We start from the raw sequence: 247,904 nt of genomic DNA, 5'->3' as shown, positions 1-247,904 counted from the left end.
AAAAACAAACAAACAAAACAAATCAACAACTTTATTGTGGAGAAAATGATGTGAACCCTTGTAAAATCATTGGTGTTAGCCACAGTAGTGAGCAATGCTCTCAGTGGCTATCTTCTGGGACTGGTATACAGACCAGCTTCCCCAGCAGATCTTCTACCTGGCATTTGTTACATTCCCTTGAAAAATCCCAGTTACACTCTGTCCCCCTCTCTGTGGCAGGAGAGACTTGAGCAGGTAACTTCCTAAGGTTAGTTCTAAGCACTCTGAAGACAAGCTGTTTTATCTCTGTCATGCACTGCCACTCCAGATGGCCAACATTTCTAGGCCCATATGCCCTAGCCCAAAATCTTCACTCAGTTCCAAAACAGGAGCCCTCAGTGACTCCTACATCCTGCAGTTACTATTGTTGACCCAGACAGGCATGAAAAACTAACAGCAAAAGTAGGATTTTCAGCATTTCCCTAAACTTGGTCAGGCTGTCCAACTTCTTGACACCAGGTATATTGCAGGTCATGTTCTTATCCATTTTTTTTGTGGTTTTGTTTTGTTTTGTTTTTTGTTTGTTTGGGGGTTTGTTCTTTTGTTGTTTTTTTTTTTTTTTTTAATATTGATTGCTCGTTCTTACTTTAATGCAGATTTCCATACAATAAGCCCACACCACACCTTCTCCTTCCTTAATACTGCCCTTTACTTCTCCAAGTGAATAGCCAAATTCTAAAGTGCTTCCTTTCTTGATCTGCTGGAGTAGAATGTATTTATGGGATTTGTAGTAAGAATGAAGTAAGGATATTTGCAATTTGACCTAGTATGTGTGCATTTCATTAATCCCCCTTCCATCACTCACTTAACCTTTATAGGTGTTCTTACTGCCTCTCATTCTATTGATTTCTGTCCATTTCTCCACTTTAGTGAGATCATGTGGTATTTTAAACCTGTCTTCCACTGTATAACTAGGTGTAGCGGGGGGGTAACTGACATCAATTTAAAGAATGAAAAATCACGCTGAACATCCAGGGAAAACTTCCTAATGGTGAGATCTGGTAGAATGCACTGCTGTCTCTACCTGGGATTGGTGGTTCTTGCATTATCATGTGCATTAAAACTGCACCAGAGGACTGTAAGATTATAGATTGGACAGAACAACCCTGAAGTAGGAGGAAAAAAGACAAGCTGCAGAGCATTGTAGCTTGCCTCCTATGGTAATCTCAGCCTGAATAACAGCAGCCCCCATGGAGACCTTACAGCAGACTGCCAGTACCTAAAGAGAAAAAAAGAAATCTGGAGAAGGCCTTTTAACAGGGACTGCAGGGACAAAACAGGGGGAATGGCTTTAAAATACAGGAAGGTAGATTTAGACTAGATGTAAGGAAGAAATGCTTTACAATGAGTGTGGTGAAACACTGGACCAGGCTGCCTAGAGAGGTGGTAAATGCCCCACCCCTGGAAACATTCTAGGTCAGGTGGGAGGGGGTTCTGAGCATCCTGGACTAGTTGAAGGGGTCTCAGCTCATGGCAGGGGGGTTAGAACTGGAGGAGTTTCAAAGGCCCCTTCCAAAACCAAAGCTATTCTATGATTATACAAAGAAAGCCAGAGCACTCTACAAATCCCTGACATAGGTAGTCAGAGCCTGAGACAGTGAGTATATGCCAGAGGACACATCACTTCCCAGTCCCCAGAGATGCCCATCACCTGCAGAAAGACAACACATCTAAGATCACAAAACCATCACCTACCCCACAACATAACTTTGGGAGTTTGATTCAATGGCATTGGTCAGTTCTGTCATCATCCTTCACTTCTTACAGAAATCACATTCTAGCAGAACAGTTAAAAACTGACTGCAGAAAGAAACCTGTTTGTGTCAAGGCACACATCAGAAAAAGGAGAATAAGACTTTCATTCAAAATACACTGCTGGATCTTAGGACTGTAAAGGTAACAGTCCAAGCAGAAACAACCACGTTCTTTATGCACCTTGAGTGAAATGGTTTAACTGCAAGAATGGCCAGAAAAAAGGTTCTCCTCCCTACTTTTTATGGAGAGGTTCTATAATATCTAGGGAACAGGGGAAGGAAGAAGCCTATTTTCATCTGAAGTTGGTACTGCCAGCAACCACTTTTTATTAAATAAGAACTTCTGTCAGCTCCTGGGAAATGGAAACATCATTTTCAACAACAAAACCCTACATATTTATCTCAAAAGCCAAGTAGGCTGGTAGTTATTTTGATTGTTTGGGGCGGGAGGCAGGCTTTTTCCTTTTCAGCTCCTTGAAATTCGTCTGCCATCAATAAGCAGATTTTTCAAAAACTGAAATTTCCCTCTAAGAAAATTTCAAAAGAAACATTTCCATCAGGTCTGCTGAACTAGCAGCAGCATAAAAATGGCTCAAAAATGGCTCAACTTCACAGCTGCTCCCCTGAATCTTCCTGAGAGCTGAGCAAGAAAGGAGAGCACTTCTCCATTTCTGATTTTCCATTAAGGAAGAAATCAGGAGATACTCATGTAATGACAGGGATGTACACAGGACAAAGGGCCAAATATGAACTTCACACTGTTCAAGAAGAAATGATTTTCTCCATGACAGAAGGTGAAGGCTACAAATTTGTCAGAAAAAGAGTAGCCAGAGGCTGATACAAAAGACTAATTCTCTTAGTAAAACCTTCAGAGACTATCGCAGTACGACTCTGAGGCTGGCAAACTGCTGGGGAAGATGAGTGCAGCCATCTCACGAGTACACTGCCTTTGGATTTCTTGACTGTGCTTTTCCTATACAGCACTTTTCATAATGCCCTCTGGATAGAACCATTGAAATGAAACTTATTGATTGAAATTCTGATCCAATGGATTTTCCACAAGAGATTTGTGTGAACAGGAAAGAGCAGGAACTGCTGACTGCTCCCATCCCCGTTCATTCTCTGCTGAACACATGCAGTAGGCTTGCAAGTAAATGTCAGTGCCCTGAGCTTCCAGAAATAAATTACCCAAAATTCAAATATATGGTACCTATTAGCACACAAATATGTGGTAAATATTACTGGTCCCTGAATACAGTAACATTATTTATGAGTTCCTGTTGCTTTCTTTTGTCTGCTTACCCTCTTTACCTCATTAACTGCACGCCATGTTTTTCGCCTTCGTTTCCAAAAGTGGGAAAATGGGAAAAACACATTCTGGGAGGAAGGCAAGATGGGAAACAGTGCTGGGAGGATATGATGTTTGCCTGGAAGAAAAATGCCAGGGAAGTCATGCTTAAAACACTTACAAAGTGCTATTAGAGACTGTGTATCTACCTCTAAAAGAAGAGTCCTGGATGTGAGAACTGCAGGACTCAGGACAGCAGGTCAGAAGATCCCCGAGGAGGCAATGAAGAGAGGTCCTAAGTGAAAAACACAGTGTGAACACACAGTCACCCACACCCAACACCACAAACAGCAGCTCACTGCCTTCCCCGAACAACTGTGACGCAGCCCCGGCACAGCCTAAATCCAGCATTTCCTTTCCACAACACAGGGATGGCCCTGTAAAGCCTCCTGTAGACATTTGCTTTTTGGTAGGGAGGTGGAGTGGGCTTTAGAAGCAAAATCAGCTGTCTCACCTCTCACAGCTGCTTCCTAGTAATGAAATTTCCTTTCCAGACTTCTTGTTTGTTGAAGTGGCGGGTGTCCTTTCTGTACACCAGACAGCGGGTCCTTGATTTTGACTATTTCATGTTGATGCATTTTACCTTGCTGCACTCAACGCTTCATTCTTCCCTCTCTAGATCTTTTTATAGTCAGACTGTCATGTATCAGTCAATGTTACGGATTAAGGTTGAATATATTTTGACCTGTCTGGGCCAGTAGAAAAGCATTTTAAATGAAGTCTTATTTATTTCATTTTCCCTGTCGACATTTGCTTTCTTTTCTCTTTCCAAGCTTACGGAATGGGACAACCTGACAGGGAAATTGTAGGATTTTAACTTGCTAGAATCCCTAAATAATTGTTGGATGTCATGGAACGGTTGTGAAGAGGAAAGGTCATCTGGTAAGATCTGTGACTGCACTGCAAGAAAGCATCAGCCCCGTGTTAATTAGACTGATGGAAAATATAATCGAAGATGCTACTGAAGCTCAGTTCCCTGCATCAAGCACATCACTTGTGCTTCATTCATACCACAACTGTTGATGGAACTGATTTCAGCTGCATGGAGCGGCAGCCCCAGGCCTCTGGGGAGCCCAAGGCCCGCACACATAGCAGCCGCTGGAGCCCGGCACTCTCCCGACTCCCCATCCCCAGGCGCTGAGGGGCTCGGCCCCGAGTGGCCGGGAAGCGGGAGGCAGCCGCTCGAGTCACGGCCTCTACCGTGCAGGTGACGGCAGAGGCCCGAGGACCTGAAGGAGCTGGGGTCACGGCCTCCGTCCCACCCGGGGTGAGGAAACTGGAACCGAGGCCGCGAGCCCTCTCCGTGCCGGCTGCGCAGCCCGGACCGGAACCCATCACACGGTCTACGCTCAGACCGGGCCCTCGCGAGCAGCGCCGGGGCAGCGGCCTGGACCGGGGCCGGGAGCATGCGCGAGTCGCGCGCGTCACGGGAGCGGGCGAGGCCGGCGGGAGCGCGGAGCCCCGGCGCGCCCCCTCTCTCTCTGCCTCCCTGTCGCCGTCGCGCCCGCGCCTCCATTCGGCTCTGCTGAGCGCTGCCCGCTCCCAGCCGCCGCCGCCCGTTAGAGCCCCGCCGCTCGTCAAGGAGGGGAGAGCACAGCAGAGGGAAGGACCCTCCCCTCGCCACGAACTCTCTTCCTTCTTCTTCTCCTCCTCCTCCTCCTCCTCCTCCTTCTCTTCCTCCGCCTCCGCCTGCCGGCCGGGAAGAACTCGCCGTGCCCGCAGCAGCCCCGGTGGATGCACTGAGCGCTCGGGCGCAGGGAAAGGGGCAGAAGAGGGAGCCGGGAGCCCCGCCGCTTAGGCGCTGCGCTGCCGGAGGCTCACTGCCATCCGCTTGAATTCTTTTCTTCGCCCCCCGCCCGCCGGTAGCTGGCTTCGCCCCTGCCTTCTCCTCCTCTCCGCCCGCGGGAGCCAGCCGAGGCGGCGGCGGGGGCTGCACTCTTTCCCCCTTTTTCCGCCTTTTTTTTTTTATTTTTAATTTAATTTTTTAATTTTTTCTCCGCCGCCATGGGATGTACCTTGAGCGCCGAGGAGAGAGCCGCCCTGGAGCGGAGCAAGGCCATCGAGAAGAATCTGAAGGAGGACGGGATCAGCGCCGCCAAAGATGTGAAACTCCTCCTGCTAGGTGAGAGGCCGGTCGCCCCTTCCCCTAACCCGCGTCCCCTCACCCGCCTCCTCCCCGGCGCTTATTCAGCCCTTCATCTCTCTTTCAACAGGAGCCGGAGAGTCGGGGAAAAGCACCATCGTGAAGCAAATGAAGTAAGTCCGGTCGTAGCGGGGGGGGGGGAGAGGGGCCAAGAAGGGGGGGAAGTTAAACGGCCGTAATAGAAGGGAGAGGGGTTTCGTTGAGGGGAGCGAGGGCCGCGGGCGCCATGTTTACCTGAGGGGACTGCGAGGGCGGGAAGGCATAAGGCGGGGGGAAGGCTCCGCCACAGCGGCTCACGCTGCTGTTCGGGGCCGATGTGGTGCTGAAGTATCCCCTCGGCGGCCTCGCCTCAACCGCTGAAGCGGTTCCAGCCTACCTTCCCCTCCCCGAGCCGTGAGGTGAGGCCCTGCAGATGTCCCCGCGAAGCTGAGCGCTGTCAGTTCAGCTTAATGTCGGTGTGTTATCTGCCCTGTCTGCGGATTCAAAGCAAGGCATCCCCATCACTTTTCCTGTGATTTCAGCCTCTCCTTTGAATTAGAGCGTGGCCGCCTATCACACTCAACCCCTGCCCTGGTGCCCGGCGTGGCTTCCAGAGCTCCCCTGCACATGCTCTGCCTGTGTTTAATTAGTGCAATAAACAGCAGTGAACCTCCCCCCCCCCCCCCCATCTCTTTCAACACTGCATCCATTAGGAAGGCAAGTGCAGGGGAAGGCTGACGATGAAGGGGTGGAGGTGCTCCCGTGGCACCGTTATGCCCCCTCCCCCCCCTTCTTTTTAATTAAAATACAGCGAAACACCACGGACTCGCATCGACACAGACATGACGGGCTGGTAGGAGGTGGGCGCCATCACAGGACAAGCCCCGGTGCTGGTCCGGCGTCTGGGTTTCCCCCGGGAGAGGCGCGGAGTGGCTGATGCTTTGCTATGCCGGTGGTTGCAGAGGGACCGGAGGCTGGGAGGGGCCCCCACGGGGTTGCTGAGCGAGGCGGGGGTTGGCAGAAGAGCTGGGTGTGGATGGGATGCAGGGAGCTGTATGCAGGCGGCCCTCCGCAGTTCCGGCAGCCGGAGCCTATGCAGGCGACCGAGCTGGTCCCGGCGCGGCTGCGGCTTTCAGGCGGTTCGCGTGGTGGACAGCGCCCAGGGAGTGCTCGAGTCGCCGGCGACGCGGCCGCTTCGGCGCCCTTCGGCTCCCGGCGACTGCCGAGCGTCGAGCTCGGCTGCCTTCGGAGAGCATTCGGAACCAGTCGGGGAGAAGCCGAAGTGGCTCGGAAATAGCCGAAGGGCCTCGTCGCCGCTCGGCAATATGGTGCCTTGCACACCCGTACCCACCCTGCGTGTGCGTGTGTGTGAGAGTACGAGTGTGAGTGTGTGCGCGCGCGCCGGATCCGGGCCTTCATCCCTGCTCGTCTCTAGCCAGAGTGGCTTAGCAGGTGACCCTGGTACTTCTGTATCAACTCTGCGGCTGCTGTGTCCAGCTCTCTGGAGGGGACTGGGAGCTAAGCATCATCCCTGCCTGAGGCAGTGCTTTTTCGAAGGCACTGCTGGCCTGGGAGGTCTGGCAGTGAGGAGTCTCATCTCCAGTGCAGCTTTTCCCACTCACATCTGTGTACCCTACCTGTGTAAAGGCTCTGAGCTTTCTCTTTCACAATTTGAAAGGGGGCTGTCCACCCTGACAGTTTGATTTGGTGCTGGGGCAGGGTGGGTTTGGTTTGCTCTTGTTTGTGGAGGAAGGGTGGATCAGAGGAGCTGTTACTGCAGATGAACACCAATAAATTATTTAGTCTCTATGAACTGCTTATGCAGAAGCATGTTGGAATGGTGGGCGATGCATTGTGGTGAAAGAAAAAGGCTGTAGGTACCGCAGTAGCCGTGCAGACACATGGAGCCCATAGGTGGGAGGGCAGGTGGTGAACACACTGGCTTACACAATTAGTGTGCAGTGAGTCTTGTCTTCCAAAGAGCAGAGCTCTTCTTTTTAATCTTGATACAAATTGCATGAAGATAATAACCTGTTTGCTGGACTAGACTGGTATGTTGAAGACTGAACTATGCCTTGATATATATATAAAAGTATATATGTATTATTTTTATATTTTTATATATATATATAAACATTTTTTCCATGAGACAGTCTTGAGGTAACGCATGCTAGGTTTGCAGCTTTGTACCTGGCTTGAAAATGCCGGGGAGGCTGCTATGGTGAAGGGGTGTAGTGTTGGCAACTGGGAGGCATCGTCAGTATGGAAACTCCAGTGAAGTGTGCGGAGGCTGGGGTGGGGACAGTGGTGTTGCTGTGAGCACAGCAGCAGGCATCTGGAGAGAGCCGCGCAGCTGCGGGTGCCAAGAAAAGGGTTGTGCAGGGAACAACTCAGGGAAATTAACATTTCTGAAAATTAGTTTAAATGTAATGTAGGCATTAGCATTTCACCTGGTCAGGCTTCATTAGACAGGCTTGTGGAGAACCTAATGAATTCTTAATAAAGATTAAATTGCATGTTCATTAGATTTTGATGAAAGAGACTGCTATTTTATTTTTTTTAATACTGTGTTATTGGTGAGCTTCTACATACTGAATCTCATCCCCATGAATGGCTAAAGCAGCTTCACACTTGGTTATTGCCTTGAAAAGAAGCACTGGAATCTGTAGACAGATGAGAAAATGCTAAGACAGAGAAACAGAGAGCAGGCATTTTTAGAGAGGACTACAAAAAGGTTATGCACTGTCCAGTTAATCCTTGAAATACTAGGTAGTGGGACAAGTGACAGGTAAAAATTACAGTAACTTGAGAGCGTATTTGAGCCACGATGGGGATTAGGATTTGTAAAATCAATTCAGGATGTTTTAGTGAAAGATTTGGATAGCTTTCAGCTGGTGAGTGAGGCGTTACCATCTAAGAAGGAGGTACTGGCGAATAGGAACGAGGTGGAACTAGAGGTTAACCTCTACATCCCAGACAGTGGCAACACAGTATCTGCGGCGCAGGCCTGGTTGTGAAAAAAAACAAGCAAACCTAATTAGCCAAGGTGGGTGTAGTCAAGGGCTAAGGATATCAAAACGACCTTGGTGCTAGCCAAAATGCCATCCTTAGCCCTTGACTACACCCACCTTGCCTGATGAGGGTTGCGCCTTGTTTTTTCACAACCAGTCCTTCAGCCCAGATACTTTCACCTACGCCTCAAAATGCAGTGTTGGGGCCAACCTAGTGAAGCGAACAGCCCCAAATGATGCAGTTGTGTCATGCAGGCTAACGAAACTTCAGGATGTGCTGCAGTGTTCAGTCAGGCTGTGACCACATTCTGTTTTCACTCAGCTTAAACTAAAAACAGCTTTAATGATGGAAATATGGGGCTTCCGTTGAAGACCCAAGACAGAGGGTGAGAGATACCAGGTGAGAGAAGTTAGTCTTTCATTCCCAGCACGCTATCTCAGCAAATTAACTTTGATGTAGGACTGTAACAGATGTCAACATTTTTTAGATCTTTTACCTGTAAATAAATGTTGAGGACATGCAGAATTTGCAGTATGTGACCTTCCTTTCTGGAATACCTGGCTTGTAGCATGGAGTCAAGACTGCTGTTTTTCTAGGATATTTTTGTGAGGGCTTAAATTCTAGGAATGTGTTTGTTCATCAAATGGCCCAAGCATATCTCCATCTGTTACAGCTCAGCAGAATATTTAAATATACCCAGTGGTCCAGTGGTGAGCAGGGATGGACTCCTCAGGCAGGGGCACCATCCACTGCCATCAGTATGAAGCTTCTAGGGAATTCAGCATTTAATCAGGCCAACACAGGCTGAATTAGCTGGCATGGCTTCAAAAACAAGGTCCAGCTACCTACTCAGCGTCAGCAGTTCTGAATGGTGAGTCGGGGCAGTACTTCACCTTCCCAAGCAAGGGGTGGTGGTGGTGGTATTCAGGGGTAAACATGCCTTCAGCTGCCCACAGGAAAAATCTTAGGGTTTGAGGTTTGGTTTGGGATTTTGCCTCTGCAGAAGCAGCAGCTTCTGTCCCCTCCTTAGCTGGGAACAGAGAAGTTTTTCCGGCTTCCTTTCACAAGATGCTGGAGCTTTCAGCCCTGTATGTCCTCCAAAACAGCCATGTCTCACTTCACCAACAATGCAGGTGGTACCTCAGTTGATAAGCTTCTTTGCTGGGCCATTTTTTGGCAAAATGTTTTTATGTTATGTATAAGAAGGATGAGAATATTCAGTCAGGAAAAAAATACACCAGTGTACAATGCTTATCTTTAAATATCTACTATCTGCTTCCCAACAGCCATCAGTCCCATTAGCCATCTGATATATTGTTCTGACCTTTTTCAAACAGCCCCTCAAAACAGCCTCAGGCTCTACTTGCTGTCTGTGTAACTGAATTACTTATAATCTAATGAACTTCTCCAGAGTGAGAAGCAGTCTCCGCCCACTGGTTTTAAAGCCCATCTCAGCAATTTGATGGCAAATGCCATTGAAACCAAGCAATGTGTTGTGCACACCCACTTGAGTGCTCTTTGATGCATGTCTGTGTCTCAAAGCTGTGATTTCACACTTTGAGCCCCTTCCCCTGGGAATACCTCACGTCACAGGGACTTACAGCATGGGACTGCTTCGCCTCCTCCACAGTGAGTCCCTGGGGACAGAAATGCCAAGTGTGTCTTCATGGCCTGTCCTACTTCTCAGAGCAGTTTTTTGGTGCCATTCAGCCCTTGCTCCTTTCCAGGAACTGTCTGGTCACTGACAGCCCAGAGGCACGAACCTCACTAGAGCATCAGGTTAGGCAGAGCCATCCCCATCCTTACTTGTCTCCTGCTCTGTTTTCCAGGATTCCTATGTCTTAAGGCCCAATGACAGTCTCTCCTGGGATGTGTTTGAAGTGGGTTTCAATAAGCAGGGGAAGGAGCTGCAGCCCTGGATGCTGTGGGTGCTGTGTTCCATGCCCTGCAGTGGAACAGTGCAGGGTGGTTGCCTCTGAACCAGGCGGAATACGAGCTGTGAGGAGAGAACAGTGAGGCTGTACATTTTGGCTTATAGTTGCAAAGGGAAGTCATATTTTCAGCACTTATTTCCTTCGTTTTTGATTATTAATTGTGCTTATAAGCCAAAACATTAACAACCATAGTTCTTTCTTTTATACTTAAGGGTTCTTATCATTAGACTGTGAGAGGTTTCAGAGAAAAGCAGTAGCAATATTAGCAGGAAAGATGGAATACATTTTGGGTTTGGTTTTTTCTTTATCCTTGACAGTTCTTAATTTGCTCTTGTTTTAGGGACTCATAAAAGTAAAAATATCTTTCAGTGACAACAGTGAACTGCATAGCTTCTCTTTCAGCCTAGTTTCAAAACCTTAAAAGAAATTTGCCTGTCATATTCTGACATGACACATCTAGTCCTGTTGGAAATGTTTTAACAACCTAATGAGATGAAAGAGATGAGCTCTGAAGAAAGAAATGAATCTGCTCCACAAGTGTGGCCAGGTCTCTGTTTTGGTTTATGGCTTGGCTTACCCAGAAGTTGGAAGAGGCATAAGACTGAGACATAACAAATAATAAAAAGTGGTGGTTTTCCTCTTCTTTTCCCATCTGGGATACAACTTCATATCAGATGTGGGTTCTCCAGTATGCTTACCTGGAGAATATGTGGAAGATAATGAAAATGGGGGAGGAATGAAAAAGAGACAAATAATGGAGGTGGAGGCACTCTGTTGGCTCTTCTGCTTGGTCTGGTCAAGAAAATGGGTGGAATGAAGAAATGCTTCACTGCTGGCCAAGGCAGGAACAGGTTGCTGGTCACTTGGAGAATAAGAGCCAGGCAGTTAATAATAATGTCTTACAGACTCATAATTTGCTATCTGTGGTAGAGTTAGTTTTCTGCAGCTACTTAGCAGAGTTACAGCGTACCCTCTGTGAAGCTGCACAGGTTTCTCCTGGATTTGCAAGATACAAAACCACAAATGAGCATTGAAGCTGGGGAACTTGCAGCCAGAAAGCCTGATGCAAGTGCAGGGTCTCTTAGAGCTCGATTTTGCACAATTCTGGGCTCATTCACCTCCTGCTCAAGCTGTGAGGAAGGTAAAAAGCTTTTCATATGAGCCAGCAGCAGTTTGCAGTGCACAGAAGGGCCTATACTGTGAAGTCCGTGGTTAAAGCCTGAGTGCAGAAGACAGGATTTGGTCCTTTAGTCATTATGAGAGTGTGAAGACAAGCTCTGGCAGAACAGAACTGGCAAAACCTTCTCAAATTCAAGTGGCCAGGCTATTTAGGAGTCTTGTCACTCTTCCTGATGCAATTGCAAATCTCCTGAGATTTGTGGTTCCCTGTAGAGCCTGAAATTGCTTCTGTTGAGCCTGGACTCACGTGATGACTGGGCAAGCTCTGTTCTCAGGGCTTCTTTGCTTAGTTCTTGGTTTTGTTTTTGAAAGAAAGCTTCCAGCTCTCCTCACTTCAGAGAAAAAATAAGTGTCCTCATTCTAGCCTGAGGACTCAAGAATTGGGAGCAAAATAAAAAAAAAACAGCCCAAATGAAGACAGAGAAACATAATACATCTCAACTGCTTGCTTATTTTTGAAGGTTGGTTATTTTTTTCATTAGCAATGTTGAAACCAGCAACCTCACTTGTTTCAAATCAATTTCAGTGCTACTGAGCCCAGATCCTCTCTTTGTCTTCATCAGACTTTGGGCCAAGTTCTTCCCACACTGAAGATGATGTCTCTTCAGTGTACAGTTTTTATGAGATTTGATGAATTTCAAATGTCTGTGTGGCACTTGGTGCAATCCTGGAAATGGATGAGTTTCATTCACAAAAACAAAACCAGGAAACAGAAAGGTCTGGAAATGCCATTTGAAAAAGCATTGCCATGTCAAACCTAAGGCCATTTTTCTTGCCGTAAAGGAAAAAAAAAATCTTTTATTTCTTTCTTAGAGGGAAATACTAATGATTTATTTTTTTTTGCCACCATTTTCCTAATGCTGAAGAAATGCTCTGCCTAATGTGAAAATCCCACTAAACTGTTAATTGAATCATTCGCATTTTATTTTTAAGACTATTTGTGCAAATGGCAGAATCAGGGTGGTTGGAGGATTACAGCCCTTATTATAAGATGCTGTTAGGATTCTGCCTAAAATCAGAAAATGCAAAAGGCTGAAAAATGCTACTGGATAACACAAAGCAAATGAGCTAATGGTTTTCTAGTGCTCAGCAAAAGGGAAAAAAAAGTCCTTTAATCCAAAGTGCCATCATTGTGTGCTTATTGCGATAATAGAATAAAACTCTTGATGGAAGCATTTCTTAGCTTACCAATAAAAATGCTTAACCCCCCCCAGCTTTCAAGTTAATTGAGAAACAACTGAGGAGTGCTCTCTCAGAAGGGAGCCCAGGAAACTGTAGTAAGCTGACTCACGCTTGTTTGCAAATGGCTAATCAATAGTATTTTTGACATGGAAAGAGAAGGCTTGCCAGAGCTGAAATAGCTTTGTTTTTGTTTTTTATTCTTGGGCAAGTCTTGCTCTGTTTGGTCACCAAAATTTATATAATTTCATCAGAAGACTTTTCATCTGAATATAAAACTAGAAGCTCCTACAGCAGCTTCAGGGAGAGTAAAGAAGTGTGGGTAATGTGAGGTCCCCCCACAACTTAATGAGTTTGGGCTCTGGATATTAGTAACTTTCCTCTCCCCAACCAAACCATCCTTTGGGATTTTGTGTCCTCAGGAGCCAGAGGCAATTTAGCATGTATTCTATTTGATACAGGATAACTTGTGCAATCTTTCAACAGAAACTTTATAGCAGTCTTCCAATACCTACAGAGGGCCTAGAAGAAATCTGGAGAGGGACTTTTTACAAGGGCATGTTAGGACAGAGCAAGGGGGAATGGGTTTAAACTGACAGAGGCTAGATCAGACATTGGGAAAAAACTCTTTACTGCCATGGTGGTGAGGTGCTGGCACAGGTTGCTCAGAAAAGCTGTGGCAGGCCCATACCTGGTAGTGCTCAAGGCCAGGTTAGACAGGGCTTGGAGCAACCTGGTCTAGTGGAAGCTGTCCCTGCCCCTAGCAGTGGGTTGGAACTAGATAAGCTTTAAAGTTTCCTCCAACTCAAGCCATCCTGTGAAATTCTGCTGGCTAATGTTGCAGGAGTTGCTTTTGGGGAAAGTCTGTCAGACGCCAATGCTAGTAAGTGCGTTGAGGTGCTAGGCTCTGTTCGCTGAGAAAGCCTAAAGGTGCTGGTGGACTCTGTGTAGGATTGTGGTGTTCAGGAAAAAATGGGGACAGGTTTTGGCAGAGGTAGGATCCAACATTGGTAGAAAATACAGGATTTAATAACAAGGAAAGGGATTTTCTTTTCTGTGTCATGTGTCAGAATACTTTGTGTAGAAAGGCAGGGGTACATGTTTTGCATCGGGAGGCCGTGAGGGGTGCCTTAGGGCTGCTTTAGTGAGTGGAGGGGGGTTCAGCAGTCTTTGTCTGGTCCAGAACTTGCTACTCCAGAAATACCCTACACAGAGGATTAATCACCCCAGTGTTAGCAACCTTGGCAGGAGGGCTGGGAACGGATGTTTCACCTCTCTGCACATACTTCCTCTGAAGCATAGCCCCCAGTGCTTAAAACAGTCTGAAAGGCAGAGCAATGACTCAACATACTTTGAAACTCTCCAACAACTTCAGACTTGCATTAAATTCTCTTATCTACAAGAGCATCATCAACAGCAACTTCTGCACACTGCAATAGTCTGTTACAAGACTTGGAGCATTTCTGGATCAGCTGGAAATTGCTACAGAAGAGGACAAGAAAAGAACAGATTGAGGAGAAGCATCACTTAAATAATAAACTAATAAACGTATACTACCTCCTAGCAGAATGTGGTGATTTATCCTCTCCCTGTTTGAGCTGATTTGTGTTAGTAGCTCCAATTTCAAAGCATTAAGCAAAAGTGCATAGTAAAGGCTGAGTGCACAAAGTGGATGTTAGGCAGAATAACCAAGGTAACAAATGATAGGTTTTATGGCTAGGTTTCTGGTGGTAGCTCGCTCTGATGTAGTGATGATTCCTCACTGCTAGTACAGTGCTCCTTACTCATTACAGCCTTTTTCCTCACCACCTTGGTAATGTGGACATTGCTGTGATCCAGCTCCTGCCTTTACAGTAAAGGTGGTGGAGTTAAGTTATTTTGATGGCTCTCAATGAAATAACACCATATCTGCATGAATTTTATGTGGAACTGCTGCAGGCTGGTTCTGAGTCTCTCCAAAGGTCATGGTGAGATTTTCAAATCACTTTCAGGGCACCACAGTGTGGATCTGCATGCCCTAATTTGAGACCTCAATAGCTAAGCCTGTGTGAATTCACCATCCTTTCTCGTGCTCCTCTGTGGCTGGCCATGACAGGGCACGTGCTCCTCCACAGCATGGAGGTTTCTGCTGAGCTTCAGCCACAATATGTCTACCGGCTGCAATGCCCCTCGTAATGAAGAGGGACATACCATCCTCATAAAGAGTTTTAAATGTAACAAAATCAGGTTGGCTACTTTAGTAGTGCGGAACTGAGTTTTTGATTCAGTATGTTTTGGGAGTCTGTTCTTACTTACTTACAACCTCTTTATATTTAAAAGCAGTGCAAAAGGGTATTCAGCAGGGGTGAAGCAGCTGCAGTTAAATCAGACCAAATAGAGCCCTTCCCGCATGGCCCTTGTAAGAATGAGAAATAAGTCGCTTGTTGCCCAGTTGGTGAGGTGCACTGATGGTTAGATGGGGACCCTTTCTCTTTGCCGACAAATTCTCAAATGAGCAGATATTTACCACTGTAATGTGCATGTCTACACTGTAGACATTACAGAGCCTTGTCCATCACAGTTGTCAGTAACACAAGCACAAATCACTAGGAGGAAAGAAAACTGTTGTGATGAACATACACCTCAGAACGCCATCATACGGTTCATTAATCACCAGTCACCCTTTGGTGATTAATTATTTAGCCAAATTGGATGAATTTTTCCACATGAATGAGAAGATATTTAGTTAATAAAGCAGAAAGCTCCTAGTAGCATGCCCTTGTTTTCCTCAATTTAGTTGTATGGTAAATTTATATTCTCCTGATTTACAGTTTGGCAAAACTCCCACAGTGCTCTATCAACTCTTACTTTCAAGGTGGATGCTGCCCAGCCAGTTCTTCAGCAGGAAGCCTGACGCTGCTCAATGTGTACATTTCAGATGTTTAAATTGAACAGTAGATAGGTGAGCTGATTGTGTGATCTGTTACCTGCGTATCTCTGCATGTGCCGAGTTCTCGTGAAACACTGATAAGGAGAAACAGGAGAGCTCTGTGCCAAATCCCAGCTCAAGGGTCAGCATTTCTCCAGCACTGACTGATGACATCAGGGTCACCTTGGAAAAGAGGAAGGAACCCCAAGACTCCCATCCTGCCAGCAGCTTTGTGCGTGATAGGAATTCCCCCGCAAGCATGTTGCCGGGACAAGGCAGGTCTTACCTGTGCAGTGAGGTGGGATGTACAGGAGAGGTAATAGCTAGCTTGGCACTGGGGGATCCTGGCACTGAGACGGAATCTAAATCTTGGTATGTTCCATGGTAATACTGGTGCCTGTTAGTGTCCTTAACCAATGCTAATTATAAAAAGAAAGCAACAACAAAAACCAGATGAAGAGGACAGAAATATCCAGAGGGAGCCCATAAATTAGAAACAGAAATTGGTTAATTTTCATATGGTTCAGCAAATAATTCAGAATGTAGGTTTATTTGTCTACTTTTGTATTCATCTAGTTCTTCTTTTTACCAGCCCTTTCAAGAAATAAGCTTATTTTAATTCATATTGTAAAGTTTTTCCTACGTGACAGAGCGTGAACATTGAATTATTACACTGGTACTTTTAGTTCTGATCAGTGAGATCAAATTGTATTACTTTGCCTGTGATCATTCAGATAGCTGAGTCCTTCTGCCATAAATGGATATGCAGAGTTTTTTACATTCTCCTGCATAGGACTTTGTAAGAAGCCTTTTGCATTTTTTACTGGAAACTCCACAAACCTATTTCAAAGTGTCCATAAGAGTGATACAAACCCAGGCAAAGTGGTGCATTTAAATGCCGCTGTAACTAGATAAATACACCAAGACTTAAATAATAACAAAGATCACGATGTTTTTATTGGCTCCCTCATTAACTGGGGCACAAACCTGTGCAGCACAGTTTGTCCAAAGCTCCCAAACACACCCTGCTCCATCTGTTCTCCAGGAGAGCCCTCCTTCAGCGGAATGCTTTTCCTGGTCCTCTCGACTACCCGCTCTGTGCTTAGCTACCCTCTGTCAGTGTTCAGGAGCCACAGAGCCCCACAGCTGTCTTATTTCAAGACCGTAACAACTGTACAGCTCAGAACTGCTCACAGCAGGGGCATAGGACTTGTAGTTCTGCCAAATTGGAGATACTGCTAATCTGTATGTAGCTAAGTCCCAACTTAGCCATAGCTCATGTTTCATTCACGCTCAGATCCCAAACCCCAGAACAATGGAGTTTTCTAATAATGTGCACATCAACATCAATGGGCTGGAGCAGAACTGGGTTATTGCACACAAATCGATTTGTGTGCACCTGAACTGTGTTGATCAGATCACATCATCTCTGCTTGTGCTCACTTTCACCCAGTTTTACTGTCACTCTGTGTATCCAAGCTTTGCCCACATATTCATTGTGTTTTGTTTCGTACACCTCTTGCAAAATATAGATCAGGAGAAAAAAAAAATTATTGTGGCCTTTTTCTTGCCACCTTCATTTCCTTTTTGCCTCAGGTGCTCTCAGCTCTTAAATTTATTTCAAATTACACTTATTTGCCATGTTACTTGCATCAGGAGAAGAAAAAATACTGTCTGGTTTTAGGAAGTGCAGGTTTATTCGTAGCATTTTATATATGTATTTAATTACTTCAAGAAATGAGGTGGTATGAAATAATCTGGGACTAAATCTTGCCTGTTCCCCGCTCTTTGGTAGACACAAACCTGCATCTGAAATGCAGTGTTGAGTTTTGGGTCTCCTAAACCAAGGGGTAAATCACTGGTAAACTGGGGTCACCATGGTGTTGGGGCTGGTGCACTGGTTAAGTGAAGGGAGGCTGAGGGAGCTGGAGAAGAAAAGCTGAGGGAAATCTCACTGCTCAGTTCCAACACCCAAATTGGTAAGATGAAGCCGGACACTTCTTAGAGATACACAGGGGGATTTTCAAAACCCGTTGGGACAAGAACCTGTGCAACCTTACCTGTCTAAGACAGTAGCTCTGCTCTTGGCAGGGACCTCTAGCCCAAGTTATTCAATGATTCAGTGACAAGAAAAGCCAAATGAGTCTCCTTGTTCAGTGTTCTTAACATCTGTTTTAACTGAAAAACAATGCCTTTATTTGGAAAATATGAGGGACAATGCTGTGCAGCATTGCCAGTTTTCCCTTAGAATGCGTGAAGAGGGAGGCTTCGCTGGGAAAATTTAGCTACTGTTTTTAATTCCCCTTCACACCACCTTGGTTTGTTTCCTTGCTTCTGGGTGTAGTTTTCTTTGATCTATTCCATACAGCATTTTCCAGGCAACCTTCTGAAATCCCAAGCTGGGGTTTGATTAACATCTCTTTTTGTTGGAGGTGTGAGTTTAAGTCACCTCTGCCTGTCCCTGCTCAGCTGTGGTAGTAAGGTGATGCTTATGTGGGGATGTCAACCAGTGCAGTGAATCAGACTCTGGCACTGATCTGGGTTAACGTAACCCAACCACTACCCCCCCACCCCCCAAAAAAAAAAACCAACAAAAAACCACAGAAAGAAATGTCCAACAAATGCTCCCATAAGGCAGTAGTGTACTGAAGGTTAAGATGTGAGATTGTATTGAAAGATTCAGTCACTCCTGGCTAATTCTATGTGTTGGAGCTTAATTTTTGAGGGTAAATCAGTCATATTTGAAGATTTCAAAAACCAGTTTTCAAAAGTCTTTCTGTACCTTTAGGCATTAAATGACAGGTGGATTTTTTTCCACACCAGCCTTATTTTATCCTATTAGTTCATGTAAAAGAGATGGAAATCTTTCACTGGCTTGAAATTTCTGTTTTCTTTTAAACAAATTTCTGTGATCCTCGACACAGTGACAGGAAAGTGCAACCGTTTGTTGCTGTTTCAGTGTATTTAGACAATCTTTCATGCTTATGGAGGTCAAATCTATTTAGTCTGGTTATGCTATTTCAATCACATTTACATTTTCAATGCAAAGCTCAGGTTTACTTCACAGTAGAATGATCTCTCTAGTTTTGTAACAAGCTTTAGTTCTCCTGGGCTCTAGAGACTTTTCTCTTCTAGTTTTCCTCAGCCTTTGACACAGTCTTTGTAATTTATAAGGTAACTTCCCTCCACTGGGTTGCCAAAATGCTGCAGAATCCTGAATACACAAGTGGTGAACAACATTTTCAGTTTCTATTTTGAGAGCAGATTTTAAAGCCTGCATGAAAAGCCTGGTGGTGCTGTGGTTAGCCTAACAGTGATGACCGAGGTGGTTTACATACCTCTCTGCTGCCCTTTTTAAAGGGAAGAGCACTGTGTACAGCATCACCATATTCACCCCGTATCCCATTCAGTCTGTGAGCTATCCCAGTTCTCCCCTTGCCTCACTAGGGCTCACCAGTTCACAGCCTCAATAAGACACCTTTTGTGCTTGTACAATAAGTAAACCAGATTAGAAAGCCTTTCCTGTGAAATACTTGCCACATTAGGAGCCTTACAAAAGCTCCAGGAGGAGGCTGCCTCATCTCCCTTTCCTCTGTAACTCTTGGTTTCCCCTCTTGCTTAAAAGAAGCTTTCACACAATGAGCATTTTCCCCAGAAAATGCTCTGTGTTAAGTAACTTAAGAAATAACAGGAAAACACACCAGACTGTTCAGTGTTTTCTGAAGCCCCACTTGTTCCTGAATTTGAGCAACCCACCTCTCCCATCGCCTTTTGCACCAATTGCTTTCCAGCGTCAACTAAGTTCCTGCATTGCCTCCTGAGGTAATGGAAATTGAGGCCCCAAATACTCATTTTGCTGACTTGTAACATCCCTTATAAATGAGCAGGAGAGAAATGGCCAGCCTGGATGACGTTTGGTACCACCAGTCAGGACAAGAACTGAGTGCAGACAGTGAAATGCAGACAAGAGGCAGAGCCCAATCTTTAAAAGAAAAGAGTCAAACAAGGAATAATGATCAAGTTCAGGCTCTGGATAACAAAACAAGTTTTTTTCCTAAGAGTCCTCCAGAAGACTGGAAACAGCTTGGTACAGCGGTGCACAGACTGGACACTGACACCTTTACATGAACCTGGCTCAAAGCAAGTGCCAAGAATCAGTGGATCAGAGCTGTCACGAAAGGGAAAGGCTGGCAGAAGAAATATCAGCACCTCACTCACAGTGTTAGGATATGCATGGTAGTATGTGACAAGAAGAGAATGCCAGCAGCAAAAGAGATATAGCAAGCCCCCTTTTCATGGTAAGTCTTGAAGACTAATTTCCTAAGTAAGGCTGCAGAAGCAGGACCTAAAACTCTGCAGGCTAAAAGACAAAATGATACCATATGCTTTTCCTTTCTTAAAATACATCCTTCCATAACCAACACTAAAGCACAGAGGAAAGGGAGAGAAACTGTTGCAGTTCAGCTTCATTACAAGCAAGCCTTCTCCAATTTCTGATTTGTTTTCTTCTAGAAGACCCCTTTAATATAACGTGCTATGAGAAGTGGTCCTGACTGTAAGTGGAGAGACACTGGACCATTTGCCCAGTTTGTATGCATCCAACAGCAGTGTGATGAGTGTAAAAATAAATGTAAATGTGCACAGGAACAGAGGCAGATCTTATACCCAATAGCAAGGTCACTTAATTATTAATGACTGAAGTGCTGTAGTCTTCACTTAGCAGCAAAACATACCCAGAATGTCTTTCAGGTTGTGTCAGATTGACAGAACATCACTGTCAAAGGCAATGTCAACTTTTCAGTGATGGATCAAGTGCCATGTATGACAGCAAGAAAGGTGAATATTCAAATGAGAAATTCAGTTTCCTCTGATAAAAAGCCAGGAATTCCAGGTCCAAGGACTGATTGATGGAAGTTGCCCGTGTCATGGACTAAATGGTAAACAGCTTCAGAATAATGAATTAAAATCAGAAATTGTACTAGTCAGTGACAGAGTAGACTATGGTCATTTTGTCCAGCTCTGTCCTAATGCATAACTCTTCTTGATCACATATTCCTCAGTGTTCCACGTGATTTAGTTGTTTGTGACCTAAAGACACTGGTATTTTCACAGTTTTACAGCCCTCCTAAGTGCAAATAGGTTTCACATTAAAGAACTTTCTCCAGTAGCCTGAAATTTTTGTCTTAAACTTCCTCTTGCTTCTCCTAATCACGTATCTGAACAGAAAAGCTCTTAACAATATCAGTTGCTGGAGTAGAAATAAGAACTGGTGAATCTCTGTTCTAAACTGTATCTTTCCTAGCCTTTTTACCAGACTGGATGGAGAAGTCAGTGGGGCTTTCCTTTGCCCATACTGAACATTTTCAGTGTGAGAAAGGCTGGACTCACAGACAGGAATTGTTGAGTCCTGGCAATGGAAGGAAGTGGTTGGAGGAAGCCATACCAGTTCACGGTGAAAGGTTTCAGTGGTTACATCTCAGTGAATTTTTAATAGACTGTGTCAAAGAAAGCAAACTCAAAGCTGAAAGGAAGATTACACTTGTGGCAAATGAATCTTTAGTAGAGAGCTTGTGGCTAGACTGCATTTTGACTGCTGGCCAGCCAGGATCTCGAGATGGCTTTTGGGCTGGCTTAGGCTGACCCACCAAAATAGGGACTGTAGACCCACATGTGCCTCTTCGTTCTCTGCACTGACATGCATAGCTCTGCAGTCCTCCATGTCTTATGCGTGATCCAGAGAGAGCAGTAGAGTTAATAAAGAGACTGGTCTTTCTGAAAAGCAGGCTTCAAGCATCACAGAACAAGCACTGGTGTTATTTGGTCTCTTGGTGGTTTTCTAAAAGTAGAAGATGCCCAAGAACTTGCTGTATCTGAAGCTGGTGCTTGCCAGAAACACTTGTATGAACTGTGTGGATGAGTGGAGAAAAGGGGGTCAGGAAGGGAAAAGGCCTCTGAGGGGAAATGGCTGAGGAGATACAAATGAAAATTCAATTAAACAGAAGACAAGGAGAATTCAAACTAGCAGTGACACTCTGCTCAAGGCTGCTAACAAGTCTTGATTTCATCTCTAAACCTAGCAAATGAAGAAGGCAACAGTGAAAAGAATAAATGACCACCCTGGAAGGAGCTAAATTAGATGGTCAGGAAGATAAAAACATTCAAATAAGGATCTTCTTTTATGATATGCCTAGGGCTTGTAACATATTCAGCCAGAACAATAGATCTTGGGCTTGTAATCATTCCAAAGCTTGTCCAATATCCAAGACTTTTTTCGTAAAGGACTGGGTTTATTAGCTGGCTGGAAAACTTGACATGGACAATGAACATAATCCCTGTTGCTTTCCATCCTGAATAGCCATCAGAACAATGTTAATTGGCTATATTAAAATCAGAATGGCAGCATTTTGCACTCATCTTACTTCTGCCCTCAGTTTACTCTGGTATGGGTTGTCAAAAGTGATCCGTTCTGGTTGCTACTGGTTTCCGGTTTTGTGAGAGAGGTGTGCAAATGCTTAGTGGCATAGCTGTTGTAGCAGGGAACCAGCATGGTGTTTTCTCTCTTAAGGTAAACTGTAATTCCTCCAGAAAGTGAGGATCAACAATTTATTTCAGCTTTATTTTGCTCTTTGCCAGCTGTGCAAGGAGCATGTTCACTATAACCAGTTATTCCAATACCTTAATTTCTCTCATAAGCATTTTGCTTCTTTTGGGGTATCACCACAATCCCATTTAAAAGCCTGCTAATAGTAATTGAAAGCCGTTTTATGCTTGCAAGTAGTATCAGGGTTTGAGCTGTTTTATTTCTGTAAAACAGAAATAATAGCTAGCTCTGACAGATACTAGGAAGCTAAACAACAGCCAGGGCTGACATGCTTTTGGAAGCCTACATCACTAGAAGAAAATCACAGTGTTATTGGCTTGATTCAGAACATGAATGTACATCTTCCCAAGGACTTCAGTGTGCTTTCGATCAGATTCTGAGCACAAAGTGTGATCAGCAGTGGCCAGAAAAAGATTAGGCACAAAATAATCAGGAACTTTGGCTTCAAAGAAGGTCCCTGGGTCCTCTGCATGTGGTTAAGAGTCATGTTGTTGATCCTTCCGCAGAAAGCAGAGGGGAACAGAGGGGAAAGGGTGCCAGCTGGGTTGGACTGACCCGTGTTTAGACCAAGTGATCTCCTAGATGATTTGCAGGAGGATACCAGCTTTATTGGGAAGGAGGAGTCAGCTGATGCTATCTGTTCAATTCCTCATTTTCAATTATTTTAGCTGATATCTATATGCTAAGCTGATCCCATTGAATGGCATTTGAAACATCCAGACCGAAGTCATTACATTATCACATTCAGGCCAGACTTTAAGCGAAAGAGATTTGGCTTGTTCTTTACATTGCTTGGCCCCTGTCCTATGTACTGCCATTATAATGGAGGATTATCTGCTCTGGAGGTTTTCTTCATTTCCATTAGGAGAAAAAAAATTCATTCAGCACAACAAGGGCAGCCTGAGATGGCAGGAGGAGATTGGATGCATGCTGATGCCTTTGTTAGCTGCCGAGCAGAGCCTGACATCCCCTGACACTGCCGGGGGCTTGGCGAGGGGCTCTTATTTATTTCACTATGTGGAGCACATTGTTTTCCGAAAGGGAGGAGAATCAGCCTTTATTGAACAGGAGTCACTGGGCAGCATAGTCACCAAGCTGCAGTAACTGGGGTTTGTTGATATAGTTTGCTTTTCAGCAAGCGCCTTTGTTGGGCTTATCTTTTCTTCTAGTCTGTATCCCTTTGGTGGGTGTAAGGTGGACCCTAGGCTATCCCTGTCTTTCGCAAACCCTGTGCCTTTTCTAATATAAAACCCAGGGATAGAAACAGAGGGACTCATATTTTTCAAGCTTAGTGATCTCCATAAGGCCCCTTCCCTGAGATCCATAACAAACTTCTCATATAGGGGTACCATCTGCTATGGGTTGCTTTAGTTCAGTGGGTTTCTCCAGTCTATTTGCAGACCACAAATGGCCCCTACTGCTCTGGTAGGCAGTGTAAAGTGGTTTCAAGATTGCACTCAGAAAGGGCTTCTGCTTGTGGGCTTACACAGAAGATGCAGCAAAACACTGTGGCCTTTTCATCATGTAACCCTTTCTAATAACCCTGAAGTGGAAGCTATCCGGTGTAGTAGCCTCACATCTTCCTACAGCCTACATACTGCGCACATGCTGCCCCCTGAGAGATACCATATGACACAGGACAAACTACAGGAGCACTTTGGAGCAGAGACCAATATATATAGTGAACTCACTTAAACAGTGAGAAAAATCAGGCTTTCAGTCTGGGTGCTACCTGCTACACTGAACCAGCAGCAGTGTAGGTGTGGAAACCAGGAGGAGATTTTCTCTCTGGTGTCAGGGAAGTGTTAACCTAGCCTTGATTGACAGATTTGTCATACCATCATTCCAACTTGGCCCAAAGGGAGCATTTTTCAGGGGCTGGATTGTCCCAGAAAAGTTTTCAGGTTGGAAATATAAACCCAGAGGTGAATCAAGAGACAACGCAAGTCTCAGACTCTGCTCTGGACCAGTCTGCAGATCAGCCCTCAGGACCAGTTGTGCTCTGCAGACCCGCATGATGCTTTGGAGTAGGGTTTGACACATGCATTGTTCATGCTCAAGACTGAATTCAGGTTGCTGTCTTGTTAGGGTAGCTGCTATGGTAAAGATTCAGAGGGCCAGGAGACTCACCAACCAGTTCATCAAGCGTTCTGAGCTCTTCAGCTAAAAGGTTGTGCTATAAATAATATTTTGCATGGTGTGGAGAATTCATGAGCATGCAAATTGCTCTTATATTTTTCTTTTTTATCCTAGAAACATGTCAACAGTAAAGCAAAAGGAGCAAAATATTTAGTCATGTGCCTTAAAGAATAGCAGTAAAATGCTGTTTGCTGACCAGGAGGGAAGCGTGACTTCAAACACAAAATGAGAGAACGTACAATCCGTAGATTTGTACTGAGATAACTGATCAGTGCTTGACATCCATGGAAACCTAGTAGACAAGTATGCCATCTAACAGACAGACATACCAATTTTGTCTGATAGTGAACTTTCCATTTCCAGTTGATTTCTTACATTTAAATCTCTTAAGTACATCTATCTGTGGGTGCTACAGAACATGGTGGAACAGAGCTCTTATCACAGCTGGGGAAGGAGAATAATGTGTGTTTTTTTAATGCCTGCACAGAACAAACTGGAAGCATCCTCAACCTGTCTATCCTAGCTGTGGTGTGAGGACTCCATTGGTCAGCCCAAGAATGGGCAGAGGAGTCTGTCCCAAGGGCTAGAAGTGTGCCAGTGTGCAGTCCTGCATGCAGGAGCCAGCTGCAGGCGTGGAGATGCAGTCAGGCTCTGCAGGACAGAGCATATTCCACAAAGCCAGGTTGGAGTCCAGCAACTCACCAAATTAATGAAGCGCCAATGAAGATTTTATTCAAAGATGCTTTGCATTATTCATTGGCATTCCTCTGGTCAAGTTTGCTTTGTTGCCATAATAAACATGGTACATGTGGAACCTGGGGCCATGAGCCAGTATAAAGGGATGGTATAAAGGATGTTGCTTAAGTCTTTGTAGTTAGAGCAGTTATTGGAAGGCACTAATCCGTCTCTGCTGATTATTGCCTTTTGAATGAATCCTCATACACTTTCCAGCAGCCAAACTTGAGGGTTTTCAAGCTCAGTAAAGCTTAATAGAACCAAGACCTTGCCATTTATTTTCACTGTTATTGTGACTATTTCAAAGCAGTTTCCTGCTGTGAATTCCCCACTGTTTGATCACAAAAGCAAACAAAGGAAGTTGTTATTTTTCATTCTGAACCTTTTGTTCTTTTTATTTTTCTAATCCACGTGAGGTGACTTTACTGGTCATTAGCTGAGTTAGGAAAGTGAGCTCTCTTTGTTGGGCGATAGCAGGGAAACATCAAGTGTCTGGTTCCATGGTAGCAATTTGCTCTTGAAATAAAGCAAGCGTTGATAAGTTGCTACCCTCAGCTATATTTGTCCTAGTAAATAAACATCATCAGGACTTGAGCACAAATACACATTGTTTTGCCCTGTTTAACTATTCTGAGATTGTGTCAGACTAACAAAATTTCCTCTGCAGCAGAATTGTTCTGCCACGCTCCTGTTCTGCAGATGATGTGTGTTTCTGCACACCTAGCCAAGGAAGTGTTGTTTTAATCACTGATCAGCACAGCAAATACATCCCATTAACAAAAAATGGTGCATGCTTTTTGATGCTTTTTAGAGGTTAAGGTTTTTATTAGTGGAATGATTTGCCTCTGTGCTGCCTTTGAACAGAGGATTTGCTTACTGTGGTTTGCTAGCACAGGGCATGGCGGGGACATCACACCCTCAGTGCCCATGCTGCCTAGCTGATTTGAAGACAGCAATCGATACGTGATGGCTTAAGCAGAGCAGAAAAAGCCCTGAAGATCTGTCTTTGAGAAAAAGATTCCATTTTCCAGGATACCCATAAAAAAAAAGGTCATTAACCATTTGGCAGTGAGCTGTTCAGCTTGAAAGTAAAATTCCTCATTTGAACCTCACAAAATCAGGATCATGCTTCTTCCCTGACAAGCAGCAGGACTCAAAATAAAACAAAGCAACAGCAGGAGACCAAGCAAAACACGACAGTGACATTTGTTCCACTTGGAGGAGCAGAGCTGCCGCTAATTTGGGCTGGAAGATCTGAGCACATGGCAAGAGGTGGTTGGATGTGTTGAGATAAACATACCAGGTCAGCCCTGAGCTGCAGGAGCTGCATGCGTTGCACCAAGGTGAATCACGGCAGAAATAGGCAAATTCCGCCCCTTCACCATCACTACATTTCCCATAGACCTTCCTAGAAAATTCAGAGGGATTTGGGCTTCCAAACTGAATCCTAGCTTTTAATGGGGTTTCATCTGTTTGACAAGCTGTAGGATTTGCAGTGTGCATCACTATCCCCACTCACTTCAACAAAATTATGTATGTACGTGACAAGTTGACTGCCCCACCTGCTGTGCACCTGAGACCCAGAGGAAACACTCTTCTTCACACTTCTGTCTAGCAGTAATTAGGTTATGGAAGTTCATAGTGATGGAGGAAGTCTGCCCTCCATGAAGAACCATCCAGAGGAAGTTAGTAAGGAAGCAGAACAGTTCTATAACAGTGATTGTTAACTCAGGGTTCTGCTGGAGCACTTGCAAACTGTAACCTGAGCAAGATGCCATCATGGTAGGAGCTCCACATCCAGCACAGAAAGGAGGTTCCTTCTGCAGAGAGGCATATATTCTGGATGATTCTCCCCTCTCCTTTAAAACCTCCAGATCAATCAAATCATGCCCTGTGCAGTGGAGATGGTGCATTCTAGCTTCTGAAAGTTTCGTCTCAAGAGTGAGCACCAGTCTGGTTCCTCCGAGGTATGTGCCTGTCCCTGAGAGATGGAATGGGGAGGGTTTCTCTCCTCTACCCTGCCTTGTATTTTCATAATACTTCAAGGAGGTTGGTGCCTTTGGGCTTCCAGATTCAGCAAAATTGGCCAAGAAACTGAAATCTGGAGAAGAGAAGGCTGTGTGGAGACCCTCATAGCAGCCTTCCAGTATCTGAAGGGGGTCTACAAGGACACCAGAGAGGGACTCTTCATCAGGAACTGCAGGGATAGGACAAGGGGGAATGGGTTCAAACTTAAACAGGGAAGATTTAGGTTAGGTATAAAGACAAAATTCGTCCCTGTGAGGGTGGTGAGGCACTGATGCAGGCTGCCCAAGGAAACTGTGAATGTCCATCTATGGCAGTTTTCAAGGCCAGGTCGGATGGGGATTGGAGCAACCCAGTCTAGTGGAAGGTGTCCCTGCCTGTAGCAGGGGGTTGGAACTGAATGATCTCAACATCCTTTCCAACCCAGACTGTTCTATGATTCTATGACATGCACTAACCTGGGGGCCTTCAAGAGCAGACTGAGAAACACATCAGGGGAACCTATCACCTGGGTTTTCAAAACCACTGGACAAATATTAAACCTGATTACTTGCAGGCAACTGAAAACATTCTTCAGTGAAACATTTTTTTGACAAGGAAAGCTAATTCTGGGCTTATTAGCCAGCTTCAATAAATACAATCACACTGATGAGCAGACACTGCTTAATTGCCTTCTATAACATAGCTGGGGAACTAGGAAACAGTAGCTGAACCTCACAGCACCCTTCTTAGCACCTCCCCCTTCATTTTCCCTGAAAACCAACAAAAAATATCAAATCCACCTTCTGGCAGAGATCAATTATGTGCTGCTTTTTAGCAGAGCTTCAGCATATTATTCTCCAGTTCAGGACAAATTCAGAAGTGAATCTGAAGATGGTTCAGATGTCAGAAGAAATTGGTCAGAAAATGGGTGTCGGGTGGGCGAGAGCAGAGCGGCACAGTGTAACTTGCAACACCCTGGTGCTCAGTGGGAGAGCAAAATTAGTTTAAGTGAGAATAACTTACACGGATTCAGGGCGGGGGTGGATGTAACTCTGAAATTCTGAAAATGGCCTTTTTCTTGGAGGAAAAGAAAAGGAGAGGCCGGGAAGGGACCTGTTTGTGGTGAAAAGCGGGTACCAGGCCCCAGGAACAAAGGGCCCTGTTTGCAATATGTGCCCTGAAGAAAATGCAGAAGCTGTTCCAAGCTCCGTGAGCTCTCTTGCTCCTTGTGTCCTGAGACACCCTCCCCGCAGGCCCAGGCAGAGTGCAGAAGGGTTCATTCAGGGTTTGCTGATTAAAACAAAGCCATAGAAGAGCACTGCCAGGGCTGGAGATGACTGGCAGCCCCCAGCCCATGCAATTTCGTTTCCTAGTTTCCTAGCAGTAATGTTCAGTGCTGGCTGCTCTGGGGTAGAGAAGAAAGAATTGCTGTAGTAACAGCAAAATGAAGAGCCTAGATTTTGCGTAGATGGCTTATTAGGTCTGAGCTGTAGTACACTTTGATTTGTATTACTGATGATTTTACATGGGCACTAATTGGCCAAAGAAGCAAGGGATCTTTGTTGCTTTTGTAGTTTAATGAGGAAAATATTGTGTAATGTGATGATTATTTCCTAATCAAAAGACAGAGGAACAGAATGGGAAGGAAAGCCTATGAGTGAATAAAGACTCTAATTTTAATTAGTATTTCCTTGCGCTAGCCAGTTTCTCTGGTTTATAACCAGCTGCTAGCCCTAAATATGTCCAAACATTATATAAATATTATATAAATTAATATTTAGCTTATGCATAATGTTGTAGAAATGTTTCCCTCAGTATTTGCCTATGTATATGCTAAGTGTTTTGCCTATGCATACTTTTATTCACATGTACAGGCCCAGTTAAGATAACATGACTGCTCAGGGACTAAAATGAGGCTTTTATATGTCTGCTGGATTGGGGTCTTTTGTGTCCTGTGCAAGCACATCGTTGCTTATGTTTTTAAAAGCAAAATGGAAGTCTCTATGGAAGAGCCCTGCAGTCTGGAAAGTGAGGCAGACATTTGCTAAGTCAGTTTGGAGCTGGATTATGTTCTCATTTACATGCATCTGTGCAGTTCCCTGCAATCCGGTGGGATTACCCCAGTACCCAAGGGTTGGATATTTTGGCTAATGAGTGATTTGCTTTGATGTGGCGAGACTAGATGAATAGATGAGAGCAGTACCTGTCCAAAGCATTTTCATTAGTGAATCTCAAGGCACTCCACCAGGTGAGACCAGTATCATTTCTCCATGTTACAGGTGTGGACACTGTGGTGGTAAGAGGTTGAGGGACCAGCCTGTGCATCTGGCAGTGTGTTGGCCAGACCAGGGTCAAATCCTGAGGTCACCCATCCCCTCTCTGCTTCACTTCCTAACCACTAATTCTCTCTTCCCAAAATGTGTTCCGTTTCAGCCACCTCTAGGTACATGCTCATGTCTTCATGCTCTGTGCTGCTTGGAGAGGGGCTTTGTAGCTCTCAGCAGGTGGCCTCTTTGTCCCACACAAAAGCAGACCTGTTTGCAAAGCTGAGCTGAAGGTGAGAGGATTCTCGACACACTACTGTATTTTAAACAAGGAAGTGTGCAGGACCAGAACCAATAAAATGGCAGTGATCCCTGAGGTATTTGGAAGAACAGGTGGTTACCTTTCTGGATTGGAAGGCCTGTTTGTCATGGCCACTTCTGTTCTCAGGAAATATTTCTCATGACTCTTTGTTACCTTTGACTCTTGGATGAAATGAAGCTGATGCACTGAGCTTGCACGTTCCAGCCTGCTGTGGATCTGTGGCTGGCCTGAGAGCCTCTTATCTGATTACTTGCTGGATTTTAAGTAAGAAAAAAACCCAGTCCCTCTTTGAAGCGTAATCTAAGCAGCAGGGTTGATCGTCCTTAAAACAGGCATAAAGGATTATGCATTTCAGCTTGACAGCCAAAATTTTGGAGCAGTGAGCATAACTGCACTGTTACTGAAGTAATTAATTGTGTATAATAAGAAATTTGGGCTTCCTTATTTGTTTCTTTTAAAAAAATCAATTGTAATGTTAGATTCTGTGCCTCTACTTACATAGTTTAACTGTGTGAGGAAAACTCACATAGTACTCACTATGCCCAGAAGCCAGTGCAGGATTCCCATTCCTGCTCTTCTTGCAAGTCTCATGATACCTCCTGGATTTTCCTTAAAAGACCCTGAACGCATGTAAATTTGAGACACCTCAGGGATTTTGGGAGGGGAAAAATCTCACTGTCTGTAGCAGCAGAGACATTGAACCCATAAATCTTAAAAATCCAGATGGAAAGAAGCATGTGTGTTCATTGTACTTTAAAATAAGAAATATATGATGCTTTAGAGCAGCAGTGTCATATCAGTCATCGCTTTAAATTCATGAAAATCTGCAAGACATCTAACAATCAAGGGATTTTTTTCCTGACTTCTGTGCATACCTGGCTGCATGGTCGTGACATACTTCATCCCTCTGTGAAAGTCTTTTGCCTTGAAGCAGTGAAGGGGGGGAAAGGGCTCTAGTAATCCTACTCAAGGCAAGAGATCCATCGTTCTGGCTCTTTTCTGTCTTAGTCTGGAGGTTGAAAAATTTAATTTTTGGCCCTAAAAACCATCAGGCCAGAGTATGATTATTTCCATGAAGCTTTTGAATCACTGACGTGGGAGTGGTGCCTGCCAAAAAAACCTGTTTTAAAGAAGAATGAAGAGGAAGGGGAAGGAACATCACCCCTTTGCTGGCATTTTGTGGAAGGCATGCCCTCTGCAAGGCAAGCCAGGGGCAGAGCTGCTTCCACTATCAGAACAGGGCTGGCTGCCCTCCACATTCTTTGTCACAACACAGCGTTCTCCTCATGAAATTGCAGAAGCGTTCATTATTCAGATTCAGCAATAGCAATAGCTATTTATGGAGGCTTTCTGCTTTCCCGCATGAGCAGGGCCTGGATCCCCAGTAGAGCCATTCATCACGAGGCTTGACAGTGCCAGTCTGCTGCGGGGCTTTCAGAGCACAACAAAGATTCCTTCAGCATGGATCTGACAAAGGCAAAAGGAAAGAGAGTCACTCACTAACATGCATTTCTTTCCCTCTACTTTTTACAGCAAATTAATACAAAGGTAGGAAAGTGGTGTTGCCTGCATTTTACAGGGGGAAAACCAAGGCACATAGGGGGAGGAAAGGGATTTGTACAAACCTTTTTGGCTGATGACTGTCAGGACAAGGAGCAGAAGAACTGGCCAAGTCCCAATTTCCTGTCAGACCCATGCATTTATCCAGCTGTAGTGAAAGCTGCTCTATTTCCGTGCACTTGAACTGTGAGTTACAGGCAGAAGAGGAAATACAAGGGCAGTGCAAAATTCTGTACCTGTTTCAGTAACTGCCAAGCCTCTACTTGCTTCTTCCTTCACTACATCATTTACTTTGGGGACAAGCTGCACATGTACCAATACACAGTACTGTGGGTACCACTTTCCAGTTTCTCTTCACACAAGCTTTTCTCCAAGCAGGTTTTGCCACTATTGTTTTTGTTGTTACAAAAAAATTTAATTGATTAAGAATTTTAATTAATTGTAACCTTGCTGAAAATGCCAAGAGAAAAGCACAGATAAGGAGAGTTGCTCAGGTCAGAGCAGTCCACCTTCTGTTAGCTGTGTTCCCTTTGAGATCATGCAGTGTGACTGCAGACACAGGGAAAACCGAATTCTGGACAACATTTTAATGTCACAGAGCAATACAGTGGTCTGTCAGGTCAGGAAGCCTGTTTGAGGCTCTGATGGTGACACTGGGCTGGCATACTGTTAACTGGAAAGCTGCATCCCAGAAGGATTATAATGACCTTTTTTCTAGCTCTCCAACTAACTATTGGCTTCACCATAGCATTTAAAATATTCTGTGTTTTTATGAAGCTATAAATCAGCTTGTTTCTGGACTGATTTTGCTTGTAATCAATGAATTAGCTTGGCTGCGTATTTCCATCTTTGGCTGAACCACTTTCCAGGGACAACTTGTACCTTGGGATGTCAATGGCCCACAGGCATTCTCTTCTTGTTCAACATGTCTAGAAAAGAAAATAGTCTCATTCCAGCCTTGTTATTTGGCCACAATGCTTAGCAAACTGTGACTCCTTTGGTAGGGAAGTAGTTGAGGTTCATTTGTCCGTTGATAACAAAGGCGTGGACCAGCTCTCACCTCACAAACTGATTCAACTTTCTAAGCCTGAAAGTAATTTTCTACCCTCTTAAAATGGTTTTATGCCTTGGTGCACAGTCTGGAGAACCCCAGCACACCATGCATAATAGATTCTGAAAACCTGTGAATGCTTTATTTATTTAAACACCTCAATATTTAGTATTTGTTCATACCGTTGTCATATTTACTCCGCTTTACCTGCAGTAAAATGTCTCAAAAGGGTTTCCACCTTGTAAATCTGCTGTAAGCAGTATTTACAGCCTGTTGGCTGAGGTGCCTTTAGGGCCCTGCAGTGAAGCAAACAGGATTTCACCCTCATGAGTTGGCAGCCCCGCCTCTCTGGAGAGCCAGTTGGATGGGTTGCTGTTTGCATCAAAGAGACTCCTTTTAGAAAGCTGGTGACAAAGCCACGAGGGTTTTCACGGCCTTTGCTCACAAAGCAACTTCATTCCCCAGTTTTCTTCCAAGTGGTGCCACAGGACTCGTGTGAACTAGTGCAGAGTGCAGGAGGTCTGGGTTTGTCTCGTGCCTTTTCCACTAACTGCCGGTTTTTCTCACCACTTCCCTTCGGACCACAGCATGAGCTGTGTCCTGCTGGAGAGCAAACTCATCTGCACAGGGAAAGCTTCTCTCTGCACGCTTGGGTTGTGCTGTCTTAGGCTGTAGCTGGCTTTCCAGGCTCAGCTCAGAGCTAGTGATAGCAGTTTGGAGGCTTAGCAATAAGCAGGTGTGAGATTCCAGTGTCTAAAGAGCAGAGGGAAGAGCGTAACTATGCCCCTTCTCAGGGCTTTCCTCCTGTACAATCATTGGTGTGTTCTTCTGACCCTTGCTTGTGGGGCACAGCTGTCTGGGTCAGCCTGGCTGTATCTGAGAGCTTTGAGATGAACTTTGACAGGAGCAGGACCAGAACCGTTTTCATGCACTGGGGCTATTTCTTCCCTTGCTATCACTAATCTATACCCACAGAGCTCCACAGACCTCAGCAGTGCTATTTTGGAGGGTGAAAGCCAGGACAGCCTCATGCTGTAGCCTGGGGCTGGTGGCTTACCCAAATTGATGAGCTCCTTGTGAAGATAGCTCTAAGTGACTCAGCTTTCAATCTGTTTAGACCAACTTCATGGACTGAGGTGGAAATTGAGCCTGAGTAAAGTTACTCCTCATCCCTCAGGTTATGCCTGGAAGCAACAGTTTGCCTGTGAACATTTTGTTGTCACAAGTGCTGCCTTAATGGCAGAACCCGCTCAGTTAATCGTTTCCATCACATGAAGGCACAGCTGTGCACTTCAGGGTTTTCCGCTACTGCTGCATTATTGTCCTGATTCGGCAGGCCACAGTTACTGCCTTAAGCATCCTTAGCTGAGCTGATTCCTCCCAGCACAGCCCATGTGAGAGGATCTATACCACCAGGGCTGTCCTGACTCCAGCCACTTGTGAGGCAGCTTGTTACTTTAGCTATGCATTACCATGGGCACAGGCAGCAGCTGAAGAAGCTGAGTTTGCTTCACCTTCTCCTCCACTGTGTGCCATGAATTCAGGCAGAGAGGGAGCTGTGTGTGCGCCAGCAATGGGATCCCTGGGAAAAGGTGTCTAACTTCAGGATTAGTCACAGCAGAGATTGCTGCGCTAAGCGCTGAATATCGTTCGGCTCTGCAGCTCCTTAACTGCATGGTGTAGATAGGTGTAGGGAAGGCTGGAGCTGGTACTGTGACCAGGGAGCAAGCCAACAGCTGACTTGCCCTGAAAAAGAGGTGTAGGGAGCAGCCCCCTATCAGGTTCCTGTGCCCCTTTCCAGCAGGTACAGTATGATACAGTCATGTTTAACATGCGGTTAAACAGCAGAACACTTCCTTTGTATAGGAAGCACTAAAGGGGAATGCAAAGGATGTCTGGGAAAGCAATGGCGACACTAAAGCTTAGTTCTGAATATCTGAGGGAGAGGAGACAAGAGGTTCTTGCTACAGAACCCTTTAGAGGTGCAGAGGAAGGAGACAAAAGGCTGGTTTAGGTAGCGCAGATTGCAGAGGTTACTGTACTGGCAGAAGGAGATAAGGAGAAGCACAAGCCGGAAACCAATTTCCTTCCAGCCCTTTTACCTGGCCGAGGAGCAAGCTGCCTTAGAGAGCAGAATGAAAGGGCTGGTACTCGAGCTACTCACCTAGGCCTGGATTTTTAGGGTGGCTAAGGCACAGAACTCTTTTTTTCTAAAGAAAGTACTTCACATGTTGAGGCACTCCTGGCTCTAAGGGGAGTCCCCATGCAGCACAGCTTCCACATCTGGAGGCCTTTGCTTTTCTAGGTGTGACAAATATGGAATCCGTGGAACCCCCCAGCCACAAAGTTGATCCTGGCCTCTGGCAGTCGGGCAGCCAGGCCTACCTGTCCTGGGTTTGATTCAATGTGTGGCCAGCTGATGGCCTGTGGATTCCTGTTGTGTGGACACAGACCTTGCTCTACACCAGGAAAAGCTGAGCGCTGTTTTTCCTATGATCACTTTTCTCTCCTCTTGTAATCTCCACACCTTTTCTCTTTTTATATTACTTTCTCAGTCTTCATTTTTTCCCTAAACAATTTCTTTTGATTTTCCCTGTACTTGACTGCTTTCTTCCTCTGAACCCTACCTTTTTTGTAGACATTCTGGGGATTTTGGTATTTTTCCTCCTTAACAATTTTTTTTCTTCCTTTCTTTCCTTGTTCCTGTTTTCTTTATCCACAGGTTTTTTTCAGCTTTCACAGCTACATTATCTTCTTTCAGCCTTCCTGGGAGGGGTTGGACCATACATCCCACTTGGCTTCCAAACGTTCACAAGACTGTTTTGGAGGATGAGTGACTGACAGACAAACACCAGCCTCAGATACTATGAATGCTCTGTTACCAATTGCTTTATTCTTGTCAATGCAGCAAAATAACCCTTGGAAGGGATAGGCCATATTTTTATCTAACCTTCAACTTGGCTTACAAAAAAATAGCTTTATGCTCAGCTGTCTGTCTCGCTGCCTGGATTTATGTTCTCCAAGCAGGTTTTTAGAGAAGGGCTTTTCACTTTGACCTGGTAGGAGTGTGTAATTAGAGTCTTTGAAGGGTGTTTCCTTCAGACATCTTGCAGTGCTGCTGTGAAGCTGACCCACAGCTTGTAGTCAAGTAGGAAGCAGGAGACAGGAGATGCTTCTCCAGCATTTTACTGCATGTTTAGTCTCAGGAGTTGAACCAGCACAAAGGGACCAAACAGGGTGAAATTTTAAGCCTTCCAAAACCAATTAATTGATAACAGAGTGTCAAGGTTTCCTCACAAGTCGCAGTGCCCACCAAATTAAAATCTTGATTATTTTGGTGTATCTGGAAGGACTTAAAATTTAGAAGAGCCTAGGGAAGATAAATAAGGGTGTTTCTGTGCTGGCCTCAGATGTGCATGACCTTGCCTTCCTCCTCTCCTCTTGGTCTTAAGACAAGACAGATTAAGGAGTGATCTCTTCCAAACAGTCTTCAGTTTGTTAAGCTTGTAACCAACAGCAAGGTTGCAAACCATTGCAAGATGGATAAAGCTTAGAAATGCTGGCCAAGATTTCCATGTGGCATGCGTGTGAGGAATGTGTGCTAGTTAACAGGGCTAATTCTTTGTGCAGTGCTTGTCTGCCACTTCTCCATGCAGTTCCTGTTCCAGCCTGGTGGCTCAGGTCCCACGTTGCTCAGCAAGGCTGCCACAGCCTTCAGAAAGCTTTCTGCCTGCAGGACATTACTGGGGAGAAGGAGAGGACCTCATTGTTGGCTTGGCCTCTGCAGCCCCAGCCCAGCTGGGAAAGTGCAGCAGTGTCTCTGCAGCCGGGGGCCCCACACTACCTGCGCTTCAGGCAACCCAGCTCCAAGCAGCACTCTGACTCTCATACACAAAACAGTTGAAGCAATAGGACAAGGGGTGATGGGTTCAGACTTAAACAGGGGAAGTTCCGGTTATATATAAGGAAGAAATTCTTTACTTTGAGGGTGGTAAGGCACTGGAACAGGTCACCCAAAGAAATGGTAAATGCTCCATTCCTGGCAGTGTTTAAGTCTTGGGTGACATGGTCTATTGTGAGATATCCCTGCCCATAGCAGGGGGTGGAACTAGATGATATTAAGGTCCTTTCCAAACCAAACTATTCTATGATACTATGATAACCTTTCAGCTCTCCTGCAGCATGTCTTCTTACAGCACTTGATGTCAACACCTCCTTCACTCGAACGTGGCAGGATCCGAGGCAGCATGCTCAGCAAGGGGTTTGTGCTCACTGCTCTGTTAGGCTGGAAAGAATCCCGGGTTCATCGTTGGGGCTGGTGTGTTGTTGATCTGCTTTGAATTTTGTTCCCCTTCTCCTTCACTAGGGACACAAAGGAAAAGACTACTGCAGTGGCAGCATTTGAGGCTGCTGCATTTGAAGTGCTCTCATTCTTTTGTAAGGGATGACTTGTTTATGGCAGAACAGCTCTGAAGCAATTACCAGCACATGGAGAGGTACACCTTTTTCTTTTATGGATTATCCCTGAAGCTCTCAGTACAGGGGCAAAAAGCAAAACCACTAGCTTAGGAAAACAAAGAGGGATTACAGATGTGAATGTTGCTGTACCTGAACTTAGTAATGAGGGGTGCAATCAAAAATTTAACAAGCAGCTGTATAGACAGCCTCATGTGAGACATGCTGTTGAGCACATGGTGACCGTGCAGTGAGCTGCCAAGTGCCCACATTGTTTTCGTTGGCTTTCAAACTGGGAGGACGTGTTTCCTGACATGATCTGGTCCTGCTCCCAGTGTTGTTCAGTATTCCCCTTTGTGTTTGGGGTAGTAGTATAAGAAAAGTACATCTCAGAAGAAGGCATAGCTCAAAAACACTGGAGGGGAACTGCAAGGGCTGAGGAGGCCAGCATCAGAAACAGTGCTGGTAAATCAGCTCAGGAGAAACTGTGAGACAAACCTCTGTAACAAAGGTGCTGCATTTAAGAGGAAAGAACTAGATTGTCCCAGATGTGCTGTATGCGCTTCACCCAGGTTAAGGAAAGTTCTCCTGTAGATGCTCTCTGTACCAAGCAGGTGCCCTGCAGAAAGAACCTAAATCTGAGTGAATATAGCAAAGGCATCTTGCGCTTACTAGCTGCAGGAGCTATAGCGTTCCCTTTCTATGAAATACCCTTTATCCACTGTTCTGCACAGACATGGAACACAGCAGACATCATTCACCAAGCACAGCCTGCTTTAGGAGGCCTCAGCTGCATGTCCACTCAGGAGGAGGATGGAAACTATGTCATGTTATAGGCAGACTGATGGGAAGGGCTTTTCTCTCCAAACTACAAGGTATTTTTTCCACTAGTAGGGCTTTTTCTGTTCCTTTGGTAGTTTCAGCATGATATGGAAAATCCAGCCCAGCTGCAGACTTAAAGACATCATTTTCGGACAAGATCTGTCAGGAGGAATGAGGCATTTTGATGACGAGTCACTTACGCTGTGACTATTGCATGTACATAGGAGAGGCTATGTTTGCCTTTGTGCCTGCTGTCCTTTCTGTATCTGGAAAAAGCAAGAACCAGTGCAGTGTTTTCCTTCAGCCATTCAGTACTGTTCGTACCAATAATGGCAGTCATGTAGAGTCAGGGGAAGGGACTGTGTCTTCTTAACAAGGGACAAGGCCCTACCACACCATGGACAGTGCTGCTGCTCACATAATGAACAGAACATGACGGTCTTCAGCTAATTTCTCCAGTTGCCTTTGCTCTTGGCATAAAGCTTTGGTGCCCTTGGTTCCTGTGATATGGGAATTTAAATGTGAAACGCAGGTCAGAATTCATGTTGAAAAGCTTCTTCTAGTTTAAAAGGAAAGGTCAGAACAAGTTTCTTCAGCCTTCAAGAGAGTAGCGGGGTGAGGAACAGACAAGTTATCTGTTACTGGGTTTGGGGAGACCCTCAGCTGTAGCCCCTGGTAACAGGCAAGTGGGTCTAGCTGGAGCCAGCTCTGCAGGATAAAGAACCAAGGATTAAGACACCTTGCCTCCACTAAATGGAGGAGAGGTTGAAGAAAAGCTTTTGGAGGACAGAGTGAGATGCATCCAGACTTCACAGGTCAGACCGGTTAATGATGGAGTATAACTGATTGTATTGCAGGGAGTGCCTTGGGAAGCCACACTGCTGTTGAACCTTGCAGTGAGCCAGCCCCCACATCCCACAGCTTGGCCACAAAAATCCACATTTTCCTGTCTCATGGGACACCCATCCTGTTTATATCTCATGCATGAGGGCAGGACACATTGCCCAGACCATTAAAGGAAGTTATAGAGGAGGATGGTAGGGCCGAATGCTCTTCTAAAACTCAAGCGACACCCGTCCTGCAGATTTGCAGACAAATTCTCTGCTGAGTCAGCAAGATACAGAATCAGTTGGGTATGCAGTTGTGAGTGAGCTTGAGTCCCCAGAAGCCTAATGATGTAAGTTCACCCAGTCAGAGCCTTTTGTCACTGTGTTTCCTCAGTTCATTTTTACTCACCATGGCTGGATTTTTTCATTTCTCTGACCGCTTACTGGTTTTCACCCCCATTTTCCATATATTTTCCGTCTTTTCCATTCCTGTGCATTTTCTAAGCCTGCAGCAAATCCAGCAGCAGTTCTTGTTGAACTTCTGAACCTACCCTGTTTAAGTGGGTGCTAAATCAGGCAGGACAAGTCAGCCAGTTCTGATGATAGCAATTGTGCTTTTGGAAAATAATTGACAAAAATGTTGCATTTAGAGAGAGAATGTCTAAGAGAGAATGATCATATTCTGTAACTCTGGTCTGCAGAGCACCAGTGTTCAAGTAGGACATTTTAATAACATCCTTCATGGACAAGTATTTTGCTTGGACCAATTTTTCCCTCCCTCCTCTCAGACAATTGTCAGCAAAGGGACTCTCAGGGAACAAAATGGAATTAAATCTATTCATAAAATTAGAACAGTCTGCATTTCTTTCTTTCTGTGCTGGATGCATTACTAGTGGGGCTTTAATCTGCTTTTTTTTTTTTTTTTGCCTGAAGCACACTCTCACTCTTACCTCTTCACAGTGATGCTGCTGTTCCACAGATAAACAGGTCCTCCCTGAGTGGATTATAGCTCTCAGCCAAAGGCAGGCTGATGACAAGGATAAAGCAAACAAATGCATTCCCAGGGCCCTATCCAGCTTTTCAGGAAGAAAACAGAAACCTTCATGGATTTCAGTAGCTTTTACCCCACCCTTAACGGTCCCTTTGATGATGGCTAATTGTCAGGGCTCAGGAAGTCTGGGTTGTAATGACTTGGTGTGGAATACGCAGTGTTTCCATGCAGCAGGTAGCTCCGGCTCGAGCCTGCTGTTCCCTCCACAGCCATGCTGCCAACCGCTTTCATCTGCACTTGGACACGTTTGCATTCCATGTGAGTTTGTATTCCATATGATGTGATCCCCTCAGCTGCTGCTGCAGGTTTGCTGGGTTCTGTGGAGCTGGGAGTGCCTGGGTGGACAGACTGGAAGATCCCTTTGGAAGAGGGGATCCAAACTAACCATGCAGTAACTGAAAGGAGCAACACTGGATGACCCAAGACTGACATTAATATTCACATTCCGAGAAAAGGAGAATGAGTAAATAGTGAAATAAGGGGCAATTGAAAGAAAAATAAGCCAGAAATATATATGTTGAGATAGGCAGCTGCTAGGGAGGGGACAAGAGCAATGCAAATTGAATGATCAAGAAATTTTGTTGGCTTTGAGGTGGAGACAATCTGAGGCTGATCCCCCCCAGCCCTCACTTTAAAACCCTTCTGCCTCCAGCTCACACCCACTGATCTGTGTCTCTTCTGCTGCTACTAGTACATTTTTCTATCTTGGCTATTTAAACAGCTAGTTTCTTTCTCCCACTCAATTTTTGTGTGCTTCTGCAGCTGGGGACCAGTCCTTTCAGTAGTAATGGCTTTGAATTAGGGGAATTTTTATCAGCCTGCTGTTCCTGTAATTTGGCTTAGAGTGATAATGAGGATTTGGGCATGTAAAGAAACTCTGAAGTACACATGGAAATCAACACGAGGGAGTGCAACTCTGAGCCTTGGGCATTAGTGACTGAATGGGTGAGTGAGTGCTTAGCACAGGAAGCCAAAACAGGGGAGACAAAAGCCACACATAATCTTCCTGGGCTAGCAAATGCTGTTTATCTTATTTGTTTAAATGACTGGAGAGCAGAAAGCTTTTCTTCCCTTTTGTTGCTCTGTAGCTGTGTTAAAGTTTAGCCTTAGCTGTGCACAGTTGCTTGCATGATGTTGGCAAGGAAGCCATCCTGGACTGGCCCAGTGAAGGACTGGGAGGTGGTCTGAAGAGTCCAGGAACAATGGGCATGAGGCCATTTCCCCACCACAGAAACCAAAAGAATCGAAGGACTCTGTCGTGGTTTAAGCCCAGCTGGCAACCTGCTGAACCCAGGACAGACTCCTTTCGCTTTTGTTATGTCTGAAGAACCACAGATATAAACACAAGGCCAGGGGAAGTTCTTTAAAATTAATGTTCTTTTTGGGTAAAAAAATATGAAATGCTTCCTTGCCAGGGATAGTTTCTAGCAAGAAACATCAACTGTGGTCATAAATAATCCTGCCAGAGTATGTGCACCTCTTTTGAGTGCAGCGTAACTGCATGTGCAAGTGGGGTGGAAGTGCACTGCTTTGCTACCAGATTCCAATGCAGTGCAAATCGTTCGTGACGTTCTTGGCACTCAGTTAGTGCTCCCATCTATTATTTCCAGCAGCCTCATTCTAAAGGGCGGGGGGGACACATCAGGCCTGTTATTTCTGCTGGCAACATTGGTACTAAAAATAACTGTGAATGATATGATGGAAGCTGTATTTGAGCTTTTCAATAGATAAATTTTGACTGGACAGCAAGAAATATTTCTGATGATGGAATGTGTTATACTGTGGGGTTTTATTTCTGGAGAAGAGGTGAAAACCTCATTGCCCTGAAGCTTTTAAAGGGATGATTTAGGAATGAAGAGGAGGTAAAGTCTTGCATCATGCTCACATGTTCTGGGATTCTGGGGAGCCCTGCAGGAGGTATCAGTGAAGAACGACCATACAGTTTCACTTCCATCAGCCAGATGAAGCAGCCCCATGGCTGGATCTGTTTCCCATGGTCAGCAGTTGACTCCAGGGCCCAAGTCCCTCCTTCTGAGAGCCAAATCCCGACACGCTCAGGCACACATGGGCTTTCTGCTGCCACATGTTTCCTGGCAGGAGCTGCTGTGGCTGCAGTACCCCCAGGCCAGAGACCAACCAGATAACTCATCCTACCTGCGAGACACGCTCTTTGCTGGCCTGGAGGTGTTTGGACAGATATGCCTGCCATCCTCATCCCAGAAGGGATGGCATCTCCATGCTGAGGTCCTGTGTGGCTCAGGTTCTAGCGTTGGAGGTGTGGGAGTGCGACTCTATGGGACATCACAGCCTGCAACTTCTAGACTTCCCTCATACTGGGTTTGGTCCCTGGAGGACATGTTGGAGCAGTTTCAGCATGTGCCAACTTGTAGAAGTCCCCAGGAGGCCAGTACACCGAGTGAAGAGAGCAGCTGTGCCCCAGCCATACCCAGTCCTTGAAGATGTGTGCAGAATGTTTTTCCCAGGGGACCCCTGCTCAATTATCAGTCTCATTCCCATTATCCCCATTCCCTTGCCCCTTTCTCAGGCTCTTGGTTTGGCATTATTTGGAATAGATGTGATTTCCAATTCCCAAGCAGAGGTGGCTGTGGCAGTCCTACAGGAGCGGGGCTGGACTGGGACACCCAGCCTGCCTTCCGAACCGTGCTGCACCCTGCCAGGGCAGCCAAGCAGGATTTAGCATAAGTTACTCCATTTAACTTTGTTAATTGGCTGGCTAATGAGTCACTGGTTGCCTGAGGTTACTCAGCACTATTGCCTCTGCTTATGGAGTAGGTGCTGCTTTTTATCACACATTTTCACATATCCTGTAGGTTGTAGATCTGTTATATAGAAATTAGTAAGCTATAATCATAACTATTTAAAGGGGGCACTGGCAGTGCTATTAAATGCTATATCAGCCCCCCCCCCCCCAACCTGTGCTTCCCAAATGCAGATCATCTTTGTATTGCTTTCATCCCACCTCAGGGTCACAAAACTGGGGGCTGTTCCTGTTCATGGGACTGCAGGTGATGGGGGGGAGGCCTGGCCAGAGAGGAGAGGGAAGGCCTGTGCTGTTTGGGAAACTCAAAAGGTTTGAGAAACTAATGAGATGTCCAAACTTTCCTGGGTACTTTCTGGAAAACCAGAACCCTACCCCATCAAAACAGTGCATTGTCTGTGTGGGAGAGAAGACAGTCCAAGTAGCCTACACTAATTAAACCTCAGCCACTATGAATCCAGTCAAGCCTCTCCAGAAGAGAGTTTTACACACGGGACAGTTAAATAATACTAGAGATAAGCTTAAACCATGACGATTGGATGTGGAGCAAATTTATTAAAAAGCAGACTTACTAAATGTAGCTGGATGCTTTATAATGCAGTTCAGACAGTCTGTTTGAACTGCAGTGTGATGTCTTCTTAGATACACACAGGCATTTGCAAATGAAATCAATAAGGAATTTCTCAACAGAAGATGAGGACATGGAGTATAACAAAGACTGATGAAAGCATTAGAAGGAACATGCTCATTTTCAGAGATGTTTGTCACAGCAGTCCCTTCCCATCATAATGTGTGGACACATTTACACATGCATTTAAACGCAGCTCTGCTCTCAGTTGTTGCATCTACCTAGAAAGCAGGTGGTGACTTGCTGATCCAGACCTAGTCCCTAAACCCAGCGCTGGGTGCTTGCTTGCACCATGGCATCTTCTTCTGGGGCCTGGTGGCCACCAGGTATTGCCTGCAAACGGGGAGTGTAAAGGCAAGGGGAGGAGATGCCAGGAGTGCTCTGATGAGCTTCCCAAGGGGCTCATTTCCCAGCACTGTCCATGTTGTTTCTTGGTAGTGCAACACTCCTGGGGCTCCCATTAACACAATATGGGCCTGGGAAGGAGAATCTAAGTGCCAGCCTGGCTCTGAGCCAGGCTTTCAGATGAAAGAGTGCATCTGTCCAGAGCACCCTAGACACTTGATTCTCAATCACTCCTTTCTCCACCAGCAGGAGCTGCCATGCCAAAAGCTGGCACAAAGCTCTAGGGAAGCACAGGGATCTGTGCCTCCAGTAAGCATGGGAGAGCTGACTCTAGCTCTCAGTATTCCTGGGTGACAGGGGCCCGCTAAGGATCCCATCAAGCTGCCTGAGTCACCCAGGGACACAGGGGAGCGCCTTTGCTTTCTGCCAGTGGCCAGTCCTCGGTCCACTGACTTTATAGGAATGTTCCTGGTTAGAGCCTCATCCTTTTCTCCTGCTGCCACCGAGAGGTCACAGGACAGTTCTTGGATCTGGTTACAATACTCCAGCTCACTATGCAGAGCAAGGACAAGTAATTATTTGTGGTTTTTTGGCAGTGGGTGAATTCAGTGTGGCATATGTTAGTATTCTTCCACTATATGGAAATATTTGACAGCACACTGCCTCCCAATTCCACCCAGTGCTCCAGCAGCCTCACAGGGAGTCACTGCCTGGCTGTCCTGGCTTGGAGAGGTGGGGGCACAGAGTGACACACAGAGGGACCCCAGAGCTGAACCTTCATGCCAGGAAATGCCACGAAGCACTGAGGATGCCTGAGGTCTTCAAATCCTTTTTAAACAATATTGCGTTGGAATAGCTTGGCTGCGAAACTTGGTGAAACACTGGGAAAAACTGTTCCTTCATCCTTCTCAGGGCAGTTGTAGGTGGGAGACTTGGAGCTGAGGCAGGGCCTTCCCCCACTGCCATGAATAAGATACCCCTCTCTGGATGTGGGTGCCCAGTTAGACCAGTGAGGGTCTCATTCCTCACTAGCATTTTCCCAACATCAGCTGCAGTTGAGAATCCCTGAAGGGTTAACGCTACTTGACTGAATCCTTGTGGCAGATGTCGGGGAAAAGCCGTGCCTTTCTCTTCGCTTCAGATAACCTGTTCTCTGAGTACAAGTGTAGAAGTTATGATTTAAATATGTTCAAATGCATGTAATTAATCACAAGTGAAACATACCTGCTGTGAAACCTTATGAACAGTGTGGGCAGAATCCTAAAATACCGTATGTGCCACGTTCCAGCTCAGACTCTTCAGCTTGGAAAGCCTCAGTGCAGTGAGCAGACCTGAGCAGCCAGGCTGCAGAAGGTCAGATCCATCACTTCATGTTACCAAAGTCAGGGGCCCAGAGCAGGCTTCCACCACCACCTGGTTGCAGAGGAGTCTACCTCTGCTTCATCCAAGCCGTGTTTCAGCGGTAGGCAGAGACTTCCATGAGGATGCAGTATGTACAGACAGCAGAAACTTTGTAACCCCTGCAAGAAATAGCACAGTGAGGCAGGCAAGGTTTGGTTTTATGCTGCTTGCAGGAACTGCTGTTCCTCTGCCAGGACTTTTATCACATCTACACCAGACATACCCATTTTGATTGCAAAATTTTCCATCAGTGAAGGATCCACTGTAGTCTTTGGGGATTTTCTCCCATCAGCCAGTTACTTTCCCTTGAACTGTGATCTGTGGGGTGTGGTGCTGGATTATATCCTCTAACGGAATGGCAGCAGGTTACAGAACTGGGAACACCATGACTCAGCTGAGGTTAGTATAGGCTTGGTTTGTGGCAAGCATGCTGCTCAGATGGAGCCCCATAGCTGTAATCATGCCAGGGAAAATAGACATAATCGCATAATTGCTCTTTCCAGAATTGATTCCTCCTCATCTTAAAGCATGTTAAAACATCAAAAGTACTGAAAAAAAAACAAAACCCTTATCTGCTAGACCAGAACTAATCAAACACATCAATTATTGCTTCAGGAAGACAGTCACTGCTATATCTGATATCCAAAAAAAGCAAAGCTGCTTTAAAGCATCTTTTATTTTAGCCAACTGCTTTCACAATTCCTAATAAGCACTAACACAGCTAGGACACACAGAAAAGTGTGCAAAGATCAGCCCTAGACACAGGGAAGGAACTCTGAATTTCAATGCATTTCAGTAGAATGGGGGGCTTTGGAAGCTGGGTTTGTCACATGATGACTGGGAACCAGGTACGTCTTACCAATGCCTTGCCTTAATACACTGAGAGAGCCGTGCACATAGTGTCTGTATAAAATATGCAAGTTTGCTCTGTTCTTACTGTGGGATTTGGTGGTGGTACTTGATTGTGAGGATGAAATACGTGAGGAGATGAAGAGACTGTGTATGTCCCTTGTCCTCTCTATTGTCCACAGAATATTTGGTTATGGAGAGCAACATCTGATAAGGTTTTGAAAGACAAAGTCACGTTCCAGCGATCAAAACACTTCAGATGAGGCAGATGGGAAACCAGAAATATTATTTAGGTTTGGGCAGTAAAACTGACATTGAACCCATTTGCCTTGTTTTTCCGGCTTTGGTGATAGTGACACCTTACAGAAGTTGTAAGTGATCTAAAAAAGAGATAAAAGCTGCTTTGTGTCCTTGTTCAGGGGATGATTTTAACAAAACCATTATGGGGTTTTAAAACACTGTTTTGACTTTCTAGAACCAGCTGTGGGATGATCCAGCTGCAGTTGGATCCCTCTTGCATCTAAGAGAACATTTAAGAGGATTAATCCCAATAATTTTAATTCAACAAAATGACCTTATATAACATTACCAAGGAATTAATGAGAATTCTCTCATGTGGGTCATCACAGGCTGGTGGATTTTTTCTGCCCCAGGGGATCTCACTGGTCTCAGGCGTTGCATGGACAACTTGGATTGACTATGTAACACACTGCATGGGATCAGAAGATAAGTCACTCAGAGCAGAAACCCTTTTTCCTTTACTGAATAATGATTTAGGAATGCACACAAAGAATGCAGCTGTCAGCCTCCACTGGTGCTATTTGAAACCCTTTTGGCTCCAAGGCTTTTTCCACAGAAAAATGCAATCTCATCTAATGCAAATGTTACTGCAAGAATCTCTGTAGTCCAGCTGTCTTCTTTTAATCGAAAAAAATCCTGATTTAATTGTTTTTGACTGAGTTTCTTTGCTGTTCTTACTGAGCCGAGCAGGATGCATATTAAAGCTAATTAGGTTCATGTAGGGTATTCAATATTTGATCTTAATATTAAAGGCCCCAGGAGAGGGCACATTATCAAAGTTACACAACGGCAAATTTTAGTAAAACCAAACTATGCCAGTGGCCTGACACTGCATAAACCCTGCGTCTGCGCTGCTCCTGCTTGGTGCAGAATGTGTGGGGCTGGTGCAGCTTCTGCCCGTGTCCCTGTTCATGCCTTTTGCAATTACAGAATCCCAGACTAGTTTGGGTTGGAAGGGGCCTCAAAGCTCATCCGGTTCCAAGCCCCTGCCACAGGCAGGGACACCTTCCACTAGACCAGGTTGTTCCAATCCCCGTCCAACCTGGCCTTGAACACTGCCTGGGATGGGGCAGCCACAGCTTCTCTGGGAAAACTGCAAGGGCCTCGGCACCCTCACAGGGGAGAATTTCTTCCTTCTATCTAACCTGAACTTCCCCTGTTTAAGTTTGAGCCCATCACCCCTTGTCCTGTCGCTACAGTCTCTGATGAAGAGTCTCTTCCCAGCATCCTTGTAGGCTCCCTTCAGATACTGGAAGGCTGCTGTAAGTTCTCCACACAGCTTCTCTTCCTCAGGCTTAGCAGCCCCAACTTTCTTAGCCTGTCAAGAAAATGACTTCCCATCTGGACAGATTTGGCTTTGGGGAACATCAGAAACTGATTTGAGTCAGCAAGAAATGGGGGTCTATTAGACCCCCGTTAGACCTGTTAAGAAATAGGCACTTCTGTATCAGCATGATAGCCTTTTGTATCCCTGACTACAGCCATATAGCACCATCCCCTAATATTAGGGTGACTTGGGTGAGTAAAACCACTGATATGGTTGACTCTGTACACAGTTAGGCTTCATTTGTGTGATACCTATTGCCATGGGTAAGCATGGGATGCTTCATTTTCCTGACTTTACATTTCAAAGGATCGCTACATCCTCGTTGAGTTTGGGTGGAGTACTAGCACAGTAGCTGGATTTGCTCTGCCTGCTCTGTCTTGACTTCTTTTGAAATATCAGAACAAGTGACCTTCATTTATCAACAGTAATTCATTACTTGCAGGATGAACTAGACTGTTTAGACTCTCAAACTTGTTTTATACACACGTTTAAAACCAGCGTATTTCACTCTGCTGCTTTCTGTTAGAAAATGCAAATGCTGAAATAATCCTCATGAGGCAAAGATGGAAAGGGTCGTTGGTACCTCCCAAATGCAGGGTACAAAAAGCAACCCAAGACCTCAGGCTGATGAAGGATGCATGGAACTAAGCATGCAGGCCAGGAAATCATCTTTGCTTTCAACTGCAGCATGCAACCAAGGATGGGAGCACCCCTCAAGATAGCCCAAAGACAAACATACACATTGATGTAGAGCTCAATGAAAAAAATACTGATTAACCAAAGTCTAAGAGCTGTTTCCAAAAAGCCACAGGATTGTACAATCACAGCACCACAATGGGAGTTTTATTTAGTGCACTTGTTTCTGGTTTTGGTCTGTATTGAACTGGAAATGAAGAGTATTCTGTTTATACACTTGAAAACAAGCTGAAATCAAAGGGGCTGGGGAAGATGCAGTATCTGGGCCCTACATGTCTAAAAGCTAATCGTGATTAGTTCAGTAGCTGCTCATCTGCAGGCAAAAATAAGATGGTAGCAGCACATATTCTGAATCAACACGAGAGTTTCTTGTAACATCCTTTTCTAGCTTTCTGGCAAGCAGTTAAGCTGCACATGTCTGGTTTTAACTAGACCTCATGAAGGCATCAGCATTAGTTACAGATGTTGATGCTAGGCACAAATTTAGTTTCCTTAAGAGGCAAAGCTTCTGTCCTGTACAGATGCATGAACCTTTTGAAACTTATTGGAATAAGTTTGACCATTTCCAGGGCTGTAGATTTTGGTGGCATTTCAATCACCCAGTGGATTTTTTAACATGAACCAGCTAGTTACTTAGAATAATGCCTTTCCATGCACTTTGGTGGTAAGAATTCAGTTTTGAGTGACACAAAGGTATTTCCTCCAGCTGGGAGTCTATCACGGGGCTCCATCAGTACTTCTTGGACTGGTGTTAAAAATTCAGGTTGAAAAATTATACTCTTTCAAATGAGCTCTGTTTGCAATTTTTAGTTGACCCTAACTAAAGAAGCTGTTTTTCTCTTCAGAGAACTGGGCATGTAGGCAAGCAGTCATCTTAATCTCCATCTCAGACAATTCCTTGCAGGAATAAGATGTACAATGTGTCATTCAAGCAGAGCCAGAGGGGAAGAAGAATGAGAGTCTGGAGAGATTTGCACCCTGTCATAGAGGTCCGGACTGTGCCTTTGCAGTCTTTGAAACATAAGGTCATGCGTATATGCATTGATTTAGTTTAACATAATCCAAGAGTTTTTAATCGCATTTCAGGCTATTAAATGAGAAGAGAATCACTAGAATTTAGCTTCGTAACTCTGCTGTAAACAGATTTTAAACCTCATATCAAGGTAAAAATAAATTAAAAAGTAGCTGATGACCTGTAGCAGAAGATTTTCCATCAACATTTGATAAACCCCTTCCCTTCCCTACACATTAAAGTCAGATTTTTGCATGATTATTTTTCCCCATTTTGAAACTAAGTTTAGAGTTTTCTTCAAAATTAGGTGGGTTTTTTTCTTTTGGTTCAAGCTCTGTGACACCTCATCAATATAACTTGCTTGATTATGGTATGAAACAGGAAAGATTATTTTTGAAAGAAAAAGAAGAAGGGAGGAAAAATATCAGAAAATTTTGCCAAGCAAAAATTAATTTGTAAGTGCATTTGATCCAAAAGCCTTCACATAAGATCCATTTTGGATCAGTCTATACCCTAAACATCCATGAATGAATGGGGCTGTCAAGAGCCCGAGCTAAAATGCATTGGTGGGCAGATGATCAGTTGTCCCTTCCATATGCCTCCCTTCCGTCGTGGCCCAAGTGCTCTCCTGCAGTTCCAAGCAGCACTTACACCCTGTAGCATCTTGCACTCTTTGCATTGGCTGGGGGATTTTGCCTGCCCACATTGTCCATGTGGACTTTGGGAGCTCCCCATGCAGAGCACTCAGGAGATCTGAGCTTTCCTGACATGGAACGAGACGCTGCAGGGAAGCATGTGGCCACTCAGGTGGAAGCAGAGTTCTGGGTTCTGTTCCGGGTACCTCTGCCACCAAATCCAGGCCAGCATCCTAGAGCCCCAAGTGCAATGATCTTAAAGTACCTTAATTTGCCCAGATGAAGGCGAGAAGCTCGTACAGGAACTGGACCATTCATTTGCAAGGTATTAGCTTCTGCTACGCTTCACGGGTAATAATCCCCTGATGACTTTCTACCTGGATTTATTCAAGCAGATCACTGTAATTTTAGGGATAGGCGTTGATACAGGAAAACTTCATTCAGCTCGGAACATCTTGCTGATTGAAAGTAAATCTAGGTAAAACAGAAATCATATGGAATTTATTTTCCCTGTTAGGCAATTGAAGTCTCTATGTATGTTTTTTAAAGTGGTGGAGATAGTTTGAAGCCACACAAAGTTCCCTGAATTTAGCAGGAAAAATTTCAGCAGCATTGGCTCGAGGTTGAGGAGTCGTGACAAAGTGCAGGAGATGACGCAGGGCTGTGTCAGTCAGGAAAGGAGAACCAGCATGCAAAGGGATGGCGAATACTGGGAGCTGGGAGGAAGAGGGGGGAAAAGTGGTGTCCACAACAGGCTCCACTGCTGAGAACTGCCATCTCTCTCCCTCCAGCACAAGAAGGGCAAGTTGTGTAAGATTAAATGTCTTCAGACCAGCTGTTTTTAAGGAACTTCTTACCACATACTTAGAGGCTCTGCTGGCGCCATCTCCAAAATGCAAACACTTCTTGAGAGCTCTTGGAGGGCAGGTGAGGTACCAGAAGACAAAGAAAAAATGTAAACATCATGGTGTCTAAATATAGAGGGAGAAAAGATCAGTAAGAATTATAGACCAGTCAACTTCTAGAAGCTTGAAGAGAATTGAGCTATCAATCAAGCAATCTGCAAGCACCTAGGAGATAAAAAGGGAGATGAGTGACATGCAGCATGGATTATACAAAAATGAGGCATGTTAAACTGATTTCATTTGGATTCTCAGCAGATGTAGGAGAGGAATAGAAGGTGCCATGGCTCAGTTTTGGGAAGGGTTTGGCTTGGTCCCACTTGACTTTCATAAAGTGACCTGGAAAAACAGTCTAGATAAAACTGCTTCAGATCTTACGCAAAAATGCATGAGTAGCCAACTCATTCCCAAAGAATACAGTTACCAAGGACTTGTGGCGACAGCAGAGGACTCCAAGAGCCAGGACTGTGCAGGGGTCTGAGTTGATTTCCTTCAGAATTTTCATCAGTTAAAAATGCATGAAAGACAGAATTGCATCTGTCAGTGTTGTGGAGCTGGGAGAAGTGCTTCAGCACATCAGAGGATGAGCTTTACGGCTTAAAATGGTCTTGTCAGGTTAGAGGAGTGAGGACTGGATCTAGTCTGAGGTACTGTGCCTCAAGAAGGAGGAGGACCCATTTAAGAGGTGTACAGAAGAGTCATTGCATTTACTAAACCTGGCTTGGGTTGGAAGGGCTGCAGGGAAAGCACCAGAATAGCTTCTCTGGGATTGTAGCAGGGACGAAGGAAACTGTAGACTCTGCTGCAGGAGGTTTTCAGGATTGATGGACAAGTATTTCCACCAGGAGTGACCTAGGCAGTGACTGCTTGCTTGGATCGGCCCCAAGCTGAAATCCAGCCACACCGTGCTGGGACTGTCGTGTGCTTTGTTCAGAGCTGCCGTTCCACCACCACGGGGGAAGTGCTGTCAGCAGGGACATACGGCAACGTTATCTTTGGCTTTGCCTTTTGAATATGTTCGTTTTGTAGTGAGAGGCTGAAGGAATGTAAGTGCTGTGTTGAACGGAAGCCAAAGCAAGCTGCTACGCAGAATGCGCCCCCTGTTCCCATGTATTTCATTTATTTTGTAATTAAGCAATAATTGCTGAGGCACACTGGGCACTTCTTCAGTATTAATGACTTGCTGGAGGATGGCAGAAGATCTGGTCTGCATTTTCCCCAGCAAATGCCTGTCCGTTAATGCCATTCTAGAACAAGTATGACAACATAACGTGCAAACACATAGGTATGCTGTTAGCAGCTGAGGGACAGGGAGCAGTCATTCATGGGTGCATTAGACAATCAGGTTGCTTCAGTTGTCTCTCACCGTTCCACTCAAAGCAGGGTGTTTCATTAGGCACTTGGTGAATGAAATGGCTTTTTAATTGCTCAGAATCACTTTTTAAAATTACAGCATTGTCTCCCCCCTCCACAGCCCCCTTGATCCTCTTAAATCTCTTTTCTTCCTTTGCCCTGGAGAGAACCAACTCAAGTGTGGCAATGAGGAACCTGCCTGCAGCAGTTCCCTTTGTATTTCAGAGACAGGCAAAAATACAAGCCATTTAGAAACAGAAGATTCACATTTTTAGTGGTGAAAAACCTGTGTTCCCAATAATATGCAGGTTGCTTAAGGAGTAGCCAGCCCACCCTGCCTGAATCTTTTAAAGACTTCCCAGTCTTGGTGCACTGTTCACGTCTATTAGTTCCTACACCCTGTGCATTTTTAATGGCTACAGCTCCCTACAGTATCCAAACCCCATTGCTTCTTGTCTCCTGAGGCACACAGGCTGGCTCCCGCCATGACCCATAACAGTATACCTCCCAGGAGTGCTGTTGGAGCATTAAATGCCCTCAAGGCAGTAAAGACAACAGCAGACAAGAAGGCGTGTCCCAAACGGGTGAGCAGCAGCATGAACATTTCCAAAGGACTATGGAAGAAGCTGCCATGGAAGCTCAGCTGTCAGCTTGCCAAGGCAAGCAAGAGGAGCATATAGGACAATAAACCAGTTCACAGTGTCCTAGCAGGCTTTGAAACAGCACTAGTCAGTGGGGATTTGCTCGCTCACATATTAAGTAATGTGCTAATTGCATGATTGATTAATCCGTAGGTACTTCCTACAGCAAAACTTCAATCCTGGCATCTGCAGTGCTGCTTCCAGTCGCTGTGGCTGCCTTCCCAGAGAGATTTCACGGAAGAACAGTTGGGGTGGTTTTTCTCCACGCTCTTTTTTGCCCCCTTGAAAAGTAATGCCTTTATGGTTGTGCTTGGAAGGATGACAGCATACTGCCCAGTCAGCAATATGGCCACTGAGGGATCAGTGAGCCACTCTGCATCACTTAATTCTGCCCCTTCAGCACAAGGAGCCCTGTTACTTGATAGGGAGCTTGCTGGCTGGAAGTATTTAGAAACACTGTATGTTTAGAAGTGAAAATGTCAGGCAATAACTTTATGGCACAAGGCCAGATGTTATTTAGATTCTGAATACGACCGTTCAGCCCTCTTTTTGCCATATCAAGACCCTAGTTGACGCCTGTCAGTGAGAGGCAGAAACAAAGCCGCCAGCTTGAGGTGCGGCACCACTCCGATCTCCACCAGCATCATCAACAACCAGACCAAGCAGATCTCAGCTGCATCCTCTTTCTCTCCCCTTTCTTCACTGGCACAGGTTGCCCACAGAATCTGTGGCTGCCCCACTCCTGGCAGTGTTCAAGGCCAGCTTGGACGGGGCTTGGAGCAACCTGCTGTAGTGGAAGGTGTCCCTGCCCATGGCAGGGGTTTGAAACTGGATGAGCTTTAAGGTCCCTTCCAACCCAAACCAGGCTGTGGTTCAGTGATTCTTGCCCCTCTCATGTTTCCTTCTCTTAGTTGACTCAGGAGCAACATGCAGTTCCCCCTGCCCCAAATCCTAACCCTGAGCCAACCAACCAGAAAGAATGAATTATTTCTGTCGGTGCTTTTGCTAACCGCCTGCCTACCTCCCACAGGACCCCCACTCTGCCGAGCTCATTGCTGTCATGTCAGAGCTGGGAGGAGCCAGGACTGTACAGTCTCCCTTGAATGTGAACAGGACTAATGCAGATCCTTTTGCTTTGTGCCAGACATAACTCTCCAGGTTTGACTAAGGCTTCTGACAAAGAACACATTTCCCAGAAATTCTGCAGCTTGTCTGAGTAACAGTAAATGATCCATGAGACCCAGTGCTGACACACAGTTCTGCTGGCCCCCCTTCTTCCCCTGTACTCAAATGCTGCTATTCCAAACCTCGGCACAAGCACTGGCTAAAAGCTACAGAATACAAGGTCTGCTATTGCCCTTAACTCCTAATCAAAATCAAAACTAGCTATAGAAGAAATTTTGACAAATTGGCAAGTCTTCTACTAAGTCAGAAAGATTTTTCCCCAGCCCTGCTCCTCTCAGCCTAGTTGAGACAAAGCAGCAGCCCTTTGTGCTGTTCACAGCACCATTCCTCCTTCCTGGAGCTGGGTACCTGAGCAGGGGGCTCTGCTGAGCTCCTAGGATTAGTAGCTTAAAATTTTCCTGGACACCAGTTAATTTGAACTACAGCCTGTCGTGAGCTGTCTTTATTTGTAGTCATATATATTTCCAGGACTCGGAGGGTGTTGGAGCAGCTCCTCCAGGGAGCTCAGTGTTCGATGATGTGTGAGCAAAGGTTGTTGTGGGAGGAGCAGACAGTTGGCCACTTGTGTTAGAAAACCTTTCGTGAGCTGTGCGACAGGGCAAGTAAATCTGTGTCTTTGTCAGCATGTTTCTATCAGCTATGTTCTTCATGTAGTCATCTGCTAACAACACAGGACTGGCATCCAGCCCCATTCTTCAGCAGCATCCCAGCACTGTATCTATTACAAGCTCACTGTGATTCCTGCTAGTGCTGGCTCTCCCCAGGGGAGTGCAGGCACTGGTCAGGATCTTGTTTCATGTGCATCTGATTTAGAAAAAAAGGAAGCAGAACTCCATGTTATAGACAGGATGAGAGGTTTTACCGGTGACCAGATCTGTTACTGAAGGACTCTCTCTTGTCCAGTGAGATCTGAGGATGAGCAAGCAAGGACTTCATTTTGGTGAAGCAGATCATCCTTTCTGCTGATATTTAAGAGACAGGATCATAACTTATGTCTTTACTGAGAAGAATTATTGTCAAGCACAATTAGCTCTGCAAATCTAAGCTGTCTTCTAGACACACCAGGCTTAGTTCTGCTTAGTTTTTGTGTTACTTAGAGTTGAGGAAATTATAGGGTCAGTCTTGTGACCTGAGCAAAGGATTGCAGGAACTCACTCCATCATTCCATTTGCAGAGTTTAATAGAGACTAACAGAGCTATCGCTCCAGTGTGAGGAGCTGATAGGATGTGGTCTCATTCTCACCAGGATGTGGATCTCATTCCCACCTCACTTAGAGAGGGGATAACATAACATGCTTTGAGGCAGCAAAACTCTCAGCACAGTTCTTAAAGGAAAGGGAAGGAGGTAGGAGACGTGAAGGGTTGTAAATACCTTTTAAGTGCTACACAGCTAAGTAACTTCTCATATCCATGCCTTTGTATCCCATGCTTTCAAGGGTATTTTAACTGTAGTTCCTTTTGTAAGGCACACCAGGTGCCTTTCAATTACTCGGGCAACCCCACTCCATGTGAACATGAGGCTCTCTGGGATCTGGCATTTGCAGTTTGCCTGCGAGGGAGGTACCATATGTACCGACCCTGCACAAAACCTCCTTGAGAGAGAGCAAAAGGGGTGTTAATTCTATGCACTGGGCTCAGACACACAACTGGTGAACAACCAGAAAGGTTTAAAAAGAAATGCTGACTAAATTAAGTGAATCGAGCTGGCAGATGTGCTCTTTAAAAGAGCACAGCTCTCTTTGAAATGCCTCCCCTATTGAAATTACATTCTCAAGAGGTTTTTGTCCTTTGCATTTTCTTCAGGATCATCCATGAGGATGGCTTTTCGGGAGAAGATGTGAAGCAGTACAAGCCAGTGGTCTACAGCAACACTATACAGTCACTGGCAGCGATTGTACGTGCCATGGATACCTTGGGCATCGAATACGGGGATAAGGAGCGACGGGTAAGTTAAAATCACCTCTGCTTGGGTACAGAGAGCTGAGCACCTGGAGGCTTCAGAGCACAAACAGGTGTTTGCACAATCTGAATACCTGGAGAGAAGAGGAGAGAGGGGGGAATATCTACATCATTGTTGTATGCCTATTGCAACCAACTGAGGCACAGGAACAATTATATATGACATGCCATTTGTATGCTTATCCCAGGAAGCGTAGCCCTGGGGACCTCTGTGTCACAACAGCCACAATCTCTCGTTCTCTCGCACTAGCCATGCCAGTACAAAACAATTCCGTTACTTAGGGACAGCCTAGAAAGGGATACTGACAGATGTGGGGAAACAGGAAGAATGTGCTAGATGCACAGGCTGCAAGGAGAGGTGTCTCAGGAGAAGTCTTGCTGCTGTTCAAATTCCCTCCACCAGCCTGCCCATGCAGGGAAGCTTTCAGGATTAACTTGACTTCTGTGAGGGCTGGACTGGCTCTTACATACCCTCAACAGCAATTTCACTTGCAAACAAGGGGATGTATTACTTCAGTGAGGTTTGTGTGGATGGCAGGCAGCAGCATTAGCATGTATCTTATCAGAATAACTGTGATGTCTGGCAGCCTTCTCATGCCACACACCTAGGCGAGTCTGTCCTTTTACAGTTGCCACTCTGTTGTTACTTTAACCAGCATCCTATTTTTAAACAGTGGCTCCTCTGTGAGGTGCCCCTGCCAGCCTCTGCCTTTCCTTTTCGCATTTCTGGCTCAGACCAAGATCACACAGAGAAAGTCAGGGCTCTAGAGAAGTCAAGACCACCCTTTTTGCATGCTGCCATCCCAGAGAAAGTAAAACTACTTGGTTTCACTGGAAACAAAATAATTTCAGATTAAAGACCTGGTAAAGGCAAAGTCCTGTATGCCACTGAGTTAGTCATGACTATTTTTAGGTAGCTGTCAAATGACAGATGTATGACATACCCCAAACTCGTTATCTAAGGGTTGATAATGAAAGCATTCACTAGAAAGAACACCAAAATCCTGCTGTGGTGTTACTGTATGAAGAGGTACGTTATTCCTCTCAGTTGCAAAGGGGTATTTTGATTTCTTTGCGTGCAGCGATTTTTCCCACAGGAGCTCCAAATCCTGGAGACGTTTCCATCTCAGATGTAGAGATGATACCATAATGGAGTTCTTGTGAGCTTGCCGAGAACTAATAGTGATGGCTTTCAAACAGAATACATTAATCTGTTGATTACTCGGTGACTCAGCTCTCAGCAAGGCAAAGTATCTTGTCTCAGCTAAAAACCTGTGCCCAGGAAAACAGAAACAAATCATTCTCCATGTCTGATAAACCGTCTGTGGCAGACAGCTTTAAAATGTAAAATTTCTTTTTTCTTAAATAGCTGAAGTCCTAGTTTGAGCAGAGAAGCTCAGCACTGCTTTAGTGCCAGGGCTGGCAAAGTACAGGGTACGGAGGGGGAGACCTGTTAACAGGTCTGCCAGGAATAAGAGATGGAGTCCTAAGCTATGCAAAACGTTGTGTCCATTGATACTGCTGTGGGCAGCGTCCCAGGTGTTCTTAGGATCATACGATAACTCAGGATGGAAAGGAGCTTGAGATGTGTCTCGCCCAAACGCCTGCTGAAGCAAGGTCAGCTCTGAGTCAAACCAGGTTGCTCAGGGCTTTATCCTATCAGGTTGGAAATCCTCTGATTTTGGGAACTGCACAGCCTCTTTAGCAGCCTGGACCACTGCTTTGCTGTCGTCGTGATGAAAAGGTTTCTCCTTATGTCTAGTGTGAACCGTTCTTGTTTCAGTTTATGCTTTTGGCAGCAGAGATCCTGAGTTGCGCTTTGCAAAGTATAAAGCAAATCAAATCAAGTTCTCCCCACCATAGTTTCTCTAAGATGCAAAGTCCTAGAGGAATTACTCCTGTCTTACAAGGGTATTGTGTTGACAAGCCTGCAACAAAACATTATGAACCAAACAACAGTCTGGGAGGGCAAATTCAGAGTATCTTCTCCTTTCATAGATGGGAGTAGTGTTCCTTCATGTAGCAGTAGATAAAGGGGAAAGAAACCAAATCTTGTAGGCTGTGGTCTTCCACTTGCTCCTTTCTCTTAGTCAGCCTCCACAGAAAGTTGCTGGTATTAGTATGAAAAAGTATTTATTTTAATCTTATAAAGAAGCACAAGGCTTCTGCTCCCCCACTTTTGTTATTAATGCACAGCTGCTCTAAAGAGAGGCCATTACACAGGCGATTTGTTGAGTATTACGCTGCATGGTTCATCCCTTTTCAAGCAAAGCTTTTCTGTTTTAAAAGTCATTCCTCAGCCATGGGTTTCCAATGCAAATCTTTTAGTGGGGGATTTTCCCCTACTCATCACTTAAGCCCCCAAGAGAAGAGAGCTAGGGAAGGGGACCCAGGGCTGCAGCTGCTCAGCCTGGTTCAGCAGCAGGAAAGGACAGAATTTCCTCAATGACCACCTATCTATTACAGCTTCCCCTACCCTGACTTCATGGGAGATGCATCTTCCCCTGTACCCCTTCCAAATGGCACCTTGACATGATTCAGAGAAAAAAAAGCCCCTCCTCTACTTAATAAATGTGAATGAGATTATTTGTGCTTTTGTTATTGAGGTAAAATAACTATATCCTCTCTCACTGTTCTCATTTTGTTCCTGCCCATAATTATACCTCCAGTCTAATAAAAGCAAATGACCAGAAGAGTCCAGATTAACCCACTTAGCTTTTGTCAGTCAAAGTGAGATCAGTGTAGGAAATATGAGCTAATACGTCAAAATAAATCACAAAAAACATATGTTCCAGGTCTTGCTGACCTCTTTGCTGGTAAGAACCTGTCCCCAAGTTAAGAACAAAACAGTCTGCGTGTAGGTTTTCACTTTATATGTGCTCCTTGGTTCAGGGGAACAGGTTTTCTTGCAGTTGTGCCTGGCTCAAGGTTCATGGCCTGAGGGCAGCACGTAGGTCCTCGTTTTGTATCCTTCAGCACAGAGAATCAGGAGCATATGACACGTTACCACCATGCATAACCCAAAAGGTCAGTCTGGAGCTCCAGAAAAGATGTAAAAGTGCTAAGTCACAAATCCTTTACATGTTGCAAGAGGGCAGGCAAAAAAGAAGCAGTCAGTGAGGAGACAGAAGCTGGCTACAGGAGGAGCAGCATTCATGTGTGTTCCTCATCTCCAGGGCCATCACTGCCCAAGGGCTAGATCACCCACTAGCCGAGAGCAAGAGGGTACATGGAGGAAGAGGGGCAGAGGCTTAGTCTTGCCTGGCTACACAAAACCCTCTATTTGGCCTGTAGGCCTCTGCTTAGTCTTTACCTTTATAATCAGATTAACAGCAGGAGAGTCAGGCCATAACATACAGCCTCTGGATTAAACAGTTCTCTAAAGTGCAAATGTATTAATGAAGCAATCTCCTCACTGATTCCCTTTCACTGCACCCAGGTGGACTAAATGGGAAATGGAGATTTAAAGCCAGGAATCCAGAAGCTGACACAAGTGTTTGGATCTGATCAAGCAAGGAGGGCAGGGAAGTGATGTATTTTCATCTCTCCATTTGAAGAGCTTGTTCCATAGTCTGGCTTTAGAAATCCCAGACAGAAGCAGCGTAAAGTTTCTTCCTTGGTGGGTCAATGCTGACCTCAGGAACTGCTTGGAAATGCAGTGCCTGTGATCCCACTGCAGGCTGGTATGGAAACTGCTGTAGATGTTAGAATAAACCAGACAGAAAAAGGCTGAAATTGTTCAGAAGTCACTCAGCAGAGAATCCCGGTATCAGTCATGTGGCTCAGATACAAGTGCCTGAGGTGGCAGGGTCACAGGTCCAGCACTCAGTGGCTGGAGGTGGCAGGCAGTGACTTTCACATTGAACTGTTTTCCTAGCAGGAGTCTGGAAATGTCTCTGCTTCAGCTATGAAAGAGAAAGCTAAAAAGCTGCTGAAGCATTAAAAAAAATTTGTAGCAATTTTTTTTCTTTCAGGCAAAATGTGTCTGTGGTTACCCTATGCTGTATATAGTGTGTAATTCCAGAACTGGGAGCTAAGTGGATATGTACCTGAACATTTTAAATATTGGCTAGTGATATGAAAAAATAAATCAGTTTAGTGTAATTGAACAACCCCCTGAGGCAGCTGGCAAAAGGAGCCACATACACTGGAGCTGCATCTAACCTGCTTCTGAAGAGGAAGGTACATGCAGAAATCCAGAGCTTCCAGCCCATTCCTTCTGCACATGCCAAACGTAATTTTAGGAGCTGCCCTCTTCGTCTTGCTCCTGCTTGGTGGTGGCAGAACCAGGGACACAGCACTGTCACCTGCTGCCTTCTGATCACTGGAAGGGAGCAGTGTGTAGGAGAAAGCTCTCTTCTGTAAGGGCTGCTCCTCTGTGCCTGGCTTTTCCTACTTGTCAGCTCAAGACAGGACCATAGAACTGTCTGGGTTGGAGGGGACCTTCAAAGCTCACCTAGTTCCAACCCCCCGCAATAAGCAGGAGCACCTTCAACCAGATCAGGTTTCCCAGAACCACATCCAGCCTGGCCTTGAATATCGCCAGGGGTGGGGCATCCACCACCTCTCTGGACAACCTGGGCCAATGTCTTGCCACCTTCACTGTAAACAATTTCCTCCTCACAGCCAGCCTGAATCTCCCTCTCTTAGTTTAAAACCATCACCTTTCATTCTGTCACAACAGGCCCTGCTAAAAAGTCTTTCTCCCTCTTCCTCTAGTTCCCTTTTAAGTACTGAAAGGCTGCAGTAAGTTCTCCCCAGAGTGGTCTCCTCACTTCTGTCTATTTAGCCAAGCTGTCTCCTCTCTGAGAGATGCCAAAAGCTGTATAACTTTGGGGAGGGCAAGCGAGGTTAATTAGGCACCACCATGGTGGTAGGAAGTCCCAGCTCGCTGACTGGTACCTAATGGGGTGGTCTGAGGGTGAATGTGGGATTCTTGGGTTTCTGCTGCTGCAGTGAGAATACTGCCAACCCTTGCTTGACTGCTGTGGTAAGCAATAGGACCATAGTGAAGCATAACTTAGGGCTGCTTTGTGGAGGAGCAGGACAGAGTGAGAGGAAATGGAAAATGGAATAAGGAGGCATTAGCCACCCCAGTTTTACCTGGTGTCAGCATTTGTCTGGATGTCCAGCTGCAGCTGAAGCCTGCATGTAACTATTCCTGTTATACTGGGTCTGCTGGCTTCATCACTGTAACAGCACTGGACAAATATTTCAGCCTGCCCTTCACTAAGGTGTAAAGTTCTGTTAGTCTTTTTCATTAAGACCAGTGCCACCTTTCTCACACGCCCTCATGTCTCTTTGCTCCCCCACGAGGTGCATTCCAGATACCATCATTCATGGTTTTGAGTGGTAGAGAAAGATAAAAGGCACGGCATTTCTTGAGAGGTGGGAAACCAGAAAGGAAAGCACTTCTTGTTTTCACAGCCTGCCTTGTTGCTGGGGAGATGCTTGGCTCAATCAAGAAAGGCTTATTGCTACCTAAGATGGCCAATGTGTTGGAAATCATTGCTGTAAAGTGAGGGTGCAGGAGAAAGAGGGAGACAGCGGAGAACAAGGTATAGCCTAGAATAAGCTCTGCCTGCAGTCATAGTGCGTGACCTGCAAGCCCCCCTGTGGCAATTGTGGGATCTCTCTAACCAAAAGCTGTGCCTTGCACATCCCGCTAATGCACTTTCCCCCTTTAGACATCCTTTGAGCCCCTGAAAATACAAAATCTCTCCAATAAATGATTGCAATAAAGTAATAGCAGAGTGTGGAGATGGTTTACCATAGGCCTTTGTGCCAGCTAGAAGAGCCTGAAGTCGTCTACTTCCATGGCTTTGCTCTCCTGCTTAGGGAGAGTCAAACTCACTCATCATCACCAGAGATCCCAGCCAAGTCAGCTGAGACCTGTGGCAAGACCCTGGAGATCCTTGCTTTACCGCAACAACAACAGCAGGCTCGGCTTTGCTCTCCTGCAAAGCTGAAGTCATAGTCATTTAAGTCAGTAGCATGGGATGATCTTCATGAAGCAAAAAAGATCACCCCAGAACCAGTGTCTGGTTCACTGTAGTCATGCTACTAATAAGGGTAGCATTTAGAAGAGAGACAAAATAAGCTTGTGTCATGGCTATAAACAGAACATGGCTTGCTCTTACCATGAGGATTTGGCCTGGAAGAGTCATCCGAATAAATAAGCAGGTTGGAGGTTGCCAAGTGTTCATGTAGAGTTTTATTTAGACTAAATTTGTCAGTCTCCTTTCCAACCTGGGTATCTGAAACAGAAAACTGGCAATTCATTGAAGGCTAAAATGTGATCTTAGCTCCGGCATCACAGCTATTTATAGGGCAGCAGTAGTGATGATGAACAGTAGTCAGAATCCCAGCCTTCTTCAAGCGTGTCACAGTGATTGTGAGCAGGAGGAAATCCTGTGTTCATGAGGGAGGGAGATCATATTGGCTCTGAGTAAAAGGGGAGGGATGGGGACTCCATATAGCCTAGAAAATGTAATAGCAGGCAAGGAACTTAATTCCACAGACACAGCTACACGCAGGAGCAGTATCAGCTCACCTTTCTTCTAGCAGGCTGTCAATCACTGACAGAGCTCTAAAACCCCAAACTTCCCCAGGCTGGCCCAATATTACACAGTTTTAGTCCAAACTCAGAAAGAGTGAAGAAAGGCTGTGTGAAACGGAGCCGAAAGGAGGCAGAGACTGTGGGCGGCAGGCATGTACCTAGTTGGAAACATGTGGCGTGTGGAAGGCTGCTGGGAAGGTGCTACCTTGCCAAGCGGCTGATGTGCCAGCATGATGTTTTTCACATTGGTCCTGCTTCTAATCAGGAAGCAGAATAGATCAGAATCTATAGTGTTGGCATGGCAACACTTTAATCCTCACGCAAAAGTAAACCGTTGGTCTGTCTGGTCTTTGGGTTCTCCCAGACAGCATAGGCTGGTGGTGAATGGGCAGCAGTTGGGGACAGGGTGGGATTGTTCTCCTGGTCCTCCAGTTCCTCTGCACAGTCAGAAGCCTGTTTCTAAGAAACACGTTTCTAGGAAAAATTATGCACTTCAGCATCATTTCTAAGTAAGCCAGATGATGCCATCACACCCTAAAATGCCACTAGGATCTGTTTCTTTGGTGAGCACTTGCCGTCAGCTAGGCACTGTAGATTGGTGACATTTGCCATCCATGTCACTTTCCCAACTCTGAAATTAGGTCTGTAGCTATCTGTCCTGTGAAACCACTGACCAGAACAGATGCCATCAATTAAAATAAGCTCTTTAATTTTCTTTCAAACTAAGAGAAGGGAAAGAGGTGTCTCAGGGGATCATTAATAAGAAAGAGACCATGATCATCTTGCTGGAATTCCAGGCTACAGGTTGAATCTAATCACATCTTTCACTACCCAAAGAGGGCTTTAAAGAAGATGGTTCCTGAGTCTTCCCAGGGAGGCACAGTAAGGGGACCAGGCAGCAGTCACTGGTGCCAGGAAGGGGATTTCAGGCCCAAACTGGCTCAGGCTTTTAGAGCTTTCACTCTTTACCTCCATGTCATCAGGAGAGATCAGGACAACCCGCTCTTGAACGGCCGGCCAGCCCTTCGGGCATTAGAAGCGTGGAGGGATAAGAAAAGTCTGAGGACATTTGTGTATGGGACAATCAGTAAAAACAGGAAATATCCAAAAGATGGCTTTCAAGTTGCAGGTATTGCCTTCCCCTTCAGCTAGTCTCCAGGAGAAATGCTCATCGGATGAATCCTCCTGACGGTGTTTGTTCCCTGGCTGGTGCAAAGCAGATCCTCTTCAGGTGCAGATCCATCTTTAGAGCTGCTTTTTTTTTTTTCTTTCTTTCTTTCCTTTTTCTGCTTCCAGATGCCATTTCAGGCTTGATTTCTCAGTATGAGCAACACTAGTCCTGCCAGGGATCCCTACCTCACCCCAAACTGTCCAGCATCCTTGCTCACCTGTGAAAATGCAGACCCTGTGCTGCAGGCACCTTAGTCCTTCCTGTTCCTTCCTTGCAGGCTCTCTCTTTTCACTGAAAGAGGGGTGTATTTTTCCTCCATGAGCTTTATGTATTTGATACTGATTTTTTGAGTGATGCAGGGAGTATTTTTAGTTTGAAAAGAAGAAAAAAAATCCCACCAACTCTGTTCCCTGGGAAGAAGGGCTGCCTGCCTTCTCCTCTGAGATTTGTTATTCAAATACAACCCCAGTTAGGGCTGCCAGGGAGGTGGTGTGACAGGGAAACAATGGGCAAAGAAGGGAGAGCAAAGCAGCCACGGGACTGTGGCATTAGTGGTGAATTAATGAGGGGTGGAGTGCTGCTTTCATTCCCACAAGATACCAGTGGAAGTTGGCTGCTCTTGGAGCCCCTGGAAAGCATCAGAATGGTACAACACAAAAGTTGAGGTGTTCAAAGATACTTGGCAGAAGAGCACAGCTGGAACAGAGCCCTGAGAAGATGAAAACCTCCTTCCGCCCACAAATGGGCTTCCTGGCAGCTCCTGGATCCAGGGTGGCATGCAGGTCAGGTGAGGGACCGCTCCATACCACTATCTGCTCCTTCACAGAGAACACCACAGCCTGGCCAAGGCAAATTTCAGCCCATTTGATGGGCCCAGCACAGACGCTCCCTGCAGAGCAGATAGCAGTGGCATTGCGCAGATGTTGATCAACACAGTCAGGTACTGTTTGTCCTTCTCTAGTGCCTTTCTGTCCAGAAAGGGATTGAAGGGATTGAAGCGGGGACAAAAAATACATGTAGTTGTTGGATGTAGTGTGCAACTGAGGCACTGAGGTTAAACACTTGCCATGGCCAAGGCTTCACAGATGCTTATACATGTTTCTGACCATGTAGGTGATCAGACACCAAAAGCCTTCCAGAAGGTCACCACCACATTTGATTCTGAAGATCAGGTTTCATCTGGGTACAGCCTGATACAGGCAGGGTGCCGTCTTCAGGTATGATTGCAAGTCAGCTCTCCCAGCAGCAATTGCAGATAACTACAAGCTACACAGCCCATCTCAGATACATGTCAGTTATTAAGTGTTGGGAAGTGCTGCTGAGTCATGCTGCTTAGTCCCGAGTTTTAGGAGTGCCATTTAAAATACTTGTTTTCCAAATGCTGTTGATGATGTCCGTATTATGTGCATGTCTCCAAATGTAAAATGAAAACATTTGTACAGGGCATTCCTGTCCTTAAACACATCTCCAGTGTGTAGCTCACAAAAAAAGCGTAAAACAAATGTCTTGGGATGGGACCACCTCCCTGGGTCTGTCATTTGATGTTTATTCAGGGATGACGGTGAGCAGTCTTTGCTCCCAAACAGCAAGAGCACAGGCTTGGAACAGCTTGGGAGGGAGGGAAGCAGGGAGGAAGGAGAGTTATGCCTGGGCACACGGGAGAGGGGGGATGGGGAACACGATCCTTGCTTACACCAGGTGCTAATAAACTTAGGATAAATATTCTTCTGCAGTGGTCTGCTCTGGCCACAGATTGCAGAGCAATTCCTCCCCCCTGACATCAGGTGTCCTTGCAAAAGCAGCTGGTCTGTGAGGGCAGGATGAACGCAGGTGCTCCAGCTCTGTGCAGGGCTGGCATGCCGAGGCCTTGCTGACAGCCTGCTCCCTTAACACACTGAAATTCACACAGACAGGAGCAGGGGAGTCATTTTGTGGCCTGTGGCTTGAAGTCCCATCCTTCCAAGAGAATTCTGCTGAGGTGGTGAGGCAAGGAGACAGAGCCCTTGACGAAATGGAAATGCTGAGGCTGCACTCAAGCCCCACACCATCCTCCTCCTCCTAAGGGGAAACCTGTCCCTCCAAAGCAAGCAACTGCTTCTTAAAGTGTCAGCCAGGCAGGGAGCTCTTGCAGCCACTGTGGGGACACGTGCCTTCCTCTAGGTAGAGGCACAGCAGGATTCCAAAACCTCTATGTCCCTCATACTGCATCAATCGTGGGGATGGCAGAAAATCTGCCACATGTGAAGACTTTATTACCCATATCCAGATTTTACTGAGGTTTTATTAATCAGTACTGTGTACATTTGTAATAACTGATTAAAGATGCCATGTGGGAGCTCATTTAACAACTACAAATACTGCTTTGACCTCAGCCTCACCAGTGGAATGGGGCAGGAGGATGTCTAGCCATGCAGCAGGGACCAGCTTCATGCAGAGCAGGAGGAGACCAGTGATGCTGCTGACCCAGGCCAGGATTGCCATGGTGGCAGGTCAGCCGTTTCATTCAAAGGAAGGAAAGAATCAAACTCCAGATGAAGATTAGAAACACAGCCTCAAGAGACACTGTAAAACAGTATCAGTTTGCACAGTAGCAATGTTTAGCCTTGTGGTCAGAGGCAGAGAGAGAAAATGTGCAGGGAAGAAAGCACAGGACATGTGAATCAGCCTGGGTCAGGTTTAGGGGTTTTGTTAGATAGTTGCTGGGGGCCACAGGAAACCATCCTTCCCCAGAGACCCACATCCACAGCATGTCGCCCCTGAATCGCTTCAGGCAGCACAACGCGTCCCTCCCAAGTGTCAAAACCCACTCAGGAGCCAAGGAAAACCTCACCCACAGGCTTTGAACAAATTCCCTCCTTTCTTTCTGCTGTGTGCTTAATTTTCCAGGGCTGTACGGGTTTCTGGTTTGCTGCATATTATATCTGTGTTGATGGCATGATTGTTGCTACGTAGTTCCCCCTTGATAAGAACCAACTCCCCTAGGTTGTCTGTTTGTAATTAAGTCCTCATTTTCCTGTAGGTTGGTTTAAGACTAGATTAACTCCATTGATTAGAGGGGAATTACTCTTGATACACACTGAAATCATGAGAGTGGAGAATCAAGTGACACACAGGAACAGTCCCACAGTAACATACTCCAATTAGCTATGTGGTTGTAATTTGCTTATGGACCCATCTTTCTGAATTCTGAAACAGTCCTTCAGATGTTTGCTCCTTAATGAGAAGGGGGTTTACTAATCCAATCTTACCTGCTGGACATACATTACAAATGATCACTCAGCTATCTAGGCTGTTGGGTCATGTGTTGAATACAACCAGTTACTTTTTAATTAGGCTGAGAGCAGAACAGGAGCAAGACAGTCTTCCAGAGAAAAAGGAAGATTTTTCTGAGAAGAAAGAGATCCCAGTAGTGTAACCATCCAGTGAGTCTGAGTTCTGTAAAGTTACAAATTAGTTTCTTCCAAGTGAGAATCAGATCTCATCTCCATCCTTCCTTCTACATGTCATCACATTTGTGTACTTTCTTTTCTTTTATGCAGGGCTCGTTTGGCAACACAGCCTATCTGGAGGCGCACTGTGACATTTCTGTGGATGCCAAACACGGGAATTTTAGGCTAGATTTTCCTCACCACCTCACCAGCACCTTCATCAAAGGTCCCTAAACCGTTTTACTTCCAGCTTTTATTCTCTTTAATTACTGTTATTGACACTATAAGCTTTCAAAAGCTTTTCTCTTGCCAAGTTCTGCTGCTGCATTTATAAGGCATGCGAAGGTTTCAGACTGGTGACATTTGTGCTGTCCTTGTGCAAGTCCCTTACTTTAAACAGACTTGCTCCACTACAGATTCCCTCAATGCGCATTGCAGACAACCTCTCCCAAGGTGCACAGCTTTCTCATAGCGAGTTCAAGTTCTGCTTCTCTTAGCATGTGTCCTCCCATGCTTGCTTCTACTAGTGATATCCTTCACCCAGCAAATTGCATAGGGTTAAATCTGCTGTCTGTGGTTTGTGTGGGCCTGCCACTATTGCAGGCTTGGTGGTTTAATTTACTCCAGAGCCAAAGAAGTACCAAGGCTGAAAAGACCATATTCATCATTACAGTGGATCATGAGCCAAGTTAGGGATGGTCTTGTGATGAGTGAGTAGGCAAAAATCCTTCTTTCCTCAACTTTCTCTCGAAGAACAAAACATCAAGGAAGGCTCTAGGACAATGTGTAGCAGCACACAAGGCTCTGCAGGGCTGAGCCTTTGACTCAGCTGCTCTTTATGTCATTGTGGACTAAATGACGAGCATCTTCTATTCCTTGTTGGTGATCCAAGCAAAAAATGTACATGCATAAAATAATCCCAACCATAAATTGTGTACCAGGAGGTGGAAACCTGTCCCCCAGCATGAAGACCAAGCAATTTCAGCATCAAGGCTCTCAAACCATGAAATTTCAGAAACCAAGAGCAGCTGGACCCAAACTGCATCTCTGCTTATTTCAGGCATGGGCTGTGCACAGAGACATTTTATCATACTGAATCAGCTTTAAAGCCACCTCTTGAGCTGATACCCCTTTTTCGGCCCCCATCTTCCCATTCCTGAAGGAGATGTAGGGTGCAAACCCTGGCCTTGCTCACGTAGTTGTTGCACTTGATGTCCCTCCACAGCCTGCAGCCACAACCCAGCATGCAGACACCTCCAGTGGTCCTTCCTAGGGCACCACTGCATGGCAAGGCCAAGAAGAAAGCCATGTCCACCACATTTCAAATCAGAAAGCATGATCAGCTCATACATTTAGTTGGAAAAAGAAGAAATGATCAGGAGAGACCTACTTACAGTAACCCACACAGGCAGCTCTGAACTGCCTTTCTACTGCTAATCATCTGTCCCCTACAGTCCTGGGCAGGTGAGATCTCAGTTCTGGGGTCATGCTGCATGTCATCATGCATTTTCAGCTTAATTTCTCTGGGCTGATCCAAGAGCACAAAGGGTGGAGGTAGTGGACAGGCTGTTGCACCATATCCCCTTCTCCTTTGCCGTCAACTTCACAAGGGAAGAATGGGAAGCAGATGAACAGCGAGGGCTGATGGGGAGGTGAAGCCTATCAGTCCACACTATCACTTCTAACTTGCCTTGAAATCCTCCAGGAGATCACCAGTGCTAACAAGTCTTCCATGACCCTTGGGGAAGAGAACTGAGCTTGGGAGCCAAGTCCACCACAAAGCACCAACTTTCTGTGAATTAAATTTCAGATGTAAACAGATGTTCCTGTAGCACTCTCACAAACCCTATTACATTCATTAGGCAGCACCAGCACACTGTGTGGCCATAAGCCCTTTTCCCTGTGAAGCTGTAGGGTATTGCCTGGGATCAGGAAGTCCAGCAAGTTTCTTGAGGCAAATAAAATCAGATTTCCTTTCATACTGGTTAAGCAGCTGCTAGTTCAGAGCAGGAGTTATTGGTCAGATTGATGCACTCAACAGTGCAAAGGAGGTTTAATAGTGCTAGGACAGTTTCCAGTGAATTGTTTGTTCCTATCCCACTCACCAGCACTGAACCTGGCTGTTTAAGAGGTAATCAACCACAGCCTAAAGAGTGAGATCTTCTCAGGTGGGCAGGGGCAATGCTGACTTAGAATCACAGAATCCCAGACAGGTTTGGGTTGGAAGGGAACTTAAAGCTCATCCAGTTCCAACCCCCTGCCACAGGCAGGGACATCTTCCACTAGAGCAGATTGCTCCAAGCCCCATCCAGCCTGGCCTTGAACACTGCCAGGGATGGGGCAGCCACAGCTTCTCTGGGAAACCTGTGCCAGAGCCTCACAATAAACTTTGCTCTGTTTCTTCATCCCTGAACCAGATAGATCCTCTCCATTGGGCCAGAAGCTAGGGGAGGTATTGGTGCTTCCTTCTAAGGCAAGGGGAAGGATTTGGGTGAGCTTCACTCAAGCACCCACTGCAGAAGGCAGCGTGAGTTCAGGCACACCACAGGGAGATCCCAGCTTCATTTATGTTTCCTCTCAGTTGCCCTGGAAGGGGAGGCTGCTTATGGAAAGTGACCATTAATGCTCATGGGAAAGGTGTTAGCTCTGAAAGATTAAATTCTTTCAAAGCCAGAGACGCTCAGTCCTGGGCCTCTGGTGTGGGTTACTGTAACAGTCAGCTTGTACCAGATACCAGGATATTCTGTGAGACAACTAGCTGAACTGCCAGCACCTTGGTGCACACACAAAACACACAGTCCATCTGAAGCATTGCCCAGCACATAAATCTGGATGGGCGTATGCTATGAGCAGTCAGAAATTAAGCACTTGATATGCAAAGAGATATCCAATTTCGTGTGCATGACCACCAGCAAAGCTTCTGATGGCTGTTTCCAGCTCTTACAGAAAAGAAAGGTGCAGTAGGTTCTAGCTGAATGCCAAATAGGATAGCAAGTAGTGGGTGATAAAAGTAGCATCTCCATAACTGTAAAAGGTTGTTCTAAAGGTCAGAACTGCATGTGCTCTCCTAGCTCTGTGAATAGCTATTCAATTTGTCCACAAGTTGAGATTTTGACTAGGACAGGATGAAATAACAAGGCTAAAGCTGTCCCATCCATTATCGTGGGGAGTGGCTTGCCTCCAAGAGCAGGCTCTGCCCCTGCAGATACAACACACATGTCAGAGAGCAACCCAAGAGGGCAGATGGCTTATGTGGACCATCCTTGCCACCAAGCCTTCATCCCTGGACTTCAAAATGCCGCAGTGCCCCTCTGTGGAGAGACAGTGATACCCCTGTGCTCACTGCCAGTGCCCCTGAGCACACCCCCCTGGTCAATACCCCATTGAAAGCATGGGCAGAAGCCTCTCGTTCTGTATACACTGCCCAAGACTATTTATCTGGAGTTAATTTTCCACCCCCTAAGGCAAAATGTAGGGAAAGAGACCTTGGCAGTCCTGCCTGTGTGTGTTCGCTCTCTCATACCAAGTCAAAACAGAAAAGCCCTGTAGGCCTGCTGGCACTGACAGACAGACTGACAGAGCCACTTTGCACAGACTGACACCTCAGTTCCTGTGGTAACACAACCCTGCTCTTCCCATGCTGTTACTGATGTCCTCCTGTTGCCATGGCAACAGGGCACTTTTAATTGGCGAGTAAGAAACAAAATTAAAACCAAAGCAGTTTATTAAATGTCAGACCATGTCGGAGAGTCTCCCAGTAATGTGATGGGAGCACAGCGACTCTCCAGGCATTCATTCAGGAGCAAAAGACAGCAGTGCCAGCGGGGAAGACGACAGCTCCTCTGGGTCTGCACATTGCCATCATCTCCAAAGGAGCCATCCTGCCTTCTTCACACACCAGTCCAAGGATGCTGAAGCCAGCCAGGCCCTGAGATAGCTGTCTTAGCAAAGCCATTCCTACGTCCTTTCATGTCCTTTGTCCATGCCTTCCATGGAGGAGGGGAGATCTGTTTGCAGGCTATGCTAAATCTCACTCCTGTTTGTACCATCTCCGTGTGCTCCAGAAGGAAAGTCCTCAAGCAGGTGATAGAGCCATGTCCATTATGAACAGAGCATCTGGGCCAGGAACCCTCTGTATCAGCAACTTTATCTGCTAGGTGTAGGTGATGCAGGCTGGGAGATGATTAAGTATTCTTCCAATACATAAAGCTATTCCAGTGCCTAAAGGGGGCTTACAAGAAAGCTGAAGAGGGACTTTTTACAAGGGCATGTAGGAATAGGACAAGGGGAAATGGATTTAAACTGACAGAGGGACAATTTACATTGGACATTAGGCAGAAGTTCTTCCCTGTGAGGGTGCTGAGGCCCTTGCACAGGTTGCCCAGAGGAGCTGTGGCTGTCCCATCCCTGGCAGTGTTCAAGGCCAGGTTGGACAGGGCTTGGAACAACCTGGTCTAGTGGAAGGTGTCCCTGCCTGTAGCCTGGGGTTGGAACTGAATGAGCTTTAAGGTTGCTTCCAACCCAAACCAGTCTGTGATTCTGTGATCTCTCATAGTGAAACTAGCTCATCATCAACCAAAAGCTTTAAAAATGTTGTCAACCACTCCTTAATCTGTGCCAAGAAGAAAACATAAAATGAAAGACTTAATTCTTGCTTGTGGAAGTAGAGAAACAAATCTTTGCTGTCCTGGGAAACAGCCATCTAGAGTTTGCAGCAGGAAGACTGTAAAATGCTCTGGTTTCTGGTGGAAGAGCTGACCCCTTGATACTCTTTTGCATCACCATATTCCAAGAAGCAACTTTCCATTGGTCTATCCAGCTGTCCTATTTATAACCAGCCTCTATATTATAAAAAGCGTATAATTCACAGTGTTTCCTAATTAGATGTTGTAACTACAATCCTATTTCACACCACTCTAATTTACTCCATCACAGTAAAGTTTTGTATTAACTATATTATGCAGGACGAGCTCTTCAAGTGTTCAAAGCCAGGAGTTACGTGCCACTTTGATTTGTACCTAAAGCTGGTGTGAGTTCACATGGCAACATCTCATCATGATGTCTAAAAACCTGGGATTAAAAGACACTGTCAAAGGTCTGTCCAAAGTCAGGGGTCACTTAGAGCAAAGCATGGCAACTCAGAGTAAGCTTCTAGGCTAGTAAAGATTCTGCAATCCCAGTCACTTCTGACCTTTCTGAAAGGATTCCATTTTCAAAAGTCCATATTTGGTAGATCTCGAGAGCAATCTGCAGCTAAGTTTGTGGCTGACACTCAAATCTCTGAAAACGGAAATGGGCCTTGGCCACTTGAAGATTATTCATTATAGAGGGAAAGATCTTGGGAGCAACTGGGCTAATGTGGTTAAGCAAACATGACTGGATTAGCAAAGGGCAGGATTAGACATTACCCATTAACATGGCACGTGCAATAGCAAAAGAGGTGTGGGCTGATTCTGTATGTTATTATGAGTGAATATGTGCGTACAACTGCTCATCTTGTTTGTGCAGATCAGATAGCTGCTTTGACTTATTAAGAGACTCTTTAGGAGGTTTGACTACCACTGCACTGCAAAGTGACCTGTAGAAAGCTCTCCCATGCAGGTTGGTTTTAACCTCAGACCTCTTGCACACTCTTTGCAAGTGTTTATTAGGAAAAAAAAAAAAAAAGAAAGAGAGAACCAAACACATTTTGTTGGTATTCATAGAGTGCAAAAGCACAGTAAGACTACAGAGTCCCTATGATATTGCCAGGGGGCTGTCCTCAGCTATCTGTTAACTTAAGAGCTCCAATTTGGGAAAAACTACAGTTTCTAGAAGTTCTCTCTGTCTGCTTTTGCCTCCATCTCTATCTTAAAAACCAAAACCTTTGAAATCCTGCAGCCGTGTGTTAACACGGAAGAATGGGTCTTTCCAAGCTCCTCTACATTCAAGAGAGCAGCTGCCATAGGTTAGGACCTTTATTAGCTGAGCTGTTGGAAGGAAACAGTGAGAAGCTGCCTGTGGATGATCTCTCACTCTTCTTCTGCCACACCAGGCACAAACATCCCCATGCTGAGGGCAGGTCCTCAGCCTGAGCACATCCAGCTGGGCTGAAGTCATTCTGGCCCCAAGGCTTGTTTTGCTATTTTACAACAGAACAAATAGAGCAACACTTCATAACATCCTAATGAGGCACACTGAAGAATGCCCAGGAGACAGAGACAGTATCAGTGTTTCTTGGCATGAAGAAAAAATCAAAGGCATTTGTTTGTTATCTGAAATGTTGATCTCTGTTCACTTCAGTGGTGGGCAGACATTTTTATAGTGTAGGTTCCTGGAAATACTCAGATGTCACCATCAGTGCATTCTAAGGGTATTATTTGTTTCAGATATAATTACAAAAGCTGTACTTATGAAGCAAGGAGTTACTCAACACCATTATGGGGTTATTAAGCTTTAAGTAGTGCTTTGCGCTCTTATGTCCTCGAAAGACCTTACACTTGTGGACCCATTCTTCTTCTCATTGAATGGGAATTACATCACTGCAGAAAAGACAGTGGTACCTCTGTTGTGAAGACTGCTAAAGTTTCACCTACGATCCTGATGGTGCCTTTTGAGAACATGCTGTTCATTCTGTCAAGCTTGATGCTTTTTTAAAATTTTGACACTTGCGAAACATCTTCTGCTTCTCCAGCCTTGGTAATCAGAAGACACAATCCAAAGGTGAAAATACCAGTATCAAAATACCCTTGGAGCCTGGTTTAGGCTCGTGTTGGGACAGGGACTACAGCTAGTACTGGATGTGTTTGCTAGGAGGAGCTGACAGCAGGTGACCTCAGATGAATCACTGAGGGATTGTGATCGAAAGGCTCTTGAAATCTGCCCCTGAAGAAAGCAGCAGAGACAGGCTGTGCTCTATCTCCTCACCCATGCTGGTGATGATATAGTTGCAGTTACAGGTGGTAACAGAGAGTTTGCTGCTGTGCAAGTCTCAAAGGAGACGTGCTGCAGGATGTGCACGTCCAGGTAGGCTGATCAGAGGGGAAGAGTCGAAGCCCAGGGAAGGTGAGCTAAGCTGACCTATTCTTCAGAACAACTGAAAACATACTCTTTAAACCTCTGAGCATTAAACGCTGCTGTATTATTAAGAAGCCAGGCAATTGGAAGGTATTATCCCATTAAAGAAGTACATCTGCAAAAAGGGCTTCCTAAGGAAGCAATGCTGTTCTGCAAAACTTGGACTTGACAGAGATTTCCCCATTCTCAGTTGGATCCAGGAAACAAGCATGTTAATATAGCCACTGACAGGCAATTTAATGTTATTCTTTATACTCGGTTCACTCTGGAAGCCCAGCTAAGCATAAAAGAACAAGTAATTTTTGCTTATTTAATACATTCTTCCTGAATGTCACTGTGTTAAAAACCCAGCAGATGAAATACCCCCCTCCCTCCCACTGCAAAACCAAAATCATCTCTGCTAGGTCATCTATGCTCATTGTGGTTTCTTCAGTTAAAAAGCTATCATCCATCAGGATTGTAATCGTCCATCCATCACAACTGTATCAGCCATTCAGCTTGTAAAAACAAATACTCTTCTGTTATTTCTGAGGACACACAGGCTGTTCCACAAGATCAGCTCATGCCCACTATTTCAAAATGCCTCTGCAAGAGATTGAAAAAAGGAGAAGAATGGTTAAAAAAAGCAATTCAGACATTAACAGTGTCATGGCAACAGAAAATCAGAGCCTCAAAAGCAGAGCTCAGCTCAGTAAAGGTTTAGGGAGTCACTGTACCTCAGGACTGAATGAAATGTTCAGCACATAAAAGAGGTCCCCAAAGGTTTTTTATATTTATGATTATGGTGCCAAGCCAACTGCTATTTATATATATTTTTGTCTAACCATAGATTTTTTTCTCGCTGCAAAAGATTTTATAATAGCATACTTGTCAGGTAAAAGTCAGTCAATTTTGATTCTTGGGGAACTTTGGCATTTGAAAGCGTAATCATAAACATCCACTTTTGCCCTTATGGAAGCTACTGTTGTAGCAAAAGTTGATAGAAGGAGAAATCAAGCACTTTGGGAACAGTTACCCAGTGAGGAATTTTGTATGTTGAGTAAGATGATGTAACATGAGGTGACAGCCTGAACCATAATGAAGAGTGAAGTATGCAGCCTCACGTTCTGTGTTTTCACCTAATACTGGCCATGTGTGTAGACGACAAACCTCCTTGGCTGTTCCTTTCCCCTTGCCACCCTGCGCTTCTCCTCTTGTTTTTTAAGGCTTTTTCTTCCTGATCAGGTCAAACATAAAGTCGCCATAAAATTACAGAATGGTTTGGGTTGGAAGGGACCTAAAAGATCTCTTGTGCAACCTGTTGACAATGCTCCTTTTGATACAGGCAAACACTCAATTGGCTTTCTGTGTTGGGCTGCAAGCATACACTGCCAGGTCATGTTGAGCATCTTTTCAGCCAGCACCCCCAAGTCCTTGTCACATCTGCTCTCAGTCCATTCTCCCTCAGCCTGTTTGTGCTTGGGATTGCCCTTACCCAGTGCAGGACCTAGCACTTGACCTTGTTGAACTTGGTTGGGTTTGCACAGTCCCACCTCTCAAGCATGTCCAGGTCACTCTGGATCCCATCCCTTTCCTCCAGTGTGTCAATCGCACCACACAGCTCGGTGTCATCGGCAGACTTGCTAAGGGTGCTCGATCCCACTGTCTGTGTCACCGACAAAAATGCTGAACAGGGTCTGCCCCCGAAGGGACACCACTTGTCACCAGTCCCGTCTTGGACATTGCACCATTGACCACAACTCTCTGTGTACAACCATCCAGCCAATTCCTTATCCACTGAGTGGTCCATCCATCAAAGCCATGTTGGCTGTCACCAATCACCTCCTTATTGTTCATTTGCCTTAGCATTGTTTCCAGGAGGATCTGCTCCTTGCCAGGCACCGAAGTGATACTGACTGTCCTGTAGTGACCTGGGTCTTCCTTTATTCCTTTTTTAAAAATGGGTGTTGCATTTCATCTCAAATGTGATGGATAATTTCTTGGCAACCACATACAGCAGTTCCCTCAGGACCCACTGGTCCCATGGACTTGTGCATCTTCAGGTTTCGTAGATGATCTTGAACCTGATCTTCTCCTACAGCGTGTAGTTCTTCATTTTCCCACTCTCTGCCTTTGCCTCCTGCGACTTGGGCAGTGTGGCTGGAGCTCTTCCTGGTGAAGACTGAGGCAAAAAAGTCATTGAGTACCTCAGCCTTCTGCATGTGCCAGGTGATCAGGTCTCCCATTTCCTTCTGGAGAGGGTCACATTTTCCCTTATTTTCCTTTAATCCCCGATGTACCTAAAGAATCATGTTAAGCTGTCCAAGTATCCAGTGGCTACCCAACCTCCCTAAGCTTTTCTTGCCTGGTCTTTACTCCAAGCTTCATTCTAGTGCTTAGTTTCTTGATAATATTAGCTACCCATGGCCGACACCAGTAATGGGGTAGGATCAGGGGGAAAACTGCATTGCAAAAGATAGCTTCTAGTTTCAATTTTGGCTTATGCAAGGCTGGCAAGAAGAGAAAAACTCCAGCACAATAGGTTCTGAGTCTTCTTTAGCATACAGAAGTGAGGCAGTGCTCAGTATTTTTGTCTTGTGTTTGTATCCTTATTCATGCCTTTTGTCCTCCACACCTTTCAGCTTCTTCCCTTCCCTTTGCCTTTGCTATATTAGCTTGGGAACTTGAACCAAGGTTTGAAACACCTTGAGACTTTCTGCCCACGTAGATGATCTCTCATGGAGCACTCCAAGCTGGTGTGCTGTGGTGTCACTGCTAACTTTTCCGTAGTGATACTGGATGGGAAAGTTCCTGAGCATCTGAGACTGCTGCAGTATTTGCCCATTCAGTTGCCACATCCTGATATTCTCCCGCCTTTAAAGGTGCTGGGAGTCTTTTAGCTAAGTCTGTACATCCCATTACTCCTCTAAACTCTTTCAAGTCATTTCTCACAATGCTGGAATCTTCTGTATTTGAACTTGACCTTAAAGTGAAATTTTATGTAGTGCTTACAGATGGACCCCCTGAGTCCTTAGGGTCAGGTCAGTCTGGAGCTGTGAACTTTTCCAGCGTGTTTCAGACCAAGTCTCCCAGTGACTCAGTACCAACAAATCCTGAGGCATTAGAGAGCAATCTAGCAGACTTCAAAGGTTAAAAGCTTTTATGTTTTGCCAGACGGGGACTCCTGATACCTGGATCCAAATCCACTGTCTTCTGTACCACTGAAGGGGCTGGAAAGCACTTAGATTTTGAGTCATTCAGTACCAGAGCTGCCACTGAGGCTGGGAGCTTTTAATGGTTTGTGTGCTTAAGCTTGAGATAAGAGGGCTTTCAGGCTATAACACCATGTTAAGTTAGGGCACAGAAGAGTTTGAAGTCTGCTGTTTCTTATAGGCACCCTGTAGCGCTTGCCATTGGCACTCTTGGACACCATCACAGGCTTGTCTGATGGAGGGGTTTTTGGCTGGATCTGGCTAGTGGGTTGCTGAACACCCTTAGGGTGGCAAGACAGCTTCTCTTTTCCAGAAGGTGGGCAGGAAAATTGCACATAACACAAAGTAAGATCTGAATAGTATAACTAAGAGCAAAAACTAGCTACAAAGAGAAATAAGAAGTGTTCTGAAGTCAAGGTCAGAGGAGTTCCCAAGGGTTCAGCCTCCAATTTACAGTACAGGGTTTTTTTTTTTAAGGACTTAAAAAAAAGCAATATAAGGGCTTTGATTTCACACTTCTTGGATTTCCCTCTCCTCCCCATCTTGAGCTCCTGCCTGCTTTCAGTTACAGGAACCCTAAAACCAGAAGTACTTCCTACACTGCTGCAACGCCCAAGTAGTTGAGCCAGAGCCCAGAAAAGCCTTTCTGATGAAGGTGATAGAACTTATTTCCCTCCCAAAGAAAAGTGTTTTAGTTTCTTAGTCTCAGAATCATGATGTGACTCCCACGCTGCTCTGGGAGAGGACACAAAGCTGGCTGGAGAAGAGCAGTCAGGTTGCAGGCAGAATTGAATGGGGGCTGATAGCTTGGGTAACCCTTACAAAATGTGTGTGATTTCCAATCTGGATTTAGAGAGGTGACTATTTTGGAGGGTCTGTTGCATGCAGAAAGAATCTGGAAGGGTTAGAAGGATGGTAGTGACAGGAAAGAGAAAAGACATCCGCTTCCAACTTTTAACTCGGTTGCCTATCAACAGCTCCATCTTAAGGAGTGCAACTGCGATCAGAAGCTTCAGAGCCTTCTGTACTCTGCTCATCTCCTGATACTGCTTGTCAGAGTTAAAGCAGGTTTTCTAACAGAAGCCCTAATTGCTGCATTGGAACATGACTTACTCTGTCGGGTACATAGAGCCCTAGAGTTATCTGAGACAGCAAGAGAGAGGTGTCCCCTTGAGCTTTTCCCTACATCTGCTCAGCTCTCCAACATCCTGCACACCTCAGTCTCCCAGAGCAAAGCCCTTCTGGTGCACTAGTCTCCCCATTTATGTGGTTCTGCTGAACATCGTTAGCAGGTGAGAAGTACTTGCTCATGAAGGTAATGCTGGACCCAAAATATTTGACAGAGCATCTTTAGGCTGAGATGAGCTGGAGCTGTTCCTGGTGGTGAGCACAGGGCTGCTTCCACACCACCTGACTGATACGCTCTTGTTCATAGACATGATTCCCAAATCCCTCACCTCTCTGTCCAACTTGCTTGTGCTGGTACAGGAAGTGTCTGTTGGTTTTGCCAACCCTTGATCTGCCTTTCCTATTCCTATTGCAATAGGAACTGCCTTTCCTATTGCTATTCCAGTAAACCTTCAGAGTTCTGGAGAGTGGGTTTGTTGCTCTGTTTTTTTGTGAGGTGTGCAATCTGTAGGAGGCTCGGGCAGCCTTTGTTTCTGGGTGTGTGTGCCCCATGGAGACAAGTTCCCCTGTGTTATGTGCTACTCAGTAACTTAGGAGAGTTTATCTTTACCAGGCTCCCCAGGAATGTATGAGGAATGAATGCAACTTAGGCCATCACAGCGTCATCTTCCCCTGACGTTTTCTTGGAAAGCCACGGCTGCTGTGTGAACTGAATGGGGAAAGAGCTGGCTCTGGGTACAGATACATTCCCGGTGCTGCCCAGGGTACAATGTTACACATAGCACTTTGGAAAGCAATGTGCTGTTGAGAACACCCTTTCCCTCCTCCATCATCGCCTCCAAACCATCTACTTCTTCATAGCTTTCACGTACCTTTGGAAACTTGCTCTCAGGCTAGATTCTGTCAGCGCTTTCAAGAAAGAGGGGCTGCCAACCTTGTTGTCACCCCATGTATGTCTCAGAGCTACACAACCATCCCTTTCCTCCAACAACACCTGATACCAGCAGTCATCAGGGGACCTGAGCAGCCCCAAGAGCTCTCCTGGTCCTACACCTTGGCTCTCACCCTTTGGGCATGTTATGGGCTGTTAAACCACTATAGAGCTGCTTCACTTTGCTCATCTCACACTTGAAATGCAGTAGATAGAGAAGGCATGAGAAAAGGGGAGCCTGTTTTCTTCCTAGTGATGTGCTAGGTAGGATCACCAATGCAGTGCTGAAGGGTGAAGGTGGGGATTGCTTCTTACCCCCACAGCAAAGCCACACAGGTGCTACAAGGGTTCTTCACCATCAGGGAAAGAGTGCCTGAGATACTTGTCACAGCTAACTGCATGCTATCAGTAAAAGCTGCCTCATGGATTAATTAACACGGAATTTCTGGTCCTTTTAGCAGAAAGAGCTATTACCTGCAGATCTATGGGTCTGCAGATAAGTGTCTCCACAACTCTGTAGCCCTTTAACCCTGATACAGTGGCCATGTGTAGGGTGGAAATTACCACCAACACCAGCAGTGGCGAGTGGCACTTGCAGCTGGAGATAGCTGGTCTCTTGGTCTTCTGTCACTGCTCAAGGATAAACTTCCCTTTGTCTTGCTGTCTGACACAGATATGCTCTGAATGATGGACAGGAGACTGGTATTTTTGGACATTTTAATCAACAGAACAAATCAGAGCCGTTTTTTTCCTGCACATCCAAATGACTGAACTTGAAAACAGCTCCTGTTCCCCTGGATGGAAGGTGCTGAGCTGATGCCTCCACATGCACTGTATCCAATCTTATTTATTTCCCTGGGAGTAATTTTCTGTCTAAAAATGCAGCTTTCTCAAAATTCCAGCATTTTCAGGGAAAGTGGTTCTGCTGAAATTTGTGACAGTGAAAAGCTGTACAAAATGGTTTTAATATCTTCATTTTTGCTACATAGCAATAGCAACACTTAGCTGACAAGTGAAAGTGAGAGGAAAATTAACATTAAAGGAAAAAATTAAAAGAGGATATTTTGTCATTACTCTAAGCATGTAATATTGCTCAAGTGAGAGAACTTAATACTCTCAAAATGTTGCATGGAGAGAACCAACTGCCAAAATCTGTTGGCACATTTGCTTTGCAAAAACCAGTGTAACTTCTTGTCATGGCACAGAGGAGAAACCCCAGGAACCAACTGGCTCTGATGGACACAAGATTGACAAAGCCAAATAGACATCTAGTGTCAAAAAAAAAAAAGATTAAAAAGAAGCCTGTATTAGCATGAACATTATTTCTCCCTTGCACCCAAATTGATGAGTGATCACCTTCTTTGCAAGTGTTGACTACAGTTCCTTGAAGATGCTGGTGGCACCTTAGCCAGGCACCGATGTAGGCAGTGTGAAAACAGCCCCTGCTCCCCTCCTCTGCAGGGGAGAGTCCTGGATGCAGGATGTAGTTGGCACTGCATGCTTTTCCCAGGAGAGCAGATCCTCCATCTGGCACCTGAACCTCTCTGAGCAGGCTGCAGGCATGCTTCCTACCAAGCATCTGTCTCCTAGTCCTCCAAATGGTCAGGCTCCAACCTTCTAACACTCTCCTTGTTGCTTTGACTTGGTGGAAGAAAGTATGCAGACACAGGAGGAGCAGCCTCATGGTCGCTGCTTCTTCCCTCTTGTATTTGAATGTGAACAGGAGCAATTTCACCAAAGCCACTGGAGGTACAAACTATGAGAGAGGGGAAACAGGATCTCTTCGTCTATATACTTTTCAGGGTTGGAGATGTTCACCTTCAGTCTGAGAGGTGGGGAACAAGAGGGGAAAGTGGAAAGTGTTAGTGAAGAGACTGGAAACGTACTTGGGATGAAAGAGGGAATAATTAAACAGGGACTAAGAGCAGACATTTATTGTACTTCTGGGAATGCTTCTAAACTTGAAAGCATCTGAAAAAGGGGGAAAACTTGCTGTCACAGTCTTAGGAGAGGGGGCACAGGTCTTAAAGTATGTGAACTTCAGAGGATGCTGTCATCTCTTAGGGCTGTGAGGGCTCTATTTTATTTCAGTTTTAATTAAAAGAATGTTTTGAGGTTTTCCCACTAGCTGTTTCATTTCATTCCCTGATCTAGTCAGAAATCAACTTCTAAGGACTGGACCTGGAGAATAATTCAGTGGGGAAACACTAGTGAATCTCTGTCAGAGACAGGGCATAAATACAGCACACAGGGACTTCAGTGCCGTGGAGACACACCTGCTGGGGTACAAGGCATCTGTGCAATGGACAATTTACTCCCCAGTCCCTACTTGTGTACTTGGAAGATACTCTGTGTGTCTTCCAAGAGAGAAAAACCTGGCATTTCTCTCCTGCCTGAAATGCCATCTGCGAGGAGCATGCCTATGCTGAGACGTCAGTAGCTTTCCACTTCAGCTCCATGAACACAATTCCTGTTCATAACTGTCTGAGCATCTTTACTCTCTGAAGATCTCTGTGACTTCAATCGCTTCCTTTGACGATATAAATAATGTGGTCTATTCTTAGCTTCACAGTACTATATTCAAATCTTTATCTAAATTCTGCAGAATTTTCCATTTCAGATGTTTGGGCTTTTAGAGGCAGACTGCTGCTTATCCCATGCATGGCATTATTCTTTTGATACATCATCTGAAAAGTTAATTATCAGACCAATTCCTGATTTTTCTGAAATTTACAGGGAAAACATTAAAGTTTGATTAAGTGAGAATTCTCACTGGACTCATCAGCAGCAAGACCAAAATTAAATTTTGTTTTTAATAGGTTTGCCATGTTGCAACCCATGAGGAGTATCTGAATATGAAGGCCTGTTGCCAAAAATCAAACCTCTGAACAATGAGCAGTGAAAGATGTAATTCACTTATTGGAAAAATGAATATATGTGATACTCTGGTGCCAGAGCAGGGCCAGGCCAGGGGGTGTTGAAGGTGGCAGCACAGGGAGGGAGCATTTCACATTAATTCTACATGCAGCTGAGCTTCAGTGGCAACAAGATGGGGTCCTAATCTTTGGTGCTACAAGGTGCTGAACAGCATCATGTGGAGGAGCAAAGCAACAGGAAATAACCACTTCTTATCTGGAGCTGGATCAACAGCAAAATGATACTGCATTCTTACCCATGGTAACCCAAGAGACACAGGCTACTCCAGGCATCCTTCTTAGATGCCTTGTAGCAGAATGAGGAGAGCAATGTCAGTTGCGGTCATCTCCGAAACACACATCAGGGTTACTGGTTGTGAGGCACGTACACCTAAAAGACACTTTTACAGGGTGTAAAGGTTTGTCCTGTATAGCTAACTGGAGTATGAACCCAACTCGTTATGGACAGGTAAACATCCCCTCCCAAAGATTGGAATGACATCTTAAAACACAGCACTTGCACAGGCAGTTCATTTGCTTCTGCGATTTGCAGGTATAAAATAAAGCAAATTCATTTTAAACACTTGCTTGGGGAACAGATGAATTCATAAAGAGGACAGAGAGGTAGATATCCACAGTTGCAGCATCAATTACATGACTGTAAACAGTTTAGAAAGCCAGGCAGTTGCTGGTTTACAAGCTTAGAAAGAAGGTGCAGTGCCAGTGCAAGGTCTCTCTTTGGGCCTTTCGCCTTCTCTGAGTCCTTGCAGTACCCAGAAATACCTCTCTTAATAGCGTTGCAGAGGAGGGTATGAGTACTTTTGTGTAGTGATGACACAAAGGTGTTTAGAGAAGGTACTAAAGGACAGCTGAGATGTTTGAATTTGGTAAGAGTGTTCACATTAGAGGAACACAAATCCTTCAGCAACTGAAGCTCTTTCAATTTGCACAGCACAGTCGATGTCTGGGCACAGAAGCTATCATTCCTTCAATTTTTTTCCACCCCCCACAACATGACTCCATCTTCCAGCATGACACCGAGAAGTAAGGAAAAGCACAAAAATGCCTTTTAACCTTCAGCCTCCATCAAGTCAGACTTTTCTGATGCAGCGCACTAATGCATAATGCAGAAGCACTTAGCATGCTCCCACCTCTTCCTCCTGTGGAGGGGTTAATGAGTGAAACAAATTGTGTGGTGGCAGGGCTGGATTCCTTTGGAAAGCTCCTCTCCCCTTCCAGAGCCTTTGGATTCATCTTTCTTAAATAAACACACTTCAGAAATCTTGTGGAGTGTAAATAAGTGAGGGCAGCAGCAAGAAAGCGATTGCCAGTGGATAATTTGTAGAGCTGCTTGCAGCTGGCCCATCCTCCTGGGGCCAGACCTGCTGATCGGCAGTGCCCTGTTTATACCAGTGATCTGGGCACATAAGGACCTTCACTTAAAGAGGTTTCCATGATCCCCACTCATATTTTCCCTCCTGCTTTTTGAGCTGTAATAGGCAAGGCACTGTTGACTGTCAGTACTTCAAACAATAACCTTCTGAATGATTTAGCAAAGCTGCTTCTTCAGTAACAGCTTCCTCTTGGTTGAAATACATTCATATTTGTCTAGGACAGAGCTTTTGGACTGCTATTAAATTTACATGGCGAGCTGGCAGAGCAGCCATCTTCATCTGATAAGGAGAAAGGTTAAAAACAGCCTCCTCACAGCAGCAGGGAAATATTTATGAACACAGAAGAATCCTGCCACTGTTGATTACCCCAGCTGGGGGACAAGGATAGTTCACGTTAAAAAGATAAAACTGCTTAAATTGCGAGTCCATCAGGCTGGCGTAGTGGGGTAGGATGGAGAGTTTGGTGGTGTAGGTTATGTGTGGGGTTTGTTTTCTTCACTTGACAAACCCCTAATGCTGGAGGGGGGTTTGTACAGCTTCTCACATAAATTAAGAAGGACGAAGAGGAAGAAACCTTGCTGAGGTGCAGTGATGGGGGGTTGAGATATCACATCACACAAACACTGCTTTGAGGATGGATGGGCAGGTGAAAGCAGCATGACTAAGCGTGAGAAGAGAATTAACACACCCACAGAAGAAGCAAAGCTTGGTTGAGCACACAAAGACCGGGGGGACCATCACCCGACACCACAGCTAGAAGGGTGCTTGCAGTGCCTTCAGTTTGTTATCACTGACCCAGCAAAGCTTGCAGATGGATTTTGAAGGCAAGACTCGCCAGACCTACCTATCACCATAAACAGAAATCAGGTTGACGCAACATTGCCCACTGTAAAACGTGACCTATTCAGCTGAGACTCTAGAGGAAGGAGACAGCCTCATCTCTTGGGGCTCCAGAAAAGTGTTAGCTACAGATGCAGCCAGATAATTCCTAGTCCAGCCAGAGAGCAGAAGAGCCTTGTGTGTAGCTGAAGAATGAGCCAAAGCACAGGCCAAGCTGGGATCAGCTTATGCAAGGACAGATTCTTCAGAAATCTGCCAGGGACTAAGAAGCGCATTTCAGAAGGGATACAGGGCCGTCAAGCACACAGCATCCTTCCCCAGTTCAGGGCTGGCTTCCTTTTCCCTTCAGTGTGAGGGGCCCTATGCTGGCTCAAGAGATGCAGTCCCAAGCAGCTAAGCATCATGACCTTTGAAGAGCCCCTGGCACTTCTTTGTGAGAGCAGAGAGGCATTTACAATGGCACTGTGGCTGACCTCCAATGTGTGCAGATTACTTTTTGCCTCCTTAAATATTCTTTGCAGTGTCCATGAGCTCTAGAAATGCCAGAAGTGCTGGAGCAGCTCCAGCTGAAACAGATAACTTTATATTATTCATTTGGAGAAGCAACATTTTCACCTCCTATCCTAAACTGTTTCAGATGCTAACTGGGCTGTTCAATAGCCCCTGCATTTAACCACGGTGTCAGCTGCCTCCCAGCCATTGGCACAGCAGTGGCTCCAGGGTAAATAAGCAGTTTGCACCAAGTTAGAAGCACCACGGCAACCTCCCATCTCTTTATCAAACTCACTGGGCTGTAGGTGGCAAATAACTTCAGCAATTCCCAAATGGCCTCAAAATGTAGCGGCTGCAAAGAGGCAAATTAGTCATTTTATGCTCTAAATACTTAATGTCAGTGCTAAAAATGAAGAGATGGAAGACTGTCCTGGAGAAGCGGATCTGGAGGCAGCCAAAAACAAACCCCGTCCTCATCTGGTATAAACCGATGCAGAGCAGCAGTGCAGCGATGCTGGTTTACACCCGCTGCATCACTGACTGAGCAGCATTACAGAAGAACAACCCATATGAGGCTTGAAATATTTTTACTGACAACCAACAGTCTTTTCTGACCAAGCAGAATTTGAAACTGAGGCAAAAAAGATTACTTCAAACATGCTGCCCGCTGACAGGCTAAGGGAGGTGAAAGGCACAGTGTGAGGCTTTTCTCCTTGGTGGGAAATAGGGAGGGGAGAGATAGGAAGCTGGCATTGCAGAAAGGAATTGAACAACAAATCAAGACCTAACAAGCACAGGCCATGGTGTGCCTTGAGAGGGATCAGTGCGGCAGCTTTGTGACATGGGCTAACTGAGGCAGCAGTAATGTGGACCGGGAACAGTGGAGCCCATGGCTCTCACCCTGGGATGGGCACAGGAGCTGCTTAAAGCTGATTAGTCCTAGTATTGTATCCACGGGCTTTGAGCTGGGAATGGAGCCTGGCACCCCATCTCTTTCACTCATTTGATTAGCTCCTTTTCTTTTGGCAGCTGAAAGGCCTCTTGGCAGCACCGGGGCTTCACATCTTGTTGAGCTGAATAAGAGGGAGCAGGGTTTTGGCAGGGACAAAAAAACATACCACTGCTCCATCAATGGCCTCATTATGGAATGCTGTGGCTCTCAAGGAGTGGCAAAGAGTGATGCAGAGCTTTCTTCTGGTAGGCAAACATGGGTTGGAAATGCATTTCCAGCTTGACCTATTATTCTGAAGATATCATCTCAAAGGGAGATTGAAAGCTTGATGGTCTTTATCTGTGGAGGAGGTGTGAGTGCATATTGTCTGTCCCTGGGCTGAGGGTCTAGAAGTCAGCCTTTGTGTGTGCATGTCAAGAGCAAGCAGATTGAGCTAAACCATCTGAAGCAGGAGGGTGGCACAGAAAATTAAAGGGCATGCAGGTTTTTAGGAAGTGGTTGGAATTCCCCAGGTGCTCAACAGGTGCTCAGCACCTCATTGTGTTAGGACCAAGGACCATGTAACAGCTGTATTGTCTCCTGTTCATGCCTCTTGAAAAGCTAAAACAACATGAGAAATCAGCCACAAAGTACTCTGAAGAGGTAGCTGGTCACCCAGCTGGCTGTGTTTTAGAGCTCTTAACTCATTCTATACATTTATTAGAGTATAAATCAATACTATTTATTCATTCAGGCATAGTAACAAGACTGGTCATATAGATACCATTTAATTGACCTGAGCAGATACATTTTTAAAGACATCTAGGTGAGAATTTTTAACAAGCCTGTAATAATGTATCCTGCAAAGTCTATTTTCCCTAGTGTCATGTCCAAGCGTGGGGATTTTGAGGAGCATTCATTGTTCCCAGTTGTTAACAATGTACTGCCAAGGCCAGAGTCAATCAGGTTAGATCAATACCAAATGATCTGGAAAAGCCCAACCCCTGTATTACTACTATGAATTATTTTACTGTTTAATAATTATTTTATATTTTTATTATTTTATTATTTTACAAAGGGTGGCACAAACCACACAGTGTGTGTCATGTTGAAGTGAGGCTGAGTGCTTTGAAAGCAGACCAAGTGTACCTGCAAGTAAAAACTTGATGTGGTCTGAGGGAATAATTTGACGCAGAAGTGAAGGTCAGCCACGTAAGGGTGAAAATTACAGGAGTGGAAGATGACCCAGGAACACTGCAAATGAGTTTAGGGCTGAAAGTTATCGAGTGTAAAATATGCTTGGGTGGGTACTTGTAAGAAGGAAGAACTGGGCCAAGAGGATAAAATGGCTCTAGTGGTTTTGATGCAAATGTCCCAAGTCCTGTGCTCTCCTGATCCTTAAAACCAAGTCTTGTCTGTGCTGGTCCATCCCCAAGCCCCAGTTGTCCAGGCTTGCCCCCATTAAGTCCCCCCCTTGGAGGAGTGGGAGCAGAGTGACACGTCATCCTGTTTGTTCCCAGCTTTTCCAACAGCCATGCCTCCCTGCCCTGAGCTCTGCAGCTGGTGCCCGCGGGCGGGCTGCCTGTTCCCCCTGGCAGCATCCTTCCACGAGGCCAGGGAGGGTGACAAACTGGCACTGCCTGTCGCATGCCCAGTTGCAGCTGGGCTGGAGGTGGGAAGATGTGACAGCAGGCAGGGCTGCTGTACTTCCCCGCAGGCAGCCCTCCGTCTCTGGGCAGGGTGATGCCGGCCAAATTCCAGCCTTGCTCCAGCAGGAAATTCCTCATTCTCTGGGGTTAAGCTAAATTAAAACCATTTCAGAGGGGGAGGAGTGAGAAGCAACCTCATCATCTCAAAACCTGCTCAGATAGAGCTCTGCTTGGCATATTAATATGAATAATAAATAGCAGTTGTTCATCCTTACGGATGGATTTGCTCTGCCCACAGCAGAGGGTGAAAAGAAAAAGTGTGAGAGGAGCATTTCCCACCAGTTCTCCATTTGCAAAGCTCTTGCTTATATGGTATTGACTGAAAGAAGATACAGAGGAAAGACATTAGTCAAATAAAATGTTTTTACATCAGGGACATCAGTGGTTGAGTTGTGCATTATCTCAGAGAGTCTCTAAGGAAAAGGAGAGGAAGAGCATGAACCCGAGGGTGGCTTCAGCCCAGGGTAGAGACCAGCACCAGCACATGCTGATGCCCTCTGTCCCTCCTGGCCACTCCAGGTAAATTCCTGGGCTTCCTCCTCCTTTCCCTGCATGCCAAGAGCCCACTCCTGGTGTGGTGGGGCTCCAAGTCAGTTGTGTTGTCAAAGAAATGGGAGCCAGCTCCATTGTGACTCCTGACCCAATATATGTCATGTTCCCAGGGCATCCATGCCACCTCCTGGGACATGGAGTAAAAGCTCTGGCAGCTCGCTTGACATCATGATCGTAAGCTTTTAGGCATTCCCATGAGACGGGAGGAAAAGGAAAGGCAAGAGCAGGGTGTCTGCAGGCAAACATCTTGGCTGGTGCTGGGGAGCTTCTCCCCTCTCAGGCAGATATCAATCCCATCAGTTATCCTAAGGGCATTTTACTGTGGCAGTCACTTAAGTAAGGGCAGGATGCACATTCAGTAGCACCACGGTGCAGTCACAGACATGCCCTTTTCAAGGCTGGTGCTGTCAGACAGGGCTATAGGTGCCACCGGTAGGACATGGAGAGTAGAAGAGGGGTCTGTGTTCTCCCCATGTTTGAAGCCTCGGGTCCACTAATCTGGGAAATGACCAGCTCAAAAGGCTGTAAGAGCAAATGTGCTTTTGCAGCTATAGTGATTCTGCAGCTTGGATTGCACACATATCCATGTACTGCGTAGCCCTGGAAACCTTAAAAATGGGTGAAAACATGTTTCTTTCCTAATGGGAAGAGCCAGAGGGATGCTCCAGTGCTCTGGCACCTCGAATCTCACTGCCCTAGGCTGTGGAGGGAAGGACACAGCTCAAGCAGGGGTGGGAACCTGGGTGGATAAAATCAGCCCTGGCTGAACAGCTCCTGGGACCCAGGAAGGCTCTGCCTCGGATTATTTTTAACTAGATGGAATCTTCAAATACATTAAAAAAAGGGGGGTAAAGAAAAGAATAGCCAATTTGTGCGAGCTCCCCTTCTCCCATTAAGTCGGTGAGGTGGTGCTGTGCATTTCAATGGGGGCAGGACTGTGCTTCTCATGAGATAAATTGCACCCTGTCCCTTTTCATGCTCTGTGCAGCTAGTCCTGGCTTGCTCAGCTTTGCTCTTTCCTGGCCCCCCTGCGAACACTCCTCCCTCCCTGATATGCTCCCCAGCACATTTTTTTGTTGTTGTTGTCACTGAGCTATTCATTTTCCATAGGCTGCCTTCATTCCCCTGGCCTTTTGCAGCTAGGAAACAAGATGTTGCCTTGGAAACAAAGCCCCTTAGATGTTTGGAGTCTCTGGGATTGCTCTGTCTGCCCCCGAGTACTTTTAGGCTATTTTTATTAACCACCCAAAGATGCAGCAAGCTCAAAGCAGAAAGTAGCCCTGGGAAGTGGAGACAAGGTGAGGGTCTTACTGGCATTGTTCACTCCACGGGGTACATGGGTTTTGCAATACACCATGGGCTGAATGTGAGAGAAACAGCATCTCCAGGGAGTGCTGCGCATGCAGAGCTGGGGCTGGATGCAGGCACAGCTGCAGAAGCATGCAAAGAGAAAGCAGAAGGAAGAGAAGGGAAAGAAAAGAGGAGCTAAGAATGGCAGGCATGTGGGGTTGTTGGAATTTCTGACTTTCCAAACAAGCAACAGTGCCACGGAGGGACCACCACTCTACTGCTGAGGTGGCTATAGGCCTGCTCTGCTTATTTAAAGGAAACCAGATTTCCAGACCTGTCAGACAACTGCAAAAGTTTCTGCTCAAAGTTTTACTGACCTGTACAGTTCTCTGTGCTGCAGGGCGAGTTGAGGGCAGTAGAAAGAGCCCAGCTTGAGCTTTGCTCCCAGCCAGGCTGCCAGAGCATGCCATCTCCTGCCCAAATTTGTCTGGGGGGGGAGGTCTGATCCCTTCTACAAGAGGGCTTTGGGGGCCAGTGAGAGGCTTCACTGTTCCTGTTTCCTCTTATCCAGAGTCATCACTGCCAAAGTGACACTTCCAAATACTGATCCCTCCATGGAGAACATTTTGGAGTAGGTTTTTACTCCTTCTTCAAAGATGTAAAAAAAAGAAACAAAACAAAAGCTGATTAAAAGACGCTCCCTAATTGCATGCTGGTACTTCAATTATTTACAAGTCAGCAGAAGCATTCCTGAAAGAAATGAATATATATTATTTTCCAAAAAATAATCAGAACGGTATTAAGTGTAAGTATTATGTCTCATGTCAACACAGTCCTCTGCTGTGCACAACCATGAGACAGGGCTTCCAGCTGCAGCAAGTGCATGACTTGCAAAGGCAGGGAGGCACAAAGAGAGAGGGAGCAGGGAGGGGAAGGAAGGAGAGCACCACAATAGGATGGACCTGGGAGAAGAGGGTGAGCACTGTCAGCAGCACATACAGAGGTGAACACCACCAGGTCACAGACACGGAGAGCTTCGACCATGTTGTTCAACCAGGTGCTTAACGTGCTGCAGTTCTTTCAGGTTCTTGACTACAGACAGGTGCTGATGCCATCTCCATCGGTCTGTGGGGCTCCAGGAGCTCTGCAGTGGTAGCAAAATGTTTTCAGGGGGACCCATTCTATATTACCCATATGCATCATTTAGGATTACACCAAGTGAGCAATTTCACTCTTTCATAGCATTTTCCATCATAGCTGAGCCTCACAGATGCCCAGGCTAGCAAGATGCTCACAGACTTTCTTCTCCCTTCTGGTGCATTCTCATGGGAGCTAGGAAGTCTGCCTCATCCTCAAAAGTGTCATAAATGCTGGATGCTTTTTTCCCATTGTTTCTGTTTTTCCTTGTCAATGCTATGTGATGCCATGGTTACAGAGATATCAGAGTAATCCAGCCACAGTAGGTTATGGTCTTCTTGATTTTGACATTCTTTGATACTGTATTTGTGCCAGAAAAATAAATAATACATACACACAAGAGCGTCAAAGATTTCTGCTAGGCCCTGAGCCTCTTTCACTCTATCTTTGTTAAGCCATTATATTTTCCTGCCATCTACTTATTTTGTAGACTATCATGTCATCTGAGGCTGCACCTGAGGTCCCTTTTATCCATTCTCTCTGAAAAGAGCAGTTAATAAAAGAAATTTGCTGTTAATAGCCCCAGTAGCAGCTTCCTCTGGAATGGCAGTCCCCACACCGAACCAGTAAGATTCTGGTCCTTCCCCTTCCTCTTCTCTCACTTTGTATTTCTTCCTCCTCCCACCCTTTCCCTACCAAAGGGTTGGGGAACTTTCTTGACACTCTTGTAAGGAAAATACAGGGCAGCTTTTCCTTGTAGGAACCTGAATTAATGCATAATCAAATCTGTTAGTGTGTGAAGTGCCTCAGCTCCAGTAAGGAAGAACTTGGTGGAGGTTAGTCTCTGTAGTCCCCACTGATCAAAAGAACTGTTCCTCAGAGCCTGTTGCAAGCACCCACATCTCAGTTTTGCGGGAGATACATTCGCACATGAGAGATTTAGCTATAAACTTGCTTTCCATCTACTCTGAACTCTGGGGCTCCTTGTAGGCAGCCACAGACACCTCGACCAGACATTTCTCAACCTCAGCCCCATCAGATACAGCTTCTACTTGCAGCAAGACTGCAGCCAAATGTTCTTCCACCCCCACATCGTCATAATCCTGGTCCTCACTGCAGAGGACTCACAGGCAGCTAGAAATTAAGAGGGAGGGAAGCTAAACGAGGGTTGCTGTAGTAGTAAGAAGTCATGGGCAAGATTTTGCTAACAAGCCACTCAATGAGTCATGTCTTGTTTCAGCCCATCCCCTTCATGGTGTTAATATGATGCCTCTTGAGAGCTGGTTGTGTGCAGCCAGAGACCACAAACCAGGAAGTTATCAAACAATGCAGGCAAAGGCAGTAAGCATATGGGTTACACAGGCAGCTTTCTTGGATGTCTGTATTGGGAACTGCTGCCCATGACAATCCTGAAATGATCACAGTTTTGCACACTTTGATTTGCACACTTCCATCATCTCCTGTCATAGAGGTTCCCCAGAAAATGGTGATGTGCAACAGAGAAAGCTGGGTAAAACAAAGTACTTGAATCTTTTCTGAGGCCCCTCTTCCCAGAGTGCTTCTTCTTTAAACAAATAAAGGAAACCTGATTAAGTTTGCAGAAGAAATCCAGTTCCCAAAGTGCCCTCACTGCCTGGCACAGTATCCCATTAGTTAATATATAGCCAATTACTGGGGCAGCTCTTAAACCACAGTGCCAGCATGGCCTCTTGCCCTAAGGGCCTGTATCCTGGCCATGTAGGTGTCAGAATTATGTTCCTTGCTTTGCTCCTGCAAAGTCCAAATCAAACCCAAGGAAAACATGTTTGTCTGCACTCAGCAGTGGTCAGTCATGTAAGACATAGGGTGAAAGAGTACAGGACTGAAAACCAGAGCACTTGAGGCGGTGAGAATCCAAATTAAAACAGAAAATAAGCAGTTAATCATAGAATCCGAGACTGGTTTGGACTGGAAGGGACCTTAAAGCTCATCCAGTTCCAACCTCTGCCATGGGCAGGGACACCTTCCACTAGAGCAGATTGCTCCAAGCCCCATCCAACCTGGCCTTGAACACTGCCAGGGATGGGGCAGGCACAGCTTCTCTGGGCAACCTGTGCCAGGGCCTCAGCACCCTCACAGGGAAGGACTTCTGCCTTACATCTAACCTAAATCTCTCCTCTGTCAGTTTAGAGCCATTCCTCCTTGTCCTGGCCTACAGGCCCTTGTTAAAAGCCCTTCTCCAGATTTCTTGTTGGACCCTTTAAGCATGGGAAGCTGCTGTAAGTTCTCCGTGTAGCCTTCTCTTCTGCAGGCTGCAGGGCTCCTAATAATAAAATTCTTGTACTTATTACTAGACCTGGACAGAAATTTTTGATGAATTTGCTAAAAAAAAAAACCCCAGAGTCTAAAAGAAACCAAAGCCATTTGTAAAATGCAGTCAAATGTGCAGGTAGTCATGTCCAGGAGGAAAAGTTGGAGAATTTTTCTAAAAGATTTTGCATTCCTGAAAAGCTAAAGGTTGTGTTCATTTTTTCCAAATTTTCATTTGGAAACCAAATTTTTGCTTGAAAATTCACCTACATGTAAAATAATATCTCTGAGCTCCCAAACAACTCGAAAGAAACAAAAATACTCCCGCAGGGCTCACGGCCAGTGCTTTGGCTGGATGGGAAACGAAATACTGGGTAAGATTTGAGGTCCACAGAAGAATGCAGAGAACAGGCTGGATCTAAGCTGATTTTTCACAAGATCTGTTTTTTTATGATCTTCCACCAAGGGGAAAATCCATGATTATTTGGCTGCTGTGATACCTGCTCTCACACCAGCAATGCAAGAAGTAATTTGGACACACAGAGTCAGGCAGAAGGCTTGGGCACAAACACCAAACCCACTGACTGCTGTTGGATGTTTCAGTGGAGAGCAGTAAGAAATCCCACCCAGATATCCCAATTATGGGTTACAAAGAAAGGGAGAGGAAACAGAGAACTGAAATGTAGCAGGATTGGGGTGGGCTGGGGAGATTTTCCTTTTTTACCTTGTCCTTTAAGTATGTATCTTCAACACAGATCACAAGTGAAATAGGATAAAATGAAACAAGGCTCTTGCTGACTGAAATACTGTCACTTCCCTCAGGGACAGATGACTCTAAACCACGGACTTAGTCCTTCGTTGTAGGGATCACTGGTAAATCTGCTAGATTAGTTCTAGAGTGGAGATGAGCATCCACCATTCAGCATCAGGCTCTGAGCATTAAACGAATTACTGGGTTCCAGCACTGCACAGCTTCCCTGTGTGAAATCAACATACACAAGTGGCATTTAACCGGGGATGTAAAATAATCTAGCTTTGTCGTGGGAATACTCCCACCACAGGGGCTGGTTTTCCTTTCTGTTCCAAAGACAAAGCCTGTTTTCCCTTTTGAGACAGGAAAGATTGGCATGAAACCGTGTCCCATCTGCCTGCCACCCTTGCACACTGGCTTGGAGGGATGTTGATGTGGAATGTCTTAAAAGACATTTGACGTGTGGAAGATGTGCAGGATAGAGCTGTCAGGAATTCCCAGACTCAGAGCAGGTTCAGAGAGAATCACCATCACTCCCACTCAGCTCATCCTCAGCCATCGCTTTGCGATGAATAAAAGCCATTTGTTTCAGAGGCCTGGCCCTGATGCATCTTCTCCACCTGCATTCCCACTATGCGATATCATGCAATTCCCTGCTGTTTACTGCCACACAAACACTCCAGTGCCACTACATTTTATGGGCTTTTATACAGTGGAGAGGATCATACGGAGAAGAGAAGGGCAGGAAGCTGCAGTGATTGTGTTCTCTCATCTTTCCGTGTTCCCAGCTCCTGCTCAGCACTGCAGCAGGGCACTTCCCTGCAGAGAGTGAAACCATGTGGCTAACATCCCCCATCTGTGTCTCTCTCCCTTGTCTCCTCCCTGGTGGGCAGCACTCTCTGTGCCTGCATGGCCTGGAAGTCACCATGATATTTGGGCTTGCAGATCCCATACCCAGTTACAACCACCTCTTACTCGGTGCTTGTGAAACAGAGGACCCATCAAAGCATCCTGCCGTCAGAGGGACACTGGTGGAGTTGTCTCAGGGATGCCATCTTCTTAAATTAGAAGTGACTGGGACAGATGGTGCCGTTTTCTCACCTTCCATTGCAGTTAACGGGTGAGGACCAATTTTGAGACCATTTAACACATGCTTTTTGGCTTTCCCATCCTTCCTCGGAAAAATCAGGTCAGCTATGCACCGTGTTTGTCTCTGAGCTCCTCAGGGACAGAGGAGGACCCTACAATTTCGTACGATTTGTTCAAGCGAATTTGGGATCCCTTTTGCATATTCTGTGCTAATGGATAGTGGGGTTTTCCATCTCTCTGGTGAATGCAGTGCTGTTTCCTACAGCACATAGGGCTGTAGGAACTCTTACAATTGTGGTAGCTGTCTGGCAGCCCACTAGTTTAGTCTAGTCTGTGTACCCTTGAGTCCCTGGATTGCCAGATAGTCCATAGTCCAAGCAAACAGGGAACCTTATTGCACATGCATTGCAGAAGGGATAAAAAGTATATACCCATATAAGACCCAGCAAATTTTATCAACTGCAGTGTCATAAAGAAGTAGTACCAAACAGACAGTCATTGGCTTGCTTTTAAAGCCATAATAATATTTAATATCAGTCCTGCGCAACATCTCCCCAAATGAGAATCAGCAGACAGGAAAAAACAGCTGTAACCAGGTTTCAGGATAGAGCTCCTAACTCGAGTACCAGACACACAACCAGAAGTTGTTTGGCCAAGGCAGTCAGAGGTGGTGGTGCCATCTTGGCTCCAGAAGATACGGAAATCAGGGCTTTAGTAGTTGCTAGCCAGGCAGCACAGCCTCTGCACATCACCATGGCTGTTTCTCACTCAAAATAGCCTGTCTGCTGACAGATAGCAGCCTTCTGGTGTGGTACCCAAGCACCTTTCTGTGAGCTGGACAGAAGATGGCTAGCATGACACTGGGGAAAGCCAGCCATCTCTAACCGAATTTGTTAGGCTTTCTCTAAAGGGATAGATTTGAATTAGCCAGTAGATAGTTTTTTACTCAGCACCTTCCAGCGTCTCTCAGCAAGCCAAATGCTAAGCAGAAATGGGGAGGCCTCAATAAAATGTTCTGAAGGTAGATGGGAGAGTGGAGCATGGAGAAGTTTGTTCCTACTGCAATTCACGGCAGCTGCTTCATGCCAGACAGATATCCACAGATTGAGAGGTCAGCTCTTAAACACAGATGTGTGAGAGTGAGGGGGAGAGTCATACATGCAGCTATTTATTCAGCACCCACAAAACTCCTATGGACTTGGAGCTGGGCCCTGGATGTCTCTGGAAGAAGCATATTCACCAGGCCTGCTTGGTTTCAAGAATTCATTCAGGCTTTAAATACTGTGAAAATAACTGACTTTAGCTGTGGTGCAGCCACACTTGAGCTGAGAAGCAAAGCCCACATTTCTGAGGTGCTCTGTAAGGAGGAGGAGGAGATTTTTGGTTAATGAGACACATTCTGCCCTCACGTTATGGAACCTCTTTTCTCACTGAAGTAGCAGAGGCCATGCTACTGTGCCCTGAGGTCAGGATCTGGGCCTGGCCTCCTCCAGGGGCATCCTTTGTGTGCCTTTTCAAGGCATCAGTTTGATTTCCCCAGGTTTCTGACTGGTAATGGCCACAACCTTTTTCATGAGATTGCATCCTGATAACTAGTACTATGCCTCTGATTTGTCTTGCAGCACCAGCAAAATACATTGCTCATCTCTCCCCCCATGCATGGGTTTTCTGAAATGTTCTGAGATGCAGCTTTCAAGTACAATCAGCTACCAAAGAAAATTGTCCCAGTGTTAACCTTTGAGATAGGCTGAGTGAGAAGTATGATTAATCAGAGCAAATAACTGAAAAAAACCCATATTTACTGGGATTTAGTTCACCAAAAGGAAAGGACAGTACAACATGACACAGGTCAGTGGGTGTCAGTCAGTGCAGCTCTATCGGGCTTAACAGATTTCTAGGACATAGCTTCAGATAAGGCTTTGCCTTTCCCTTAAATTCTCCCCTTCTGCAAAACCATTCCTTAAGCAACTTCAGAGGATCAGAGTAGGATTTACCCTGGGATGTCAGAGATGGTTACCTGAGTCCCACTGCAGTGCAACTCTACTGCAGCTAGGGCAGGAGCAGCTCTGTGGGTATCTTTGTGGGCACAGATCATGGCTAGTGGTGAGAGGCAAATAATTAGGGGTGGTCAGTATTAGCATGAGGATGAAGAACTTCCTTGCAGAGACAAACACGACTGCTGGCAATGTCAGGCTGCTGGGAAGAGCCCCTCTCCCTTCTAGCAAGGTAACAAATTAATAGGACTGTGTGGCTGCTACAAGCAAAGTCACAAGTTTGCTTGCTGAGCACAGCCTGTGTGCTTGGTGACAGTGACATATGGGAGACAATTAAATAACTGCAGTTATGTCCAGGTTAGTGAGGAAACAGATCCCTTTATGAACTAGATTTATACCATGTGTCTGGTGCAAAGGCAGACACAGAGCCCAGGTTGGAAAGGAGCCACGCTGACTTCCCACTAAGTTTACAAGCTACCTGTTTACATATACCTTTGGATTTCACTGTCGTACAACCCCACCACCCTGCCCTGGCGCTACAGAGTCCTCCCCATTCCCTGTCTGGCATGGAGGTTGTTCTTTAACACAGGGTTATTTGGTCTTTAGGTTGATGGCTAAAGCCTGGATGTATAATGTACCATCCCAGGGTTTCCAAGCTCAGCTCTTCCCCTCAGACAAGCCCAGCCCAGACAAGCCAGCTCCAATTCTCCCACGGAAGGTGGGCGCATTCAGCATTCAGGAATGACAGTGAGCTAAATAAATCCCACTCCTGACAGCAAGCAAACCAAAGGCAATCAATTCTGGGCTGCATCCCCAGCAGCATGACCAACAGGTCAAAGGAGGTGATCCTGCCCCTTTATTCTGCTCTCGTGACACCTCACTTGGAGTATTGTGTGCAGTTCTGGTGTCCTCAACATAAAAAGGACATGGAACTGTTGGAACAAGTCCAGAGAAGGGCCACGAGGATGAACAGATGACTGGAGCACCTCCTGTATGAAGATAGGCTGAGAAAGTTGGGGCTGTTCAGCCTGGAGAAGAGAAGGGTGCGTGGAGACCTCATAGCAGCCTTCCAGTATCTGAAGGGGGCATATAGGGATGCTGGGGAGGGACTCTTCAATAGGGACTGTAGTGATAGAAGAAGGAGCAATGAGTTAAAACTTAAACAGGGAAAGTTCAGGTGAGACAGAAGGAAGAGGTTCTTTCCTGTGAGGATGGTGAGGCCCTGGCACAGGTTGCCCAAAGAAGCTGTGGCTGCCCCATCCCTGGCAGTGTTCAAGGCCAGGTTGGATGAGGCTTGGAGCAACCTGGTCAAGTGGAAGGTGTCTCTGCCTGTGGCAGGGAGTTTGGACTGGGTGAGCTTTGAAGTTCCTTTCAACCCAAACCAGTCTGGGATTCTGCGAATCAGCTTGGGGTTAAAGTTTGTCCTGCTATGGAAAATGCAAGCCACTGGGAAATGGCATCAGGTTGCAGTGGAATCGCTGTGGGGATGGGCTGGGATGCACCTACCAGTTAAGAACCAGCCTGAAAGAGACCAGCCCAACCCCATGTCCTCCTCTCAGCCAGCTTGTACCAAGGCCATGGGAGGCAGAACAGCTGGGGAAAGACAGAGGCAGTAATGGAAGAATCAGCCTTGCACGATTCCATGGTTCCTTCCAGCAATCCCAGGGGCAGAGCACTGCCTATTTTTAGCTCCCAGGGTAGCTGAAATACCACCGTGATATTCATTAACGACAGTCCTGCTGGATGGGAGCTGCAAGGCCGGGCTGGGGGGCTGTTTGGTCTGGTTTGTTTTGCTTTATTTAATTGCTGTCTTGAATACAGAGTCAGAGCGTGGCAGGAGGCTCGGCTCCTCTCACCTCAGGAAAAGCAGGAGCACCAGACTCAGGGGAGGTGGGAAGCGAAAGTCAATCAGGCAGTATTTAAAAATCTACCTGCTGAGCCCGGGGGGGGGGGTGGTGGAGATTTTAATGTCATTCCCAGCTTGAGATGCAGCCTGGAGAGTGAAAAAAGAAAGGGAGATCTTCTGTTCTTGAATCCTTAATTGCTCGTTAAATCATCTCACAAGCGCCTGAACTCCTGGATGGCTCCATGCTCCTTGACAGAGGGGCTTCATCCTTGGCAGGGAGGGGGAGTGCTTTCAGAAATACCTCACCTTCTTTTCCTGGGTCTTTAAAACTGAGAGTTCAATGGTTCAGTCTGCAAAATGAAACTTCAGACTGAAATATTTTTATTGCCATTCAGCAGTAGCAATAAACTTCCCTGTGAGCCATTCCCATGCTCCAGCCTACCCTGCAGACAGCTGCCTGCACTGCAGGAGGGCAGCTCTGCCATCCCCAGAAGGGATCTCCAGTGACTGCACAGGAGCATGTGCCAAAATAACCCCCTCTCCTTCAGCCCCACTTCTGGCCCAAGCAGACCTGGTAACCACAGCCAGAGGTGCTTGTCCCTGGTCACTCCTGTTCTGCCCTGTCACTGCTGTTCATCCATTTCTGCTCAAACCCTCTTGCTTCGGATTTTAAATCGTGACTCTGCCACGAGTCTCAGTAGTGGAAATGGTGAGGCAGCTACTTCCCAGCACAGAAATGAGATGCCCATGCTGTTCCTTCTGATGCTTCGCAGAAAGCAGCCTGCAGTTAAATCTGCAAAGCTCAGAAAAAGCCCACGCCCTGCCTGTAACAGCTGGAGAGATTTGGACATGCTTTGTGATCACAGGCAGGTGGACGGATCTGTGACTTACACATATAAATCATCTCCCCAGCAGTCAAGATAACATAAGAAAGACCTCCTCCCTACCTAGCTGAAGGCATGGATGCTTTTGTGCACCACCCATGCACAAGAAACAGGGTCATGCCAGAGCACAGTCCCAAGCGGACTGGCCATTAGCAGGTCATGTGTTATGTAGAGTCTGTGAAAAGAACAGAATATCAGCTCCAGCAGAACAGGCAAACTGTACTGATGATTTATGAATATTCACTGAGCTCACAAAGCACTCCAGGGCAGAAAACAAGCTTTTGAAATTAACTGAACTCCTCAAGGTTCTTCGTTTGTCTTGCCTTTGAGGTGTGAGTCATCAACATTACTTCTCCAGAGCAAGCAGAGTCTGTACAGAGGGCTGGGAGGAATCCTGGGCACCAGAAGTTAAGTATTCTGCAAAAAAGACTTTATGAACATGAAGTCTTCAAAACATAGAGACTCCACCCCATTAAATTTTATGGAATGGTGTCTCCATACAGTACGGACTTCTTCAGCCCATAAAGATGTTTAGGGGACTTGAAGCTCTTTCTCTGAGCACTGAAGTTTCCACCAGCTTCAGTCTCCACTAATTTGGTGCTCTGTAACTTTTCAATAATTTCAATATTCAATAACAAAAGGCTGCAGAGGAGTTTTGCTCCTCTCCACGCAGGCCATGCCATACACCTCATTGTTCCCACCAAAGCAATTAGATTAATGTGGTGCTGTCCAACACTGCTGCTCCTCTACTTTTAATTGCACCCATGAGCTAAGAAATAATCTGCTTGCTTTGCCTGTAACGCCTTGTCTCCAGTGCTCTAGCAGTACGCAGGGAGAACAACCCATTCATCAGTTGGGTTGTTCCCATCATAGCTGCTAACTGAGCAATGGCTAGGAGCAGCAGCAGCACCTGGCATTGCAGAGGAACAGGACAGAGCCTGTTGTAGCCAGGAAGGTTGTAGGAGCTGCTCCCTAGCAGGCAGTGCATGGGCTCCCCAGGAGCTGCATGCTCATCTGTGGGTGTCTTTTGCTGTAATGAAGAGGGGTTGTCTGTCCATGGGACAGTGGCAGCAAATCATGGGGACTGCCCACTCTCCCCTTTGTGAGAAGGCTTACACCTATATTTGTCCAAGAATAGGTTCTATCTCAGACAAGAGAAAAGGTAATAAAACAGGGTGGTTGTCTTCACTGCTTTCCTGTAAGCACACATGAGGAATCTCAGAATGGTTTGGGTTGGAGGGGATCTGAAAGCTCATCCAGTTCCAACCCCCTGCCACAGGCAGGAACACCTTCCACAAGAGTAGCTTGCTCCAAGCCCTGTCCAACCTGGCCTTGAACACTGCCAGGGATGGGGCAGCCATGGCTTCTCTGGGAAATGTGTGCGAGGGCCTCAGCACCCTCACAGGGAAGAACTTCTGCCTAAGAGCTCATCTCAATTTCTCCTCTGTTAGTTTAAAACCATTCCTTCTTGTCCTGTCTCTACAGGCCCTTGTCAGAAGCCCTTCTGCAGACTTCTAGTAAGCCCCCTTTAGGTATTACTCTAAGGTCTCCCCTGAGCCTTCTTTTCTCCAGGCTGAACAAATCAGAACAAATAAGAGCTCCACTTTTTCCATTAATTACAGCAGTAACAATTGAGTTTTTTTCAGCTGGTAGATATATGAGACTACCCCAACATATCCAAAGTCATGAAGGAAAAACTGCAGATTATTCAACATCCCTGGGGCTCCTGGAGCCTGGGGGGGTGTGGAATGTGAGAGATCCACTTACCACAAAGCAGGCAGAGGGGAACAAGAATTTGGGTGTCCTGCTTTGCAGACAAGAGAAGCATCAGCCACTGGGACTATTACAGTAGGGATGAACTCAATGTTCCAAGTCTGTCTAGACGTTCCCATCCTAAATCTGAGACATCTTCCAGACCTGAGTTGTATTAGGGAAAAGCTGCCATTCCAGCAACTGACATACTTCTACCCAAAAAGATTCCATCTGCAAGCAGTCAGCTGGCCCAGCCCTCACTGCCATACTCCTTAACCATGGGAGATTCCTCTCCCTGTGAGTCATAAAGCAAGACAGCCAGCCAAGGTGTTCAGTATTACCATGAATTAGCCCCTGTGGCAGGGGCTTAGAGCAAAGAACAAGAATTCAGGAAAAGCAATAAACCAGCATCTGAAATAATTGTTTCTGGAGCATTTCTGATGTGCTTTGTGATACAAATGGCCCCTACTTCAGCAAAGTTAAACCAGGCATTGCTGCACAATATGCATCCCTTTGCTAGCAATTTAAAATGTCCTTGTACATACATGACTTCCTTTCTGTTCCCAAAAAATTCCACACATCCACAGTGCCAACTGGTTTGGCTGCTGAATAGAAGTATTTGTTGATATGAGGTGGATTGCACAAATAATCTCTTTTCTTGTGGCTTTCTTGTTCCATCCTCCTTTTTAGCCTTCTGCTAGATCATATGGTATGGATCCTAAAGGCTGCAAAATGCAGGCTCTTTACTCCTCATGGTTTCATGAACTGTTTCTGAAATCTCTAGCTCCTAAATCTCCCTTAAGCATCTATGTGACCTCTCTTTTCCTTTCTCTGCAGGCTGATGCCAAGATGGTCTGTGACGTTGTAAGCCGGATGGAGGACACAGAGCCCTTCTCTCCGGAGCTGCTGTCAGCTATGATGAGACTCTGGGCAGACTCTGGGATCCAAGAATGCTTCAACCGGTCCCGAGAATATCAACTTAATGACTCGGCCCAATAGTGAGTATCCTTGTCCATAGTCTTTGACATTGAAATTGTAACTAAAGTTAATGACCTCATAGCAGTGGGTCTGAACGTGATTCTGCTTACAGCCTGGACGTGTGTTGTGTCACAGGCTGCTGCAAGTCAGAAAGGATCAGGCAGGACATTCAAGTCCCCTGTGGCCAACCTGGGATCAGCTCTGTGACCTGAAGATGAGGTTCCCAAACTACTCCCAAACAGCTAAAAGTAGGGTTCTGTAAACACAGATGTAGTGAGCAGAGACAAACCAACTTGTGGACGTGGCTGGTGGCTTCTTCATTTGTCTGATACATAACAGAAGGGTATGATTACCTGCTGTGTATAGCAGTACATCTCTTGGGTTTGCTTTTCTAATAGTCATACACTGTACTGGTAGGCAACTGGATTACCACCACGGGTAAAAGATGTCTTTGCTTTTACAGTGTCATAATGTTCTCATAATACAGTCAATGGTGTCTCTACCATTAGGTATTTTCTAATGTTGATTGTCTGAACCCGTGACTTTGGTTCATCCCATCATAAGGACAGAACATCTACTTATAAACGGCTGCTCTGGCTCTGAAGAAATGTGAGTGCCTCCCCAGTTTCAGTTCAGAACCATTTCTAATGGTAATTCATCCAGCCTGTTTGCCTCCACCTAGGCAAGGAGGCTAAAGCCTTTCATTCCATAATTTTAACTACAGCAGCTGTAGTAGTCAGGCAAAACGTCGCAAGGCCCTGTACTGTGTCTTGGCAGTAGTCACATAGCTAGGTGTGAGCATAAGGAACAAGCAAGCACAGAGAGATCTTATCCCCATTTATACCTTGGACCTTTTTGGCAGTCAGGGAAATAGAGGCTTCCCCGGATGGTGACAGGGGAGTGCTACATCCATGCTTTTGGCTTTCACATTACCCCATGTCAACAAGTTCACCAGCTGACTCACACACTTTGGGAGTTGTTATTGTGTGTTTCGATTGTCTGGCTTCGCTGTTCAGGGTTTTCCTGGATATCTGTCAAAACATGAACCCAAGCACCGGTGTGGCTGATGGTTTTATTCTGTGTGGTGGGCCTGATCATCCCCAGTCTGCACGAGCTTCTCCTGTCAAAGCTGGCAGGGCAGCTGGGGAGTACAGGATTGTTTCTGCTCTTGTGGTGCTGCAGGAGAAGGCGGGTGATGACACATCTCTTGGCACTGACCAAAAACCAAATGGGAAACCTGCAGATATGTAGTTGGTGTCACAGCATCCCACCCAGCCGTTTCTCATCAAAAGCATCTACATCTCAGTGCTGATCCTAACATTATGCTGCCTTTTAATCATTAGTAAGTGGACGTTCGTGTTTTATCTGTATTTCATTGCCTGTAATAGCAAACTTATCCTTATCTTGCCAGCAATTATTTTTTTTCTTCACAGAAGAAGGGTTTGAGGGCATAAACATACCTTTAGAGATATAAATTACATAAAATGCCAGTCCTAATTGCATTACAACCTTGTGGAAAGTTCTTCAATTGTTTTAGAACCAATTACTTTGAGGAAAGTGTTTTGATTTTCCTTCCATGTGAGATAGCAGTTGAAGATAATAAGCAGCGCCCTCCCAGAGTGACCAGCTGCTGGGCAATTCATCAACCAGAGTTCTGAAACCACAAGCAGTTTCTAGACATCAACCAAGGAGGCTCTGTGCTGTGGTATTTTAAGCAATATCAGTGTGCTGTTGTAGCCCAGCTTAAGAAATCCTCCTTGCAAGGGGAGGGCTGTACTGCCTCTCCTTCATTACGCTCTGAGTCATGCTGTTGCTGGACACCCTTTTTCTCTAGGCTAGGTCAGATGGTGAAGCTGAAGATAACAAGTTCCTTCACGTTTGGGCACCTGCTGCCATTTAGGTGCCTCTTGTGGTTCTGTGCCCAGAAGCAGAGATGCTGTCCCATGGCAGGGCAGTGTAATGTGTCCTGCTGCACCTCGAGGCCTTGGTGCCATCACACCAGATGGTGATGCAAGTGAGAACTCAGTTAGCATTTATTCACACCCAGTGGACTCCAGTGAAAAGAGGCATATTTTTCATTTAATCCTTCAGTGCTTTGAGGTTGTTTTTCTTCTGCATGACTGAAAGATTTGGGACATTTTTCTGTGTTTCCCCCTTCACCCCTGCTGCCACTTCCCCCTACCCCGGGAAAGGGCTTATCTTTATTGACACTGATAAGTGATTTAAAACACTAGCAGCTACAAAATGTGTCTTCAGTTGGGGCTGAATTTAGGAAGCTGAATCTGAAGTTCCTCAAAATTTGAAAAACTGGAATAGCATCATTCTTACTTCAGGCTTCCCTTCTTGGTAAGCCGTAGGGTTTGGTGTTTTGCTGGCAGGAGGGAAGCTTGCTGCAGGAGACGGATATTGCACTCCAGGGCTGCTCAATACATGTCACAAAGCCCAGAGGCACCAAGTGACCATGTCCTGTCATTGCCAGCATAGGTGAGACCTTCAGGAGTGGTTCAGGCACTTCCCTTCACCCCAGAAACCACATACCGACTGCTTTTCAGAACCCACTCCACTGCCTGGCTATTTCTAAGGAACCACCATTCGGGCTTCTCCAAGCCAGCGCTGCTGCTGTTCCACATTGCTCTTTCAGTGCTTTACCTTGAGGTTTTATTAATGGCTCAAATAACAGGCCTGTTACAGCCCCTGGGAGACCAAGTCACAGGGTAATCAACAGCCTGCCAGAGCTAGCAGCACAGCTCATACTAGTCTAGCACTGATTTCACTGACAATAGATGCAATATTTTGTATTAGCCTAAACAGGAAGTGAGTACTGGCCCTTCTGTAAAAGATGGGCAGGAGTGCATTGCTTTCTACTCTCCCATGCACACCTGCCTACTGATGTGGACTTCCTTGCAAAGCTTTGCTTCTTTTAGGCTTAAAAGTCATCCTGTCCTTAGCAAGGATTTCATAGCTACTGCAAAGAAACAGCAGAAAACAGCACTTTTGCAAAGAAAAAACATGGCTGAGGAAGATGGGAGGTTTTGTAATGGGCCTTCTGTGTCTTGGACTGCAAAAAAGTAAAACCATAAGAACAGAAAGAGAAGGGTGAGAGTAAGACAGAGCAGTTGGTTTCATCTTTTTTCATTACTGCATTTTTTCATCATTCCCTAAGGCAAATTTATGGGTGGGTTGAGTTCCACATTCCTAATCTCTTGATTATGTTTTTATTCCTACTTCGTCTCCTCTTTCTTGTCTCCATGCCTAGGAGCTAAATCTACCTCTGATCATCAAAGACTCTGGGCACTGCTGATGTCTTTTTCTTCTTTAGCCAGTTTTTGTCTGTGGAAGCACATCTGTGACCCACATTTTGCTTTCAAAATGAGCAAAATAGAGGTTTCCAGCTGGTTTCCTTAATCTCCTGCTTTTGTTCAGATTTTAAAATTGTTTTGTACTTCCTAGCCTGGAGTTCCTAACTAGCTTGGTCAGTGAAGCATAATGCATAGGGCAAATTTGAGATTAACCACGCTTTGAGAAGCCTCTAAACTTCAGGAAGGAGAGGAATGGAGCAGACACAGCATCCACACAAACATTAGTTTTCCATGTGCATATCCAAACAGGAGCAGGCCCTGTAAGATGTGTAGGCAGGGATCGTTTGCAAGTACACAGATACAAAAAAGCCAGACTCCATCTCAAGTTATTCTCCTGCTTCCAAGTACACTGAAAGATCATTTGATAATACTAGGGCTGTGAAACTACCGTGAAAATGTAAAATATTTTTAGGCCTGCATTCAACCCATCCATCTTCACACATATCAGAGGTGTCAGGGCTAGGAAGCTTGTTGTCTTTGGCTCTCTCCGTAGGGAGTGAAGAGAGGGAGAGATGCCTCTGGAGAGGGATACAAACTCACTGCTGAAGAAAAAGAGATGCAATTGCATCTGCTGCTTTACCATAGCTAATTGCAGGCCTAACATCTCAAGTCTGTGCCAAATACCAAGCCCAAACAGGACAACACTTTGGTCACTCCATCTTCCAGAACGGTTCTGCCAGTGCCTTATAGAAAAGCAGCACCAAACACAGAATAAAATACCTTAGTGCCTTCCTTATCACCCTGTCTTGTGTAGGACTGTTTTCAGATCTCTTCCTTGCAAAAGAATTGTTTTTTCATAATGGCGTCACTTTTCTACTGTTACTTATTGCATCCCACATGCCAACAACACACTTTGCATCAAGAAAGCAGTTAGGGAAGTAGAGCCAGATGCTGTTGTGATGTGGTGAGTAGCTTCCAAAGTGAGCCCTGACAAGGCAGCATTGGAACACAGTGCCCATCTCTGTCCTTGGAAACACTCCACACTGAGCCCCCTGAGCTAACTTACAAACTGAATTTAACTTTGAAACTGGCCCTGCTTTGAACAGGGGATTGGCCCAGAGGTCCAATCCAGTCACTTTTGAGTTTGTCTTTGCTTTTTTTCCCCTTGCTTTCTCTCATGACACTATGTTTAAAAGAGAGGTCTTCAGCGTTGGCTGCAGTCCCTGTTCCTAGCCATGCAGGACCATGCAGCTTTATGATAATAGACCACGAAACTTGCAGGACATGGGCATTATGCGTGACTGGCAGGACATGGTCCATTTTAATGAGCTGCAATTGTTGCTAGCTCTCTCAGACTGAAGAAAGAAAAATTATAGGTCAAGGTTTTGCATTAATATTACTATCAGGTACATAGATTCCATTTTCTTATCACAGCTTCTGCATTAGAATATGGTTTTCTGCGTGCCTGTCCTACTTGTGCCTGTCACTTGCACTCCCTTGCATTTAATTGGAGGGAATAGCAGCAGAAATGGAACAATCCAATTAATTGGGATAACTTGCATTGTGCTGTTTATTGAAAAGCACGCCTTTGTGTTTTGGAGCCCAATTGCCAATAAAGCAGAAGGGGAAAGTGCATCAATAGATACGTTGTAGATACATTTGTCTGAATTTATGGTTTAACTTACCCCTGTAAGTAAATATGCCCATCAGCTTTGAATAATTGAGTTCATCCTATGATAAGAAAAACAAAACAGCTCATAAAGGCCAGAGCTGGTTGACTGGAACCACCACCATTGCTCAGTTCCCACAAATGAGATGCAAACAGATTTCCACGGAAGAGCAATGTCTGCTGGTGCCAGATCTGGAGTAGGGCTGCTTCTGGTAAGTGCAAGGTGGGGGAGACAGGAGCAGACATTAGTTTGTTACTGTCTAGCAGGGTTGAGCTTGATACAGGTCCCAGGCTTTCTTAACCTCAGAAATTAAGGAACTGCTGTCGTTAAATGGCTACTCCTAAGGCAGTGTGTGAGATGGAGGAAGGGCACAACAGGAAAGATGTCTTTGAACTCAGCTGGATGTTTCCCAGCATCTTGCCCTCAGTCTTCATCCACCTGGAGACCCGATTTCACCAAAACTGGGTGCAATGTCTCCAGGGACTGCCTCTGTTAGCCTAAAGCAGGTCAGAGACTACATCACATGACCTTGAAGGTGGGTGTTAAGCAATGCTCACCTTCCCATCCCACCAAACACTGCCAGGAGAACTTGAGGACTGAGCTTCCTCACCAGAAAACTCACAAGCAGAGGGAGCAGAGGTCTGTAGGACTCCATCATAAGACATTGCCACTTGTTATAATGCCCATCCCGCTTGGTCCCTCTCACACACTGGCACAGAGGAGACTACCACCAGACCTGCTCTCTCCTATTTAGTCCCAGAGGCAGGCTTTTCCCTTTACCCTTCCAAGCCACACATGCAAGTCATGAAGGAAAGGGACAAAAACATATTTCCTGTCTGGAGCTCATGCAAACTCTAGAGAAAATGAAGGAGAGGGAGAAGCAGGAGGTGTTGTCCCTTGTGAACACCCGGTTTCTGAAAGACAGAATCCCCTCTTGGTCACTATGAAGGTATCTGAGACACTGTTACGCCCCCACCTAACTTCTGCCATGGAAAGCTTTAAATCAGAGCTTTAAGTGAGAGCTTGTGGCAGTACCCAACAATGTGGAAACATCCAGGAAAGCAGGAAAGCATTCTCCAGCTGAACCAGAGCTTCAATTGCTTGCCACTTTTCCATCTGAAATAACAAATTCTGCAGCCAGCTCTACTAAAACTCAGCAGCTTAGATATGGCTCTTGCAGGCAAAACTGGAGGTATGTTATTGCTTTCCCCCTCCTAATCCTTTTTATGCCCCAAAAGTCTAAGGGCAGTCTGAAGAGACCCAAGAGATACAGAGTGCACTGAAGGGAGGAGCAGAGAAGTTACGTAGTTCAGTCCTTGGGCACAAAGACATAGAAGTACCTGCTATGTCTTTGCCATTCTTCATTGCTGTGTCATATTGTGACAGTGTTGTCTTTGGTCTGGCAGTCACTAAAATCTTGACATCTTGGCTAAATAAATTGCTATTTAATGACCCATGATACCAGTCAGGGCTATCTCATTTTTTGGCAAAGCTCCCATCCAGAAGGGCAGGAGCTAGTTCATGGTGCCTGGAGAAAGGAACATTGCCAGAATTTGGGAACAATCTCTTTTTTTTTTTTTCTCATGTTGTTTAGATGTGAAGAGCAACCAACACCACTGATAAATACGTCACAGGGCATTCACCCCCAAAGAAACCTGCTGAACCACAGCCTCGAACCCTGGGTAATCTGTTTTCATTGCCGACTGACAGATTCCTGCCTTGCAGAGGGCTGTGGATGACAGATTTGATACAGAAAGATTTGACTTTTTTTGGCTATTTGTGTATTTTTAGGCTGAAATGTCCTTACGAAATCAGCTGGAGCTGGCAAGCTGCCACCAAGGCTTGGAGCTGAGGTTGTTTTGTTCCATTCAGTTTGTTTTCTCACTGCTTACCCCCTCTCCCATCAACTTTGCCCTTCAGCAAGCAGCACTCATGTTCTGCAGCTCACCCATCACTGTGGTCTCCCACCTTTCACCCCAGCCTCCTTCCCACGCTGGGGAACGGCAGTGCAGGGATGCAGCTCTAGAGCTGGCGAGTTCAGTATCTCCTGGGAAGCTGCAGCTCCTGCTTCTCCTCTCCTGTGTCACAGCCTGCCCTGAAAGGGCAGCATCCACAGGGGAGAGGGCAGGAGATGGGCTGTCTCTTACCAGTGAGGCTATCAGGGCGTCCTATTGCTGTTTCAAGCTCCTCAGGGAACCAGGTAGCTCTAGCAAGGCAGATGTCCCTCTATGTGGATAATTCCTGCATTATGCCAGCTAGCCTGCATCCAGCTCATCTCTCACCAGGGGCTTTGAGCCCTGTCCCCCTGCAGCACATGTGGCCGCTCTCAGCTTCATGATTCCGCAGGCTGTCAGAAGACCAATGTGCCACAGCTCTTCACACACCTGGTATCAGGTCTGGCACCATCTGTGATGCTGGGAGGCAAGTGTGGTGGTGGCACGTGGTTTCCTGACGTATTTGCTGTCTGTTTGAAATCCTTAAATGGCAAAGAGTGGCAGGAACATGGGAATTTATAGAATTACAGAGTTACGGAATGGTTTGGGTTGGAAAGGACCTTAAGATCATCCAGTTCCAACCACCTCACACTAGACTATGCCGACCAAAACTCTGTCCAGCCTGGCCTTGAACACTGCCAGGGATGGAGCACTTACCACTTCTTTGGACAATCCATTTCAGTGCCTCACGACCCTCACAGTAAAGAACTTATTACAGAATCAAAGAACTTCTTATAGAATTCTTACAGAATTTCTTTGTAGCTGGGGTCCAGGATGGAGTAAGCCAACTTCCGCATGGGTCATGAGGCACTAGTGGCCATGAAGGAAGATGCTGTCCGTCTGTCATCTGCCCTCTCCCCTTCCTCCTCCTGTGTCCCTGCCCATGGCAGGGGGGTTGGAACTTGATGATCTTAAGGTCCTTTCCAACCCTAACTATTCTATGATTCTATACCAGAAATCACCCCAGTTCAAAAGGAGAAGCTGCAAAGGACTTTGCTGCAATCTAGAGTGCACGCAGCAGCACATTGGGCAGAGCTGCCTGCCACCAGCTATGGGATGCACAGCTCAGGAGGAGCCACTCCAGCCCAGGACAAGTGCTGTCAGGCAGGGCAGATTAACACCTGTCCACTCAGAGTGTAGTTATCCCCCTTTCCCCTCCTTCCCATTCTCACAGCCACCAGCCTTTCCCTGCCCTGGGTTTCTCAGTGCAACACTCTCCTCCCCAACCCCAGGAGCTACAAATCCATCAGCACCGCCCCCCTGTCCTGCCCCTGCTCAGGGGATGCGCTGTGCCAGGCCACAGGGCACAAGAGAGCCCAAAAAGCATGTGAGTGACTGCTGAATTGTGTAGCCATTGCCATGCCCCCCTGCCTTCCCTCAGGGTGCAGCCCATGCTGAAGCTGGGGAGCAGTGCAGCATCCCCACACTCAGGTGTTTAAGGTTAGGAGTTGAATCCAAAACCAATCATGAGCTTAGTTAAAAAGCCCCTGTTTTTCAATATATATTAAGACAACAATTGGAAAATTGCTTTTATCTGCTGCTTCCTAAGCCTTCCAGCTTATATTTTAAAGCCTTTTGTCTGTGAATAGGAGAGCTGAAAAATCCTTTTTTATTTCCTTAAGCGAATAGCCCTTCTATTATCCAGCCTTGAGGGGCTGAGGCTTTAAGAAAATCTAGCAAACATTGTGACACTTGCTGTAAATCACAGGAGCTGTCAATGATGGGGATGAAGCACCAGGAGCTGTGCTCATGAATGGAGGCTGCAGTGCCCATTGGTCAACAGGCTGAAGCCCCATGTCTTGGTTCCCCAATGGGAACAATAAACACGCTCCTATTTGTGAGACACTGTTGTCCACGGTGGCAAGAGCAGCAAAGGCAGCAGTGAAGTGAAGCAGCAACCTGCAGGGTTGGGCAGATGGGCAGAGCATGATGGGGAGGGGTGGGTGAGCCCCACAGGAGCAGAGTCCTAGCACTCATCCAGGATTGACCTGGGGTAGCCCTGGGCACGGATCATTCCACAGTCTAATTCATTGAATAGATCTAATTAGCCCTGTAACAAACACCACTTTGTTTCTCACTTATCCAGGCCAAGTTCTGAGCCAATATTCAACTACCAGCTCTTGATTTCCTACGCTTTTCAGGTGGTGAAGGGGGAAATGCGGTATTTCTTTCTCTAGTAGGAGATGTGGCCAGGGCTCAGCAGCACAGGCAAGTATTTGGCATGGCTGGTGCAATACATACAGTGCATACCCAAGGTGTCTTGGAGAAGACTGTGACTGCCCCATCCCTGGCAGTGCTCAAGGGCAGGTTGGATGGGGCTTGGAGTAACCTGGTCTAGTGGAAGGTGTTCCTGCCCATGGCAGGGGGTTGGAACTGCGTGAGCTTTAAGGTACTTTCTGATCCAAACCATTCTAGGGTTCTGTGGAACCCAGCACCAGGGGTCTCTGGCTGCAGGCAGTGCTCTGGGCCTGCAGGAAGGACTGTGCTTTCCCTTGGGGTTCCATCAGCCCTGCAGAGAGCCACAGGCACAGCTGCTCCCCAGCCCAGTGCCTCTGGCTTTGCAGTCAGCAGGACAAGGAGGAGAACCTGTTGCCTGGCTGTCTCCCAGTCCAGCACTGAGTTAGTGCCAGGGATGCCCTTTGTGCCTCTTCCCTGTCTCGGAGACCTGACAAGGGGCTTGTACCTGTTTTTTCAAAGCACATGCTGGTGAGATGATCATTGATTCTGGTAGAAGAACCGAAGGCAGCCAAATGTGACGGTGCCATGTTACTGCCTTGTGTGCCACTCTCCTGTACAAGCCAGGCATAAGCCCAGCCACCAAGGGGGCCTGATACACTTTAGGCAGATTTTTGACCTCTTCCTGTTATGTTTTTTCTTTCCCTCCATCTTTTCCCCTGCAACACACACACCTAGTGCTTGGTCTGTGTCAGTCCATTCACCCATACCTGTTACATTACCTGTTAGAGTAAAAACAACACCAAGACTCTCTAAAAACTATTATTTCACCTTCTGCAGTTATGTTCCTTGCCTTCAGACCACCAGCGTAACAGATACAAACCCTCAACTCCTCTGTTTTGCAGCCCCCATCAGAAACCCTTGTGAATTCCCCCTGAGCCCCAGCAGCCCCCCTGCTCAGGCTCTCAGAGTAATTCTGCATGGGCTGTTGTGGATAGGCACACACTCACTCAATTCTGCAAGCACAGGCTCCATGCAGGGTTGCTTAGTTTGGTCTTAACAGCACGGTTCAGAGCAGAAGGAGGTTGGAGTACAGCAGAGCAAACACCCATCCTTGTGCCAGAATCTTTGTGCTTACACCTTTCCCACCTCCAATATGTTGAATGCATTTAAATGCTTGAATGCTTGGAGAAGGCACCACCTCAGAAGTTCCTGGGGTCTCTTTTGGGGATGAATTATTGGGGAAAAAGAGGAGAAATGATGCTTAGTCTAGATTTTAGGCAGCACCTTCTCCATGCTGCTGGGAGAGGAAGGAAGAGATACAGGGGAGAAAGAAACCAGGCTTACACTGCACCATGGAGTCACGCCAAGGAAGTGTCAGCTCAGGTTTTGGCAGGTAGTCCAATTTATGATGCAGTTTGCCTCGCTGTAAGCCATTCTCTGGTGATCTGCGTTGCCACCCCAGTGCTAAGCAGCAGGTTTGCTGGGAGCACCAGCACTGAAAAGAAATTCGGTGTTCTAAAATCATAGTTCAAGGCCATGAAACACCCCCTTGAAGAGTCACTGTAGCTGTGAGGCTCTGACAGCACTTGTAATGGCATAAATCAGCATTTCCCAGTGCCTCAGTATTGCTCTTGGTGCGTAAGGTTTGATAACAGCATAAGAACCATTTCCAAAGCCTTGTTCAGGAAAATGCCAGCCAGTACATCCTAGCAGCGTTAATGTCAGTTTAAACATTTTCAGTTAAACAGCTCCACAGTCTTGTAATCCCCAACATGAGAAATACTGCACAAGGGAGTTTGCTGAACAATGGGCAGGAATAGGAGAAAGAAAGAGAGGAATCTGACAGCAGCTAGCAGCTGTTGAGAGCTGAGAATTGGGAACAGAGTCCAGGCAAAAATCTGCGCAAATTAAACAAATGCTGGAAGCAGCAACTTCGCACGAAGGAATCCTCCGAGGAGTATCTCATTGCACAGAAATACGTAAACAGAGAAATGGCACAAAAAACGGAAGTTACAAATAAACTTGGCAGATAAAGCTACACATTTCTACCCAGCAGTTCAACTACCTGTATCCTGCCCAAGGGACCACCCTTAAGGGTGGAAGAGTGTCTTTCCCACCCATGATAAAGAGCTGCATGTCATGATCCAGTCTCAAGCAGGTGCCACCTACATGCAGTCTTGAATGTGACAGGAGCTTTCAGTGCAGGACACCGCAGCCACACCTCTGAGCAACCTTCTCCTACCTATGGCAGCTCTTTGGCCAGGCCTGGAGGGGTTTTCTGCTTCCCTGTGCTTCCCAGCATGAGTGGAGCATCCTTTGAAGTGGAGCACATAGGCAGGGCTCATTCCTACTGCTTTGTTCAGACATCCACAATCACTAGGGGAGGCTTAAGAGCATTGTCTTAAAAAAGTTGGTAGCAAATAGAAAATATGCTAAAAGCAGAGAGGTCACCTATACGACATGTTTATCTTACCAAGGATTTCTCTGACTTCTGTGCAGGCACCCATGTGAATGTCTGAAAGAGTTGCCTCCGCCTAGGTCAGTCCATTCATCCCAATCCTTATCTTCCCTTGCCTCAGAACATGGGAGAGCTGTGTGTTTGACTTCATGCATTGATGCTTTCCACCACCTTGATGAGAAATCTGTGTGTAGGATTAGCACTAATAGTCCCAGCATGGAGCATTCCAGAGTGGGACTCCCTGACTCCTCAGGGTATCTAGCAGTGACAGCAGGGAGGAAGCAGCTTTGCTCCAGAGGAGGGAAGAGCTCCTATATGGAGATACAGCCACATCAACAGGGAAAACCTGAAACAAAAATAGACAAAATCCAGTATCTGCCTTAAACATGCTACCTGGCATCTCCTGGAGCATGTCCCCATAACAACAGAGCCACATTCCGCACCTCCATGGTTTGGAGGCTCCCTCTGTGCCGCACAACACACTGGTCCCTGCCCGTGCAGGTCTGGGTGACTAGGGAATGCCATCTGCCTGCTCTCTAGCCTCTTCCTCCACACTGCTCATCCTCCTCCTCTTAACCTGCTTATGCCTCAGATCTCATCAGCCCGAGTGTATAATGCAGTGAGTTCATGAAGAAGACCCCCACATAAAGGACATATATGGGTGTGCAAAGGCAAGTCCTGGTGTGAGCACCAGTGCACCTATGACCCAGTCCCATCCTACAGCCTTCCTTGTATGGACATAAGGGTGCACTCCTGGGATTCAGGGTTTTTTTTTTTTTGTTTTCATTTTTCAGTGGGAGCCAAAAAGCTCTTTCTTTTGAGAAGCTTCAAACATTGATTGGATACAGCTGATCCTTGCATCAGCTGGTACAGTGCTACCAGATGAATAAATCTTGCATGCGTCTGTAACTATTGCTTAGCTTGTGTTTAAATGCAGCGCCATTGATCTGCAGAACTCATCAAAATTTGTATAGGAATGCATGAAATCATATTGGATGGAGCAGAAAAGTACATGACAGCATCCATTTTCAGCCTTCTTTTTTCACAAGGGAAAAAAAGAAAGCATTTATCTCTATTCAAATTCTTGGTTTGACTTACTATTTAATCATCAGTTATAACACTATTTCAAAGGCTGCCCTTTATGTAGGGAATAGATTTCTTTCTTATAATAGGCTAGCAAATATCTACCACCCTTGCTTGATCTACCCCTACTAAAATCCCTATTAAAAGCATGGGAGGATATTGCTTAAGGGTCATAGAACTCAGTATGGAAAGGTCTGGTGGTTAAAGCTCCTGCCTGCAATTTAGGAAGCTCAAAGTGACTTCCAAGTGCCATCACAGACTTCCCATCATGTCGTCAGGCAAGTGATCTATCCCTTTAATACTTCTGTTCCTCCTAAAGCAAGTGTGATTAATAGCATTTCCCCACTCCAGTTGGAGGTTGGGAGGACACATCAGTCATGCTCAGCAAGAGCTGATGTGCTCCAGCAGCAGAGAGTGGAAAAATGTGGGCTGGGCAAGGGCGGTGCTTGTCTAACCAAACATCTTCTCAAGATGCTATCCTCCCCTTCTGCAGCCAAGAGGAAGCTCAGCAAAAGCAGTTACTGGCAACAAAGTTCATGGTATCTGGAAGAACTCCTGATGTTTTTCAGACCTAAACACTGCTTTGGGCCAGCTTTATGCTCCCACTGGAAGTGCAGTGCTCCTAGGTTGGTCCAAACTTCTCCCACCAAGCAGACTGGGACTCCTGGTTTGCCCACCTGATTTACTGCACCAATTTGGCCTGCAAATCACTCCCAAGAGACGTGGTCACTGGCAGGTGCATAGGCAGACAGCAGAGCCTGTTTCTGGCAGGGACGTGTCCCTGGGGTACAGGAAGAGGCCTCTGCACAACCTCAAGTGGATGGACTGTAGCTGTCCACAACCCTGGTGGAGTATATGCCTTGGGGTGGCATATATGCCTGTGCTCATCTTCTGCAGAGCCACACCAGCTCTGTGACCAGGCTGTTCTGTAGGGAGTATCCCAAACCGATTTTATCATGCACACATCCCTGATGCATCTTCAGCTGAACAAAGGGATCAGCCCACTCCTGCAGAGACCTGAAAGCACCCCAGATCGCTGCCTGGTGGGCTGCAGGAGCCTAACCCTCCGGGGTGGTTGTGTGGTGACAGGGGCTAAATTACAGACCTCTCTGAGATTGCTCATACCCATAGAAAAGGGAGAGAGGAAAAGTGGGTGATCAGCAGGATGTCTCACCAGCACAGCCTGACCCAGGTGATAGCATTCCCTGCTGGGAACAATCCAGCTAAGTTGATACATGACAAACAGATGTCCTCCTAATAATGATTCCGCTGAATGTTTTCAAAGGGATGAGAAGCTCCATGAATTTTCCCTTACATGTCTTCTGCTTCTGTATCTGGCCTGGGCTGAAACCAGGCTGCTGCAGTACCACAGGCAAAGCTGTTCTCGGAGGAGCCTCAGCCTGACAGCTGCTGAGAAGGACCAGAAAGCCCATTTGCATAGCCCAAGACATCCAGCTATAGGATGTCTAGGATGACTAAGACATTTCTAGCATGTAGCCACAGGTGAAACTTCCTGGGTTTGCTTTTGCTATCTGTGGGTCACATCTGTCCACAACAGAGCACTGGCTGATTTTGGTACCCCTGATTTCTAGCAGTAGTGCTTAAATGGGATTTGAAATCAGAAATCCCCATAGCTTGCTAATAGGTCAGGATAGTGGACAGATGAGGAGATCCAGAAACATGATTCCCACTCCATCACTAGCAATCCATCTTCCTCAGCACAGTGAGTGGATAAATGGGGCCTCAAATTGAAGTCAGCTCCCAACAGACCCACCCCACTCATTGTAATTGTGCTGTCGTCCAGCTATGGGGATCCTCTAGTGACTTGACACTAGAGCACGGTTCTTATTAACTAACACTTTCCTTCATAGCATTAGATCTGAATCCCTCCCCAGTGCTATCTCTGCTGCAGGCAGACACCTAGCACTACAAAAACTGTAGTGCTGCAGCTCTTTTCCTCCTTCCAGCTTAGAAATTGAGATGTTAAAATGTTAATGCTAAAAATGGAAATGTTAAAATGTTAATGCTACTGCCCCTACTGCCACAAGTGTGTAAATAGATGTGCTGGGCCTTTGTTAGCACCCTGATGAATCTCTCTGGCCAGTGGCTCATCAAAACGTTGAAGTCCATAGGGCTGGTTTCATTTGTGGTGTCTGCTTTTCAGGGTTGGAGTAAATTCAGTTGGGGCTGAACTGAACTGGCTGCTGTGGGATGTGAGGAGCACTGGGATGAGCCAGCTCAGTGTGCTCACTGTGGGACACGGTGAGCTGGGGCTCTTGGCATCTCTCCCATTTGGGCTGTGCGGAGGCTGCATCCTCTGCTCAGGGCTCCTTCCCAGAACAAGCCCTTCATTATCCCAAACTCCCCACAGCTTATTTTTAGCCCCTCCTTTTCTTTCCTTTCTTCTTTTTTTCTTTTACAGTATAGAAAGCCGTCAACTCCACTGTCAGCAGGTTTAGAACAGCAGTCCTAAAGATAAAAAATGCATCAAACCCACTTACTCTGTTGCGTAAAGGTTTAGGCATAGATTGTGCTTGCTTGCAAGGTGGTGCGGACTCCCACCAGGCCTCATCCCTGCTCTAGCTCAGCTACTGTCCTTCAGGGCTGGTCACTGGGAAGAAGCGGAGGCTTATATAAAGCAAGAGCTTTTGAGATTTCCTCTGCTTCAGCCCCTGTGCCTGCGTTGGAGTGCAGAGGACACCTGCTTGCAGGGCCACCAGGAGAGAAGACCTTGCCTGAGCTGTGCGTCATCCCAGTGGGCTCAGGTTCCCACAGAGCTGCTGGAAAGATCCAGCCAGCCTCTGTACAAATCTTCTGCTTATAAAACAAAAAGGTGAGGGTGCCCTGTGATCAGCAGCTCTGCGATAAACAGTGCTTCAAGTCACAGCACCTTTATGTGAACAGTGGTATTGCACAGATGAGGACACTTGAGAAGAGATTACACCGCTGCTGGGAAACCACCCGATCTGCCCATGCCATAGCTCTGAGGGGGCTGGTGTTAGACTGTCCAGTTCTCCAAGTAGCATTATATTAAGTGTCTGTAAAGCAGATGTTATGTATAGATCAAGGCAGTCGTGGCTCCCTCCTTTCGCCATCCAAGGGAATGGATGCCCATCCAGGAGATCCTATATCGCCTGGATAGCATCCAGGAGATCCTGTATCACCTGGTTAGGATCCAGGAGATGAGGAAGACCCCTTCCTAGTGTAATGAAAGGCTCTGAAGAGCTCCCATACAGAAATGTCTCAGGAGCAGAGCAGACATGCTCCACATGGGATGTGCAGTGGTCTACAGAGAGGTCTACAGAGGAACAAGTGGGGAATAGGGAGGAGGAGGGGGAGCAGTGATGCTCCATAGAGTGGTTAACAAAGTTAACTGATGTGGCAGTTTAAAAGCCACGAAGAGACAGTTTTTCACAGAGGGTAGCTGAAATTCCTTGCTGCAGATGTGACTGTTAGAACGTTACATTGCTTCAAAAAGAAATTAGACAGAATTCTGGATGAAAAGTCATTGATGGGTAATAAATATCAAACTTCAACCTTCTTTTTAAAACTCTTTTATCCACTGAAGTAGTGGAGACTGGGGAAAATAAGCATTGCATATTTGCCCTGAATTTGTACTCCTTTCAACATTTGCTCTTGGACATTAGTTAAGCTAGGTAGGTCACTGATCTCATCCAGACACACTGGTTTTCTCTTTTTTAAGGGCTCCAATATGTTAAATAAATAAAAAAAAAAGGAAAATCTTTATCATCTCCTCTTACATCCCATCCAGTTTTCAAACTTCAAACAAATGCAGAAAGATGAGCCCACATCTGCTTTCCTAGGAAAACTGCAAGTCTAACTAGGGCAGCTAAACTCCAACCTGCTTTTGTTCATTCCTCCTGCCTATCATTAGTATTAATATCAACTTGTCAAGTTGATCTTGATGCACAAGCCCTGCACAGCCCTGCTTCAGTGCAGGAGGAAAAAAACCCAAACTTATGCAACGCAGCATCCCTTCTGTCAAGATTTGACACTTTTAGATTTTAATTAATTAGGATTTGGTCCTTTAATAGGAGGGACATTCCTCCTCATTTCCCAATGGAGAATAATGAAAACCCAGGGCATCCAGCAGAGTTCATTGAGGAAAACAAACCCAGTAACCTCTGGGCCTCGGCACTATTACTCTGGCTGTTAGCAGCCTGCAAGAAGCAGGCGCCAGAAGTGGCTTGTGGCTGGTTGCATTTAGGGAAGGGAAACTGGGGACTGGCCGTGCTCATATCTCATCTGGTTAAAAGTGAGATGAGATTTATCAGGAGCAGCAGCAGGACAGAATTGACTGCTGTGTAATTCATGTGATTCCCATTAAGGCAGGACTGGCTGAGAGGGGTACACAGGCAGAAACACAAAACACACTGCCCAAAGTCCAAGAGTGAATTCCCAAGACCTTCCTCTTCTCTGGGCTGGGCTCAGAAAACACCAGAAGATGCTCCTGCCCTCTTAGCTGAATTCCTTATCCTCTAAGGTCTCTTCTGCCTGCCATAACCTACCTGAATGTGCCTGAGGAGCAGTATGTGACACTGGTCTGGCCTTGAGGAGAATGGGAGGGCCTTGCACATGCAAGCATGCCCTGCTCCTCACCCTCAGGGAGGACTGATTTTTGAAGGGACATGATGCCTCTGCTTGGCTGCATATCCAGCCTTTTATAACTGGTGATCATTTAAGACATGTTGCATTACCACTGTGTGTGCTGGATGAGTGCTGGGTTCTGAGAGTGGGTTGTGCTTTATTTCTCCCTTTCCCTTAAAATAAAGCAGCGAATAGAGCTGGGCATGGCATCTGCAGGAAAAACTCTGCGGTGCCACATCCTCTGGGTGTTTGCCCAACACAGGGTGCCCTCGTAGCCATACCAAGTTGTTGCACACCTTTGAGAAGCAGTGCCTATACGGTTTTTCTCTTCTGTTAGAAGGTACTAGGAGTATTTACTATGCTGTTGTGGAGTCACTACTGACACTCTGTAAGTTCATGCTTATCCTTGGAATCACTCTACAGTCACTAAATAGTAAGTGGTTTTAATGCTAGATGTACATTGATCTGTGTGATCGTTGGTGAAAGGAAGAAAGAAGCTGAAGTACAGGCTAAGCTCAGATGCAGATAGCCTTCCATCCATGAACTAGGATGGAGGCATGTTTACACAAACATCTGGAGTTAGGTGAGGGGATCATGCCTGTGACAGCCTCGATTAAAAACTCATCATTTACCAGGGCACAATGTTGGAGCTGACCCTTGAGAGCCTCTTATATGGAGTAAAAACTAACCCAGTGGTGACTCAACTGCATCCTTTGATGAATGTGGATCTGCTCTTTCAATCAGATGCAGTCAAGACAACAGAATGAAGCTGGAGTAACCCATACATGGCCTTTCTTTCACAGAGGAAATGTGGACAGAGGGCAGGACTGCAGGACAGAGGGGCAGCTGGGAAGATGCTGCTGTCTCCAGACTTGCTCTCCTGAAGTTCCCACTCTGCCTGTCTCAGACCAAGTTCAAGGCTGTGACTGCTGCTGCACCACAGTTTGTGTAGCGCTGAGGATGTGAGCACCTCGGGTTTGCACAGTGCAAGCTGGATGCTGCCTGCAGAAACACTGCCAAGTTGTCACCTCTGAGGCAAGAAAAACCCAACCATTGTTTAACCATTTGATTGCCATTAACCTCAGCAGACGTGAATATGCATCTGTGTGAGTTTTGGCACAGGTATCCAGCTTTGACCACAGCCTGCAGCCTCAGCTACACTTCTTCATCCAAGGAAGCAGCTAGCAGAGCCTTTGGCATAGGCAGTACAATCTTGGGAGAAGGTTCCTGTAGTAGCAAAGTGCCTGGGGAGAGGTCCCCCTCCACGCACTGCACGTAGGCTGCTGCTGCTGGTCTGTTCCCATGGGACAACTCTGACAGCAGCCCTTTCTCCATGCAGTGTCTCTGGCACCAACTGTGACGCTACCACATGCTGTTGGAAACAGCAAATGAAGGCACAAGAAACTACATTTACTGCTTATTTTCAATATTACTGTGTGAAGATTCTCAGTACCAGCTAGTTTCTACAGAGCATCTGCCTTTCGTGGCCCCAGTTTGGTGGGATCCTCTCCCTGGTTTTAGGAAATACCATTTCTTCTGCATTTTTGCTTTTAGCACCATAATATAGTTGGGCTTCACCTCCCTGAGCATGATAAACTGGGTGGCTCAGAAACCTGCAATCTGCTTCAACATAAAGCATGTAAGATAAAAGACATAAGCAGTAATGGAGCTGCTTGGCTCAAGGAGTATAAATGCTCTTGTACTCAACAACCTCTTCTAGCCTTTCTTCTTAACCCTTGCAAGCCCTGGGCAAGGCAGACTTCAAATAAGAGGTGATGTGTCATTTCAGATATGCCTCCACTCCAGTGGGAAGAACCCCGGAGCTGGGAAGTGGTAGGAGCTCAGATGCCAGCACCATGCAGTGAAGATAATAGGTCAGGGGCAGAGCTGAGTGCTTGCTCCATGGCCTCCAAAGTGCTCTTATTTCTGCTGGTTAAACAGATGCCACTTTCTGAGGGTATTATGTGTTGTGGAGCCTGTTGGCTGTGACACCTAATTCTCTCCAGCAACAGTTTGGCCATGAGATTTGTGGTTCAAAGGGAATGCTGTCATCCAGCACCACATGTAGCAATTTGCCTATACTTGGGTTTCCTTGTTCCCAAAGAGGTAGTACCCCCAACACATATAATCATAGAATAGTTAGGGTTGGAAAGGACCTTAAGATCATCAAGTTCCTACCCCCCTGCCATGGGCAGGGACACCTCGCTCTAAACAATATTACCCAAGGCCTCGTCCAACCTGGCCTTGACCACTGCCAGGGATGAAGCATTCACAGCCTCCCTGGGCAACCCCTTCCAGTGCCTCACCACCCTAACAGGAAAGAATTTCCTCCTTATATCCAATCTAAACTTCCCTGTTTAAGTTCTAACCCATTACCCCTTGTCCTATCACTACAGTCCCTAATGAAGAGTCCATCCACAGCATCCCTATATGCCCTCTTCAGATACTGGAAGGCTGCTATGAGGTCTCCACGCAGCCTTCTCTTCTCCAGGCTGAACAGCCCCAACTTTCTCAGCCGATCTTCATACGGGAGGTGCTCCAGTCCCCTGATCATTCTCGTGGCCCTCCTCTGGACTTGTTTCAACAGATCCATGTCCTTTTTATGTTGAGGACACCAGAACTGCACACAATACTCCAAGTGAGGTCTCACGAGAGCAGAATAAAGGGGCAGGATCACCTCCTTCGACCTGCTGGTCACGCTCCTTTTGATGCAGCCCAGGATACGGTTGGCTTTCTGGGCTGCAAGTGCACACTGAAGCCGGCTCATGTTCATTTTCTCATCGACCAGCACCCCCAAGTCCTTCTCCACAGGGCTGCTCTGAATCTCTTCTCTGCCCAGCCTGTAGCTGTGCCTGGGATTGCTCCGACCCAGGTGTAGGACCTTGCACTTGGCATGGTTAAACTTCATGAGGTTGGCATCAGCCCAGCTCACAAGCATGTCAAGGTCCCTCTGGATGGCATTCCTTCCCTCCAGCGTATCAACCAAACCACACAGCTTGGTGTCATCGGCAAACTTGCTGAGGGCGCACTCAATCCCACTGTCCATGTCAGCGACAAAGATGTTGAACAAGACCACTCCCAACACAGATCCCAGGGGGACACCACTCGTTACTGGTCTCCAGCTGGACATTGAGCCATTGACCACAACTCTTTGTGTGCGGCCATCCTGCCAGTTCTTTATCCACCAAGTGGTCCATCCATCAAATTGATGTCTCTCCAATTTAGAGACAAGGATGTCATGTAGGACAGTGTCGAACGCTTTACACAAGTCCAGGTAGATGACATCAACTGCTCTACCGCTCTCCATCAGTTCCGAAGCCCCATCATAGGAGGTCACCAAATTGGTCAGGCAGGATTTGCCCTTAGTGAAGCCATGCTGGCTGTCACCAAGCACCTTGTTGGTTTTCACCTGCCTTAGCATGCCTTCCAGGAGAACCTGCTCCAAGATTTTGCCAGGCACAGAGGTGAGACTGACTGGTCTGTAATTCCCCCGGTCATCCATTTTCCCCTTCTTGAAAATGGGGGTTATATTTCCCTTTTTCCAGTCGTCGGGAACTTCACCTGACTGCCATGATTTTTCAAATATGATGGCCAGAGGCTTAGCAACTTCATTTGCCAGCTCCTTCAGGACCCGCGGATGGATTTCATCAGGACCCATGGACTTGTGCACGTTCAGATTTTTAAGATGGTCTCGAACCAATTTCTCTCCTGCAGTGGGCCCAAGGTCTTCATTCTCACAGTCCCTGCGTCTGCCTTCCAAGACTTGGGTGGTGGTGTCAGAGCCTTTGCCAGTGAAGACCAAGGCAAAGAAGTCATTCAGAACCTCAGCCTTCTCCAAATCCTGTGTAGCTAGTTCACCCGAGAGCTTCCTGAGGGGGCCTACGTTCTCCCTAATCTGTTTTTCATTTGCTATGTACCTGTAGAATCCCTTCCTGTTATCCTTAACATCCCTAGCCAAGTTTCATTCTAACTGGGCCTTAGCTTTCCTAACCTGGTCTCTAGCTTCCCGGACAATACACATCCCATCCTCCACTGGCTCAAGCTTACCCACAGGAGACCAGCAGGTCCAAACAAGCAGCATGGGCAGGGAGCACCAGATGAGGCCTCTGAGATACCTCCAGTAGGAACCAAGGAGAATCAGCAGCTAAAATCAGTTTAGCATTCAAACAGCAGCCTGCCAGGCTTCCCATTCAGCTGGATGTTAGCGTGGCAGCCGTGACATGGCACATTTCTCCAGTTGGAATTCATGGGGTGTATGCACTGATGGGGTTTCGCTCAGTGCAGCCAACTCTAGGAGGAAAAAATATCTGCTGCAGCCCCAGATAGTAGAAAGGCCAGAGAGAGCAGCCAGAGGAGTAAACAGTTTTGGAATGAAGCCAACTGAAAATGTTGTATACCTTCATGGAAATGCATGGTTGACCCTCATCAAGACTTCCATGAACAGACAAAAAGCAGACACAGGCAACTAAAAGAATCTGAGTCATTGAGAAACACACGAAGAATGGTGGGGAAGACTAGACATGAGGAAAGAAATGAAGAGGGGAATTAACAGAAAAAGTGTTGGAGCTGGGCTGGAGGTATTGGCATGGGAATGACTGAGGCACCGTATTCGCAGAGCTCAGGTCATCTGAAGCCCAGACGGGCTGAGTGTTGGGGATATGAGCACTCCTCTGTCACTAAGTACTGGGAAGCATTGCCCTTACCCAGGCAGATGTTAGACGCCCCCCAGCCAAGGTTCCTATGGAGATATCCCAAGTGAAATTGGAAGCTGGGTACTGTCAGGGAGGATAGGGTGGATGGGATGGATGCTGTTCAGCCATCCTCGCTCTACTGCTCATCTCCCCCAGATCTCCAATCCTGCAGGGTAACTCAGGTGGCGCCAGGCACATGTGGCTGCATCACCTCCATTGGCAATGATGTGAAGGGAAGTGAAGCTTTCCAAACCGCCGAGACAGATTGTATGAAGCTAATCTGGAGCTGGTTTGTTGTTAGGGCAGTCCGGTGAACACCACATGGAAGAGCTATAGGCTGTGCGTGCCGTAAGAGTGAGAACCCCCTGACATCCCAGTACAGGGCCTGGGATTCAAATGATGCTGCTGTTCACAAGTAAATCATTGCAGGTTGAAGGCAGCAGTTCCAGTAAAGAACTCTGTCACTATGCTGCTGTGGTGCCAAATCCTTTGGCCAGTTTGCAGCTGATTTTGTCATTTGGTGCACTCCCAGCATTAAAGGCGGACCTCAAAGGCAAGAGTAATTGATAGGGAACTTTAAATTGGAGAGAACTGAATGATAGAAAATTACAGAAAATGAAGATGGAGAAAGTGATAAAGGTCTTCAGGGTACTGCCAAGAACTCTAAGAGGAAAAGAAAATCCATCCTCTCTTACACCTCCACTTTTTACCATCACCTTGAAGTATTTTGTTCCTGAGGACAGACGAAAACCTGAATCCCTGAGTAACAGCACTGCAGAGCTGCCTTGGTCTGTAGGGATATGTGAAGAAATGCAGCTGTCTCTTAAATAACAGGAGTTAACATGAGTTGTGAATAGATGAGTGATCATGGCTTCAGCTGTCATTGCAGAGGATCTGATTTCAAATGAAGCCCCATTCATCCATCCAGGACCCATCATCAGGCTATTAAGGGAGCATCTGTCACAAAACCACAAGCTTTAACTACTTGAAACAAAAATAAGCCTGTTTACCTTAAATACTTTGGGTGATGTGATTCTTGCAATTTTTTAGCAATAATGAATGATGAATGTGATGGGCAGCTAAAATACGTGATGGGAGCAGGGCGAGGTATGTTTTTCACAGTAGCATGGAATTTGGTTGGGTCGGCATGAATGCCAGTGGCAGTGAGTTTTCTTGGGTAGCAGAGCGCACAGCCCCAGCACACCGGGCATCCAGCTCCAGAGCCGTGGCTCAGAGCACTCCCTCCAGGACACAAATGGGAATTTTTTTCCTGCTTTCTGATGCACCAGGGAAAGCATCTCCAGGGGAGGACAGGGCATCACCTTCAGGCCAAGCTTTGTCGAGGCACAGGGGGAAGTGTGCTCGTTACCATGTGATTGTGATTGGGTAACTCATCGGGACTAGATGAGTTTTTAACACAGTGTTAAAAACCTTGGCATGTCACCTCCTGTCCTGCTGTCCCTTTGGATGACATCCATGCTGCCAGAAGTACAGAGATCAAAGGGCAAGACAACTGCTCATGCATAGACCTGCTTTATTATGTTCACAGTATATTGAAAACATCTCACGTGCATTAGATTGATGCTCCTGGGGTTAGGGGTAGACATTTAGGCCCTGTAATACACATCAAACCCCCTCTCAGAGGAACTGGAATATCTGTGCAGCTTGATGGTGGGAAGAAAGACTTTATTGTGTGATGTAGATTTGTGTTTATAATTCATGTTAAATTGTATCCCAAGATCCTCTTTTCTTTATAAATTATATTTAGTTGGGCTGAGTTGTTTTGAAAAATTGCCTTGAACGGGTACGAAAATGGATTGTGGTCGTATGTGCACAGCTGTGGGCTCCTCTACAAAAGTACTTCATGCCGAAAGACAGGACTTCTTGCCCAGATTTTCAGCCTATGGAGGCATTGCTAATGTTCACAGTAGAATAAGGGTAAATGTTTTAAAAATATCCAAGTGTATTAGAAAGCTAAATCTCTCCTCTAGCCCACCAAAACCCCCTATTTATACTCCCAGAGTATTACCATCCTGGGTTTTGTCCATGTGCTGCATCTCCCGCAGTCCCAGCTCTGTGCTGGTTTCAGACTGAAGCAGTGACTCACTCAGGCAGAGATTCATCTCCTTCATATGAATTGACTGAAAGCAAGGCATCTCCTCAGAACAAGCCAGCAAGCCTGCCTCCCTTACTAGCAGAAGGACAGGCATCTCCCGAAAGTAACTCAACCTGTCTGTTCTGCGCATGAGACCTATATGCCCCAACCTCTTATCTGAATAAACCCTTGCAGAAGAGCATGTGCGTGTACAGAATACAGCACAATGGACAAATTGGGCACCTCGTCCCTCAGGGAATGAAAATAGCAAGCAATGTTAAAGCTGTGTGTTTTCGCAGATTGCAACCAGGGCTCACAACACACGCACACTTAATTTCCTGCTTTCAGTTCACTATCAGATTTTATGCGTAGGTTAGTGGGGTTGGTTTTTCACCAGAATAGGATATACTACAATACATTCAGCCATGAAAAATGAGATTGAAAAATATTAATAGGAAGCAGAAGGATTCATCTGAGATTGACAAAGATTAATGTGTGCTTTATTCTTATCTGTTTTCTTTTTCTTTTCACTTTTTCTCTTAGTTACCTAGACAGCTTAGATCGAATTGGAGCTGCAGACTACCAGCCCACGGAGCAGGATATCCTCCGAACCAGAGTCAAAACAACTGGCATCGTAGAAACCCACTTCACGTTCAAAAACCTCCACTTCAGGTTAGTCTAAGTGCACAGTAGATTTTCGGTACATCTATTTGTCACAGAGTTTTCCCATAGCTCCCAAAGGAGAAGTTGTTAAATTCTAGTTAATGCATGGATGACTCCCACTGCAGAAGACACAGTGTTTTGGAGGGTCAGCAATATGATCCTGTCTTGAAAATCACTGCCTTTAAGATGGAAGCTCATGGTAGCTTCTTCTAACCCAAATGGCACCTCTTTGCTGGGAGGTGTAATGTAAGATTGACCACCAGTCAAGCCTGATCAAGCCTCATAAATGTAAAAATATTTGGCCAAATCTTTTCCATAAAGTGAGTCAGTCACATAAGGTTAACACTGTGTATTGACCTTCATGATGCCAGCCAGTAGAGAAAAGGACATAAAGGCAGAAAACCATACACAAACAGTATTTGGAGTATATAAAGCTCAAGAGCATGCAGTCTCTCCCTCTGCAGACGATATGGGACACAGCACAGTTCTGAGGTTCTCCCACAGATTCCCACATCCCTTGCTGTAACTGCTCCTTTTGGTCCTCCTCAGCTCCAGTCTCAGAGGAATAAAACCAAGGCAGTGGTAAAAGACATGTTGCTTTGTGTTTGGAGCCTTCCAGACACAGTGTGCTCCACCCCTGACAGTGTTTCAAGGCCATGTTGGACATGATCTAGGGGAAGGTGGCCTTGCCTGTGTCAGGGAGTTGGAACTGTATGATCTGAAGATCCATTCCAAACAAAACCGTTCTGTGAAATACCAAGAATGCTCAAGTTTCCTTGTAACTAAGAAGGAGCAGGCACTGATGGTCCTCTCCTGTGCCATAGGCTCTTTGATGTTGGGGGCCAGCGGTCAGAACGCAAGAAGTGGATTCACTGCTTTGAGGATGTTACAGCGATCATTTTCTGTGTCGCACTGAGTGGCTACGACCAGGTGCTTCATGAAGACGAAACCACGGTGAGTCTTACCGGGTCTTGGAGGCCCCAGCACTTCTTTATGGAATACTGCATAGCCAGCAACTACTCAGAGATTACTGAATGCTCACTGGGCTGCTACAGTAATGTGCTTTTGTCAGTCACTCCCCCTTAACTCTGAAATCCTGGGGAGATGTGTCCTCCTCCACACTCTTCAAAATCAAGTCTGCATGCCCAGGTAATGCTTCCTTGCGCTGGTAAAGTCGCAGTGTTTTATGTCTCCTTTCTAACTAGCCTGTGTGTTTTCAAAACGTGTTAACAGAATCCTGTGTCCAGAAAGAGGAGATAGAGGTGGGCTCTTAAAACAAATGTTAAGGAAGCAGTTGTGCCGTGGTGCAGAGGTGCAGGACGGTCATGCACGCCCAAGGCAGACTCAGACTAGGAATATAACCTATTTCTTCAGGCTACAGATATTAATTTTCCTAAGTGAGAGTGGAGCTGTTTGATCCCTCAGGTAATTTGCTCTAGGAGAGCTTTTATGACTTCCCACTGTGACGTTAGGCTCAAAATGCCACCTGGAAATAGAGCTAGCAAGGACCCGTATGCTTCCTGGTATTAAAGTGCAATTAATACAAGTGAATTAAATACACAGAGAGGATGCAAGAAAACTCATTAGTGTATTTTGGCCATTCAGTCAGTGTAATGGGGATACCTCCATCAAGCACCTAGCTGCATTTGTCTTGCAAAAATAAATTGGAGGCTATACTCAGACTTGGTAACGATTTTATCTGTGTCCATTCTGCAGCAGCATGAAGGGCCCAATCCTGCCTACTCTATCTCTCTGAGGCTCTTTATTCTCCTACTGCTGAAGGTGTAGGCTTGCAGAAAAGTGTTAATGAGGAAGAAACTGAGGGAAAGATTGCTGTTAGGTATCAGTTAGCTTGTCCCAGAAGGCTGGGAGGGGGCTGTGGTTTCTAGGCTGTTTAACTCAGGTTTATGAGCTGTAGAAAACTGATGAAGTCAAATGGTTGTTTGGGTTGTACTGATGCCAGAATTCAGGCTGATACTAACATCATGACTATGTCCCTCCAGTCTGACTGAGATACCCTACACCCTCATATGTCCATTTATTTATAATCCTCAGTTGTCACCTACCTCTGATCCTGGCCCTAATATGCTCAAGGATACACAATCCTGTAGGATTTATTGGGAAGGAACCTAAGTCACCTGACGTGATTTGAAAAACCAAGTCATTAGCTCAGTGCCATAGAGCTCTGCCGCTGAGCAGGGGAAACACAACCACGACATAAAGAAGAATACAGAGGGAGAAGGCAGCCCCAGGAGGCAGGGAGCTAAGCTGTGACCTGAGCAGGTTTCATGGTTTAAACCCAGACAGCTTTTTCCCTCACTCCCCCCCTTTTTGCCCTCCCCCTACTCCTGGAGGGACGGAGAGGAGAATCAAAAAGAATGCAACTCCCACAGGTTGAGATAAGAACAGTTTAGTAACTAAGGTATAACACAAATCACTACTGCTACCTCCAATAATAACAATTATAAAGGAAATAACAAGGGAAGAGAATACAACACCTCATCACCAGGCGACCGATAACTCACCCCCCCCCAGCCCAACCAATCACCGACCGTCCAACCCCGCAGTCCCCTAGCCCCTCCAGGTAACTCCCAGTTATATCCCTGGCATGACATGCTGTGGTATGGAATACCTCTTTGGTCACTTTGGGTCAGGTGTCCTGTCTCTGCTTCCTCCCAGCTTCCCCTCCTCTGGCAGAGCATGAGGCTCACAAAGTCCTTGGCCAAATCAAAACATCGGTGTTATCAGCTCTGTTCCCAGCCCAAAGTCAAAACACAGCACTGCACCAGCTATCAAGAAGGAGAAAAATGACTGCTACTGCTGAACCCAGCACAGTAGGGAACAAGGCGATCTGTAGGTATAACTTGGGCTTCTAACACCCAAACAGTGAATCCAAAGGCAGCTTTTAATACAGGTCACCTTTGGGTGCCAGAGCTGTGATTCAAAGCCACAGTACACAAGATGGAAGAGCCTGAATGCCAGTGCCATTTTTAAATGTCAACTTTAACTCAGCTCCTCTGAGATGGAGGTTACAGCGTCTCTTCTGGGGTGCTGAGCTCTGCCAGTGACTGTCCATCCCCCAGCACCACCCCAGTGACAAGCAGGGTGCCAGCTCGGCCTGCCCCCTGCAGTGCTCCACTGCAGAAAACTGGGATTTATACATCTCCAACTTTCCTTTTGCACCAGGAAAGCAGGCTCGCACTGCTCTGGCACAGAGCTGACATTTGCTTGCTATTTCAGTCCCTTTTCACAAAGCCTTTCTGGGGATGCTGAGCAACAGGAGGGCAGAGGCAGCTGCTATTCACTTACACACTCACTGTAAACGGGGAAAGGATTCATCACTGGCACTGCTGTGCCTGCAGAATGCCCCTGCCTAACCCAAACAAACAACCCTGAGCAAGGCCAATCCAAACAGGAAGAATGATGGAGCTGGATCTTACCTGCCCTATTATACCCCCAGCATAGGTGGAAAACCCATAGGTTCTGGCCCTCTCCCAGCTGAAACCCCAAGCATTCCATTTCCTGCCTCCTAACATGGTTCCTCTCCAAAAAGCCAGCAGTAAAAGCAGCATCTCTTCAGTCAGCTGATTTGCCGTCTGTCTGCATCCGTCACATCTGCTGGCTTTCATGACGTAAATCAGCTTTTATTGCTTCTCACTTAGAAAAGACAAAGAGGAGGCAGCTGAGACTGTGAGCTGGATGCTGCTCCTCCATCTTCATTTTCTATAGAGATGCTTACTACGATCCAGGCACTTCCAGCTGTATTAAGCTACTGAAGGGTTGGTGCTGCACAGATGTCTCTGTTGAGTATGAAAAGACTTGTAGAGCTTTCATTGCTGGCATGGAGCCATGAAGAGGAAAAGAACATCTCAGGCACCCAAAAAATGCTTGCAAAGCATAGGGAGAACAGCTTTTCCTTGTTGACAGTAACCACAGGATTTCACAGGGGCTTTTGGTGCTTTTTTAAAAGTCAGACTTCATTTTGGGCAGGTTAAACTGAAACTCAGATCAAGTCAGCCTAATACAGGGGATTTGCTTTCGGAAGCTTGGTCACAAGGGCGCTGGGAATAGCCTAGTTGTAGTGTCAGCTTGTCTCACTGGAAGAAGCTCATTAACAACAGGTTCACTGTGAACCCTTTCCAACAAGACTGAGCAAAGAAATGGTTAAACAAGGCTGGGTGAAATGCCCCCTGACCTGTTCCTGCCCTTAAAATTAAAGCACAGCTCCACACCTGTAGTTTTTTTTGTGGGTTTTTGTGTCTTTGTTTTAAAAAGCTGAGCACCCATCCTCCTGCAGCATCTAAAAAAGGGCTATTGCACACAAAGCCATCACCCCCTAGAACCAAGTAGTCTTTTATAAGGGACATATATGCTCTCCAATTCCCTGACACAAAAGAGTAACATGGCAGGAGTTGAGGAAAGCAAGTACTTTTCCATGTCCAGAGCAGAAAGACACAGATAAAATAAAGAGAAGTTTCTGCATCTGTGATGACCCATGAAGACAACGCTTTGCACAGATAACCCCTGGTGCTCTTGAATCCAGCCTCTCCCATTGCCCCAAACACCTACTTGCACCGCTGTTGGCAGATCTAAACTGCTTCCCTGCATGCCTGTCTCCCAGGGCAGAGAACCAAACTTATAGGGAAATTCAAGCAATGCCTTCATCAGTCCTATTGCTACCAGGCACAGCCAACAGCTACAGCTCACGAGGCAAAATTACACCCTCTGCCCAGCCCATCCAGTGCACAAGGCACTGTCTTCAGGGTTTTACATGTGCCTCTTCATCTGGCTTTACAAAGTCTGTCACAAAGAATTTCAGGACTCTCTGCTGCATTTGTACACAGTGGGAACATCCTGTTTTAATTGACTGAACAACTCAGTGGATTATGTCTTTGCGTAACAAAGCTATTTTGCCTCATTTGTTACTTATCTTTATGTTTTGTAAGCTGAGCTTACAGGAGGAAAAGCCTCAGACCTGTAATCTGGCAGGAGAGAGGGACAGCAGTCATTAATGGGTAAAACTGGTGAAGACAATTAACAAATGTAAATATGCGTTTTTCCTTCTAACTGGAATTCCTAATGGATTTTTTAAAAAGACAGCAATGGCATGGGGCCTGTCACTGAAACCAAGCCTGTCCTCTTTGGTTTTTAAATTGCAAATTCAAAGGAGTCATGGCAAGAGAGGGAGGTATTCATGCTGCACATTGATGTCTCTGAATCCAAACTATTTGGGTCATCTAGCAAAGACATGCAAGTATTGTTCATGTTCCCATTGCTAAGCGTGGGATGGGTTGAAGGTGCTGTGCTAGTGATCCTTGGTCTGTTGGTTCGTATTTCATTGCATGACCTGGTTAGCATACTCTCTCTGCTGTCACTGGGCAAGGAAATTGAATTGCCATGCTTAGAAATTGCCTTTGGAGTGACAAAGCCAGTGAAAGTGGCTTGAGCATCTTAGGCAATACAAGCAGGAGGGGGGATGTGGAGTTTCTGTCCTTAGGATAACCATCAGCACCCTTATAGTTCACATGCCAGTTAGTATTTAATCACCAAGGAGAACAAAAAAACCCTGAATCAACTGTGTGTGGGAGAAATAACCAAGTCTCCTCCCATGCTCTGGTGAAAAAAGATGGGATTTGTGACTGTGTTTCTGCCTGAGCAGAGTCTTGACCACAGCATCCTTTCTCCCTCATTCGTAGCAGAAAGTTGTCTGACCTTCACATCAGAGATGGGAACACGATAGTGCAATGACATCTGAACTCAGTGATAAGCAATTCTTGTCCTGCACAGGAAGAGTTAACTGGGCTTTTAATTTGTATGGGCGAGTGTTAGTCATCTCTAATGTGGCTAGTGGGGCTGCTTTGCTTTTGGAATATAAAGTATTTACAGGCATAAGGATTTAAAATACTGATTTTGAAATAGGAAGTGACATTAAGAAGCCAGTGTTTCAAGAGCCCTTTCCTTAATGATAGACCCAATATAAAGTAGGAAAAAGCAGCATAATGGGTCCAAAAGCAGGTGAAGTAATTTGTATCACTTACTATAAAACTATGAGAAGTGTAATCTTTGATGCCACCTAGCAGAACAGGCATTTCTGCCCCATCACAGCAGCATGGGTGCTCCTGAGAGAAACCCTGGGGAAGCTTTAGGTGACTAAAAGGGTTTTTCACTCTGGATTTACTGGTAGAAGGGGGGTTATTTGACAGCTTTAACTTCTCACTCCTCCTTTAGCAGCAGTCTGTCCTTTTACATGTGGTACCCAGAGAGTGCCTCCCCATCCTTGCATCTTAGCCAGGGTCTGCTTGAGTTGTTGGAGGTCTCCTACAAACACATACAGAAGGAATCAAATGTCACCCATGATGCTTCCCAGCAGTTGGGAAGTGGTCTGTGCAGCCTAGTGCAGGGCTGGTGGGGTGCAGCATGGTAAGTACGTTGACCACCAGGCTGATGGCTGCTGCACACGAGCTGTGGTTTAACCCACGAGCAGTGTTCATGTGTTCCTCCATGCTTCTATTTTAAATCAGAAAGGGTGATAAAAATGTGATTAAGAATGTTTTGTGAGGGACCCTGATTAAAATACAGTTAACTGTATTTGCCGTCTGTTCCCCTGACTGCCCTCCACCTTCTTCTCTCTTCCCAAAGGCTTTGGGTCAGAGATCTCCTGTACAAAACCTTTGCAGGTTCCTACATGGTTGCAGTTCTGACATTACAAGTGAAAAAGAGCAGCATTGCTCTGGGGCTCCCACACCAGCCAGTACAAAATGAGTTAGCAAAAACCAGCACACAGATACGGGACAATACAGATAAGCAACATCTTGCAACTGAGACCCAATAAGGAGCTGCATTTTTCCATCTGTACATGATCACATCTTCCCTGTGTGTCAGTGGGGAGATGCTCGGTCATTTCAAGCCTTGTAGCAAAGCATGTGGTGTATGGTACAGCAAATCACTCACGTCCTGTTTCACTCTGGGTCAGATCACATGTTTCCTTCATCCACAGAGCCACATTTATCTAACTAAAACATTCAGCAGCAGCTAATGTATATCAATGAAAAGGAAAGTGTTAATCAATACAGTGCTGGGCTCAATCATGCTGCCAGCACAAGCATGAAACGGAGCGAGAGAGGGGTGAAAGCCACCAGCTGTCTCCTGCAGCATCCCGAATTTCCAAATCCGGGGAGGGGGAACACGTTCCACCCATCCTCAAAAACCCTCCATCAACGAGACTGTGCCACCCTGTCCTCTCCAGCATCTGTCAGCTTACAGCAACAGGTGGTTGCTGTAACCAGTCTCGTATGTGCATTAGCGGGTTTGGGGAGTGGGGTCCCAAGGAGATACCACTGGGAAAAGCCGAGGAGCTGGTCTGGTCTGTACCATGCTTTGCATTTGATAACCCCCTGACTCTTGGGTGTGCTTCGTCCTCACCGTGCCTGCTCTCTCCACTCCCCGGCTCCTGGCTGAGAGATGGCCACGCGACCAGCGTGCGCGCTCCGGCATCGGCCTTGCGCGCCCAACATCGCCAGCCTCGGCACCTTCACAGCCTTTCCTCGGCCGTCTGACCATATCTAGCCAAACAAAGGCCAAAAAATGAGCATTTGAGAGACCAACCAAATTGGCAGGTATGAAGCTTCTCTTGAACTGAGAAAAAACAACAAAAAAAAAAAAAAAAGAAAAACAGAGAGTTGAAAGCAACAGGGAACATGACAGTTGGTTGACTTTGCCGTGAGCTCTTTCCACCACCATAAAACCATGTGGCGGACTTTGCAACTCTCTAACTGGTCTGTTTTGTTCATTCTTCTTATCTCTCTCTCGTTTCTTGTGTCTTTTTTTGCATGACCTGTAACTAAAAAGCTGACTTCTCGCTGTGCGTGCATTTGAATGTGTGGCTCTTCTACTGGCGAGTAGCTGATATTCTTGTAGAGGCATGAGCTAACATCAGTGGTAGCTGCCTGACTTCTAGTCTGGTTGTTCTCAGATGCCCTTTGTTAAGTTTTTCCCTTTTATACTATTTCTTCTTCCTTTTTCACTTTTTTGCTCTCAGTGAGACAATTTCTGTTGAGCCATCTTCCAAGGCAACTGAAAAAAATGGGAAAAAATAAAAAGCCCAGCAACACTAAACAAAATAACAAAACCTGGCAAAGGTCACGGCAAGGTCATTTCCAAAATTATGTCACCTTGGTGTCTGCTTCCAACTCCAGATTAATTCAAGGATCTACCAGTCCTTGGTTAATGTATCCAACCAGTTGTGTGCCACACACATTCGAGACAGTGAAAAAAGAAGTTTAAGAAGTTAATGAAAACATTGTAGAAAATCTGCATGAGCTACACAAACACATAGATCTGATCAAAGGGCAAAAATAACTCCCCATCCATGCATGGTGCATGATGATTTCTGTGAGCTGTGATCCTGTAAATTATATGCTATCCAAAATCGGAACAGCTCTGTATAGTTAAATGCCCTTAAGTTACTAACTGTATGTCAAATGTTATAGGAATTGCATCTGTGTATGTATATGTTGAGCTGTATGTATACATGAAGTTATTATGTATATTGTAGGGTTTTTTTTTCTCCTTAATTTAGTTGTTTTAGATTTCCCTATGTGTTGAACGTCCTTAAGTCGCTGTCTTTGGCCTCATGTGATCTCTCCTTTCTATTGCAGAACCGCATGCATGAATCAATGAAGCTTTTTGACAGCATCTGCAATAACAAGTGGTTCACAGATACATCTATCATTCTCTTTCTAAACAAGAAGGACATATTTGAGGAGAAAATTAAGAAATCTCCACTGTCTCTCTGCTTTCCTGAGTATACAGGTAATGAGAAAGGTGGCTGTATAGAAGTGCATAGCAAAGGGATCGTGGAGTGTTTCCGTCCAGGCTGACACTGTCATGTATCACAGACTAAAAATGCATGGCTAGAGCTCCCATTTCCTTCACTGCAAGTTTTATTTCAATAAATGACATAGGATCATTCCCACCATGTTTAGTGGTCCACTGAAAGCATGAGGATGACTTAAACCCAAGTTATTTTCTGCCAAAAGGCCACTGTCACTAAGCAGTGTATTTGATCCCTGCATCCCTCTGTGGTTCTTGGCCACTGGAACCCACTACCAGGCACCAAGCAGCTGCAGGATCAGCCCTTCAACATGCAGACAGCAGGTTTCACAGCTTGGCTGCTTCAGCTCAAGCTGTACATTTTTATCATATTAGTTTAGGAGGCCTACAGTTTCAGGCTCACTGACATCAAGCATCTGGACACACAAATGCTTCCAACTAAATGCAGATAGAAAACAAGACACTAGATTCTCCGGTGCACTAACCACCAATGCCTCTGCTGATAGAGCAGGCAGTGAAGAGCCACAGTAGGCCATGCCCCAGTCTTGGCTGGAGAGAAGAAGGCTTCAGAGATCAGAACAGAGGCTCTGCAACACAGCAGCATGTGAGAGGCCCTTGCTTCTGTTAGCTGCTGATGGGAATACATCACCCATGCAAAGGCTGCAGCTGCATCTCGCCAGCTTCCACCAACGCTCATTACCATTCTGAGACAGCATAAAAATAAACTTATCATCATGAATTATTTAAGCTCATCAGAGACATCCAGATGAATCAAGCTGACAGACAGAGCAGCAGATCTCTTTGTCAGGAAATGGAGTTGTGAACCGGGAGTACCAAGAGTGTCACACTTCTGGGCAGGACAACAAATTATTAACCAGAGCTTCCTACTTCTGAGCATTTGATTTTTCAATGTGAACAAGCAAAAGCAATCCATCACTGCTGCTTTGGGCTGAATGGTCTATGGACATGGAGCTGAGTGACTCCATTCAGAAGAACATCTACAGGCTTCTTCTGGGGAAGGTTTGGATGTTTGTCACTACCGCCACATTTCAGCCATCTACTCACCTGCTTGGTCTAGACAGAGCAAACATAGTCATGATATGTTTGTCTAAAAAGATCTAATAATGGAAATTCCACAGTCTTTACAGTGGAAAGGTCACAATAAAGCCAAACTCAAATTTTTCTGGTTGCAAATTAGGTTGCTGCTTGCCATCTTTTGGATGGCTTGTAGAGCAGCTCATCATCTTCTTTCTAGCAGCGTTTCTGTATACCAGAAGATTATTATCATGCCATCTTCCTTTTTTCCATTTCTCCATGAAGCAAACCTGCACCTTTCACTCCTTGATCACATTTTGTTAACCTGGTTTTGTCGATCTTCACTGAAGTCTCCAAGTAACCCCACTCTGAAATAATGTTCTTGCATATCTCTGATGGCAGAGAGACTAGGAGAAGAAGAGATGTTGATTTAGATGTAGCTTTTCTTTCCCAAGCTGTCCCAGCCCAAGTGAGGAGTTTGGTGGGGGAGACAGACCCTCGTACACATGTAGCTAAGCTTTTGGCTGACTACACAAATGAAAACAAATACAGCGTGTTTCTGGAATGCTTCAGCTTCAAGTGAACCAAATCAGTCCTCCCAAATCTGAGAGTATCCCGAAGATGCTCTAAATTCCTTCTAGGTGCTGTTTTGGAAGCTGGGAGTTATCACAATGCCAGGGACTCTCCACAGAACACTTGCCTCTCTCCAGAGAGGTCTGGAAGTCTGAAGACTGAAAGTCCTTCCAAATAATCCAACAGGTATCTGAACCAGAGGTGAAGAATATCTCCCCCCCCAGGCATTCAGCAATGCAGGGACTTTAGTCCAGACTTTAGGCCCAAGCACACACTTAAGCTTACTCGTTCCTGCTTTGCTGACCACGGCTCGAGGGTGAAGCCCTTGTGGCCTTGTGAAAAAGCAGCATTATTAGGAAGTTACCCTGGAGTTAAAAGGAATTATTTGATGAAAGCCTATAAATAAAATGAGTGGACCTTCTACATCACAAGTAAGTTCCACAAAATGCTTTTAATAAAATGAGGTTTCTGATGTCCATTAGTTCTGCTGACAGAACTATTAGAAGACTGTATTCACAAATTTGCTTGCTGTATGCTAGACAGAGCACTGACTGTTTCCATCCCCTTAATTCACTCATGCATTTAACATGCATTAATCCACAGTACTTACGGAAGCAGCAGCAGAATCCAGGGCGTGTTTTAAACCAAGCTGGCATTAGTGATTCCTGGCTTTCCAAGAAGGAATCCAGCACCTAAATCCTTACACCTTTAAACAAGTGACTTCCCTTTGATCAAATACCCTCTTGATTGTGGCAGCATGTGGAACTGTTTGCAGATTCTTCACACAGGTCTTCATGTAAGAACCTCCTCCCAGAAAACATTTTGTCTCTCTTCAGGCGTATTTTCAAGTCTCATGGCCTTCGTAAGCTTGTGTCTTCAAATAGCGGTGCATGTACATTTACATGCAAGGTATTTTCCACTTGCTGCCTTCAGCTAAGCAAATCTCAAGCCCAAGTAAGCTTCTTTCTAGCAGATAAGCACATTTCCCATCAGTAAAGCATCACAGAGGGCAAGGGGTCCATGAGCGTTAGCACTGGAGCCTTCCAGGGCTGCACTTCAGGTCAGCCTGAGAAACTGAATTTATCAGACCAAAGCAGGTACCCGAGCAGAGCTCTGTGCGTGACCAGTGTCAAGGCTGGACAGATGAGAAAGGATCTGCTCTTTTGCATGACTGCTCTTCAGCTCTTTTAACACAACCTTATGGTTAATAAAGTTTGGCATAGACATTGCTATACATCACAACAAAAATCTGTTCATGGTGTGATTTTAGGCACAGCTCCAGCAGACCATACTGCCATCCTAATTCTTCAAAAAGAAGCACATTTTATATGATTTATCACTGTGTGTTGTTTTCTTTGAGAAAACCCCACTCACCCTGTAACAGAGGCTGGATCTTTTCATGTCCTTTTCTCTTAGTGCTTCAGGGAAAGGAAGGCACAGTTACCAAGACTGCCCTCAATTTATGGACATTTTAGCTCTTCTTTTCCATCAAAAGCTGAAAATACAATAACAAACTCCAAAAATGAAACAAAAGCTAAGCCTTTTCACCAGGTTAAGCACTTGCTGCATTCCTGGCAGGTTTCTTCTCTTTTTTGTCATCATGATGTGGAATTTCTGCTGGTTTCCTCAGCCTGTTTAACACTCAGTCTGTAGACTATAAACAGCAATCCAGAATAAAAATACAGCTGAGCTGGCAGTCAGAGAGCATCTCCTCCCTTGTGGCAATCCTGGCCAGATCCCTGAGATGGAGATGGGGTGGCTGGCTTGCAGCAGCCCCGTATGAGTCCCCCATATCCCTATGATAGGGTGCTTGCAGGCACCCTACAGATTTAGGGTTATGGGATTACTTTAACCAGCTCTTTTTCCTTGGCTCTCTTATAGGCCCAAACTTATTCACGGAGGCGGTGGCTTACATCCAGGCTCAGTATGAGAGCAAGAACAAGTCCACCAACAAGGAGATCTACACGCACATCACCTGTGCCACTGACACCAACAACATCCAGTTCGTCTTCGATGCCGTCACGGATGTCATCATCGCCAACAACCTGCGGGGCTGCGGACTCTACTAAAGCACCTTCCTCCTTCCCTTCTCCCCTCACACCCGCCAGGAGCATCCTCCGGTCCTGCGGACAGGTCCTCTCTCTTTCTTCTTTTTTCTCCTCAGAGGATGATGAGGAAGAAATCCATAAATCACTCCTTCTGTCCCAGAAAACTTTGCAGCAAGTTCTACTTTCCCCAGCCCCAGTTTACTTTGGTTTGGTTTATTTTTGTTCACTCCCTTGCTGCCTCGCTCTACTCCTCCATCTCAATTCGCAGTGCTGTAGAGGGAGCTAACGCATTGCCCACAAAGTGCATTTCAACTGCCAAATGCCAAAAATACTTCAGTTGAAAAAAAAAAAAAAATCAAAGCCTTAAAATACTGGTCAACAACAGTCTAGTTTGGAACCGAAACTTTTTTCCTTGAAATTAGGGGATATTTTTGATTCTGATTATTTATATACATTTTTTTTTTTTAACACTATTTCTTTGGGAAGAGCTAGACACAATATGATCATTTTGAGGGTACCTTATGGCTCCAGTTCCTATCCAAAAGCCAGAGGGGTTGGTGTTGGATTTGTATATTCTCCTTTTTTCCAGACAGCTATTTGAACAAGTGAAAACAGCTATATCGAGTTCTGCTGGTGTCTGAGTAAGAAGGACACAGTAACAAAACCTACTAAGCCTTGTCTAAAAGCATTCATTGCCGGTAACAGTTTTACCTCAAGTTTTTCTAAATTAATGTTAAAATATGTCTAGTGGTTTCAGTAACCCATTTCTGAGAAGCTTTGGTGGATGCCACAGAGCTGCTGGGTGTTGGCAGCTGGTCTTGCACCCCTGGAGCATAGGCAGCAAGGATGCTCTATAGATGGCATCCTGATGGGGACCCCATGCACAGGGATGCCAGCTGGAGACCATGGACCTTTTCCAAAGCACCTCCCAGCCTAAGCGATTCCAGCATAACCAGTGCTCTTGCAGACACGTAGCATCTTTCCAAACTTCAGCCCTGAAATGCTGGGGTGCACCAAAAATATTTACCCCTGGCTTTTTGTAGGCAGAGTTTAACCTTCAAGTAGCTGAAATGCAGAGGGGTGCTTTGGGAAACCACACCATGCTTGGGTGACAGCAAGGTGTGCAGGACCCTTGCAGCTCTTTATCACATCTAAATACCCTTGAGAATCCTGACCTTGCACTCTGAGCCTCCCTGGCTGAGCAGAAGCAGGTAGCTTGTCTGTGTCATCTCCTGCCTGGGCATCCAGGAGAAACAGGTCCAGATTCAGTGTCTCCAGTCAGGGCATCGCTTCACCAGTATCTAATGTGAGAGGGATGGTTTATCCTGGCCATGTAGTGACAAGGGAGGACTCAAGGAGCTGATTTGAGCCAAGTAGTGGAGTAGGAAGAAAAAGTGCAAGGAAGAGAGGAAGAATGGGCTGGGGGAGAGATGTGGAAATGGCAAGGGTGGTGCCCAACAAAGCCAAATGTGGGGATACAAAGGTAGGACAAATGTGGCTGGGCTAGGTTATGTGTGGCCATCTGCCTGCCATCACCAAGAGCTTTGGTACTGTTGGGATGAAGGCAGAGGGGAGTGTGAGAGGTGGGGTTGTCACCTCCAGGAACATGGAGGGACCCTTAGAAGTCAACCATGAAAGCTTGTTTGGTGTCTGGGTGGGACAGCCACCTCCAAGGTCCTACTCAGGGCCTAACTTCACATGGGGACAGATAGACAGTGCTGATCCCTCCCTCTTTTCTGCGTCTCTTAAACTCCATAATCCTGGAAAACATGCACCTTTCCAGGCCAGCCACAAGTTCATCTGTCCTCTCTTCAGAACCGGAGCTAGAGGTATCCTTCAGGTCTCAGGAGGCCTGAGTTTTCTCCAGTGCCTGAGAGGGACAATATCTCTTTTCTTGCTGTGCCCATCTAGGAGAGGTGGTGTGAGAGCAGCCCAGAGCACCACAGCCCAAAGGCAAGGGACCAGGTGAGGGTCAGTGTGTGGGAGGCAGGGAAAGGAGCAGGTATGGTGACACCGGATGGAGAGGACCAGCATGAGAAGTTGGGGTGTGGGACAGTTTTGAAGAGAAGTTGCAGAAGGGAGATGGGGCAGGTTGAGTCAGCAGGAGAGCAGGAAGCGAAGGGAGCCAGAGGAGAGTCCCTGTCAGATTGGACTCTGCCAGGACACTGCTTATGGGGTATCTTGACAAGACCCCAGCGAGAGAGTGAGCGGGAGCACCCTGGGACTCAGGGGTAGCCTGCACAGGAAGACAAGGTGGCTTTCACCCTGTAACCAGCTCACAGCCAGTATGATTGCAGCTGTGCCAGGCATCCCCTGAATAGGATTAAGTGATGAAACTATCTTTAGTGTTATACAGTGAGGACCTGCTGCTGCTCTGCTGGACACTAACGGCAATAACACCAGGTCTCTGTCTCCCTTGCCCAGCGCAACTGGGTACAGCCTTTCTGTTCACCATCTCAGCCTTAAAATACCTCCAGTGGCGTTAGCCCCCACACAGAACTGTTCAGCCAGCAAAGCCAGGATTCCATCTTCTCCTCACGCCACATCCTACCTGCACATCTTGTTTTCCCAGGTCCCAGTTCCTCTCCCAGCTCCATTTAGTGCCAGTGCACTGCTATACCACCATAAACTAAAGGAAAACTGATCACAAGGCCTGCATGTGTCGTTACATTTGGTTTAGCTCAGGATTTTCAGAGTCGGTGGGGAGGTTTTCCAAAGAAAGGATTCCCAGTGGGAAGCACCTGCCCAGTTGCCTGGCTCCTTGGAAGGGGCTAGCCAGAAGCAATGAGATGGTGCCTCTGCCACAGGAGAGGCAGGGAGTTAGCTGCAGAGGGGTGGGCATGTTCTGGAGCTTGTCCCATGTGGGTGGCCAGGTCCCAACAGTCAAACCTAGCGTCCCAGTGTGTTCTGGGTGTCAAAATGAGGGCTGAAAAGCTGCATGTTAGTTACATTTGGTACTGTCCTGGGTTTGGCTGTCCTTCCTAGTAGCTGGTGCAGTGCTGTGTTTTGGCTTTAGTCTGAGAGCAGTGCTGGTAACACACTGATGTTTTAGTTGTTGCTCAATAGCACTTACTCTGATCAAGGACTTTTCAGTCTCTCATGCTCTGTCAGTGAGGAGGGGCACAAGAAACCACGAGGAAGCAGAGACAGGACACCTGACCCAAACTAGCCAAAGGGGTATTCCATACCACAGCACATCATGCCCAGTATAGAAACTGGGCGGGAGTTACCTGGAAGGGACCGATCGCTGCTTGGGTCAGGCTGGGTATCAGTCACTGGGTGATGAGCAATTGCATTGTGCATCGCTTGTGTTTATTGTTTTTTTTCCCTTTCCCCTTTTAGCTTTATGTTCTCTTCACCTGTTATTTCCCTAATCATTATTATTTAGTGGTAGTGGTTTTGTATTATACTTTTGCTATTAGACTGTTCTTATCTCAGCCCATGGGATTCACATTCTTTTGATTCCACACCCATTCAGGAATGGGAGGAAACAGGGACTGAGTGAGCGGCTGTGTGGTGCTGAGTTACCAGCTGGGCTTAAACCACGACAGTCCTTTTTGGAAGTTCCCCGCCCCGACTGGGGTGGGTCTCACATTGGGTGCCAAAAGCACAAGTGATGCACAGTCAGTAAGCACTACTTAACAGCTAAACCATCAGTGTGTTACCAGCATTGTTCTCAAACTAAAGCTGAAACACAGCGCTGCACCAGCCACTAGGAGCGAGAAAAATAACTGTCACAGCTGAACCCAGAACAGGTACATAAAGGGTATGAAGCTGCTAGGTCTAGAGTGCAGTGCTTGTGCAAGTCTTACATTAAGCTCTTTCAGAAGAGTTTGATTGTTAGCACTGGAATTTTGGGGATTTCCTGTTCCCATCCCTTACTGTGGGTGACATTTTGTCCAAGTGAGTAAGTAACAGAAGCTGTTCCCAGTGCAGGCAGCACCAAGCCAAGGCTTCAGGACTTCCCAGCATAGAGTGCACAGGAATATTTTGGTAAACAAAATTGAAATTAACTCAACCCCAAACTGCCAGATGCTGCCAGGTCACCAGTGATGGCTCAGAGTGCCTGTGCTGTGCTCCAGGCTGGATTCAGGTAATCCATGCCTGGCCATGCTGGCTGAGATGTCCAACCCCCTCCTGAGAAAAGGGAGGAAAAGAGGAGAACATGTTGCCACACAAAGTCTTTTCTGTCATTTTCTTTGGCATATTGTATGCCTAAAGCTTCATTTCAGCTGCTGCTGCTGACATTCCCTCCCTCACACAAGTGTCATGAGGATTCACTGACAAAGGCTGGAAGCAACATTTGGAAGATGAAATGCTTCCAGTGTTAAACACTGCTGTTTCTCCCACTTGATGGCCGTGTATAGATTTTTGTCTTCAGAACGCCTGACAAAGCATTACTCACTGCTGGCTTTCTGCATGCACCTAAGCCTTCTCTGACAGATGTGCCTTCTGCAGGCAATCTTTTGCCCTGTGCTTTTCCTAAGTACCAGCAATCCTTGCAGCAGTTGCCTAGAAAGAAGACCTTAAAATACATTGCCTGCTTTCAAAAACCCTTTTCTTAATGGCCCCTTATGCTTTGCAATCAGGATTCTCTGAATTCAGACCCTCGGAGGCCCTGAGTTGTATTTAGTTTGCAGTCTCCACATAGCAGGGATGTTGCAACTGGCACAGCTGCACCAGAAATCACACGAGGGCATGGGGGATGTATTTTAAAAGCACAGAATTGAAACAGCTGTATATACACCCTGCTGCCCTTCAAAGCTAATGTAGGAAATTGCAAAAGATGCCCTTTTTGGAATGCAGGAGGTTTTTAATGACTCATTTTTAATGACTTTTTAATGCATAAAAAAATATATGCACAACTATTTGTTTATTTGAACTGTTCGATTCAAATAATAGAGAAACCTGTAGTAGGAAAGCCTGGAAACAAGCTCATAGGTGAGGCTGCAAGGTTGAGCTGTAGGGCACTGCTCCTTGGGAGGATGCAGAAGCTGGGCTTGTCTGGAGAGCTAGCAATAAAATACACACATTAAAATACAGCCGCACACTTACAACGCGCAGGTCTTGCTCGGCAAACAGAGCTCACAGCCTGGTTCTCACCCAGGGCTGAGGAGCCCGATGGAGCGGCAGGGCAGTGGGAGCACTCGGCCAGGCCATCTGCCCCTCCGTCTGCTCACACCGTGCTGTCCCTGCTGCCCCTGCCCTCCCGCAGGCCCATTGGCTTCCCACCGCTGCCTCCCTAGAAATGCCGCCAGCTAAATCTCCCTCAGGAGTTTTGTATCAAAATAGCTCCCTGCCTTCAGCTTTCCTGGTCGGCCATTGCCTCCATGGAGGGGAGAGCAGCCTCGGGAGGAGGCTGGTGTGCCTCCTCGGTAGGTGTGGTTTTGTTTTACAGGGCACTAAAAGTATTAATGACAGCAGTCTATATGTAATGTACATTGAAATGTATCTGGTGGTTTTAATCTACTGTGGCATGGGCCCAGTGCTCGCCTGCAAGGGAACAGGCTTTGTTTTTGGGCCAGGAATGCAATCCCAGGAGGTTAGGATGGAACACAGATGCCCTTTTGCCAAAACATCCCCTTCTGCCCATTCGCTGCTTGACAGGGAGCAGGGTTCAGCTGTGGGTGGCAGACATCACCTACAGGGCGTTTTGCAGTTGATGCTGTAAAAGGGACCAGCCCTACACTGTCAGCCTGTGCACTGGGTCTGAGCAATTTGGGGCCGAAAAAACTCCTGGAGCCAGGGAGAGTTGCTGAGTTCCTGGGAACAAGGTTGACCGTTTGTCAAGTCAATTAGAGAAGCTTAGTACTAGTGTATTTGTGTCTTTGTCATGGGCCAGGTTTGTCTTCAGGCTTACAACCAAAAACTCCACCACCATTTCCAAGGAGACTAAAACACTCATTACAGTCTGATGCCAGAGGCGCCAAGGTCAATGAAGATGGTGCTACTAAGCATCATCCTGAACCCCCACACACACTTGTACTCCCAGCGCACACACAAGAAAGCAGAAATGTGGTCTGGGTGGCACAAAAGAGCAGACCACAATCCTGCCTCCACCACCCTGGAGGAGAGAGCAGACAGAAACACTGTCCCCAGGCACCCCAAGACTTGAGTGTCCATTGTAATTTCCAAGCTCCTGCAATGACACAGGTAACTGATGCTGGCAGATACAGGTATGTGATCTCTATCAGACGTTATGCTGAGAATGTGACTATGGAAAGGGTTTTCTCACAGGACCACTCACATCCAAATCAGGGGGGCCTGTGAGATCTTTATTTGTGCTGCAAAAGCTGGCTGGCAAACATGAGCAAGTGTGAGCCTTAAGCGTTGATGTGCTAATAAGGAGGAGGACCAAAGCCTCCCAGATAGCACCGAGCAAGCAGAGGGAGAGGGGAAGGAGCTGGACTGGAGATAGGGCAGAACCATCTCTTGGAGAGGACAGCCTGATTCTCACTGGGCAAATCCTGACTGTCCTGTAGTGCAGGCAAGTGACTCCAGGACTAAACCCCCTGTTCCAGGTGGGGAGAGGGGATCATAGTGAGTAACAACACGATTTTCAGAATTGCCCGAGTCTCACCAGCTTTGCCGGTGCAGAAGCAACCCTGTGGCACTCAAATAGGGTTGCTTAAAGACCAACCATTGCCACATTAAATAGCCCAGTCCCTAATTCAACATCCTCAGCCCTGCTTCCCCACCTCCCTTTCCCCCTCTTTCAGCTCGACAAGTGACTATCACCCTGCCTCTGGGCTCCCCGCTCCCCACCACATTTCTTCCTAAAGGATCGCTGGAGGCTGCCACCATTTTCCTTTTGCTGGTTTCCCGCTGAACCATTTCTCCTGCATGTTTGATGGCCCAAACTATTAACTGTAATTTTGTATGAAGAGTGACTGTCCATGGGTTTAATAGAGCATTAGTTACTGTAATAATTTATTGGCTGTCTGTAATGTATTTATTAGTTACAAAACCTTAATAAAGTGCCAGCTCTTTTCTAGTGTGAGGGTGGCTTTATTGTGTGTCCCTTGAGTGTGTCCAGCTTCTTGAGCCAGTTATTTACCCTTCGTCTGCTCCATGCACGTACACACACATCGGTTGTCTGCCACAGCCTCATACACCTGGAAATCAAGAATTTGAAAGTTGTATGACCAAAAGCTATTAAATTTTATGTAAGTATTTGGTGGAATTTTCTTTCCCCTTTGTTTGTAAGTAGAACAACTTCACCGTGGTTTGTCTTTGTTCCTTGGCTTCTTGAGATCACCCTTCCCCTCCTGCAGTCCCTTGCCCCGTCCACAATTTTCCGTTATTTGGGTCATGAAATAGAAACAACTGGAAGAAACTGAGAGAGAAATTCCCATAAACCTCAGCAGAGAAAAATTAACCATGATTCCTGTTGGCTTCGCCGATTTCCAGGGATGTAACTTCAGCTGGACACATCCTCTAGCATGTATTCCCACACACCCCATCCTGCAGATCTGAATTAAAAGGCCAGCCCTGAGAAAAAGTGATGGCCAAGAGGAAAAGGATTGCTCTTTGCTTATCCATATAGGGGTATGTTATAGATTGCCTCCAGGATGCTAGCCTGCCCCAACCTTCTACACTGGAAACGTCCTGTTAGTTCATCAGGGTTATTTTCCCTGCACTGGGTACATGCTTTACTTCAGCTGCTCCTCCAACACTGTTGGTTCCTTATTTAAACATAATACATATATGGGACAACATGGGATGAACAAGGCAAAAAAAACAAACCCCAGGATCCTTCCCATGAAAGTCTCAAGACCCAGCATTTTTGGAACAGCCACAGGTCAAGACAACCCATGTTGTTCTGTGGCAGCTTGTTTTCTCCATGAACAAGGCTTTTTGTTCCTTTGTTTTTAAAAGATAAGAGTAAAGCAAAGTCCTGAAGCTTTTAAAAGTGCAGTGAGGGATGCCATCCCTTGCTGCTCTTTGTCAAGGAACCACGGGTGTAATCTCAAAGCCTTTCAAGATGAAATCAGACATCTGCTAAATTTTGCATGCGAAAGCTACAGTTGAAGTGTAGCTAATAGAATGACTCACGAATAAAACATTTATGGAGAATGCCTAGATGTGTAATTGGGTCATCATTTCGTTAGGAAACACGTGTGTCCTCCCGAATCTTCGGCAAATCCAAAGCCCCACCACCACCATCCTTGGTGCACCTCTAAAAAGTGGCTCGCTCTGGGCGGCATTTGCTGCAGGTGGGTTTCCCACTGGCTGCTGAGCACCCTCCTTGCCCTCTGCTCCATGCAAGGGTTTTCCTGATAAACCCCCATGTGAGCAGCTGGCCACTGAGCCGGGACCCCAGGAGGGGGCTGGGGAGAGGGGCACAGTGGGTCCAGCATCTTCAGACTGCACTAAGTCCTGGTTCTGCACCAGAAGCTTTGCTCATTCAAATAGTGATCTAGGTGGGTACACGCAGCAGGAGCAGCACACAGACTGCCTGAAATGGCTCCTGACGTTCTCCCTGGAGCACAAGGGCATGGCTTTCCTGTTTGTTCAGGTTAATGAGGGAGAAAGCTTGAGACCCTGGAGAGCTGTACCTGTCATGTCCAGCAGCACCTGCAAACAGCAGTGGGTGCATGTGCCTGCAGAGGGCCCCTGCAGCAGCTTGAGTGAAGCATGGAAGTAGTTGATTGGGCTCTGCAACAGCTGATTCAACACAGGACAACCTCTCCTTCCACTCCTGTCCTGTCTTCTCCACCCCTCTCTGGTGACAACTTCTGTAGCAAGAGCAGAAATGGGTTTAAATGGTTTTTGTCCACATGTGAAAGGACAATTTTAAAATGATGGGTTTTAGATATTTCCCTCTATTTGTGCTCCTACAAAACTCTTCCATGCCAAGGGCAAACCCTCGGCACCAGTCTGACCACATGGCACTGCCTGGCACAAGTTCCCTTCCAGGCAGGTCCGTAGGATCACCCCAGGTGGCAAGAACTCCCACCATCAGAGTCCCCATCCTGGCTGTCCATCTTTGCTTTAGGCTCTGCAAGCAGTGCTTCAGGGGTGCCCAGCCCCTGCAGAGACACAGACCTCTTCCACACTTCTCCAGTGTGGCCTGTGATGAGCTAATGACTTTTTCTGCTCTTCCTTGAAGCTTCAGGTGTCAGCGCTGCTGGAGCAGCCCCACAGGGATCTGCCCCAGCCTCCGCAGCGCCTTGTCCTTCAGCCCAGAGGAGCAGTGCTTCATTTCCGCCACCTTTGTAACTATCTCACAATTACCACTGTCTTATTCAGAGATTCTTTTTTGCTTTCTAACCCTTTCAATTCAGAAAGATGTTCTCCTCTCCTCTAACTCTTTCTCTTTGCCTTTCTGTCTCCCCTCTCCTCCCTCCGTGCTCCCCATTGCAGAACCGCATGCACGAATCTCTCATGCTCTTCGACTCCATCTGTAACAACAAATTCTTCATCGACACCTCCATCATTCTCTTCCTCAACAAGAAAGACCTATTTGCTGAAAAGATCAAGAAATCACCTCTGACCATCTGCTTCCCTGAATACACAGGTACGTACTGGGGCTGGTGCAGCCCAGCATGACCCCACCACCACACCGCGGGGGATGGGGGCTGCAACTCAACCCAGAGGGGGCAGAGGGAACAGGGCACCATTGGGGGGGGGGGGGGGGCCAAAAGCACTGCCCACCTTCGAGAGCTGCAGTGGGGCTCAGGGACACCACGAATGAGGTGGGGTTGTGTTCTGCATGAAGTCAGTTCTTGTGGCATAGGTGCACGGTCAAGAGGTGATGGTGATGGTCAAGGTGAGCTTTAAGGAACCTGGCCACAGGGAGCTATGGGAAGATGAAGCCTGCCAGGAGCTGACTGCCCACCACTTGAGCCATGGTGTTTGATGGTTCCTGAGAAGTTCCTGCTAGAGGAGCCAAGGCAAATGGTCCTCCAGGCTGCATCCTCCTAGAGTGCCTTTGTGCAGGGCACAGCTGGGGGAGGAAAGGGCCTTTTTACAGAAGTCTGAAACCACAACAGACTCACACATTTTTGAGCAGAACTGTCTTGTCTTGGGGAAAAGAATTCTGCATTCTGCAAGGAGAAGGAACGTGAGAAGAAACTTCTTCTCAGTGAGGGTGACGGAACACTGGAACAGGCTGCCCAGGGAGGTTGTGGAATCTCCTTCTCTGGAGACATTCAAAACCCGCCTGGACACGTTCCTGTGTAACCTTATCTAGGTGTTCCTGCTCCGGCAGGGGGATTGGACTGGATGATCTTTTGAGGTCGCTTCCAATCTCTAACATACTGTGATACTGTGACACTGTGACACTGTGAATCAGCTCAGATTCAGAGGCTCCAGCACCCCCTGCAGATACCAAGATGTCTCTGAACTACTGTCACTCAGAGCACACCCTCTGCCTGGACACAATACCCTGGGGACAGGGGGTCCGCAGCAAGGCAGCCCCCATTGCCCTACAGCAGAAGTGCATCAGCGTTTCCACTGGAGGTTCTGTGCCTTCTCCATCATGGAAGCAGCAGTGCTTTTTACCCAGCCACCCAGCAGCACATCCCGAACTATCCCACGTGAAGCTGTACGGCACAGCCTGGCTACCCCGGTGGCACCAGGCCACCTCCCCCTGTCCTTCGGGAAGGAGGTGAAGTGGTGAGCTGGAAAAGTAAAACAAATCCCCATATAAGAGCAGCTCTTCCAAAGGTGGATCTATTCCAGGGATGTCATTCGGGCTTTGCAGCTTCCTGTGAGGAGCTGGGTGCTGCCCGAAGCAGCTTAATACAGTAATGCCCATTTTCCAGCTCCAGCATCTGCCCCGTTTCAGCCCTACAGAAACGGGCAACAACAGCACATCCCCCAGTAGCTCCTCCCACACCAACCCCCATCGCCCATTCCAATATGGGGGTGAGCCCCACTAAGGGTGCCCAGCCACCACCCATGGTTGGTATTGGAGTGGTCACCAGCCCTCTCTCTGCCTGATGCACTCCTCACGCTCCACTGGGATGCATGGTGGGGACTCACCAGTGATGTCAGGGCAGCAGCAATGCCCGAGGAGCATCCTTGTGGAATGGCCCATCCAGGCACTGCTGGGAGCTGCTGCCTTTCCCCAGGGACTAAAAAGGGAGCAGGCAGAGAGGGCAAAGCAGCCACAGCTGGGGAGGGGGGGAAGTCCCAGTGGAGCCCAGGTGCTCTGTGGTTTGGGGGAAAATGGAGCTGGATGGGGTGGAAAAGGGTAGCTGGGAAGGGGTGAAGAGAGAGATGGGGCAGGAAAAGGGGTAAATGAGCCACGCCGGGGGGGTGAGGAAATGACCATAAAGAGGGGTTGCCTGTTTTTGTTGGCAATAAAGCACTTTGCAAGCAGCGAGGGGCAGGGTCCGTGGCCAGAGAGTGGTGATCCTGGCCCTGACCCCCCTGCCCTGTCCTCCCCCCTCTGCCTGCAGGTCCCAACACCTACGAGGACGCGGCCGCCTACATCCAAGCACAGTTCGAAAGCAAAAACCGCTCCCCCAACAAGGAGATTTACTGCCACATGACGTGCGCCACAGACACGAACAACATCCAGGTGGTATTTGACGCCGTCACCGACATCATCATTGCCAACAACCTGCGGGGCTGCGGCTTGTACTGACACCCCCCCCCCAGCGCAAAGCGACTTGTGGGGTGGTGGCGGCCCCAGTGCCAGGAGAGGAAAAAAACATGAAAATAAAGGTTAATAATAATAATGATAATAACAAGAAACCCAACGCAACCACACATAGACACACACAGACACACGCACACGCGGGAAAAACAAGCGAAACAAAGCAAAAACAAAACAAATTGAATGAGAGAAAAACAAACCATGATCGTGTGAGTTCGTAAATAAAAAGGCATAAGGAAATATTATATATATACGTATATAGAGATACCAAACCCACACCCGCCTCCTTCATTGGTCTGAGAGCCCCGTGCCCCTGACTGCCTCCCAGGGGCAGCCCTGGGGCTGGGGCGGTCTGCCTGGCCCCATTCCCAGAGCCGTGGGGCAGAGAGGCTGCGCTGGGATCACCCCATGGCAAAGCGGGGTTGCGCCAGGCTTCTGTGCAGGGGGGGCCTTCTCCTCCCAGCCCCCATTTGACCGTGCAGGTTTACTTTTTGATTGCTGTTATTATTATTGTAATTACTTCTTGTGGGTCGGCTCTTTTTATTTCATTATTATGACTAATTATGCCTCTTCCCAGCGCAGGGCTGCTCCCACCTGCCCCCAGCCCCACGGCACCACCGGCCTCCAGAACCCAAAACTTTCTTTTTTGTCTTTAAAACGGGGATATCCTAAAACCTGCCCCCGGCCGAGTGTTGAAGGGAAGCACCAACAGCAGCGAGGCCTGTTCCTGCTCCTCCCATCCTGGAGGAGCTTCAGGAGGGAGGCTTCAGGGAGAGCATCCTCCAGCTGCTCCCTCCCTGGGGTTCGGGGTTTTAGGGCAGATGTTTTGGACTCCTCACCCCCCACTGCAGGGCTCAGCCAGCGCCAGCCGGGGCCCACGAGGGTTTCCTCCCGTTTTCCCTCCCTCCTGCTTTAACACCTCCCTGCTGGCTCTGCAGGTTGGTACCCAAAGCACATCTCGGCCCCAGCAGAGCATCGGGGTCACACAGACATCGAGTTCATTTCAGGTTTCATTTGGTTTGGGGTTTTTTTTTTCATTTAGGGTATATATACAAATTGCTTTGTTGATTTTTACTAATTTTAACTTCCCATTGGATGCTCTTTTGTGCTGCCTTCCCCCCTGCCCCCTCACCCCCGTCCTCTCTCCCTGTTAGTGGATGGTGTTTTTTCTCTCTCATGTGGGGATGTTCGTGCTACAAAAAAATAAAAATAAAGAAAAAAAAAGAAAAAACTTAAAAAAACAAACTTAAAAAAAATCAAGAATGAAAATTATTTAAACATTTCGAAAAACACACACAAAACCACAAAAAATCGTTAAAAAAAATAAAAAAAAATAGAAAAACGAATGTAGTGTTTACATTGAAGCCACCGTTTTCATGACCAACCCTTCATCATTTCTACTTTGATTAGTAACCAGACGTCTTCACGGCTCCACTTTTACAAGTTACCTTTGCTGAAGAAGAGCAGGCTCAGCTCTTCCGAAGAGAACAGATCCATAAACAGGAAACTAAAAATAAAAGAATATTATATATATATATATATATATATAAAAAGCACCAGGTCTTTCTAAGCCTTTCTATTACCAATCAGTGAGGTTTCTGTGATATATTACACACTGCCAATCTCTTTCTCTGACTAATGGAAAACTTCATGTGTAGCTCAATAAAGAGAATGTTTGTCTGTACCCCGGGCTCTCCCCCCGTGCCTCCACCTGCTTCTTCTCCTTCCCAAGGAAGGAGGAAAAAGAAGGACTAAACCTTGCAGTTTTGGGTGTTTGCAGCTGGTAGCACAGGCAGAAGGGGCTGGGCTGAGCTGGGTGGAAGGGGAAGCCTTGAAGCTCTTACAAGTGGCTCACGTTGCTTCAGAGCAGCACCAGGAGCAAGAAAATGCTTTGATTTCTTTGGGAGTGCAGAGGTAGCCACCAGGGCAAGGCCTCCGGTTTGTGGCAACATCAGAACCCCCCCACCCCCAGCACATGAGGTTTTTGCCATAGGATATAGAGGGAGGCTGTCCAAGGAAGTGGAGACTTTCAGTCCCTGCTGCAGGAGCAATTTGGGGATGGTTTGGGTTGTGTTTCCTTCTGCATGCCCCTCCATCATGGGTTCCGCAGCTCTTGCGCACACATCAGGCCCATGACTCAAGATGAGCTGCCCCATGGCCCAGCCTGGGACCTGCCATCCCCTCCAGCACTTCCCAGCGCCATGGTGAAGATCCACAGGGAAGGTTACCCAGGAGCCCCCAGCCCAGCTTTAAGCTGGATCCTCCCCCAGACATCAGCCCCTGCCCACAGAAGGGGAGGCTGGTTGGAAAAGGTGCTCCATTGTGCAGCAGCACCTCCTGCCCAGCAGGGCTTCTCCAAGGTTCCTGCTGTTCACAGCAATCCAGAGGCAGCTCATGTTGGCACCAGGAAAGTCAGTCAGGCCCTTCTTTGGATGACCTCCCCTTCCAGGGAAGCAGAACCAGCCAGGAGGCCACCACTGGTCCATGGGCTGCTCTGCACAAAACAGCCTCTTACCCCTTGGGTCAGTCGTTTTGTGCATTGCCACAGGCAAGGATCCGTCCAGTGACGGCCAGTGGGGAGCAAGGGAAGAGCTGCCAGGAAAGGGTCAGGAATCCAGCAAGAGGAGAAGAGATGTCTGGAAAGAATCACAGAATCCTAGCCTGGTTTGGGTTGGAAGGGACCTCAAAGCTCATCCAGTTCCAACCCCTGCCATGGGCAGGGACGCCTTCCACTAGAGCAGGTTGCTTCTAGCCCGTGTCCAAGCTGGCCTTGAACACTGCCAGGGATGGGGCAGCCACAGCTTCTCTGGGCAACCTGTGCCAGGGCCTCAGCACCCTCACAGGGAAGAGCTTCTGCCTAAGAGCTCATCTCAGTGTCCCCTCTGTCAGGTTAAAGCCATTCCCCTTGTCCTGTCCCTACAGCCCCTTGTCCAAAGCCCCTCTCCAGGTTTCTTGCTGGCTCCTTTAGGTATTGGGAGGCTGCTGCCAACAGTTCAAAGCCCCACTTCACTGTCACAGCTCCTGAAGATGCTGTTTCTCTTCCATTTCTATGTTCACAACTCGACCGAATTCCAGCTCAGTAATCCCAGGCTTGGGGAAATGCTCCCGCTCCAGCCTTGGACAGCTATGGTCTCTTCCATGCCATAGAAAGGGGGAAGCAAAGTGGAGCAAAGTGCAGGCGCTGTGCTTACAGCCCGAACACACAGCAGGAACAGGACACATCACACTCCAGAAATTCCCAAACACTTTCCAACACTGACCAAGATTTTATTTGTGTGGGGTTTTTTGGTTGTTTTGTGGGTGTTTTTTTATTAACAATAAAGCCAAAACAGCAGTGCTCTGAGCAAAACCAAGGATCTCCAAAAACCTAACAGCATCACAAGGTAAGGCCTCACAGAGATTTTTATTGAAATAAATTACTGCCACCTAAACACCGCTGCAACTCCTTGCATTGAATTCACCTGCAGATGTTCTACAAAACCAACAGTAAAAAATGTTACCAACACTTCTAGGTAATACTGGGCTCCATCTAAAGGATGGTGATACCAGAACTCACGCTTCAGAAGCTGAAAACTCATCTTTGCAAAGCTAGCATCAGCGGCTCCATGCGGACCTCAGGGCAGAGTCCTTAAGGACAAGCAGACGCTGGCAGTTGGGCTGCACCCAGCCCCAGTCCCTCCACACGTTTGGAGCAAACTCACAGAGCTGTGGGGTTAAAACAGAAATTAAAAACCAGAGCTGTCTCCACAGTCCCATCCGTGTGGTGCAGAGCAGGCACCCTGTTCTACTCCCTTGGATGGTAACACTGAACCACAGGGCTCTAACCTCACCTCACACCCTCTCCTCTTCACTCCATGCCCCTCAGTGTCTGGGTAGTTTTGGCCATGGGCAAAGAGTAACAGCTCAGCCCTGGGCAGTGACAGAGCCAGACGCAGAGGAGCTCAGCAACAGTCAGCAACTTAATGCTGGTGAATCGCTGCTCTGCTGCACCACTCATGAATTCAGTTTTCCCCATGTTCTGTAGCTCAGAACCCGGCCTCAAAACTGACTTTCCTGCAACGTGGACTACATAACACCTCTCTCTGGAGAGCAGGCACCCCATCACCCAACACAGGGGTTGCTCCAGGTTTCTAAAGCTTTCTTCCCTCTTGGAGTAACTCTTCCTGATCCCAGCCTGTGTCCACAGCTGCTAATCCAGAACACTCCTTCCCCAGTCTCTGCGGTGCAGCCAGCTCAATGCCTTGTGCCAGCTGCAGAAATCCCACCCGTGGTTTAGAAACTGACTTTTGTTCATGGAGGGGATCAACGTCACATAGAAAGTATTACAAAAAAGAGGTGAACGAGTCGGCTGTCCAAACACCATCAGACCACATGCTCCTCACGGCGGAGAGGCGGCTCCACCAGCTGAACTCTGGAGACACGTCCCGTCAGTACAGAAAGCGCAGGGAGGTGGGGAGGTGTGGGTAACTCTTTATTCAACATGGCTGACGAGGCGCAAGGAGGAGGGTGGCGGCGCTACGAGTTGTGCTGCATCTGAAGCCTCCGCTCAGCGGCGGCAGCCAGCGTCCTGCGGCGCAGGGTCACGGCGTCGGCTGAGGCTCCTTCGGGACTGGGCTTCCCTGTGGTCAACTCCTCCTCCAAGGTCTTGTTGAAGTAACGCCTGCAAGAGAAGAAAGGGAAAAGATGCGTGAGCACAGCCCACCTCGTTTTGGCTCTGGACAATACTTTGCTGGTACATCCACAAAGGGAGGGTTGCAGGACACGCTGAAAGCAGGAAAATACCTGGATAAAAGCACACACCCCACGTACTCAGAAATAAAAAAGCCCATTTAACCTATGGCAGACTTTGCAGAGTTGGCAAAAGCTCTTAGTTTTTGTGCAAGACTCTCCTGCCTGTGGAAAGGAGCCAGTTCTAAAGGTCAGTGCAGTGGGCTGCATCCAGAGGAATGTGGCCAGCAGGTCAAGGGAGGTGAGTCTGCCTTTCTACTCTGCAGATTAATAATTACAATAATTATATTACTAGTACTAATATATACTAATAATAATAGACTCCCACCTGGAGTCTACGTCCAGACCTGAAGTCCTCAGTACAGGAAAGAGATGGACCTGTTGGAGAGGGTCCAGAGGAGAGACACAAAAAACAATCTGAGGGCTGAAGCACCTCTCCTATGAGGAAAGGCTCCTATGAGGTTGGGGTTGTTCGGCCTGGAGAAGGCTCTGGGAGACCCAATTGTGGCCTTACAGTTCTTAAAAGGGGCCTACAGGAAAGATGGGGAGAGACCTTTTAGTAGAGCCTGTTGTGACAGAATGAGGGGTGGTGGTTTTAAACTGAAAGAGGGAGATTCAGGCTGGACACGAGGAGGAAATTCAGTACAATGAGGGTTATGAAACACTGCTCCAGGTTGCCCAGAGAGGTGGTGGATGCATCATTCCTGGAATCATTCAAGGCCAGGCTGGATGTGGTTCTGGGCAACCTGATCTGGTTGAAGGTGTCCCTGCTCACTGCAGAGAGTTGGACTAGATGAGCTTTGAAGATCCCTCCCAGTCCAAACTATTCTATAACTACCACAAGAAGTCACTTCCTGATGACAATAAGGAAGCCTTTGAAAGAAAGGTGCACTAGGGCTGCGAAGCCTAAGGTGAGGCAGAAACACAAGGAAGCAGCTGCTAGATTTACCATCCCAAGGAGTTCTTGGTGAGAAAATACAGCAGTTCACAATTCTTTCTACAGCTCTTCACTGCAGGAAGGGAACCAGTAAACCAATACCACTTTACCTTCCTAAATTACATTATTCAAAGAGCAAGGAAAACTTATTCTAAGAGTAAGCCTATTTACAGACAAACTGTAAAAGGTGTCAATACCCCAGTTGGGAGTATGACAAAACAAATAATACTAAATAATTATTTATCTGAAGGCATTTCAGTGTGGGAAAAAAACCAACAGGCAGAGGTAGCCTGCTAACACAAAGGACACATCATGTAGCTTTTGTAGCCCTTCCAGGAGTCTCCCTGCAATGCAAAGGAAGAGACAACACTGATTACAAATGCTAGAAAGTTTTCTCTACGTGACTGAAGGACTTTCCTTCTTCATTTTGATTAGCAACTGGATGCTAGTAAAGTTCACCAGTATGAATGGAATACATGTAAAGAAAGTTTCATTTTACCTATAACACCTATTACTATTTGGTCAGGTGTTGATTTGCTGGTCATGAGCTCCTTTGGTGGGCTTTAGGAAGTGGCTACTCCTTGCTGCTTTGTGCTTACCACACTTGCTCTGTATTTGGAGAGTGGTGCCTGAAAGTCATTTCACGTGGAACAAGCACAGGCACTGAGGGCTGACACCTATGCCAGGAGACAAGCTAAAGATTACTAGAGGGCTCAGCACAAGTAATGCATTCTCTCTTACTACAGACTCAAGAGTGAAGTCCATCCAAGCTGGAGAAATCATCCTCTGATTTCAAAGAGCTTAGACCAGCCACTAAGGAAGCTGTGTATATTTTGGGACACATGACACTGCTTCAGAGTTGGGTTTATCAGCAACAGTCAGCAGTTTATCAGCACTCTGAGCCTGCTGTAGCAGATGTATTCACTCCTCTTACTACTTTCTGCAACATCCCATGCTCTCAGTGATCGTAAGCTGTTGATCTCCATTCTGGGGGACTATAACTGAGTGGCCAGGCTGGCATTTTAGCAAGAAACTTACTTCCGAGCTTGCTGCAACAAGTCCTCCTTCCGCTGAACCAGCATACGCTGCCTTTCATCGGCTGACTTTGAGAAGCGACTTCCCCTGGCCTCAAAATCTTCTGCTTCACTAGACTCTGCTTCCGTTTCATTGAATTCCACAATTTCTTCCAGTCGGGAGCTGAGTTCCAATGGCACTATCTCAGGCTAACAGAAAAGGAAAAAAGTCTTTACAAAATATGCTAACAGGGCTTCACACAGCAAATCAATAAGCTACATTGAACTGTCATTTTCTGAGGCACTGGAAGTGACTAGACTCTCACCTGCTGTACCCAGTTCCCTTGGGCTCCTTTGGAAACCCCAGCCAAAATACAGAACAAAGCTATTTCAAAACATGTTCAAAGAGCCTGCATTCTATAACGCTGTATCTTTTATGCCATTTTTGAAAGTGATCTCAAAGACAAACATCAATTACTCATAATTAATGCTCTCTGAAAATGGGGCATTTAAAATAGGTTCTGCAGCTGACTTGATGAGCAATGCAACAGTAAAGAGTTGAAAAGGCAGAAGAAATCCATATACTAAGGGAAGAATAACAAATGTATTTGCAAAGAAGATATGTGCTTGATAAGGAATTTATGAGGCTTTGTTTCACTGAGTTCTGCAGCACCCAAATTGCCAGGAATTTGGTGGCCACTGTCCCAGGCGTGGTGTCAATACAAGGAGCTGGCAGCTCTGCACACAGCACCCCCTCACCCCTGACAGCTGACCAGCATGAAAACTGAGCTGCTGAACGATGACACTGGCGAACTAGCAAAGCAGCGTATCTTGATCACAGCCTGCCATACACAACCACATCAGCTCTGTGGTAGAACAGCAAGATGTTACTAAGTGTGGTAGCATCAAGAAACAAATCACCACAATGACAAACTTAAGAGTTTAGCCAGCATCAATTACTCAAACAAGTAGGATGCATCCAAGAGGAGGAAGTGAGAGCTCCACACAGTGATCCCATGGGTTGTACCTGGGGTCACGACAACCTTGGCAGACCCAGAGGAACAGACACAGAGAAACCTGAATGCTGTTTCTGACTACCACACAGGTGGACATGGAAAAGCAAAGCTCTGCTGGGTAAAGCAGTGAGGAGACACTCATTATAGGTGATGTTCAGACATAGCTGGCTTTTTTCCCCCCTGGACCATTTGTATAAGAAGATGCCAGCTAGTTCACCTAAGGTTTTGGGGTTTTTTTGTAACATTACAAAGATACAAAAATCAATATCCAGAGCCCATTCCACCATCTGAGCACAACAGTGGTGCGTGAAGAGGTTTTAGAGACAAAAATATGAAAACTAATGGCAGTAAAGGTTATTAAGAAGCCTCAATATGACAGCAGATCACAGATGCAGAAACCTGTACACTACAGAAGCTACTCCTTCAGGCTCAGAAAGACAGAGTTCCGTGAAAGTCATGGGATGCCTCAGAAATGTCTCTATTTTTAAACAGAGTCACAGAATACTTCAGCAATAATAAACTGGATGCTCAAGGGGAAGGGGGGGGACACTACACAAGTGCTGCAGCAGGCAAGCTGCAGCTTTGTAACAGTTTACAAGCTAGATCTGAGCAGTCTGACCCATTTCCACCCCAGATTACAGGAAGAGACAAATAAATACACCACAAAATTTGAAGGATAATCTCCTAAACCTTTAACACAATTAATACCATGCTTAGAGATGTCTCTCAACTACCCTTTACATTATGTCAGCACTGACACCCCAAAATCATAACTTACATTTGGCAGGGGAATAAAAACCAGTCATTATCTTAAGACCTTTGAATTCTAGATAGAATTGTCATAATACAATGTAAGACACAGAGGAAAACCAATGCTACTTGTGAAGAAGGGTGCTTCTGTTTGAGCACAAGTTCCCCTAGGAAGTGTTATTTCCAACAAGCAGAACTTTAGTGGAGTTGCTGTTGTACATCAACAAAGATCTTCAACTTGCTGTTCGAGATCTACAGAGATTCCCACTGGGTATGTTGGTTTGAAATAAAAGAAAGAAAGAGATGGAGAGCTTGTATAACTTACTACAAGGCTGCAGCACAAAGCAAGTAGGGTTGCCAAGGTTTCTCTCAGAGACTGTGTCATAAGGTGTGAAGTTACATCTACCCGCTATTTAGAAATTCAAGTATTGCCTAGAGGAGATGATGATGGCTTATGTCCTTTCCCACCTGCATTTCAGGAAACTTCTTAAAAATCAAGTGCAGCCTGCTGAAGTAGTTTGTTTACTGCTGAGCTTTCCACACAGGCCAAGAGTTTGACTGACTACACCAACATATTCTGCTGGCAAGAAGAAAGAGAACATCTACAGTATGACAGATAATCAGTTAAAAATGGAATTCAGAATCAAAGAGATACAAAAGTGATGGAAGTTTCCTAGAGGAAGGACAACCCTGGGCTCCCAGGTTGTCTCTCCACAACAGAAATACCAGCCATAGCAAGGAGGTAAGCAAGCCTGACTCCTAGGTAGATCTCTGTGGTTATCCACAAAGCACTTACGAGGCAGGAGAAGACAACAACAACTCGAGCTTCCATGACTACCTAGTGACAAGTTTTCTCTCAGTGCATGCAGCCTCATTCTCTCACTTCAGCTTTTGCATATGAATCCCATTTGGCACAGGAAATATTCAACCAGAAGAAACTGTGTGAAGGCCACCAGTTGATCCCCTTCCCAAACACCAGCAGCCCCACTCAGCTGCAGGAAAAGTCAGAAATGTTCATGGATCTCCAGGCTACCACTCTGCTGTTCTACAAAACAAAAATACATTCTCCATCCAAACTGCTATTTGCTCCAGCCAGAACACGTCACTTGAGTGAGTGCTTAGCTGTGATTCAAAGCAAGAAGATGCCACTTACTGAAGAGTACATGCTCAATGACACAATGTGTGAACACCACTCTTGGGTTTTTCAGTTTCTGTAGAAGGACAGACAGAGACACAGGTAGTGCAGGCAGCCAGGAAGAAAGGTGAGCAGCAACACAGTCATTCATCGTCATGGCTAGTTATTAAAGGCCACAGAGGCAAAAAGTCATGCACCTCACAAACTCATTCTCTAAGCCAGTGGAATGAGAGGTTTATGAAACAGAAATGCCTACACAATATACACGATATTACAGTCAGGGAGAACAGAAGTAGACTGAGATCTTATTCTACTCAGGCTAATTTTTTTCTCGCTGCCTCATTTTAGCTAGAACATCCTGCTTAATAAAGCCCTTGATGAAGAACAGCAAAGCCCGTGACTGTGCTTTATGCATACAAAGCCTATTAACTCTTTGTCCTGTTTGTATAGCACGCCATTCACACCAAAGCTCCCCATGTCTCCAAGTGCATCCACCGGAATACAAAAGAATTCTTACAACCAGAAGAGACATACTACTCATCTTAAGACAAGTGTCTGGAGACATACAGAATGGGAATGGGAAGAGGAAGGGGAAGAGCAATGCATCCCCCTCTTCATATTCACAGATGGGGCTGACCAGATGTAAACACAGATGTGATCTTGTGTTCTATACCTTAAGAGCACTTTCCTTCCAAGGAAGAAAAAGAAAAGGCCACAGATAATTCTTTACAGGAGCTACATGCTGAAGTCTTACTTCAGTTGCCTGGCAGTGTTAATACTGGTGTGAAATGTGCAGAAGGCCATCACCAACCTTATCTGGTATAGAACTAAATGCACTTACCTGTTCATGCAGCATCTAATTATGCTTTTTGCCCATTTTTGTGCCGAATTACCTGGGTGACAGTTTCAGTATCCTGCTGATCAGTAATACGCCGTTCCACAGAACTGTTCAATGCAGGTCTAATGCTATCTGCACGCTGAAATGCAAACATCATGAGTTTAATACACTGCGTGAAATGGCAAAACAAAAATGAGTTGTTCAAACACATTCAGACTCTGCCCTCTGCAACATCATATGTTATGTTCAATTCAGAAACAGGTAAGTTAGCAGCAAACAGAATGCACTGTGTTGAAAGAGAATTCTCTCAGCTTCCCCACACACAGGCTCCAGATAACAGTACTATCTGATGCACACAGGACCAGAATTTGATACTGTTAACAGAAACATTGTCCCCAGACTGCTTTACTGAAATCTGTTGTCACTAATTAAGAACAAGACATCATTTTGTTGACTACTTTCTTTGCAGAAAACCATCCTAAGTGGTACAATTCAATTATCCATCAGCAGAGAAATCAACTGGAAATGTTCTAAAGGCTCTGCACATAGAGTCACCGAGAAAAGCTGATTCAACTGAGCAAGTATTTGTCTCTAGTCTAGTTAGGGCATTTTCAATATAGTTTTGATACATGACTGAATATACTGCATTTGCAGAGATTTAAACAAAACAAAAACAAATCCTGAGTGTTTTTTCACTAGAATTTGGCACTATGTAATGTGTTTTCAGACTGCATAGGGAAGCACTTCATGCATCCTGTGGTCTAATCACATCAGTCAGGGGCAAGCTATGGGGCATGCGTGACAGATTCCAACCTTCCTTCACCAAGAAAATACCCTGTTGTTGTAGTTTAACACCAGCTGGCAATTAAACCCATCACCCAGTCCCTCCCCAGTGCAATGTGGGAGAGAACTGCAAGAATAAGAGAACTCATGGGTTGAGATAAAGACAGTTTAATAATTGGAGTAACTATAACAACAATAATGAATTGTAATGAAAACAACAGAAAGAGAGAAGTAACACCCAAGAAAACCATGCAATACAGATGAAAAACAACTGCTACCCACCCACCGACCGTTGCCCAGCCAGTTACCGAGCAGCAGATCCCAGCAGGCTTTCCCCCTAGTTTATACACTGAGCATGAATTCACATGGCATGGAGTATCTCTTGTGTCAGTTGGGATCAGCTATCCCAGCTGTGTCCCCTCCAAGCTTCTTGTGGCCCCCATCTCCCAGCCTCCCCAGTGGCCGGGCATGAAGCAGCTGGAAAGTACATGACTGGGTGTAAGCACTAAGCAATAACTAAAGTATCAGTGTGCTACCATTGTTATTCTCACACTAAATCCAAAACACAGCACTCTACCAACTACTAGGGAAAAAATAACTCTATCCCAGCTGAAACCAAGACATTATCCACCCATTATTCTATACCATCTTTGTCATGCCCAGATCCCACACCTTTCAATGCTTCCCAATTAATCATGACCTCTCCTGTCTTTTGATACATACACACAGATAATCATGCCCTTAATCTATAGGCCATCCCTCTAAAATGTCCACTGAGTTCACTCAATCCACAATTTGGGGCTCCATCTGTCATAACAGTCCTTCAGGGTAGGACGATGGTGTGTGCTGTTGGATTCTTGCATGTTGAAGGCAGTTCCGACCCATCAAAATTCATTCTTCATTAATCTGGGTGATTCTTACTGTAATACTGCCAATATGGTATACAACAACCACAGCAGTGATGGCATATGGTATTATACAGCAACTAACATCATACAAGTCAAATCATTGGTTATTCTCATCCAAAAATCAAACCCCCTTGAGGTACACACTAGACTTCCCCATCCTCCCACATTACCCACCCAGGTCCTTGAGCAAAAGCAGGCCTTTGGTTAAGTGCGTATCCCAATGCTTGAAGGTCCCACCACCCATTGCTCTCAGTGCAGTTTTTAACAGCACTGTTCAATTTTCCCACTGTTCGTACTGTTCAATTTTCCCAGAGACTGGTGCATGACAGGGGATGTGATATAACCACCACATGCCATGCCTAACTCAATTCTCTCTTGTCCATGGTCAAGTCTACCCCTGGATCACAAATCCATCTATATGTTGCATCACTTTCTTGGTAGCCTGAGGTGTCACAGGACACCAGACTGAAAATAATTCACTCTTATGTTGCCAATATAAATCCACATGAGCCCCCTCAATCTTAGTAGCTTGATCCACCTGTTGGTTGTTCTGGTGTTCCTCAGTGGCCCGACTCTTGGGTACATAAGCATCTACGTGGTGTACCTTTGGCACAAAGGCTTGTTGTTGCTTAGGGCCTCATTTGAAATTGTTCTTCTGGGTCACTTGCTAGAGAAGGCTTTAAATCAGACCATAATTTGGGATGTGCATTCTCTAAAACCCCAAAAGGCCTTAGAAAGCCTGTGTTTCCCTTTCACTAGCTGGCAGAGAAATGGTTGTTGTTTCGTTAATCATATCCCTGGGATTAAGAAAAATACATTAGCAGTATCAACAGCAGCATACCACTTGGCTGAGTAACCCCACAACCGAAGGGTCCTTCAAGAGACTGGACAAAGTATACAGTGGCTTAAGTTCCTCCATCTCCAAGGCAGCTATACCAAAAGCCCGCTGCTATCCTTCTGGGTCTTTGAAGTACCCCCTCCTGAGACAGTCTATGCCAAGGATGCACAGAGCCTCTGGGCCTGTCACAATTCGGTGCTTTTCCCACCCATTCTCACTTCAGCCTGCAGTACAGTCAACTCTTGGGATTCCCTGTCGCTGTGCAATTATGTCTACTACAGCTTTATACTCACTCCTGTGGGTCTGATGTGCCAGGCCATCTGATTCACACAGTCCAGTATACCCAGTTGTCGCCTTCCTCCACCTGGCTGGAGGTAGGGCACCCCTAGTACGGGTAATAGTATTTGTTACTCCCTTCTTGTAAATACAAATCGGAAGACTGTTTATTAAGATCAGCCCTTCTCTGTCTGGGGAACTGCCCACTGGGAACTGGAGAAGCAATTTTCCTGAAAGAACCCCCTTTTGCAATTGTTTTTTCTTGCAACTCACGTACGCGTGCCTCTAGGGTCGCGGTAGGTTTTCCATCCCACTTCCTCATATCCTCTCCATGGTCACGCAAGTAAAACCATAGGGCACCCCGTGGTGTGTACCCACTATATTCTCTCTCTTGAGCAGAAGGACCCTTGTTCTTAGTAGCCAAAATACTGGGCCGTATAGGTGCTGAATAGGATATATCCTCTCTGAGTCCCTGAAACTCACAGGACAATTTCTCCAAAGCCAAGGTGAGGGAGGAAGAGAGACACGCTTCATAACGCCAGAGCCGGCCAGCCAATTCATCCACTGTTTGCCCCTCTCCATCCTTCCACATCATTACTGCCAACGAGTTGGCATACAATGATGGTATGCTCTGTACAAACTTCTGCCACATGTGTCGTGTACACCTGACTTCATCTGGATCTTTGGATAACTTCTCATTATCATCATAAATCACCTCCAGCACAGCTAATTCCCTCAGGTACCGGACACCTCTTTCCACAGTGGTCCACCTGACTGGGTAACATACATCTTCCTTGAATGGATACTGTTCCTTCACACTTGACAGAAGTCGGCTCCAGAGGCTGAGGACTTGCACTCCTCTTCCAATTGATTTGTCAATGCCTTCTTTCCTAGAAAGGGATCCCAGCCGCTTGGCTTCCCTACCCTTCAATTTCACACTACTGGCTCCATTATCCCAGCATCGGAGCAGCCAGGTGAGAATGTGCTCGCCTGGATGACGTCTGAAATCTTTTTGCAACTCACTCAGGGACAGGGATTGGGTGGTTACTGCCTTGTTCATGAGTTCTGTCTCTTCCTCCTCTTCCTCCTCTTCTTCTTCTTGTGATGGTTCTGCTTCAGAGGAACCTGTCCCACCCAATTCCTCCCCTACTAGATGAGCTGACTTTTGCTCACAGTATTTCTTCTTACATATAGGGACAACCGATACTGGCACAGTTTTGTTCCCCGGTTCAGCTGCACTGACAGGCCTGGGGGATGGAGGAACTACAATGTCTGTTGAAGGGGTTGGAGGAGCCTGGAGGAGAAGGACAAGGTGAAGGAGTGAGAGAAAGTGTTTCCCCTTCTTCCCCTCATTGATTGGCTCTCCAAGGCAATCATTAACAGTTTCTGAGAGATGGCTCTCAAAGTACAGAGATGATAGCAGTGATGAGTACAAATACCAGATTAGCTTCACAACTAGTAGTTTTTTCATCCTGTAAGCAGTGTTACCTACTAGATCAACAGAACAGCCTTAACCCAGCCCCCAGAGGAGATAAACAGCATAAAAGGAAAAAATACAGCAAGTAAGGACCTACAGAACTCTGAGCACAACTCTGAGAGCAAATAAATCAACATTGTGACCAGTGACTATTAAACTTATATAAAGAATTATTACAACACATTTGTTTTAACACGCTCTGGTCACATCTGTCATTATCTCAACCCTTTGAGTCCCATGTTAGGCACCAAAAAGGACTGTCATGATTTAACACCAGCTAGCAACTAGGCCCCACACAGCCTCTCACTAACTATCCCCCAGTAGGATACAGAATTGTATCCTGTAGGGGACAGAACTGGAAAGGTAAAAGTAAAAAAACTTCTGGGTTGAGATGAGAACAGTTTAGTAATTGAACTAAAACAGTTTAATAATTTAAATAGAATATAATAATAATAACAATAAATTGTATTAAATTGTTATATTAAAAAAAAGAGAGAAATAACACCCAAGAAGACCAAGCAATGCAAATGAAAAACAACTGCTCCCCACCCGCTGACCAATGCACAGCTAGCTCCTGAGCAGCAGCCTCCAGCAAGCTTTCCCCTTAGTTTATACACTGAGCATGACCTCATATGGCATGGAATATCTCTTGTGTCAGCTGGGATCAGCTGTCACAGCTGTGTCCTCTCCCACCTTCTTGTGCCACTCACTCACAGCCTCCTCACTGGCAAGGCAGCACAAGAAGTTGAACAGTCCTTGACTGACCGTAAGCACTAAGCAGTAACTAAAACATCGATGTGTTACCAACATGATTCTCATCCTAAATCAAAACCACAGCACTTTTCCAACTACTAAGAAAAAAATTAACTCTGCGCCGTTCTAAGCCTAACCTAAGACCCATCCTAGCACATCAAAAGGCCTTCTCCTAATGGCCACAGCAAGGAACAGATGTGTACACCTCCGTCACACACCACTGAGATTCCAACTGTGTCAGATGTTGCAAACACAGAAACATAACATACACTAGACTGCCAAAACTAGTTTGGTGCTTCTGATTGCAACATCTTCCTAGAGGTAAAATCTGAATAGCAATACCACATTAAGCTAAGCTGGATTCACCAGTGCTTCTGGTGAATCTTACCTCATTCCCCTCACTCATTATTAACAAGCTTAGTTCTGTGATAAGCAATGAAGTTATTGTAGGTGCAAGGTCTTACAACTTACCTGCGTGGGGAAAGGTACCTGGATGCGCCCTTCTAGGATGTTGTCAGTGGTGATCTCTACTGAACGAGTTAGCTGCAGATCCTGTAGAATTACATGATGAGGAACCTGAGGGAACATCTCCTGAATCTGATGGGCCTGGAGAAAGCAAGGTTTATACAGTCAGGACCAACAGTAAACAAAAGTTAGCTGGTAGGTATCGCAACAGAAAGAGCCAAAAAAAAAAAAACCAGCTCAAAGATGCTGTTTATGCTATGGTAACCCCCACAAGAGAAAGAAAACCCATGCTGGCACTGACTTACAGGTCAGTAATAACTCTAACAATGCCAACAGCAAAACTGCAAATCCATAGAGACACATGATCCTAAAAATTTAGATTCCTGAACAGTGTTGTAAATGCAAAATGGTTTCAAAAGCTTCCTAACCCTCTGACAGTCTTTTTCATAAAGATCTACACAAAATTCACAAGAGTGACTGAAAATCAGATCAAGAAGAAAAAAAAAAAAAAAAAAAGGTATTTTCCTTTGTCCCAGATGGATTCCAAAATGGTACTGGTAAGGACAAGTGGAATATGTTTTAAAAACCTATTCTGCCTACAAACTAGTTTAACAGGATCTGAAAGCTCAAGTAAATTCAACTGAGTTGTCAGGGAACTGTTATTATTGAATTTCAAGTTACTTAAATAATACCCAAATTAAATAGGTGAAAGAAAGGGGAAGAGAGATATTTAAACAGTAAGGGTGGAAGGAGTCTTCAGAGCAAAGCAAAAATTATGCATCAGCTGACAGTGAGCTCAAACACAAGCAACAACAGCAAACCTAACTCTCCATTGTACCAGCTTCTGACCAAAACAACTAATTTAGCATTTCAGCCTCTGGTTCTTCCCTCCAAATACTTCCCTAGTTTTTTTTCAGTAACACAAAGGAGAGTTTCACTTATTTTCTATTAAAAATGTGTAACATTTTATTAGTTCACTAACCTGGGCCTTTCCGTTAAAGAGGGCATTTTAATACAAGTTTCTACTGTACCTTTAATAATACACAATGCTAATAAATCGTTACTCATCTCTTAACAAAAAAACATTTTGTGTCACTGTGTCCACTAAAAGGAAAACTAAACTGACCTTAAATGGAGAGCTCCTGCATTTTCACCTAGTAAATCATTTGCCGACATCTGACTGCTCCCTGCCCACCCTGCCTCAAATCTCCTATAAATTGTGGCCTTATCCTCTTGAGGCTTCAACAGTGATAAAGACTACAAGAGGTACCTCACATTCAGAGATTTACATTCCTGAAATACTTCGCTGAACATTTATTAACATGCTATAGTACACATCAGTTTTAAGAACTGAAAGGACACAGCACTTCTCAAACTAAACGAACCAAGTGTTTCATGAGGCGATACCCTTCTCTTTTATACTACATTAGAGTATGAAGTAAACAAACATGGGATTTGATGCTTGACACTCCTGTCATCACCATGAATCAGCAACAGCTGGCTGTGTTAGAGAGATCTCCATCTCACACTGACGAGACATTCAAGCAGAAGCAGCTATCTTGGAGCTTAATGCTATTAAAAATAAATACAAAAAACATCAAAAGCTATAGAACAGGTTTGATTAGTTACCACTTGACTAACAGCTAAATCCTGTGGTTACAGACTCATACCCTTTGCTACTGCAAGTTGTGAGTGAAATACTTAAAAAAAAAAGCTAAAGTTGCACTAGGCAAATTGAGGAAAAAGAGTCTACCTATCTATTCAGAAAGTGCACATAATTTTTCTTCCCCATTTACCTACCCCCAGACCTGTTCTTTCATATTTGCACATTCAACACAAAATATAGCCCTAACCTCACTAAAATAAAGCTTCTCTCACACAAAACCTCCCAGCTTTCATGTAGTAGCTAAACACTGTTTTGACTTCTTTCCCCTTTTGTTCTCCATCTACCTCTTCCCTCCCCAGCACAAACAGGAAGGCTGAGGTATGAACCAGTGAAGCATTCTTACCATAGCATTGAGCTGGGAGTTGCTGGCTTGTGTGATACCGAGGATGTTGGTTGTGTGCATCACTTCTACTGAAAAACTGGGCAGCCAGCTGGCAATTCGAGAGCCTAAGAAGAAGAAATCACCCAGAAAGTCAAGAAAGAATCTGTAGTTCTCAGCAGGCAAAGTATTTCTACATGTACATGATGTAAGCCTTCATATTTCCACAAGGTAGAGCAGGCAAGTTCTGTGCTGCAATCCGTCCCTAAGGTCTCTCAAACATGGAGAGCCATTGAGTTACTGATTCACTGGAGTAAATAACTAACTGCCAATGCTCTCTTCAAACACACATCATAATGACTTACCGATCTGAGGGACAGAAGAGGATCAAGAAAACAACACATCCTTTTTTCTTGTTTTAATGTTTCCATTAAAGGGAAAAATCAAACAAGCCAGAGCCAAATTCAGTTCTGGAATACATGAGTAACTCCAGCAATTTTACTGAAAAAAGGACAGCTTCTAATCATGCTGAATCTCATCCCAAAATGGGTCTGCTACACATGGTTGGTGTCACTGAGAAAATGTCACTACAAAGGGACACAGCAACTGAACAAAAAGTGACTGCTGCAATTGTGCTTAGGCTCAACAGAGCAGGGCACAGGCCTGGCTCCCTCCTCCTTCTGCATTTCCATTTAAGTAAACACAGGGTTTGCTCTGTGACACTTCTATCTCCACAGTAATGTTGGAGGTCTCCAAGTCACACAAGAGCACTGGGGAGGACAGCTATCAAAAACAGAGTGGTAGCCTACATTTAAATGTCCTTTGGAGACCTAAAGCACCCCAAAAGTGGGAGCCATGCAAGAAGCTATCTGCCAGCCTCAGCACACCTAGAAGTGTCTGTTCCTTCTCTGCCCGTTATTGTCCTCCCACAATCTTCAAAAACTGCAAAACCAGCACAGCTGAAGAAGGGGTCACTGTGTAAGCTTGCAGCATCACAGCAACATAGAATCATAGAATCCTTGAATGACTTAGGTCGGAAGGGACTTTCAAGCTCATCCAGTTCCACTCCCCTGCCATGGGCAGGGACAGCAGGGGGGGATCTTCCCAGAGCACAGTAGAGGGGGAGAATCCCTTCCCTTAACTTGCTGCTCACGGGGGGTTTCTGAGCTGCAAGCGCACACATAGGGAGCTTCTCATCAGCCAATACCTCAAAGTCCTTCTCCTCAGATCTGCTCTCAATCCAGTCTCTGCTCAGCCTGTGTTTGTGCTTGGAATTGCCCCAACCCAGGTACAGGACCTTGCACGTGGCCCTGTTGAACTTCATGAGGTTTGCTTTGGGAGCACTTACAATACACCACTGAAAAAAAAACTGTTCTAGCTACATGATTCCTTCTAAGAATAAACTTCTGCACCTAACCAAGCATTGTAAGTTTCTTGCAAATGGAGTGGGAAATGGACTTTTGACAACCTCCCATATAGCTAGGGGATAGGGGAAAAGATCAGCTTTAAGACTGCACCACAGTTTTTTTCCCTCTTTGACTGCCACTGATGTAACTGCCACCTGGTAACAAAATAAGACACATGAATTTCCCATACTGCTCATTAACATGACAGGCAATGAATAAATGGCAGTATTAAAGCTGCTAACCACAATAAATCAAGAAAACAAGAGCATTTGTACAAAATCTTTCAACAGATCTTTGTAACTCTGGACAACCTTAGATTTACATATCTGAGCTCTTGCAAAAGAACTGTAAGAAACATACACATATCTGACAAATGCAAGCAGAAGCATGGTTTGAGTTTTAATTGAAGCATGGACAGAATGACCTTCTACAGAAGGCTGCTCCCTTCACTTATTTACAGCACAACGTCAAATCTGATCAGCTCACCATCAAAGTGGAAGAAGTGATTGTGCTGGTTCAAGCGCGGTCTGCCTTCTGCTACTGCCACAGGGCCCAAGTTCTCATTCATATTTTCCCTTTGGTGATCCTCCCTCACATGATGGCTGTCAGTGATATTAAGAGACATTCTGCAGGTGGGGCAAGATGTATCTTGTTCCAGCCAGGACCGCAGGCACGAGCTGACAGGAAAACAGTAATAATACGAAGAGCTTGCAGCATTTTTCCAAGACACCAGTATCACAAGTATATCAAGCAGCTGTAGCAGATTCTGTAGAGAACATCAGTGTACAGACTGCTCAGAGATAATTTGTGAGATACACTTGATGAGCTCCTGATGGCTCTGGCTTAGGTTTCTCATTTCTTTCAGCTGAAAACACGAAGTGTTCACTTTTTATAAGCAAGCATGCAGATTTATTACAAACTTAAAACTCTCTCCGAGTTTGTTGTCTCTTTAGCTCAGAACAAACAAGCTTTGCCTGGAAAGGGAAACAAAGCTTTTCTCTCACCATCTCCAACTGAAAAAGGACAAAATCCAACTGGACAAATATTTAATATACACTAACACATTTTCATAGCAGTTCTCATGGTGTGATCTGGCAATGGCACCCTCAAAGTTTTTCTAGTATCTTCTCGACACTACCAATACCCAAATTACCACTAAAGTACCACCCTGGGAACTCTCAGATTTATTAAATACTAATGAGTGCTGTGCCATTACAATGCTGTGCCATTACAATGCTTACTTAATTCTGAACTTACTTAATTACTTAATTCTGAACATTTGCTGTCTTGCAGAAAGTGCAGGTTTAAACACTCAGAGCTATGCCTACTTTTTGATTCACACTGATATGACCAAATTGTGGTATCTGTTGGCAAGTTAAACCTAATTTTCAGTATGGAAGTACTGAATTTCACAAAACTTTATTAAAACACATACTTCCCACTCACTGGGTAGGTTTTGTTCCAGCAGAAGGTCCCAAAGTAGTTTAGAAAGCTGTAGAATCCCAGACTGGTTTGGGTTGGAAGGGACCTTAAGGCTCATCTAGTCCCAACCCCTGCCATGGGCAGGGACACCTTTCACCAGACCAGGTTGCTCCAAGCCCTGTCCAACCTGGCCTTGAACACTGCCAAAGATGGGGCAGCCACAGCTTCTCTGGGCAACCTGTGCCAGGGCCTCAGCACCTTCACAGGGAAGAACTTCTTCCTAATGTCTAATCTAAAGCTACCTCTTTCACTTTAAAAACATTCCCCTTTTCCTGTCACTACATGCCCTCTCATGCCCTTTCCTGTCACTACAAGTCCCTCTCCAGGTGTCTTTTAGAATCACAGGTTACTCTGGGTTGGAAGGGACCTTCAACGCTTATCTACTCCAACCCCGCTGCAATGAGCAGGGATGTCTTGAACTAGATGAGGTTGTCCAGAACTACATCCAGCCTAGCCTTGAAGATACGCAAAAATGTAAGATAAACTTGTAGCCTGACCCTGAAGATATGCAACAAGGTCAAATAAATTTGTTTCCCAAATTGTGTATTTGCAAATAAAGGCACAAGTTGCAGGTTTAGGCTAACAGAACAAGGAAAAAGTCCTAATTGCAGGACTAATGCAAAGTCAAAGATACAAACAGTCCACACAGCTCCTGAAGCTGTAGCCTATAAACACACTGCTAAAGTGTTCTCCATCATATCTACATGGAGGAATATGCAGTGTTCAGAAATTACAACAATGGGTTTCCCAGAACCAAAGCACTACAGTAAAAATCTACCACCTTGGTCATCAGCACAGCTAGTACATTAGCACTGCCAATGCTGTCCAACTTCGTCCACAGCAAAATCACCTTGCACGCAGCAAAGTCAAACCTCTGGCAGACTTGTACTCAAAAGGTCATCCGTGAAACATGCAGAGTGACACAAGCTACCACCAGGCTGGTGCTCCTCAACAGCTCAACCACTGAGATGCTGGAAGGGGCACAGACCCCTATCAGGCTGCATCAGCACCAAGCTCTAAATGCTTGCAGTAAGCCAGCCGTGGTTATGCCCATTTTGTGCCACAGGCAGAAGGGCTTGGCTGCCTGAAGCCTCTCACTAGGATGACTAACAACAGGTCTGATCAGCTCAGAGCAACAACTCTTTTGAAATTGACTGTTTCCTAGAAGATAAAAGAGTTTTAACACAGCCTAAGATATTCAGACACCTACTCCCATTAAAATTCCTCAAAATTAAGGCACAGAATTGATCACAACAATATGAATTTTCCCTACCATCTTCTCTTCTACGCCAAATAAATGGCCATGATAAAGCATGCCATGTAATTAAGCCTGTTGGCAAAATCACCAGGTTTTTATGAGAGAAACCATTCTTAGCTTGTAAATAAGGTTGTTAATTGCATCTGGTTTTATATGCACATGTTAAGTCATCCACTGTAACAGGTTCCCTCCCTAAATGCACAAACAATGTAAGTGTAACTCAGCTTCAGAAAAAGATACAGAAAAAACAATTCTGAAGAGAAGACCTTGGGCTTCTCAAGTGCTCAGTAGGTGATGAGATATTCATGATTCAGCAGCACTGGAATAGAAGTCTGCTACAGAGGCACATTATCTCCTTAGAGGCTTCTTGGAACACATATAAATATTTATGGCAAGGGTTGTCACAAATGACAACAAATTAGCACACAGATTACAACCTCTGGTTTGACAGTTACCAGAAAAGTAAAAGGCTATTTCCAGAAAGTAACTTCCTTATATAGTGGAACAGGGACAATCTAATGGAACATGCATGTTAATCACATGGAACTTCAGGAATTCCTGATTCAATCCCCGTATCTCCTTTCATGTTTAAGCACAAGTATGAAAACGTAAGCACTGCTACAGAAGATCTAAGGAAAGAACATCTACCACAGCACACTGTCTCCACAAGCAACTGCTACTGTTCACTACCCGTTGAGTGTAAGACACAGTATATAGAGAGATCCTTTGGCCAAAAGCCTTTCAGTTCCAACTAACAGCTGCTTAAGGGCCTCTACAGCTAATTTGGTCACCCTCTTTTACAGCCTAGATGGACTCATCACCCCAGGAAATCATTTAATCAGGCCTGGCCTTCACAACTGTCCTTGGGGCCTCAACATGCAAGCACCACATTATATGAAAATATTCCCTGCTCTCTTCTTAAAGCTGGTATGTGAAAGTTACTTGAGGATCTAACTCCACTCTTGCTTCCTCACCCTAAAATCAACAAGCCCTCATGGAATAGCTGATGAGTAGGATAAAATAAGGGCAAAAAAAATGCGCTTTACCAAGCAGTTACACAGCAAGGCAGGATACAGACTTGTAGCTGAGATACCATAACTCAACACTACCTCCCATTAGTTGACAAGATGCATACTCTTCACCTGGGGGGGGTAATAATGCACCAGGTGAAACAACTCAAACACGGAAACAACTGATGTGAACATGACTTTGTGCTTTGTTATTAGAAGCCGAACAAGATGACCCAAGCACTAAGCACGCACAGCTCTGCTGATGATTCATTACTTGTCATCCTGCTGTAACTTTCAGACATGCCCATAGCTCCCTCCCTTTCCACAGTCAGGTGCACCCTCTCCAGCCCCAGAAACATACTTGTGGAAGAAGTGCCCGCAAGGGAGTTTGCGTGCAGACTGCATGGAGTCCCAACAAATGGCACAGTCATCATTATTGGCTGCTAGCTCCTCCGGTGTTGCAACTGCGAACCTACAAAGAAGAAAAAGGAAAAGACAGAAGTAATGAGTACACCAGCTCAGGATGGCCTCCAGCTCAGGATGGCCTCCTGTCTAGAGGATCCCACACTGAGAAAGCCTTATCCTCCATGCTAACTTTTCAGACAAACACATTTTTTTTTTTTTTTTGCTCAGCCCACACCTCCCAGGTGCAAAAAGTTTTTACTTAGTATCTTCCAAGGCATATGATGAGGTTGAGAACTTCAAGTTATAATCTGTCTAGATTTGGCTTATGTCATTTTTCTAAATGAGTTTTAACAGCCGTACCCATTAAGATGTCTTCTTGGGATCAAAAGCATTTATGGTCTGACTAGTTTTGGTCTCAGATTTTACCAACCCCCATTTATCTTTAATCCTTTATCTTCTTTTTAAACCACAGCACCACCCAAGCAGCTACTATGTAGCAACCAGACACAGATAACAGAGAGATTAACTGTGTACCATTTCACAGTACTGCTGGTGTGCAATATACCTGAAGAACGACTACAGAAAGGCAGGGAGCTTGCTGACGTTGGTTGGTTTAGGAGGAAGCTAGAATGTGTTTTTTCCAGAAAAATCAGAATGACAGAAACACATCAAGTCACTCAGACAAGAAGTCTGAGGCACCTGCAACTCAAAACAGGCTTGTGAGCAGCTTAAAGGGGTTTAGTGGCTGCATCTTACTGAAAAGAGATGAAGCATGGTGGATGAACTTTATTATGCAGCTCTTAACCTGATATTACAGCCAATAAATGACTTCTCACAAAAAAAAAAAAAAAAAAAGCAAAAGCCCTTTATAAATTTCTGGATAAGTCAGACTTCTTTGTCCACTTGGACTACAGTAGAAGGCATCAGAGCTAGTCAAACCCACTGATGTCCACAAGGAAAACAGTACAGCAATGTACAGAAAGAGCAAAACTCCCTGCTGTTCTTGAAGTCATTAAAGTCATAGCTGACTTATGAAAACATGGGATCAGAGATGCAGTCGTATCTGGCACAATATCAAGTTTTAGCAGGTGTCCCAGTTCCTCTAGATGGCCTCACTACAGAGGTATGGACTAAAGTAATCTCAAAGTGCTCTCAGCTCCCCTACAAGTACAGAGTCTTTCAGAGTTGGGTTCAGGTTTAATAAATATATACCTAAAGCCAAAAGCAGTCTGTAATTAATATTCTGATTCCAATACCTGAATAGTACAGCCTAATGAAATTAAAAGAATTTATTTCTATTATAGCCAAAACCAGTATCTGACAACTAAAACAAGCAGAGTTCTGTAGAGCTTATATATGCTATCCTGCTGGGGTGACAAGGGAATGCAGGAGAGGAAAGCTGGTCTGGGGAGTTCACATGCTGCCAGTAATAGTTTATCAGTAATACTACTATTATAAAAGTCAATTCTACGTATCTGTTAAAATCAGAAAGTGTGTCCCAAGTAACAAATAAAATGGGTAAAAACACACTCTTAAGTGTAAAGACTTAAGTGCTGGATTTGCAAGATTGCATCTTTCCAGCTTACACTGTCATCACGTATGAAATGAACCTAACGGAATCCCAACTTCTTCATCAGACTCCTCTCTCCAAGATCCCAGGGCAAATATAAGGCTCACCTAGCTTCCATATTTCCCACTACACGGAGGTAGTTCTTATGCCGCCATATTCTTCGTTGAACCTCATGAAACAGGTAGCGTAGCTGCATGAAAATCACGAGGCTCGCCATTGACAACCAAATATTACCGAACAGCTTCAAGAAAAAACAGAAAGGTGATTAGAAACTACCACAAGGAACTGCACCAGGTCTTATGAGGGAAAGAAACTGTGAAACCAGCACTGAACAATTTTTCTTTCACTGAGACTTTCAGACTAACCACACACAGCCAGGTTGGACAGGGCTTGGAGCAACCTGGTCTACTAGAGGGTGTCCCTATCTGTGGCAAGTGGTCAAAACCAGATGAGCTTTAAGGTCTCTTCCAACTCAAACCAGGTGAGGATTCTATGTTCACAGGTACTACCACTCCATCTTCAGATACAACTTAAGCAGCACAGCATTTATAATAAGAATAAACTGTATTTGGTCCTGTGCAACTTTATGTCTTCTGCTGCCAATGAAAGTAAGTCAGGCTGGTATTACTTAATAGCAAAGCTAATTAAACACCTATTAAACAGGTTATTACACAGTAGTTAATACAGTAGTTAATACTCCATAACAAAGCTATTTGTGAGTACGCCAATTATACAAGAGTAAAGAATGTCAGAAACCACCCCCATACATTTTCGTCTTTACTTAAATAAAATAAGCAAAAAAATATATAAAACACATACACCCAGTACCCTTTACTTTACGGCCACTCTGTGTGCTCAGCATTAGATCCAGTATTTCATACCAGCATATGAATGTGATGCATCAAGTCCAGTGAAAGCAAGGTGAGCTCCATGACAAAATCAGTGTAGTAGACGTAAGTGCCTTTGCCCTCCCACATTCCTTCATGGCTGAGATCCCAGAGGTGAATTACGTATCTGTAAGAGCAGAGAAATTAACATTATTCTTTTTGTAAACCTCCAGCATTCAAACCATTTTCTCCATTTTACAAACAGTTTTTGGATATGGATTCTTTACCCCTCCTGAGCCCAGTGCCCACACTTTTTATGTTCCTTAGGGACTTTTCTTTAATGTTATTGTTTCAAACAGCAACATTTTAAAAAGACAAAAAGCAATGAATCAGTGCTCAGCCCACACTGCATTACAGATACCACCAACTGACAAAGATGTCGCATTTGCTAAAAATTTCTGCATGTACCAAAAAAGGGATTTTTGTAACTACAGACCCACACTTTCCAGTACATGAGGTGTTTCCCAGGTGAAGCATTACAGTTCGGTGACAGACCCAAAATGCCAGCAGTGACCCGGACAAAGAGGTTCTGCTCTACATGTCACATCCTACATCTGCACACACATGTGCATTACAGATACACAGGCATGATACTCTTCCAAAGCAGAAGTTGTAGCAGTTGTAGTAGTTGTACATTCCAGTAGGATGACATTAAGTAACATGTATTAACTCTCATACAGTAGCACCAATCCATTTTAATCCATGCCTCGAGCTACTAGCACCCACTAAAGCTATCCATGCATTGCAGAATTTATGCTTAAAAAATAGCACAGGCTGAAGTTAAGCACCTTTGCCCACTGCCAAATGTGCTTTTGCAATTTAGCAAGGTAATTAAACACACCTCTTAGATCAACATGCGATAGTCATCACCTTCTTCAACAACCATCCTGCAAAACATGAGCTACTCACCGTAAAATCACATGAGTGGTTCTAACTGTCACAAGCAGAGACTGCAAAAGAGGAGAAAAAGGAAATAAAAGATATGTTAACATTCCAGGAGGGATAGTGGTCCAGAGGCAGGCGCTAAAGGGCTAAAACGCATTTATTGCAGCATATTAACAAGTTCCAACTGGAAGGCACTCAAATCCAGGGATAATGGATGCAGCATGAGAAGCCTTGCAGGAAAATATCTGCAAGGTACAATTCTAAGATTTGAGTATCACTATCATCATACAGCCTTAACTGAGATGTACGACATGGGATCAGAGGATGGATACTACAGGAATGGAGCAATTCCTTCTTACCAAAAAAAAGTACATAGACAGACTGGACATTACTTGCTATACTGTAATTCTCAAATACCACATAGCAAGACAAAAAAGCTCAATGTATAGTCAAAAGACTGTTCCTATTCAACCCTCCCTGAGCATTTGAACATTTCATATCTATCCTTTGCAGGAAAGAAAATACTTACAAACAATCAAGAACAAAGGAAGCCTAACTAAAACACAAGAAAAAACATCTATATTGCTTTATTGAAAACCCTTAAGCATCAAACTAAATCAATGTCTGCAGAGTCAGGAGAGAGATGAATAGCTTTAATGTAACAATGTAATTAAATACACACTAATACAATACACTTGGCAGGGTCCCCTTGAACAGTATCACGCAAGCCACCACCAGGAAAACATTTTAGTTTGAAAGATTTAATGTTTTCTGCCGAGAGGTTGAGGACTGCCGTGAGGTGTCGCTGCTAGTACCTCTAGAGAGAGAAGCGTAAATGTTTTATTCCACTTACATCGCTGCTGGGTATTAAAATCAAATAAACTACTCACAGCTGCCCAATCCAGATGAGGCATATCTAAAATGTTAATTAAAGGGCAAGATAAAATGAGGAAAGATTAAAGAGAATAGAGTTTTTTAGCTTGGAAGGAAAGTCAGAAGAGGAACAGGAGGAAGGTCTATAAAATCACAAATGGTATGAAGAAGAGTAAACAGGGAATGATTCTTCACAGTTTTTCACCATAAATGTATAAGATGACAGCAAGGACATTGTCAGAAGATTCAGAACAACCAAAAGAGCTCTTTTGCGTACACGAAGCTGAGTTAAATGTGGAATTTGTTGCCTTTGGATATTGTGGACTCCAAAGTATAAATGAGTTCAATAAACAATCAGACAAGTTTCCACAGTCCACCTGAGGCTATCAGACTCAAAAGGCTTGCATAAGCCTCAGCTCAGGAGCATCCTCAAACGCCAATAGCTGCAAACAAGGGTGGGAGACCCCTTCTTACCCCCTCCCCACAAACCTCCTCTGCTGTTCAGCAGCAGCACCACAGGATGTGTGGATCCATGGCTTAGATCCATAGCTTAGCTGAGCACCACACACTTCTGCTGAATGAGCCACTCCTTTGTTCATGAGCAGACAGAACAGCACTCACTGAAATGAATAGCGAGGCCACATCCTGCAACCCAAAACACATACACCACCACAGCACGAATGAGGCAACCCTTGGCTGCTGCAACACTCCCTGATAAACTTACACCATGCTAACACACAGCCAATGCATCTTTCTGCCACACCAAGGCAAGAGATACAGCACCACTGAGACCCTACCTATTAGAGACGCAAATCTTCAATACCCTTCCACTGTGTAGTTACAAATCTGGCTTTGCATATTCTCTTATTTTGCGAAAAGTAAGCTGACGTATGAAATAACTGAACTGTGGTGTGACCAGCATCATATTATCCCACTATCAGCTGACTAACTCCAAGTATGAGCTCAAGATAGGATATGAAAACCAAACCGTACATGCTACCTGTTATCTGTACCAAGATGTGCTAACACAACTGACTTGCCATTTATACTGGTTATCTATCTATCTATCTATCTATATGCACACATGTATCAGACAAGAGTGATGGCATATTGAAAAATGTGGGATCTGAGCATGACGTGAATGGTATGGAATAAGGGGTGGATACCATCCTGGGTTTAGCAGTAGCAGTCATTTTTCTCCCTTAGTAGCTGGTGCAGTGCTGTGGTTTTGACTTTCAGCCTGGGAACAGTGCTGATAACACTGACATTTTTAGTTGGTGCTCAGCAATGTTTACTCTGACCAAGGACTTTCTGGGTCTCACGCTCTGCCAGGGAAGAGGGGAAGCTGGGAGGAAGCAGAGACAGGACACCTGACCCAAACTAGCCAAATAGGTATTCCATACCACAGCACGTCATGCCCAGTATATAAACTGGGGGCAGTTACCCGGAAGGGCTAGATCACTGCTCAGGTCAGGCTGGGTATCAGTTGGCGGGTGGTGAGCAGTTGTATTCTCTTCCCTTGTTATTTCCCTTATCATTATTATTGGTGGTAGCAGTAGTGGTTTGTGTTATACCTTAGTTATGGGACTGTTTTTATCTCAACCCATGAGAGTTACATCCTTTCAGTTCTCCTCCCCATCCCTCCGGGAGCAGGTGAAGGAAGAATGGGGCAGGGGGGTGAGCGAGCAGCTGCGTGGTTCTGAGTTACCGGCTGGGCTTAAACCACAACACCTCCACACTGCTGAAGATTATCACTTTCTCAGGCAGAGAGCAATAACCCGCCATAACATTAGAAACATGCTGATATTCACTCCAAAAGACATACTGTTTACTCCCTGAAGCCAAAGGTTCAGGAGTGCACAAACACATGTTGCTCATCTCGGGTGAGACACTACTCTTGGCACAAACACCATCTCATTCTTTTTGGGGAGAAATTAAATAGGAAATACAAACTCAAAGGAACAGGCTGAGATGCACATTTCCATATTACACTTCTATACACATTCTCTCCCTCCCTAGCAGCCATTTCAACTAACCCTTCTTGCAACACTCCTGAAGCACAACCTTTACTTTTTTCATATTTGGTTTCAGCATCATCCTATGGATTTATCCTCTCATTCTCTCCTTCAGACAAAGATTTTTTGAAGGCTTAAACTCTAAAGAGAGAAAGCATGCAGACCTAGCAACTACTCCAAAACACGAAAAGGCATCTTGAGTTTCTTCCTTGTAAGAAAGTAAGAGAAAACCCACTGCATACCCTCACGTAAAGGGTGAAAAGCAAAGCAGAAACCACAACACATGTGAAGGAAGTCTCACCTCTGCTGCCATGAATGCCAATGTGTGCATGCCATGAGAGTAGCCAATAACACCACAGATGAGGGCTAATCCACAGCAGGACAGGAGCATGGCTATCAGCAGGGTCAGGACTCTGATGTGGCTGCTCATAGGTGTGGTAGGAGAAAAGGAAAGCTGCAACACAAATATATAAACACAGAACAGGTTTAAAGTAGTACATCCACCCTGCCTTCCATAGTCACCTCATCAAACAAGTCCTCATCCAGGAAAATATTTTGCTTTCTACAATAAAACCAATTTCACGACCTCAACCACACAATGTAGTAATAGATGACGCAGGATAAAGCTAAAACCAGACACCCTCCCAAAGTCTCATTCATTTCACTGTCATTTACAGTCACCAGGTTTTTAAAGCCAGAAGAGATCATTACAATTATCTGATGCAACGTCTAGATCACCTGTGCAAGAAAACCAGACACTTTTCTCACACAGTAGTTTCTGCATCAAATCTAAACCATCTGCTTAGGATAAACATGCATTTTAGAAAGACACCCAACCTTAACATATAGACTCTAGTTCTTCCAAAGCTATCTTCTTCTGGAAGAAGGAGACCTCTCCCCCAGAAAATTTACCCTGCAGCTAGAGACTCCTGGAGAGAATCTGCTGAAAATAGTTGTCTCATTCAATAGCATGTAGAGTGTATTTATTCTCTAAACTACCTTAACAGTAGGCTACACCTACGTTGTCGAAATCAAAGACAACCCAAAAGGCAAATCATTTAGGTAGTCCAGTCCTTTGTTTTCAGGGCATGAAAGGTAAGAACAGGACAAGGAAAGAATGAGTTGCCCAAAACTTCCCACTGGTCTGACTGATGAAGTTGATCCACATGTTTTGGTTTTAAATTGCTTATCTTCCTCCTTTATATCTGGTTCAGCTCCACATCCCCCTGAGTCTGCAAGGCAGATCACACAAGTACTGTCTGTTCAAGTAAAGAATTACGATACATGCTTTGAATGCAGAAGGAATGTAATAAGGATTTTTTCCCACATGAGCTTTATTCTTTTACAGCTTTCTGAACAATATTAAAAATACCAGATGATTGCCTTGTTTGCTTCTGACTCCATTTTCCTAACCCCAACCAATCTAGTTTCAAGCTTAATGCTTAGCTTCTTATGAAGGAACAGCCCTTACTGGATAGTAATTAAAAAAAAAAAAAAGTTAAATGCAAAGCATTTTCACAGATTCAATTTAGTTCAAACTTCTCTTGCATGACAGAGAATATGAGGAAAATTCACGTCCATTATATAAGTTTAAAGATGTTACTGTTAACATTCCAATTCCTTCTTCCTTGCCTAGTCTTCAGTTTCTGCATCTCTACTGAATTTATGTATTAACAGAAACTAGGATGTAGCTTATGGAGAAAGCTGCATTGTATAAAGACAACATTTGGTAGATGTAAATGAACTTGAAACCTGAGCGCAGAATGCACAGAAACAGGGTTCATGGACCAATTCTAGAGGGCACCAACCTAAGGGATGTTCTGCTGTCAAGATTCCTTCACTAAGGAGCGCTATCTCACAGAGTTATGTAGTAGTAATTACAGGGCACACAGAAGTTGCAGTTTATCAAAGGAAGTATCTTCAGCTCCTCTGTCTCACAGGAAAACTGAAACAGTACACTTGACATGCACTTTAAGGCTACTCGGGGGTGCACGTGTTCAGAGCCGCAGGGTGGGGAAAAGTTCTAAATGATCTGTTTGTAACTGATCAGGAAGCCGTGCTCAACCAGGAACTAAATTTGCATGTCCCAGAAAACATTCTGCGATCAAAACTCACATATTCAAAGCGATCCTTGCAGAGCTGAACCATAAGATGAAGAAACACAAGTCCAGAGAACCAAAGGCACCACATCACTACTTCTTCCACTGTCTGAACATTCAGCACACCAAAAATGAAGATGAACTTGTAGAAAATGAAATTCCAGAATTTATCCTTGAGATGCTGTAAAGGAAAAACATTTGGTTACTGTAGCGAAAGTACTGACAACCCACATGCTGCACCAGGGGAGGTTTAGACTGGATGTTAGGAGAAATGTATTCACAAAGAGGGTGATCAAGTATTGGAACAGGTTTTCCAAGAAAGTGGTGGAATCACCATCTTGGGAGGTGTTCAAAAAACATGTAGACGAGTCAGTTGGTGACATGGTTTAATGGTGGACTTGTCAGTCCTGGTTAAAGGTTGGACTTGATGATCTTAAAGGTCTTTTCTAACCTACCTGATTCTATGATTGTAACGGATAGGAACTTAGCTGAGATTGTATTTCTTCTCATGACTGAGACACATAAAGTATGCTTTTTGTCAGAGTATTCAGTAGAGTATATAGGGTTACGTTCATCATGACTGTTTGTCTAAAGGAGGCAGGCAAACATAGGTGTGCAGCTGTTCTATGACCTTCATATTTGGCCGCACTGGGGCGACTGGCCAACGTTCTCGGTGTGGACAACAGTGAGATCATGAGAAACTGCACAGCCTCATGAGTAAACAATTACAGATCTGGCATAAAGCTGGTTAGTTTTCTAAGGGTGTTAAAGCAGGACCCTCTTATAGCCAAATCCAAAGATTCACCTATGGGTGGACACACTGCATAGGAGAAAAACAAGATGAAAGTAGAATATACGAATATGTTATCAAAAGCCTGCTGCACACACATCCTGAATAGCATTTGTTACTCTTAGCTTAGCACAAACCAAGTTTGATCTCAGTTAGATATAAGGAAGTTTTTCCCTGTGAGGGTAGTGAAGCAGAAGAACAGGCTGCCCAAGGAAGTGGTAAATCTCTCGGGCACCCCAGAAACCAGCTCCCCAACTGCAAGCATCCAGACCCTGATTCTAAGCCTAATGCCTTACAACAAACCAGGAGCTGGGCATGTCCTACACATGGTACCCTCAGGAACAGTGCCACCAACATGGATATCCTCACTTACTTACCCACCTAAAACTCCATCTGTGTAAAGCCTCACTGGACAGCGCTCTCCAGTGACCGAGAAAACAGGTCTCTTAAGTGTGAATGTCCACACCCCGATGCTAAGCCTAAGGTGCCAGGACAAACCAAGTTTGATCTCAGTTAAAGGAAGAAGTGTTCCCCTGTGAGGGTGATGAGGCACCAGACCAGGGTGCCCAAAGAATCCCTGGCAGTGTTCAAAGCCAGGTTGGACAGAGCTTTGGGTGTCATGGTCTAGTGTGAGGCATTCCTGCCCACGGCAGGGGGTTGGAACTAGATGATCTTAAGGTGCTTTCCAACTCAAACCATCCTATAATTCTATGATTCTTCACTCCCAAGCAACACAGCTACCAGGCTGTGAACACAATGCAGTCTCTGCTAGGAGAGCTGCCATGGTTAGTTATACAAAATGCCCAAATAGCCTAGTACCTTGCTTCCAAGAATCTGTCAAAAGCACAGATGATTAACGGAAGATGACAAAGTCTGCTCTTAAAAAGCACAATGCCTGCAGTGGAGAATGAGACGAATGAGCAATGAAAAAGAACCTATTCCCACACACATGCAGTATGAAAGAAACAATACGATGGTCTCAAGCAGCAGATAGCAAGCCAGTTCATTGGGAATAAAAACACTCATGAAATATAATGCTTTGTTAAGACCATGATGAAATCACCAGGAGTTTAGTTAAGACAGTCCTAGAATTCCTTCAAGATGTGTCTGATTTTGACTCGCCAGTATTAATAACCAGCTTTCCTTTACATGGAACAGAATCATACTCCCACTGCCCAAACACAAATGGATCCACACTGTTCCTGGTTTTCTCTTCACTTTTTAAGAGGATAAAGAACATCCTTGAAATCATCACTGTTTAAAATTCCACATCCTTGTGCTCAACAGAGTCTGGAAAAGTAATCTGTGTTTATGCATAAAACATAAAAACAGTAAACCAAAATGGAGTTTGATAGTGCCTTGTTTTTAATAGACTTCACTCAGAGGCTCTATTTGTGAATAACAAATACAACAGGCCTTGAGAGACCCATGGTTGTTAGTGAAACTTTATGTGCCTCAGTTCTGCATGTCAAAAATCATCATAGCTTGATTTCTCCTGAAGAACTGCATTTACACACTTTTTTTTTTTTAATGAAAATATGTGAACACACTTCAAACCACCTCTACTGCATTTACAGAGAGCAGCTTCTGCCTTTGACCTTCCTTTTAAAAAAATACACCGATCCTATTCAAACTGCTGCTGCTACTGTCATCTTTTGCAGGATCCTATTTTTAAAAAACTTGTAGTTTAATTGCTGAATTTTTAAAAATATTCTCACCTAGCCCAAGACAGGATTAAACCACCTGAGTTTTCAGCCCTGCTTAACTCCTTTCTCTAGGCATATGCCTCCCTACTCCCTCTTAAACATAAGGGCACATAAACCATCCACTTGGCATATAAGGACATAAAGCACTTTTCCAGCATCACAGCACAAAAAAAAAAAAAAAAAAAGTACAAGAGGGAACTCGAAATGCCAGCGCTGATAAATGGCTACGGAACACAGTGGAGAAATGCTGCCAAGTACAAACCAAACAGGGCAAAACCCATGTTACAAGTATTCTGAAATACTGCACTTGCAAGAAATCTGACAAATTCATTAAGGAAGCAGGATTTTCAAGTTGATCGTGGGCTTATACAATAGGAACAGTGAAAAAGTTCCCTTCACAAATCAACTGGAAACTTGTGCCTATGGTTATGCTAGCTAACCACATGGTGAGATTTAACTTTATGTGGGCCTAAAATCTGCTCTTCTTATGTACTTTCAGCAATTACATACAGAACTGCACAGACACCAGCCACACACCTAGACATCACAAAACACCACATCTGAGACAACACATTGCTGTCTTACCTGCCTCTCACTGACACGGAGAGGACCAAACACCATACACTGGATGAACTTGGCCACCAGCATCAGAAAACAGCAGGCAGTGTTCACTAGTACCTGGAAAGAAAGCAAGTAGTCAGCAACAAATACTACCCTCCTAGTTAGAGAGGGAGAGAAAGGGAATTAACAAGTTTAACAAAGCCTGCCATTGTTCACAGAACAGTACTGGTTGTCTTGTTTTTTGAGGGGGTGAAATTTAAGCCTGGCCAATTCCAAGACACACAGAGTAGCTGATAAATCACTTAACTTTTTTTCTAGAAATACTAACATGGTCAGTTTGAGACACTGGTATAGACAACAAACTAGCTTACCTCTTCACAATAAATTGTTTTGTATGGATAAACACATTTGGGCACCGAGGAACACGGGGACAAAACTCACAGATCCCCGAGATGCTCATTTTGTTTAACACAGGGCACATAAGAAAACTCCAGTGTGAATTTGATGCTACAGGAATGAGATACAAGATTCAGATGTTGTTTGGAAGCATTAGATGCATTACCCCTCCTGTAACAGATGTACTTCAGTCCTGCTTGGGAAACTGCTTTAAAGCAAAGGAGCAAGGAGCAGAATACACAGGCCTGGGAAAACCGCTTCTCACATCTGACAAAGACACTCGTAATTAACTTCTGACCTACACAGAATACTGAAAGGGGGAGGGGAAGATGATGAAGTAGCCTCACTCAGTCATTTCTAAAGGCCACACAATAAACTTTTCCAGAGCTCTTAATTTAAAGTCCCAAGATGAAGTTTCAAAAGGCTGAATGTTTTTGGTATATTCAAAACCCAGTGCCTTAGTCAAGTAAGCAGGTTGCAAAGATGCCCAACTAATACCACCTTTGACTGAGGCAAAGCTCAACAGCAGCAACTCAGCTAGGTTTTTGATATCCCCTTGATGAGCTTTTATTTAAACTATGGAAATCAGTGAGTCAAGAAGCATATACCATTGTCAGGTTTGGATTTAAAGAGCTACAGTATTATTTCCTTTTCTTTTCTTAAATGGTGAGAATGCTTCCTCTCACCGGCATGGCTTTAAACGTTGTTTTCAAACCGAGCACCCGGTGGTCTCCTCCACAGATCCAGCTGAGGGGACACACAGTACCTGGGGCAGCGCCCACCGGGCACCTACCGCCGAGAGCCTCACCCCAAACCCGCCCATGCCAAGGGGGAGCGGGCACCAGCACCTGGCTGGGACGCCCGGCTCTAACGCAGCCACGTGAGGGAGGAAGAGAAGCGCCAGCGGCCCGGGGAATGCAGGGGTGCATCCCCCCGTCCCGAGCGAGCAGCCGGTACGACGGCGCCCCCTCCGTGCCCCGCAGAACCGCCTCCCTCACCCCGAGCGCAACTTCCTAACAACAATGAGACGCTGAGGAGCCGACAGAGGCCTCTCCGCAGGCCGCGGCGCCCGACCGGCCGGGCCCGCAGGCCCCGCGGCCGCCCGCCCTCCCCGGACTCACCCAGACGCAGAGACTGTCCGACAGCAGGTAGTAGGCTACGTCCAGGGCCCGCTGCCCGACGGGGCGCGGGTGCTCGACCGACTTAGAGCCCGCAGGCACGCCGGGGGCCTGGCTGAGGGCGCGGTAGGCGCTGAGACTAGCGCCCAGCAGGGCCAGGGTGCTGAGCGCCGTGTAGGTGCGGAGGCTGGGCCAGGGGAAGCGCTCCAGGAACAACAGCGGCATCGCGAACCTCTCGGGGCCGCCCGACCACTCCAGCTCCAACGTACCGCGTCGCCCAGGCTCCTGCGGCCTAATACCCGCCCCGCCACCGCCCCTCCCTTGCCCGTGCCCGAACCCCCCCGCCCCGCCCCGCCCCGCCCCGTCTCAGACGGCTCCCGGCGCGCTGAGTCATGGCCAGGGCGGTGCTTCCCGGGACACCCCCTGCTTCGTCCTGCCCGGCCCGGCCCCTGGGGCGGCCTCCGCCAGAGCAGCAGGGGCGGGGAGTGTAGAGCCGGGAAGAGGACAGCTCTCCCTCGGTACCCGTGAAACCGGGAGAGGTACGGGAGAGGCAGGGAGTGGAGGCTGCCCCTGCAGCACTCCCGCACGGGTAGCGTGGAACTAACCGTGCAGCAAGGGAAGATGGTGCATGGGGCTGTTAAACGCCAGGCCCCGAAAGCGGTGCTACGTGGTGTCACAGTATCCAGCTTCCAAACTTCCACCTTCCCTTCCTCGCTTCCCTATGCAATACCTGTTGTTCTACACTCCCCCGGTAGCTTTATCTTCCCCCTGTGGCAGCAGCATAAGAAACCCTATATTCTGCTAACCATACATCTAGGTTGGATGTTCCTCTGCAAGACTGAAGTGAACAGTTCCACCGCTACCATTTCCAGTACTTTTTCCAGGTCAATCTTACACTGTACAGCTTCAATTCGACCAGAACACAAAGCTCTTGGACTTGCTCTGCACACAGCTTATCAGGACACCTGGCAAAAGAACAGAGCACCACAGCAAGTTTCAATTCTCTTGGCAGCACATGCTCTCCAACAATACCTCTGCAAAAGAGGAGAGCACACAAGCAACAGTGCATCTTCTGATCCGAGGCAGAATTCGGGAACAAGTCTTCAAAAGAGTTAAGGAAAACTGTGGAAGGCTGAAGACATTTGGAAGTGACACATACAACTGGAACTGATGCTTAGCCAAACATGTGAAATAAGCAAAACTATAAAGGCTGGTATTTGCAACCTCCGAGAAAGTAAAATGTTGAAGGAAAATAGCAGAGATCGGGGCATATCTTCCAGGATGACACAGTACACTGGTCTGACAGCTCAGCATAATGTGGAGCCACTTGCATATGGCATCAGCCAAACATTTCAACATCACCCAAATTCTGTTTGTAGCTATAGAAAAATAGACAAAATTAATTTCACTCCTAGTATTTTAACTGGATCTCAGGACGATCCAAAATTTGTTGGATTGTTATTTTCTTAAGGAGGCACAGTGGGAGAAGATACATTTCATCTCCTCCAAGCCCTGTACAAGCTGTAATGCTTCCAGACCGGTTCTGGAGGGCTTTGAGCAAAGGCTATACCTGACTTTAAATACTCATACTCCCTCAAAACAGCAATTCTGTCCTCTAAGTTAAAACTTAAATTATATTGCACCTACTTTTAGTGTTTAATTTCTCCCTCAGACTGATTCCCTGCTCAGGGATCTGGATCAGCCTATCCAGAGGTCCCTGAATGGTTTAGGTCCTCCACTTGTTTCCATGATCTTCTGCACTCCTGAAGGAAAGTAAAGCCTAAAATATGTACCTAGAAGTACACAGGAGACAACTAAAGCTAACAAAAAAAAAAAAAAAAAATGAAAACCCAAACAAAAAAACCCCCACAAACTGAAGGCAAACAAAATATTAACCATTTTGTTTAATGTTGTAGAAAAAGAAAAAAAGGTATTACAATGAAAACCGATGAACACACCAATAACACATTGTTGTCCCACTACCTAAACAGCTGTGAGTCACTTCTCAATTCATACTGGGGAAAGTTTAGTAGCTTTCAGGAAAAGAATGAAAAAAAAAGTAAAAAAAAAAAAAAAAGTGTCACACATTTTCTTTTCTCTACATTTAAAAGCTGTGCTCACAGAGACGGCTTCTTGTTTCAGACTCACAGGACCTCAGTTGTAAATAAAGTTGAACCTAAAATTAAAAGGATGCAAAAAGTTTAATTAACAGGATGTGAAATTTCCTCATCAAGTGACATTTTGGAATGAATAAGCAAACATTTCTGCACTTGGTAAGCCTCCATCTGACAGAACAAGGGTGTACTTTTTAGTAAGGCAGCTTTATGGTAGAGCAGGAAGCATCATTTTTAACAGCCAATCCTACATTAGCATTGCACAGCAGTCTCTTAAGAGAGCATTATAGCTATGAAAATACCATTAAGAGTTACATTCCCCCATCATTAGCAACTGTTTTGCTGTGTTTCAGCTACTAGGGCCAACCTTCTATACTCCAAGGGTGACATACGGACATACTCAACAACAGAGCTAATTCTTCTCAGCTAACTTTCCCAATGATGAGCATTCCCACCATGAAAGCAAGCATCTCTCTCAGCTTCCAGATGCCCATCCCTTGGATCACACTGGTATGTGGCTACAGAATAGCCCCCATAGCTACGAATGCCAAAATAGGGGCTATATAGAGAAAAACTCCATTCTGGTAACAGGTTTTTTTCATCCGTGTAGGTGGACAGCAGAACTGCTTCCCCGAGTAACAGCTGGCAGGCTGTGGGACACTTAGAGCTCCTGAACATTTGCTGAAGTAACAGAAACTGGTAAGACTAGTGAACCCTGGAGACCACAGGGGCAATCCTTGTTCAGGGTAGAAAGCCAGAGAGCGTGTACTTTGGGAAAAGGAAGGAAAAAATACAGCTGTACCTACAGGTACTTATACAAAGAATCTACATTTTATAAACTTTACTAAAGAATCTAGAAAATTCCACCACATTTAACCATCACCAAGCTGTGATAACACACACCCTTAAGGGCTTCAGACACACATCTTTGCTTTTATTCTCATGCTGTCCCTAACATTTACAAAGAGCTGCTCCTTAGCCTGTGCACAGCTTCAACCTCACTGTCCTGGGTTTAGCAGTGGCAGTCATTTTTCTCTTTCTTGGTAGCTGGTGCAGTGCTGTGTTTTGACTTTCAGCTCGGAAGAGAGCTGAAAAAACAATGATGTTTTGGTTTTGCCAAGGACTCTGTGAGCCTCATGCTCTGCCAGGGAGGAGGGGGAGCTGGGAGGAAGCAGGGACAGGACACCTGACCGAAACTGACCAAAGAAGTATTCCATACCACAGCATGTCATGCCCAGGAGGTAACTGGGAGTTACCTGGAAGGGCTAGGAGGGACTGTAGGGTTGGAGGAAGTATCGGTCGGTGCTTGGTCGGGCTGGGGGGGCGAGTTATCGGTCGGCTGGTGATGGGGTGTTGTATTCTCTTCCCTTGTTATTTCCTTTATCATTACTATTACTGGTGGCAGCAGCAGTGATTTGTGTTATACCTTAGTTACTAAACTGTTCTTATCTCAACCCGTGGGAGTTGCATTCTTTCTGATTCTCCTCTCCGTCCCTCCAGGAGTAGGGGGAGGGCAAGAAGAGGGGGGGAGTGGGTGCACAAGCTGTGTGGGTGGGGTTAAACCACGACACTCACCATCTTTCACATCTTCCTTTGCTACAGCCTGCTAGATGGGGCTCTGGTAAGAGCGAGTTGTGATCAGTGCCTCTAAATTGTTCATTACACCTCATCTGAGGTATATTCTACGCTATTCGGGACAGCTGCAACCTTTTTCAAGTTGGTTTCTGTGATGTCCCACAGCAAATGTGTTCCCAAGAACCAAAATACAAACAAATTATAATATACCTGCTCAAAAGTTGAGGAAGGCTGGAAATAATGGGTCCATACCCTGGTGCATTGTCATAGAGCTCAAACAATGGTGCAGCAACCAGCTTGTAATTTTTTGGGACTGCAAACAAGGCTAAAAGCAAATACAAGTTGAATAATTAGAAAAGCCACCACACATTCAGCCAAGAGACCACCACCCCTTTCCCTCCCCACCTCTAAACAAGGTCCCTACCTATAGCACTACAGAAGGTTTATTCCTTCTTTAATCAAATACAGGGTTCATATGCTGTATCTACAGCAGGCATGAGAATTTACTAGGAACTCATTTTCCAAGGATCACCCACGTTCAAAACTGATACCAGCATTGATATATTTTAGCCATCACCTATGAGCAACTGCAATGTACAACCACAAACTTGACACTGCATTTCTTTGTGTGACATGCAAACATTTAGATATTGTTAAAAATACAATCCTTTCCTGCAAACACTTACCCTTTTCTTGAAGCTGGACCAAGAAAAGCTTTTTGTGCTCTTTTGGTTTTGTAATATGAGCTGGGATATAGGGATACTGGAAGAAAACGAACAAAAATTATTTGTAGAGAGATTTGAAAATACTGTGCAATATTAAGTGCTACTTTATAAATTACCAAGCACTGTGCAAACTTTCAGCATATCATACATTGTTCTTTCATGCCATAAAGTAACAAAAACCATGCTCATAAGGTAAGTAATTGAAAGGAAATGTTGTTGCTGTGGCAACTGTTGACAGGATCTGAAGAGGCACCACTACTCACAAGCAGTTAAAACAACCAGCAAGACAAACGTCTAACAGCAAATTTGAGCAAAGCATCCAGAAACAGTACAGCACAACTAATTTATTCATCGGGTGTCTGTTCCATATGCAGCATTGTGGCTACAACAGGAATTTAAATGGCATGTCTGGCTCAGCACAGGACTGGAAGCTATTGTATCCAGTAGTTTCACATCCATCAGGAGATTGGAGGAGGGAGGTGGGAGTTTCCAGGAAATAAAATAGAAAAAAAAAAAAAAAAAAATTTGTTTCTCTTCAGCCACAGAAAGGAGATGATATAGGTAAAAAAAAAAAAAAATAAAAAAAAAAAAACTCATTGCACATGCAACAGGTACTCAAAAAGCCCAACTAGTAGGTTAACGCTTTCGAAGCACAATCAATACTAGGCTGAAGACGATAGAAGTCAACGTGAATATTTACCTGTGGAGGTTCAAAGTTCGGTCTCCACCAGTTACCAATGCAGTCGTCAATCACCCAGTCTTGCTGAACACCATCCTGACGACCCAGTATCTACCAAAAATCCATTTACAGTCAAAACTCTTTAATACCCCAAGTCAGGGGATTTTTTTTGAAAAAACATACTGGAAGCATGAAGACTTGCTGGAATAAGGATCTGATGTAGTTCAGAACTGCTCTGAACGGCTTTTCAAATAATTTTCGACTATTTTTGTATAAAGTGACTTTTTTTTTAACAAAAGCCTCCTCTAACAATGACAATTCAGAGAGCATTACAAATTCCATTCACGAGCAGTGTCCTGGGCTGTATCCCCAGCAGCATGACCAGCTGCTGGGAGAAGGGAGATGATCCTGCCTCTCTGCTCTGCCCTCATGAGAACTCGTTTGGAGCACTGTGCACAGTTCTGATGTCCTCAACATAAGGCCTCCTCGTGCAGGCTGTTGGAGCAAGCCCAGAGGAGGCCACAAGGATGATCAGGGACTGGAGCATCTCCTGTATGAAGACAGGATGAGAAAGTTGGGGCTGTTCAGCCTGGAGACAAAAAACTGTGTGGAGACCTCATGGCAGCCTTCCAGTATCTGAAGGGAGCCTACAAGGACGCTGGGAGGGACTCTTCATCAGGAACTGCAGGGATAGGACAAGGGGTGATGGGTTTAAACAGGGGAAGTTTAAGTTAGATATAAGGAAGAAATTCTTCACTATAAGGGTGGTGAGGCCCTGGCACAGGTTGCCCAGAGAAGATGTGGCTGCCCCATCCCTGGCAGTGTTCAAGGCCAGGTTGGACAGGGCTTGGAGTAGCCTAGTCTAGTGGAAGGTGTCCCTGCCTGTGGCAGGGGGTTGGAACTGGATGATCTTAAGGTCCTTTCCAACCCAAACCATTTTACAATTCAGCTGAAGAGAGTCCTGTCAGGCCAATGGGAAGAATGAATGCATGAATGGCAGACTTAGGCTACTCAGAGCACAGGAAGTTAACTGGTGATTGGGAAAGCTATCTCAAAAACAAGTCCTCATGGTTTGTGCTCCACAACATATTTTACTGCCCATCTCACTTGCTTGAAGTCAGCGTAAAAGCAGACTCAGAATGGAAAAAAATGCAAGCTTATTGCTTTATTTCTTAACTACCTGTAAACATCAAAAAAGCAGCAAAGTAACAGAAGTGATAAGCAGACTACTCTAATGCTTTGTACTCTTAAGACAATTCAACATTCTGAAATAGCAACATAATGAAAGAAACAGACCTCTGTCATTAAGCGTTTGAGCCCTTCTACTTCATCTTCTCCTGGATTGAGTTCACCACCAGGTCTGTCAAAATAAACAGTGATGAAAGCTACAGTTATATTTTATCACATTTACTAACTTCACAGGTAACACTGAATGTGCTTCCAGGCAGGAAGTTACAAATTCACACGAGGCCCTTAAGCCAGGAATTCCAAATCTAACTTTGCTGAACTGTAGGATAGCCTTCACCAAAAGATTGACTCAAATGGCTAATGTATAGCCCCTAAAAAATAACTATCATATAAAATGCTTTAACTTCTTCAGCAAGACAAAGTAACAATATATATGACAACTGTGACACTAAAAGGCAAAGATTTAACAGTAACATATAAGCATCAGAAGTTGAAGCAGGAGTTGTAAATACCAAATGTATTTGTTCTTATCTCAGAAACAGCACTCCCTGACACACACAGGAACTGGAAAATAAAACTCCCATGGGGAACCACACTGCATTTTATGCAAGGTTAATGAAAAAAAAAAAAAACCAACCCCACAAACAAAACCAAAATCCTAAAAACATATTTTCATCATTACAGTTTTGCAAACCTTTAGAGTCTAGCCTATTTTGTCCACAAACATCCCCCAAATCAAGACGTCAGGAAAGAATTCAAATATAAAATGAGATGTCACACACACAAAAAATTGAGAACAAACAACACAAATGTTAAAACATCAAAGCAAGAGAACAAAGAGGAAAAATTGAGACAAGTCAAACCCATCCAGTTTAAAAAGAAAACTGGCATCATCACTATGACTATACAATCTAAACACTAACATTTCACTCTGGCAGCAATAACTGAGGTGAACTGAAGCCATTTTCTCACATTTAGACACCAACCTTTCTTGCTGTCCCCAGCTGCCCCTGTAGTTTGTAAATGGGTATCATTCTGCGCTTACTGGGGTTTATTCCTTCAGCCACACATTACCATTTTTGCAGCCACAGCATAAGCATATTTAAGCATAACAGCTTTCACAGTGTCAGTACAACACACTACTGATCACAAGTTTTAAATAGGATTTTACCATAGTGACACACCGTAACTAAGATTTCCAGTTGGTTCCAAATGAAGTCACCCCACTCATGAGCAGTCAGACAAATATACTTTAAATGAAAACCCTATTATTAAAAAAGACTCTTTCCAGAATGTCTTTTCAAGAAGTGAATCACATTTAAAACATCCATCAGCCAGACACACTTTAATCTCTAGCCCACACATTTAGTGGTCCATGAAGTTAAAACTATGTTCAAAAAACACTTACAACTTGAAAAAAGTTGTCCCCAGCTGCAGTAACAGCACATGGGGCAGCCTGTGCTCATGGACAATCAGAACCCCTTCCACTGTTCGCCTCATGCCAATCTTGTCAAACTCTTCCCTCATGCGCTGAAACCGAGCCGCAACAGAGCTGTCCTTCTCATACAGGGGTTCCTTTGTACCAAATGTGTAATTTGTCAACGGATACCTGCAAGGGGAAAAAACAAAAGTAACTGTGTAACAAGAGATCCGTATTTAAATCATTGTGACACAGCATCTCCCTTGAGGCATAACCCTCTGTGCTCGATGGAACAAACAGTGCTGGGTGAGAAGTTCTTGTTTGTGATTTATGGGGCCGCTACCATGGGAAAATCTGCACCACAATACATATAAGTGTATCGTGCCATACAAGCCACCCTCTTTGATCTTCACACCACAAAGGCATCTGAGGCTGTGACAGGAGCTGGGAATGGAACAGGAGAGAAAAGCTCTACTGGAAAGGAAGCAAGCTGCACAGGACAGCAAGGTTCTTTTTCTGCAGAAGTAAGGAAGAGCCTGATGACTAAACTGTTAGAAGTGGGTTTATTTTGAAGTGGAAAATTGGACATTTGGCTCACAAAAGAGGACAAATGCTGAACGCCTATGTGCAGGGCTGGGGATAAGATCAAGAGTTTGAGCAGATCACTTGCTAGGTGCTGGGCCTCTGCCTTCCCTGCTGACTGTACAATGGAAACTTGAGATATTTCTCCAGGGAAGAGGGACTGAAAAGAGCCACTAAACAAAGGAAAGATTAGGCAAGAGATCAGCCAGTCCTAGAGAGAAAAGAGGGCAACATAAAAATGTTACTGTACAACAAATCCAAGCAACACAGGTCTGGTGGCTTGAGGCCTGGAAGGAAGACAGGATCATCCAGCTAAATCAGAAAGGGAGAAGAAAATGGATTCTGGGAAGAGCAGTGAGAAGTTATCACCATGGTTTTATCAACTTGTGGCATACAGCAATTAACAAGAGTAAGTGACCGATTCCATAGGGAATGTTTTCCTTGAAATACAAGTTGTAATATTCTTTCTCCAATATTTAATCATGTTAAACTCAAATAGCATATACTCCCCCCCCAAATTTTCCTCATGCTTTAGAGGCAAAATCACAAAGCCAGATGCAGCTCTTGCACACACTAGCTTCCTAACCACAGATTCATTCATTAGCAGGCTCCCTCACGTTCACTTATCACTTAGAACCATTTACATTCCTTTTTCAGTTTATATACAAATAGATACACAAACAGCTTTAGCAATACAAAATCTACACTAACCCATGCTACACCAAATTAGGTACATTCTAAAAGCAAAACCTTTAACCTATACTTAAAAAAAAAAATGACAGTGGTAACACAGCTTCTTTACAAGTTTTTTCTTCAGAAACACTAGAAGCCCATACTAGTCTCCAACATCCACATCTGAACTTCAAGAAGTTTAAATATGGATGTCAGAAATATGACACAAATATGTTCACTCTAACTGTGAACAAAGCCAGCTGTACAAACTATAAACACACAAGTCTGCAATTAACAGCCAATATCGAATGGGGACTGTTACAGTTAACATTTACATATTCTGGAACTGGACAGATGTGTTCTTTGTGAACTACTTCTGCCAGAACTTACAGAGGAAGATAAAGCGTGTGGCTTCTCATATCATGTAGCTGTTTCTTAGCAAACAGTCTCTTAGATCAGTTTTATTTGGCAGGAACAGCTCTGAATTTATGTCAAACGCCAGCCGCAGCTACTGGGCAGCCACTGGCCGTGCCCAGCCCCGTCCCACCGCCTACACGGGGCCAGCCCAAACCCCACCGGGTCGAGCCACGCGGCGGCTGGTGCTCGAATTCCCTGCTCCGCAACGCTGCGGGCTACGGTGCTCGGCGCCCGCACTGCCCGGGCCACGCCCGTTAATGTCACTGATCGCGCCAAACTCCCCGGTCGCTGCCCGCTCCCGCATAGGCCACGGGCGCCGCGCCGCATCGCGTTCCCCTCAGCACCCAGAGAAACCAGGGCCCTCCGAGCGGCCCTCGCACAGCAGCGGAGCGAGACGAGGAGGTCCGAGCGGCACTCACAGGTTGATGGTCCTCTCCAGCGTGAGCGGCTTCGTCTGCTGGATGTACTTGTTCCCGAACTGGTTCACCCCCCGGGGCCAGCCGGTCTGAGAGCGGTTGGGCGGAACCACGGACATCGCAGCGCAACACTCGGCGTTCAGCACCGATCGGCGTCACCCGCTGGCCAGGCCGCGCTCCCTTTACACGCTACCACACCGGAACAGCCGCCGCGCTTCCGCCGCGACCGCGGGGAGGGGCCGCCCTGCCCTCTCGTGGTGTGGTTGCGCCAGTGGAAAGCGCGGGGAGTACCGGGAGCCGCGGTGCGGAGTTAGGGCCGCGTTATGGGCGCCAAGCGTCGGGGGGCCGCCACACCAGCACCGGCGGGAAGAAAGCGCGGGAAGCGGGAGGCGGTCGCCGACCTCAGCGACATCCTCCGGGACACGGCACTGCGGGAGCGGGCGGCGGAGGCCTGGGCCCGTGGGGAGCAGCTCCGACACGGTACGGCCCGCCTGGACACCACTCACTCCAGGCCTCCTCCCCTCGTTCCCTCACCGGCGGCGTTTCTCCTGCAGAGGTGGCGGCGGTGGAGCCGGTCCCGTTCCGGCACGGCATCATTCCCGGCTTTCTGGCGGGTGCGGCCTTCGCGGAAGCGCTGCGCGACGAGCTGCTAGGCCTCGGTTTCCGCGGGCGGCGGAACGACCTTCTCTCGCTGCGGCAGGTGGGCCCCGGGCCGGGCCGAGCCGGGCCTGGCCGAGCCAGGCAGCACTAACCCTCGTCCCTTCTTTTCTTCCATGGGCCGCCGCAGTCCGAGGAGCTGGGGGAAAGCTCGGAGCCGCACGTCGCGGCGCTGAGGTAAAGTGTTGGTCCTGGGCCCTGCCTGCCCCGGGTGGAGAGTCCTGGAGTCACAGAGCGATTTGGGTTGGAAGGGACCTCAGAGCTCGTCCACTTGCAACCCCTGCCACCGGCAGGAACACCTTCCACTAGAGCAGGTTGCTCCAGGCCCCGTCTAAGCTGGCCTTGATGGGGCAGAGATGGGGCAGCCACAGCTTCTCTGGGCAATCTGTGCCAGGGCCTCAGCACCCTCACAGGGAGGAACTTCTGCTTAAGAGCTCATCTCAATCTCCCCTCTGTCAGGTTAAAGCCATTCCCCCTTTTCCTGTCCCTACAGGTCCTTGTCCAAAGCCTCTCTCCAGGTTTCCTGTAGCACCTTTAGGCACTGGAGCTGCTTTAAGGTCTTCCCAGAGCCTTCTCTTCTCCAGGCTGAACGAACCCAGCTCTCTCAGCCTGTCCCCAGGCAGAGCTGCTTCAGCCCTCACAGATCTTTGTGGCCCCCTCCAGACTCACTCCAACAGCTCCACATCCCTCTTGTGTTGTTGCCCCAGAGCTGGACGCAGGACTGCAGGGGGGCCTCCCCAGAGAGGAGCAGAGGGGGAGAATCCCCTCCCTTGACCTCCTGCTCATGCTTTGGGGGTGCAGCCCAGCATGCAGGAGGGTTCTGAGCTGCAAGCAGGTCTTGGTTAGCTTCTCATTAATCAAATGAAAAAGTCCTTCTCCTCAGGGCTGTTCCACCCAGCCTCTGCCCAGCCTGTAGTTGTGCTTGGGATTGCCCCAGCCTAGGTGCTGTCTTCCTGGGGAATTTTGGGGCCACAGGTGGTCAGTTAACTGTTGTCCTCTGTGTTGTGCAGCTGCAGCCCTCATGTACCTGTTGCTGTCAGAATGTTTACTGGTTCTCCTTCCAGTCAACAGCAGTGCTGTGAACATGGGGCTGTTTTCCTAACGAGCTCCTGTGTAGCTTGACAGGAACACACTGTCACTGGCAGCAACAGCACCTTAACTGCTTAAATAGGTAGAATGGACATGGTAAATTAGTGTAGGCTATGCTGATATGGTTTGTAACACTGTCGTGGTTCAAGTGACAGACACCTTGTGCTTGTCATCTTAGGCATGCCCTCTGTGAAGAATTCCGACCATGGCTTTCTGCCGTGACCCAGATAGAACTGGAGCCAACTATTGATATCTCCTGTGCTAAATATGAATATACTGGTTAGTCTGTAATCATTTCTTTCCCTAAAGCTGCGTGTGTATGTGTGTAATAAAAGAAATGTCTATAGAATACCAATTTCATGACCCATCCCAAACTCTTTCTAGTTTCAAAGGGTCCTGTTGGCAGCAAATCAAAGTCTCAGAAAATGGAAGTACAAATCATGGAAAAACTGCTGGCACAGTTCCACTGCTGATGGCTTTAACTGGGCCCAGTGCTAGTGCAAGTTCCCACCTTAGCAGGGCTGCTCAGCCCATGCTTGCAGGCCTGCTGCTATGCAAAAGGGTGATGTGTTCAGCTTTCAAACACTATAGCTGAGTTTGTAAAGTCTGATGCTAAAACAGCACGCTTGTGAGTCCAGGTTACAACTGTGCCTACACTTTTAGTCATGAAAAATCCCTGGAGAAAGGGGAAGATTGTTACTGCTGTCAGCTCTACTTTTGAAGTCTTCTGCACAACCAGTTGTTGGCCCAGTTTTTCAGTTCCCAGGGTTCCCCCCTCCCTCTAGTGCAGCAGCAAACCTCCTCAAAGTGCAGTTCTGTATTCAGGAATCAGAGCTTGGATCACTGTTTAAGTGAGGAATCTCTATCCAGTGTGCCGAGGGACAGACAGGGAGAGGCAGGGTATGAGTTATAACCTCTACCTTCAGGGTGGGCTAATCTGCCAGTTGCAGAGCGGTCCCACAGAAGTTAATCTTGCAAATCTTAGGCTGATGATGCTGACGAGTGAAAATGCAGTTCTTGGAACAGGCATGTTTTTTCTTGTTGTATCCTTGCGGTACAAAGCTGGGAAGCAATCATTAGAATGAATCATGTGTGTACTAGAAAGATGCTACAGCAGCAAAACGTGTATAATTGCAGATGTCTTGCTGTGCCATGACGACGAGTTGGAAGGTCGGAGAATTGCTTTCATCCTCTACCTTGTCCCACCCTGGGAGAAAAGGGATGGGGGAACTCTGGACCTGTACAGCACAGATGGTAAGAGCCCTGAGCTCTGCTGCGGGTGGCTGAAAAAGGTGAAGCTTATGCACCCCTTGCAGCAACTCTCCTCAGAGAGTAAAAGGGGAGAGAGTTTCTCCTTTGTCCAGAGAAGCTGATGTGTAGGAAAAATTTGCACCTTAGAGATGGGCTGTATCATAGAATCATAGAATGGTTAGGGTTGGAAAGGACCTTAGGATCATCCAGTTACAACCGCCTGCCAAGGGCAGGGAGTCCTCACACTACACCCAAGGCTTTGTCCAACCTGGCCTTGAACGCTGCCAGGGATGGAGCGTTTACCACTTTTCTGAGCAACCTTGTTCCAGTGCCTCACCACCCTCACAGTAAAGAGCTTCTTACTTATATCTAACCTGAACTTTCCCTGTTTAAGTTTAAACCCATTACCCCAGCAAAGAAATGCCCTTTTTTCCATTTGCAAGAGCCAAGAGCAGAGGCAGGATGAAAGCAGTGCCCGTAACTATGCTTGAAATGCTAAACTGATGGTGATAACTTCCATTTCCAGCACCAGGAGTCCGTTGATTCTTCACCAAGTACTTGCTCTCAGCTCCATCCCTTAAACCCAGGTGTCTCACCAGTCACAATGTCATGAAGTTAGAGAGAAGAAGGAGTTTCTGAGTCCCTGTTCGTGTCTTAACCAGAGTGTGTTTTCTTCCTCCTCAGAACACTTTCAACCCCAGCAAATAGTCAAGTCATTGGTACCTTCATGGAACACGCTGGTTTTCTTTGAAGTGTCTCCAGTCTCTTTCCACCAGGCAAGGAGCTGTCTGTTGTTCATTTTCTGATTGTCATTGTTGTGGTTATTCACTGTTTCTTATGAATAAGTCCCCTTATGACAGATGGGGAAGGAGAGGGAAAGGGAGAAGTGTGGGGTAGAGTGGATACTCATGGAAAGTGCTCTGTGTTAAAGGCAGAGCTTCTTAGGAGGGACTTTAAGGAGGACAAGAACTGATAAAGCCAACTTTAAACCAACTTTAACTGGGAGCACTGTGAATCAAAGTCTCCTAGATGTGGGTCTCACTGTCCAGAGTATTTGCTGAACCACCAAATCATTTCCTCAACCCTTTAGTCAGTAAAGTATAGAGCCTGCAAATTATCCTTGGAGGACTGTGTAAGGTTCATAGTGATAGGAATCCTTCACAACACACACCAGCGTTAAATCCTCAGACATCAGGCAAAGAGCATTTAGTCAGTACTTCCCAATAGGTCTTCCGCTTCTATTGTGTACATTTTTCCTAGAGATAGCAAATAGAGCTGTGGGTGTTTGCTGCATGGAGCAGGTCCATGAGCTTCTAAAGACAGGAATTTTTCTGGTTTCCATTTCCCAAGTGATTCAGGATTCAGTAGCCATTCCAAATAATCCAGAACACCTCTAAGTGATGCAAGGAAAAGGCCACTACAGCTCTGTAACAATCAGTAAGAACCAAAACCTTTCAGAACAGACTGTTTATTCCTCCTGTTTAATCAGGCTGTTCTAAAAAACAAAACAACAAAACCCAGTGCAAAGTCTTCAAGTGCTATTCAAAAATTTACAACAGTTTGTGGCTTGCAACCAGTCATGAGGGCATGGTGCTCTCTTCACATTGCTGTTATGGTATAGCACCCTAGGATGTGGTACTGTTCACTTTAGCCCAGTTTGATGAAATCAAGGTTTAACAGTGGCCATCACTGTGAAATTGAAGTGTTTTCACAGGCCAGGGTAGAGGGACTGCTTGTAGTCTGATACATACAACGACAACCAAAAGTATCAGGCAAATATCCTTCATGGTGGCTTCTAAAAAGGAAGACAAGTAGACCAGTATAGCCTCCTGCAGTCCATCAGTGTTTTTTGAGTTTTCATATTAAGCTCTGACAGCTGGTTTTTGCAGCCTATGATAGCTGGTTCTTCAACAGAATTAATGATAGAAAAATAAAATACAATTACTTATAATAACAGAAAAAGGGAATGGAGTCTGCTGGGAATTCAGAGAAAAAGCTTGGACTGGGAATCTGAAAACCTACAGTAGACTTGAGTATCAAAATTTGCTTTAGCCCTTTCTCTGTAAGCCAGGAATAATCCAGCCTGGTCTGTCCTTTGTCTGACACTTCTGTGTATGCAGTAGGCTCTCTGGAGTCCATCTCCTATGATGATCAGCCTGTTACAGCTGGTCCTTAAATGTGCTATGATCTAAGCAATAACACGCTGCTCAGCGTTGTTGCAGGTGTCTGAAGTTCTGTCAGAGGAGAAGTGCCGTTTGTCAGTGAGTGGCTGGTTTCATGGCCCATCAACAGTCAGACCTGCACGCTGCATTGAAGCTCCCTTGCCCAGGAACCCACACATCCCCTACGACGTGAGTAACAAGCCGACCTCTGCTTACCTGCATTTCTCTTTGTCATGTCCATGGAATACCTGTTATGGGGGTGTTGGGCAATCCTTTTCACTTTTGCAAATTCAGCATTCAAATCTATTTCCCTTCCAGCATGAAATCTTGTACGAGTGGATCAGCTTAGTTTATTTGGACATGGACTCCCAAGCTCAAATCCAGGAGGAATTTGAGGAGCGATCAGAAATTCTCCTGAAAGATTTTCTCAAGGTAAGTCCAATGGCTCAATCTGATGGGGGCTGCCAGAACAGGTCAGAGGGCTGGCAGGTGCCATAGGTCATGCAGGCTGGAAAAGGGCTTGCTCATACGGCCATCAACTAAAACACCTTCTAGTTCCACCCCCTCAAGGGGAATGACCAGATGACCTCCAGCAATGTCTTCCAAACTCCACCGTGCTGTGATCCTGTCATGGATCCTCTCTCACTCCCCGTATACTGCTGCATGGGGACTCATCCAACATCAGATACTTTGCTTCAACATTCTTGTTTTCTGCAAGAAGCAAAGCAGAAGGAAGGACATGTCATCCTTCCTGCTTTCTAGCTTTGTGTGACCAGAGTGTCTGTCCTTGTCCTGCAGCTTAGCACTTAGGGAACTTGACCCGTGTGTGAAACAAGTGACCCATAATGTTTTTGTCTTACTTGAAAGGCTTTGCTTCAGAAGGCTGATTGACCTCTCCTTTACTGTGCATCTGTATCTCAGTGAAATTGTGTTCTCACCCAGCAGACAATCAAGTAGCATTTGAGATCTGTCAAAAAGAGATGATGCCTACCCAGGCTACATGCCTCAATTCATCATTCCTTAGGAGCCTCAAACCAATTAGAGAAGAAGTTAGAATGGCTTAGCTGATAGCAGACTGTGCTGGCCTACAGCACAGCAAGGGAGACATGGGAGTTAAATGTTAAAGTTTCTGTGCTGCCTTTCTCTCCTAGAAAGAGAAATACCAACTACTGTGTGAAGCTTTGGAGAATAAAGACATCCAGTGGAGTGGTCAGGGGCCTGCCAATAAAAGGTGGGGATGACAGTGCCCTGGACCTATTGACCATGCCAAGCAGGAACTGCCATGAGGCTGCACTGGTTGATGCTGCCCTCATGGACATGGTCCTTGCTGTTCTCCAACAAGGCTATACATCTGCTGATACCTCTACTGTCTTTCAGACTCTATGAGACAGCAGAGGAGGACAGCCTCCCTGACATCCTGCATAAATTCCTGCAGTTCTTACGCTCCGAGGCCTTGTTTTTACTGCTGTCCAACTTCACTGGCCTAAAGCTGCATTTCCTGGCTCCCTCTGATGAGGATGAAGATGCTGGGGTAGGAAATGCCACAGACACCACTAGGCACAGCAGTCCCAAACCTGAGCAGGAAGAGGCTGAACACTGTGCTGATAGCAAACCCCATCAACCAGACCAGCCTGATCATGTCCCCGAAGCACAAGACAGCAAGACACAGAATGGTAAGTGGCATGGCAGCAGTGTGAAGGGATTTGAGCAGCATCCTGATGTGTCTGCAGCAGAATTCCCTATGATTTTTGTGGAACTAGCATTTTGCCTTGCATCGCAGCCAAGACACAAGGCACCATTTTGTCAGATGGGGTTTCTTAAATCAGTGACCATCACAAAAGAAGTCGAACTAAATTAATGACTAACTTGAAGATATGATTTGGAACAGACCTAGGTCTTCAACATGGGACTTATTTAGGAGTAAAGGCATGGGGCACGGGTGTGTTAATTAACTGCCCAATAATCTTTTGCCAGTAGTCATGTGGTTTTTATATCCGCATACTCCTGCTGTACATAAAATAGATTCTTGTATGAGATGCCAAATTGAAAGGAAAAAAGTCAACAGATCAGAAGATAATTTCAGAATTAGAAAACTTACACCGAAAACAAGGATTTAACCTTTCAGAAAAGATTGCCAGCCTGTCTTGTTTGTTCCCTCTCTTAGGCTCCAGTACCCCTGTATGTGCAGGGGAGCTGAGGCGCTGGACCCATGGACACTATACTCTAGTCGATGACACTCAAGCAACAGAGTTTGCTCTTGACTTGCTGTTTTACTGTGGCTGTGAGGGTAAGAGGACAAAAGGTTTGCATAAAAGAAGGACTTGTGAATTCCCTGCTTTTTCTGACATACGAGGGTTCTGTAGACCTCATCCTAGTCCTTGCTTGTGCATAAACTCTGGTTTCAGTAGTCCTTACACAAAGATTTGGAGATTTGGGATTACAGCTATGGGATCAGCTTTGACCCTTCCTGTTGGAGCCAGGAGGTGGCGCTTGGGCAGAGGGAACGGCTGTATCTCCCTGGCCTTGCCTCTCACTGAGCAATGGCTCTGGGCATGGTGAAGGGTCAGGTGAGCCAAATACCCACTAGATATGTTCCATTTTGCTCTTTCCTCATAAAAATTCTCACTGCACCTCCCATTCACAAAACCCAGGGTTTTCAAAAGCCACTCTAGTCATGTCTAGGCATTTCAGGTTGATTGCTAGTTAGATAGTGGTAAAAACAAAAATCTAAACATGGGTATTTTGGACCACCTGAGTCCAGAATGCACCAACTGAAACCACCTAGCACATGTTGATAATGATACTGAAATGCTTTGCATATCTGCTAAGGCAAAAGTGTTCCACAGGTGAGGAACAGAGAGCCAAGCAATCTTAAATGGCCCATCTGTGGTAAAAGACAAATCCAATACATTTGATTCAAGTTGTTTCTGAACAGAACAAAAAAAAAAAACACAACAGACTGACAAGCAGTAAAGTGGGAAGCATCCTGTACCCAGTAACTGTGGGGAGTGGGGCAGAAAAACATCATCTTCAGGAAGGTGACATGGAGCCTGTACAGTGTTCAACTGCCCAACAGTCTGTCTTTTCTGTTTCAAGACTGGGATCCAGAATACGGTGGCTTTACTTCATACATTGCTAAAGGTGAAGATGAAGAGGTAAGGACCTCAAATTAGGTGAAATTGTTTAGGGTAGAGGGACATTATTACACTTTGTCATAGCACTGACATAAGCCTGAGGGTGTGCTCAGTATCATGCTGCAGCCTTTCTGCCTGAATCGCCTCTGGCTTCAGCCTCAAGAGGCTGATTTGAGAAGGCTGTGATGGGCACAAGGCTGTAACAGAGATGATGCTTTTCCAGGAAGTGCTGTTCCATGGGGTCACATTCAATATCGGCACTAGTGACAGTGCTGAGAGTCATACTAAGTTACTGTATAATGAATGTTTCAGATTGAGGGGTATTCAGATGAAAATAGTGACATGGTTCATTTACTAACATCAGACTGACTAGCTTTTGAAATGGTTTTGTTTGTTTCTTCCTTGGAATGATATCAAAGCCATTGTTGTGAAGCTCATTTCCTCCCTTGCTTTCATGTCTCCTAGCTGTTGACAGTGAATCCAGAGGACAACTGCTTGGCTTTGGTTTATAGAGACAAAGAAACTATGAAGTTTGTGAAGTACATCAATCACCGTAGCTTGGCACGCCTGAACAAGCACCCAAACAGAACAGGATTTTGGGATTTTTCCTTTATCTATTATGAGTAATGGTGCAGAGTGTAACCAGAGAACATGGGGGGTTGGGGGCAGGTTTCTGTCCGGGCATTCAACTGGGATCCCTCAAAGCCCAGACAGACATTGCTGATGCCAGCTTCATCAGGCTGTACACAAGCTGTACCCTACCACATAGGGTCCAGGTGACTTCAGTTGTACAAATGGAAACCCAGGCTTCTAACAACATCCAACTGCTTTTAATGCTGCTTGGAGGGAGTTGGTGTGACATAGCTGTCAGCTTTCCAGCTGTTCTCTCATGGAAACAGCAGTTTCGTGTGCATCTAACCTGAAAATTACAACTGTACATTGCCCCAGGCTGATGACTGATTTTATTAAAAAAAGAAAGGAAGGAAATGGGTCAGTTAAATGCTTCAGACACTGGTTGGGCAGGTTTTGTTGCAAAAGGCCCAAGATGTTTTCTGGGGTTTAGCTGCGTTCAGTTTGTAGAGGCAGAAACAAAGGGGCTGCCATGGGAAATAGGTTTTTCCAGCTGCGCAGCTCTGTGAAGTTGGGAAGAAAGGCTATGAAGCTGCTGATACTGCGAAGGACCTGGCACTGTAACAAGGGACAGGACTTTACTATGCTAAGTGCTGTGCAGACAGACCCATATGCAGCCCTTTCTCCAAAGAATTTACAAGCTAAAATAGACAAAAGATGAGAGCTGCTCCTGCTTATTCTGCTTGTGTGGGTACATGAGTGGTGCTGTGCTTCACATGTGAAGGGTTGTGTCTTCAGCCTCAGAACAGGACTGTGGGCTGGTAGCAGGAAGGCGGTCACTCGCCTCTCCCTGCCTTGTCATCCATGGGCAATCCAAGGGTCACTAACTGCACAGCCTTGCATTGTCTTTGCTCTCTCCCAAGGTTTGCTGGTCTCCAATGTGGCTTTTCTCAATGGGAATCAGCTGAGATCTTTCCAGGTGGCAGATGCCCAGGTCCTGTGGTTAAACAGCACAAGAAAGGCAGTGGCCTTGGTGCAGTGACTCACCCGTGCACACGCTTTCAGTGTTCTCTCCCACGCCACTTGCCTCAGCGCCATATCAGACTCACTGTGAAGGTGCCCAGCCTATCAGCAGTGCTGTTGTAGAGCTGGGCTAGTCACTGCAGGAGGCAACAGACTGTCGAACACGCTGCTGGAGGCTTGGCTCAGCCTTGCACGGGCTTGCCTGTTAACTTTCTTCGGCAGTGAAGAGCCACAGGTGTACTTTCAGCTCACCCAAGCCAAGTAGTGCAGGCTACAAGATTTGCAGCAAGCACATTTCACTTCTGCCTCTCCTGGGTTGGGAGAGGGTAGCTGTGGATTAGTTTGCTGCTCCTCCTGTCCCAGGCCTGTTGAAGACCACTGCAGCTGTAGAAGGCCACAGCTGGCAACAGAGGAGCAGTAAGGGTAGGAGACCATGTTGTCCCTGGGCACCCTGCACCTTCCACGGAACAGGACGTACTTTGGGCATGCCTTTATGAAGATAAAAGAACAACCTTCTGCTATTAAGTACTGGTTTCTGAAGCACTGCTGCTTATCAGGGCAGCAGCTCTTCCTGGGGGCGATAGTTCTTAGTGTGAGCTGCTGCAGTGGAAACAGGCAAGTAATGGAGGATTCAAAGAGGGAAAAAAAAAAGGCAGATTTTTTTTTGGTAGTTCTGGACAAAGGTAACAGATACCACATCTATTCACAGCATAGCTGACCAGGCAAAGTCAGGAGTAAATCAATGAAATGAAGTTACTTAACATGCTGCATTGTGAACCTGAGTGTGCTTGGCAGGTCTTGGAACAGCCTCCCAGAAGACTGGGAAGAAGCTGGGCTTTCTGAAGTTTGCTGCTTTTTAATAATATAAACCACACTAGAGGGCATACCAGCCTCTACTTGAGCAAGCCTGGATCTATCTGATCACACAAAGAACCACCCTTCTGCCTCCAGTGACTGAGATGAAGCCATTTAAGAAGCCAAATTTGCAGTTAGCAGTCAAAAGTTTTAAAAGAATCACCACATCTCTGCTCTCTCACCCTTCCTGTCAGGTCCAAAAGCCAAAGGCAGCCCCACACATGGCTAGTGCTGTAGCCAGAGGGGAAAGACTCTGCTCACTGGAATTTCAAAGGATACTTGCTGCTGGGGAAAGACAGGCCTTCATTTAGACCACACCAATACTGGGTGCCCTTTCTCCAGCTGCTCTTGCTGGATACAAATCTGCATTTACGATTAGGTGTAGCTGCTGGCAGAGTACTCTGATCATTATGGAAAGGAATATGTATATGAAATATATCCTTACCCACAAAATGAGTAAGCAGGACAACACAGAAAACTAGGATGGAGAGCAGCAAGTGAACAGTTATGAAGTATAAGCAACAGAGAACAGAAACTTAATAGCAGGCAAGATGGCCTCATGCAGACGTTGATCATTTGAGGATGCACATTTCTCACCAGCTGACTGCACCTCCAAAGCCTGGCATTTGATGCAGGGTACCAGCAGCTTTTGGTTACCAAAATGCCAAGCTGTTCAAGTACTTCCCAACAAGTATTTAGGGATTTGGTCATTGTCAGTTTACCAAGAAGGTGAAGACCAGAACACTTCCAATATGGAGGGAGGTAAGACAGTGTAGCTGTAGACCAGACTGAAGAAATGGTTTCCACATTCATAAACATGCAGTAAAGAAGTCTGACATCGGGTATTCAGTGATCCAGTGACATCAGGTGTATAGTAGCAATTAAGATGAGCAGCCATCCACGGGACTTGGAGAAACAAGGACTAAAATCAGATAACCTGTTGCCAAGTGTCAGTTCCAATTGTTTTGGTTTTATAAACTCCAACCTGGAACTTGAATTAGGACACTGAAAACCACTGCTCTGCAGATCCCTCTCCAGCACACTCCAGGTACTCCTGCAGCACCCTTCCCCGGCAGCAAAGGGACCATATGAGGAAGACTCCAGCTGAGACAGAAATTTCAGGCAGGCACTGAAGTGCCCCGGCAGAGCAAGGTAGTGGTCTAGACCCAATCCCCCTCACATGTACCAAGGTGTTGTGCCATCTAACTAGCTCTGCCCCTGAAGTTTCAGGAACATGCAGCTCTATTAGTGTGGTTTCAGTAGTTATTCTGTACTTGACAAGCAGTTTAACGTGCTGTGGCAAGTTCCACCTGAGAACAGGATGACTAGGCATTAGTCCTGGGGTGAATCCTACCAGTGGGGACTGTTTGCCATTGTTCTCCTGCTGCAGGTTCATCTCATCATAAAACCACAGAGTGGTTTGGGTTGGAAGGGTCCTTAAAGTTCATCCAGTTCCAACCCCCCGCCACAGACAGGGACACCTTCTAGTAGACCAGGTTGCTCCAAGCCCTGTCCAACCTTGGCCTTACATTAGTTGGCTGCTGCATGCCAGCCAAGGGTTGCTTTATTTCAACAGCAACTGAAAAGCTGGCAGCACTTCAGCTTATGGGATGTGGATTTTACATCTGGCAATGTTAAAAGTTGTTTTTATGGTAAAATATATTTGTTGTCAAACTTAGCTGGGGGAAATCAGTCTTATCAGAGGTCTGTACTGTGACCGAAGTACTGACCTCACTGCCAAGAGCAAAACAGAGCTGGTGCATTGCCCTAAAAATTTGACTGATGAGAAAGCTTTGAGATCAGAGCCACTCTCTTATCATCAAATGGACTACATAAATGTAAGGAAGCAAGCATTAGTATTTTGAACATAAAGAACAAGGGGCTGAAACAGTGGGAACAGGTACAGCAGGTGGCAGAAAGCCCAGCACTTTTTGCCAGGAGACTGTTCCATAATCAACTCTTTAAGCTTACTTGCTTAGAACAGCCTGGGTGGCTCACCACACTTTCACCAAGGAGCTGAATTTGACTAACCACCAGGTTCTTAAAAGGATTCAAATGCGTTTCTGCTGCAGATCTGAAGTGACAGAGGTCTGTGCTTTTGGCAATCCATACTGAAGGGGTTGAAGTACCCACAATCCCTAAAGTGGCAAGTGCCCACTTTAGGGGTTAAAACACCCTGCAAGATTTGCACTCCCCATCCAGCTGGTTGCGTGCTCACAGGTGGCTCTGTAACAAATAGTGGGCTGCTGGCTTGAATTTGGTAGTGGCAAGAGACCAGATACAGGATGCACATATTCCTGACAGCCCCAAGAAGCTACCCCAGAACTTCAGAGAGGAGGACTGCCTCTTCCATGCCCAAATCACAAACACCGACCCATACAGCAACAGATGTGATGAATGGTGCAGGAACGAGGAGCACTGGGGCCCAACCTCCACCCAGTGCAAGATATTTTTAGCCTCTGGAAGAAAGTTACTTTGGCAAAGATTCTAAAAAATCTTTAAGCGCCTTACTGTAATGTTGTAATCCAATTCTAAGAGATCCCACAAGTAATAAACAGGTTTGGGCCAGGAGCCAAGACAATTTTCAATACCTTCCCCATTATGTACTTGGCAGCTCTTCGGAAGTATGCACCAAGCTTCGGTGTGTAGTTTGGTTTGTTGCTCCTGAAACGCACCCTCACCCACCTCAGTATATGCAGGGCTTTTTTTTCCCAACAGTAGCACAAAAACAGTAGCTGAAGTAAAACTTCCTGCAAGCCAGGTGTATGGAGAGTGCTGGATATGAAACAGACTTCTTCTTACCTGTGTGGAACCAGACGGCTTTCAAAGACCTGGCTTAAAAGCCAGCAAGGAGGTGTTACTCTTTGGTGCTTCTAGTGCATTGCATTAAAATTTACACAGAAAACAGCACTTCCTTGCAATGACATGCAGGACTCTCCAGCACAGAGTGTTTACATGCTTAGCGTGCAGAGACCATACAGCAAAACCAGAAATGCTTGGGTTTTTCCAGCAAATAAATCACATGCATCTCTCCCAGCTAAATCAGAACAAAAGATATCAAACCAGTCTGTGTTTTAATGGAAAAAGGGTAATGCCTTAACTACAAAATATATTAAAATACATAAATAAGTTACTGTAAGAAAAATAACTGTTCTGAAGTTATACCTGTCTTGCATAAATATCACATCTACACTTAAAACTAATGCTTCCTTCATGAAGCTTTGACCTCCGTAATAACATTGCACCTGACAGCTTAACTACAATGCTACCTTTGCAATGACTTCATGCTAGAGAGCAGGGGACTGAATTAACTGCTTGTTGTTCCTGGTTTGTTATCTGCCTGCAAACGCTGCCTCTGTGCAACTGCTGCTCCTCTTTTCACGAAGGGGCTGCTCCCACACGCATTATCCTGAACAGTGTATGAAAGTTGTTGCTTCTTATTGCATCCCGACAAGCACTGATCACTTGTGCTTTAGGTTTGCCAACTGTAAAGAGAAAAAAAAAAAAAAAAGGAAATAAAAGAAAAAAGCTTCAGTTAGTAAAAAACTGGTAAAAATACTAATTTGATCACATCTCAAAATTTAGGGTATTCTTTCAAGTATTTTTTAAACACACACATTGTTTCTAGTGCATAAATAAAATTCTTTAAGAATTGTCTGTAGCTCTATTTTAGGAGAGCTTAGAAGACTTGTTGGAAAGGGAATGCCATAAATAGACAAAAACATACCTCCTTCGCCAAAGACCTACAGAGCTAGTAATACAGACAAACAGCCCCGCCTTGACAGTTAATTTATAATGTTGCTTAATAAAAAAAAGAACTTAAACACTACTTTAAAAAGTGCTTTTAAAATTGTGTTCAACAAAACTAGCAATTTCTCTACCATCCAGACAGCTAGAAACCACTTTGCACTGTTCTAAAATCATGATCCCAGATGATACTGGGCACTGTTACAGGCAATTGACTAGGCCTGAAAAATGAAAGATTACTTCTACTGATTTATTTTCAGGCTAACAAGCCTGAAGCCACTTAACTAACCCAGGTGGCCTCCAAATCCATCTTACCTGCCTCACTATGGTCCCAGAGTTCACATTCCCTTCACACAGACACACACACTTACCACGTAACTGCCCAGCCCTCTGGATTGCCTGATTCACAGCTTTCAGGTTATTCAATAGCTCTGTGTGATTGTTGCAACGTATTTTGTATTGACTTATTAAATCTCTGTTAAGATCATACAGCTCGATGTAACGTGTCTTCATGTTCTTCCTGGAGGGGAAACAATCAGTCTAGTCATTTGCATCTCTGGGGACAAGAAAGTCATTCCTGGTTTGCCAATATAAAGGTGTAGCAATACATGGTTGCAATGGCTACCATGGTTACCCACATGTCAGCCAGCTATAAGGCAACAGGCTTGTCTACACATGTTGGTTATACTTATTTTTTACTCTTAGTTTTGCAGTTACTTCATAAGGCAATGCAAAGAGGAGATGCCACTTTCCCCAGTGAAAGTAACACTGCCCTGCTCAGACCCCTCTTGATAGTAAAGATAGGACATTTGCATAACACAGCAACCTGGAGTGAAAAGACTTGACACCTAAAATTTCTTTCTTCGTGTTCTCGAAAGTTCATACACCACAGACAGCTTTTACTGCCGCCTTCCCTCAGTATATCCTTCTAATGTATCTCACCATCCCAAGGTTGATCAACACTATGGGCTCTATGCTAAGCCCCTGTCCTTGCCCTTTTGCCTTCCCCAGACTGGTTTTCCACCTGAAGAACAAGACAAGGCTCAAGGGGAGCTCATGTGGGACCAGCGAAGGAACCAATTCTGCAGAGTTGTAACTAGGCAACCCTTGTATTACACAAATGGGGTTGTGTGCTCTTTTCTGCCTGAAATGCAAAGACTGGCTGTTCTAAACCCAAAACACACACAAGATAAGCAGCAATTGCTCACATGTCCCCGTGGCATCGTGCATCTTCTGCTTGAAGCAGCATGCTGCGGATGAGTCTGGAGTGTTCAGCCATGTCGGCAGTGAGCCTCTGATTCACAGCATGGTGTTCATCCACCTGTACAATGCAAACAGTCAGCAGAAAGCGCCCCTGGCACTCCGGACATATGGGTAATAGTTCAAGCTAAATCTTGGCCAAGTGTATTAGGAAATAAAATCCTAACTTAACCTACCAGCATCCCTGGGACCATTCTTCTTGCCTTAACCCCCCCTACCCGCGAGAGCAGTACCTTGGGGTGATCCGGCTGAGATAAACACACCTTATGCCCTCACTCAAATTCATAGCTCAGTCTCCCAAACATTTTACACTAAGTGATCAACTGCTGATGACCAAGGGCCTGAATAATCAGAAAGCAGAGGGTGCCCCATTGTCCTTGGCACAGAATATACAGCAAGCCTTAGCTGTCCGATTTCCATGAAGACAGAGCAGTTTAGAGATCCTCTCATAAAAACATCCCCAGTGACTGCTTAGCTGCCTATTTAGAAATGCCTGATACTTCCTCACCTTGACCAACACCTTTCGCAGTTCCTCAAAGTAGGCAGGGAAATCTGCTTCCACCTGCAGATCTTCAACGGCCAGAAAGGAGGCCATGGACTGGATAATATCACCAGCTAGATCAATATCATCCGTATTGATGGAAATCTGTCAGAAAGGAAAGAAAGCACTTCAGCGCTCTTCCATGCCAAAGCATCTCCCAGAACTGCCCAGCAGGACTGCCTCTCAAACCCAGGCTCAAAGCAGTTAACTCTATCAAAAGGCAAAACTGCTGCATGAGAAAGCTCAAGAGCTTTCAGTAGACAAGGAGACACTGAACTGAAAGGAGCTTTTATCCAAGCCTGGGCCAAAGAGGCATCTGTGCATACAAGACCAGTGCAGAAGTTACAAGTAGCTTTTGTGCCTCAAATTACGGCTCCCTGAAACCACTCCCTGAAACCACTCTGTGTGTGAACAGCCTACAGATGTGTAGGCTAAGCATTTTTCGTCATTAACAGGCCCTGGAATTTTGCCAACTAAGAGTAAATAGACCCAAAAGTTTCCAAAAGCATCCTTAAATCATTAGTACTTTCTCTGCCTGTTCAGTCATCCTTAATTTTTACTGCCTTATACTGGCACCACCCTTAAGTTTCACTGGAAGATAATTAAACAGGTGCTCCCCTTGTTCATGAAGGTACTCACCTCTCCGCCAGGCTTGATTTTGATGCAGAGCTGGCCTGCATTACGAAGGGAAGTGAAGCAAACCTGAAAGGGAACGCTCTGAAATTCCACATCCTCTGGTAGCAAGAAGCTCTGATTCAGCCAAGTAACAATCTTGAAAAAACATTATGAAGAGCATCAGCCATTATCTGTGTGGAAAGCCTGGAGAACCATGCACTATCCCTGCACATGATGTACATCAGGGCATTCTGTTCAGAGTACTTTAGAAACTCAATTTACTAAATTTCATCTCCTAAATCCATTTTTAGAATAAGAACAGTTGAATCCTTTCTCCAAAGCTGAATACTCCTAAAAAAAAAAATCAAATCCAACAGCCACAGATCACAGCTCAATGTCAAAACATGAGCCCAGGCCTGGAGACTGGAGAAAGCTGGGAAGCAAGGCTTGGTTCTCATGCCAGAAGTTGAAGAGAAGTTTAATCTTGGTTTTGCTTTGGGCATTTAATGCAATAAAGGTCATGTAAAGATGGCAGAGCCACAGTTATGAGGGAAATTACCAGCTCCAATTACTGTCATCCTGCAATTCAGATCCTTCAGAACCAAAGCTACAGCACTGCTGCTCATCTGTTGTGAAACTGAGCGATTATCTGGGCACTGTACTGCCTTTTTCCAGCTCTCTGCTCACTTATAGAATTCCTCACTCACTACAGGGCTCCTGCCACTGGCATTCCATCAGCTGTCACACAGCAAACAAGATTAATACCTGAAACGCCTCTTGGTCTTAAGCCATTAGTTCCTGTAGGAACTTCTGAAGCAGGGAATGTCTCAAGTGAGACATCTTTTAAAGAAGGAAGAAAAATCACTGACACAAATTGTAATATACAAACTCCAAAGGCCAGCAGGGCAGTTGACTGCACAATTTCTTCCTTTGCTATTGGAAATCTCAAGCTCACAGCAAATTCCCCACCTCCTCAGGATTTGAAAACAGGAAACAGAGCAGACACTCACCCTTTGTGGCCTCTCGTTCATTGTGCAGTTAACAAAGCTCAGGGGCTCTGCGGTGGAGTCCGGGCTGCTCAGGGCATACATTGAGAAGCGGGGAAGCTGTCTTGTCAACTCAAATACATGGAACTGTGTGCTGGAAGCAATCCAAAGGGAAAACAGACAGTTACTGAGGTACCAGAGATTCACCTATTGCAACAGCTCCTGATTCCTTCTAGCTGGCTACTGACATCAGAAGCTTTCAGCTACGTAATCGGCTGCCTACCATTTTCCAGGGGAAAAAAAACACTGGAACTTGGAAATCCAGGATTGTCACATCATGAGGTTAAAAAACTAATCCCCATTGCTTACACCTTCCATAATCCTTCCAATGAAATACACTCTCTAGGCTAACACATTTATGATTTTACAATGTGATTGGATATTTTCTTTACAGGTTCAGTGAAGTCTTTTACTGAAGGAAATAATAAAAACAGATAGAGAAGATAAACAATAATTCAGTCCCATGGGTTCTTTCTGCAGTGGTTGGCTAGTTCTCAAAATATGCCTCCCTGTTCAGAGAAAGGATGCTGCCTCCTAGGGCACTGCCAGGTCCAGCAGATGTGAGCAGGGACAAGTTGTTCAAGCGCATGTGAAGAGTCATTTTATTTCTATGGAAAACTGGCAAAGTCCTGGCTTGAAATCAAGCATATGGTACTTCCTATTTGCTCTGAAAACAAATGGGTTCGGAGTTACTTTGTAGCTTGAAAGACATCACTAGGTCTCCAGGCTTGCTCAAGTACTTTCCAGAGAGGAGCCATCACTTGGGGCATGGAGAGGCAGACACTGCAAACAGGCAGCCTGGACACAGCTTCTGCCTCTCATGACTCCCTCCAGAGACCCACAACAAAGCACACACACACACCCCCCAACAATTGCTTGCTGTTCCCCTAAAGGCAGGGCCAGAGCACAACAGGTCCCAGTGACTTCAGAGCATTTAGACTTTGTCTGGAGAAGAGCTCAGCATCAAAGGTTCCACAGTGTTTTTAAGAAAGCATTTAAGCTCTCCTTCCAGTAACACAGAGAAATGGGGCACAAGGGAATTAAAGGAGCACTTCCCATTGGATAAGCATGAAGCCATATCATTGCTGCTTTGTGGTCACACACTTGGCTCTGGACCAGTGGAGATCACAACACAAAACTCACCTGTTCCTGTAACCCACAAAGGCTTTGATGTGCAAATCCACAGGAACATCCTTGGCTGGTGTAAGGGGAACACGAATACAGCCTGAGAGATTCTGGGGACTGGGGTGTACCACATGGCTCTCTCCTTCAAATATGCCCTCAGCAAAGATCAGCACAGCACGGATGATTGTGTCTTAGCAACAGGAAGTAAAAGCAGTTCCTAAATTAAAAGCTGTCCTCTGGCAACAAACCACAACTATTTTCAGTATTAAGCATGGTCAACTCTTTACACACCTCCTCTGCGTAACCCAAGTGACCAGCATTGTCACATCTGGACCTGACTGCACCCTCAGCTCATGTGGTGCCACATGAATTTGGTATGTTGGGGTAGTTCCAGTTTTGCATGTAAAGGCAGCTGACTTCCAGCTGCACTCATATAATACCCTCACTAGCATAGGGTTAATGTTTAGAGTCAACACAAGGAGCACTTCAGGGATCACCAAGATTCTTTCATCCAAGTTAAAAGTTAATTGCCTTGGAAAATAACACATAACAAGAAACGAATTCCACCAAACTCCTCTCCCCTTAGACCCATCAAAAGAACACAGCTTGACTCAAAACTCTGTGAAAGGAAAGCAGCCACAAAGGGGATACTACAGACAATAAAGGGGAGACAGGCAAATCATCAGCTAAATACAACTACATGTTTGCATGAATTCACATGAAATGAATGTCAATGGTTGCAGATTACCACTCACCATTTGTGGTAGAAATACATAGCTCCACATGGGCAGACCGGCTGTCAGAGCCCAGATTAACCAAGAGGGCTGTCTGGAGTTGGGTATTTGCTGGAATCACACCTCTCTGCCCATCTATATTCACACTGTTCAGTTCAGCCTGTTTCAAAACATACACCCTTCAGTATCAGAATGTCAAAATTTTCATTCAAGCAACCTAGAAAACATTCACGTGAGTGCTCTTTTCTTGCAGGAGGTTGTGTTAACAGCAGTTCCCAGACTTCACACAGCTATACAGAGCAGCTGGATTACACATGGAGATGTAGATGCTTGATTGTAACCTGCTCCAAGTGGTTTATTGTCAATGAAGATCAGGGTCTGTACTCAAACCTTTACTCAGAAAAGCATTTAACAACTATTCAATTTTAGGTGCAAGATTAACTCCATGCTTTTGCTATGGTGGTCTTTTACTATTCAAATATGTTTGTTCTTTTCACAGACTGTTTTTTGAAGCTCTTTATTTCTGTGCCTTCACCATCACGCACAAGTGTGCTTTCCATACCCTGACAGTGCTGCCAGTTCTCACACAATTACCTGATCGTCTCACACAAGCCCCTCTGGCTCCTGAGATGGCTTATGGATTTAAAAATAAAATTTCCAGTTATAAGCCAAAGCACAGGACAGAATCCAGTCCCAAACACAACTGCTCTGGTAGGATGAAGGAGCAAGGAAAATGTTACTTATTAAAATACAAAAAACAAGTTCTGAACTCACACAAGGAGCAAGCCAAACGCAGAAGGAGGAAGCCACAGCAGACAATCTTGCTGCATCCCAAAGGTTACAGCTCTGATTTGTTTGGACTGCCCCATAACTGCTTCCCAGATTACTCCTGCTTAATTAGCAACAGGAAGGTATGGTTCGGCCCTACATCTTGCTTAAATAGTACCTTTGCACTTTCCTCATAATTTCTTAATTCCAGCAGCAGGTTTTGTTTCTTTTGACTAAGTTCTCGGATCAGATCCTGCTCAGCACTTGTATCCATTAGGTTTCCTTTCATCTCCTCACTTCCTGGCAGATAGCCTCGGACTGTACAGAAACAAAAGAGCCCATTTCAGCAAAGCTTTTCACAGCTTTCCCAAATCATTTATTTCTGTAACAAGACCCCCTTGTACCACCTCAGCAGCAAACACTGGTTCTGATCTTCACCTGAAAATCTGAGCAGTAATTTACACCCACAGAGGCTGTGACTTTCCAGATGATCACAAGAGAACTGCATATTCGAAAAAAGGTGGATTTCCAACCTGCCTTTAAGCTGTCTTCACCTGACCAGACAAGTGTAGAGCCCAGTTCTTCTGCCACAGGATTCCCACTGCAATCATTCTTTCAGGTGCTTAGACAAGTTTGCAATTATGCTAAATTAGTAAAACGTTTACCTGGATTTCTAGAGCTGGTCAGAGGAGTTGCTGCTGTCTGGAAGTGACTTCAAGTCACTGTCAGTCAGCCAGCGGTGTCAGCCACACTAACCTTTCCCCAAATCAAGGTATACTTCAAGGGATAAGGCCTGGAAGTATCCCAGTGGAGCGGAGTTATGGAAGTATTTCCAACTGCCTCAGGAGACAGAGGAGCTGAGCAGAGGGGACAAAAAAGCTTGCTATAAACTTCCATTTTGTTCTAGGGCTGTGTGATCTGATTGCAACTGACAATGAAAGCAAGGGACAAGTGTCTTGCCTGCAAAGACTATGCTGCCTGACTGCATATGCTGCTGCCCCATAAAAAGTTGTAGGGAGCTTGAAAAGCACTCAGCATGCACGCTCTCCTCCAATGAAAGGACCTGCTTTATTACTTCTGAGAGAATCATTCATTTAAAACAAGAGCAAGACAGAAACACAAAAGAACACCTCATGTGGAAGGATGCTGGCCCCAAACAGAACTCTAACAACAAGGACTATGAGAATGCATGGCCCAACAACTATTTAATATTATTTTACTATATAGTAACACCTAAACACTCCAGCCTAAAGGAATCCACAATGTTCCAAGGTTTGTTTATGACAGACTCATCAGAAAAGATTATCATGTTTAGCAATGTTAACCTACACAGCTCTGCTAAGACAAGGTTTCTTCAGAGCTGTACAATATTCCCCTTCTGTAAGCTTGGGAATAAGGTTTATATGCTAAAGCCCAAGCACAGCAAATCCCCACAGCCTGTGATTAAGACAGGCAGCAAAACACCCTGGTATTTAACAAGGACGGGCTCTTGTTCCAAATGGGCTGTGCCAGACCCGCTTGTCTCAGGCCACCGACGCCAAGCAGTCAGATAATCACACCAGTGTCTTTTCTGCGGCCATCCCTGTAAATTCATGCTAAGCTTATTCAAATCATCTGTGATCATATTTGTACCCACGCACAGGAACCAGGTTTGACTTCTTGAATGCATGGTGGGATAAACCCACTGGTTCTCCAGCCTTAGGATAGCATTTTCCAGGTAGCAAAGCACTGTTAACATCTAAAATTTCTCACAGAAGAACTATTCATGTTTAGAAGAAAAACAACACACACAACTCCTTAGCTCTCTAAACACCTTTAACCGCTGTAAAGCAATCAAAAAATCATCACATATAGGCAAGAAGATACTCTACACATTCATCTATAATAATGTTGCCTGAAGAATCACAATCTGTACCGAATGCAGTTATCTTTGCATTATTAGGATGGGAGTTCTTGCATTAGGCAAATGAATTTTGATGCTTCTTAAATCATAACAAAACTCACACTGATTATCACAGGGAAGGTAATATTCAAAATCCTGTTTGCATATAAGCATAACTCAAAATTCCCTTAACTTCACACAAAGCAAAAGGAACTCGGCATGCAAAAATGCCTGTGGAACTGAAACAACATTTAGCTAATGTGAGATAATGTGATGTGCCTGATATTACTGTGTATTAAATTAATAACCTGAACAGTGCTCTTACTTTCACCATCAACTGAACAGCAGATTAACTGGTTGCTCCCATCCATTCTGTAATCCCCCTCCACCACTCCTGCAATTGAGGAAGCAAAGTTGTCCTTAAAGATGACCTCCCCAGTTCGGTCATTGCGTGCATCAACCTGGAACAACAAAGAGTTCCAAGACACATCAGGAATAGAAAAGCTAATTCCAAAATAGATGTCATGCCATACTCTGAGCTGTTAATGAAAAACCAGCTCTGCTCACAGAACAGCAGGTAAATTTGCAGCTCTACTGATCAGAACACCACATGTGAAATAAAATACCATCAAGAAATGACCTCTGGACAGACTCAGATAGAAGGAGCTGCTCTTCAGAGATGCTTCCCTACGTTGCAAACAAGAGGAACCAAAGAAGAGGACTGCTAGTCTGCACTGGCAAGGTTATGCACACATGAATGCAGCAGTGATGGGACTAAACCAGAAATAAGCTTGATGCAGTATTTACCACACCGTCTTTCAGCTGCAGACCTTGTGTGGTGAATTATTTTTATACACAAATACCACAATCTTTAATTATCTTTCACTGAAGAAGAAAGAGGGGGGCTCAATTCTGTGTTGCCTGTCTTTTTCCAAAGCCCACAACCCAGCATTACTCTTTCTAGAAGCTAAGGACTGTTTCAGTACAAGAAGCAGAAAAGAACCTTCCAGTGGGAAAAAAAAAAACAGAAAAATGAGTAAATGAAGGAGAGCTTCTTTCTTTAACAATGTTATACACCTAATCCAGCATAAATTTACAACATATCTGGGCTCTAGACTGCTGGCTTGATATGAAGTTAATTAAACTCCCCCAGGCTAATAAGAGTAAGGCTAAGAGAGGTCTGAAGGAGAGGTTGTAAAGCATAGCTTTACAAAAAAAACAAACAAAAAACCCCAACAACCTGGCAAGCTGTGTCCAGGAGAGATTTGGCAGCTAGAACAGTCATTTCTGGCAAAGGGGAATATCAAGCAACAGGCTTAAGAGCTGTACAGAATGCCTTCACATAAAATTAAATAATGCTTGATTAATCTTGCACAGTCAAGACTGATGCTGCTCTCCTGTTACATAAATGCTTTGTTTGAGAATGTTTGAGAACACTGAGGAAACATCCCAGAGGATTATTAGCATGTCCTCAAGACAGCTGAAGAGGCACTCAGGAGCCCTAGGATGTGGCATGTGATCTCTGCTGCCATAGAAACAAGTTACCACACCTTAGCCATTGAATCTGAGCTAAGCAGATCAGCTTTTCTCTGATCTTGCACTTGGCACAGGATTCACCAGCCAAAGTAGGTTTACTGCAATAGTTCTCAGTTTTCAACAGTCTTTTTTTATTTTGTGCCTGTTTTCCTTCAGGTAATTTCACAGCCTTGTTCAAATACAGCTTCAAGATTTACAGCTCTTCATTTCACTTCTGTATAAACTCACCTTCCCATTGGACCAGCCAGTGATCAACTCAGATACACCATCTGAGTTCAGGTCAAATGCATGTATGCTAATCGCTTGGTTTTTAGACTGAGGAGAAAACACAAAGAACACATTAATCACAGACTGGTTTAGGTTGGAAAGGACCTGGAAGATCATCCAGTTCCAACCCCTGCCACGCAGAGGGACACTTTCCACTAGACCAGGTTGCTCCAAGCTCTGTCCAGCCTGACCTTGAACACTGCCAAGGGTGGGGCAGCTACAGCTTCCCTGGCAACCTGGTCTAGTGGAGGGTGCCCCTGCCTGTTTAAGCCATCACCAGCAGTCCCAAAAGCACCGAAGAAACTGACACTGTATTAATTTTGCATGTATGTATAATTATAGTTAGACATAAATATAAATTTTGTAACACCAAAATTACATTAAGTTCTATGCTCAGCAGAAGGTTTAAAATTCATCAAAAGGAGTCAGGGTAACATCAGAACAAATCAAGATAAGGTATCAAACCTCCTAGCAGCCTTCAAGCGAAAGTGATGCTATTCCAACAGACTAACCTTAATCCTCCAGTAACGGTTTGTCTTCTCATAAACTCCAACTGTTCCATTAGAAAGAGCATAACCAAATCGACTGCCACACATGGGGTTAAGTGCAGTAACAGTCTGTGAGGGGAAAGGAGGGAGAATGGGGATACAGGGGTGTAAACTACTACAACTTAAGTAGTAGAGAACAGACTATACAATCTCTACATGACAGGAAAACAGTATTTAGATGAAAAATAAGTCTGTTGTAGGAAGAGTTGAGTACTGATGCAACTGTTTTTACAAATCAGTTTGAAATCACCAAAGGCCTGTAGGATTTCCTCACACAAGCTAATTACCAATGTTAAGGTACACTTCAGCAAAGATCTGCAGAACTGTCCTAAAACTACGTACTTCGACCAAGTATTTCCTACAAGCAGCAACATAACTGCTCATAGGATTCCTGGCGTCATCAGTGCTAAACACATTATCACTGAAAACCTACTCCAAACACACGACACTCCTTCAGCTTCAGGAGCTGAGCATGACAAAGACTTTAACTTTACATGGGATGAGAAAGTCCTAGAGACAGAAAATCATAGAATATTTAGGGTTGGAAAGGACCTTAACGTCATCTAGTTCAAGCCCCCCTGCCATCGGCAGGGACACCTCCCACTAAACCATGTCACCCAAGGCTCTGTCCAACCCAGCCTTGAACACCGCCAGGCATGGAGCATTCACAACTTCCCTGGGCAACCCATTCCAGTGCCTCACCACCCTTACAGTAAAAAACTTCCTTGTATTTTAGCTAAACTTTCCCTGTTTAAGTTTTAACCCGTTACCCCTTGTCCCATCACTACAGTCTAATGAAGAGTCCCTCTCCAGCATCCTTGTAGGCTCCCTACTACGCTGGTAGATAATCTTTGCTCAGCATTAGCGAGCTGGAAATGCGCAGCCAGACTTCCCTGGAACACAATTAGAACACCAGGCTAAGTATTACCTATGTAACAGCTTCAGGGAAAGACCTGAGAGTCATAACTCAGCCTGCATCTCACAGGCTGAGTTAAGATCCCATCACCTTACAATTCTTCATTGAGCTAAGGCTCTCAGTACGTGGAAATGCAGGTTTTTCCATGCACTAAGACTAGAGATTTTAATGTAAGGAGGAACAATTACAATTATCTGTCAGGTCTTTTGTAAAACATAGTACAGAACATTTCTTTAAATTAAAAAGTTCACCAACTTCTTAATTAAACTCAACTGACTATGCTCCTTAATTTTCTCACTAGAAAACATGGTTTCCAAACCTCTACATTCCCTCTCACCATCTTCTCTAAAGCCTTTCCCAAGTATCATAACCCTCTACATTTTCAGCACCCAGTAAGGACAGAAAACCCCAGCAACAGTCAGAAACTCACAGTACTCCCTTTATATCTGACTGTCCATTTATAAATTCAATAATCACAACCGTCTATGGCTTTAGTTTCACCAGAATAAGTTGTTAAACCAAAGAAAATGCAAACTATTCAAGTCTTCCAAAACAAGCAGTGTATAAAGCCACTGTTCCCTGAATTTACCTTCCTAAAAGGAAAGGTTTAGGTGCAGCTGTGTCCTTTTAAATTCGGACAGGACTGTGATAGGCCTCCTAAGACACTGCAGACGTGAGTTTAAAACCATTCTACTGTGGATTTGGCAAGAAATCATACATGACAAGGACAGACCTTTAGCTTCCCTTTAACTAGAAATCACACCATGACTCCACTGTACGGACAGCAGAATGTATTACAGACCTAATGTGTTTTTACAATGTATTACCAATTCCAACTATAGCAACAACTTCCTTTCTTAGAACACTGCATGGATTTGTCTTTTATAGCTCTTCTTAAGTAGTTTAATAGATAAGTAAGCCTTTTAGTCCCAACTTGAGCAACAGGGAGACCTCAGATCTTTAAGGACAAACGTCTGTAACATGTCCTTACTGTACCCTGAGCCCAGAAGGGTCACAAGAAGACTAAGCAAACTCTTAAAGGCAACAGTAACAGTACTTTACTCCCTTCCAAGCAACCAAAATTTAACAGTGAGGATCTTCTCTTGGTTATTAAGCTAACGAACAACTTCTACACCTTTTACTCATCTCTGTAAACCCATAACTTTCTACTCCATTCTTTCCTTTAGGAACCGCAGCCCTGTTTGCCTGGGCACCCCTTTCTACCCTGCCATGCACTTATCTGGACATACACAGGGGCAAGTTACTTCATTGTGACTGTGTCAATGCATTTGAGGAAACCTGCAGAAGACATTCTTTTGCTCAGAAGGCACTAACAGATTCCCAGCCCAGTAACCTTAATAACCTTTCAACAGGGCCTTGACTTTTAGTCAAACAGCAGTTACTTTTCTCAACCTGGTGAAAGGCTCATAAATAAAGAAAAAAAAAAAAAAACAGAAAAAAAATCAACAAAAACCCCATGTATAATGAAAATTATCAAACTCTAAACTTCTGCAGTTCTAGCAGAACAGATATTGTACCATATAGTTAAATAACTAACTTCACAATAAATCTGAACCAGAGAAGCTTCACCATACATAACAATACCAGTTTCACCAGCAATTAAACAGTAGCAAGAAGCAATTTACCTCTGTCTCTGACATTTCTGCCATGATCTCATCTTGTTTGAACACCCGGATGTCAAAATCTTCAGAGCCAACAAGAAGCTAGAAAAAAATAGTCTACCTTAAGAATAGTTCTTCGGCCTAAGGAAACCAAAAGGAGTTAAGTGCCCAAGGGGGAAATAAACATCCCAAGTACAGCAACAGAGAGGTTTTAACAGCTCTGTGAAAAGTTGCCAGTGGAACAAAAGGTACCCTGTGCCAAGACACCATTTTAGAAGCCTCCTGTTGATCAAGTATTAGTTATTCCTTGTTTTGTCAAGTTAGACTCTACAAAAGCACAGTGAAATATCTGGGGTAGAAATGAGAAAATATATTTAAGAACACCAGGGCTATGCTCTTTTCTCACTGTAGCAGATTGAGTGTTCCAATTCCTAACTACAACTGTACACATCAAAAATACTATGCTGCCTGTTGTTGGAGCAGAAGTCCTGCGGCTCAATTGTGACTTGTACTACACTGTTTCTGAGAAACATCAACTCTCAGTTACTAGCCTGTGAGCAAATAGCTGGGGAAAAAAACAACAAAATCTTTGTTTAGCACTGAACATACCTCATTTTAAAAAATCCTCAAAACTAATGAATCCAAGTATCAAACCACTGCTGCTCCTCCAACCAAAATGGTGGCTGCACTACTGAAATCATGGGTAAAATGGGCTTTAACTCAGTGTGAATGATTATACAAATAGGACATCAACACTAAGTTGGATCTTCCACATTCTCATTCCTTATTGTTTCTTACATCTTTGTTCTTTCATGTCTTCTAGTTAAGCAGGTAGATGTTAACTGAAAAGGAGCCCCATAAAAGAGCTCTTTCTAAAGACGGTCACAGGCTTCTGTTCTGCAAACTGAAAAACTGAAGAGCAGATCTGCTTAGTGCCTTGCCCATAAAGTCAGCCATCAAATCAACAACAAACAAAATTATAAATCGAAGTTTAAACCCTGGAAGTACCTTTCACCACTGGAAGCAATGAGTCTTAAATCTTCACTTGGCAGAATAAACACAAATCCATATCAAAGTGATTTTTTTTTTAAAGATTAAAGGCTGCTTTTTTTTTCTTCCAAGTAAACATGCTTCCAATCATGACAAACTAAATTACACCAAACTAAGGTTACTGTAGCGATTGAAATAATTTACAACAAATAACTACGTAAGAGGTACAGATTTCTTGAGCAGTTGCAATCACCAGCAAAAAGTGACCAGCTAAAACATGGAATCCTGGAACAGTTACAAGTGATGCTGCATCTCCCAGAGGTGAATAAAAGATGGGAGTTTAATTTAGTTTGATTCAACTCGTCCACCTCAGTGCCTTTGATTCCACTAGACTGGAATTTGAAAAAGCAGGGAAAAAGTTCTTCCCCAAAAATGTTGAGCAAGATGAGAGGAATTAATCTGTATCAATCTAACATCCCAAGGAAGAAAGTGACTACAATAAATTGTTTTTGTTTGCTACTAAATGACAGAAGTATATTCATGCAGTTTTAAAATCAGTCAATTTTAAATGTAGACACGTTTTATGGGGGTGGGAAGAATAGAAATTAAGCTAGCACACCCATTTATCAGGTAACTCACAAAGTGATAAACCATTCAACAAGATGTTTCTGTGCATTTCCTTAGAATTCCGATTTTAAGCCAGAGGCAGTTTCACAAAAGCCACAAATAAAACAAACTTAACAAAAAAAAAAAAAAAAAGAATCACCTAGATAATTAAAAGAACCCTAAAAAAATATCAACAAATGCATGCTGGGCTAACTGGCAGGGTAAGTTAGCTGGATAACACACCCAACTCTGCTTAACTGAAAGCAGCATCACATTATACCACCCACTGAGAATGAACTTTTCTCAAGGAGAAAAAAACAGCAGAGTATCAAAAATAAAACAATTTAGAAGCACAAGTGAAAAACATCTACAATTAGTGACACAGATCAGTTTCCCAGTCTCTGAATCTTTATATACTATCTCTACTTTCTATAACTACCTCTCATCACACAGGAAAAATACACCCTAAGGGAAGCTATGCAGGAAAAGAATGGATAACCTGAACTTTTTCTCACTTCCGGAAGACCCCAGTCAAGCAAAGGGTCTGTTTTAGTAACACATAAGAGACGTACAGGCCTTTTACGTGTCACTATAAATACCACAGTCCAAGTAAACATTCAAAATTAGGATTTTGGGGGAACTAAACTGAAAAGCTTAAGTAATTATGATTAAAACTGCAAGACAGGTGACAAGTATTTTAGTGTTTTTAACATGGTGATTTAACATCATATTTACTTGTATCTGACATATATACTAGGAAGCCACCAATTTCCTTGAAGATTTATATTTATAAGCATGATTCTTCGATTCACTCAGGATGAAAGAACATTTACAATAGAGAATGCCATACAAATTCACAACTTCATCCATCATCCCTTGCAGCCCACGTTATCAGAATGGCAGCTCTTTCCTACTTATGAGGAAGATGCCTGTTACACGTTATTTTTATTTTTAATCAAAAAAGCAAAGATTATGTCATTTAGCCATGTCACTATGAAGAAAAGGGAGAACTTGATGTGAAGATGGATTTCTTAATCTTACTAATCATAAGGAAGCTCTTTGCAGCACAGATTTTTACAGGCTCATTTTTACACATAAGAAGCTCGCTAGCTTTTTATTTGAAACTTGAAAAAGGATTTAGAACCACATTCAAGAAATCCCACTGAAAACAGATGACTTGCAATTGATGATCACGGGCATTTCATTGTATTTCTCCTGATGTAGTTAAGGAAAATGAGAGAACTTTTCCATTAAAGCTAGCAATCAATTCACCAAAGCAAGGCTGTAATGCTGTAAAGACCCCAGCTATGCCTAGTTTTACACATCCTGAATAGTGCCAGAGACCACTGCTGCTCCCGAGATGTGGGCTGAGCATTTGTCTTCGCTGGACCAGAGGCTGAAAAAAGCGTAACTTCACTTCAACTAGTAATATAAGTCAGTCATATTTGATAACCCATGGTTTCTTATTATCGTTTCACTACAAGACCATGAAAACAGCTGAAAACACACATAAATGGCTACCAACCTCAGTTTTGCCATCACCATCAAAATCACACAGTGCTAATGAACGAACGTTGTCTCCAGTAACCTAAAATGAGAAAGACGGTCCTTGATACTGATGATCACTGTCAGAAGCTAAACTAATTTCATGATCTCAAAAACAACAGAACAATTGACATAGCCAGCATTCAAGCAACACCTGAGTGCACCGAATACATGACCAAAACACAATTTGAGGTCTAAGATAAATTGAGAAAGAAGAACAGCCAAATTAATATTTATTATAATAAAAAATTCAAGAGGAATTAGTGCCATTGAAAGAATCTTGTAATAGCATCAAAAACATTATGTGCAGCCTTACTGTCCAAAAAAGGTCGTTTCCTTCATAATCAAAGCCCTGCAGGGCACAGTTTCCACCAATAATAGCAAGTGGAGAAGAAATATCTCCCAGATTCCCAAGGACTATTGCATTGGCTCCATCTGAAACCTAAAGATATACAGCAAAGGAAAAAGAAACAGCAGACAATGGGATATCAGAGTACAGAAATCGAAACAGCGTCACCACTATCAGTCTAGCTGAGTTCTAGATTTTCTGAATTTTGCCATGCCAGGTGATGTGTGACACGTTATGGAAGCTTGTTCTTCCATGTGCATACAAAGACATATATCACATTCATACTTTTTAAATATTCCAGGTATTCTAAAGCAAAGTGTACTGAATCCCAGGCTGGTTTGGGTTGGAAGGGCCTTTAAACCTCATCTAGTTCCAAACCCCCCACCACGGGCAGAGACACCTTCCAGTAGACCAGATATTTAATTAATGCAAAGAACACATAGAATCATAGAATAGTGTGGGTTGGGAAGGACCTTAAGACCATACAGTTCCAACCCGTCTGCCATGGGCGGGGACACCTCACACCAGACAACGTTGCCCAAGGCTCTGTCCAACCTGGCCTTGAACACTGCCACGGATGGAGCATTTGAGCAATAAAAAATCATTGACAAAGTTATGTAAAAACTGTCATTGTTAGAATGGAAATAAAATAAAAAAAAAAAAGACATTTAAATTAACTTGCCTCTCTGTAAAACAAATCTGAGTTGTTATATACATCATAAGCCAACAAATTAGTCTGTGTTCCAACCAGAAGACAATCATAACCAAGCTGAGGGTTCAGCACTCCTGAAGCAAGACAACTGATTGCTTGATTAATGTTGAGAAGGGAAATGTCCGAGTCTTGATTACTTTGCACCATTCGGTTTGTGCTTGTTCTCTGCCCACGGGCATGAGGATTATGAATAAAAACCTGTAGTAACAAAGATATAAAGATATTATCACAAAACATGTATGTGTTTATGTACAAACACTAAAGACTACTGCCTGGGTAGTAACTGTGATGGGGAGGAAGAGCACTCAACCAGCCAAAGTGAGGACAAAAGAATGGGGGGATTGCTGACAATAGTGTTTCTGACAGCTATGCTTTGGTTTTAAACTATGCCAAAAAAAGGGAAATGGCAAGAAGAACACTCCTCTGGCCAGAGGGGTTGTGCCACCATACTTATGCTTCTGGAAGTGGCCACTGAGAACTCTTCAGAGGAAAGCAAAACCAAAAAGGATCAACAACAAACTAAGCAAATTATAGCCAGCTCTTAACAGAGTTCCCCAAAACCCCAAACACTTAAATTAGCTGGTATCAATAACCTCAATCTCTTGGTGAAGATGGTTAATTTAAAGAGCGGCCTGTGATTAGTAAGGTTTTGTTCTCACTGACCAGCATCCAGTCACTGTAATTGTTTGGACCAGACCCAGGGGATTGCAGGATATGCCTAACAGCCTTTGTTTTGTGGCTGCACAGTCCATCTCTCAAACAAGCCCTCACACCATTCCTAAAGGCTCCGAAACAAAATTAGTAATAATGCCAGGAAGCATCCCAGATGACCCATGTCTGTATTTACAGCAACCCAAATGCCACTGTAGATTTATGCTTCAACCTATATCTGGTTTTAGTTGGGCTGCACTAAGCTGAACCCTCTGCTGTTCAGATCTCAAACCCAAACAGAGCGCACACAGCGTTTCCTGGTCCGCAAGGCATCATCTGCAGAACCTTCGCACCATGCCTTAAACCCACGACTCCAAAACATGCCCCAGCAGCCTGGGTTACCGCTATGAGCTGCTGCCACCGCCCCGCTGCCTATGGGCAGCCCCAGCCCGGCGGACAGCGAGGGAAGCGGGACACCGCCGAGCCGGCTCCACATGGGAGGCTGCAGGCCTCAACGCGGGTCTCTGCCGCGGGCCGCGGGGCGCAGGCCCGCTACGGGCGCCGTGCGGAGGGACACCGCGGCCGGGCAACCCCCAAGCAGAGCCGGTCCCCTGAGCTCGGCGGGGCTGGGGAGCCCCCAGCCCGGGAGGCTGCGCCGTTACCTTGCCCGCTTGCGTGGCGGCCGCCAGGCAGGGGTGCGTCCCATCGTACCGGCCCAGCGCCACCATGCGGGGCAGGATCTTGTGGCTGAGCTTCAGCGTGAACACGGGCACCAGCATGGCGGGGCCGGGCGGGCTATGCAGGGGGGGCCGGGCCTTACCGGGCCTCAACAGGCCCCACCGCCGGACACCGGATGCTCCGGGGCCGTGCACCGTACGTCCGCCCCAGCCGCCGCTGCATCAGGGCGGGGCCGCGCCGGGCGGGGCGGAGCAGAGCGGGACTGGGCGTGCAGTGTCAGGCGGGGCGGCCGCGCGGGGGCGCTGCTGTGCCGGGGGGGGGGGGTTGGGCTACATGGAGGGAGGTTGCGGGGGAACTGGGGATGTTGGGGTGGGACTGGGAGCAGTTGGGGGTGCAGGGGGGCAGATCGGGGCAGATGGGGAAGACGTGGGGCAGATAGGGGCAGAAGGGGGGGAGATGGGGAAGATGTGGGGCAGATGGAGGTACTGGAGGTGTAAAACTGGGGGGGCAGTTGCAGAGGTCAGGGAAGCTGGGGGGCATCGCAGGGGCAGTGGGGGAGCTGGGTCCAGGACGGCAGAGGCGACTGCCCTCTGGGCAATCACAGCAGCCTCAACACCGGCACCACAATCCCAGGGGGCCAGCACCCAGCTGGGGCCATGGGATGTCCCCTCCCTGTCCCCAGCCCCCTGCCCAGTCCTCGCTGCCCCCCGGCTGCCGCACTCCCCATTGCTCACACCTCCATTAGCAGCCCGGTGCTTGGTTCCTCCTGGAACCGAGGAGCAGCAAGCCAGTACAACCAAACCCAGTGCCAGTTCCTATCCCAGCATGGATTTCAGTACCCAGATCCCTTAAGGGTCTCCAGGGCCCCCTCTACCTGTCTACAGGCTGGATAGTGAAGTGCTCTCTCAAGGTCATGATTTTCAAAATGCTTAAATTATTTTGGGTTTAAGAAATAATTTTAACCCAATAACATCACAAGTGCCATAAATTCTCTGCAATCTCTGACCAGTTACCAAATCCAGCACTTGCCATTCACTGGCACATTATCACCCCCATCCCAACAAGAGGCAGGTCTGGAGAAGGAAGTGCTGGTGATACACGGATTGACTCTTTATTTCCTGGTATCACTGGGACAACAGCCCTTTCCTGCAGAGGCCACAGGCTTGAGGCAAGGATTCGTTTCTAGGAAACCTGGCAGGCACATCCCATTTGGCTTTTACTTGGTGCATCAGCCAAGCCCTGGCCAGCAGAAGTGTCCCTGCCCTGCATACGAAGGAAGGCTCTCACAGACAGCGCTTGCCTGGAGATCATGAGACTCCAAATGTGACAACCGCCTTTTTCTTCTTTTTTATTGTTTTTACCAACTTTTCCTGGCAGCTCTATCAATGTGCCATTATGCTCATGGAGAACGAGGCAGCAATCTCTTGTGGCATATTAAAGAGGAGGGTATTTTCCCTCTTTGTGGACCTGTTTTGGGTGAGCGCAGGTCTCAATGCAGCCTTACCGTGGGTCTCCCCCACTGGGTGCCGGTTTGGGTACTGGAGCACAAAGGCAAAGCAACAGGATGAACTCAGGCACACACACAGGGTGTTGCTCAAGCCCAGCAAATGCTACTGCCCTCCCAGGAAGTATCTCCAGCTGGACTGCAATCCCAACCAAGCAAAAAGGGGGGAAAAAACTGAGCTCAGAGACCTTTATAGGCTGGTAAAATTGTAAATGGATGAAAATTCCAGCTTCTCACTAAATATGTATGGTCTAGGCTGTAAATATTATTTTGCATCTCTAATTATTGTATTGGGTTTGGTGCATCTGCAGCATGGTAAAATTATGCTGCCTCTTACAGCTGCCACTTTGAATTTGCTGGCTCTGAAACACTGAATACTGAAATCCAGAAAATGATGGCTTTTAATACTCACTTTCCCCCATTTGAAAGGTCTGTCATCTATTTTATATGTACAGCATCCAGTCTGTGCTTCAGCAACCACCCCATAGCCATCCAGCAGTGCTCAGGACAGGAGTCTTTCCCTTTCCCCAGTTTTGTAGGGGGGAAATCCCACAGAATCCTCACTTTCTATATATCATTTCATTTAATATAATACAGTATGATACAATAAATTATATCAATATAATCAAACATTCTTGGTAATGGTTGCTGGCTCTCTAGGCAAGTTGCACTGAGAGTCTAGCCATGATAGCAGAACACCCAGGAGCTGAAAGACTTCCAATCTAACCAAAACTTCCTTGTGCCTTTATCTGCCTGGCAGGGGAGCGCTGAGCAGAGCTCAGATACTGAGTTTGGGAAAGCGTTGGCAAAAATAACCGTCACCAGCCCCCCAGGAGGGCATAATATGGTTGGGAGGAGCAGGGAGGGATGAGAAATTGCATCTGCACACCAAAATACATCTGAAAATGAAGACTGAGCCCATCTGAGCAGCAGCAAACCAGCTTTTCTATCTGCAGGGGCTTTTCTCTTTTCCCATCCCACGTTTGCTGCCTAAGCCAGAGCAGCATTTCTCCCCCCATCCCATGAACATCCCTGGGATAGGAGATGACTTCCAATGGGGATGGGAAGAGCTGCTGCATGAATCATCCCCTCAACAGACAACCACAGTCTCTGGATCTCAAGAGCAAGGCTATGAAGACATCAAGGAAAATACCACATCCTTTTATTTCACGCCTTTATACTAAGGGGGTTGGTGTTTTCTTTGCAAGCTTGGGCAAGTGGCTGCTCAGCATCCCAGGGGATTACTCATCCCCTCTACTCTTGGCTTCTAATTAGCAACTAAATGGGAATAAAATAATTAAATATGCCCAAGGTAATGATACTTGGAAACTTCAGGTCACGTTTCAGCCGGGGGAGGCGGCAGGTAGTTGGAGCAGGTGAGTTTGAAGTCTGTGGGAACCTGAAAGACACAAAAGGGAAGGGAAGATGGGAGGGGGAGAGAAGAAAAACAAAGAAAAAGAAGAAAATCCAAATTGTAGACTGGGAAAGCATTAGATTTGTGAGTTTAAATGATGTCTAGAATTATGGTGATGCTTAAATCCTGCCTGTGCTGGTGCCAGCAGTGCTGGGCAAGGTGGGGGACACCTTGAGGACCCCATTTCTCCAGGAGGGTTTGCAGAGATGCTGGGCAGCCCCTGGCCACCAATGCTCTTCTCTCACAGACGAGGGACAAGGTAAATTGAAGCCCTTGTATTTCCCAGCAAAAGCTTGGTTGGTCCTCACCCCCTTCCTCCCCTTGGGGGCTGCAATTCTGCCCTCGTTAGACCTTGAAGTAATTCCCATTAACATTTATGAGAATTTCATGATCAAAAGAGGAATCAGCCCTTTCATCTTCCAGACATGCCTGAACGCACATTGCCCAGCCCCAAAACCCTGTACCACTGAGCAGGAGCTCCTGCCCTGTGCTGGGGTCCCTTAGGATGCACACCACAAAACCAGGGTAAGCATGTGGGGTCAGACTCACCCTCCTGGACCCAGGTGCAGAGCATTGGCTCAGCATTTCTTCCTTTCCCTTCCCCCTAAGAATAAATAATTACCAAGTCACCACCCTCTCCATACTCTTTTTTCAAAGGGAAAGTGCTATTGATAGCTTATTTCCAGATCAGAAATAGATATCGAGCCTTTGCCTGGAGCCATAGGTTGCGCTGGTGGCTGAGCCCAGCTCAGAAGCCTAGATCTGTGAGTCCCAGTCCTAGTGCAGCCTGCTGGGTTGCAAGGTGGCTCCCAAACAGCCCACATCAAAGCATGCTGAAGGGTTGTGAAAGCATTGTAGGATTGCACACAGTGCAACTCCTGCTTAATGAAAATCTGCTCATCCCTTCCTGCTGCCAGCGAGCCCTGGCTGGAGGTGTGTACCTATTGCTACAGGTATGATGGTGGGACACCAAACCCTACCACGGAGGGCATTCACCCAGATTAATGGAGACACACCGTGTCTTTGCTGATGGCTGAGCATCTGGAGAAGCACCAGCTGGCTTATATTTTCCCAACACTTCGACAGAGGTGCAGGCAGGGGTTTGCCAGGAAAGCAGGCAGCAGGGAAGGAGCGAGGAGGGAAAGCAGGCAATGGGCTTAGCTCATGTCTGCTACTGAGACCAGAACAAGTCTCTGCCCACTGTTTTCTGGGAGAAAAAGGAAAGAAGCCTCCACAGCATGATGTCACCCCACCAATCCAGTTTCACTCTCAAATGGGTTCCAAGGCTTTGCCTATGTACACAGGGAGCATTTGGGAATGGCTTTCCAGGGGAGGTGACGAGTGATTCACACCCTTCCTCCTCTGCCGAAGGTCTGGCAAGCACTGACAAAACAAAATTACATCAGCACCTATTTCCTGTGTTTTAAACACTTGTTTATCATCAGCAAATAACCCAAGATACCCATCGAGTCAAAGCCAAGCTGCTTTCTAAGCACTGATCCCTTCTGTGGCTTACTGCTGGCTTTTAGCACCTGGGGTGCTGGGTGTTTGCTGGGTGCTAGAGGCATCGGCACCCTTCCCAGCAAACAGCAGGCAACATGAGGGGCAGTGTACCCCCAGGGACTGCTCTGTGGGGTCTCCATACTGTGCCCACCCTCATTTCATAGCTGCCTGGCTATGAAGCAGACCTGCCCATGGTCCATATTCACCGGAGCCATGATGCGTTGTCACACAACTGCAGGGGATGTTGTATCCAGGCAAAAGACAGGTCACCAAACCCAACACTGCTCAGGCAGGAATGATGAGCCTGGAACAGGTGCTTTGGGGAGACGTGTGCCCATCACCCCTCAGAGAGGGGAAAGCAGGACCTGTAGTTCTCTGCAGGTTTCCTTGAAGGCAATGTGATGCAGTGGCTGCAGAAAATCATGGACAAACAGAGGCAGAAACAGGTTCATCACGTGCCCCTGCATGACTATGGGTGACTGGAGCTGCACATCCTTCAGCAGGGAGACAGGGCAGACCTGTGCCAGGTCACCTCCTCAAGAGCCTTTCTCCTCACCTGCGTGGCACCAGCTTTGAGTCACTGCCAGTCACCGGCACCAGCCCCACCACCATCCTTTCATCAATCTGATCTAGGCTCCCCAGGTGTCACAAGTGCCTGTCGCAGGGATAGGTACTTCCAACACATATTCCTGAAGGTTACCAGCCTCCTTCACTCCTTTCTGGGGAGCCCTGTCCTTGCCATGCCTTGCAGAGCCATTACCCCAGCTCAGTCATCATCATCCCACCAGCAAGCATCATATCCGGCTCTGCCTGGAGCACCAGAGCATCCTGCTGACTCACCCCACTTAATTTGCCTGGCAGTTTTGGGGTGATTGCCATGGATGTGCTGGGGGACAGAGCCAGGAATCCCAAACAGGGGAACACAGCAGCCAAGGCATATGGCTCCGGCATGGCAAAAGCTGGCAGATAACTGTTGCACGGGGCACCTGTCTGTGGGGTGCAGCATCAAGCTTATTTAAATCATAGAATCACAGAATGGTTTGGGTTGAAGGACCTCAAAGCTCACCCAGTTCCAACCTGCTGCCAAAGGCAGGGACACCGTCCATTACACCAGGTTGCTCCAAGCCCCATCCAACCTGGCCTTGAACACTGCCAGGGATGGGGCAGCCACAGCTTCTCTGGGCAACCTGTGCCAGGGCCTCAGCACCCTCATACATGAATAACGAATGTACATGTATAGTAAATGATGGGGAACCCCCAGGCTCTCCCAGCAAATGAACAGCAGGGGCCAGAAGGTGAACTGGGTCTTGCAGGGCCTTGTACCTGGGGGTATTTAAGCAGCGGGAAGGTCTCCCCAGGGTCCCAGCTCTGCAGCACATCACCCCAATTACCAGTTGCTCCCAGAAATGGCCAAGCTGATGTGTGTCCAATTCACAACCCACTGCTCCAGCCCTGCCCCAAAATAATTACAGAATGGACCAGGAGCAGTACATGACCTCCCAGAGCCCTGACCCCATGCTCTGCATTATCTGGGAGATAATGTGCAAAGGTGGGGAGGAAAGAAGAGGAAAAGGGGCCTGAGCTGAGAGTAGGTGATGGAGAGCTTTTCCTCCACCTCATCCTTTAGTGGCAGAGATTGCACAGTGCAGCTGACGTTGCTCTGGAGAAGGACCACTGTGAAGGGTCCATCCGTTCCCACAGCCCTGAACCACCACCAGCCAGGGACAGGGCAGTCTGCCAGCACCATGGCTTTGCTGTGTGGCCAAGGGTGCCAGGTGGTGTGGGAGGACACAGCAGACGCTGCAGTAGCATTGGTGTTCCCCTTGCATCCATCATGACTTAAATGGAAGCACTTCCACATTGTGGGAGTGCTCAGGTGGCTGTTTCAGAAGCAGAGCACATGCAGGACCCCAAGGAGGAGTCCCACGTCTGCTGTGACCCCTGTAGTGCAGGGGGCCGTAGCTGAGGCAGGTATGAGGCCACTTGCACGTGTTTCCTGGCACTTTTGTGTTTCCTTGCTCCCGCGGGAGCAACCGACACTCTTCGCACTCACCTGATCCCTGGCACCGTCCCCTGCCATCACGCCCCAATGCATCATCAGCAGCATGACCGCAGGGCTGGCACGCCAGGGAACTGAGGAGCTGCTGCCGGGATGGAGGTGGCAAAGGAAGGGGCCCATGGGCTCTGCCATCCTCAGGCTTTTACACACCAATTTCTCACCCTGGCCTGGCAGGGCTGGAAGAGACGCTGAGTCGGAGCGCTGGCACCGCTCCCCACCAGGTCACCCAACAAGCTCCAGACATGCCCAGACAGCTGGGTGGTAAAAATACTCCTTGGCCCTCTGTTTCTGCTGGATTAGCATCACCTCCAACAAACCACTTTAGCCAAGCACTGCAGGCAGCAACCCAGCAGAGATAAAACCCCAAAAGCAAAGCAGTTTCAGAGCCTGGGGCAGCCAGGATGGGGTACCACTGACACACAAAAACCCCAGGGGTGAGGAGGAAGGATGCTCCAGGGCTGGCAATGCTCCTGGCCATGGGACAGTTCTTCACTGCACCAATAACCTTGGAAAGCATCAGGGTTTTTTGCACTTTCCACCCCAAAGCCTCACTGCTCTTTACAGTGGGTGGTTAAAACCAGCTGGAGGAGTTGGCCAGGATGATGGCATCTTGCCTACCACCCTCCTCCCTGCACACCCGGCTAATGGAGCGTGGAAATTAACCCAGACGAGTGGGACGGAGCACTGTAGCTGGGAAGGAGACAGGGCCCCGAGGTGCCAAGCACAGCGCTGAGGGGACGTGGGTGCTGCCCTCCTGGGGCGCTGGGAGGGCACAGAGGCTCTGGCTGAGCCAGTCCAGCTTGTTGCTGCTCCTGCTCCTGGGAAGGGTGTCAGAGCCACTGGATGGGGTCTGGGGCAGGGACCGCATCCCTGTCACTCCATTGTATCAGCTCCCCTTCTCTTCACTGTGAGGAAGGGACAAAGAGCAGTGGTGACTGCCCCATGATCAGAGCACCTCCTGAGACATCTGGGGGTTTGGCAGACTGATTTAGGCAAAAGGCAGGGCTGGGGGGGGGAGGGGGGGTCCACCTTGAGTGAATCCCCCAGCCCATGGGAGAGAAGCAGCACTCCCAAGGTGGGTGCCATCAGTGTGATGAGAGCTGGCTGTTCTCTGCACACACACACACACACGCACACGCACCCCAACATCTCGGTGGTCCCAGACATCCCTCCCTGCTGTCCCCACCACGCCGGGGAGGGTACACATGGGAGCCGCAGGTGCTGCCCGGGGAGTGAATCAGCAGCGCCCGGGGCAGGCGCGGGCTGAGCCGTGTGCAGGCTGCGAGGGGCGGAGGTTTTGCACTCGCTCTCACCGGCCACGGATAAATAGGAGGCGGCGGCGAGTTCTGGTAAAGCTGTTCTTCACATTGTCCAGCGTCTCCGACACCCAGCCCAGGCGGACATGGACTCCCAAGACTGCCCTTGTGCCACCGGTAAGCCAGCGCTTCCCTCCGCATCGAGCTGCTGGAGCCTCCCTGGGGGACCGCTGATGCTCCAGCCTCCTCTTACATCTTCATCGTTCTCATCCTGGCTGGGCTGCCTGCTGAAATCCCTTCCCAGCACTGCAGTGTCACACCTGGAGCATCTCATTGGGAACGCTGTGACCTCTCCAGAGAGACACCAATGCTCCCCCTGTATCCCTCGGCTGGAGCCTCCCTGCCGAGCCCCGGGGATGCGGGGCTCCCTTCCCACCACAGCTTCTCATTCTTTTTCCTCTTTTTCTCCGTGTTCTAGGTGGCACCTGCACCTGTGGGGACAACTGCAAATGTAAAAACTGCAAATGCACATCCTGCAAAAAGGGTAAGGGGGGTCCTTGAGCACACACTGGGGCGGGGGGCAGGGGTGAGGGACACGACATTCATGGGGGTTTCACTAAACATTCTGGGACACAATGAATCAAATCAGACTCAGATTGCCAGGGTGGAGTTTATTCCTCATGTACATTCTTGGCCCTAGAGGAGCAGAGGGTGCAATCTGCCTGCCACCAGGCAATACCAGCTACCCAGTATAACCCAGAAGTTGGCATACCCCTTGCTGGCACTTTGGGCTCAGCACAAGCGGGATGACCTGGGAGGAAACCATCATTGGGATTTCTTCTGGCTGCTCCTGATGCTTGCAGCCCCGGGCACAGCCAGGGCAGGGCAGGGGGGTTGCTCGGTGAGGGGCTGATGGGCCCTGATGAGCCCTTAGAGGTCCTGCACGTGCCTGGTGCAAAACTACCCCGGGAAACGTTGCCAAGATGGGGATGCTGCTAAAAGGGGAGTGCACAAGGCTTGGAACGAGGTCTCCAGACCAGCCACCCACCACGGAGCCTCCCCAGATCTCACCCTGAGACCCCCCCTGACTCATTCTTCTCCCTCTCCACAGGCTGCTGCTCCTGCTGCCCGGCAGGATGTGCCAAGTGTGCACAGGGCTGTGTCTGCAAGGGGCCACCCTCTGCCAAGTGCAGCTGCTGCAAATGAAGACCCCCCCCAGCTGCACATCTGGGGGTGCCGTGCATCAGAGGGGATGAGAACAATAACCTTATTGTGTATGTTGGGTTTTTTTTTATATGTGTGTTCAGATACCTTTAGTGTTTGTCACTGTGATGTGTAATAAGCTACCTAAATAAAGTGATGTGTATATAAAGGTCTATAAGGAAGCTGGCACTTCTGTTGGATGGGGGGGGTTTCTCTGGGGAGCAGGAGAGCACTGGTTTTGGGGAGTCATGGCAAACAGCTTGTGTGTTCTTTTTGCTTTCTTCTAATCTTCGCTCTGCCCTCCCTACCAGCAGCTCTGACACTTTCCTTGCACAACAAGGTAATTCATGGTTGGGTTTTTTTTTCCCCCACCCTGTTGTTGCCCAAAGGCAAATCCCATGCTTTCTCCTCCACCAGAAATCCTCAGGGCTAATGAGCAGCTCCTTAGTAGGAGCCTTCATCGACAGTGTAATAACTGGTGCAGCCCTGCCCATTTCCAGGGGTAACGTTTCCATGACAGGTGGGGTGGTGGGGAAACAGGTTTAGCTTTTCCTTCCAGCAGTTTGATTGAACTGGCTGGGAAGAACTACACTGCTCATCCCTCTGCCAGCTTGGCAGGGTGCTTCTGCAGGGAGCTGTGTGTGACCTGGATGTCCACAACGGGCTGTGATGCCCACAGTGTGGTGCAATGCCTGCAATAGGATGCTGTGCCCATGATGGGGGGGGCAATACCTGCCAGGGGTTATGATGTCCATGCTGGAGTGTAATGCCCACACCAAGGTGCAATGTCTGTGATGGGTTGCAATGCCCATGCCAGAGAGAGTCCACGGTGAGTTCAGATGCCCAGGTTGGTGTGTGATATTTGGTCTCCTTACAACAGGACACTGCATCCCAGGAGCTATGTGGCACCCTGCTGCTCCCTAGGACACCTGAGGGGCCCTACCTCTCCTCATGCTCCCCAAACACAGCCTTTCATAGCCTTTTTATAGCTGTAAAATCTTTCTTGACCCACCTAGCCACTGCTGCCAGGGCTCAGCAGGGGTTTGTCACAGATAAGGGCACACATGAACACTGGGTGCTTGCAGTGCCCATCCTTGGGGATACTCCTTTGCTCCAGGAGGGCTCTTCCCCCAGGGTGTCCCTTGAGATGTCACCATCACCTCACACTTCCAATGGCTGTGAAGTATGTCACTATGTAGGACAGGGCAGGCATGTCATAGGCAGGGTGCAACACCAGCTCTGGAGCTCCAAACTAAACTCCATTCTGCAAATCACAGGGTTCTCTTTATTCTTTTCTACCCAGAGAGATTTAAGTGCCAACCATGCAAAAACAGTGGGTGAGCCTACAACAAGTCTGAAGGAGAGGTTGCTAATGGGATTTATCCCCAAACGTGGTTTAACCAGTGGGGCTGACAGCATCTTTCTAGCCTCACTGTCCTGGATGAGCTTGCTTCAGTCCTGCCCCACAGCAGTGTGATAGAGAGCACCTATTAGATGCTGTTCAAGCCCTGAGACCTGTGCCGGGAAGCTTGGGTTCCTCTGTTCACTTTACAGCCACTATAAAATCAGGGTTGGACCTTGCATCTCTCTTTCATGGGCACAGCCTCAGGATTAACTACGACTCCCTGCCAGCCCTGGGAAATGGGAGCACCAGCCATGATGTGGGGGGACCTTGAGGTCTCCTCTCCCCACTGACGTCTGGCATGTGCCCTGCATCCCAGCAAGCCCATGCCTTATCCCTCTCTGACCTGCTGCAGAGTGACCTCATTATTCCGTGGAAATGCCCTGATTGGGAAACTGGGCATTTTCCAGACTTTCCTGTCCCAGCTCCACACACACGGTCCTGTGGGGACTTTCCCACTTGCAATGACTGGAGCACAGCCCCTCAATGGGTGACGTGTGGGATTCCCAGAAATCTGGGAATTCTCGTGCATTTCTGCAGCCTTGCCCCTGCACAATCACCCCCTATTTTCCGTGCATCCCCATGTCAGGATGCACATCCCCATTTTGGGTGCTGTGGGGCTCCCATTTCTTCAAGCAAGGATGCAGCAGAGACTGTCCTTGGTGGAAGGGGGGGGACAGACCTTGCTGGGAGGGAGTCCGGGAAGTGATTTCACAACTCCTGTTTATGTGCAGTAAGCCCACACGTGCCATGATCTCACCTCTCCTCCTTTCCCGCTCAGCCAGTGGCAAGCGCGGTGCCTGCTGGCTTAGCCCCGTATTTACACTGCCCGTGGAACACTGCCAGGAAAAAACAACCCTGTGGTTCTGAACACGAGCACGAGCAGTTCCCTGGCACGACTTCCCAGGGCCACAGGTCCCCTCCTGATCCAGGGGCCTGCTGACCTGAGCTCCACCAGGATGGAGCCCATCCACAGTGCCAGGTCTGAGCCCAGGCTTGCCCTGTTTGCCACACCACCACCAGGCACAGGGACAGCATGTCCCTGGCCCAGCCACTCATTTTCATGCCCAGTGCCAAGCTGACTGGTGGTGAAAGCCAGCTGGCACATAAACGCTGGGACAAGAGGGAAAACCCATGGGCACCGCTGGTGCAGGGAAGCCATGATTCCCAGCAGCCCATGCTATGACCCAGCACCACATCCAGGTGCTGACCCCCATGCATACCTCTCCTGAGGACCTGGCTAGTACCCCAAGCTCTACCCCGGGGCCACCCCACTCTCCAGCTGGATGCTGAGACTATCCCAACCCGCGGGCCTCTTCACGGGTGGGGGGCCCAGCGCTCCTCACCACTGGCACATGGAAATGCCCCAGATGTGCAGGAGGAGCTGGGGGCAGTGCTACGCCAGCGCTGCCACCCCCCTCGGCATCTGCCGGCATCTTGGCCCTCAGGGATGCAGCACCCTGCGGGGGGGGTGGGCACAACGGGGTACGGGTAGGACCCTCTGGATGGCAGCGGGGAGCAGCAGGGGGAGGCCAGGGCCGTGACCCGGGTGAACACCGCACAGACTGAGCACGGCCCCGTCCCGGGTGAGCACGGCTCCACGGCACCGCCCCCTGTGAGCACGGCCCCACGATGAGCACGGCCCCACGGTGAGCACGGCCCCACTGTGAGCACGATCCCATAGTGAGCACGGCCCGGCCCGGCACTGCACGGCCCCGAGGAGGGTCCCGCCCCGCCGTGCGCAGCACCGCGCACCGCCCTATGCTTTCACCCCATAAATACTGAACGCCGGCAGGGCTCTCTACTGCTGCGAGTCCAGCCGAGTCGAACCGAGCAAAGCCAACCAAGCCAAGCCAAGCCAAGCCAAGCCATGGATCCCCAGGACTGCACGTGTGCTGCCGGTAAGTGTCCCGGTCCTGTGCCCGGCGGGTCCCCGTCGCGGCCCCGGCCCCGGCCCCGTCTCAGCTTGACGGCCGCTCTCCCGTCTCAGGTGACTCCTGCTCCTGCGCCGGGTCCTGCAAGTGCAAGAACTGCCGCTGCCGTAGCTGCCGCAAGAGTGAGTGTGGGGCTCAGCCGGGGGAAGTGGGAGGGAACATACAGAGCTTCTCCTTAGGGGTCTGCCCGTGCCTTGCTGGGCCCCCATTGACCCCTCCATGGACACCTCCCAGCATGCCCGTGAATCCAGAGGGTTCTTGCCCTGTAGAGAATCTCTCCTTTGCACTGTAGGACTCCCTATGGAGACCCCACCGCTCTGACATGGGGGTGCCCATGTCCTGTTGGGCCTTTGCGAGGATCCTTCCTTTTTCCTGAGACCTGCCGCCTGTTGCCCTTTGAGGGGTGCCCCTTCCCTGTTAGGACCCAAACTGCTGTGCCATTGGGATAATGTGTATGGGGTGTGCTTTTTTTTCCTTCTCCATCAGGTGCCTCTGCCCCATGGGACCCCAGTTCCTTTCCAGCCCCACCCCCTAACTCTCGTGTCTCTCCCCCAGGCTGCTGTGCCTGCTGCCCCGCAAGCTGCAGCAACTGTGCCAAGGGCTGCGTGTGTAAGGAGCCGTCCAGCAGCAAGTGCAGCTGCTGCCACTGAGCCATTCACCTGCGCCTGTAAATAGCCAGCACACTTTGGGGATAGGGGTACGGGGGGGAGGGATGGGGATGACACAGCACAAAAGAGCCTATTTTCAATGTTTTGTATTTTCTATACCAGTGGTGTGTTAACTGGATGGAAATAAAGGAATAAAGGTGTTTGGCTGGAGGTGTGAGTGCTGCTGCTGGACTGGAGGCTGAGCACTGTTGGCACTCGTGACTCCTGTGTGGGAATTGTCACCTTGGGGTGGTGGTGGGCTGCTTGCAAACACCCCAGTGGCCTTCCTGAATGCAAAAGAACTTGGGGAAGAACTCTATCTCCCTGGAAGAGAAAAGCAGCTTCTCAGGCTTTGGGATGGATCTCATCCTGCACATCAGGTGGCTTTGGGCATCTTGAAAGTGCTGGTCCCTTGCTGAGGACAGGGGAGGCATGCTTAGGTAGGCTTCAGCCTCCTTCTGCCGTCCTCTGACTTGGTGGTAGGTGTTTCTGCACCACCCTGGGGTTTCCTGTGGGTGAAAGAGCTGGTGAAAGCAAGCATGGTGGCTGACAGGGTGGTGTGGGCTGGCAGCATGTCCATCCTGAGCTGCTACAGCAAGACACTGAGCTGAGCCCCAGGGGGAACAAACCCACCCCAAGATCTCATGCTTAGCAAGCCCAAATTCACTCTCAGAGTAGCTCTACCACCAAAGGGATGCTTTCCCTGCAGCCTCCCTGTGCCAGGTACCACCAGCTACAGTGCCTCACTCCTCCTGCCCCAGGAGTGATCTCCAAGCACTTTTTCCAAGGCCGTTTTGGAGAGCACTTTGCTTGGAGCTGCAAAGACCTCCAGGCCCAGGAGGGCAGACAGTTATAGCTGTGAATAAGCCCTGTGGGTGTTAAATGCAGCGCTCAGATGCCCTGATGGTGGGTGGCTGCAGGATGACAGGTGCTGGGAGTGTGGTGGGGTGATGGGAAGGTGCGTGGGACGTGTTTTGCTTCCGAAACTCTCTGCCAAGTGAAAGTTGCTTTTTATGGCTTTTTATGCACAGGAGCATCTGCCTGCCTGTACTTGTCCCCTGGGTGTGCCCTGCCACCAAGGCAGCTTCTCAGCCCTGGTTCAAGGGCGTGCACCCCACCGCTGTCACTCCTCCCCTGCCCCTCCACACAGGGGGACAGCTCAGCTTGGCATGGGTGTCCCCACCAGCCCTTGGTGGCCAGGCAGCAGGGACAGAACAAATTTAAAATGCAAGATGCTGAGGAAGCCCTGAAATGGGCGCGTTTGGAAAGTCCTTTCTGCTAGGCTGGGTGGCACAAGGTGGGTTGTCAAAGCGGGAGCATAGCAATACCAGCACACAAGGGTAACCCAGGCACCCCCTGAAGAGCTCCTCACCTCTTCTCCAAAAGTTTGCCCAGCTTCATCAGATGGTTCTGTGGTGGCTGCCCAACCTGCTCAGCACTAGCCTTGCTGGTGAGAAAAGCAACACCCAGCTCAGCACCCATTTGCTTTTTAAATGCATTGCCTTACTACATGAGTGTCTTTTGCCTAAGCAGGCTCCAAGAGGCTGTTGCAACAGAGGCTTAGGGCTGGAGACAGGGTTTAAGGGCCTGCCTTGCCCTAAATGCATTTAAACCCCAATAAACCCCATGGGAAGATGCTTTGCTGGAAGACAACCCTGACAGGTGGCTGACATGGCCACTGCGCAGCAGGACCCCAGCCACTGCAGCGCAGGGGCTGTGCTTGCATCCTGCACCAGCAGCAAAGTCGGGGCTCAGATGGGGCTTCCCCTCTCAGGAAGTGCCCCAGGCATCAACCGCTCCCCATTCCCAGCATTATGCCAGGGTGGAAGGTGGGCACGCACCCCACAGCTTGTGCTGCCAGCTCCTAGCTCTGCCTGCAACCCCTCTGGCTGCAGTAGTGCCTGAGAGCATGGACCCCGGCCTCAGCACCCTTTCCCAGGTGGAATCTGTGGGGAGGAAAGACAAGGAACATCCATCCCAGGACCAGTGGGATGTGTGCAGGCACCCATGGAAGGTGCTGGACTTGAGAAGTAGCTCTGCTGTAGATGCTCCCACAAGGTGAATGAGGGCTTTCTGGAGTATTTGCTACGGGAAAAGCCCCCCTTTTTAATGAAGCAGGAGCTGGTCTCAGCCTGCACACCCAGCACAGAACAGTGAAAGGGTGGTAAGAAAAAACACGGTGTGAGAAGAGGCTGATGTGCATAGAGCCCCTCAAAGAAAAAGCACAGCTCAGTCTGCAGAGGTGGTTTCAGGGACCATGTGTCTCCCCTGGGCACACAGGGAAGCCAGGGCAGAGGTGCCCCGGGTGCACGCCCAGGGGGGTGCAGCACCCCAGGGGCTGTGCTCAGCACCACTCTGCCTCTGCATGAGACAAGCCTACCTGTCTCCATGGCGCTGGGTGGTGCTGGTATGTGAGAGGACATGCAGCCCGTGCAGAGGGGAAATGAACTGTGTGCAGAGGGGATATGCACCCTGTGCAAAGAGTAAATAACACCCGTGCAGTGGGGATATGCACCGTGTGCAGCAGGGAGATAACACCATGTCCTCAGGGAACAGGCACCTAGTGCCCCCAGTGCAGAGGAGACAGGCACAGAGTGCAGAGGGTAAACACACCGTGCGCAGAGGGGACAGCACCCAGTGCAGAGGGGATATATCCAGTGCAGAGGGCGCCTCCTCCCTGCCTTCAGGATCGGGCTCTCCGTGCGCGCAGCCGCCGGCTCGGTGCATCCCAGCACTTCCCGAAGGATCTGCTGCCACCTGCCTGTTCCAGTGTTCCCCTGTTCCGGTGTATCCGACTGTCCCAGCGTACTCCGCTGATTCAATGTACCCGCTGTCCCAGTGTTCCCGGTTATCTCAGTCTGCTCGGATAACCCCGTGTTTCTCTTGCCTCGGGGCACCAGCACCGATCTTAGGGCAGCTCAGGACCTTCCTCCTGCTGGAAAACTGCCCTTGGAACACAGGCAGGCTCAGGGAGACCTCGGGTGGCATGGACACCCCACCAGGACACCCTTCTTGCCAGGACACCCATCCCACTAGGATATCTATTCCACCAGGACACCCATCCTTCCAGGGTACCCATCCCACCAGGGCACCCATCCCACCAGGTCATCCATCCCACCAAGTTATCCATCCTACCAGGACACCCACCCTATCAGGTCATCCATTCCACCAGGGCACCCATCCTACCAGATTACCCATCCCACCATGATTCCCATCCCACCAGAACATCTGTCCCACCTAGGCATCCATCCCACTAAGACACACATCCTTCCAGGACACTCATCCCACTAGGAAATCCTGCTGGGGAGCAGTGCACCCCTGGGAGTCCCTGCCCCAAACTCTGCAGTGCCACATGTGCTGTCCCCCTGCTAATTCTGGGGAGGAAGCTCCATGGAGGGTATAAGTGGGCACGCTGGGGCCAAGCCCAAATGCAGCACACCCCAAGGCACAGATCAGACCATGGCACAGGGAAAGCATGCTTTCTAGGTGCCAGATCTCAGCATATAGTCCTAAATACATCAGAAATAGTTTAAGCTACCGATTTAGAAAGAGCACAGGCTCCAGGAACCAGGCAGGCACCCAGCACTGGGAAAAACTGGGAGGGGGGGTGGTGGTGGTGGTGATATTAGCCAGCTGCTGAACAACCAGCGAGTGTCACAGCACCAGGAGAGCAATCTAACCCCCATGGAGAGGGTACACTGGGGGTTTGCAGAGGTTTTTTTTGCTGAGGAAGGTGTCTGAGCTGGAAAGGCTGTGAATCACCTTTGCCTCCTTGGGGACCTGAAGCCGGGTTGGTAGATAAGGCTGAGAGAGCTGGGCTTACTAATCCTGAGAAGAGAAGGCTCTGGGGAAGATCTTAAAGCAGCTCCAGTGCCTAAAGTGGCTACAACAGACCTGGAGAGAGGCTTTGGACAATGGTCTGTAGGGACAGGACAAGGGGGAATGGCTTTAAATTAACAGAAGGGAGATTGAGATGAGCTCTTAGGCAGAAGTTCTTCCCTGTGAGGGTGCTGAGGCCCTGGCACAGGTTGCCCAGAGAAGCTGTGGCTGCCCCATCCCTGGCAGTGTTCAAGGTCAGCTTGGATGGGACTTAGAGCAAGCTGCTCTAGTGGAAGGTGTCCCTGCCTGTGGCAAGGTACTGGGATAGTGATATTGGGAGCTGGATGAGCTTTAAGGTCCCTTTGAACCCAAACCAGTCTAGGATTCTAGGATCCTATGACCTGGGGGGCAGTCCTCAGAGGACTGTAATTCATGGCAGAAGTGCTTAAGGGCTGCCCTGCACTCTGCTGGGGTCCCGAATCTTTGTCACACATTAGAGATGGTCCTGCCCCAGGAACCAGGGCAGCGGTAGACCTGGGCATTGAGGCAGACACCTCCCCAGTGTTTTAGAGACATCTTGAGTGTTTTTATGTACCCTGAGTGGTGCTTGTGACTTGGAGAAAATTAAGTTCCAGGAGATGATTTAAGACAGCTTGAAAAAAACCTTGTAGTTAGTGAGGCAAAGAAAAGAAAGCCCCAGGAGCATTTGAAGAAAGCCATGTTTTGATGCTTGTTGTCCTGCGTGCAAGAAGACACCTTTAGGAAAATCTGGATTTCTGTGTCAGGACACGCTGGGATGTAATTTGACCAAGTGCATCCTGGTAAGGGATGTTTCTTGCTGCTGCTTTTTAAAATAAGTTTCAAGCAAGACAAAAGACATGACTACAGTTATGAGGAGGGACTTTGGAGGTTTGATGAATGATGTTCTGGGGCACTGATGAGGTCCAGCCACTACTTCTTACACAAGCAGGCTGTTAGATGTGCCCTTCTGGGGTCTCCAAAATTCCCAGTTCCCAGATCCTGCCCTACAAGTCCAAGGTCCTTGGCAGCAGTTGCTCCAAAGCTTGTGCTAATGCCCTGTCCCGTGCTATTAAGGACATGTTCCCATGTGGGGACCAAATGCAGTGTACCCCTTCAGGACACAATTCCAGTGGTGATGGAGAGAATACCTGGTGGCTGTGGGCTTGTTTGCTCGTTTGCTCGGCCATAGAAGAGAGAACTGAGATAAATTCATTACCCTCATTTTACCTCCTAAGGTATCAACTCTTGGAGGGGGCATTGTCAGCATGAGTTAGCGGTGACTGTGAAGGGAGAAGGAGGCAGAAAGGAAAAACCCCACGCGCTTTCCTTCTTTCTGTAGTTCTCTTTTTCTGGTCACTTCACCACTGTGCAGCGAGCGGGGGGGGGTGGTTGGAAGGAGGGAGGCAGCCTCGAACCCATGCTCTCTGCTGTAAACCATCCTCCTCCCCCCCACCCCCATACGGCGCTGTCCGTGTCCGCCTGCGACCGCCTCAATAAAGTTGTTGTCGCGAGAGGGCGGGATCCGGCGCGCGGGAATAAGAGGCTCCTCCGCCAATGGGAGCACGGCGACTGACGTGAGCGTAACTAATGGGGACGTGCGGCGCGCGGTTGGCGGCGCGGAGGTCTGCCGGCTGGTGAGGGGTTTTTGC

At 46.3% G+C, this 247,904-nt stretch overlaps 7 protein-coding genes across 12 annotated transcripts; 4 read left to right on the top strand and 3 right to left on the bottom strand.

Moving 5' to 3' along the window:
• The first annotated feature begins 4,593 nt into the window (after positions 1-4,593).
• Positions 4,594-151,097, top strand: GNAO1 (G protein subunit alpha o1). Of its 2 annotated transcripts, none has more exons than XM_061375832.1 (8): positions 4,594-5,263; positions 5,355-5,397; positions 55,166-55,307; positions 101,488-101,648; positions 126,248-126,376; positions 127,192-127,321; positions 135,025-135,178; positions 138,689-139,317. In XM_061375832.1, exons 1-8 carry the CDS (start codon positions 5,146-5,148, stop codon positions 138,874-138,876), a joined length of 1,065 nt encoding a protein of 354 aa, XP_061231816.1. In that variant the 5' UTR covers positions 4,594-5,145; the 3' UTR covers positions 138,877-139,317. The 2 variants fall into 2 exon arrangements, with proteins under 2 accessions (XP_061231816.1, XP_061231817.1); XM_061375833.1 differs by lacking the exons at positions 135,025-135,178; positions 138,689-139,317 and adding exons at positions 148,222-148,375; positions 150,264-151,097 and having other exon boundaries at positions 4,608-5,263.
• A 3,818-nt stretch (positions 151,098-154,915) lies between these two features.
• On the bottom strand, positions 154,916-187,114 carry AMFR (autocrine motility factor receptor). 4 transcript variants are annotated; one of them, XM_061375829.1, is made up of 14 exons: positions 186,830-187,112; positions 185,337-185,429; positions 182,272-182,436; positions 180,458-180,610; positions 177,293-177,333; positions 176,378-176,510; positions 175,604-175,737; positions 173,883-173,993; positions 170,258-170,448; positions 168,390-168,493; positions 166,387-166,521; positions 160,936-161,019; positions 157,167-157,351; positions 154,916-155,123 (listed from the first exon to the last, which is right to left on the bottom strand). In XM_061375829.1, the coding sequence occupies exons 1-14, from the start codon at positions 187,049-187,051 to the stop codon at positions 154,979-154,981; spliced, it is 1,896 nt and encodes a 631-aa protein (XP_061231813.1). In that variant the 5' UTR covers positions 187,052-187,112; the 3' UTR covers positions 154,916-154,978. The 4 variants fall into 4 exon arrangements, with proteins under 4 accessions (XP_061231813.1, XP_061231814.1, XP_061231815.1 ...); XM_061375830.1 differs by lacking the exon at positions 157,167-157,351 and having other exon boundaries at positions 186,830-187,113; XM_061375831.1 differs by lacking the exon at positions 154,916-155,123 and having other exon boundaries at positions 157,220-157,351; positions 160,884-161,019; positions 186,830-187,113.
• Positions 187,115-188,713: 1,599 nt separating this feature from the next.
• NUDT21 (nudix hydrolase 21) lies at positions 188,714-196,838 on the bottom strand. The gene is made up of 7 exons (XM_061375814.1): positions 196,618-196,838; positions 194,516-194,716; positions 193,216-193,279; positions 191,941-192,030; positions 191,202-191,277; positions 190,726-190,840; positions 188,714-189,002 (listed from the first exon to the last, which is right to left on the bottom strand). The coding sequence occupies exons 1-7, from the start codon at positions 196,731-196,733 to the stop codon at positions 188,981-188,983; spliced, it is 684 nt and encodes a 227-aa protein (XP_061231798.1). The 5' UTR covers positions 196,734-196,838; the 3' UTR covers positions 188,714-188,980.
• On the top strand, positions 196,802-205,914 carry OGFOD1 (2-oxoglutarate and iron dependent oxygenase domain containing 1). The gene is made up of 13 exons (XM_061375815.1): positions 196,802-197,094; positions 197,169-197,314; positions 197,402-197,448; positions 198,539-198,639; positions 199,498-199,614; positions 200,296-200,387; positions 201,834-201,962; positions 202,092-202,205; positions 202,925-203,004; positions 203,151-203,446; positions 203,938-204,060; positions 204,870-204,928; positions 205,373-205,914. The coding sequence occupies exons 1-13, from the start codon at positions 196,938-196,940 to the stop codon at positions 205,532-205,534; spliced, it is 1,623 nt and encodes a 540-aa protein (XP_061231799.1). The 5' UTR covers positions 196,802-196,937; the 3' UTR covers positions 205,535-205,914.
• A 3,596-nt stretch (positions 205,915-209,510) lies between these two features.
• BBS2 (Bardet-Biedl syndrome 2) lies at positions 209,511-229,630 on the bottom strand. Of its 2 annotated transcripts, XM_061375855.1 has the most exons (17): positions 229,478-229,630; positions 228,135-228,362; positions 227,420-227,545; positions 227,084-227,146; positions 223,987-224,064; positions 221,389-221,493; positions 220,838-220,924; positions 219,399-219,534; positions 217,370-217,509; positions 216,445-216,583; positions 215,708-215,879; positions 214,529-214,658; positions 213,543-213,674; positions 212,871-213,008; positions 212,311-212,423; positions 211,474-211,622; positions 209,511-210,840 (listed from the first exon to the last, which is right to left on the bottom strand). In XM_061375855.1, exons 1-17 carry the CDS (start codon positions 229,592-229,594, stop codon positions 210,734-210,736), a joined length of 2,160 nt encoding a protein of 719 aa, XP_061231839.1. In that variant the 5' UTR covers positions 229,595-229,630; the 3' UTR covers positions 209,511-210,733. The 2 variants fall into 2 exon arrangements, with proteins under 2 accessions (XP_061231839.1, XP_061231838.1); XM_061375854.1 differs by lacking the exon at positions 228,135-228,362.
• A 7,665-nt stretch (positions 229,631-237,295) lies between these two features.
• On the top strand, positions 237,296-238,610 carry LOC133224392 (metallothionein-1). Its single transcript, XM_061375856.1, has 3 exons — positions 237,296-237,406; positions 237,708-237,773; positions 238,341-238,610. The coding sequence occupies exons 1-3, from the start codon at positions 237,376-237,378 to the stop codon at positions 238,433-238,435; spliced, it is 192 nt and encodes a 63-aa protein (XP_061231840.1). The 5' UTR covers positions 237,296-237,375; the 3' UTR covers positions 238,436-238,610.
• Positions 238,611-241,467: 2,857 nt separating this feature from the next.
• On the top strand, positions 241,468-242,586 carry LOC133224390 (metallothionein-2). Its single transcript, XM_061375853.1, has 3 exons — positions 241,468-241,735; positions 241,825-241,890; positions 242,324-242,586. Exons 1-3 carry the CDS (start codon positions 241,705-241,707, stop codon positions 242,416-242,418), a joined length of 192 nt encoding a protein of 63 aa, XP_061231837.1. The 5' UTR covers positions 241,468-241,704; the 3' UTR covers positions 242,419-242,586.
• The last annotated feature ends 5,318 nt before the right edge of the window (positions 242,587-247,904 follow it).

The sequence above is a fragment of the Neopsephotus bourkii genome, unplaced genomic scaffold (genome assembly GCF_033783945.1).
Source record: "Neopsephotus bourkii isolate Nb327-2 ecotype Australia unplaced genomic scaffold, CSIRO-AGI_Nbou_v1 NB_1678, whole genome shotgun sequence".
NCBI classification, from domain to species: Eukaryota; Metazoa; Chordata; class Aves; order Psittaciformes; family Psittacidae; genus Neopsephotus; species Neopsephotus bourkii.
This window is presented reverse-complemented; position numbering and strand designations above follow the sequence as displayed.

Excerpts from the sequence above, each read along its gene's own strand:
- AMFR (XM_061375828.1), bottom strand. The coding sequence starts at position 187,051 with ATGCCGCTGTTGTTCCTGGAGCGCTTCCCCTGGCCCAGCCTCCGCACC. Across the intron at positions 176,511-177,292 it reads ACCACTCATGTGATTTTACG|ATACGTAATTCACCTCTGGG; the intron begins GTGAGTAGCTCA and ends CTGCTCTTACAG. Across the intron at positions 168,494-170,257 it reads TCACTTCTTCCACTTTGATG|GCTCTCGAATTGCCAGCTGG; the intron begins GTGAGCTGATCA and ends TCTTCTTCTTAG.
- LOC133224392 (XM_061375856.1), top strand. The coding sequence starts at position 237,376 with ATGGACTCCCAAGACTGCCCTTGTGCCACCG. Across the intron at positions 237,407-237,707 it reads AGACTGCCCTTGTGCCACCG|GTGGCACCTGCACCTGTGGG; the intron begins GTAAGCCAGCGC and ends TCCGTGTTCTAG. Across the intron at positions 237,774-238,340 it reads ATGCACATCCTGCAAAAAGG|GCTGCTGCTCCTGCTGCCCG; the intron begins GTAAGGGGGGTC and ends CCCTCTCCACAG.
- NUDT21 (XM_061375814.1), bottom strand. The coding sequence starts at position 196,733 with ATGTCCGTGGTTCCGCCCAACCGCTCTCAGACCGGCTGGCCCCGGGGG. Across the intron at positions 194,717-196,617 it reads CTGGAGAGGACCATCAACCT|GTATCCGTTGACAAATTACA; the intron begins GTGAGTGCCGCT and ends TTCCCCTTGCAG. Across the intron at positions 191,278-191,940 it reads CGAACTTTGAACCTCCACAG|TATCCCTATATCCCAGCTCA; the intron begins GTAAATATTCAC and ends GTTTTCTTCCAG.
- BBS2 (XM_061375855.1), bottom strand. The coding sequence starts at position 229,594 with ATGCTGGTGCCCGTGTTCACGCTGAAGCTCAGCCACAAGATCCTGCCC. Across the intron at positions 227,546-228,134 it reads CAGATTTGTTTTACAGAGAG|GTTTCAGATGGAGCCAATGC; the intron begins GCAAGTTAATTT and ends GTATATCTTTAG. Across the intron at positions 210,841-211,473 it reads GAGGGCTGGGCAGTTACGTG|TTGGCAAACCTAAAGCACAA; the intron begins GTAAGTGTGTGT and ends TTCTCTTTACAG.
- OGFOD1 (XM_061375815.1), top strand. The coding sequence starts at position 196,938 with ATGGGCGCCAAGCGTCGGGGGGCCGCCACACCAGCACCGGCGGGAAGA. Across the intron at positions 199,615-200,295 it reads GGACCTGTACAGCACAGATG|AACACTTTCAACCCCAGCAA; the intron begins GTAAGAGCCCTG and ends CTTCCTCCTCAG. Across the intron at positions 203,005-203,150 it reads CAGGGGCCTGCCAATAAAAG|ACTCTATGAGACAGCAGAGG; the intron begins GTGGGGATGACA and ends ACTGTCTTTCAG.
- LOC133224390 (XM_061375853.1), top strand. The coding sequence starts at position 241,705 with ATGGATCCCCAGGACTGCACGTGTGCTGCCG. Across the intron at positions 241,736-241,824 it reads GGACTGCACGTGTGCTGCCG|GTGACTCCTGCTCCTGCGCC; the intron begins GTAAGTGTCCCG and ends CTCCCGTCTCAG. Across the intron at positions 241,891-242,323 it reads CTGCCGTAGCTGCCGCAAGA|GCTGCTGTGCCTGCTGCCCC; the intron begins GTGAGTGTGGGG and ends TCTCTCCCCCAG.
- GNAO1 (XM_061375833.1), top strand. The coding sequence starts at position 5,146 with ATGGGATGTACCTTGAGCGCCGAGGAGAGAGCCGCCCTGGAGCGGAGC. Across the intron at positions 5,264-5,354 it reads TGTGAAACTCCTCCTGCTAG|GAGCCGGAGAGTCGGGGAAA; the intron begins GTGAGAGGCCGG and ends CTCTTTCAACAG. Across the intron at positions 127,322-148,221 it reads TTCATGAAGACGAAACCACG|AACCGCATGCACGAATCTCT; the intron begins GTGAGTCTTACC and ends TCCCCATTGCAG.